The sequence below is a fragment of the Populus nigra genome, chromosome 1 (genome assembly GCF_951802175.1).
Source record: "Populus nigra chromosome 1, ddPopNigr1.1, whole genome shotgun sequence".
Taxonomy (NCBI): Eukaryota; Viridiplantae; Streptophyta; class Magnoliopsida; order Malpighiales; family Salicaceae; genus Populus; species Populus nigra.
In genome coordinates, this window is record NC_084852.1 from 4,502,396 (window position 1) to 4,741,376 (window position 238,981).

The window sequence follows — 238,981 nt, forward strand, 5'->3', positions numbered from 1 at the left end:
ACTTCCGTTCTGAGATATTGACCCTCGGAAACATTAGACACCATAATCTTGTTAAGCTCTTTAGCTTCTGCTACTATCAGGACTACAATATTCTCCTATATGAATATATGACAAATGGGAGCTTTAGAGATCACCTTCTTGGTAGTGTCCAAACATGTTCACTGGACTGGAATGCTAGATATAATATTGGTCTTGGAGCAGCAGAGGGTTTGTGCTATCTCCATTATGATTGCAAGTTGAACAAAATTTTGTTGGATGAAGTACTTCAAGCTCATGTAGGAGACTCTAGCTTGGTGAAGTTGATTGATTTTCCCTGCTCAAAATCCATGTCTACTGTTGCAGGTTCAAATGGTTATTGTAGTTGTTTTAAAATAAAGAAAGAAGAAACAGAGTATTGTTAGCAGTAAAGAAAATAGAAAATGAGAGCAACATATTTTGAAGCTGAAAACTGAATACAATTAACGTCTGAAGCATTACAATTTAAAGATTGATTAATAACAACCCACTAACATCATGGTCCTAAGATTACGCCATGATCACAATCATGAATAACAAAAGAAATAACTGATACCAAAGAAATAGCAACAGCTTTGAAACAGTAAAACAAACTAAACAGTGTTTATGACTCAACATTAGCAATCCACATTAGCAGTCCTAAACACATCTTCTAACACTCCTTCTTGATTTAGGAACTGCAAACTCCAAGTTTTGTCCTCAGAAATTCAAACTTGCTAACTGGCAGAGGCTTGGTGAAAATGTCTGCAGCCTGATCTTCTGTTTTGCAGTAGATAAGAACAATAACTCCATCTTTCTGTACTTCCCTTAAGAAGAATAACTTAATGTTAAAATGCTTAGTTTTGCCATGAAATACAGGATTATGAGAGATAGCAATAACAGCTTGGTTGTCAATAAGAATCTTCGTGCTTTCCTTCTGCTCCAAGTTAAGATCAATTAAAATCTTCTTCAGCCACAAAGCTTGATTAACAGCAGCAGTTGCAACAACAAACTCTGTTTCAGTAGTGGATTGAGCTACAGTTTCTTGTTTTTTTAAGTACCATGAAAAAAAATACCAGAACCATGTGTAAAACAGTAGCCTGAAGTGCTCCTTAAATCTTTAATGGAACCTCCCCAATCACTATTTGAGAAACCAACCAGCTTGAACTCTTTGCTCCTTGTGAATTTAATGCCAAAATTACATATGCCTTTGACATATCTAATTACACTCTCTGCAGCCTTGAGATGCAATTGGCTTGCACAGTGCATAAACCGAGACAAGATGCTTACAACATTCAAAATGCCAGGCTGAGTTGCTGTGAGGTACATTAAGCAACCAATCAGACTTCTAAAATATACCTGATCAATCTTATCTATTCCATCTTCGTTACAGAGCTTTTCCTTTTGGTTCATGGGAGTGCTCATTTCTTTGCATTCTTCAAGTTTAAACTTCTTTAGAATCTCCTTGGTGTGTTTCTTTTGACAGATAAATACTTCATGTTCATCATGTTTAATTTGCATTCCAAGAAAGAAAGTCATCAAACCGAGATCTGTCATCTCAAAAACCTCCATCATCTCTAACTTAAATTTCTCCACAAGACTTGTGTTGTTTCCTGTCATAAGCAGATCATCCACATATAGTGAGGTAATAAAAATGTTAGCTCCATTTTGCTTGACATACAATGTTGATTTAGAGAAGCTTTTAGCAAATCCCAAGTTCTGTAGATGTTCATCAATTGTATTGTACCAAGCTCTTGGAGCTTGCTTCAATCCGTAGAGAGCCTTCTTAAAAAGACAAACTTTGTCTTCTTCTCCTTCTTTTACATAGCTTTCTGGTTGCTCTATATAAATCTCCTCCTGCAAAAAACTATTCAAGAATGTTGACTTGACATCTAACTGCTACACCTTCCAATTCTTTTGTGCTGCAACGGTAAGTAAGAGTCTGATAGTATCGAGTCTAGCTACTGGTGCGAATGTATCTGAGTAATCCACACTGAATATTTAAGCATATCCTTTGACCACGAGTTTGGCTTTATGCTTATTGATTGAGCCATCAGCATTAAGCTTGGTTCTGTACACCCACTTGACTTCAATTACTTTTCTGTTTTGGGGTCGATTAACCAACTCCCATGTTTTGTTCCTTTCAATCATGAACAATTCCTCCTTCATTGTAGCAATCCAATTTTGATTCATCTTGGCTTCTTCAAAATCTGCAGGTTCACACACAGCAATGTTGCATCTTTGATAAACATCAAAAAGTAGGCTTGTGCCTCTGATAGAAGTCTCATCTGTCTTGACATTCTGCCAGTCTCCTATGCTTTGTTCCTCTGTGTCTGGAACAAAAAACTTGATCTTTGGCTCTGTTAAAGTTGAATCTATCTTCGTTGCATCATCCCAGCTCCACTCTTCATCTTCCATAAAGTGCACATCCCTGCTTATAACAATTTTTCCAGTTTATGGCTGGAAAACTTTATAAGCTTTTGCAACCAAGCTATAGCCAATGAAGATGCCTGAAAGTGCTCTTTAGTCTAGTTTATCTCTCTTGGTCTGTGGAACAAAAGTGAAGCACAAACATCCAAATATTTTAAGGAAATTCAAAGATGTTTTATAACCATACCATGCCTCAAAGGGTGTTTGATCCTTTACAGCTCTTGTTAGAAGTCGGTTTTGTAGAAAAATAGCAGTGTTTGCTGCTTCTACCTAGAACTTCTTTGGTAGATTCTTCTCATGCAACATACATCTTGTCATCTCCAAAATGAATTTGTTCCATCTCTTATTCACTCCATTTTTTTATGGAGTGTATGGAGCGATTAATTGATGTTGAATGCCTACCTCCTCACAGAAACTGTTGAATGAGTTAGAGGTGTACTCCTTACCATTGTCTGATCTAAGAATTTGAATTTTATTGCCACTCTCGTTTTCAACTCTGGCTTTAAAGTTCCAAAAAACTTGAGCCACCTTTAACTTGTGCTTCAAAAAGAAAATCCAACACATACGGGAGAAATCATCAATGAATACAACATAATAGAGACTTCCATTTAGAAAAGGTGTTCTTTGTGGGTCTGCAATATCTGTATGAATCAATTGCAGCTTTTTTGTTGCTCTCCATGTTACTTTGGGAAATGGTTTCCTACTTTGCTTTCCAGACTGACATGCTTTGCAATTGGGAATGTGATCATCAAGTGCTGGAAGATCATTTGCCATCATCTTAGATTTCATCTACAACAGCCCCTTATGATGATAGTGCCCGAGCCTCTTGTGCCAAACTTCTGTGATATTTTCTTTGATTGGGAAAGCAGTTTGCTCCTCCTCCAATGGATTTAGAGCAAAGCTTTTTCCTTCATTTTTACTTTAAAAATATCATGGCCATCTGCATTTTTAATCAAACAACTTTTGTCTTCGAACACAACTTTATAACCTTTTTCAATTAGTTGTCCAACACTAAACAAGTTTTGATCAATTTCATGAACATACAACACATCAGAAATGAACTTTGTACCTGAACAGGTTGAAATTGCAATTGTTCCCTTTCCTTCTACAGTTATGTACTCGCCATTTCCAATTCGAACTTTTGACTTGTTTGAGCTCCTTAGTTCTCTGAATAGATCCTTGTCATATGTCATGTGGTTAGTACAACCACTGTCAATAAGCCAACTCTTACTTGATTTAATGCCAGAGAAACATATAGCCACAAACAATTGATCTTCCTCCTCTTGATCAACAATTTGTGCCTTTTCACCATGTTGTTGATTTTTGCTCTTACAGATAACAGCTTCATGCCCCATCTGGTTGTATTTTTTGCACTTGGCATCTGGTCTTTTCCAGCATTTAAAATGTGGATGAGATTTTCTATTACAATGCTGGCATGGAGGATAAGATCCCTTCTTGTTTCCAGTATTGCTCCTGTTGTTGTTGGCCTTAAAATCTCCATTTAAACCTTGATGCATGGTTGTTAAAAATGCGTTTTAACTTGTAAAATCGTACAATTTTACGAGTTAAAACCCATAAAATGTGTAGAAACGGAGGCAAAACTCGAAAATCATTAAAATCACACAAAACCACTTCAAAATCGCATAAAACCGTAACAACTCACAAAAATGTTAAAAACATTACATTTTCACGATTAACCAAAATGTCACTGGACCGAATGCAAAATTAGAAATGCAAAAATTTTTAACTTCATCCATGTCTCACAATCTCTTTTCTTTCCCAATTCCCACCCGACCAGGCGACCATCCTCACCCTACTGGTGACTTCGTCCCTGTCTCACACTTTTCCTGACTCCAGACTTTGTCCAATCGTCCCCTCCCTGTCTCACACTCTTCTAATCTCCCTGACTCCCTTCCCCTTTTCCCTTTCCCCTTTCCCCAGCAAATTAAGAAATCACTTCCCCCCGATCCGGAGCGTTCTTGGCGATACGAAGGTAAGAATTGATTCTCAATCCCAAGCTTTGTTTTTTTCTGTCTAATAGTGGTGATTAGAGGCAAAAAATGATTTGGGTATGCTGTGAAATTCACTGTTTATCTTCTAGGTATTTTTTCAAAGGGGGAGTGGTGTTGCACTGCTACTAGTAATTTCATGTGCAGCTTTGTTTATCTTCTGTGAAGCTTTCTAACAATAGTTTACTGCTGTGTGTTGTGATTTCTTTTAATATTCACCTATACTCTATTTGATCTTACTTGCTTTGTTGTTACAGATTTTGTAATTCTGCAATCTGTATAGACAACGATTCAGCGAAGCAAAAAAGCAATGAAGCAATGAAGCTTTCCAATTTCTAGGATTGCATGTATTCTGTAAATCCAAAAACTGTAAACTTTAGGGCAATTGATGCACCTGTTTGGAATGCCTTTTGCATTTAATTTATCTAGGCTTTTTGTGTATTACTGGATAGCAATTTAATGCGGACTGCATCTCTCAAATGATATCATTTAGCAAGGCTTTGATTTGGTGATATTTGGTTTGCACTGTATTGAGTGTATTGTGTTTTTTTTTTTCAGGAGAGAGGGTGTAACCATTTGCATGCTTTGGCATTGCACTTGTTCTTTCATATTTCCTTGTCAGAATCGTGTCCAAGATATAACCTAGATGCTATGAGTTGATGATTACTACACTAGTTTTTGTTTCAGTGATTGAGGCATTTCATTAAGCTTTTTTGCCAGTATATCAATCAGTTAAATATGATGAACAATCATTTTAAGTAATACAATTGGTCTCCTTTAGCTTCCTTATTCCTTTGTTTTGCCAAATCATGCAAACGTGCACCCATTCCACTACCATTTTTAGCTTGATCTTGATACATGGAGTTGTTGGATTCGGAAACTTCTTAATCATTGTCCTGATCTACCTAGTGATATATAACCTTTAGGCTTGTCTAGGCATGCTTATACTTGAACTTTTATTTTCTACTATTCAGATTGCTTGAATTTTTCCCATAAGAGTGGTGTGTGAATGTATAATCTTAATTATGTCCAACATTATAGTAAGAGTGGTTTTGAACTGTAGGATACATGGCATCTAAAAAAACTATAATTGGCAATAAACTTGACGTGGGATGGCAATATGGTATAGATGTTGATAAGAATTCAAAAGGAGTGCAATGCAAGTTTTGTCAGAAAATTATTAGTGGAGGCATTTACCGTTTCAAGCATCATTTAGCTTACACTCAAAAGGATGTTGAGCTATGCCAGCAAGTACCAGAAGATGTAAAGAATATAATTTTGAATGTTCTGGTGAAAAATCAAGAAGCATCTGAGAAGAAAAGAAAGACTTTCCAATATATTGGAAAAGTGAAGATAATGATGAAGGGAATGAAATTACCTCAGTGGACAAAGGAAAAAGAGTAGCGAGTGGGAGAGGAAGTACACAAACCACCATCAATCAGCTGCTAAAAAAGGATTTTAGAGAAGAAACATGTCAACAAATTGCAAGATTTTTCTACACCAGTACAATTCCATTTAACTGTATGAAAAACCCTGAATTTGTTAAGGCACTTGAATTGGTTGCAAAGTATGGGCCAGGTTTTAAGCCTCCATCCTACCATGATATTAGAGAGAAGTATTTGAAGTAAGAAGTAGATCACACGATCAACTTGCTTGAGGAGTACAAGTTAGAATGGAAAAAAACAGGTTGCTCAATAATGTCTGATGGATGGATTGATAAGAAAAGGTGTTCTATTTGCAACTTTTTGGTTAATAGTCCTAAAGGGACAAATTTTTTTTTAATCATCCGTAGATACCTCTAATATATCCAAGACAGCTGATAAAGTATTTGAGATGTTGGATGCTATTGTGGAGAGGATTGGAGAGGAAAATATAGTGCAAGTAGTCACTGACAATGCTGCAAATTATAAGGCAGTAGGGCAATTGTTGATGGGAAAAAGAAAATGATTGTTTTGGACACCATATGCTGCCCATTGTATTGACTTGATATTGGAAGATTTTGAGAAGAAACTAGAGGTCTATTAAGTAACTATTGCTAATGGGAGGAGAATCACCTCATATATATATTCAAGAGCTATTCTCATTTCTATGCTCAGACACTTTACAAAAGGAAAGGATTTGATTAGGCCTGTTGCCACTAGATTTGCTACTGCATACTTAACTCTTGGATGTTTGAGTGATTGTAAGATACAGCTGATGACAATGTTTACTTCCATCCAATGGAGGTCATATAGGTTTTCAAAAACAGAAGAAGGCAAGCGAATTCAAAGTTGTGTTGTAGACAACAAGTTTTGGCATGATGTTACTACATGTATTAAGGCAGCATATCCTCTAATAAAAGTTTGATTAGTTGATTTAGATGAGAAACCAGCTATTGGTTTTACATATGAAGCAATGGATCAAGTAAAAGAGAAGATACAAGTGAATTTTGGTTTTGTGGAAAAAAAAGGTATTAATTATATATCTTGCTAATTATTTATTTACTACTATCAGTTGATTATAATGTTTACCAGCTAGGTCATGTAATGTTGATGATAATATTCTTATTTTTATTTTGTAGTTATATGCCTATATGGAATATCATTGATGCAAGATATGAACTTCAACTTCACAGACCTTTACATGCAGCAGCATATTATTTGAATCCTCATAATCATTATAATTCTAATTTTAAAGTTAATGCCAACATTAAAATTGGATTATATCAATGCTTAGAAAGGATGGTGTCCGATGCAAGTGAAAGGTGTAAAATTGACTTGCAACTTGATTCATTCAATGATGCAAGTGGGTTGTTCGGTATTGAGGCTGCCAAGATAACAAGGGATAAAAAGACTCCAGCTAAATGGTGGGATTCTTATGGGGATGAATGTCCAGAGCTACAAAAATTTGCAATTCGAGTTTTAAGCTTGACTTGTAGTTCATCTGGATGCGAGCGAAACTAGAGTGCATTTAAGATGGTAAGTTTTTTCCTTTTTAATTTTAATGTTTTTATATTTTATAAGAATCTTATATGCTATTAATTTGAATTGCTTACATAGGTTCATACAAAACGAAGAAATCATTTGCACCAGAAAAAAATAAATGACTTGGTATTTGTAATTTGCAATCTAAAATTAAATGACAACCAAGTCAAAAGGCAAGCTAATGATTTTGGTGAAGTTTTTGATCATCTCTCATCTGATGATGATTGGATAACTGAGGGAGAGAAACATGATGGTTTATCCAACTTTGATTTGCTTGGTGTCATTGATAGTGCAACACGAAGGAAAAATGGTAAAGAAGATGAAAGTGATGATGAAGAAAATCTTAATGATGTTGGGATGGAGTGTCATGGAACTGAAGATGATTTAGAGATTCAGAATGATGTCAATCCAGATAATTCAAGGAGCTTAGAGTTAAATATTGTTGACAATATTGGTGTTGGTCCTGGTACTAGTAGTGGCACTAATGTTTCTAATATCGGTATTGGTACTAGTAGTAGAAGTAATGTTCCTTTAGATGGTAATGATTTTGATGACCGTTTTAGGAATAATAAGAGAGACAAAGGTAATGAGAGTGTGTTTAGTTTACATGACACACCTACAGACTGTTTGTTTTAGGTGTGTTAACTTTTAGTTATTGAAATACTATGGACATGTATGAATTTTTATTTGAATTATGTATTTTAAGATGTTTGGATATTTGTATTGTTTATTTTACTTTTATTTGAATTATGTATTTTAAGATGTTTGGATATTTGTATTGTTTAAAATATTTTACTTGTGATTTTACGATTTTATTTAAAATATTTTACTTGCGATTTTATGATTTTTAGTTAAAAAATTTTATTTTCGATTTTACGATTCGAGTTTACGAGTCGAGTTTATATTATATGTTCCATGTCGTGTCAAAAAAGCGTTTTTGACAACCTTGCCTTGATGGCTTTTACCCTTATTTTTTTGTAGTTTCTATTCTTTTTATGCTTGACAAATAAGGCTCCCTCAACATCATCTTCTTGCCTGATAGCCCTTCTTTGCTCCTGTGCTTGTAATGTATTCAACATCTCTGACAAAGTGATTTTTGACATATCCTTAGTGTTTCTAAGGATGTAATTGTTGCCTTAAATTTTTTAGGAATCGTTACAAGAATTTTTTGGACAATCCTTGATTTTGGTAGAGACGTGCCAAGTAGTCTGACTCGGCTAGCAATGTTAAGCAGCCTGTCAGAATACTCTTTGATGGATTTAGTCTTTTTCATCTTCTGCAACTCAAAATCACGTATCAAATTCAGCACCTTCATCCCTCAAATCCTTTCATCTCCTTCATATTCGGTCTTGAGATAATCTCATATCTCCTTTGTTGACTCCAGAGACATGATACGAGTAAAGATGGTGGATGAGACTGCAGCAAACAAACAGGCTTTTGTCTTTGATTTTTTCGTTTTCTTCTTCTTATGTGCTTTGATCTGTGCCATGGTGGGATTGTTAGGAAGTGCAGGGATTTCATAGTCTTCTTCCACTGCTTCCCAAGTATGTCTCCATGTGTATTGCCTAAATCTGGTAGTTGTCTCCATCAAACACCGGCGGAGCAATTGATGAGAAACTAGCTTCGGCTTCCATGATGTATCAAACTCACACATAGTCCCTTTAAGAAGAAAGCTCTGATACCAATTGTAGTTGTTTTAAAATAAAGAAAGAAGAAACAGAGTATTGTTGGCAGTAAAGAAAATAGAAAATGAGAGCAATATATTTTGAAGCTGAAAATTAAATGAGAGCAATATATTTTGAAGCTGAAAATTGAATACAATTAACTGAAACATTACAATTTAAAGCTTGATTAATAACAACCCACTAACATCATGGACATCATGGTCCTAAGATTACGCCATGATCGCAATCATGAATAACAAAAGAAATAACTGATACCAAAGAAATAACAACAACTTTGAAACAGTAAAACAAACTAAACAGTGTTTATACTCCACATTAGCAGTCCACATCAGCAGTCCTAAACACATCTTCTAACAGTTACATTGCCCCAGGTACGCCCATCATTTGAAAATAGGAACCGAACAGTTGTCTATCTTGATTGTGCTAAATAATTCAAAGGTATCATGTTAGTAAATGTTTTTTTTTCTTCCTATGTGCAGAATATGCTCACACATTGAAAGTGACTGAGAAATGTAACCTCTATAGCTTCGGAGTAATTCCACTGGAACTGATTACCGGGAACCGCCAGTTCAACATCTAGACCAAGGAGGGGGCCTGGTTATATGGGTTAGAAGATCAATTCATGATTCAGTGTCAACATCTGAGATATTTGATGTCAGAAAAGCACAATAGAGATGTCTCTAGTTCTCAAAACTGCGTTGTCTGCACCAGCACATCTCCACTTAATAGGCCAACAATGAGAGAGGTCATCGCAATGATGATTGATGCTAGGGAGGCATCAGTGAATTCTCCGTCAGAATCCCCTCAGATGAAGACACCTGCCTAATAAGTTTAGAAATGCATTTTTCTTTTCCTTTGTTTTCTCATTTGAAAACATTATGCACGAGGCCCATGCTTCCATTACTAAAATGATTGGTTAAGGTGACAAAAGTTCAAGGTTTTTGCAGATTGAATACAAGGTAAGGGATTTATTTAATCCTACAGAGACTACTTGCAGTTTGAAGACCTTCTTCTGCAATTCATGTGTTGATCCTGTGAGCTCATTACTTGGATATATATATATATATATATATATATATATATATATATATATATATATATATAATTCCTGACAAAGTTTATATTCTCTCATTTGCTTATGCTAATACTTTTATCCTCCCTCAACTGGATATTGGAATATTAATCCCTGTCAGAAAATTAAGCCTCGCTGAATTGGTATAATTAACTTAAAATTACATAGCATCTCTCTATACTTTTCTCGTCCATCTTATGCTTCTCTGTTTATGTGAAAGTTTATTTCACTAGATGATTCAATGCTTGATGTTGATGCCTGTCTGCAACTTGTACACTCCTCTCAGAAACTTGCTAATAAGTTGGCAAACGTCCTACTAGGCCAAGGAAAAATTGAATCCCCATCCCCACTTTGTCCATAGACAATTTCATATCTAAAATCTTGTGTGAAATTTATGTTCTCTACATTAATTTGTTAAAGAAATATGAAGTTGATGTAATTAAAGACATACTTAAAATGATGATAGCCCACTTCTACAAGCCTATGCATTTAAATTAGCAGTACACTGTAAATGATCTTAAATGGTTTACAGAGGTCTTTTTCTGGGCTTCAAGTCCTGCCATCGCCATTAGTTTCCCATAATTAATTCTCTCCATTCATATGAACTTTCTTTGGTGGGATTTGATCTCGATTATTTGGAATGACATTAAAAATACTTTCTGTGATTGTACTTATTCTGCTTGGCATTTGCAGTTGAGATTTTAATGACAACCAACCAAATCAAGTTAAATTAATGCCATGCATGGAGAAGGACAGGAGCCTTTTTGGCATGATAAGGAATCCCCAAAAGGCCAAACCCGAATAAAAAAAAATGTTTGTCCATGTTTTTAAAATACAGAAATTCACGTTAAAATTATCGCAGATACCGACTCATTTTATATTTTTATCTATGTTTTTATCACTTCTGTATTTATCAACCTAGAATACCGAGAGTTGTGGTGCACAGGTTCAAATTCAAACCATGCACCAAGTATAGAAAATGGGCATGTCTTCACTCCTTCAATAACTCAATGATAAAGAGGAAGACAGAGTCTTTTCTTAAGAAAGAAGTCATCTTTTCAAGGTGGAAGATGTATCTTGTTTCCACAAGGCACAAAATACCTATACTAGAAAATGGTATCTTATCTCTTGGACAAAGCATTAAAATGGAACACCAAAATAGCAATTTGTTGAATCTCAAGAAAGAAGTCCATGGTCTTTCCAGGATCACAAAATAGGCAAGGAAGTGTGAATGACAACCTACCTACCATGATATATACCAAGAAAGTAATCAAGGTAGCCATTGTTTGTTTCTCATTAATGCAATTGAAGGACCCTTACTCCATTTGAACATAATGTCCATGCTTCTGAAATCTTATCGTCTCAAAATATCCTCTTCTTTCCTGTTACCAGCCCACAGAAGCACTAACCACCATCCAGTAGCACCTGGTTTTTAACATTTCCTCCCCCTTCTCTCTCTCTGTCATGCTATTGGCGCCCCTTGTTTTTTTGCAGCTCTGACAAAGCCAAATTGGCCTTTAGTATCAAGTAAGGGAAGTAGCTCTCTCAGCAAATGAAGCACTTCTATCTTATGCTGCTGTGTATTATCCATGATCAGTATATTTAATTAGTTCCAACAGATTTGGCATGCAATTGAATGAGCAAGCCCTGGCCAATGAGATATCAAGTCGATCCTCTTAGTTGTGTAAAAGAAGAAGAACAAGGCTTAAGAGCACTTCAGCCAGCAGCATTAATTATATATTGATGCTATCTTCAGGATGGTTCCAGCACCACGAGACAGGTTAAATCCAAGGAAGGATCTTAGCCTTCGACAAAGTTCCAATGCATTATTATTCTATTTCTTTAGTTGATTGACATCTTTCCCGTAAAGAGGGCATTGAGAATTATCTAGTTGCATGTATTCCAGAACACCCTATTTTGTTTAGATATCATTCAACAATATTCATTAAATGATAGGCATTTTTTTCCACATAGAATCCATGCAGATTTTTCTTGTTGCCTGCATTGCATCAATCAACCTATCAAATTACTGTGTTTGAAACATTTATCCATCATCTTCAACAAAGAATCAACAGTGCTTTCTTCAAGTAATTCAATGCCTTTTTTTTAAAAAAAATAAGGTTTCCAGTTCGAGCTTGTATATGAAATACACTATTATATTATTGGAAGAGTTTTATTTTTTAATAGATCGACTGAGTTCAACTGAATTAGTTGGGTCTAATGAATTTTCAGATACTGGATTGATTTAGACAGAAAAATATCATCTCCAATAGGGATCTTTACTTAGTTTATTCAATTCGATCAGTAACACTAATGATCTATCCAGCTCAACCGATCCAATGAATTTTCAGATACCAAAAAAATATCATCTCCAGCAGGGATCTTTACTTAATTAGTTATTCAAGTCTAGTTTATTCAATTCGAACAGTAACACTAATGATTCTGTTGTGTCGCTCAGTCCGTGTTCCTTGCTGATGTAATCTTAGGCTGGCACGATCTCACTCTCATTTTTCTCTTGCGTTCCCTCTCCTTGCTCTCTCTTCCTCCAAGTGTGCGGAAGTGGGGATAGCTCATAATTTCTGGGACAACTCAAGAAATGTTATTATATGATATCAGCGCTAGCCAATGGCACCCCAAGCCATACTCCTTCGCCATTGGACTAGGATATAAGATAATTGACAAGTGAAAATAAAAGCTCACAAATTGTCATTCTAAATAAAATATATCATTTTTAATGAATAAATATAAAATTTGGAACTGTGATTGAGAGGGATTTTTAAATTAGTTTTTTCTTCAATTTTTTTATTTTTAAAATCAGTATATCAAAATTATAGTAAATATTAAAAAAAATATTTATTTAATTGTTTTTAAAGAAAAAAATATATTTAAAAAGCAATTGAAATCAGAATAAGAGTGTTAAACATCCTAATTAATGCTATCCCTAGGGTAGCTTTTTCAACTGCAGGAAGAGAAAGTTGACAAGTGAACTTCCTGAAAATGGGAAGGGGGGCCTAAATTACTATCATTTTCTGTGCATTATTTTCATCAATTTGCATGCATGAGAAGCTGTCATGCATAACACCTTTCCCAATCCATGCATGTATATATGTGCATCATAAATGCTCTATTGTGCACCCTCCTATAAATGCTTGTGTGTAGCTTCACACATTTGACAGCTGCACACTACTTACCTTTGCTTTCCTTCTCATCAGCTAAATTAAGGCTTTCACACACTAGCAAAATTCCGTTCTTCCAATGATGAAAAGGTGGTTTTCTGGCGTAACAAAAGCTTCTTTCAGGTGTAAAGAGGCCGTTTCTTCGTGGGTTTTTGCAGCAAAGCTAGAGGGTTTTGGAACTGGACTTTTCATTAGATCAGTTCTGAAGAATTCCGTCCTTGCTGCATCTACTTGTATTTTTGCACTAGGTATGCCTCTCCTCCTTGTACTTTCTTCATTTTCTGATCTGGTTAATGGAAAACTAGTTCACATCCAGGGAAACTTTTTTAACTTCTTTTTTCTTCCTTCAAAACACTGCATTTCAGCCCTTCTGGGAATCCTTCTGGCAGCATTTTAGCTGAATCCTGTTAGAGATAGCTTCATGCCTTCATGTATATTAGTGTTAAGATAAGAGTTTTGTTTTCACCTTTAAAGATGTATGACTGTGTTCCATGCATGCTAGGGCCACAAAATCACCAGTCCATCCCATGCAGGGATGGGCATTAATAAATGCACTTCTAGCTAGTTGCTGACTCCACACTTCTCTCCAATGTACATGATCAGCTAGCTAGGCTTCCACTTGCTACATAAAGAAACTTCAACTGACATTTGATAGTGACAGAAAGAATACAATTATATACACATAATCCACACTTTAAGTAAGGCCTGTATAATCATATATATTTGCTTAATCTGTCAAATAAATTATTTATTCTATGAAAATATCAGTATTCATTTGGATGCTAGCTCTTACTTAACCTCTTTGCATGATTCTTAAATTTTGTCCTTGGTTTTGCAGGAGGGGCTCTAGTGGGATCAATCATAGGAGCCATGAAAGGTCAGACAACAGAAACTGGGTTTCTTCGTGGCTCTGGAGTAGGTGCTGTTGCAGGCGCCATCACTGCTGTTCAATTGCTAGAATCAATTACTAATGGTGAACCATTGTCCAAGGTAATACAATCCATATCCACTGTATAAATACACCAGCATTTCAATGATTTTCACAGGAAAAAAACAAAGGATAAAAATAATATACATCTGCTTTTAATATTGATATGGTATTTTTCACTGAATTAATGCATGTTAAAAAGAACTGCAAAATTTAATAGGGAGGCCCGTTTCAATAAACTGTACACAGCATCATGATTGTCTCTTTCAATTTAAGAGGGAGGGCCATGCGCTTTAGAATCCAAAGTAAAGGGGACTTTACTTTTTTACAGGTTGCTCTCTTGCACAGCTTGTTGAATGGGAAGGTATTCATGGAATGGGTAGGTCCTGCGGTGCTAAAAGCCTATCAATGGCAGGTAAGTAGACCTGTTCAATTTGCATACCAATAGTTCTTAGAATAGATTATTGAACGTCTATGTGGGACTTAATCAGGCTTGTAAATCTCCCAGGTTAATGCATTGGAAACAACTTACAGAGAAATATCAGACATTTATGACACAAGTGAAGTTAGAGGCTTGTCCGAGGATTGTATCAAAAAACTTCCTGAATGTACATTCAAATCTGACAATAACATTGTTGAACAATGCTGCCTCCCCTCTAGTTGTGCTATTTGCTTGCAGGTACTGAACTAATTGTCTTTGAATGATTATTTTAGCTCTGTGAGGAAATCATTGTAATCTTGCTTTTAACAGATTTTTAACAAATTTTTTTTTGTCAGGATTTCAAGGATGGAGATTCAATGAGAAAACTTCCCCACTGTGGACACTACTTTCATCTGTCCTGCCTAGATAAATGGCTGGCTAGAAACGGATCTTGCCCAAATTGTAGAAATTCTGTATGTGATGACAATGATGTATAGTACTAGATCACTTGTTTCCACTCACAAATTAATCAAAAAAGGAAAAAAAGAAAAGAAAGGGGAGTTGGTTTTGGCCTTTCTGGGTTGCAAGATGTTGCTTGAACAATATGGAATGTGTTAGCATGATGTCCATTAATGGAAGTACAAGGCTCGACTGAAGGAAAATGAATACTCCTGTTCTGTTCTGTGCGGTATGTTGTGCCATAGTTGCAATACTCGATTATTTTCTTATCAAATTAAACTAAAAATATTATCCGATTCAAGCTTAAGTTTTTTTTAACATACTTGATGATAGAGTTTAATAACTGTGTTTTGGGATTTGTCCCATATTCAATAAAAGAAGTGCAACTAAACTTACAAAGGTGAGCATATTTGGTGGTGATCATATTATTTTCTTTATTGGTAATCATGTTATTTTTAAAAGTATTAAAAATTTCTATAAAAAGTAAATGAAAAAAAAAATTGGAGAATGAAAAAAACTGAAGAAATAAAAAAAAATAAATCAAATAAGTCTTAGTAAGACTTTTAAACAAGTAATATGTTAAATTTTAGACCTGGACTCAATTAAAAAAACTTAACGTCTGATAAATTTAATGTTAAATAATAAAATTAATTAATTTAATTAAAAATTAAAATTCTTTTTAAAAAGATAAAACTAACAAAAATCAAGAAAAAAATTAAAGACAATTTGTGCTATTCAAAACAATTAAAAAATCTCATATAAAGTAGAAGAAAAAAACAAAAGAAATGCTAATAGATGACACTAAAAAAAACTTTAAAAAAACATAAAGCAAACTCGAGATAATTTTTATAAACTCAAGTTAATCTTTTAAATTTATAATTTATTAAATTTTAGATTTAAACTTAATTAAAAAGTTAAATACTTGATTAATTAAATATTAAATAATAAAATTAAAAAAAAACATGTAGAAAAATAAAAATAAAAAGAAAGTGCCACCATGTTCTTGAACTAACTTGCCAATAAAGAAAATAGTGTGATCACCAGCAAATCTGCTCACCTACCGTAAGTTAAGTTGCACTTTGTTCACTGAAGAAGGGACAAACTCCAAAACATGCATGCAAAAGGCCTAGGAAGAGCAGCGAGCTTGCTTCCACACCAATTGAATGCAGTTGATTCCACAATAGTTATTTTTAAAAAATTATTTGTGGTATGAACACATTAAAATAATTAAAAAATAAAAAAATTATTAATTTAAAATAAAAAAATAAATTAATTTTTTAAAAAATATTTTTAAAATATAAAAACAAACATTTACTGTTCCGCTTCGGTTAAAAATAGTAGAATTAATAAATGATGGCCTTTGACAATATTGTTTATATTAATATCACCTTATGGGCTTCCAAACTCAGTTGAGCCCAAAACAACGGGACCAGAGAATTTAAACACCTAGTTTCTACTGTCAGCAACCAAAATTGAAAACAAGGAATTAATGGTGTTATTTGGTCACCAGACTTTATTCTTATGCCATAGATGTCCTTTACTATTTATTTTCTTAATTTCATCCTTCTATCCTTGTTTGTCAGCATCTGTCTTGTTTCCTTTAATAACAAACCTCACAACAAAAAACAAGTAATATTGAAAAATTTATAAATAAATCATTTAATTTAACCAAATTTACTTTAAAAATGATGGATTTGATCATCCTTAACCCCTAATGGTTATGGAGATGAGGGGTGGAGGATAATATTGGGATAAAAACAAGTACGAGGACTAAACGTGACAAGATTAAGAGTAGGATTAGATGCACCATTAACTTAAAAAAAAACTCCAACTAAAGCATCACCTGCAACCTCATTAGAAAACTGCAAGCAAGAGAGAAAATGTCGTGGTGTGCTCTAAAACCCTTCAATGTCTCGTTGATGAACGCCGGCGCAGTGCGCAACCGAACCCCTTTTTCCATCGGCGGCATTGGTTGCGCCTCCGTCATCAACACCGGTCTCTGGCGGCAGTGTTGTTCCACTCGATTAGCCACTCCTCCTTTCGCTTCCTTGACCACTTACACTTTACCTCGTAACTCTCTCTCTCTCTCTCTCTCTAGTTTTGTCTTCTTATTTCGAATTCTACATGTGGACTTGATTAGCTAAATGCGTGTAACTAAGTAAGTTGGATATAAAGTTTGAGACTTTATGAGAGTATGATGTGATAGTATGAACAGAGTAAAAAAATCTTGGATTTTTCATGGGAATTGATTTGTGGGTTTTTGTTAATATGTGTGTGAATGATGAACTTGTAGAAAAGTATGGCAATTTTGTAATGTTGAGTTTGATGGTATTGGTTTGATAGATGTGGAGAGTTGAAAAGTTTGTTTAATGTGTGATTGTTTTGCTAGGAAAGAGGGTGATTTGTATGGGGTTCGATTTTTTGGTTATTTTGCTAGAAAGGAGGTTGGTTTATTTTGGGATTCGATTTTGTGGCTTTGATGGCTGACGGTGGCAAATGTATGCTTTGATTGTAGCTAAAAAAGAGGCTGTTAAAACTGACAAGGCACCAGCTGCATTGGGACCATATTCTCAAGCAATTAAATCCAATAACCTAGTATTTGTTTCAGGTGTTTTAGGTCTCATTCCAGAGGTATGATTCAATGCTCCATTTCCATTTTGAATGACTGTTTGATGTCTTTCCATATTTTCCTGTTCTTTTGGTTTTTGTGATTTGTACTTTTGGAGGAGGATGGATGTTGGAGTATAAAATATGCTTTTGTTGGGGTCCTTAATTATTCTACTATTGCATGCTTGTTGAGATCAAACCACGCTACTGCATATGTTAAGTTATTTTTTTCTTAGTATCACTTTCTTGTATACTTGCAATATGATTTTTGATACTCTTATGCAGACTGGGAAGTTTGTCTCGGAGAATGTTGAGGATCAGACAGAACAGGTATAAGCAGCCCTTGAGTTAGAATTTCTTGTTGTACTCTTCTTTTTCTTTTTATTTTTTCTGTTGAGTTGGTGTTCAGCTCAAGAGGCTAGCTCCAGTGGTTTTAGCAATTTTATTTCTTAGTTTTGTGTACTCTGCCTTTTATGATCAGCCTATTTTTATCTGAAGATATGCTGAAATTGTAGCGTGCAGTCTTTTCCACTGATATAATGTTTCCTCTTAGATATCATTGTGAGCTTTGCGTAAATGTTATTGATTGTGCAATTTCTCTCCTCTATTATCTCCCTCTTCAAGAATGTTATTCTGGGTTTGATTTAGTTGTATTTATGCCAAATTGCTTCTGCCCTATTTTGTTGGTTGGTCTTAGTTTGACTGCAATTGTGCGTAGCTTCTCAGTTTCAAGCTGATAAGCAGATTAATAACTGACAGATTGACTATATGAACTTTACAGTTACTTAAGAATATGGGGGAGATACTGAAAGCTAGTGGTAGCGACTATTCCTTAGTAGTAAAGACAACAATAATGTAGGGTTCTCTTTTTACCTTGCAATATTTATTTTTTATTAAAGATTGGAAAGAGAATTGACTCTATCCTGGTTCGTACTTTGTTGTTTTCTGCAGGTTGGCTGACTTGAAAGACTTCAAGAAAGTGAATGATATCTATGCAAAATGTATGTTATGATCGAATTGTTTTGTGCAGATTATTAGTACTGTCATGTTATGGAGCATAAAGGTTTTCCCCTAGTTTGTGTTGCAAATTACTATGTCTACAATACATTGGACCTGCCAGTAACAAGAAAATGAGAATATTGTATATCACTCTGCAAATGTAGAATATGCTTTAGTGAAAAACTTCAATGCCTGGCATGGCAGGTGCTTTCCAAATCCACCCACGCTGACTTTCAAGTTTTCTACATTTGAATGATAATGCATGTTATTTTTTAATAGGCAGTACAGACCAAAAATCTGGATCTGTATAATCATTATATGTAGGTAAGACTTCTATATGGGTTAAGAATTGTCCCTTACAGTTGTAGCAGGATTGATAAGCATTCAATACATGTATTGATGATCAGCTTGCCATTAACTTAGGATGTTGACTGAAACGGGAACATGTGAATCGCTTTTTGGCTAACCTTGATCATTATGCATATTTTCTTCATTTTTCTGGTAGAGTTTTGGCAAGTCCAAGCTATTCTGTAGCATCAAATTCTTTGCTGATAAGTGCTTACTGGATAACATTTAAGCTTCTAAAGGATCAGTTTTTGACATAAGAATATGTATCTGGAAATTTCTTTATAAAGTATTTTTGTCCCTTTATGAGAAAATGAAAATTTGTTATCTGGCATCTGACATCATTGCAGTTTGCAACCCAAGTTAATAATATGGTTTGTGTTTCAGACTTCCCTGCACCATTTCCTGCTCGCTCAACATATCAGGTAGCAGCATTGCCATTGGATGCCAAGATTGAAGTCGAGTGCATTGCTGAACTTCCCCAAAAGGTGGAGCCTCAGCCAGTTTCGCTCGCGTGACCTAAGTTAACAATGTGAAGGAATTCATCTGGCACTTTTCAGAAGTTGTTCAAGTTAATAAAAGTGGGAGGGGCCCGCATACATGACAATGGGGTTCTACTTTGTCATACTTCCCCTTGGTTGTCTTTCCCATCATTAGTAAACAACTGGACATGCTTGAGAACATGGGGCAAGAAGCCCCAGGGTAGTCATGGAACCAAAAAAATGAACAAACATTGAGGAATTTACAGCGTTCTGTAAGTGCCATTATTGGATGAATTTGTAACTTTGTGAAGTTTAAGCCAGAACTTTAAAGCCTTGCAGGTTGCAGTCTTTTTGTTAACCTCGCGTCTGACGCAGCACTTGTTTACAAATGTCTTATGCTGAGAATTCAGAATCTCATCGTGCATAAGAAGGCTCGAGTTTCATACTAATTTAGAGTGCCATCGTGCATGCATTACTCACATGCATTACCACAGCAACTCAATTACAATTACATTATAATTATAATTTATAATTAAAAATCATATATTATATTTTGTATTTATCTTTCAGCTTTTTAATTTAATTTTTAGCTAGTGTTAACAATTTTATCAGAAGTTTTAATTTATTTTATTAAATACATATATTAAGGAGGTGTTTGTTTTCTGGAAAATGATTTCTGGGAAATCACTTTCCAAACTTCTCTGTGTTTGTTTGTCATTAGAAAAGTTGGTCAACGGAAAATACTTTTTCGTCAAAGGAAAATTTGACTTGGTTTTCAGGAAAATATTTTTTTTTTATTTTGAGCGGAAAATACTTTTCAGAAGTTGTGAAAAATTTAGAAATATCATATTATTTGCTGATTATATCAAATTTGGTCCTTGAACTTTTGATTGCTATTTTATATATATTTTGTTTTGAATATTTGTTTTTTAATTTTATCTCTTAGAATTTAATTTTTATATTAAATTTGATCCTTATTTTTATAATTGTTATTTGCTTTTTCCTTATCATTTTTTAATTGAAATTTTTTATCTATCAAATTTGATACTCAGTCTTTTGATTGTTATTTATTTTATTTGAAATAATTTATGAAAAGTTAATTATTATTATTTTAATTTCTTCATCTTTTAATTTTTTTAATTTAATCTCTATTATTTTGATTATTATTTATTTTATTTGAGATAATTTATGAAATAATATTGTTTTTCAATTTCATTCTCATTCAACTTTTTAATTTATAAATTTGTTCCTTATTATTTTAATAAACATAAAAAAAATAAAACATTAATAAGTTATATTCCAGCTTATTTTCCATGACATAATCAAACATTAAAAAGTGTTTTCTAATTTATTTTCTATTACACTATCAAATATTGAAAAATAATTTATTTTTTTAAAAAAAAACTTTCCAAAAAAAAATACGGGTCTAAGTTTTCAATCATATCCTACACGTCAGAGCCACAATCTACACTGGTTATTACTAATTTTGTTTTTTTTTTAAATACCGCTGGATAATGAAATAAGGATGGCCTTTCACGTCATTTTGAACTCTAAAGGTCCAGTCAGAGGTTTTCTTATATAAATAATTATTTCTTTCCGACTTTCATATGTCAAAAATCTTCCTATCTCTCCCCAAAATAAGGAAGAATTTTAACGGTCTAAGACACGGGTGTCGGAAGTAGTATAGTTGTGGTATAGGATTAAAATATTAATGTAAATTCAAAAATTTAATAATAAAAGAGGATACAGAGAAAATATATTTTTATTAAGTGTTTTTTATAAGTATTTTTCGTTTTTTTTGTGTTGTTATATAATATTGAATTATAAGTTTTTTTTTATAGATATAAAATCCTAAACAATTAATAAATTAAATTATTACAAGAAAATATTCTAATTTAAACATAAATTATATTCAGCTGAGTGAACCGGTTGATTGATTTAATTTATTTCAGTCAGTTAATCAATTTTTAACTAGTAGACCGGTTTTTTTGTTTATCAAAACTAAAATCTGGTTTATTTTCAGCATTTTTCAAAATTTGCATGCCATAAAGATGTTTTTTTATTAAAATTATAAATTAAAGCATTAATTTAATTTAATTTAATTTAATTTTAGCAAAATGATTTTGATGGAGTTCATCAAAGTTTGCTTTCTTAGTTAACTCCCACACAACAAATAAGTGGTAATGGAAGTCTATGGGTGCAGCAATTTATGGTAATGGTTTCATTTGTTTGGCAACAATCAATACGTGAATGTGTTCCTGTAAATCGCATGATTTCAAAGAAAATGAAATATGGAGATTTTGGATATTTGTCTGTCTCGAACTCAAGCACACCTCGAATTCTTTCTCAATCTCACGCATCCCAAATCATATTTTCTTACATGATATTTGATCCAAAACACCATCTTCAAGGATTGCATGGCAGATAAAGGCCATCGCTTCTACTCGATTATCTTAGGAAGAGGTAATCTTTCGATTCAAGTTCATCTTGTCGATATATAGATGGATACCAAGAATGGAGGAGACCTTTCCCCTGAAGACGTGATGATCGAGACTCTCTCACGCTGCCTGTGAAAAACTTCACTGAAACTCAAGTGTGTTTGCAAACCCTGGTATGGAATTATTACCAGTTCTCATTTCATTTCCAAGCACTTGAACAACTACTACAACAATATCAATAATGGCCGTCTCCTTGCTTACGGATTTGGATTAGATCCCGTTTTTCTCGATGATTTTGATGTATTGATATATAATTTCATTACACATCAGGGACCGATATTTCTTGGGAATTTGCTGGACAGCAGCATATGCAGGTAATGAGTCGAGAGACAGAGAAATGGCTTTTTCTTTTATCATGGCTACCGATGAGCTTCAAGAGATACTACAAACACGAGATTATGAGGATCCAAATATTTCAACTCATTTGAGTCTCGCAGTATACCAGTATCTTCTTCTATTGCATTTGAATCTCGCATTGTACTATAAAACATCCAAAATTACAGTTAAAAGTTATTTCTTTAAATCCCATTAAAACATATTTTGAATCAACTTATACATCAATCCTAAATTAGCCAGGTGGAGTAAATGCAGTTAGAGGTTAATCCCCAGAGTTTTGTATTTTTTATGTGTGTTTTTGGGTTTTTTCTTTGGTTATTGATTTCTCTCTCTTTTCGGTTTATTTCTTATATTATGTATTTATTATGATTTAAAGTAGATAATTTATTTTAATTTTTATTTTGCATGGTTATTATTGTTACTGCATTGAAAAACAAAAGATAAAAAGCAATTTGAATGGTGAAAAAACAATATATTATTATTGATAAAGAAAAAAGATCTATTTATAGGCTTTATATAATAGCATTTCTTCTTAGCATTAACCGTACTCCTATAGAATAGGATAATAAGTACCACTTATTTAGCTATAAAACCATGATTTATTTAATGAATAAATTCCTAAAAACTAGGACAATATAGAGCTATTATAAGTAAATTTTAACATTCCCTCTTAAACTGAAATCTATAGATATCAGTTTAAAAGAAAAATCAACCCTCTGTAAAATTTTCATTCACTGCAGAATGTGAACAAACTCCAAGTAAACCACGCAATTTCACAAATATAGCAAATTTAAGAGGTTTGGTCTGTATATTTGCAACTTGGTCTTCACTTCAACAATAAACCAGTTTGATTGTTCCATCATTGCTAAGATCTCTTAAAAAATAATATCTCACATTGATATGCTTGCTTCTTCCGTGAAGCACTGGATTCTTGGAGAGTTTAATCATTGAGTTGTTATAAAAAAAAACTGTAGTAGCCTCAATTTGCTGGAATTGTAGTTCTTCAAGAATTCTTCTTAGCCAGATAGCTTGACAAGCACAAGCTGTGGCAACAATAAATTCTGCTTCTGTAGTTGATAAAGTGACAATTTGTTGCTTCTTAGAAGACTATGAAACAGCACCTGTGCCCAATATAAAAACATAACTCAAAGTGCTCCTTCTGTCATCTTGATCTCCTGCATAATCACTGTCAGTAAATCCAAACAACTTTAACTTTTCACCTTTTTTATAGAACAACCTAAAATCTCTAGTTCCTTATAAGTAACAAAGGATCCTCTTGGTTGCTAACAAATGCATTTCTATTGGATTCTCTATATACCTACTAATTAAGCTCACAGAATACATTATGTCTGGTCTTGTTGCAGTTAAAAACATCAAACTGCCAACAATTTGCTTGTAAAATGTGTTGTCCACCTTCTTCCCTTCATGATCTTTGTTTAGCTTTAAGCCAAATTCGGTTGAAGTGCTAACAAGATTGCAATCCTTCATCTGAAACCTGTCTAAAATATCTTACACATACTTCTTTTGAGAAATAAAAATCCTATTAATAGATTGCACTACTTCTATGCCAAGAAAGTAATGCATCATACCAAGGTCAGGCATTTCAAATTCAATCATTATAGATTTTTTGAATTCCTTAAACATGACAACATCATTTCCAGTAAATATAAGATCGTCTACATATAAGCAAACAATGAGTAGTTTCCCCTTATCTCCAATTGTAACAAATAATGTGTGCTCATATGAACATTTATGAAAGCCTTCTTTCAAAAAATAAGTCTCAATGCAACTATACCAAGCTCGTGGAGCTTGTTTTAACCCATAAAGAGCTTTCTTTAATCTATAAACTTTATGTTCATTTCCGATCTTAACATGACCCAAAGGTTGTTCTACAAATACCTATTCTTCCAAGTTTCCATGCAAGAATGTTGATTTGACATCCAACTGGAAAATAGGCCACAAGTTCTATGCTGCTAATGCAATCACCAATATGATTGTATCATGTCTTGTAACAAGAGCAAAAACTTCTGTATAATCAATTCCATATTCTTGCTTATATCCCTTGACTACCAAACATGCTTTATACTTATCAACTTCACCATTTTCTGTTAGTTTAGTTTTGAAAACCCACTTGACACTAATAGTTTTGTGCCCTTTCAGAAGATCAGTCAGCTCCCAAGTATTATTTCTTTCAATGGCATCAATTTCATCATCCATCGCCTTCCTCCATTTTTCTTCTTTGACAGCACTTTCAAAAGTTGTAGAATCACAATATGAAAATAAAGCAAAATAAGTGATTGGAAAGCAAAATGAGTGATTGGATCTTCAATTCCAGTTACCTTATAGTCTTTCCATCCATACGGACCTTTTTCGAATACGAGGATAAGATAGAGTTGCTGCAATAGTAGCTTCTGTTGCTGTTGACAAAATGTCAGCAGCTGTTAAGGTAGGAAGAGATCGAGCTGCTGCTGTTGGCAAAATTTCAGCAGCTGTTAAGGTTGCTTCTGATAAATTGTTAGGCATAATAGGTACTGGAGTTGGCTCACTTTCAGAATCAGTGTAAAAGACAACTTGTGTTGGCTGGTACCTATTCCAATCCCAAGTGTTTTCCTCATCAAAGACAACATCTCAACTAGTTACAATCCTTTTTGTGGGTGGATTGAACAATTTATAAGCCTTGGAACATTCGCTTATGCCAAGAAAGACACATTTTTCACCCTTATCATCAAACTTCTTTCTTTTCTTATCCAGGACATGTGCATAAGCTATGCAACCAAAAATTTTGAAGTGATCTACAACTGGTTTCCACCCACTCCAAGCTTCCTCGGGAGTCCTGTTCTGAACAGAAAAGGTAGGACTTCTGTTTAACACATGGATGCTCCAATTTACTGCCCCTAGCCAAAAATTATTTGGAATGTTCCCTTTTGCTAACAAGCTTCTCACCATATTAAGGATGATTCTATTTTTTTCTCTCTGATACACCATTCTGTTGTGGTGTATAAGCAACTGTTAGTTCCCTTCGAATGCCACGATCTGCACAAAAAACTTCAAATTCGGTTGAACAATATTCTCCACCACGATCTGTTCGAAGGGTTTTAACAGTCTTTCCTGTTTTATTCTCCACATGAGCCTTAAAAGCTTTTAAATACATAAAAAGCTTCTGATTTTTGCTGTAGAAAATAAACTCAAGTTTTCCGAGTAAAATCATCAATGAAGGTAATTAAATATCTTTTACCTCCATTAGAATATGGATTTATCGATCCACAAATATCAGAATATACCAGTTCTAGGACATGTTTTACTCTCCATGACTTTCCTTGAGGGAATTGAGAACAATGTTGTTTGCTAACAACACATTCTTCGCAAATTTGGGAAGGAAAGTGAATTTTAGGGAGGCCTATCACCATATATTCCTGTTGAAGAGTTTTTAATCCACTAAAATTCAAGTGGCCATAACGAAAATGCCAAAGCCATGAAGGGTCTTTTATTTCAGCCATTAAACAAGGTTGAGATGTTATTATCTTCAATGGAAACAACCTATTTGAACTCATCTGAACAATAACAATTGCTCCTCTTGAAGGATCATATATCTCACAAATGCTATTTTAAATAGTTATCACATAACCCTTTTCTTGCAATTGACTAGCACTCAATAAATTACTTTTCAAGTCAGCAACATAAAGAACATTAAAAATTATTTCTATAAAACCATTCTTGGTTCTTATCTCAATATCACCTTTTCCTATTGCATTCATAATGGAACAATCACCAAAACTTACTACGAAATGAAAATCTTCATCTAAATAAAGAAGACTTACATCCACACATATGATTGTTGTAGCCTGTATCCGTATACCAAACATTAGACTTTGGCTTCTGATTAGCTTCAACAGCTATCAACAAAGTTTTCACTTCCTTCTTTTCGGCAAAATGCGATTGCTCTCCTTTTTATTTGTCATTGGACAGCCTAGCATAACATTCAGAACAATAATGTCCAAATTTATGACATTTAAAACACTTTACCTTGGATTTGTCAAAGTGTTGAACTCGTCCTCTGCCTCTACTTTGATATTGATCATTATCAGCCTTAAAAATTGTTTACTGCCATCTCTATTACCTCTACCTCCCTTTTCTCTACCTCTACCACTACCCCTTCCGCTTCCTCCAGAATTTGAGAACTAAGTAAAGGTAAAAGCCTTTTAAGCTTGCTCATCTGTATTTGAACTTCGGTTCATCTTTTTTTCACGGACTAGCAAAGAGCTCTGCAATTCATCAATAAATAGTGCATCTATGTCTTTTGATTCTTCAATTGAACAAACAACATGATCAAATTTTGGTGCCAAAGAACACAATATTTTTTCAACATTGACACCATCATCCATCTTCTCCCCATGAAATCGCATTTTGTTGCTTATCTCCATAGTCCTAACATAGTAGTTGGTGACAGATTCTCCAACTTTCATTTGTAAGGTCTTAAAATCTTGTCTCAAGGCTTGAAGCTGTGCACACTTTACTCTAGCAGAGCCTTGATATTTTTTCTTCATGGAGTCCCATATATCCTTGGAAGTTTCTTTGCTAAGAATTGTTTCCAAGATGGGACGATCTATTGCCTGAAAAGGGTAATTTTTTTGCCTTCAAATCTTTAAGCTTTCTCCCTTCCAACTTTGTTTTCTGGGCATCTGTTCAGATTGTAGTTGTTGCTGGTTCTTTAATTCCATATTCAATAATCGGCCAATATTTTTTTAACCGAAGAAAGTTCTCCATTAGTATACTTCAATGATCATAGTGACCATCAAAATGTGGGATCGCTACTTACATAAAATTTGAATCTAATGCCCTTGTTACCTGTAAAAGATGAAAAAGGAGAAAAAGCTATGGCTGTAAAAGATGAAGAGGAGAAAAAGCTACAACTATTTTTGACTATTTTGGAGACTCACTACTTAGAAACTTTCTCTCTTTTGTCAGATATCTCATTAACTTTGCTCTGATACCAATATTACTACTTTGAAAAACAAAAGAGAAAAAGAAATTTGAATGGTGAAAAATCAATATATTATTGATAAAGAAAAAAGACCTATTTATAGGCTTTACATAACAACATTCCTTCTTAGCATTGACCACAACTCCTATAGAATAGGACAATAAGTACCACTTACTTAGCCATAAAACCACAATTTATTTAACTGAATAAATCTCTAAAGACTAGGACAACATAGAGCTATTATAAGTAAATCTTAACAATCATGGTATCGGGAAAAAAATCTAAATGTAGGGTTTTTTATGCTCAATTATGCAAGATATTGTTTGATTTCTTAATTTTTATAAAAATTTAGAGTAAAGGGACTACATTTGAAGAATGAGAAACCATTGAGACCTAATGGAGAGAATTTAATAAGCCATCCACCGAGGCAATGAGAGAGAAAAAGAAAGAAAGTGAAACAGGTTGTCGGTGCCACATTGCAACGCGTTTTATAAGGAATGTGATGTCATGATGAATCTGATGGCATCAAAGATGACATCAATTGGAACATAGAGGAAGGCTCATGTGCCGCCTAAAGGTAATAGGCATTCTTCATACTATGCTTCGATAAGTATCTTTCATTTATTCTTTCAATTCAGACCTATATTTTTAAATTTTGTTTTTTTTCCAGATTTGGCACTTTCCCTTCCTTTTAGTTTAGTCCTTTGATTTTTAAAATCTTTTTGATTCAATCCTATATCTTTTTAATTAATTTTTTATATTTATTTTCATGATTTCATCCTTTAACATTAAGTTAGTTAGGAATTGAACTTTATAATTTGTTTATCTTTATTTTGCCTTTCTACAAGGTTATCATAATATCAAATAAATTATCTAATATTGGGTTGATGATCAATTATGTGATCATTTAGTTTTTAATATTTACTTTAATTAGAAATGGTTTTAGGAAAAAAAAAAACCAAAGCTATTAAACTTTGTAGAGCCCATAATCTAGATTGTAGGTTTAGCAGGATAATTTAAGTTGCTCCGATTTATGGGTTTTTTAAAGTAATTTTTTTTTAATTGAACTCAATTTTGTTATCATCTATCCTTTTCTTATATAGTTAAAAAAACAATATAGAAAAAAAATCATATAATTAAACTTTATAAAATCCATAAACTTGTTTTAAAGTTTGGTGGATTAACCCCATTTGCTGTTTGACGAGTTTAATTTTTTTTTTAATTTTTTTTTCGATTTCATCTTTCGATATTGAGTTAATTGAGAATTGATTTTCATGATTTGTATTGTTTTACTCTATGTGAGGTTATCAGAGTCTCAAAAAAAGGTTTTGGTATGATGTTCTTGATTTTGAGATCATTTATTTTTGTTATTATATAAATAAATAAAAAATAATTTCAAAAAACTAATCAGTTCTAGTGAAGTCCATGACCCGGTTCACTTGTTTGGTTGGTAACCAGGAATACCCGATTTTTTTATATTTATTTTTTAATATTGGATTGGTTGAGAAATAAATTCTATAATTATTTTTATTTTTTTCTATAACATTTAAACAAATATTTATTTTAAGGTTGATACTCGATATTACAAAAATTTATTTTTTAATAATATAATTATATAAAAATAAATTTAAAAAATAAAATTTTTAAATTAAATAGATCCAAATTATAGGGTGATCAAAACCAATCTAATACATCATTGTTTTAAGTTTTTTTTTTCTTTTAAATTATAATCATATCAGCTTTGACATTTTTAATTAAAAATTTGAGTAGACAAAGAGATCCAAAGGTTTTAAGATTTAGCCGCTTAACCATATTTAATGAAATTACAAAGAATCCTCGCGTTCTTGATATTTTTTTTTTTGAAATAGATTCTATCCACAACAAAGACTAGTTACTGGTTAACTTTGAGAAACTACTTGACATTAGGCCTTAACCCTTGCTCAAATGGGAACTTCAAAAAGCAAACCGATAACAAATAGCTAACGACATCTCGGACCCAAAAACTCTCTCTCTCTCTCAACTAGTCCTCCTTTTTCATTTTCAAAACCCGTAAGATTTCTCCTTCACTTAGAACAACACTATATCTATAAATAATACAGCTTTTTATTATTTATTTCTTTGCTTTTCTTGTTTCTTGAAGTTTCTTTCCCTTGAACTATCAGCTCATCCTTGTAACATACATATGGTTCTTGTGGGCATTTTTTAAATTACTTATAAAAGATTCTTATTAACCATTCATTTCCTTTTCTTGTTGTGTTTCTGCATCTGGGGGTGGTTTTGCTTGGTGGAAATTGGGGTCCTTTTTTATTTTTTTGGCAGGTGCATTGTAGTTGTTCCAAGTTTTTAAATTTGGGTTCTTGTAAATTTTAGTACCTTTTGAATTACAAGTATAAAGCTGATATTTTACCTGGAATTGCAGGTTCTTGTTTACTGGCACCATGGAAGGAATCATTCTTAGAAGGGTTATTCCCTCGGACAATAGTTGTCTTTTCAATGCTGTTGGGTAAAATTTAAACTATGATGCTTCTGTTTTCAGTGTTTTCTTTGTTTCAATTGTATGACTTGGTGGCTAAGTTTCAATCTTTGATGCTGTTTTTTTGCTTGTTTGAAGCTATGTTATGGACCATGACAAAAATAAAGCTCCTGAATTGAGACAGGTTCTTGCTTCTCATCTTTATTCTAGCTTGGCTTTATGTGTAATTCTTTAACCTTTTGATTTTGTTTATGTGAAATGAGTATAGTTGGAGGAACTTGATCCTTAAAAAGTTTACTTTAATTTCTAAAGCATAAACTTTTGATTTTTGAATTGGAAAAATTGTTTATAATGTTCAATCTGATAGCAATACTGTATATGAACAAATAATGCATGTATGGAGTTACGTTGTTGCATGTTTAGTGCACTGCTAGTTGCAGGATTTAGATGTCTAGATTTACACAAGTGTGTTCCATTTTCATTTTTTAATTTTAGTTTCTTGTTTTTGGAGGTAACAATTGTTGTTACCGTAATTGGAGATGCCTTTGAATGCTGTATGGACATATTTTGGTGGATTTTGAAGTTGCAAAATTACAAGAGGAATGTAATCAGATAAAATAAGAACATGCTTAGTGGCAGCGAAATAAAAAGAAAAATTTCACCTAGAAGATAATACTCTGCTGGATGGAATACCGAATACTTCATTATGATTGTAGGAATGCAAAAGATGTAGATGTTATGGAAGTGGGATTCAGAATCATTCCATTTAAATTGATGCTATCTGTGAGTGGATCTGATTCTAGAACAATATTTTGCATGGAATCATCTCCAGGATTGCTCGTTAGTTTGCCAAGTGTCAGGGCATATAATAGATTGCCATGGCTTGGCACTGACATTGCTGGAGATGCTATGTGGTATCCTGAAGTATTGTTGACATCTTGATACTTTTCAAATCATTGATAAAGAAACAACTCATCATTCCATTTCACTTAAATCCCTGCTCTATTGACTTTCTGTATTCTTTTTTTTTTTCTATCTTGTTCTCTTGATTTTGTTGCAATCAATAAATTTTTAAGGTCATAGCTGCAACAGTGGCAAGCGATCCAGAAAAATATAATGAAGCATTTCTTGGGAAGCCAAATGGCGAATATTGTACTTGGATCATTGACCCTGAGAAGTGGGGAGGTAGGTTGAACTTTTTTCCTTGCCTATTGAGATGGTGCTTTAATGACTAAAGGGCCAGTTACTGAAAGGAAGTGAATGACTATCTTAAATATGAGATTGTTGTGTAGAAGGACTATAACAAGTAGCAAGTGTGGAACCCTCTTTCTCTCTCTGGTCAACCAAATTGTGTTCATATTCAATATATGTGACTTATAATTTAGCAGCATCTAGGAGAAGTCAAGGGCCTTTCATCACTCAGTCATGGAACTACTAGAGTTTGGCATCTTGACTTCAATCTAAAAGAGTTGGTAAAGATAAATTGCCTTTTACATCATTGTTTAGCTTCGGGAATGTATTAATATTTGCAACATCAATCTTTATTCTCTTGTGCAATAAGTGACCCAAGTATTATCCATTGCTTTATACCAGATTCCTTTATTCAAAGTAGAGGACATGGATTTTGGAATCTTTACAAAATAAAGCACTTTTCTTTTCTCCAAAGGAAAGCTGTCAATACGTCAATCATGTAATTTGACTTAAATCAAAGAATTTTTTTTATTTTATTTCTCACAATATCATATTTTCAACTTTCTAGCATGTATAAAGAATGTAAAAGCATGGCATTTTCCTTTTTCTGCCTAAGAAAGGGGAACCTGTTTTGTGAGGACCTTGTCTATACAAGTTAGTGCTGTAAAGGTGGATGCATAGTTTGCTGTATTCCTTGAAACAACAATGGAAACACTTCAGGAAATCCCACAAACAAATAACCTATGAGCTGGAAATCTCTGTATAATTATTTTTGGTAATAAACAGGGCCAAGGCCCTAGAAAATTATATATGTTTCGTACGAGGAGTAGCCACCCTGATCATATCAGCATACTTAATAGGAAGCACACCATGTAAACGGTTACAAAAATCTTGTCTGTAGTTTTCCATAGGAAATTTGGTATTCTTGTAATAATCTAGATACTGAATTTGAATCTTAAGCATTACATTTTAGCAGTGAAGGTATCATGCAGTCTAGGATGTTGACGATTGTTAGGTCCTTGGCTTCTATTAAGCATGTCTTTGTAGTCTCTTAATTTGTTTTAATCGGATAGGCACTAAATTCTCTGCTTTTCTCAGGATCGTTATCCACTAAATTCTTTCATGCATTCTTTTTCTTTCACAATCATGCACTAAACTCTATTTTTTTCAGAATGTTTAATTGCTTGTTGACCTGTTCTGATTACTTTTGTTGCTTGGTGCTGTCTTGTGAAGGTGCCATTGAGCTTTCAATATTAGCAGATTATTATGGACGTGAAATTGCAGCATATGATATACAGACCATGCGATGTGATTTGTATGGTCAGGTCAGTGCTATTAATAATTTTGTTTTTTTTAAATATCACCAACGTGAGCATTACTGAATGGTTGTGAGTTTCTCCCTCTGCCCTATGCTGCTATTTGACAGGAGAGGACGTACTCAGAAAGGGCCATGCTGATTTACGATGGACTCCATTATGATGCTTTAGCTGTATGTGTTTTACACTGCCAATCTATTTATTAATTAGCATTTTAGCGTGATTTTATTGTCAAATTGGAGTATTAAAGGAGGATAAAAAAAAGGAAAATATGTGTGATCCATTGATGTAGAATACAGTCTAAGTCCCTCCAAGGAAGATCTATGGTCGAAACATAGTCCAAAACATCGGAGAGATTGCATTAAGCTATAGGCTGCAGTATTGTTTGGTAGCAAATTCCCACTATTGACTTGCCATGCTGCAATAATAATTTATTTTACACCTCCTGCCATGCTCCATTAACAGGGTTTTTTTTTTTTTTTTTTTTGTACCCTACTTATGGGACCTTTCTCTTGGTTATGCATCCAAACAGATGTCTCCATTTGAGGGAGCTCCAGAGGAGTTTGATCAGACCATATTTGCGGTGCAAAACGACAGGACGATAGGGCAAGCTGAGGGGCATGCTCTTAATCTTGTTAAGGAGCAACAAAGGTATTCTTTATGTAAACAAAATTGGACAAATACTTGAAGATGGAAAGAAGTTTTCATGTTCTAAATGCGAAATATTTAGCTCATGTATATCCTGTTCTGAATACATAATGTGACTGGAAGTAGACTACATGAACAGATAAATGCCCTCAAGACAAAATCCAAATAATGCAGAGGCTGGAGATAACTTGACAACCACGGATTTTTTTAGCATCATAGTTCATATCTTCTTGAAAACTTCTTTGCCATTCTAGAACCTTTATGAGTCAGATTTATAAGATGGATTAAGGTTACACTAAATGTTGGTTTTTAATCCTATGCTGCTTTGCATTTCAGGATCGTTAGAATCTTTTCCTATTCAATGCTCTTGTTTTACTCTCTTTTGATTTTATTCTCCATCTAGCAAATGATGTAATCTTTTTATTTCTTTTCCCTGTTTTCTCCATTGGTATATGCCAATTGGGAAATCTTGTAATTTTGAAATATTCATTTCATTGTATTACTGGCAGGAGAAGAAGTTACACAGACACTGCCAACTTCACTTTGCGCTGTGGGGTATGCCAAATTGGAGTAATTGGTCAGAAGGTTAGTTCATATTGATGCTACTATTCTTGCTCCATTCTCAGTGCTTATATTGAGCTTTATGCTTATATCGAGCTGGGTGCAATTTTACTCGATTGCTATATTCTCATTTTCATTTTCATGTTAATATTTAGGAGGCTGTTGAACATGCGCAAGCCACAGGCCATGTGAACTTTCAAGAATATAGATAACAGAAAGCAGAAACTCTTCATTTCTCAAGGTCCTTGGTAACTAAAGGATTTTTAAATTACACTATAAAGCTGCTGTATGCTCTTTTGTTGTTCTTGTATGATCATATTGAAACAAAGAAACATTCAATTTCAGCTAATGCATCAATTCGTAACAAAATGTTGTTTAGTTTTCCATGGGATGCAGGTTTATGCTACTATTTAATTTGGTTAGAATTGCTTGGCGCCAACTTTTAGATTTTTGTGAAACATCCATGTTTTGGGGTCCATTTCGGGATGGCTGTGGCATTTGCTGGTTGTAGTTGTAAGCCCTAAAGCTCGGAAAAAGCCGAAAGCATTATTTTGCCAAACGGACAGTTACTGGTTTGGTTTCAATTGTTGGCTGCGATTTCAAGCTGCTGTCATCCATCCAGCAGTGAATTATTTTTATTGGGGCCGACATTTTGTCTTGCTACTGTATGCCAGCAATTTTGACTTTTAGCACCGTTACGCACTGTTATATCAATCCTTTCGCTTTTATTTCCACCATTTCATTGATTGTTGATAAATGTCTCTGAAAAATATCAAGCACCAAAGCAGCTAAATTATTTGACAAAGGAAGTAGCATGGATGGGTTCTTATCTTGGGATTACCACTGTTCTAATGGAATTTGTATAATAAACTCTAATATAATAGATATAATAATGATAATATACCAGATAACTACGCCTAGAATTGTGTTTGACCTTGAAAGGTGCTGCAACTTTTACAGAGATTCTTCCTGAAATCATTTTTTGAGAAAGTCCCATCAATCGAAATCAGTTGATTCATCTACAAATCCAATGGTTAAGATGATTGCCGAAAAGATGAGAGCTACAATGCAGTCTTCAATTAATCACCACATGAAGAGAGTTAGCCTGTGAGCCAACCATTATGGAAACATGATATGGTCTAATCTTCATCTCCCTTGACCATTTCTTCCTTTGTTTTGGCGTTTAAATTATAATTTAACAAGATTGAAAACATGTGGTTGAAGTTTGAACGATTTGGTCGAGGTTTTGCCATGACTTCTTTTATATATGAATGTAAAACTATTTTCTTTCAGTGGTTGAATGACAATGACAGAGCACATGAAATGTTTAAAGGGCCACTGTAAATGCCGGCCATGCAAGTTGTCGACTAGCAACCTCTGATCAATTTTGATCCAAACAGGTAAATGCCGGCCATGCAAGTTGTTGACTAGCAATTCCCTCTGATCAATTTTGATCCAAACAAATTAAAGACTAAGTACTAGATACTGTTTTGAGATTGGAGACATAAAAATATTGGAAACAAAGAAGATATTTTATAAAATTTATTTCTGTTCATAATTGTTTCCCTAAATATTACACTTTTACAGATAGCATGTTGGCATTTCTAAAGTCCCCATCTATCGATCCTTTCAGAATTAAAGTTACTTCAGGATTAAGATTAAGCCTCTTGACATAAATCTCTAAAATCCCCGTCTATCCCTTGATAATTTTATGGCCTGTGCCCCAAACACAAGCCGGCAAGCTACACGCAGGGGCCTGTAGCAATGTCATATATCAACATTTGTGGATAAAAATCACTCAATATTGTGAAACAACATTGTAAAAAGATGTTAAACAAAGAATTAAAAAGAAAAAGGAACGATTCTTTTAACTATAAAACCAAATATTGGTTCCTGTATGTACAAAAATGAACAAAATGTATAGGGCTAGAGCTAGCTTAATACATTGGCTAGGTAAGACTACACATCTTTCCCTACAAAACAAAACCATGTACGACAAGAAGACATAAATGGATCTTCATGATCCCATCCTTCGTCAAAACCAGCTCATGATCATTCAGGTATACTCTGCAGATTAGGCCTCCAAGACAGCTGATCGTGTGCCTCGTAAGATCTATCGTTGCTACTGCCATTCATCAACATGGACAAGATTTGTTCCACTGAGAGTTCCTTTACTTCAACCTTGCCTATCAACTCCTCGAGTTGTTTCTTCGTAATCTTGATCTTCACTTTTGTAGTTGATGTTGTTGTTGTTGTTGGAGAGCAGGATGTGAATTCTTCCGTGTTATTATCTCCAAGAAGCCCTTCCTCTTTTATGCTGTTCATGGCTTTCTCTTGCATGTCAAACCCTGAAAAATCCTGTGATTCATGTCTTAAACAGTTTCCCATCTTTCTCTATATCTTGAGGATGTGATAGTGTAGAGAGAGCAAGTTTGGGCAAGAAGAGGAGAGGGATGTTATATAGGGAGAGGGTGCATGGTAGAAGGGGATGAGGAAGAAAGGTCAGACCTAATTTGTTGCCACGTAAGATGACATGTTTGGTGACCTGGCATGTGATTGGTGTTGACTTAATTGCCACTTTGCATGTGAGTAATCTTATCCACCATGAAGTTGATGCTGGTGGGTAGCCATTGCCGGTGCTTCCATGGCTCGGCTCAACTAGGCTAGGTTAGAGGTGTTTGGGAATGAGTTTTAATTTATTTATTTTTTATTAAAATTAGAATTTTTTAAAATTATTTTTTAATTTTTTTGAATTGTTTTGATATATTGATGTGAAAAAAAATTAAAAAATTAAAATTAAAAATTATTTTTATATTTTTCTAAGTAAAATATACTTTAAAAAATAATCATTGTCATATTTTTTCGTGTATTCTTTAAATTTACTGTGAAGTTCTTCATCACTAAAGTTAAGAGGATATAAACAGTTATATATACTCATCAACAGCGGTCAGATGATGATAAAAAAATCATAGCAAAAACTTGTAGCTATTTATATGTGAAAAAAACTTTGTAATTTGTCGTGGATAATAAAATATGTTGATAAAAGAGGAAAAAAAACAAAATTTCTAATTATATTATCTACAACCATTTGAATCTTAAAACATTTTTCAAACATTTTGATTAAAAATAAATTTGAGAAAACTCTCGATTATAAATAAATTTTGTTATCATTTTTATTTTGTACAACACTAAAATCACATAATATAACAAAATTTAACAAGGGTAATCATTCTCTAGAGCTTGAGTGCCAATTTGATATTGCATTTTCAACCATATTTAGTTATATTTCAAAAGTATATTTATTTTTTAAAAAATATTAAATTAATATTTTTTTATACTTTTCAATAATTTTGATATGCTAAATATCAAAAACAAAATTCAGAAAAAATATTTTAATATATTTTAAAGAAATAAAGGTAAAAATACATCAAAATAATATTATTTTCAAGTGCTTATTTGTTATTTGCAAAAAATTAAAATCTTAAAGTTTATTTGGGAGACTAGTAGAGTACTTTTTATTTGAAATGTATTAAAATAATATTTTTTTTATTTTTTAAAATTTATTTTTGATATTAACATATTAAAACAATAAAAAAACATGAAAAAAATTAATTTAAAAAAAAAACCAATTCAAAATTTTATATATAAAAAAACCAGTGCAACTAGTGCCCCAAACATGTCTTTAACAATTTTGGTTTGAATGACGTTTCTCATGTGATGATAAGACCATCCGGCTAATGGATAGAGCTAAGCCCGCCACCGAGCCGAAGCTAAAAGCGGCTCTTTAGGTGGATTAGGTGTGAACACGGTTTGATATAGAATCTTTAGGTTTAAAGGCACAAGTGTGAACACAATCAAGGGAAAGGAATCTATCACCTTGATGCCTTAGCCACTACATGATCGCGTGTGGCTCCTAACGTTTTCTATCATATGACTATTATTTACCCAAAATTTACTAAGTACTTTATGTTCATAATTATGACAATTAAGCTTTCAATTAATTTATTCCCTTCACACCAACCAAGATGACCTGTCCCTTTTTATTAGATTTGAAAATAAAAATGATAACAACGCTTGGGCATTCAAAACTCTAAATATATTAATGAAAAGTGTATTTTAATTAATTAGATTCTAGATTTGTTTTTTACATATTATCGATTCAAGTTTTATAAATTTCAGAATCATTAGAAATTTATATGGTAGAATCATTAGAATTTTATATGGTTGTTAACTTTAAAATCCGTAAAATTAATTGAGATACAAGCAAGTAGATCCAAACACCCACATTACTAATAAAAAAATCTTAATATATTATCTTAGAAAATAAAAATCATAATATATACATTTGATTAGTGACAAGTACACTTTCTAATTTACCCTTCATTGTTTGATATACAAGTGAGATGGAAAGAAAAATAGCTTTGTTCAATTAAATAAATAGATTTGGTATCTCATTTTTGTATTTTTTCTAGCAAAATTCTTTCTTATTATATTTCATCATGTTTTATTTACCCATAAAACACCACAATACGAAAGGTTAATCAAAAGATAGCAAAAATTTATATAATTTTAAAAGTTTAAATTTTTTAATTTAAAATAATTTTTTTACATAATAATCAAATAGTTATGAATTATTTTTTTATGTATAAGATTGTATAATCTTTTGTAAATTAATTTAAACTGAAATAATTTTTAATTAAAAAATATATTAAAATATAATATAAATTATATCTTTAACTCCCAACTTTTAAGATTTTATTAGATATCCTTCAAGATATACAACTTATTTCTATGATGTTTTGAGATAAAAAATTTCATGAAATTAGATCCAAAAAAGTTGATTAGACACATCCATCTACTAGCTTCAAGTCTTAATTTGATTCACAAATAAAACAACTAGAAATCGAATCATTCCACACGTCTAATAGAAGTGGAAGTGTTTAGTAACGTAAAAGTGATAGATCAAAAGAGGGTTAATTACATGGATGATGAGGTGATTGATCGAAGGAGGTGGTGGGTGCGGCACTTGACACCGTTTTCACTAACTTGTCGATGGTTGGTGGCTCCTAAATTGACACTTTCCTTTACAACCAAACATAATCCCATGCTACGATCCTCCAACAGGCAAATCTAACCAGAAAAACCCCACCAAAAATGGATGCTTAGCTCTAGCTGACTTCACCCACCACCTACTTAATGGGCTCCTTACACGTGGCACCCCAACCCCCATTGTTTTTTTTTTTTTTTGGCTAGAAACCATCAGCTTTAATTAAAAAAACTACCCTCCTTTTTTTTCCGTCCCTTTTTTTTGAATTTTTGTCTTCAAAATTTGTTTTTCAATTGGTTCTTTTTATAGCCTGATGATGGTTTGAAATTTTGATAATAAAAACCAAATTAAAAGTGAGAGGAGTGAAATGTAAAACATGAAGAAAATACATTGTTAATTTCAAAGTTTTAGGATTTTTAATATTTTAGTCTAAAAGTTTATTTTGATCATTCTCAACCCCGAGTTACACAGATGAGAGAGACTTATTGAAAAACGATAAGAAAAGAGAAAGTTATCGGTTTGACCACTTTTCAAAGATGAAAGTTGTTGTTCTTGGTCTCAACGAGTTTCATTTAATGATGAGTTTTCAAATAGTGGTGACTTTTTCTCTAACAATGCTTGAAAAGTAGATTGGATTCGATTGCGATTTTCTTGAATAGTTTGATTTTTATTTTTTGTGTTATTTTGGGGTGTTTTAGAGTTAATGGATGGTTTAGGAATGTTTTTATGGTGTTTTCTAGGTGAAAATGACTTGAAAATAGATTTCTAAACAAATAAAAACCCCTTTGTTTGTGTTATTTTAGGGTGTTTTAGAGTTAATAGACTAGTAGTATTAGACAATAAAGATATTAGAATTTATTGGGTAGTCAATCACGGGGTGATGACTAATATTACTAAATGTTTTATGTTTTGGACTGCATCGAAGCGTAATTTGTAGGCTGTTTTGACAATGTATTATATGAGGAAAGAGTTATTAGGGGAACAACAATGGAATGCATTTCAAATGTTGTTTTGGACAACATATGCATGAGAACTTTAAGGATTGTAATGATAGTGAAACGGGTTATAATAAAGAATTGGTTTGTATAATGTGGTGTAGTTGAATGAATGCGGTTTTGATGGTGTATTCATGAAGAAAATGGTGGTTGTTTGATGATGTAAAGGGGCATAAGTATATACTGATTCGAGTACAACATGATAAGAGATTTGAAAATTGTCTTGTGGCCCAATAGGACAAGAGCATGGACATCTATGATTGTATATTTCAAGCAATATGATGGTCAATCCAATGGACAAATAAGTGTATTGATGCATGTTAAGACATGTGTACATAAAAGTTTGTTGTAAGATGAACGACTAATGTTATGTTGCTAAAACCAAATCAAGTTAAATCAATCTTAAAGATTCATTATGGAAAATAGAAATCAATAAATCATTAATTATATTTATTTAAAATTGTAGGGCAATACTAGTAAAGAATTTGATTCCTTAAGGAACATATAGAGCAAAGAGTACAAATAATAATTTACCTTTGATAAATTAATAGCATAGGGTAGGATACGTGGAATAGGCCTTTACCATTAATAAAACCTTATGGTGAGCTTCGATAGATGAAGTTTCCAAGATGGATTTATGAACAAGATATAAATTTTATATGAGAAGATAAAGCTTGGAATTACTTTGACGAGGTGACTATACAATACTCGAAATTAGTAGAGATTATGACAAATGAGTCGATTCTATTATTATCAAAAGAAATTATGGAGGTTTGTTCCATGAAAAATCATATACATATTGTATTTAACATACTTTAATTGTGTTGTAATAAATATTTTATTTAAATTTCTATGTTTTTCATGTTTATGATCTGGAATATCACATGCTAAGACAAGATTCTAATTTTCTTAGTTACAATATTAAGTGAGTTCTTAGTAGTATATTGTAATTCAAATGAACGGGGATTGTAATATGAATAAGTATTTATAATGTTGTTCTTGTAATGAAATGCTATCTTGATGAAAAGTTAAGTTTAAATTGTTTAAATGTACCCAATGAACTTTAATAGGTGTGAATTGTTATGAATTGATTGATTGATTGAATGGTCTGAGGCCCAATATCTGGATATGAATTGTTATGTGTGGGATTTGAAACTCTCATTGATCGTTATGCAGGTTTTTAGAAGAAGAGAAAAACTATTTGGTTACCTGGACAAAAACGACTCTACTGAAATTTTGATAAAAAACTAGAAACATCAATCATAATGTATGATATTTGTAATGTATATGAATGTGTTAAATAACGAATTGAATTAAACCATGAGATTAAAATGATAATATGGATTACTTATACTAAATGTAGAAAAACAATTCATTTTGTTTTCCTGAGTTAAAGGCTTAAGATATCTTTACAAAGCTAAGATTTGTTTTTTCGGTGTTATAATCCAAGTTCACGCACATGTCTTGTATTTTTTTTTCTCTCAAATTTCATCCTTTAACATTGAGTTTTTGCTGTATTGTTTTTTTTTTAATTCATTTTTTTCATTCAATATTTAGTTGGTTTTGAATTGGTCTTCATATTTTTTATCACATAATTAATTGCTATTAGATTTAGTAGAGTTCATGATTCTGGTCACAAGTTTGACGAGTTAACTCGGATCGATTCAATATATCACTGTTTGATTGTTTTTTTTAAAAAAGTTATCTTGAATTTTTTAAAAAAGCCAAACTATGTTTTTACTAATTATCCATATTGTTTTTAGACTCGTGCACCTGATCTCTCTCTCTACTTTTATTTTGGTCATTATTTTTTCTTTTATTTTTTAGCCTTTATGTTCACTAAGTTGATTGAGTCACATTAGAACAATTTTACATGATTTAATTTGAAATATAACTAGATAAGGAGTTTTGTCAGGAATTTTCAAATTTGACACACTAAACCAGATTTAATAATAATGTTAAATAGTTCTTCATAGCTTAAATATTTTTTTTGTATTAAAAAAATTTAATTTGATTCACATCATAACGTGAGAAATAATCTAGTTATAATATATGAGAAATTTCCCTAATTTACACAAATAACTTATATCTTTTCCGATGGATAACTTGCATGTAAACTAAAATTAATTTTTTAGTGATTTTTAAAGACATATTTCCTATATTAGCCTAATATTCTCAAAAGAATTTAATAAATTCTCCTGGATGTTAGCCTTAAAACTTAAATCTAAGGAAAAAAATACCTCTTAACAATCAATCTGGTCAACTCCTTTAATTCAAGAAGATATATTGATATATGCCAAGTTCACATAGGTGGTTCCAAAACATTAGATTCTTCCTTGTTCAACAACATGATAAGTTGAATTCTAAAGATGCACATTCCACATATCTAGCTCACTTCGTCATTTTAAAAGGTATTTGTTTTATTTCTTGACTTTTTATATTCAAAATTTAATGTTAGTATTCAAAAATATTTATGAAATTTATCGCATCAAACAAATGTAGGAGATACAAAATTAAGATCACTCGAGAAAAAAATAATCTAATCTCAATTAATATGTAGACTACTCAAAGAAATCCATTACTATATCAAATAAGAATATTAGTTATATTTTGGAATCAAGGGGTTTGCTCCCATATAATTTCATATTCGAGTACTGTGATTGTTAATATGATAATCACTAGAGCCTTACATGATCGTTAACTTCAGGGCTCGTGAGATTAGTCGAGATGCGTGCAAGTTGACTCGAACATCCACATTAATTAAAAAAAAATTGGTTATATATATAAAGAATCTCATGTCCAAGTATATTAAAGAATCTCAATCACACCGTTCACATCAAGATCGTATAAATAAATGCAATTGGAGCTCACATCATCATTTAATTAACGATATTCAAAATGTGTGGTTGACTAATTATCAAATTAAGTAATTTTGATTATTAAAATGATAAGCTTACAAACTTTGGGAGAAAAATATCGGAGACCAAATGAAATTCAAACAAGTTAACTAGACGTACGTGTGCTTGTATAATACGAAAATGACCCAATATAATATAAGGTTTTAAGACTAGCTAGATAATTAATTACTCGATCAATTTTCTTAGTTAAAATCGTGTTGCAGCCTCCAAGATTGTAGTAGTAATTAACAAAACATTTTTTCAAGTATCACTACTTACTTCCTTGCCTTTTGACTTGCATGGGAATTTGACTCAATTGAGCAAACCTTAACCTACCATGCATGGAAATCATATGTTATATATCCTGCGCAGTCTATGGAGAAATGCATGGACATTGTATGCCATTTGGGATTTTTCTTGGTTTGACTGTGTTTCATTGGCAGCTCGTATGGTAATCCTCTCTTGTAGTTTCAAGTGATTATCATGAAATGTATAATAAAGTTGAAGAGGTATGAATATTTAGAAGGAAAAGTATAGATGGTTAGGTTTATTTTTTATATATATTATAGTTTTTGGTTTATTAGGCTTGGTCGAGATTGGAAAGATTTGCATCACATGCCTCACCAACTTGATTTTTGCTAAATCAAAGCCTTGAATTCAATATTAATTAGTCAACTAGAATGCGCTCTAGCTGTGTAAACTCACGCTAATCTTTTGATTGACAATAACCTATCTTGTTTTTCTAGGAAAAAATCTCCCACGTTTGATGGCCCAGAAAAATAGTTTTCACTAGTTTCAAGAGTGTGGCAAAGAACATGATTATTTATATTTATTAGTATTAAAAAATAATATAAATAATATTTTAAAATCTTATACGATAGATTAAGTTTTTAAATTAAGATATTTTTATATTTTAATGAATTCATATAAATTACGAGTTCAAATCTTTATTTTTTTAATAATTAATAGCATAATATAATGGGGCTTGTGCAAACTTAACAGTATTTTTATTGACAAATTATAAGTTCAAATCTTATAATTTTTTTTTATATAATTAATATCATATAGATATGTGTTTACGAAGTTAAATGGGAAATTCTCTACAATGAGAAAGATCAAAATTCTCTTGATAAAAATCATGACTTTTGCAATGTATGTACTATGTTGTTCGAAATTGAAAATTAAACCATTGATTAGTCCTTTTCTCTTGTTTATTAATCATGGTTTTTTTTTTCTTTTTCATCTCTCAGTTCGTCAAGCGGGATGATGGATCTATTCGAAACAAAGAATTCAATATACACATGCCACAGCCTAAGCGAACAACTTTCTTGCACCTTTGAGGCGGGGGGGGAATATTCCCCATTTTGATTCTGAAATGGAATGGTATTGAGTTCTGTCAAAGAACCAATTCATCCCAAAAATTTAAGTTGTTAGATGAGGTTGCAGGATATAATTTATATTATTCTTTAACACACCCTCTCAAGTGAAAGTCCTTTGAGCTTGAAACTTACACAGACTCACATTACCTTGTGCTTAATTTTTATCAAATAAATAGGGATAGTGAGATTCGAACTCCTGACCGCTTGGTCATCAAGGGTTAAGCTATTAGGTGAGGTTCCAGGATATGATTTATATTATTCTCTAACAAGTTCTCACATCGTCTGTTTTTATACTTGATTTTATTATATTCACATTAATATATATTTATTATTAATAAAAATTTAATTTATCTTTAATATTTATATAATATTTAATATAATTTAAAAATAATTGTTTTTTAAAAAAGCTAAATAAGTAAAAAAAAAAATTCACAAAGAATGGGTATTAATGAAAACATAAATGCAAAAATTATTTTTTGAATAGGGTTCTTATTTTTTCAACCAAAAAACTTATTTCAACCTATTTTTAACCTAAAATATCTAGGAAAAACAACCTTGGACTCTTTGTTTAACCAATTTATGGCCTTCAAAAAAAAAACACCTTAAAACTCATAATCAATCCAAAACAAAAAATCTTTAAAAGCTCAATTATGTTTGTTTAGATGTTTTCAAGGTAAGAAAACACTTAATCTTAACTCTTTTCATCATATGAAATCATTTGACACAAAAATTAATCATTTTACTGGTTGTAATCATTTCTAATAACAACTCTCTTTCTAAGTCGAAATCTAACAATATTATCTCTCTCATCCACTAAAAAAAAAGAAAAATAAAATATGATATCAAAATGTAATGTTTAAAATTTATAGAAACCGGTTACCTAATAACTTAAAAAAATAAGAGACTAATAAAATGAACTTTTCAAATAAATTGTAGAGCCGTCACCTATATTACCCTTATTTTTCACTGAAGCCCTCTTTCTTTTAATTCAACCCTCACCCAACAAAAATATATAATTAGCTTTTAATTTGAGCTGAAAAGAGCTCAATTGTATAAAATAAAAATTTAAAGATCAAATTGAAACTTTTCAAAAATATTAGTACTGAAATCCACAATAAAATGAGAGGTGAACATTAAATTGGCTACAGTAAAAATACTAAAATCATTTTAATTTTAACTTTTCATAATATGTTACATGTATGAGGTATAATATGTTGACGCATTTCTATTAGACAATGCCAATTAGATCAACTTAACTGAAGAGGTGCAATGTTCATGTAGCTCATATCATCATATCCCAAATGCTTGGTTAATTGCTTAATTATCAAAATAATTCTGGTTATTAAAATATTCAAACAAATTAACAATGCGGGTGCCTGTAAATTAACACAACAACCACACAATAGAATATAGTTTTAAAATAATTTCCAAGAAGTCGTAGCAACAAAACACTTTTAAAATAGTATTGCTACTTTCTTAAGCCTTTTGACTAGAACAGGCAAGCAGCTGACTCAATTGAGCAACCCACCTACCATCCAACGCAAATCAAATGTTATATATCCTGCAGCCATTAGAGAGAGACGCATGGACATTATTTTAACAGTAGGGATTTTCTTGGTTTGACTGTGTTTCATTGGCATTAGTCTTCCCTTAATATCCTTCTTCCTTTGATGAAGTTTTCATTTGATAAAGGATTTGCGTTCTCTGTTCCGAATTGAATGTTTTGAGTTACAGTACATACCGGTGAATTGCCGGGCGATGCCGCCGGTTGTTATATAAACGGTATAAGCATTCGGTTGAGTATAACCTGAGGTCATCGAAGAAGAAGATAGGCAGACAGAATTGAACAAAATGAAAAAGAATACCTAAAGCATGGAGGTTAAACAATGCAACCACATGCTTTATGTTAGAGAAACGTAAAGTCTTAACTAGTCTGTTTAGCTTTGCATTATTCGGTTGTTTTTTTTATTTTGTTTTTTAAAATTTATTTTTGATATTAATATATTAATTTTCAAATTTAAAAAAAATCATTCCTTTACAAAACAATAGTGTGGCTTCAATAACAAACAGTCTCCAAAAGTTTCAAATACAAAGCCACATGTACACAACAAATCATAATTATTTATGAGGGTTTAGCTCAACATATTAAATTCTGGATTTGCTATCCAGAAATTATTAACTTAAATGTCACAAGCTTTAGGATTATTGAAAGCTTATTTAATCGTTAACTTCAGAGCATTAAAAGATTAGTCGAGGCACGCGCAAACTGAACTGAATATCTATAATTAAAAAAAAAAAAAAAGAGCTCCAGACTTTTTGACCGTGCATTCTCATTTCACTTTGATTTCCATTGAAATTGTTATTTTCTTTTGGAAAAAAAACTTGTTTCACTTTGTCTCAGGTGTAGAAAGGTGTTTCAATGGGATTTATTAGTTATTATTATTTTTAATAGGGACAAGTTAGTTAGTTTGCGTTCTAAATAAACAGTGTAATGATTTAAACACTTTTAAAAGTAAGAAAATTTAAAATTAGAAAGAATAGTTTTATGGTCTTTTTGTAATTTCATTAAATGCATAGTAAAAAGATCATATTTCTCTTAAAATAAAAAATGATAGAACTTGTGTTTAGGGGCATTTAGATCTTTTCAACACAATTATTTTGTAAATATATATTTGGATGAAGAGCAATTAAATCTTTAATCATATATATAAAAAAAAATTTAAAAATGATTGATATGTGTCACGCACATATTAACAAGTGAAAGCCGCCTATGCTTTTTGGGTGGTGTGTGCCTCCTCTACCAATAGTTAAAAGTTTGTGTTAACGACAATGTTTGAAATGGTGGATTATTTTCTTTGCGGTGGTGGGATGCTTGTTCACGAATGAAGTGCGGTTGAGCTACTATGAACATTTTTCTTTTCCTATCTTTTTTTTCTCTCATAGTCTAGAAATTGACGCTAATTTTTTTAAAAATCCATTATGTCTTCCAATTTATGTTTCTATTAATTTTTATCCTCATTCTTTTAATTTTCATTTGTTTTTGCTTTTAATCCATTTTGATCTTTAATTGTTTTGCAATTTCATCCATAAGAATTTATATTATTTAATTTTTTATATCGATCTTAATCCTTATTTTTTTTATTGCTATTTTTTTGTTTTTATCCTTTTCTAGATTTTTTTTTTTCAAATTTACCTATCATTATTTAATTTAATTTTATTCAATTTTAATCCCTATTTTTTATTGCTATTTATTTTTATCATTTTCTTAATTTTTTATTTTTAATTTAGTCCCTCATTTTCTTTCATTTAGCTTTTATGCTAGATTTAGTCATTTTTATTTTGATTGCTATTTATTTTGGTTTTTAATTTAGTCCCTCAGCACCTATCTAGATTTAGTCTATGATTTAGTACATTATTTTAACAGTAGGGATTTTCTTGGTTTGACTGTGTTTCATTGGCTGTTATGGTAAGTAACCCACTAATGTCTCAAGTCACCGCCATACCCTTTGTACCAAACCATTGCTGAAACATTTTTGGTTTATTAGACTTGATCTTTGCCTAAATCAAATATTTTGAGAGTGAACAGAGAGAGATTGGCTGTTTTGGTCATAGCTGCCACATCTATAATGTGCAAGTATTACAGTATGAGCGCTTCGGCCTCGTATGTTGATACATTTCTATTGGACAACGCCAATAAAACATGTACATCAACTTCAGTGAACAAAATTGACTTGACCAAGAACCCACGTTTGTGCGAGTTCCTGTGTAGATTACGAGGCAGTGCTGCCTCTCTAAAGAGCAAATATCAAACCATCCTTGTAGTTCGTAGAGACTGTGCAATGAATGGTAGAAAGCCCACTTGTTCCAAGCCTCTGTGGAGCTCGGGGCTCGGAAAGCTCATCCATTGGCTAGCAATCATCATGCTCGTGTGTATCGTCTCTATCAGCCATCGTAGGCAAAGAGGGGTATAACTCTGGCTGGGGAAATAGCAGCTTCAGACGAAAGGCATCAACTCCATTCAAGTAATAGTGAAAGAGTCGTTTTGCTCTAATAAAACCAAGACGGCCATATAGTGCAAGTGCTCCTTTATTTGTAACTTCTGCTTCCAATGTTACCTTCGAAGAGGAAAGAGAAAAACACAACACAATAAAAGATCAACAACTAGCATTTCACCTTCCCTATAGTAAAGAAAGTGATATGCTTGAATCATAAGCAAATAGGGGGAAATGTAGTTAGTTATTTAATGGACCATATTCTTTAATGTGGCATGCTTGTGTTCCAGAGTGGACCACTTATCACCAGTTAAGGTGGAAAAACAGTCAAATAATCATGCAGTTCATTTGAGCTGTTCTGATATCCTACATTAAAGTCATAGCAGTTTATTCGGATTCTATATTCTCTCCCACCTTTTCATTCTATGTTCTTTGCCTGATATGAGAAATGAGAGCAAATTCATGCATCAAGGTGAAATAACTAGAAATAGAATTAACGCATCATTCAAAAACACAAGGAATATCAGCAAAGCCAAGGCCTCACAAATTATTGGCTTCTTGGGACAATATTTAAGTTCGTTCAGAACTATGATACTGCAGCAAAGCATGGAGTTGCGTTTACATTGAATGAAACCATATTCCTTTCTCAGCAGTAAATTTCCATTGATCTCGTTTTTTTTTTTTTTTTCCATGGAATCATTCTTTTAATTTTTTTTCTCACAATTTCAACCTCGAGATAATGAAATGAAAATTTCTGGGACAGTTCAATTTAACCATACCAATGTATCAGCTACAAGTCCTAAATTGGTCACGTAGGTGCAATCAGTCAATGCAAGTCAAAATCATCACCCATGAAATGTAATATTTTGGACTTCTAGCAGGGAGCATAACCTGGCAGCACATTAACAACATAATTCATTTTTTGCATGGACTACTATCCATGTGCAGGGATACCTCCAAAGGACTGGCTCACTTAACCCTAATAAAGATTAAAGCAAGAGGAGAGATGGAATTGAAATAACACATGCAGTATGAGGTAACTAAGAGGAGAGATGGAATTGAAATAACACATGAAGCATGAAGTGTCTAAGAGACATGGTGTTACTACAGAGTAATGCACAAACACCAAGAAATTTCAGAAGAAAAGGTTTTTGGAGGTGTGAATAAAAGATACGGCATCACCATTTACACACATGCCAAGTTGCCAGTCAAACTCGAGAGGAAAGCTTATTTTTCCCTTTGGTTTGAGATCAAAGAGCACAATGGAGTAGAAAGGAAAACTATTTCTACTCTCCTATAATTGGCAGTGAAGGTAACCACTTAAGCAGTTTCATAATTCTCCTTTGTTTCCCATGCTGTTTCAAGCCCCAAACAGAGCTCCAACGTTTGGTGGTAATGCTTAGGAAATGTAGTTATTTCTACTCTCCTATATGCTCATTCGGTACCATGGAAAGTACAAATAAAGCTTGAGGATAAAAAATCCATACTTCCTTTGTGATATAGTTGTATGAATAATGCTACATTTAGATGAGTACAAACCAAAAGGTACACCAACTAAAACTTGACAAACCTCTTCGCATCCAGATTCCATCATCACTTGAATAGATCTGGTAACAAGTTCAGTAGCTGCAGTACGGAGAGAATTTCACTGGAAATTACAACGTACCCATACACAATACAATTAACGAGAAAAACATGATATATCAACACAAAGCCTAAAAACTATCAAAGCCCACATCCAATCCTTTGTAAATGCCATCCCAAGTGTAGGAAAACAAAGAATGGACCTTGAGTTCAAATCAAATGCAGCCAGTTTATACACATAATCATTCCAAACATCCATATTTCTACCATTAATGTTAACAATGCATGTCCAATTTCTTGAAAACCCTCACCCCCTTTCCTTTCTTGTTTCCAATAATAGTACATTAAAAACCAATCCAAGATACACATATATAATCCAACACAACCTAAAACTGTGCACAAAATCCCAAAATGAAAAAAAAAGAAGCCATTACCAATGCCTCTTCCTCGATAAGGTTTGATGACAACTAACATAGCAATGTAACCTCTAAAAGTTGAATTCCGATGATCCCCCATCTTACAAACAACAGTCCCTACACATTTGCCTTTGTGAAACGCCTGAAATTGAAACCCACCAACAAAAACACAGTTACAACACCAAAAAAAAATCCCAACAACATAAAAGAAGAAAAGAATCACACTTACCAAGAAAGAAAGTTGTGGCCAAAGATAAACAAAGTAACGGTAGGTGAAGATGGAGTAAGGCTCACTAAGTTCTTGATCGACAAGATTCATGATTAATGGTAGGTGATGCTCACCACCATAGCTAACGTATTCAATCTCTGATGCATCGAATTCTTCTTTTTTCTCTCTTTCTTGAACTTCGTCCATTGTTGTCCTTCTGTTTCTTGACGACTATAACCGAAGGGTTCTACTTCTTGTTTGAAAATGTAGCAGCTTCCTTATAAAAAGATTCCCTTCGGCCCTTTCTACTTCTTTAGCTGGACTCCATTGGGTATTGCTTTGTGTTGGGCTTACGAGCATTATCCATTTCTGGATTTCGTGCTAGTTTATCAACAGGTCCATAATAATAATAATAATAATACTAATAATTAATTTTTTTTATATTCTAGATTTGCATTTCCTAGTAAAAGTTCAAGTTATTATATCTATTAATATTTATAGTATAGAAGAGAAATAGAAATATAAAAAAAACAAAAAAAAATCATTTCTATAAAAAATAATAATATTATTTTAAAAAATTCCCTCTTTAATATTTATTTCTAATTCTTATTTTTTTTACGTGGTAAATATTATGATTATAAATTCAACATCATAGAATTTATTATTTAAAACTCTCAAAATAAATTTAGATAAGAAAATTGATTTTAAATAAATTAATGTTGAAACCAACAAAATAAATTTATAAACTAACCAAAGCAATTAGATAAAACCATATTGAATATGCTGCACAAAAATAAAAACACTATTAATTATAACTAAAACTTATCAGTGTTTCACTATAGCGCGGAATATTGTTCACTGTGGATTGCACTTGCTACACTGTGGATGCATTGTGAGTGCTTTTGTTGTGGACTGTGATAGCTTTCACTGTGAACCGCATTGTTTGGCAGGGGTGTGGTTGGGCTGGAGGGCAAGGGCATCAGCCTAGAGGCAAGCTCCTGGGGTTGCTGTCCCCTGGCGCTCGGTCTGCCTGGCCTTGGGGCTGGGGGCAGACCAGGGCGCCACGCGCGTCGCCACCTGACGTTTGGTTGGCCCGGCCTTAGGCACTGGGCAGATCAAGAGCGCACGTGGTGCTTGATTTCCTTTTTCTTGGTCTGTTCACTAACCAAATATATTATTGTTTGTTTTGTTAATATTATTTATTTAGTATAATTAATATTAAAAGTATTATTATATTATTTCTTAATATATATTATTTTAGTATAATTGATAGTATTTGTATTAAAAATATTATTATTTTTTTAGTCTAATTAATAGTATTGATTTCAAAACTTTTATTATTTGTTCTATTAATATTATTTTTTAGTATAATTAATAGTATTAATCTCTAAAATATTATTATATTTGGTGTTATAAATAATATTATTTTTATAATAATTCATATTATTCCTACGAAAAATATTATTATTTGTATAACAAATATTATTATTTTCATTAAAATTTATAAAAGTATAAATATTATTATCATTATTAATAAATTTTAAAAAATTGTTATTATCATGAAAAAAACCACGTTGGTACACGTGGCACTTGGCCTGCTTCCTCTGCGCTGCAGTCCAAGCGCCACGCGGTGCTTTGGCGTGGGCACTGTCAGGCATGGCCTAAGGCTAGCCTTGGACCTGGCAAGGCAGGATCCAAAATAGCATTGGGTCTTGGCCGCGGGCAGACCAAGTGCTGCCACGCCCCCAGGCAAGCCGCCTTAGCGCCGCGTGGCACTAGCTTTCCTTTCTCTTGAGTGCAGTTGAAGCGCCATGTGGTGCTTGGGCTGCCTATACTTTTAGTATAATTGTATTAAAAATATTCTTTTTTAGTATAATTAATGTTTAGAGTATTAATGGTAAAAATTTATTGTTTGTTTTGTTGATATTATTTTTTTAGTATAATTAATATTAAAAGAATTATTATATTATTTCTTAATATACTTTTTTAGTATAATTGATAGTGTTGGTATTAAAAATATTATTTTTTTTAGTCTAATGAATAGTATTGTTCTCAAAACTATTATTATTTGTTCTATTAATATTATTTTTTAGTATAATTAATAGTATTTATCTCTAAAATATTATTATATTTGGTGTTATAAATAATATTATTTTTATAATAATTCATATTATTGCTACTAAAAATATTATTATTTATATTATACATATTATTATTTTCATTAAAATTTATAAGAGTATAAATATTATTATCATCATTAATAAAATTTAAAAAACTGTTATTACTATAAAAAAAAATCATGTTGGGACACGTGGCATTTGAGTTCTCTCTTGAGGGCGGACAGCTCAAGCACCATGTGGCACTTGGCCTGCTTCCTCTGCGCTGCAGTCCACGTGCCAGGTGGCGCTATGGCGTGGGCACTGCTAGGCATGGCCCAAGGCTAGCCTTGGGCCAGGCAGGGCAGGATCCAAAATAGCATTGGGTCCTGGCCGCAGGCACCCCAAGCGCTGCCACGCACAAAGGCAGGTCCTCTTGAGTGCAGCCCAAGCGTCACGTGGTTCTTGGGCTGCCTACACTTTTAGTATAATTACAAGTATTAATATTAAAAATATCATATTAGTTTTCTTAATATTCTTTTTTGGGTATAATTAATTTTTAGAGTATTAATAGTAAAAATATTATTGTTTGTTTTGTTGATATTATTTTTTTAGTATAATTAATATTAAAAGAATTATTATATTTTTTCTTAATACATTTTTTTGGTATAATTGATAGTATTGGTGTTAAAACAATTATTATTTTTTTAGTCTAATTAATAGTGTTGATCTCAAAACTATTATTAATTGTTCTTTTAATATTATTTTTTGGTATAATTAATATTATATTATTATTATATTTTTTTCTTAATATATTTTTTTAGTATAATTAATAGTATTAATCTCAAAAATATTATTATTTTTGGAGTTATAAATAATATTATTTTTATAATAATTAATAATATTAATACTAAAAATATTATGATTTGTATTATAAATATTATTATTTTCAGTAAAATTTATAAGAGTATATTTTGTTGTAATTAATATTATTAATAAAATAGTTGATGAATTTGAAAAAAAATATCATATTATTTTCTAATTTTACCAAATGTATTGTAATAATAATTTTATCAAATAACATTTAATTTCATTTACAAATTACATACAAATTATTAGTTGCAGGACCCAAAAATAAACTTGAATCTTACCATTACACAACCCAAATAACCTTGGGTCCTGCATGGCCTGGCCCAAGACTAGACTTAGGCCAGGTTGGGCAGGACCCAAAATAGCCTTGGATCCTGGCCGCAACAGGATCCAAATATGCTTTGAACCTAGCTTGGCAGGACCCAAATAGGCTTGAGTTCTACTCTCAATTTTTTTTGGAAGTTAAAGATGAGCCTGCGCGGCGTAGAGCGGACCACCTAACTAGTTAATTCCTACAAGCAAGACCTACTATTGATTTTTTTTAATAATTCAGTTTAATCTTTACACTATAAATTTGGAATGAGATTTAATAATCAATTACAAAAATTAAATTCTTATAAATATATGAATTCAATTATGAATGAATTGTTTAAGATTGGATAAAAAAAAGTAATTATTTTTTTAAAGAAAAACTTAAAAAAGTAGAAAATAATGTTTTTTTAAGAAAAAGTTGTAAAAAGTAGAATATAAAAAAAAAGAACATAAAAATATATTAAGATTTTTTAAAGAAAAACTTGATACTAAATATAAATATAATGTAGTAGTAAACTAAATAGTAAATACTACTTGTGGGATTAAAAGAAAAGGTTCAAAATTGAAGAACAGAAATCCTAATTGAAGGCAAGTTTAATTTACTATTTTTTGAGAATTAATTAATTTATTACAAAGTAATAAGCAGCAAATAATTCTCGTTTAACCCGCGCTATAAATCCCCCCCTCCCAAAAAAAAAAAAAACAAAGAAAAAAGAAAAAACAATGACAGATACCAAAACCAAATAAGACGAGGACCGGCGACCCAGAAATCAAAGGTGAGAAAGGTGAATTTTTTAGTGGAATTTGTGATTTGGGCTAATAAATGTTTTTTTTTAATGCTCTTCAATTTTTTATTTAATTGTTTCACACTGCGTTTATTGGAATCAATCTTTATAACTTATTCTTTCTTGCTTTTTCACGAGACTATTATATTCTTGACAAGACTTCTTGTCATTAAATTGATTTTTAATTTTATTGGAATTTATGTGATTTTATTAGTTTCACAAGATTAAAAGTTAAGAAAACAAATGGAAGAAGAATAAAAGAGTCTTGGTTTTTGTGTTAAATTTTGCCTTTTGATTTTCTCAAAGTTACTTTTTGATCCCTCTAATTTAGGGATTGGAAGTTATGGTCCAATAATTTTTTTTCATCTTGATCTCTGGTTTGAGAGATGAGAGAAAGAGAAACATTGAAAAATAATGATAAAATAAAAAAGTTTCTGATTGCCAAGATTATGACCATGAAAAAATCATTCTTGGTATAAACGGGTTTCTTTCGATGAGAAAAGTTACATTTAAGTGTTCTTTGTCATTCATCTTACCTGAAAAAATAGATTCAAGTTCTTTTAGATTTTTTCGATTTACTTGTTTTTTTTTGTCTTTTGAATGGTTTAAGGATGTTTTGGAGTAGATAAGTGGTTTATAAAAGTTTTTTATAGTATTTTTAGATGTCAATGAATTAAAAATTAAATTATTATACCAACCCTTTATTTTTTTCAGCTATCATTATAATGGCAAGATTTTAGATGATCAAACCATTAGGTGAATTATTGTTTGCTTAATAATAAAAGAAATATAGGTTGCCTACCATTGTGCATTGTACGCTCACAAAGAAAAAAAAGAAGAAGACCCAAGCATATCTGATATTTATTTAAGATACCCATACTGGAAGAAAGATTGTCCAAATAAAGGCAACAAGGACAAGGATGAACCAACTATGAACATTGCACGAGATGAAGATGAACAAGACTCTTCATTCATGGTCTCATCACCAGAAAACCATTCCAGTGAATAGGTTTTTAATTCTGGATGTTCCTATCACATATGCCCCAATAAGCACTTATTCTTGAGACTTAAAGAGTTCGATGGAGGAGTTATGTTTATGGGTAATGATGATGTTTGTGACATAAAAATGATAGGGACTATCCATCTGAAGATGCATAATGGGATAGTCAAGACACTAACAGAAGTACGGTATGTACCTGACTTAAAAGAAAAATCTCTTCTCACTTGAAGTCTTAGAATCCAGTGGTTATAAGATTATCATGCATGGTAGAGTCCTAAAAGCAATTTGTGGTGTATTAGATGCTTTAAAATGCACAAGGAAAGGAAATTTATATTTCTTGGATAGGTCTACAGTTATTGGTAGAGTAGTCGTCTCCAAGAATTTTAAAGATGATGAAGCAGATAATTCCAGACTTTGGCATGTGCGTTTAAGACATGCTGGTGAAAAGGCTTTGCGAGGATTGGTCAAGAAAGGTCTATTAAAAGGCGCCAAGACTAGAAAGTATGGGTTCTATGAGCATCATATTCTTGAAAAACAGACAAGGGTCAAGTTTGGCATTGTAGTACACAACATAAAATAGATTCTAGATTATGTTCACATAGACATATAGGGACATTCAAAGAATGAATATATTGGAGGTAATCGTTGGTTTATTACTTTTAATGATTTCTCAAGACGAGTATGAGTCTATATGATGAAACACAAAGATGAGGTCCTTGATATCTTTCTGAAATGGAAGAAAAATGGTGGAGAATCAAACTAGAAAAAAGAATTAAGACTCTTCAATTAGATAATGGTGATGAGTACACTTCAGATCCTTTCTTTGAAGTTTGCTAAAATGAAAGGATAAAACAACATTTTACTATTTGAAAACACACAGAATGGAGTAGTAGAACGTATGAATCGTATATTGGTGGAGAAAGTCTAATGTATGCTATCACATTCGAGACTAAACAAAGCGTTATGGGGCGAGACATTAAGTTATGCTCGTCATATTGTTAATTGGTTGCCTTTAACAACATTAAATAGAAGAACTCCCTTGGAGGTATGGTCAAGCTCTCCTGCAAATGATTATGACTATATGTGTGTATTTGGATGTTTAACATATTATCATGTTACTAAGTCCAAGCTAGACCCTTGAGCCAGGAAAGCTATATTTTTAGGCTTTAATGGAGGAGTAAAGGGCTATAGAATCTGGTGTTCTGAATCAATTAAAGTGATTTTAAGTAGAGATGTTACTTTTGACGAGTTTAGCAAGCTACAACAAGAGAGGTCGCAAGAAAAAGGAGAAACAACCAAGTGATGCATAACATTTAGAGTTTGAGACTTCAACCTTTCCTATAAAGACTATTCAGACAATTCATGTTGAAGAAGATTCAGATGAAAGTTCAAATAAAGAGGATGTTATAACTCCAATAACCATATAACAACAAGAATTCATTGCAATAAGTAAACTGAAAAAGGTTATCAAGAAACCTTTTCGGTATTGTAGCATGGTGGCTTATACATTTCCAGTGATTGATGATGGAATCCCCCACACCTACAAAGAATCTGTTGAGAGTATAGAAAGTGTAAAATAGAAATAGACAATAAATGAAGAGAAGAAATCTCTCCACAAAAATCAGACTTGGGATTTGGTATAACTCCCCAAAGGAAAGAAGACAATTGGTTGCAAGTGAGTCTATGCCAAGAAAGAAGGTAATCCTGGAAAAGACAGCATCCAATTCAAGGCAAGATTAGTAGCAAAAGGCTACTCTCAGAAATAGGGGATAAATTATAATGAGGTATTCTCTCTAGTTGTTAAGCATTCATCAATTCATATTCTGCTAGCCTTAATTGCACATTTTGATCTTAAGTTAGCCCAACTTGATGTGAAAACCGGATTCCTACTTGGAGATTTGGAAGGGGAAATTTATATGTAACAACTAGATGGTTTCAAAGTCACCAAAAAAGAGAATTGAGCGTATAGACTGAAGATATCATTGTATGGATTGAAACAGTCTTCTTGCTAGTGGTATAGGCGATTTGATAAGTTCATGATAGAATATGGATACACACAGAGTCAGTTTAACCATTTTGTATATTTTCGCAAGCTTCTTGATGGTTCCTTTATTTATTTGCTCTTATATGTGGATGATATGCTAATTGCATCTAAAAGCAAGGTGGAAATTAATAAATTGAAAGCTCAACTGAGAAATGAATTTGAAATAAAAGATCTTGAAGAAGCTAAAAAGATTATTGGTATAGATATTTAAAGAGATAAAAGGAAAGATATAGTATGTTTGACATAGACCCAATACTTGAAGAAAATTCTACAGAGATTTGGGGTAGATGGTAAGACCAAGCTTGTAAGCACACCTTTAGCTCTTTATTTTAAGCTAAATGCTTCAATATCTCCACGCACAGAGGATGAGTGCAAGTATATGGCTCAAATTCTGTATGCAAATGTTGTTGGTGCATTAATATATGCAATGGTTTATACGAGACTAGATATTTCATATGTTGTCAATATGGTGAGTAGGTATATGCATGATTCAGAAAAGGGTAACTAATAGGCAGTTAAGTGGATTCTATGGTACATTCATAGCACAACTGATATTGGTTTGAAGTTTGAAAGGGATGATAACCTCGGATAAAATTTAGTTGGTTATATGGACTCATACTATGCTGGTGACTTAAACAAGTGTCGTTTAACAATAGGCTATGTGTTTACACTTACTAAACGACCTGTAAGTTGGAGGTCAATGTTATAATCAACGATAGTGTTATCAACAACTAAGGCAGAGTACATGGTAGTAATACAAGCCTCCAATAAAGCTATTTGGTTATATGGGTTGATTGCAGACTTGAGAATTGTTCAAGAGCACGTGGATGTCCATTGTAATAGTCAAAGTGCAATTTGTCTTGCAAAGAACTAGTTTCATCATTCATGCACCAAGCACATTGATGTTCGATTTCATTTTGTTCAAGAAATTATGGATGAAGGGGATATTTTGCTATAGAAGATTGGTATTGTAGATAATCCAACTGACATACTCATAAAATATGTCTCAAGGATCAAGTTCCAACATTGTTTGGACTTAGTCAACATCTCTTGGTGTTAAGCACCTTCAGGGTGCAGCGCTATATGGCTCATTAGAGGCAACATTGATTGATCACTATGATTGAATGAAAAAATCTCGCCAAAGTGGAGATTTGTAGCAATTTATATCAACATTTTTCAACCACCAACACTTATGATAGATGCACTAAAGTCAGTTGCAACATTTATTATGATAGTTAATAGTTGTTTGGTATTTATGGGTTGCTGAAATTGGAATTAATGAGGTTGTCAAGGCTTCCATTTCTCTTATAAAAGGAGGAAAAAAAAAGCAAAAAAAGACAAGAAGACAATGTAATGTGAGAGTGAGAAAAGGCAGATTTTAGAGAAACATTGAGTGTAAGAGTGAAATACTGAGTTTTTTTGGAATTATACTAAGGTTGAGTAGAGTGTTTGTAACATTCTTCCAATAATATACAATTTGCTGCCTCCATGGACGTACCCATTTTGGTGAACCACATAAATCTACTTGCATGTGTTTTTTTGTGTTTCCTTTTGATCTAGGATGCACAACACGCAAAAGTAAACATTAGTTTTCTTGGGACGGGTTTGTTATTGATTCAAGAAATAAAAAGAAAGTCATATTAGGCTTGTGTTCATCATGTTTGTATGACCATGCGTGAGGTAGCTAAGAAAACAAACATCTTATAAAAGGCTTTTGTTAGTACATGACTTTTCGGTTAGAAAATGAGAAAAAGATTAGTGAAGGAAATTTTAGATGTAAAGTTTCTAGCAAACGATTTGGCGGCATAAAAAATAACAGCAATAAAATAATAATTGTTTGTTGTTGGAGCATCAACAACAACAGCAACAACAACATTGTTTTGCCTCACACAAATGAGTGGTTAATCTTGACTTCATCTTGCATGGGAATAAATAATTTCGTGTTTCTATTCAACTAGAATTCAATTACTCTTTTTTAGGACAAAAAAATTCTTCCTTGTAAGACAAAACCAACTTTATATTTATTAATTAAGTTTGTATCTTGACATTGCTTTCTCTATGTTTTGCAAACAAAATAATTGATCAATTCTATTTCTATTTGATTTGATGAAGGTCAAACACTTTTTTCATGGAAAAAGGTATTAGAAATTCATTTTCAAAGGCAAAACTAGAATTGTTGTGTCTGGTTTCAAATAAACAAACCTTAGTTGCAGGGTCTTTTAAATCTCTCTAGAACAAGTTTTTTCAACTTTTTTTATGTAAAAAGTTTCCAATCATAAATCAAAATATTTATACACATATCTAGTTAAATAAATTGATATTTGATTAAAAAATAACTAAAATTAAGATATTTAAACTCGCAATATGAGCATACCCTTAGTTGTGTCCATCAACTTTATTTCTCAGAATAATCTTGGGTTTGACAGCCTTGCGAGACCTAAGCACCTTAGGTTTGACAGTCAATGCAGACACAATCATCTTGAGTCTGGCAGTCATGCCAAACTCAATTGCTTTGAGTTTGATAAGGTGCCACACCAAAAAGCATTAGGTTTGGCATCGTGCCAGACCCAAGATCCTTGGTTCTTTTAGCCATGGTAAACCCAAAGCAATAAGTCTAGCATGACTGCAAGACCGAAGGTGATTAATTTTGGCATGACTAACAGAACCAGGTCGATCGGGGCTGGCAATGTTATCACACCCAAGTAATGTAGGTCTGATATGTTTGTCTCTGTGGGTCTAGCAACAATGCCAGACCCCATTGCTTTGGGTCTGACAACCATACTACACTGAAAAGCCTTGGGTCTTCAGCCTTGCCAGACCCAAGCAACTTGAGTTTGGTAGTCATGCTTAGTTCTGGTAAGGGTACTAGACCCAAGATGCTTAAAACATTTTCAGCCTTGCCAGACCCAAGTAATGTAGGTCTGATAACCATACTACACTGAAAAGCCTTGGGTCTTCAGCCTTGCCAGACCCAAGCAACTTGAGTTTGGTAGTCATGCTTAGTTCTGTTCCTATCACATATGCCCCAATAAGCACTTATTCTTGAGACTTAAAGAGTTCGATGGAGGAGTTATGTTTATGGGTAATGATGATGTTTGTGACATAAAAATGATAGGGACTATCCATCTGAAGATGCATAATGGGATAGTCAAGACACTAACAGAAGTACGGTATGTACCTGACTTAAAAGAAAAATCTCTTCTCACTTGAAGTCTTAGAATCCAGTGGTTATAAGATTATCATGCATGGTAGAGTCCTAAAAGCAATTTGTGGTGTATTAGATGCTTTAAAATGCACAAGGAAAGGAAATTTATATTTCTTGGATAGGTCTACAGTTATTGGTAGAGTAGTCGTCTCCAAGAATTTTAAAGATGATGAAGCAGATAATTCCAGACTTTGGCATGTGCGTTTAAGACATGCTGGTGAAAAGGCTTTGCGAGGATTGGTCAAGAAAGGTCTATTAAAAGGCGCCAAGACTAGAAAGTATGGGTTCTATGAGCATCATATTCTTGAAAAACAGACAAGGGTCAAGTTTGGCATTGTAGTACACAACATAAAATAGATTCTAGATTATGTTCACATAGACATATAGGGACATTCAAAGAATGAATATATTGGAGGTAATCGTTGGTTTATTACTTTTAATGATTTCTCAAGACGAGTATGAGTCTATATGATGAAACACAAAGATGAGGTCCTTGATATCTTTCTGAAATGGAAGAAAAATGGTGGAGAATCAAACTAGAAAAAAGAATTAAGACTCTTCAATTAGATAATGGTGATGAGTACACTTCAGATCCTTTCTTTGAAGTTTGCTAAAATGAAAGGATAAAACAACATTTTACTATTTGAAAACACACAGAATGGAGTAGTAGAACGTATGAATCGTATATTGGTGGAGAAAGTCTAATGTATGCTATCACATTCGAGACTAAACAAAGCGTTATGGGGCGAGACATTAAGTTATGCTCGTCATATTGTTAATTGGTTGCCTTTAACAACATTAAATAGAAGAACTCCCTTGGAGGTATGGTCAAGCTCTCCTGCAAATGATTATGACTATATGTGTGTATTTGGATGTTTAACATATTATCATGTTACTAAGTCCAAGCTAGATCCTTGAGCCAGGAAAGCTATATTTTTAGGCTTTAATGGAGGAGTAAAGGGCTATAGAATCTGGTGTTCTGAATCAATTAAAGTGATTTTAAGTAGAGATGTTACTTTTGACGAGTTTAGCAAGCTACAACAAGAGAGGTCGCAAGAAAAAGGAGAAACAACCAAGTGATGCATAACATTTAGAGTTTGAGACTTCAACCTTTCCTATAAAGACTATTCAGACAATTCATGTTGAAGAAGATTCAGATGAAAGTTCAAATAAAGAGGATGTTATAACTCCAATAACCATATAACAACAAGAATTCATTGCAATAAGTAAACTGAAAAAGGTTATCAAGAAACCTTTTCGGTATTGTAGCATGGTGGCTTATACATTTCCAGTGATTGATGATGGAATCCCCCACACCTACAAAGAATCTGTTGAGAGTATAGAAAGTGTAAAATAGAAATAGACAATAAATGAAGAGAAGAAATCTCTCCACAAAAATCAGACTTGGGATTTGGTATAACTCCCCAAAGGAAAGAAGACAATTGGTTGCAAGTGAGTCTATGCCAAGAAAGAAGGTAATCCTGGAAAAGACAGCATCCAATTCAAGGCAAGATTAGTAGCAAAAGGCTACTCTCAGAAATAGGGGATAAATTATAATGAGGTATTCTCTCTAGTTGTTAAGCATTCATCAATTCATATTCTGCTAGCCTTAATTGCACATTTTGATCTTAAGTTAGCCCAACTTGATGTGAAAACCGGATTCCTACTTGGAGATTTGGAAGGGGAAATTTATATGTAACAACTAGATGGTTTCAAAGTCACCAAAAAAGAGAATTGAGCGTATAGACTGAAGATATCATTGTATGGATTGAAACAGTCTTCTTGCTAGTGGTATAGGCGATTTGATAAGTTCATGATAGAATATGGATACACACAGAGTCAGTTTAACCATTTTGTATATTTTCGCAAGCTTCTTGATGGTTCCTTTATTTATTTGCTCTTATATGTGGATGATATGCTAATTGCATCTAAAAGCAAGGTGGAAATTAATAAATTGAAAGCTCAACTGAGAAATGAATTTGAAATAAAAGATCTTGAAGAAGCTAAAAAGATTATTGGTATAGATATTTAAAGAGATAAAAGGAAAGATATAGTATGTTTGACATAGACCCAATACTTGAAGAAAATTCTACAGAGATTTGGGGTAGATGGTAAGACCAAGCTTGTAAGCACACCTTTAGCTCTTTATTTTAAGCTAAATGCTTCAATATCTCCACGCACAGAGGATGAGTGCAAGTATATGGCTCAAATTCTGTATGCAAATGTTGTTGGTGCATTAATATATGCAATGGTTTATACGAGACTAGATATTTCATATGTTGTCAATATGGTGAGTAGGTATATGCATGATTCAGAAAAGGGTAACTAATAGGCAGTTAAGTGGATTCTATGGTACATTCATAGCACAACTGATATTGGTTTGAAGTTTGAAAGGGATGATAACCTCGGATAAAATTTAGTTGGTTATATGGACTCATACTATGCTGGTGACTTAAACAAGTGTCGTTTAACAATAGGCTATGTGTTTACACTTACTAAACGACCTGTAAGTTGGAGGTCAATGTTATAATCAACGATAGTGTTATCAACAACTAAGGCAGAGTACATGGTAGTAATACAAGCCTCCAATAAAGCTATTTGGTTATATGGGTTGATTGCAGACTTGAGAATTGTTCAAGAGCACGTGGATGTCCATTGTAATAGTCAAAGTGCAATTTGTCTTGCAAAGAACTAGTTTCATCATTCATGCACCAAGCACATTGATGTTCGATTTCATTTTGTTCAAGAAATTATGGATGAAGGGGATATTTTGCTATAGAAGATTGGTATTGTAGATAATCCAACTGACATACTCATAAAATATGTCTCAAGGATCAAGTTCCAACATTGTTTGGACTTAGTCAACATCTCTTGGTGTTAAGCACCTTCAGGGTGCAGCGCTATATGGCTCATTAGAGGCAACATTGATTGATCACTATGATTGAATGAAAAAATCTCGCCAAAGTGGAGATTTGTAGCAATTTATATCAACATTTTTCAACCACCAACACTTATGATAGATGCACTAAAGTCAGTTGCAACATTTATTATGATAGTTAATAGTTGTTTGGTATTTATGGGTTGCTGAAATTGGAATTAATGAGGTTGTCAAGGCTTCCATTTCTCTTATAAAAGGAGGAAAAAAAAAGCAAAAAAAGACAAGAAGACAATGTAATGTGAGAGTGAGAAAAGGCAGATTTTAGAGAAACATTGAGTGTAAGAGTGAAATACTGAGTTTTTTTGGAATTATACTAAGGTTGAGTAGAGTGTTTGTAACATTCTTCCAATAATATACAATTTGCTGCCTCCATGGACGTACCCATTTTGGTGAACCACATAAATCTACTTGCATGTGTTTTTTTGTGTTTCCTTTTGATCTAGGATGCACAACACGCAAAAGTAAACATTAGTTTTCTTGGGACGGGTTTGTTATTGATTCAAGAAATAAAAAGAAAGTCATATTAGGCTTGTGTTCATCATGTTTGTATGACCATGCGTGAGGTAGCTAAGAAAACAAACATCTTATAAAAGGCTTTTGTTAGTACATGACTTTTCGGTTAGAAAATGAGAAAAAGATTAGTGAAGGAAATTTTAGATGTAAAGTTTCTAGCAAACGATTTGGCGGCATAAAAAATAACAGCAATAAAATAATAATTGTTTGTTGTTGGAGCATCAACAACAACAGCAACAACAACATTGTTTTGCCTCACACAAATGAGTGGTTAATCTTGACTTCATCTTGCATGGGAATAAATAATTTCGTGTTTCTATTCAACTAGAATTCAATTACTCTTTTTTAGGACAAAAAAATTCTTCCTTGTAAGACAAAACCAACTTTATATTTATTAATTAAGTTTGTATCTTGACATTGCTTTCTCTATGTTTTGCAAACAAAATAATTGATCAATTCTATTTCTATTTGATTTGATGAAGGTCAAACACTTTTTTCATGGAAAAAGGTATTAGAAATTCATTTTCAAAGGCAAAACTAGAATTGTTGTGTCTGGTTTCAAATAAACAAACCTTAGTTGCAGGGTCTTTTAAATCTCTCTAGAACAAGTTTTTTCAACTTTTTTTATGTAAAAAGTTTCCAATCATAAATCAAAATATTTATACACATATCTAGTTAAATAAATTGATATTTGATTAAAAAATAACTAAAATTAAGATATTTAAACTCGCAATATGAGCATACCCTTAGTTGTGTCCATCAACTTTATTTCTCAGAATAATCTTGGGTTTGACAGCCTTGCGAGACCTAAGCACCTTAGGTTTGACAGTCAATGCAGACACAATCATCTTGAGTCTGGCAGTCATGCCAAACTCAATTGCTTTGAGTTTGATAAGGTGCCACACCAAAAAGCATTAGGTTTGGCATCGTGCCAGACCCAAGATCCTTGGTTCTTTTAGCCATGGTAAACCCAAAGCAATAAGTCTAGCATGACTGCAAGACCGAAGGTGATTAATTTTGGCATGACTAACAGAACCAGGTCGATCGGGGCTGGCAATGTTATCACACCCAAGTAATGTAGGTCTGATATGTTTGTCTCTGTGGGTCTAGCAACAATGCCAGACCCCATTGCTTTGGGTCTGACAACCATACTACACTGAAAAGCCTTGGGTCTTCAGCCTTGCCAGACCCAAGCAACTTGAGTTTGGTAGTCATGCTTAGTTCTGGTAAGGGTACTAGACCCAAGATGCTTAAAACATTTTCTATACTCTTCATATTTTTTTTTACATTTTAAAAAAATTGATATTGACCTGTTGCAGAGCACGGGCCAATATGCTAGTGCTCCACTACTTTTGATAGAGTTTTTAGATTCCTTTTACATAACCTTTAACTCTGTTTACAATTGTTGTTGGGGACTAAGGATTCGTAATCAAAAGCATAGCATTTTTTAAAAGAAAAGGCAGGAAAAAAGGGCCTCGCCACCATATCATGGTGTATTTTAGACTATCATATCAAAAGATAAGATTACTCTTTTTTTATTGGTCTCTCACTTTTCATTTTTTGTCTTTTAGAAACTCTAATAAACCAAATCTAAAACCACTTAGAAAATACTATTCACTATAAGTGAAAATATTGTTCATATGATGATGTTTTGTTTATATTATAAAAAATCATTGAACTGACTATTAGAGATAGTGAGGTCTTTTCACAAAGTCTAATAGTCATTACCAAATTGATCAATGATAAATAAGTCTTTGTAACATCAACAACAATTCCAAATAAAATTTAAACAATAAAAATAATATTTTTATGTATTAATCAAAACAAAACTAAAAAACATCATAGCACTAAAACAAGTTTAAAAAAACATTAAAAGATGTTTAAACATTAAGAAAGTATGAATGGGCAAGTCACATAGACTCCACCCTTGGGTTTTTACATGATTATATTTTCTTCAAGCTTGCTAACTATAAACTGTTATTTTTCACTCTCTTTCTTTACAAAGCTTGTTAAACCTTTTATATTATGCTCTTAAACCTTCACAGGATTGTCTATTAACAGACTATTTCCATGTTTTCATCATAGCACTAAAACAAGTTTAAAAAAACATTAAAAGATGTTTAAACATTAAGAAAGCATGAATGAGCAAGTCACATAGACTCCACCCTTGGGTTTTTACATGATTATATCTTCTTCAAGCTTGCTAACTATAAACTGTTATTTTTCACTCTCTTTCTTTACAAAGCTTGTTAAACCTTCTATATTATGCTCTTAAACCTTCACAGGATGGTCTATTAACAGACTATTTCCATGTTTTCCCTATCCTTCTCTCCAACTCTGATTTCCAAGGGTATTTATATGGTATTTCTAGGTTTTTTGGTGGATTCCATCAAAGATTGATCAAAGTTCAGCCCTTTGATCAAAGTCAGATGGTTATAAAAAAAGCAAACAACTAGAAGTTCTTATACTTAACTGGTTTTGCAATTGTGGTTTTGGTTTGAAGGGTGCTTGATGGTTTTGCTAGACTTAGAAGGCAATGAGTTATTTCTGGCCTTTTGATTTTGAAAGGTAGGTTTTAAAGTCATTGATAAAAACCTTTTAAGAAGGTTTTAAATGTGAACACACGAAAAAAACCTTTTTGTGAAATGGGTGACATAGTCAAGGTTGATTAGGTTGAGCATTTTTAAGGTTTTGATGGAGTAACTCTGATGTAAACATCATCGAAAACCACCTAAAGTTGGTAAACGAGGTGCACACATTTTGTTTAGATCCAACCGTGTTTAATTTGGAGGTTGTAGATTCACATTCATTCGTTTAATGGTGTCAACTCCATCAGCCTAGAATATACAATTGTAGTGATAACTGATTAGAGACAAGATGTTGCAGACTTCTATGGAAGAATTTAGGTGTAAACATCCAATTCCATGAAACTGGGTTGTTGAACTTTGAAATGAGTTGGTATCCAATTGAAAAATATATATACATAAAAAGAGAGGTCTCTGGTTAGGAGAAAAAACAAACTAAAAAAAAGGATCTCTACCGGGTTTTGTTGGGTCACCCAGGTTTCGGGTTGACCAATTTTCTCTTAGTCAATTGCAGGCCCGAGTTTTCAATAAAACAGACCTGGTTAAGGCCCCAGGTCACCCGAGTCCTGGTTGACTTGCTGAGCTGGACCAAGTCTAATAACTATAATAAAATAGTGGTCATAATATTTTGGACTATTATACCAACAACTAAAATAATACAAATCACATCTCCCATGGTATTTGCAAACACTCCTCCACACAAACACTTAACCAATTATAATTTAGTCTCTATAATTTGATAACAATAATTAATTAATCATATAGTGTCAATAACTATATGCTTAATTCTTATATTATTAAAGTTACATATAGTTTAGTTTGTTTCCAAGTAATATTTATTTTTCTTCTTTTTTGAAAAATAGAATAAGGAAAAGAAAAGTATGCAATTGGGAAATTTCATTAGGAAGGTATTTTTTAGAGAAAAATACAGTAATAGGGGGTGGTCAACACTAGTTAATAGACTTTTTAATTATCCATGATACTTTAAGGACACAATAATTAATTTCAATAAATTATAGGGCTAAGTTATAATTAAATCTTCATTAACATATGGGACTTTATTATTTGTTAATTTTTTGAAGGAAAATTTGTACATGCAACGATCTTTATTATTCCTTCATTTAGAAACTTAGAATTCAAATCTGGTTTTAAGAACATATAAAGGATTCAATTATGTGGCTGAAAAAAACAGAAGACTCAATATTCCACGTGCGAAAGCTGGTAAAATGAAAGAAAAGAAAATTATTTATCCATTGAACCACAAAAATTACATATAACAGTAAATCTCAGTTACAGCAGCACTTCAACTGTTTGGTGGGTATTCATCAAAAATGTTTTCTTTTGGCTTTCTAGTTGTGTTTGGTTGCTAAGAAAAAAGAGATATTGCATGGCTTATAAAATCCCACCTTTCTATATGAATTTAATAAGCCATAGACTTAGCCAAGTTCGACTTTCTATCTTTGTTTCTTTCCTTTCTTTTACCTTTTATCTTTTTTTTATTTTCTTGGAGAGGAAAAAGGGTTGTGCTGCTTGTTTCTTTTCATTTTCTTGGAAACCATACAGAAAGTTCTTCGTTTTGTTGATTGTTTTCTAGCTATTAGTCTTTTTCTCTCATTGACTCGGTTTCTTTCAGTGCTGATTGGTTGTTTTTTTTCAAGTAATAATCTCTTCTTTTGTGCTACTGAAATTCTTAACATTTTGGCCGGGAATAAGTTTAGAGCTCCTTTTAGTTGTCTAGAAAATTGAGGGAAAATAACACAGATAATTTAGAACTCTTTTAAGATTTTTGTCACTATGGTTTAGTCCTTCACTTTCTTAGAGTTATGAGATTAGGTTAAATGGAGAAGGGGATGTTTCTAGTTTAGAGATTGATAGATTGTGTCTTGAAAAGTGGCATGACTGATGGTTGTGTAGGCTATCGTTGGATAAGTGGTCGATAAAATTAAGAAGGGAGAAGACCATGGTTGTTAAAAACGAGTTTTAACTTGTAAAATCGTACGATTTTATGAGTTAAAGGTGTAAAACGTGTAAAATCAGGTTTAAAACTCGAAAACCAGTAAAATCGGTCAAACCCGGTCAAACTCGCATAAAATCGGGTCAACTCGGAAAAAACGTGAAAACCGGTCCGATTTCACGATTTCTGCTGAAATGAAAAACAAGTGCCCTTTTCTGCTTTACCCTTTCCCCTGTCCACGTCTCCAGTCTCCACCCTTCCCCTTTTCTGCTTTACCCTTTCCCCTTTCCCCTTTCCCCAAATCACCAGCGACCAACCAGATTAAGAAACCAGCAGCGCCTCTAAATCTAATTGTCTCCACTCACCAGAACGTTCTTGGCGAGAAGAAGATAAGAATTTATTACTAAGCTTTTTTTTTATGTCTGGTTTTTAATAATTGCTTGCTATCAGGTCACGAGTTTTTCATTTTGTCATGTTCTGTGTTTTATTTAGTGGTGGTTTATTCATCTGATGGGGTCTTCAATTATTCAATGTTTTATTCTCTTTTTATGTTTTGTTTGCGGATTGTCTTGTGTGCTGCGTAGATGCAGACCATCAATTTGATTAAAAGTAGAAAATTGAGGTAAATGAATTTGATGAAATTGCTCGCACTTCGGTAGGGTGTAAGTAGAAGGCTGGAAAGGTAATGGAAGCTTTGGTTCCTTCTGTCTAATTAAGGAAATGGAAGCTTCAGTTCAAGAAGAAAAAATTCTTTGAAAAAGTTTCCTTGCTTCCTTTATTTTAACCCTAGTATGCGTAGCCCTTCTCCAAACCAGTTTCTTCCTTTGATTTTTCCATCCCAGCAAATGAACTAAGTTACAGATGTTCCTCCTCCTCCTCTTCTTCTTATTATTATCTTCTACTAAATTGAGTATAAGGCTGTTTTTAACGGTAAAATGTTTGGGTTTAGAAATTGTACATTTTGAAACTGGATGTTATGTTTTCTAAATATGTTCAAAATTGAGTTCCACTCATTTGCTATTTCGAAGCCATATATCCACATGAAATAAACAAAATAAAATGATAATACACAAGTCCTTTGCCATCAGTTTTGTTATGGCTTTTTCTTTTTCTTTTGTCTTTTATGCTCTGTAAAATGTAATAATGAAAACATGAATCGGATAATAAAGAGAATTTAGCTATTTCACCATAAAATCCTTTCTTATTATTCTCTTTGTAGATAAGTGAAGTTATTTTTTTGGCAAATTCTATATATTCTTCTCTTTTGCATGATCTTTCATGCTTATTTGATATACCTTAAGAGTATACGGTAATTTAGTGAAATCATCAGCAAGATGTTGCATGCATTCCCGTTTTGGATGATAGCAAATTCTATTTATCTGATCTTGTCCAGCACAATCTCGGAGCTCAAGTATTGCACTGTTTAAGTTTTTATTGAAAAATACCTTGGTGTCTAATATCTTAAAGGAAGTGTGCATGTTTTGAGTTTCTATTCTGGTTTGTCTTGATTTCTTTGTGTTGCTTTGCTGCATCTTGCCAAGTAAGAAAGTTTGGGCACTTGCTTCTATCTGACTCGCCTAAAGATTCTCCAAACATTCTAGTTGCTGCATCTTGCCAAGTAAGAAAATTTTGCGTGAAACTTTCTTACATGAATAACAATCATAATGCAGTGTTTGTTTTGTTTATCATAATACAGATCTTAAATGGCGTAGAACCACAACCAAGTATATTTTACCTGTGATTTTATGATTTGAGTTAAAATATTTTACTTGCGATTTTATGATTTTACGATTCAAGTTTACGATTTGAGTTTATATTATATATTCCGTGTCGTGTTAAAAAAACGTTTTTGACAACCTTTAAAAAGACATAAAAAGAGGAGATATATATATATATATATATATATATATATATATATATATATATATATTCTTTCTTTTTATTTTTAGGAAAACAAGATGTCTCTTCGATTTGTACTGCTATTTGTAAGCGTGTTTCTTTTTCATCTAAAAGATATTAAATAATTAAGATTATAATTCTGAGCAACTAAATAAATAGTTTCATTTGAATTATATTTAAAAACAAGGCTTGATTTTTTACTTAAAAATTTATTTTCAACCTATTTTTTTATCCAAAATACATATGAAACACTCTTTTAACCTTATTAAACTAATACAAAATCTCCAAAAATACAAAAAACCACTCTAAAATCTAAAAACAACCTAAAATAAAAGATTTTCTGGAGAATTTTTTGGAGTTCAGATTATTTTTGAGGTGTTTTTAAAGTAAAAAAACCAATGATTTGACACAAAAAAACAATGATTTTAACAAGTTTTTCTCTTTAAAATAAAAATTAAAATTTTTAAAATATTCATTATTGTTATCTACAGTACAATAAGTCTGACATATAATTTTAAAAATATATTAAAATAATTATATATATATATATATATATATATATATCATCAAAAAACATTTTTTTAAATCATAAAAATACACTAAAAATATTAATTAAAAACCACTCTGATACAGTTAAAAAAACAAATATCTCCGTGTTTGTGTCCTATGTTAATGAGTTTTGATTTGGACAACTACTCTATTAATTTTTAAACTAGTTTTTAAAAAATTAATTTAAAATAAAAATAAAATTTCTCTCCTTATTCGCTGCCGTGATTTCAGGTCCTCATCTCCTACATTATTTACAAGAGCATGAAAAAAAACAAAAAATCGAACGAGCATGGCTATCAAAAACTAAAACTCAAAATTAGAGAAAAATATTATTGTAGTCCAAAGTAAATTTGTGTTTGAATGAACAATAATTTCACCAATATTATATAAGTGTCCAAAGAATTTCCCAATCAAAGAGATAAAAAAAAACAGAGTATTTTTATCAAAGGCACAAAAAAATCCCAATCAAATAGATAAACGAGCATCACATATTCATGTTGTTTTCTTTACTCTCCTCCGATCTTTCAATGTCTGCTTCCGCTTCTGCAGCCTCCCTCAACCTCTCCTTCTCTTTCCACGTCCCTCTCTTATCTCAGCCGTGTCTTTCCTTTTTCTATTTTTTTAGGCCTTTTAACCCCTCTCTCTCTCTCTCCCATTTCTATCCTTTCCTAAGGGTAGATAAAGTTGAACACGTGGCGACCATCTATTAGCTTTTGAGATTACCTTTATCTCCATGTCACAATAGAATCTAGGGTTATGACTTTTCTCTCCTACTTTCAACCCTTTCTTAATGTGCAGATAAGGTTGAACAAGTGGCGATAATCTATTGGTTCCTTGGATTACCTGGTCACCATGTCACAAGAAAATTTAAAATTCTCCTTTTATTTGCTCACATTGTGATATTGGTCCTTTCTCATATATTTTTTTTAAAAAAACTGAAATTTATAATTATAATATGAATTATAATTCCTAGCATAATGCATGTTCGAGGACTGAAACAAAATAAAACCACAAAACAACTCAAGAGCAAAGCAACTCGATGAAATAGCAAAAGAAAAAGACTTGAAGGACTGAAATAAAATAAAACCACAAAAGAGGGGTTAAAAAAGTAACCGCACTCTGGATGCTATCAAAAACGTAGTTCTTTCAGCTTTTTTTTTTAAAAAAAATATTGTTACCTGAATATGTGATACAGAGATGGTCATCATAGACAATTATTTTTAATTGCTTCAGTTTGATTCTTTGTTGAGTTTCTTTCAGAAATTGTACTTCTTTGCAAGTCTTTTCTCTTGTTGATCTGTTTTTTTTTTTAAAAAAAGAAAACTAAAAAAAACTTTGACCTATCCATGGAAGCGAGCTGGCATCATCCACGGAGACGTCTAAGTGATTATCCGAACCTTTCAATCGTTTCTTTCTTTGCGTGAGTACTTTTACACATTATTATTTCTTTTTTATTTGTTTGTCACTGTCTCTATATTATCTTAATTATGACATCAAAATGCATTTTTAATGGGAACTACTGCTTTAACTCACAAGTGTCAGTTAGAATCCATGTAAACTATTTTATTGTTGTACTTATACCTTGCCTTGTTGCTTTTGAAGCTGGAATCCATACAGAGCTAAAGGCCTTCTCCTTTTCTTCCTCCCGCTATTTCATTGAGCACTCAGTACCAGTGCTCTTGCGCACATATTTTCCCAAATTAAGGTAATGGAATTCCTATTCCCACTCTCTCTGCGCCTGTTTTACTTGTAGTGACTCACTCTCACGTTCTGTATCCTTATTTCTTAGATTTTCAGACCCGTGGAAAATGGCTCTCGAAAGTGCTGGTGGATCCATTATAGCTATGCTCGCAGAACTCATGGTGGAACCAGTAGGAAGGCAGTTCCGTTACATGTTCTGTTTCAACAATTTTGTTGAAGAATTCAAAGAACGAAAGGAGAACCTTACTTTAGCACTAGATGGTCTGCAAAAAGATGTCGAAGCTGCTGAAAGGAATGCTGAAGAAATTAAGAAAGGTGTCAGAAAGTGGCTGGAAGATGCAAACAACGAAATTGAAGGTGCGAAGCCCTTGGAAAATGAAATAGGAAAGAATGGCAAATGCTTTACTTGGTGCCCAAACTGCATGCGACAATTCAAGTCAAGCAAGGCACTGGCCAAGAAGTCGGAGACTTTCAGAAAACTTTTAGAAACAAAGTTTACAAAAGTGGCCCACAAAGCTCCTCCTCAGCGCATAGAATTTCTTCCATCAAAGGAATTCACGCCCTCAGAATCTTCAAAAGAAGCTTTGGAACAGATTATGAAAGCTCTCAAAGATGACAACGCCAATATGATCGGACTGTACGGCATGGGAGGGGTGGGTAAAACCACCCTGGTGAAAGAAGTAGGCAGGATAGCCACAGAGTCGCAGCTTTTTGATGAAGTTTTGATGGCTACGGTGTCGCAGAATCCAAATGTCATAGACATTCAGAACCGAATGGCAGATATGTTAGGTTTGAAAATTGAAGAAAACAGTAAAGAAGGGAGAGCAGATCGATTACGGCAGAGACTGAAGAAAGTGGAGAAGATGCTTATAACCCTGGATGATGTTTGGAAACATATTGACTTGAAAGAGATAGGGATCCCATTTGGTGATGATCACAGGGGTTGTAAAATTCTTCTAACAACTCGTCGTAAAAATATATGTTCTTCTATGAAGTGCCAGCAAAAAGTGTTCTTAAGAGTATTACCTGAAAAAGAAGCATGGGATTTATTCAGAATCAATGCAGGTTTAGATGATGGGGACTCTACCTTGAACGAAGTGGCAAGGGATGTTGCGAGAGAATGCCACGGCTTGCCTATAGCACTCGTGACAATGGGAAGGGCTCTAAGAGATGAATCTGCAGTTAAGTGGAAAAGAGTGTCTAAACAGCTCAAAAACTCTCAATTTCCGGACATGGAACAAATTGAAGAAAAAAATGCATATGCATGTCTTAAGTTGAGCTACGATTATTTGAAGTCCAAGGAAACCAAGTTATGTTTCTTGCTATGCTGTTTATTTCCAGAAGATTACAACATTCCAGTCGAGGACTTGACGAGATATGCAGTTGGCTATGGGTTACATCAAGATGGGGAGCCCATTGAAGATGCAAGGGAACAAGTTCATGTGGCAATCAAAGACCTCAAAGCTTGTTGTTTGTTGTTGGGCACTGAAACTGAAGAACATGTGAGAATGCATGACTTGGTTCGTGATGTTGCTATTCAGATAGCATCATCAAAAGAATATGGATTCATGGTATTGGAGAAGTGGCCAACGAGTATTGAAAGCTTTGAAGGTTGCACAACAATTTCGTTAATGGGCAATAAACTAGCAGAACTTCCTGAAGGATTGGTATGTCCACAGCTCAAAGTTCTATTATTAGAACTGGATGATGGTATGAATGTTCCAGAGAAGTTTTTCGAAGGGATGAAAGAAATTGAAGTTTTGTCTCTGAAGGGAGGGTGTTTGTCATTGCAATCACTTGAACTCTCAACGAAACTTCAATCGTTGGTGTTGATCAGGTGTGGATGCAAGGACCTCATTTGGTTGAGAAAGATGCAGAGACTTAAGATTCTTGTTTTTAAGTGGTGCTTATCCATTGAAGAATTACCTGATGAAATAGGAGAGCTCAAGGAGTTAAGGTTGTTGGATGTGAGAGGTTGTCAAAGGCTAAGAAGGATCCCTGTGAATTTGATTGGAAGGTTGAAGAAGTTAGAAGAGCTGTTGATCGGGGATCGCAGCTTTAAGGGATGGGATGTTGTTGGATGTGACAGCACAGGAGGAATGAATGCAAGCCTAACAGAACTAAATTCGTTGTCTCAGTTAGCCGTATTATCATTGAGGATACCGAAGGTTGAATGCATTCCCAGAGATTTTGTTTTTCCAGTTAGCTTGCGCAAATATGATATAATATTAGGGAATTTGTTTGTGGTAGCCAATTATGGATACCCAACCTCGACAAGATTAATTTTGGCTGGTACATCATTACATGCGAAGACATTTGAGCAATTGTTTTTACATAAATTAGAATTTGTAAAAGCGAGGGGTTGTGGGGATGTTTCCACTCTGTTTCCAGCAAGATTGCGGGAAGGTTTAAAAAATCTAAAGGAGGTGATTGTTGACAGCTGTAAATCATTGGAAGAGGTATTTGAATTGGGTGAGGCTGATGAAGGAAGCAGTGAGGAGAAGGAGATGCCGCTGCTGTCATCTTTAACACTGTTACAGCTGTACAGGTTACCTGAGCTCAAATGCATATGGAAGGGGCCCAGCAGAAATGTCAGCTTACAAAGTCTTGCTCATCTGAATTTGAATTATCTCGACAAACTGACATTTATCTTCACACCGTCCCTCGCTTACAGTCTGCCAAAGCTAGAAAGCCTTCGCATAAGTGACTGCGGTGAATTGAAGCATATTATCAGAGAAGAGGATGGTGAAAGGGAAATAATTCCAGAGTCTCCTTGCTTCCCAGAATTAAAAAATATCAACATATCTTTCTGTGATAAACTGGAATATGTCTTCCCAGTCTCTTTGTCTCATAACAGAGATGGCATCATCAAGTTCCCTCAACTAAGAGAATTGTCTCTTTGGCTCCGATCAAATTACAGCTTTTTAGGCCCAAGGAATTTTGATGCTCAATTGCCTTTGCAAGAATTAACCATTCAAGGCCACGAAGAAGTGGGTAATTGGTTGGCACAGCTACAAGTACGTAATTTTGCGTTATTAATACCAACAATTTAATATAAATTTTGTGTTCAAATATTTAATTCAATTAAAATATCTTTAAAAATTTAGTAACTTTATAACTAAAATAAAAATATTATTAGGATTTGTATTAACCTTTTTTCTCAAAAATCTAATTATTATTCATATAAATTGTAATTGTAATCTCTTAAGAATTATTTAATCCTGTTTTTTCTATTTTTTCCTCCTATTTATACATCATATAAATTGTTTTCATGAGAGTGAAAAAATATATTATTGTTCTCTGATAAGATTGGCCGCCCATGAACAGCAAAACGGCTTCTTACAAAGATTAGAATATGTACACGTGTACGATTGTGGGGATGTTTGCACTCCGTTTCCAGCAAAATTGCTGCGAGATCTGAAAAATCTAAGGAGGGTGGAAATTGAGGACTGCAAATCATTGGAAGAGGTATTTGAATTGGGTGAGGCTGATGAAGGAAGCAGTGAGGAGAAGGAGCTGCCGTTGCTGTCATCTTTAATAACGTTACAGCTGTCATGGTTACCTGAGCTCCAATGCATATGGAAGGGGCCCATCAAGCATGTCAGCTTCCAAAGTCTTGCTCATCTGTATTTGATTTTTCTCGACAAACTGACATTTATCTTCACACTGTCCCTCGCACAAAGTCTGCCAAAGCTAGAAGGCCTTTACATAAGAAATTGCGGTAAATTGAAGCATATTATCAGAGAAGAAGATGGTAAAAGGGAAATAATTCCACAGTCTCCTGGCTTCCCAAAATTAAAATCTATTTTCTTAGAAGACTGTGGAAAACTGGAATATGTCCTCCCTGTCTCTGTGTCTCCAAGCCTTCTGAACCTGGAAGAGATGAGGATTTTTAAAGCTCATAATTTAAAGCAAATATTTTACAGTGTAGAAGGAGGTGCACTCACCAGAGATGGCATCATCAAGTTCCCTGAGCTAAGAAGACTGTCTCTTTCAAATTGCAGCTTTTTTGGTCCAAAGAATTTTGCTGCCCAATTGCCTTCTTTGCAAATTCTAGAAATTGATGGCCACAAAGACTTGGGAAATTTGTCTGTACAGCTCCAAGTACGTCCTTTATATTTCTCCAATAATTATTTATCCTTTTGAATTTAAATTGTCAACTTCAATACATGTTGATTTCTTCCTTTAAATTTCTGAAACTGAAGCAATTGATAAGTGGAGATAAATCCTTTAGCCATCCACTAAATTTTAAAGGAGTTGTGTAACTGTATCATTCCTTGTCTCTTGATAGAGGGCTTAAGAAGCAAGAAATTAATTATTGTAATGAAACGATATCGAGATTTTTCAATCTTTATGCTTTCCAAGTTTGAGTGAAATTGAGGCGATTGCCATGTCTACTTATATCCTTTTGTTGATAAGTTTTTGGCTGAAGTATTGGGGACAGTTCGTTCATCTATTTACCAAAATTATACTTGGAAACATTATGCTTGGGATCCCTGCCTGACATGTTACCAAAATTATACTTGGAAACATCTATTTACCACTATATGTTACATATTCCAAAGTGCACAAAATTTATTAGGAATTCTATCTAACAAATTGGTATCCTTGTTTTCTTTTGATGCAGGGGTTGACAAATTTGGAAACATTTCGCTTGTACTCCCTGCCTGACATGAGGTTTATATGGAAGGGTCTCGTGCTGAGCAAATTGAGTACTTTGGAGGTGTTCAAGTGTAAGAGACTGACACATGTATTCACATGTAGCATGATTGTCAGTCTAGTTCAACTGGAAGTTCTCAAGATATTGTCCTGTGAGGAATTAGAGCAAATCATTGCTAAGGATGATGATAAAAACGACCAGATATTGTTAGGAGATCATCTCCAATCTTTATGCTTTCCCAATTTGTGTCAAATTGACATTAGAGAATGCAACAAGTTGAAGAGCCTCTTCCCAGTAGCCCTGGCTTCAGGTCTCCCGAAGCTCCGAATACTTAGAGTAAGTGAAGCCTCTCAATTATTAGGAATCTTTGGGCAGGATGATCATGCTTCACCTGTCAACGTTGAGAAGGAGATGTTGCTTCCTAATCTGTGTGAAATTGAGATTAGAGAATGTAACAAGTTGAAGAGTCTCTTCCCAGTAGCCATGATTGTCAGTCTAGTTCAACTGAAAGTCCTACAGATATTGTCCTGTGAGGAATTGGAGCAAATCATTGCTAGGGATAATGATGATGAAAAGGATCAGATATTGCCAAGAGATCATCTTCAATCTTTATGCTTCCCCAATTTGCGTGAAATTGAGATTAGAGAATGCAACAAGTTGAAGAGCCTCTTCCCAGTAGCCATGGCTTCAGGTCTCCCAGAGCTCCGAATACTTACAGTAAAAAAATCCTCTCAATTATGGGGAGTATTTGGGCAGGAAGATCATGATTTACCTGTCAACGTTGAGAAGGAGATGGTGCTTCCTAATCTAAATGAGCTGTCGCTGGAACAATTATCAAGTATTGTCTATTTTAGTTTCGGATGCTGTGATTTCTTATTCCCTCGTTTGGAGAAGTTGAAGGTCCATCAATGTCCAAAGCTGACCACAAAATTTGCTACTACACCAGATGGTTCAATGAGCGCTCAATCAGAGGTACTGCTGATTTAACTTTATTTCTTGCCTCTCTTTTAGTGTGTTTGTTTCTTGTTTCGCTCAATAATAAGATTTACAAGTTAAAATGAGCATGCCATGCTTGAATTGGTTTACAGGTATCTGAAGTAGCTGAATATTCAAGCATTAATAGAGAGTGGAACAGATATAACTGGTGGAAAGAAGATGGAGACTCGTGTCTTTGAGCTGTGAATATATTTGGGCATTCATGGTGACAATAGGTGACTGAGACTTGATGCTGTACAATTTGTTCAAAAGTTTGATATCATGTTTTCCTAGCAGAACAATCTCATGTTGAATGGCTTTTTCGAGCAGATACTCTAAAATATATTAAATCAATTTACGAAAGTCGTATATGATATAACCTAAATTTAACTACTTCTTGAAATCTCCTTGTTGTAATATTAATTGTATATGCTTCATATTATATTTTAAATTAAAACATTTGTTATTCTTACCATAACAAATTTTAACGTGGGCAAGACTCAAGTTATTATGCATTGAACTATTCTCCTATTATGCAATCCTTTTATAGCATAAAAGTTTAACATGGTTCTTGGAATTTTTGTTTTTCAGATTTATTTAATTATGTAGTTTTAAATTTTTATGATTCAATCTTAAAACTTTATTTTTGCACACATTTCTCCCTGATGTGTGAAATACAAAGATATTAGGAATGATTTCAGCTTGTATTAGAAAATTTATTAAAATTTTTTTTTTGTAAAAATTTCAAATTTCCTTATGATTTTACTTTTTTACGATCTGTTTTTACAATCCGAGTTTATTTTGTATTTTTCATACCGTGTCAAAAATGCATTTTTGAAAACCTTGACTCCACCCTCAAATCCAATTTCCACTCCACTTACTCCTTCTCTCACAAATATCAATCCCTCCATTACTTCTAAAAATAATCTCACACTTTACACATCTTTTAGTTCCATTTCATCACCTTTGCAACCTCCCCAATTGCCTTCACCACAACCACGCAGGTCTTCTCGAGCCATAAAACTTCCAATTGCATTGCAGGGCTTTCATATTGATGCAGCTCTCCCCTCATGCCCCAATCCGTCAGCTTCCTCGAACAAGGTCATCTCTCCAGGTATGGCTCATAGCCTCTCTCATATCCTATCTTATGCTAATCTTTCTTCTCCTCTCAGAACCTTTACTACTAATATGACAATACAAAGAAAGCCTACCTCATTTTCTCAGGTAGTTAAGGACCCGAAATGGAGAGCAGTTATACAGCAAGAGGTTCAAGCACTTTATGCTAACAAGACTTGGAGTTTGGTTTCTCCTCCGGCTCACAAACGACCAATTGGTTGTAAGTGGGTATATAAAATCAAGTATAATCCCGATGGCACAGTTGAGCGCTACAAGGCCAGGTTAGTGGCCAATGGTTACAACCAAGTTGAAGGGATCGATTATAGGGAAACATTTGTGCTGATTGCTAAGCTCACAACAGTTCGTGTCTTACTCAGTCTTGCAGCCATGCAAAATTGGCACCTTCATCAATTAGACGTAAATAATGTGTTTCTCAATGGAGATCTCTATGAAGATGTTTACATGTAGCTTCCTCCTGGCTTCGGATGAAAGGGGGGAATCGGGTTTGTAAGCTACACAAATTATTATATGGCCTGAAGCAAGCCTCAAGGCAATGGTTTTTGAAGCTTTCCTCAGCCCTCAAATCAGTCAACTTCAAGCAATCATGGTCCGACTATTCCTTGTTCGTCCGAAACCATCAAGGTATCTTCACAGCTTTGTTGGTCTATTTCGATGATGTTATTCTTGCAGGGAACAATTTAGAAGACATCATAAAAACCAAGTGCTTTCTCTCAAGCCACTTCAAACTAATGGATATAATACAATTAAAATACTTTCTTATAATAGAAGTAGCAAGATCCAAGCACGGGATTTCCTTGTGTCAAAGGAAATATACATTGGAAATTCTTGAAGATACAGGGTTCCTTGGTGCTAAACCTTCACGGTTTCCAGCTGAACAAAATGTGACACTTATACAAGGAGATGAAGACTTACTGGAAGACGCCTCCCAATATCGAAGACCGGTTGGACGTCTCATTTATCTAACCATCACACGGCCAGACCTTGCATACACAGTTCATATACTTAGCCAGTTCATGGACAAACCCAGACAGCCTCACTTAGAAGCAGCGCACAAGGTATTGAGGTACATCAAGCAAGCACCTGGTCAGGGAATTCTCTTACCTTCCAAAGGGTCATTGGATTTAAGGGCATATTGTGATGCAAACTGGGTTCATTGCAAGGACACTAGAAGGTCAACAACTGGCTATTGTATTTTCCTTGGACGTGCTCCCATTTCATGGAAGACAAAGAAACAAAGTACAGTATCATATTCGAGTGCAGAAGTTGAGTATCGTTCCATGGCTACTACATGCTGTGAAATAACATGGCTGCAATACATTTTAAGGGACTTGAATGTTAAGCATGAGCAACCGGTTAAATTGTTTTGTGACAATAAGGCAGCAATACACATAGCCTCAAATCCCATGTTTCATGAACGAACCAAGCATATAGAAATAGATTGTCATCTGGTGTGAGAAAAGGTGCAGAAAGGATTGGTTAAACCAGAGCACATACGGACTAAGGAGCAACCAGCAGACATATTCACTAAGCGACTAAGTTCAAACCAATTCTCCATATTACTGGACAAGTTAGGAGTGATCAACATACACTCTAACTTGAGAGGGAGTATTGAAGGAAAGAATCCCAAGTAATTAGATGATATACTATAATCAATGGGATTAAATAATTTACCAAAGTTAATACTAGAATAGCTCCTAGAATATCTCCTAGAATAGTGGATTTGATTGTGTGTAAACTGTGTATATATATGTCGTGCTTCTTTGCAATATGAAGACATTGAATACATAATACAATAATATTATCATTCTGTTCAGTGTGGACTTGCATGCATTCTCCTTTTTACGACTTGAGTATTTTTTCATCAGCATGTTTTCTCTATCAGTTTGATGTTCTATTTCTATTGCATAATGCATTATGTGGTTTTAGGCATCAACAATGCCGCTCAAGATCTTTAATAAATGTTATTGTATGAGTATGTGAATGTATTTGGGAATTCAAATCTCAAGATGACTGAGACTTGATATCATGCTTTCCTAGCAGAACAATCTCATGTAGAATGGTTTTTTTTTCGAGCAGATACCTTGCTAGAGATTCTAAAAAAAATTAAAATCAAAAGTAAAAAATATATTAAATCAATTTACGAAAGTCATAAATGATATAATCTAACTTTAACTACTTCTTGAAATCTCTTTATTGTAATCTTAATTATATATGCTTCATATTATATTTTAAATTAAAACATTTGTTATTCTTACCATAACAAATTGTAATGTGGGCAAGACTCAAGTTATTATGCATTGAACTATTCTCCTATAATGCAATCCTTTTATAGGTTGTATAAAAGTTTAATATGGTCCTTGAATTTTTTTATATATTTATTTAATTCTATAGTGTTAAATTTTTATAATTCAATCTTAAAACTTCATTTTTATCATATTTTTAGTTATTGAATGTTGAGATGAGACAGGGAATGTGGTGAGAAAATGGAGAAAAGAGAGGATTTGACTGATTATATTCTAGTCATAAAAAGACCGATTTTAATATCAATAAATTAATCTTGAACAAGAGAGTTTCATTAAAATGATCTTGTTATTTAACCATTAATGATCTTAAATAAACATTTACTTGATTTAAAAATGAAAAACCAATCTGAATCTAAATTAATTATCGAGTCATGATCTATTTTTTTCAGTAAGATAAAGAAAAAAAATAAAATAAAACTCTTATCGTTAAATGAAATCCATTCACATTAAGAAAAACGAGATTCATCACCAAAAAATTGTCATTCATTAACTTTATTTCTTCTTTATAGTTTTTCGACAACTCTCTCTTTTTATCTTTTCTCAAATTTAAAAACTAAAATACAAGTAAAATAAAGTTTTGTACCAAAAGTTATATTTCTAAACTAAAAAAACCAAAAACAAATTGTCAAAATCTCAAGGTGTAGAGGTGCTAACATAATTTGTACCAAGGATGAGCATAAAGTTATTGTCAATGTTGTTACAGAGATAAAATTGCTTAGTTCTTTTTTTTATATATATATAGGTTTGGGGATTTCGACCTCTACTCCTTTTTTTTTATGATGTGATAATCTTGTGGCTATATATCTCATAATGAATTTGGTTTTTCATGCTTGCAAGAAGCATGTTGAAATCGACCTTTACTTTGCCTCTGATGATCAAATCCTAATATGCTTATCAAACCTCTTTTGTTTACTCATTTTGCTTTCCTTTATTCCAAGAGGGTGTTGTAGCACTGGTAAATATTGTTTTTTAAAATATTTTTTGTTTAAAAATGTATTAAAATAATATAATTTTTATTTTTGATTTTAGCACATGAAAATTATCCAAAAACATATACACAAAAAAAAATCAATTTAAAGTAAAAACAATTTCAAAAAAAATATGCAAAACTCAAATTAAAGTGCGGGCCAAACACCCTCTAAACTAATGAGCTCCGTGGATATTAGATGAATCTGTTATAATACCAACGTAATAAGCATACCATTATGTTGACAAAAGAAATATAAATGAATGTAATGTATACAAATGAAGCATAAATTTTCTATCAATTCCATAGGAATTTTAATAATAAACTTATAATTTGCTTTTAAATCATATAAAACCCAATTAGACATCATTTACATATATTTAATTTGAATACTCTTATTTTCTTGCATGCATTAGGTGACTTTGTATAGTCCAACCTGAACATTTTTAGGCAATTATACTTTTCAATTTTTCCAAGTCATCCAAACACGAATACCCTTTAAGAATCGAGCCTTATTGATCGTTCCCAGGTGTCCCAACACAGACATCATTAGCCGAAGCTAATCTTGTAATTCATTTCCCGGTAATCCTATCACGGATGCCATTAGTCGAAACTAATCTTATAATTCATATCCCGACAATCCTATTATGGACGCCATTAGCCAAAGCTAATCTTGTTAATACGCTAGACTTTATTTACATTGAACATAACATTATTGTAATTGCATTCATCGGGAAGACTTTAAATTGTATAAGTGTAAAAGGGAGGGAAAATCATGCACCTGCTCCACCTGTTTTGTGACCTCCTCCAACAGAAGATTTAATCCTGGTCGCTCCTCCTGAATCACAAAGAAGTCTTTGTTCATGATTCCTTCAAGTCAAATGTTATAAGCAATCCATATTCATTTATTACACATATAATAGCTTGTATGCATGTTTGTTTCCTCATCATAACATACACATATCAATTATATTTTCAATTTTTTATATAAATTTAGCGATTTCGACCTCTACTCTTTTTTTTTATGATGTGATAATCTTGAGGATATATATCTCATAATGAATTTGGTTTTTCATGCTTGCATGAAGGATGTTGAAATCGACTTCTACTTTTTCTAATATGGTAACTCACAAAGAGCTCCAAGTTCAGTTCATAGCCTCTGATGATCAAATTTCAATATGCTCACAAAACCTCTTTTGTTTACACGTTTTGCATTCCATTTTTTTTCAGAGGGTGTTTAGAGTAGTGTTAAATATTATTTTTTAAAAAATATTTTTTATTTAGAAATGGATTAAAATAATTTTTTTTAATTTTTTAAAATTAATTTTTGACTTTAGCATATCAAAATAATCTAAAAACAAAAAAAAAATCAATTTAAACTTAAAAAAACTTTCAAAAATATATGCAAAACTCCAATTAAAATGCATGCAAACACCCCCGAAGGTGCCTTTTCCATAGTCAACTTGTACTGAGGAATTTAGGTTAGGCCAACTGTAGTAGGTTCATTGAGCCCACATGACCGGCTACCTTAGTTTTCTGTAACATATTCATATTTTAAAGTAGAAACTATGATTGTTAATTCTTGCAAATTTTTTTAAATAATAATAATAATTACTTTTCAAAATACTTTTTGAAAATATATAAAAATAATATTTTTTATTTTTAAAATTTATTTTTGACATTAACATATTAAAACGGTGTAAAAAAATTAATTTAAAGAAAAAAATCAATTTTTTTTAGTTATGTAACAAATGTACTAGCTTATTTTATTTTTTAATGATTTTTTATCTAAAAATCTTAACTGCCTCATTGTTGTATGCGTTATTAATACCAAAATTTAAACATAGAAATCATATTATTTGTTAGAATTAATATATAACTGTATAAGAACATAAATTTTGTATTGAAATATTTAATTCAATTAAAATATATTTAAAATTTTATCAACTTTATAACTAAAATAAAATTTTGGTTACTATTTTTATTTTTATTTTTTACATGAAACTAATTATTAGGAGTTGTATTAACCTTTCACTTATCTCTAATTAAGAAACAAAACTAAAAAAATAATATGTAATTTCTAAAAAATATGTTTTCCTATTTATAATCATATAAATTGTTTTTATAAGAGTGAAGGGTTTAAAAAATATAATATTGTTCTTTGATCATATAGGGTTGCAATTGGACCAACATTTGAGCATCACAAGCAAAAATAAAATTTGTAAAATTTAAAGTCATAATTGAGATCTGAGTTGAAGAGAAATGAGCTCAAATTAGCTAAAATTAAAAGAAATTGAGGTTCAAAGATGAGTTTGGAACAAATAATCAAGTTAAAAAATTAATTAAGAGCTTAATTAAAAAATAAATTGAAATTAGAAGGCAATTCGGCTTAAAAAATGAAGAATTGAAGTACCAAAGCACGGAAATGGATAAAGCAGAGAATTTAGAGGACATATTCTGCAAGGGGTATAATTGAAAGAAAGTAAGAAGAAAAGGATGAAATTGACCTAGTTAAGAAAGATTTATAGACCAATGACTGAAATGCAAAAAACACTTAAATACAGGGACTTATATGAAGATGGGCCTGATTTAATAATTTAAATTATTAGATGAGATTTTAATTTTAATTATTGAATTGAAATTATTTTTTTACACAACATATCAAATGAGATTACTTTGTTTTTTTAATTTGTCTTTTACTAATTCAAAAATTAAAAAATAAAAAGTTAGGTTTATAGCTAACCCACCAAATACTTTACTCGGTTTGGTTTATATATGATAAAAAATATAAAAATTAATTTACAATTAATTCAATATTGACAAACAAAACTTAATAAAAAAACTCAACAATAAAATAAAAAATAAAAAAATTATATTAAAAAAATAAAAAATGACCAATAAAAAAAAATCCAACCACTCGAGCTTATGTGGCCTAATATGATAGGGTCTATTACAGTACAACTCAGGCACTAGCATGTGAGCCTGAGACAAGCCCACACGCCTTTGCTACTAATTTGAAAAAACATGATATTATTCCTAGTATAGCTTGAACCCACTACCTTCGGATCGATCAACATACATTAACTAACTCAACTATGAGATAAATAAACCATAAACTGATTAAAAAATATATTAACTGGGTTTATTATTTATATAAATAATTAAACGGACACGAAAGCATTTAATCGTTTTGTTAATATAGTTACATAAACTCAAAACTGGATTTCTGTATGATAAAGGGAAGGAGATTGCATTTTAAAAAAAGAAGCCACGCCATATAAAAAAAAAATCCAATTAAAAACACAACCTTTTATTATAAGCTTTAATAAAATTAATGAAAATAGTAATATCTTTCAATTTTGACCTCCCTGTCACTGTAGACTGAATTGAGCTAATGTTCTTCTACTTCTTCATCATCTATAGCCACATCTCCTCCTTGATCAGCTCTGCCCCTTCTATTTTCATCAATATTACTCCTTTCTTCAATGTTATCCAGACGTTCAACAATGGCTCCCAAAGTGCGGGTAAGCAACTCCATTTGTTGTTGTAACTGGTTTAACAAGGAAGTAAATCATGTTGTAGAGATGCTTGTTGTGGGGGGTTCGGAATAGGTTGTGGAGATGCTTGTTGTGGGGGGTTCAGAATAGGTTTGGAGATGTTTTCTACGGGGAGTTCAAATTGGTTTGGGAAGGACTAGGGTCTTGTAATCTTTGATTGGTGGGATTATAAGAATTTCCACTGCGGTTCCAGGCATAGCAGATCAAAAATTCAAAACTTGTTCTGATATCAATTAATATTAATACCAAACGATATTAAGGGAACAATTTATGTAAACTAATGAACATGGTATAAAAGATAGCAAGAAAGTATTGATAGAGGAAAAGAATTCTGATAACTTTATTGCAGAATCCAAGAATTGCAAGGAATAGGGAACAAGTAGAGCCTGATATCATTCAAAGGAATCACTCCTTGGAATCACACCAAATAACTAACAGGTTTTCATTACAACATGTCCTACGTACTAGAAACAATAAATAGAGTTATATTACTAACTAAAGATAAGAATAATGGTAGTTATAATTAAATTCTACTGCCACTTGGAAGATACAAGATTGTCCTCACTTATTGGATGCCAATGCAGTTTGGCCTGCATAGAGTGTTTCCCTTTATTTGAACTAGCTTGATCTTTGTCAAACTCTATCACGCCCTTCTGCTTGTCTTCACCTTGAATACCGTCACTTTGATTATAAGAACTTGCATCAAGTAAATTGGTTTAAAAAAACTTATTGCATTGAATTAAAATGGGTGTTGATGTTATTGATTGGTTGAAACTTGGGTTTTTGGTAGTAGATTTGCCCGGAGTGGAGCCAATTCTCTCGGGAACAAGAACCACAGGAGCTCTAGGTAAGGGTTATCCTTACTTTTGAATATCTTTTTAAATGTAACATAAAAGTGTTGTTAAATTATATATAAATAACTAGTATCAAAGAATACTGAGTCCAAGAAATAAATTGATTTTGGAGCAGGTTGTTGGAATTCCCTTAGATAAAATGCCTTAATTAGGGCGGGTTAAAGGAATTTCCAAGAAATAAATTGCCTGGCTAGTTGGAATTCCCTAAGATAAATTGTCTTTGAGGTGGATTAAAGGAATTTTCATCAAATAAATTGCCTTCAAGGAGGTTAAAGGAAGTCCTTGTAATAAATTGCCTTTTGGGGCAGGATAATGAAATTTCTTGTATAATTGCTCTCGGGTAAGATAATGGAATAATATTGGAAATAATGAGTAGTAGCAGAGAAATCAACAAGGCATTTCTGTTTGTTCAAGCTTCTGGGTTTCCTTTGCATAAACAATTCATAATTAAAAGAAGCTTAGCTTTCGGCCTAGCTTCCAACCTGAGCTAGAACGGAGACTCGAATCTTTCGATTTCTTCATCAACAAACTGATCAAGGAAGACCACCATATCAAAAGATGAGACATTGCTTCTTTTTGCAGTCTTTTAACAAGTCTAAAGCTCCACTAATTTCCTCACCCAAAGGCATAAGATTTTAAAAAGAAAGGAAAAGAAAAACTGGCCCCCCTAAGCACCATCCCGTTTGCAAAGAAGTGGAAAGTAAAAGGAAGGAAATGATTATGTTTGTGTCTCTTTTACTTTCGAAACAATGAAAGCAAAAGCATTAGTAGGACAAGGTAAGTTTGTCATCTAAGGATAAAACTCAAGCAATTAAAAGTAATTTTCTATGATGATCATCTCTGAGTCACACACTCGGGTAATATGATTGACCTATTACAATATTTAAAAAAATAATACTAAAAGAACTATGTTTTTGATGGCAACCAGAGTGCGGTTACTTTTTTCATCCCTATTTTTTGGTTTTATTTTATTTCAGTCCTTCAAATCCTTTTCTTTTGCTATTTCATCGAGTTTCTTTGCTCTTGAGTTGTTGTGCTTGCGCTCGAATATGCATTATGCTAGGAATTACAATTACATTACAGAAAAATTATGGGTTGATTGTTATGGATAATGAATTATTTAGTTGATTTTGAAAGATTTTAAGTAAAAATGATGATTTTGAGTTATGGTTTATTTAAATGGTTAATTTAAGTTAGAAATCTTGATATATCAGTAGGTTATCTGTGTAAATTCTGGGTTTGAGGTTGAAGTTTCAGCTTGGTCCCTCAATTTATGAAAATTACAGTTTAGTCCTTGAACTTTAGAAAAAATAGAGATTGGTCCCTGGAGCATAACCGAGATTCTGGACAGAATTAAAGTTAAATTATGGGCAGAATTCCAGTATAGTTATGAATTTATGATATTTTCACTTTGATCCTCCAATTTGATGAAATTACAACTTAACCCTAGAAATTTGATAAAATTCTATAGTGGTCCTTGGAGCATAATTTGAAATTTTGGGCAGAATTTATGATGAATTATGGGCAGAATTCTAGTATAGTCATGAATTTATGATATTTTTAGTTTGGTCTTCTAATTTGATAAAATTATAATTTGACCCCTAAAAATATGATAAAATTCCAGATTGATCCCTAGCTTTAATATTAGATTTTTCATATTGGTTTGATGAATAATTGATGGTTATTTAGTGAATTATTATTAGGTCTCATTATTTGTTTTATTATAAATTAGATTTCTGGAAAACCGTTTATTTTTTGGATTTTTAAGAAAAATAACTAGTTCAGTTAAAAAATATATAGGGTTATAAAATAGATTTTTAGTTAAGTGTATTAAATAGGCTGTATCTTCTTTTCAGTCAGATAGGTGAAAGTAATTCTAATCAGATACCTTCTTGGCTAATGATAGAGAATCCAAGATGGTGTTCATTAAAGAGAGAACAGGCTGAGAATCTTTTTTTCACGTTGCTGTATAGCATGTGAAGCTGTTTTCATTGGCTAAGAGTAGCCCCACCCTCCTGTTAGATAGCTTCTTTCTAAGCAGCTTATTATGAAACTCACTGAAATTGGTAATAAGAGAATAGAAACCCTCAAGACAGTATAAAATGAGGAGCATGGATTTGTTTGGAAAATGTTAAGGAATTGACAATGGAATCTACTCTTATTAGACTATCTGTGAAATATTCAGTTTTTCGTAATGTTGCTTTGCAATATTAGAATCAGTTGTTTATAGAATCCCAACGAGCAACCCACTAATATGCAGTCCGAGAGACTTTGTCTTGAGTTTCGAAGTAGAATTTCTTCAACTTTCATCATAGAAAATATGATAAAATCAAAATAGCAAAACAAGAAGAAAGAACAACAGCATAGAAGGGATGCAGTGCAGGTTCCTATTATAGATTTTTCAATCACAGAAAAAGAGATTGCAATGATGGAAGACGTGAACCATTAGGCTTACAAGAGAATTATTTAAACAAGTAAAGCAATCAGCTGAACTCTATAAGATCTGCTACAATTAATCCTCAGATTTGAAGTTAACGTCATCTTCCTTAATTTCTGATAGGATTTTGACAGCTTTTCATTAGGATCTGATAAGTCTTCATGTTGATTTGTAGGACTTGCAGGTTTATGGTTTTATAAAGGAAAAATCAAAGTCAATGTTTATAAAGGAATGAACGTTCTTACTTTTTCTTTCCTCGAACCTTCTTTGTTTCTTTCCTTTCTTTTTCTTTTTCTTTTTCTTCTTCTTTCTTTTCTTGGAGAAAGAGGGTTGTGCTGCTCGTTTCGTTTCATTTTCTTGGAAACCATACAGAAAATTCTTGGATCTGTTGATTGTTTTCTAGCTATTAGTCTTTTTCTCTCATTCACTCAGTTTCTTTGGGTGCGGACTAATTGTTTATGGTCAAGTAACAATCTCTTCTTTTGTTCTACTGAAATTCTTGGTGTTTTGGTCGGGAATAAGTTTAGCTCCTTTTGCTTGTCTAGAAAATTGAGGGAAAGTAACAGAGATAATTTAGACCCTTTAAGATTTTTGCCACTATGGTTTAGTTCTTCACTTTCCCGGAGTTATGAGAAAGGGTTGTTTCTGGTTTTGAGATTGAGAGATGGGATCTTGAAAAGCGGCATGGCTGGTGGTTGTTTAGGCTATCATTGTGTGGGTGGTCGCCAAAATTCACCAGGGAGAGGAAATGGGAAGACAGAGTATATCATTTTTTTATTTATTTAATCTTGACCGATTAAATAAGCTGATTTTATATGAATTATACATATATATATATAAAAAAAAAGCAATAATAACAAACAAGAATATATATATATATATATATATATATATATAATGAAAAAAATACATCATTATGTTGAAATGAAGGATTAAATTATAAACAATTTTTTGTGTTATAAAAGGGTTGGGAAAAAAAATAAAAAATCATAAGAATAAGGATCAAACTGAAATCATAAGAATAAGAATTTCTCAACATGTTTTTTTACATTAAAAAAATTCTAAATGTAAATCAAAAAACTTATACACGCATCGAATTAAATAAATCACAAAAAATTGTGTAAATAAATGAAAAAAATGAAGTCATTATTGATAATTAAAAGTGCAAGTGAAAAAATTAAGAAACAAATATAGATAAAGTATTTAATATTGTAACATGGATCATTTATCTGATTATATTTAATGAATTTATTGACTAAAATCAATATATAATAGAAATCAACACACACATAATTTTTTTTAATATCATAAAAGGAAAAAAAACTATGCAAGGCTACACATATTTAAATTATTATAAAATTAAATACTTAATCTATCTGAAATATATAAAAATATTTACAGATATTAACCTCTTAAAAAATTAAACACAAGCAACAAAATAAAAAATAATTGAAGAAAGACTACATAAGGCCAAAAAAAAAAATCATAGAAGGGGGTATTAATAAAAACATCATTTTAAAATTATTTTCAAAAATATATATAAAAAAGTATTAATAATAAAAAAAATTCAAAATGCAATGCTGGAAAATTATAGGGACTTATTATTTAATAGCTTAAAAAAACTGGGAACTAAAATGAATTTTGCAAACAAATTATAGAGCTGTCATCTATTTTAGTTGAGTTTTTAACTTTAGTCTCCTATCTTTTAATTCAACTCTCATCCTTAAAATAATACGTAATTCGACTCTAATTTTAATTAAAAAGGATCAATTATGAAAAAAATTCAAGTATAAAATTGAAAATTTTCAAAAAATACACTATTGTTGTCCACAATTAAATGCTAATGAACATAAAACCCTATTTTCTTTTAATTTATATTATAATTTGGTATTGTGATACTTACTTTTAAAATTATTTTTTATTTTAAAATATATTAAAATAATTTTTTATACACATATATTTTTTAAATCATAAAAAAAATTTAAATCATATAAAATATTAAGAATATATTAATTTAATATTTGTATAAATTAAATATAATTATAAAAACCACTATGATTTGGACAACCACTCTATCATCCTCTTTCTTATACTAATTTTCATCTCGTATTCTCTACAATACCTTACTTTCTTCCGTTGTCCCTTTCACTTTCTTCCTTTGTCCTATTCCTTTCTTTCTCCTTTCTATTTCCACGTCCCCCTCTTGTCTCAACCGTGTCTTTTCTTTTCTTTTTTTTAACCTTTCTCTCTCCCACTTTCTATTCTTTCCTGAGGGTAGATAAAGTTGAACACGTGGCGACTATCTATTAGCTTTTGAGATGACCTTTATCTCCATGACACAATAAAATATAAAGTTGAACATGTGGCGATAATCTCTTAGATTACTTGGATCTAATGGTTTGGCTAGCTTTCACAATCATAATGTTTTTTACTGTGTCTGAGTGCTTTTTATAATTATATTTCATTTAAAAAATATTAAATTAATATATTTTTTAATATTTCTTGTTATATATATAAAATAACAAGAAATATTAAAAAATATATTAATTTAATATTTTTTAAATGAAATATAATTATAAAAAGCACTCAGACACAGTAAAAAAAACAGCCTCCCTCCCTGTTTTTGTCCTCTATTTATACGTGTTTTGATGCTGACAACTACTCTATTATCCTCTTCTGTCATGCTACTTTTCAAACTTTCTACAAGGCTGGCCCCTACGTGACCTTACTTTCTTCCTTCCTTGTCCCTTTCCTTCCTTACTTGAGTGGGTGGCACAGATGGTACTCATACACATACTTTTAAACGTTGAAGACGAAGGAGAGAAAAAAATTGAACTAAAAGGGCTCTTGTTGGGATTTATATTGCGAACTCATCGATGGACTCACTGATGTAATATTAAATAATATTATTTTTAATTAATTTGTTGGTGATTTCCTTGGTAAATTCACATAATTTTTAATTTCACTCTAAAATTTCAAAAAATCCTCCAGAATTTTCACAACCCGTCGATAATTCCCTCGCTAATGTAAAATAGTACACACGTTTGGAGATGCATTAATTACACGTGCTTTGAAATTCGTAATCCGTCGGTAATTCCATCGGTAAAGTGCAACTGATTCAGAGAACTTTAATTGACATCACTGACATGGGAGGTGAACAGTTCTCATCGACTTTGGAAAACACCAATGGAGCAGAAACCATTGATGTTTCCATCAATAATGTGTGAACAGTTCCCATCGCCTCTGGAAAACACCAACGGACCAAAAACTGTTGGTGTTTCCATCAGTGATGTGCATAGTGAATGACGGGTTGTTTCTGTTTTCATATTTATCCTCCTTGTACTTAAATTGAAATTGCACACCCAACACAATAACAATAGTTCACAAATGAATTATGAAAGAAATATTCTGTATCCATAAATATTACATTATAAAAAATTGCATCACACTTTCGTGTTCTGATAGTTAGTCAGAATCATGTTCTTCTTCCTTTTCAATTGACTTGTCATCAATTCCACTACAATCTTCAACGTTGATAGCATTGGTATCATCATCTTCATCAATTTGTGCCTGTCCGCTGGAGCTCATAATAACATTCAACTCCTCAGCGTCAACATCAACAAGACTATTATTGAAGATGCAAAAATTTGAATTTTCTTTTTAAGTCAATCGATGGAGTAACTCGATATGATTCAACCAACTCACTAACTTGAAAGACATCATCTCACATACTTGTGTCTTCGTTCTCATCCTAAACAACCTTTAGATGACCCATGAGTTTTGTGTTTAAAACATATAACCAATCAACTCTTGAGCGATCAATTTTAAAGGATGGGGTGAATGTGTAATAAATTTGCTAGCATTGCTTGGCGAAAACAAATTCATTGTTTACGTTGCGGAGTCTAGCTTTTGAATTAATTTCGACCAAACCATAGTGGGGATCTACTATGATTCCTCTGTCAGTGGTGTCATACCAATAGCATTTGAATAAAAACACTCTATTATGCTTGTTATGGTATTGCAGTTCAACGATCTCTTTTAATTTACCATAATAGTTAACTTCAAACTCACTACTAGTAAATCCTTTAACACAAACACCATTGTTATATTAGAAGTTTTTTTTTTTTAAAAAAAAAGAAGACATTAAATAACTTGGGTTATAGTCCTGACCAACTAAATAAGCTAGTTTTATTTGAATCATATGGAAAAAAAAGAGGCAACAATAGCAAACGGGAATATATATATATATATAAGAAGCAATCAACGAGGACCAAAAAAAAAACAACACTACATCACATTGAATTGAAGGGTGAAATTACGAATAATTTTTTTATATATATAAAAGGGTTAAGGAAAAAAAAAGAGAGAAATCATAAGAATAAAAATCAAACTGAAATCATAAGAATAAGAATTTCTCAACGTGTTTTTTTACATTAGAAAAATTCTAAATGTAAATCGAAAAACTTATGTACGCATCGAATTAAACAAAGCACGAACCATTGTGTAAGTAAATGAAAAAACAAAGTCATTACCAATAATTAAAAATGCAAATGAAAAAATTAAGAGACAAATATATATCAAGATATTTAATTTTACAACATGGTTCATTTACCTTGTTATATTTAGTGAATTTGTTTACTAAAATCAATCTATAATAGAAATCAATAAACACGTCAAATTTATTGAATAACATAAAAGGAAAAAAAAATATAATGCAAGGCTACACATATTCAAAATATTATAAAAGAATAAATACTTAATTTATTTGAAATATATAAAAAAATTATAGATGAATCATATTAACCTCTTAAAAAACTAAACACACCTAACAGAATTAAAAATAATTGAAGAAAGGCTAAACAAGGCAAAAGAAAATAATAGAAAAAGGGGGTATTAATGAAAACATCATTTTTAAAATTATTTTCAAATATAAATATAAAAAACAAGTATTAATAATAATAATAAAATAAACAAGGCCAGACGTTGCTAGGCCTGTAGAGCCAGGTCTAGTGCGTGGCCCACCCTTCAAAGGCTTGTTCGCGAACCTGCAAGGTCAGGCCAATGCACACAAACCTTTAATTTTTTTTGTTAAGTTAATGGGGTGGACGACACGTGTTCTCCCATAATGTTTTTAAAAAAATTGACATGTGTGTGTCTTTACAGACAACGCGTCGTCTATGCGTCCCTAAATTTCAGCCACTAATGTGACTAGAAAAACGAAGCTTGACTTTTTAACTAAAAAAATGTTTTCAACCCATTTGTTTTACCCAAAATACCTATGAAACACTCTAAAAACATCATTAAACCAATACATGGCCTCTAAAAACATAAAAAAAACCACCCCAAAACCCAAAACTCAAAATCAACCTTAAAACCAAAAATCTTTCAGAGTTCAGATCTTTTTTTAGGTGTTTTGAAGGTAAAAAAAAACACATAATCTTAACTCCTCTTATTATATTGAATTAGTTCACACAAAAATCAATGATTTCGGTAGCCAAAATCTTTCTTAACAACAATTTTCTCTCTCTAAAATAAAATTCAGCGACCCTCTCTCTCTTCTCCACCCAAAAAAGAACTTGAAAAATAGAAAAATAAAGTTTGGTATCCAAATCCAATGTTGGAAAATTATAGGGACTGTTTACTTAATAGCTTTAAAAGAATGCATTAGTAGTTGTTTTTTAAAATACTTTTTTGTTTAGAAATATATCAAAATAATATAAAAATTAAAAAATTAAAAAAATCTAATTTTTATTTTAAAATATATAAAAAAACGCTCTATTTCACTTCTTATTCGCTGCCGCGATTTCAAGTCCTCCATCCCTGCCTTATTTGCAAGAGCATGAAAAGAATTTTGTTTTATAAAAAAAATCAAACAATTACTTTCTTCCTTTTTTGTCCTATTACTTTCTTTCTCCTTACTTTTCTCTCCTTACTTAGTAAGATGATCATCATAAACAATTACTTTTAAGTGCTTGAGTTTGATCCTTTGTTGTGTTCGTATCAGTAATTATACTTCTTTGCAAGTCTTTTCTCCTGAATTATAAGTTGAGTTATAATTCTGAACAAGTAAATAAATTAATTTTATTTAAATTATATAAAAAATAAAGCTTGATTTTTTATTAAAAAACTTGCTTTTAACCTATTTTTTATCTAAAATATTTATAAAACACTCTATAATCCTTATTAAATCAATACAGTTAAGAAAACAAAGAGCACTCTATTATCCCTGTTTTTGTCCTATATTTATGTGTTTTGATTTGGACAACTACTCTATTATTCTCTTTTTTCATACTAGCTTTCAAATTAGTTTTTTAAAAAATTAATTTGAAATAAAAATAAAATAAAATTTAATTTAATTTTTTTTAAGATACTTTATAAGAAACAAGAACAAACACGTTATTTCTCTCCTTATTCGCTGCTGTCATTTCAGGTCCTCATTTCCTGCATTATTTGGAAGAGTATGGAAAAAAAATAAAAAAATCAAACGAGCATGGCTATCAAAAACTAAAATTCGAAATATAGAGAAAAATACTATTGGAGTCCACAGTAAATCTGTGTTTGAATGAACAATAATTTAATCAATTTTTTTTTTGTTATTATATTATTAAAGTGTCCAAAGAAATTCCAAATAAAAGAGACACAGAAAAATCTCAATCAAAGAGATATAAAAAAAACAGAGTATTTTTATCAAAGGCACAAAAAAATCCCACTCAAACATCATGTTTTCTTTGCTCTCCTCCGATCTGTCTATGTCTTCTTCCGTTTCTGCCTCCCTCAACCTCTCCTTCTATTTCCACGTCCTTTCCTTTATTTCTGTCTTTCCTTTTCTTTTCTTTTTAAAGCCTTTTTATAACCTTTCTATCCTTTCCTCAGGGGTAGATAAAGTCGAACACGTGGCGACCATCTATTAGCTTTTGAGATTACCTTTATCTCCGTGTCACAGTAAAATCTAAGGGTGAACATGTGGAGATAAGGTTGAACATGTGGCGATAATCTATTGGTTCCTTGGATTACCTGGTCCTTTCTCATAAACATAGTTCTTTTAGCTTTTCTTCAATACTGGCCCCTACGTGACCTTACTTTCTTCCTTCCTTGTCCCATCCTTTTCTTTCTCCTTTGATCATGCCGTGATTTTAGGGGTTTTGTTTTATTCTTTCTTCTTTGTCCCATTCCTTTCTTTCTTCTTTTGTCATGCTGTGATTTTAAGATTTTTATTTTAAGTGTTCGAATAAGTAGATGTTTTTTATAATATTTTTTTATTTAAAAATATATTAAAATAATATTTTTTTTATTTTTTAAAAACTATTTTTAATATCAATATAAAAAAAAAATTAATTTAGAATATAAAAATTTATTTTATATCCTATCATTAGCTGGAAATCGCATAATGTAATGATCAGTATTATACGATGATAGACAAATTTGGGGTTGGCTGAAGGCGGGGATTCTATTGGTCAACGTATTTTCAATGTAGTAAAATTAAATGTTTCATTATAAATGACATTAATATTGATACTTTAAATGAATAAATGATTTTAATATCGTTAAAAGATGTTTTTACCTTGTTATTTGTTCAAAAATGGTATACCCAAGCTCCGGCGAACACCAAGAAGTCTCCATTTTTAACACAAAGAAAATACTAGAGTTAGGGATTGCTTGCATGAAATCTAGCTAAGTTCTTGCATAAATTAAGAGGTTATAATATTTGTGGATAGAATTTGGAAACTTACTAATCAAATGATGCTTGTTAACATGTAATTATTATTATTAATAATTTATTTATTTTTTAGTTTAACGTGGGTGTCTGGGCCAGCTTGCGCGCACCTCGACTAATCCCACGGGCCCTGAAGTTAACGACCATGTAAGCCTCCAGTGGCCATCATATGAGCAACCACAGGGCTCGAACCTGAGATCACAGAGAGAGCAAACCTCTTGGTCCCAAGCTCTTACCACTGGGTCACCACCTAAATGGTTTTATTAGTATTATTATTATAGGTGATACAAGCATGATTCCCTTAGCATAGCTTCATATATCAAATATTAGCCATCCAATTGTGGTGTCAAATAACAACCACTATTTGATTCATGATCTCACCTGAAACTAGATTGTGTGGCATTATTTCAACTTAAAAAAATACACCCATTAGTATCAAATTCCCAACATGTAAAAGAAATGTTAAACTCGCGATGAAGTTGGTGTTGGGTTTGCCGAATAGCATATACGCAGTTGAAATAATAAAATAAAATTATCCCGGAGTCTTTAAAATCTTGTTAAACAGATCTAGAGTTGTTTAGGGATTTATTACCTGAAAATTTTATCACCTTCAGTTTTGAATAATTTTTAAAAGGTTGGATTGTCGCAAACTAGAAGTCGTCCAATTGTCCGTCCTTCAACGATAATCCACATGAACTACTAGTAAAAAATCTCACAAGTCCCTGTTTAGGAGAAAGGGATTGTTATGCATAGAGTGTTATCTCTTTATTCTGTGACATACGTAATTTTTCTGTCTAATAGATAACTTCTAAAAAATAAGAGGCATAACTTACTATTTATAAGGAAATATAAAAAATCCTATAAATTGACAAAATATCAATTTTTATCTTGAATAATATCCATGTATTAATTTAAGATTATTTTATAAATTAACTCAATCAAGTCCTTACCTGATTTTTCTAGGTCTGGAAATATAATCCTTGCAGTAATTATATTGTAGTCCCTAATTTCTAAAATATATTTTAATCAAGTTATACTTAATTAAATCATCACAATTTAATTCTTAATGTGAATAACCTATTAGGTTTCTAATATATTGGCCCAAATATAAATTATAATTATAATTAGATAAATTAGAGTTGAAGATTTGAAGATCATGTGCATTGTCTAGTAACGTGTCATGATCCCCTAAATATTATAAAAGTCATTAGTGGTTTCAATTACCGGTTTCTCATTTTAATTAATACCATTTTATCACTAATGTTCTTATTTAACATTAAAGTATAAAGCATGCTTGCCATGTTAAATCATGTTCATTCTCTATATAATAGTAATTGATCATTTGAATAAGATTTGAAATCCTTTTTAAATCTCATTCCACCTTGGCCAAAGATTTCTTAGTCAATACTATTTGAAAATAGATGGAACATTTTTTCTAACTCACATAGGGTGATGAAATCCTCTCTTGATCACTCAAGTACCTTCATATAGTTCATGATATACCCAATGTCTATCATTTTATTTCTTCAATTAAGATAACATGTAACAGGATCAAAGCATAGCATTCTCTATATAAGATAACTTAGTGATCTCAAGTCTAAGAATTACATATACAACCATCATGTGAGTCTTTCCATAGACATAGGTAATCTCTCCATATGGAATTCTCATGCGGGTCAATTCAGTGTATATGTCTTATGACAAACACCTACATATTAGTTTTAGGTATCCCTTATAGCTCAACTTATAAGAATAATTGCTTCATTTCATAAAAGAAAAAATATAATATGTATCAGTCTTTATGGCTCTAATAAATATCTAGTATTTAAGAGAGTATTGACCAAGACCATCTTGTGAACAATACTTTGATGCATTAAAAATTTCATAATTATAACAACTTTATAATTTTCTTTGCAAAACATTTTTGTCACATAAACTTTATCTATGCTCTAGATTCATTAATCTAATATTATATGAATATTAAAGTTAAATTAAGCCTCTATTAATAATAAATATGTATTTATATGAATATAATAATGCGCCGTGTAACTAACTGATTGGCTACAAAGAATACTAAACTAACAATTGGTAACCATTCTACACCGATGGTATTATCTTTTATCAAAAAATGAAATTAACTATAGATTTACTGGTTATCGCAAGTGTGCGGCGTCATAACGAACATGGAGAAAAGACTATAGAAAAAAAAAGATAAATGTCAAATGCTCAACCTGAATCATGGAGAAAACACCAGAACACGTTAACTCGATTGGGCAATTATTCATTTTCTTTTCCTTCCTTTATTCTATCTTCGCTTAGCCTTTTTTGGGCTTGGATCGAATAAAATTCGATATTAAATTGAAGATAATAAGGGGCTAAATTGAAAGAAGAGGGCTTTCCTCAGGTGCGATGAGCTCTAGGGTGTAATTGAAGAGTTGGTTTCAAATTAGGGATTAAATTGAAAAGATGAAATGAGATTTAGGACTTAATTGAAGAGTTATTATCGAATATGTCACAACCTGACCAAACCTGCCAGATATTGTCTGTTTGAGGCCTTATCGCCCTCACAGATTTGTTCTTGGTGACCACACATGGTCCCAAAACGCGCCTGACAATTCAGCAACCAACATTACTAATAAGTCCAGCTACCAAATCCTCATCAGCCGATGTGAGATATTACAATTCACCTCTCTTAAGGAGCTCAATGATCCTGTCGGTACAACTAGATAGCCAGTGAGGCCAGCTCTAATACTAAATGTCATAGTCCGGCCCAACCTGCGAGATTTGTTTGTTTTGGGCCTTACCGCCCTCATGGATTTGTTTTTGGTGACCATGCATGGTCTCAAAACGCGTCTGACAAGTTATCAACCAACACTACTAATAAGATTAGCTACCAAATCCTTACTCGCCGATGTGGAATATTACATAATAAAAGAGAAAGAAATGTTGGTACGTGCAAAGCATAAAGCATGTTTGCCATGTTAAATCATGTTCATTCTCTATATAATAGTAATTGATCATTTGAATAAGATTTGAAATCCTTTTTAAATCTCATTCCACCTTGACCAAAGATTTATTAGTCAATACTATTTGAGAACAGATGAAATATTTTTTCTAGCTTGCTCAAAGTGATTGTTGAATTATTTAATTGTTTTCAAGAAGATTAGGCATTTTTATTATGATATTCTCATTACTTTATGAATAATTATGTATTAGGGACATTTGAGCAAAATAATGTTACTCATAAAAAATACATTTTTTTTAAATAAAAAAATGCATGAATTAAAAATTTATGTTTTCAATAATAATAAAAAAATTAGTTCAAATCATTACAGTTTCTTAAGATACTTTTCCTGGTTGTTATTACTTTTTATATCGTCAAAAACTTTTTTTTTTGAGAAAAATACATGAATCAGACTAGAGAATTTTGATGAAATATATATATATATATATATATATATATATTGTCTATAATTTTATTTTGAGTGTTTTCTATGAATATATTGCATAATTAAATAAAAAATATATTAAGAAAGTTAGATTATAAAAGTACCTCGGGATAATGTTGAGCACATCTACACTAGTTTTTCTGTTTGTTTTTATATTTTAAAAGTATTTTTAATTTTTTTTTTCTTTACTTCAAATTAATATTTGTTTGGTGTTTTTAAATTATTTTGATATGCAAATGTTAAAAATAATTTTTTAAAAATAAAAAAGATATTATTTTGATGTATTTCCGAGTGAAAAATACTTTAAAAAGCAACAACAACCACACTCTTAAATAACCTTTTAATTGCTTGGAACTAATGGTTTGACTAACTTTCACAATCATAATTTTTTTTAAAAGTACAATAAAATCAAAACAGCAAAACAAGAATAAAGAACAACAGCATTAATTAGCTGCTTAATACATTAATTAGCTGCGTATTACATTTTTATTATTGTATTTTAAATATATGATTTTACAATGGTAGGAGTTCAGTCTGCATGAACAGCAGAACACCACATGAACAGCAGAACAAAGGCTGCCTACTTCCTCGAACTTCCTTGCTGCTGACTTTGGTGATTTGTTCACACTACCAATCTTTCCTAAACAACTAAGGAGTTTTTTTTTTAAAAAAATGGATTGATTTTGACCACATTATATTTAATTCAATCTATTTCCTTAAAAAAAAAAATGCAATTAAGCTTAAAAAAATTCAATTATGCAAAAAAAATAAGTTCAAATACTAGATCGAAAACTTTATTATTAATATCTACGAGTCTAGTGAATAGTAATGAGCATAAAACTCCCTTTTCCTTTAATTTATACTATAATTTTGTATTGTGACACATACTTTTTAAAATATTTTTTATTTAAAAATTTATTAAATATTATATATATATATATATAATAACAAGAAATATTAAAAAAAATATTAATTTAATATTTTTTAAATTAAATATAATTATAAAAAGCACTCAGACACGGTTAAAAAAAACAAACAGCCTCCCTCCCTGTTTTTGTCCTCTGTTTATACGTGTTTTGATGCTGACAACTACTCTATTATCCTCTTCTTTCATGCTACTTTTCAAACTTTCTACAAGACTGGCCCCTACGTGACCTTACTTTCTGCCTCCCTTGTCCCTTTCCTTTCTTTCTCCTTCTTTTCTCTCCTCACTTGAGTTTGATCCTTTGTTGTGTTCGTTCCATTTCTTTGCAAGTCTTTTCCCTTGATGATCTGTTTTTTTTTTTAAAGGAAGAAAACTAAAAAAAACTTTGATTATATTTGTTGTTGGGAGCGAGCTGGTATCATCCATGGAGGCGTCTAAGTGATTATCCTGAACCTTTCATTCGTTTCTTTCTTTGCTAGGTGAGTTCTTTTACACATTATTTTTCTTTATTTCGTTGTCACTGTCTCTATATTACTACGCATAGTATCTTAAGTATGTCATCAAAATGCTTATACCTTGCCTTGTTGCTTTTGAAGCTGGATTCCATACAGAGCTAAAGGCCTTCTCCATTTCATTGAGCAATCAGTACCAGTGCTTTTCGCACATGTTTTCTCAAGTTAAGGTAATGAAATTCGTATTCCCATTCTCTCTGCGCCTCTTTTACTTGCAATGACTCACTCTCACGTTCTGTATCCTTGTTTCTCTGATTTTCGCACATAATTAGCTGCTTATTACTTTTTTATTGTTGTGTTTTAATTATATGATTTTACGATGGTAGGAGTTCTTAGTCTGCGTGAACAGCAGAACACCACATGAACAGCAGAAAAAAGGCTGTCCACTTCCTCGAACTTCTTTGTTTTTTTTTTTTTACACTAAAAGAGGAGCCAAGTTTGACTTTCTTTGTTTCTTTCCTTTCTTTTTATTTCTTTTCTTGGAGGAGAAAGAGGGTTGTGCTGCTCATTTCGTTTCATTTTCTTGGAAACCATACAGAAAACTCTTGGATCTGTTGATTGTTTTCTAGCTATTAGTCTTTTTCTCTCATTCACTCGGTTTCTTTGGGTGCTGACTAGTTGTTTTTGGTCAAGTAATGATCTCTTCTTTTGTTCCACTGAAATTCTTGACGTTTTGGTCGGGAATAAGTTTAGCTCCTTTTACTTGTCTAGAAAATTAAGGGAAGGTAACAGAGATAATTTAGAACCCTTTAAAATTTTTATCCAAAATATTTATAAAATACTATATAAACCTTATTAAACCAATACAGTTAAAAAAACAAATAGCCTCTCTCCCTGTTTTTGTCCTATGTTAATGTGTTTTGATTTGGACAACTACTCTATTATCCTTTTTTTTCATATTAATTTTCAAACTAGCTTTTTAAAAATTAATTTCAAGTAAAAATAAAATTTAATTTTTTTAAAAAATACCTTTTTTAAAAAACAAAACACGTTATTTCTCTCCTTATTCGCTGCCGTGATTTCAGGTTCTCATCTTCTACATTACTTATAAGAGCATGAAAAAATAAAAATAATTTTAATATTTTTTTGTTATTATATTATTAAAATGTCCAAAGAATTCCAAATAAAAGAGACACAAAAAAATCCCAATCAAGTAGATAAACGAGCATCACATATTCATATTGTTTTCTTTACTCCGATCTTTCAATGTCTTCTTTTATTTCTGTCTCCCTCAGCCTTATTAGAAAATAATATAAATCATATCCTGAAATCTCACCTAATAGTTTAAGCTATTGGATAAAAATTATTTTTTGACATGGTATCAGAGCTTTAATGACCAAGCAGTCACGAGTTCGAATCTCACCATTTCTATTTATTTGATAAAAATTAAGCACAGGGTAATTTGAGTCTGTGCAAGTTTCAAGCCCAAAAGACTTTCACTTGAGGGAATGTATTAGAAAATAATATAAATTATATTCTAAAATCTTTTAAAATATTAAATTAAAATGGTTATATTACAAACTTCTCCTTCTATTTCCTCGTCCCTCTCTTGTCTCATAGACTATTATTTTTAATTGCTTCAGTTTGATTCTTTGTTGAGTTTCTTTCAGTAATTCTACTTTTTTGTAAGTCTTCTCTCTTGTTGATCTGTTTTTTTCTTTTTTAAAAAAAAGAAAACTAAAAAAAACTTTGACCTATCACAGCTTAGTTTAATTATATTTGTTGTTGGAAGCGAGCTGGTATCATCCATGGAGACGTCTAAGTGATTATCCGAACCTTTCTTTCTTAGGTGAGTACTTTTACACGTTATTTTTTTTTTACTTGTTTGTCACTGTCTCTATATGATCTTAATTATGTCATCAAAATGCATTTTTAATGGGAATTACTGCTTTAACTCACAAGTGTCAGTTAGAATCCTTATACCTTGCCTTGTTGCTTTTGAAGCTGGATTCCATACAGAGCTAAAGGCCTTCTTCTTTTGTTCCTCCCGCTATTTCATTGAGCTCTCAGTTCCAGTGCTTTCAGCGCATATTTTCCCAAATTAAGGTAATGGGATTCCTATTCCCGTTCTCTCTGCGCCTGTTTTACTTGTAGTGACTCACTCTCACGTTCTGTATCCTTATTTCTTTGATTTTCAGACCTGTGGAAAATGGCTCTCGAAAGTGCTGGTGGATCCATTATAGCTATGCTAGCAGAACTCATGGTGGAACCAGTAGGAAGGCAGTTCCGTTACATGTTCTGTTTCAACAATTTTGTTGAAGAATTCAATGAACGAAAGCAGAACCTGGTTTCGGCAAAAGAACGTCTGCAAAAAGGTGTCGAAGCTGCTGAAAGGAATGCTGAAGAAACTTACAAAGATGTCAAAAGTTGGCTGGAAGATGCAAACAACGAAATTGAAGGTGCAAAGCCCTTGGAAGATGAAATAGGAAAAAATGGCAAATGCTTTACTTGGTGCCCAAACTGCATGCGACAATTCAAGTTAAGCAAGGCACTGGCCAAGAAGTCGAAGACTTTCAGAAAACTTGGAGAAACTAGCGAAAAGTTTAAAACAGTGGCCCAAAAAGCTCCTCCTCAGCCCATAGAATTTCTAACATCAAAGGAATTCACGCCCTCAGAATTGTCAAAAGAAGCTTTGGAACAGATCATGAAAGCTCTCAAAGATGACAACGTCAATACGATCGGACTGTACGGCATGGGAGGGGTGGGTAAAACAACCCTGGTGAAAGAAGTAGGCAGGAGAGCCACAGAGTCGCAGCTTTTTCCTGAAGTTTTAATGGCTACGGTGTCCCAGAATCCAAATGTCATAGGCATCCAGGATCGAATGGCAGATAGTTTACATCTGAAATTTGAAAAAACGGGTAAAGAAGGTAGAGCAAGTGAATTATGGCAGAGACTGCAGGGAAAGAAGATGCTTATAATCCTGGATGATGTTTGGAAACATATTGACTTGAAAGAGATAGGGATCCCATTTGGTGATGATCACAGGGGTTGTAAAATTCTTCTAACAACACGTGTTCAAGGCATATGTTTTTCTATGGAGTGCCAGCAAAAAGTGTTTTTAAGAGTCTTACCTGAAGATGAAGCATGGGATTTATTCAGAATCAATGCAGGTTTACGTGATGGGGACTCTACCTTGAACACAGTGGCAAGGGAGGTTGCGAGAGAATGCCAAGGCTTGCCTATAGCACTTGTGACAGTGGGAAGGGCTCTAAGAGGTAAATCACGAGTTCAGTGGGAAGTAGCGTCTAAACAGCTCAAAGAATCTCAATTTGTGCGCATGGAACAAATTGATGAACAAAATAATGCTTACACATGTCTTAAGTTGAGCTATGATTATTTGAAGTACGAGGAAACCAAGTCATGTTTCGTGCTATGTTGTTTATTTCCAGAAGATTATGACATTCCAATCGAGGACTTGACGAGATATGCAGTTGGCTATGGGTTACATCAAGATGCGGAGCCCATTGAGGATGCAAGGAAACGAGTTTCTGTGGCCATCGAAAACCTCAAAGATTGTTGCATGCTGTTGGGCACTGAAACTGAAGAACATGTGAGAATGCATGACTTGGTTCGTGACTTTGCTATTCAGATAGCATCATCAGAAGAATATGGATTCATGGTAAAGGCTGGCATTGGGTTGAAGAAGTGGCCAATGAGCAATACAAGCTTTGAAGGTTGTAAAACAATTTCGTTAATGGGCAATAAACTAGCAGAACTTCCTGAAAGATTGGGATGTCCACAGCTGAAAGTTCTATTATTAGAAGTGGATGATGGTATGAATGTTCCAGAGAGGTTCTTTGAAGGGATGAAAGAAATTGAAGTTTTGTCTCTGAAGGGAGGTTGTTTGTCATTGCAATCACTCGAACTCTCAACGAAACTTCAATCCTTGGTGTTGATGGAGTGTGGATGCAAGGACCTCATTTGGTTGAGAAAGATGCAGAGACTTAAGATTCTTGGTTTTATACATTGCTTATCCATTGAAGAATTACCTGATGAAATAGGAGAGCTCAAGGAGTTAAGGTTGTTGGATGTGAGAGGTTGTCAAAGGCTAAGAAGGATCCCTGTGAATTTGATTGGAAGGTTGAAGAAGTTAGAAGAGCTGTTGATCGGGGATGACAGCTTTGAGGGATGGGATGTTGTTGGATGTGACAGCACAGGAGGAATGAATGCAAGCCTAACAGAACTAAATTCGTTGTCTCAGTTAGCCGTATTATCATTGAGGATACCGAAGGTTGAATGCATTCCCAGAGATTTTGTTTTTCCCAGCTTGCTCAAATATCATATAATATTAGGGAATGGGTTTGTGGCAGGAGGATACCCAACCTCGACAAGATTAATTTTGGCTGGTACATCCTTCAATGCGAAGACATTTGAGCAATTGTTTTTACATAAATTAGAATTTGTAAAAGTGAGGGATTGTGAGGATGTTTTCACTCTGTTTCCAGCAAAATTGCGGCAAGGTTTAAAAAATCTAAAGGAGGTGATTGTTCACAGCTGTAAATCATTGGAAGAGGTATTTGAATTGGGTGAGGCTGATGAAGGAAGCAGTGAGGAGAAGGAGATGCTGCTGCTGTCATCTTTAACAACGTTACAGCTGCAAGGATTACCTGAGCTCAAATGCATATGGAAGGGGCCCACCAGAAATGTCAGCCTCGAAAATCTTGTTCATCTGAAAGTTTCGGATCTCAAAAAACTGACATTTATCTTCACACTGTTCCTCGCTCGAAACCTGTCAAAGCTGAAAACCCTTTCGATAAATAATTGTGATGAATTGAAGCATATTATCAGAGAAGAGGATGATGAAAGGGAAATAATTCCAGAGTCTCCTTGCTTCCCACAATTAAAAAATATCAACATATCTTTCTGTGATAAACTGGAATGTTTCTCTTTGTCTCATAACAGAGATGGCATCATCAAGTTCCCTCAACCAAGAAGACTGTCTCTTGAGCTCAGATCTAATTACAGCTTTTTAGGTCCAAGGAATTTTGATGCTCAATTGCCTTTGCAAAAATTAACCATTGAAGGCCACGAAGAAGTGGGTAATTGGTTGGCACAGCTACAAGTACGTAATTTATATTTCTCCACTAATTTAAATTGTCAATTGCGATAATTTATGCTTTCTTCCTTCAAATTTCTTAAAGTAAAGTAATTGATAAATGCTTATTTTTATTTTTTTATGATTTGTTTTTTTATGTAAACATATATAAATATAAGAAACTTAACTGCCTCATTGTTGTCTGCGTTATTAAAAATTAATCATATGGAAGAACATATTATCTGTTAGATTTAACTGCCTCATTTGAAATATATTATCTGTTAGATTTAACTGCCTCATGGTTTACGTAATTTATATTATCTGTTAGATTTATTCTTTCTTCGTCACTGCTTATTTTTTTGTTTTATCTAAACATATATAAATATAAGAAACTTAATACCAACAATTAATCATAGAAATCATATTAGCTTATTTTGTGTTCAAATATTTAATTCAATTAAAATATCTTTAAAAATTTATTAACTTTATAACTAAAATAAAAATATTAGTTACTATTTTTATTTTTATTTTTTACATGAAACTAATTATTAGGAGTTGAATTAACCTTTTTTCGCAAAAATCTAATTATTATTTAACTTACCTCTAATTAAGAAAAAAACTGAAACAATAATATGTAATCTCTAAAAAGTATGTAATCCTGTTTTTTCTTTTTTTTTTCTCATCATATAAATTGTTTTTATGAGTGAAAAAATATAATATTGTTCTCTGATAAGATGGTCGTCCATGGGCAGCAAAACGGCTTCTTACAAAGATTAGAATTTGTACGAGTGGACGATTGTGGGGATGTTCGCACTCCGTTTCCAGCAAAATTGCTGCGAGCTTTGAACAATCTAAAGGAGGTGATTGTTGACAGCTGTAAATCATTGGAAGAGGTATTTGAATTGGGTGAGCCTTATGAAGGAAGCAGTGAGGAGAAGGAGCTGCCGCTTCCATCATCTTTAACCAGGTTACAGCTGTACCAGTTACCTGAGCTCAAATGCATATGGAAGGGGCCTACCAGCCATGTCAGCCTCCAAAGTCTTGCTGATCTGCATTTGGATTCTCTGGACAAACTGACATTTATCTTCACACCGTCCCTCGTTCAGAGTCTACCAAAGCTAGAAAGCCTTCGCATAAGTGAATGCGGTGAATTGAAGCATGTTATCAGAGAAGAGGATGGTGAAAGGGAAATAATTCCAGAGTCTCCTTGCTTCCCAAAATTAGAAACTCTCTACATAGAAGAGTGTGGTAAACTGGAATATGTCCTCCCTGTCTCTGTGTCTCCAAGCCTTCTGAACCTGGAAGAGATGAGGATTTTTAAAGCTCATAATTTAAAGCAAATATTTTACAGTGTAGAAGGAGATGCACTCACCAGAGATGGCATCATCAAGTTCCCTAAGCTAACAGAATTGTCTATTCCAAATTGCAGCTTCTTTGCTCCAAAGAATTTTGCTGCCCAATTGCCTTCTTTGCAATATCTAACCATTGATGGCCACAAAGAATTGGGAAATTTGTCTGCGCAGCTCCAAGTACGTCCTTTATATTTCTCCAATAATCTTTTTCCTTTTTAATTTAAATTGTCAACTTCAATACATGTTGATTTCTTCCTTTAAATTTTTGAAACTGAAGTAATTGATAAGTGGAGATAAATCCTTTAGCCATCCACTAAATTTAAAAGGAGTTGTCTAACTGTATCTTTCCCTGTCTCTTGATGCAGGGCTTAAGAAGTAAGAAATTAATTATTGTAATGAAATCCTACCTAGATTTTTCAATCTTTATGCTTTCCCAGTATGAGTGAAATTGAGGCTCTTCCCCCAATTAATGGAAGTATTTGAAGAGGAAGAGAAACCTCCATCTGCTAATATTGAGTTGTTTGTTTCAGTCCTGCAGCTTATGATTTCATATTCCCATGCCTTGTTGCCATGTCTACTTCTATCCTTTTGTTGATAAGTTTTTTTGCTGAAGTTTATATGGACAATTCGTTCATCTATTTACCAAAATTATATAGTTCAAAAGTGCACAAAATTTCTTTTGATGCAGGGGTTCACAAATTTGGAAAGATTATTCTTGCAACATCTGCCTGACACGAGGTGTGTATGGAAGGGTCTCGTGCTGAGCAAATTGACTACTTTGGAGGTAATCTATCTGGATAAAAATTAGACAAAAGAACATCAAATAACTTCACAAAAAAATTATTAATATATAAGAGCATAAATTTTGTGTTGAAAATTTTGAAGTCAATTAAAATATCTTTAAAAATTTATTAACTTTATAACTAAAATAAAAATCTTAGTTACTATTTTTATTTTTATTTTTTACATGAAACTAATTATTAGGAGTTGTATTAACCTTTTTTTCACAAAAATCTAATTATTATTCAACTTATCTCTAATTAAGAAAAAAACTGAAACAATAATATGTAATCTCTAAAAAGTATTTAATCCTGTTATTTCTATTTTTTTCTCCTATTTATACATCATATAAATTGTTTTTATGAGAGTGAAAATATAATATTGTTCTCTCATCAGATGGCCGCCCATGGGCAGCAAAACGGCTCCTTACAAAGATTAGAATATGTACGAGTGAACAATTGTGGGGATGTTCGCGCTCCGTTTCCAGCAAAATTGCTGCGAGCTTTGAACAATCTAAGATTGCAGGTGAGCATTTCCACCTGCAAATCATTGGAAGAGGTATTTGAATTAGGTGAGGCTGATGAAGGAAGCAGTGAGGAGAAGGAGCTGCTGTCATCTTTAACATTGTTAGATCTGCGATGGTTACCTGAGCTCAAATGCATTTGGAAGGGGCCCACCAGACATGTCAGCCTCCAAAGTCTTAATATTCTGAGTTTGGATTCTCTCGACAAACTGCCATTTATCTTCACACCGTCCCTCGCTCAAAGTCTGCCAAAGCTAGGAGGCCTCTACATAAAGAATTGCGCTGAATTGCAACATATTATCAGAGAAGAGGCTGGTGAAAGGGAAATAATTCGAGAGTCTCCTGGGCAGGATGATCAAGCTTCACCTATCAACGTTGAGAAGGAGATGGTGCTTCCTAATCTAAGGGAGTTGTCGATACAACAATTATCAAGTATTGTCTGTTTTAGTTTCGGATGGTGTGATTATTTCTTATTCCCTCGTTTGGAGAAGTTGAAGGTCCATCAATGTCCAAAGCTGACCACAAAATTTGCTACTACACCAGATGGTTCAATGAGTGCTCAGTCAGAGGTGCTGCTGATTTAACTTTATTTCTTGCCTCTCTTTTAGTGTGTTTGTTTCTTGTTTCTCTCAATAATAAGATTTACAAGTTAAATGAGCATGCCATGCTTGGATTGGTTTACAGGTATCTGAAGTAGCTGAAGATTCAAGCATTAATAGAGAGTGGACCCGAGATAATGGGTGGAAAGAAGAAGAAGAAGTAGAGGAAGAGGGCGATGGCGATGGCGATGGTGATGATTAATAGTCAAAAAAATAATGTTGCTTGCCCATTATCGTACAAGCCTCCAGAAGTAAGGGCGCATGTTTGCTTGCCCATTTGTGTTTCTCTTGGTTTAATATGTGGACTTTCATGCGTTCTCCTTTCTACGACTTGAGTATTTTCTGCATCAGCATGTTTTCTCTGTCAGTTTGATGTTCTGTTTCTAATGCATAATGCATTATTAAAAATGTTATTGTACGAGCATGTGAATATGTTTGGGCATTCAAATCTCCAGATGACTGAGACTTGATGCTGAACTCTTTGTTCAAAAGTTTGATACTGATATCATGTTTTCCTAGCAGAGCAATCTTATGTTGAATGGTTTTTTCGAGCAGAAACCTTGCTGGCTTTCGCTAATTTTCTCTTCTCTTTTTAATTTTTCAATGAATTTCTCTTTTCTTTCTCAACCTCAAGAATTAAAATACAAGTAAAATAAAGTTTTGAATCAAAAAGTTTCATTACCAAAAAGAAGATTTATCAAAATTACAAGGCATGGAGGCGTTGACACAATTTGTTTTTTTAAGGCCTCCTATTTTTATTTTTTTTCATGTTTCAATTTATATTTTTTACTTTTTATTTTTTCTCAAACAATATAATTGATTTTTTTTCCATAAAGTCGAGCACCAAACCAATGGTGCGGCTTTTTATTTAGTTCTAGATGCTCATATAAAATTTCCAACTTATATAAAATCACCAACTTCAAATTCCAATTAACACAGCATTGAATGATTAATTTTTTTTTAAAAAAAAGTAGATGATCAAAAGCAAAAACCAAAAGGCAAAGTTGACACCATATTTTAAAAAAAAAAATTGTTTTTTTATTTGTTTCAATTTTGATCTTTTCATTTTTAATTTCTTACAAACAATAATTTGTTTTTTTATGAAATTGAGCATTGTTCTAATATCAAGATGTTTTATTGAGAGTAAGATAACTATAAAAAAGGCAAATAAAAATACATTACCCATCTCAAATCTTAATCAATTCATCATCAAAGATCACTTAATAAAAAAAAGACAAAAAAAAAGAGAGTAAACATTGTGTGAATTCACAATATTTCCTCTCGGGGACTATATTGTTTCAGCCGATCTCTTTTAGGTTTCTATTAATATATTTATTTATTTATTTTATATATAATGAATAGGTAAGTTATATCTAACTAATAATATAATACATTGCTACCTACATCCACATATACTAAAAAGACACTCACTATAACCATATTAGTAGTTATTTGACTCGCACTTTACTATGGATTAGAAATGTTTTTTAGCAAAATAAATAAATATGAATGCTTTTCAAATGTATTTTAAAAAAAAAACCCTAATCATAAATACAAAAAAAGGTATTGACGTGTTTATTTAACTCGTTTCGCTATGGGTCAGATAATATTTTCCAACACAAAAGAATGGACGTATAAGTGTTGTTAATGTATTTTTTGATATTGAGAGAAAAAAATATAATTGTGAATAAAAAAAAGTTAATGTTTACATATAATAAAATAAATTTGGGATCATATATGTTAATAAATACAAAAATAATTGTTAACGCAACACGCCACATGTAGGAAGTTAATTTTTAATGTAGTAGAAAAATAGGACGGTGTTTCAAATGCATTTTATTGTATCATGATTCTCTTAATTGAGAAATGTGAAACAAAATAAAAAAAAATTAATAATGAATAGGTAAGTTATATCTAACTAATAATATAACACATTGCTTCCTACATCCACATATACTAAAAGACTTACTATAGCCATATAAGTAGTTATTTAACTTGCAGTTCGCTATGGATCACAAAATTGTTTTTAGCAAAAAAATAAATTTGTATGATTTTCAATTGCATTTTTAACAAAAACAAATCCTAATCATAAATACAAAAAAAAAAAGTGTTGACGTGTTTACTTAATTCACTTTGCTACAAGTCAGATAATTTTTTAAACGCAAAATAAAAAATGTATAAATGTTGTTAACGTATTTTTAAAAATCAAGAGAAAATTATAATTGTGAATAAAAAAGTTGATGTTTATATATAATAAAAATAAAATAAGGACCATAAGTGTTCATAAATACAAAAAATAGTTATTAACGCATCGTGCCACATATAGGATCTTAAGTTAATTTTTAATGTAATAGAAAAATGGGACAATATTTCAAGTGCATTTCATTGTATTACGATTCTCTTAATTGAGAAATGTAAAAAACAAATCTTACAAAAATATGAACTAATAAACTAATAAAGAGTTTTTAATGCCAATCAAATTATAAAATAAAATGATAATTATTTTCATAAAAGTAAAAGATACATAAATATGATACTTAACCTTAACTTTCATCTTCATGCACACTTTTCTCCTTCTTATTTTTTTTTTATCTTAAAGGTCACCTTTTCTTACCAAGAACAAATAATTCTTATTTTCATAAACACGTCATGAAAATAAAGTTTATTCATATAAAATATATATAAAAAAACATATAGATGAATTGGAATAATTTTTTCTAGATATTAAATACATAAAAGATAAGTAAAAGATATCCACTATTTAGAAAAAACTAAAAAAACAATCTAAATATTTAGAGAGAAAAGTATTAATTTAAATATAAATTCAAAAATTCATTAAAAATACATAAAAAAATATCAATTAAGAAAACAAAATTAGAAAAAAAAAATAGAAATAGATCAAGTGTTTTTGGGCCTAGTAAGTCGGGCCTACACGTCAAGTCCATTTTAAAAAGGGTTGGTACGTATGGGCCTTTTTTATTTGAAAATGCTCCAAATGTTTTTGAAAAAAAAAATAAAGAAAAGCGACATGTCATCTACCGAGACTTTCCCGTTCTTGACCAAGGGAGAGGTGACTAGAAAATTAAGCAGGGTGGTTTTTGACCCAAAAATGCAAATCTAAACAAAGTTCACACCAAAACACCTAAAAATGGTCTTTATGATGTAATAAACCAATAAAATAGCCCAAACACCATAAATTTTTTGGCAATTTCAAGAGAAAAAAACATTTCAATGGAATTCTCTTCATCAAATGAAACTCATTAAAACAAAAATCAATCATTTTTTATGGCGAAAATCAGTGCCAACTGAAACTGTAAAACCCCGGGTAATATTATTGATATTAATAAAAGTCAAGATTATGAAAAATGAGGGAAAGTGATAAATTAAATTATAAGAATGATGATATATTTGAGAATCTGAATTGAAATGTTTTGTTCAGGTGTTAAAATATATATAAAAAATAAATATAAATAAATAAACATGAAAATGTAAATAAAATTTTTATGGAAATGAATTTCATGAAACTGAAAATACTAACAAGTAACTGAGTGAAATTTGAAATAACCTGGATAAAATTTGGTATAAACAGGCGTCAGGATTCATGAAATTTTACCCAAAAATCATAAAATTTACTATTGAGGAATATAGAAGTATTTTAAAAAAGTTAAGTAATTATATGTGTGTATGGGGGAAGAAAATATTAAGGGACGTGGAAGGTATTTAAAAAAAGGAGTTAATTATATATATATATATATATATATATATATATATATATATATATATATATATATATATATATGAGTGCAAGTGAGTGTGTGCTATAAGGAAACAAAAAAAAAAAAAAACAAACTTGCTTTTTCAAAGAGAAGGAAGCATTCGGCCAGGAGAGGAAAAACAAATTCAAGCAAGGAAAATTTCTCAATTTAAAAGTGTTAAAGCTTTGGTTATTGTTTGGTAAGATGTCCTCACACTTTTAAATAAGATTCTTGAAGAATTTGTGCTTTAAATTGATTGAACTTTGTGAAATGAGGAATTAGGGTTCATGATAAATTTTAGAGAAAATTACAATTGATTGTGAAATTGTGTTAAGATTATTGAAGTGAGTAGAGAAAGTAAGAAATTATGGTAATTAACGCAAAATTTTAGGTGTTCTTGAAGAAGGGATTTTTGAAAAAATAATAATAAGAAAAATAAAAATTTAAGAGTTTTGATAAGATGATGAGATTGTGTAAGAAAGAGATGATATTAATGTTAAAGAGTGAATAGATCATGAAATTTTTTTATGTTTTTCTTTAATTTAAATTACGGTAAAAATTAAATAAATAAATTTAAAGAATATATATATTGATTTGAATGATGAAATGAATTGTGTTACAATATGGAAATTGGAAGAATAGGAAAGAAATTTACAAAATGATTTTATTTTGGCAAATAAAAGGATAATTGGAATGATTTTATTTATTGAGTGTTTCAATATGGAAAGTAGAATAATGATGTGATATATTAGTCAATTCAAAAGAGGCTACCAGGTCGACACCACAGCAGGAAATTTCAGCTCGAGCTTAGTCATCAGGTAATTACATGGTACCTGAATTTATTATTGGTCAATATGTATTTTTATTTGATTAATTGTGGTTGATAAATATGAAATTATTATATTGTTTACTTTAGAAAATAAGATATGCGATGTGATGAATTAATTCTTGAACTAATGGGATTAATGCCCTGGTGAATGGGCGTGATAAGGAATTAATTCTCTAGTTAATGGGATTAGAACCCTGGTGAATGGGCAAATCGTTGAACTAATTCCTGAATTAATGGGATTAATGTCCTGGTGAATGGGCATGATGAGGAATTAAGTCTCTGGTTAATGGGATTAGTACCCTAATGAATGAGTAAATCTTTGAACTAATTCCTGATTTAATGGAATTAGTGTCCTGGCAAATGGGCGAGATGAAGAATTAATTTCCCTGGTTAATGGGATTTGTACCTGATGAATGGATGAAATGTTAAACTAATTTTTGGATTGATGACAATAGTGCTTGTTGAATGGACTAGTGGAAAATTAATCATTTATTAGTGAAAGTAATGCCAGGTTAAATGAACGATAGGAATAATTATATTTTTAGTTGATATTAAAAAAGAAAAAGAAAACAAACTCATAGATTATTCTGAAATTTAATTGATATATATAATACTAGATGAGCAAGTTAATTTAATGATCTTTTGACTAAATTTTTTTAAAAAAAGAAGAAGAAGAAAGAAAGTAGAAAGAATTTTATGGATATCTTTTTTTCATCTGTCTAATTGAATTATTGTATTAAATCAATTTTCAGGTACATCCTCCTATCGGGCTGAACATTAGATTAGTTTTCTTATATTTTGTTGGGTATCTTTTTGTAATGAATGAATTTATCATTTTGTTATGTAATATAATGCGTCAACAATTTCTTTATTGAAATTTGATAATATTTTACCCATGTGTCTTTTTTAAAGATTCTTATAATTATAAATATAATAAGAATACCTTCAAAAATAGAATCACAGACTGTAGAGTTCTCATCATAACCATAACACCTTTTTTACTAGGTGGACAAAATGGTTCATTGCTTAGCGTTTTTTATCCATCATAGAAGAAAACATATGGCAGTCTCACACACACAGAATCTGATAACTTTATGATAGAATTGCAAGTAACTAAACATTTATCAGCTGGACATAATCCATGATGGTATCATCGCTATAAATTGGTACAAAATCTAAGCTCAAATCTCACCGAACTTGCCCTAGATTTCTCCTTAGATTATGTTATTCTTCACCAACCAAGATTATGTTCCAAATCTGATATTACCCCATTTCGGTTCACCTTTGAAATTATTTTCTTTCTTTCTTCAGAAAACATTTCCAAAATCTAGAGAGGCCACTTTTTCCATCTTATTTCCCTCATGTAACTTCTCTCCATAGCCATCAAATCATTAAGCACCACGTGTACCACCAAAAGTTTGTCCACCCAGACTCACTCTATCATTGCGCACTATAATATGCGTTATTTCACATACTTGCCACTGTATCACTGCTCGCCAATGGTGGCCCCACAACTGTTCCTCGGTATCTGCGTCTCTCCAAGACAACAACATAAAATATTTCTGACTAGATTTTCTGGGTGCTCTTTGTTTTTTTTTTGTTTTTTTGTTTTTTCTTTTCACTTCAAAGGAGAAAAAACAATTAACAAACAGAGTTCGTGAGGGTAGGCTGGCTTGCTTCCTTGCTTCCTTGCTTCCTACCTTCTTTCTTGCTTTGTAAAAACACCCTTTTAAAAGTTTTTATTTTCCTGGTTTCTTAGCACCCCTTTCATGGCATTTTCACAGAGGGTTCAGTGCTTTTTCTCAAGTCCAAATAACTAAAATTTGAGTCTTTTTGCTGCTGCCGCTGTTTTAACTTATTAACTAATAAGGTTTCTTCTTCTAATTCTTTTTGTGTTTGTTTTTGCAGGTTGATTATGTTACATTTGGTTGCCATTCTTGGAATGCTTTAAAAGGATTAGTTACTCACTGGTTTGATTCTTTCTCAGTTTTAGTTGTTGGGTTTTAATTACTTTTCTCTATTGGAACAATGTCTCTCTGTCTCTTGTTTATGGACTGCTTACTTTATTCTCTCTTGGCCTCTTGCAATTTTTTTTCTTGAGCTATTATTTGTTTTGAGTGAAATGCATTTTTAATGTGATGATATTGTCACTCTTTGTTTACCAATGTTACAATTCAGAATTTCTTTAGGAAATTTATGATCAGGTGTGTGTGTGTGTTTACCTGAATTTCCTGTCTATGCATTCAAATAACTCGTTTCATTGTAGGAGATTTTGACCAAATTTTCCTGAATTAGATTAGGGAGGTGATTAATTTTTTAGGTGCTTTGTTCATATAGCGGCTAGGGCTTTTGATGATGCACATGATCTCTTATGTTTTTGGCAGATTGGATGATGAGATAGAAACTCTGAAAAGCATAACAATAGATGCGACAACTTTTGCAGCTCTTCCTACCTCTCCCCTGCATGTACAAGCCTTCTGCAGTTGTAGTTTGCATAAGAATGCTAAATTGGGAGTTTGATGTGTTGAATGCCATATCATGAAATTTAGGAAAAACATTCAAAACCTTTATAGTGAACAGGGTTTTTCTGTGCTGACTTTGGGGCAAGGAAGGTAATTTATGTTATGGATGTCCTCAGTTTGTCTTTAATGAGGGCAAGCGTCCTATATAGAAATCCTGAAGTTCCTTTAAAACAAAATTCTATGTCAGGAATTTTAGGCCTTGTCAGTTCTAGGTAATGCAAAATTGTGTTTAAATGAGCATATGTATTTGAGCAACAAGGAGTTGGTATTTGTTCATCATTAAAATCCCCTTTAAGTGAGACAAGCTGTTTGTGCAACAAGGAGTTGATGAGATTAGGTGGATGATTAGTTCTAGGATGACTTGGTTCCTTAGAGCACCATTTGCAAGGTCAACTTTTCCTTTGAACATGATGAAAAACCGTGAGATTTTATTAGGAAATAAAAAGTTAGGCCAAGGGATGACTACTTAGAGGTTGGTTATTAGGAAGCGTTCATTGAAGTAATTGCTTCGATGAAATTGACCTCCAATAGAGAATATTTACTCAAATGAATCTTATGGAAAATAACCACACGATTACTTTTTCCCATTGTCAACCAAGAAATCTCTACCTTCAAAAGAAATATGAGGTAAACAATCAATTTCAGCACACGATGGACACTTGCATTAAGTAGGAGATAAAAGAATCAACATTATTATTATTATTATTATTATTATTATTATAAACTGAATTGTTAGGGATTGCTTGAATGCAATTTAGCTCAATCCTTGTATAAATTAAGATGTTATAATATTTGTTGATAGCATTTGGAAACTTACTAGTGTACCATCTTTAATAGTGCTTGTTACTATGTAAATATTGTTATATGTGATACAAGCACGAATCCCTTATCATAGCTCCATAAATCAAATATGAGCCATCTAATTACAGTGTCAAATAACAACTGCTCTTCAATTCATCATCCCACTTGAACCTAGATTGGGTAGCACTATTTCAACTTAAGAAAATACACTCATTAGTATTGAAATCCTAAAATGCAAAAGAAATGTTAACTATGGAAATGTTAAATCATGTTTCCATGGGTTATATTGCATGTATGTGAATGGTTAAAAATATCAAATGTTGTGCGCAGACAATTATATGCAGACAACATTATAATAATAACAATCCCCTTTTTAAAATGAGGTGTTATATGTGGTTCGTTAAAAATATGAGGCATTATGGCTATGTATCAAAAATCACAATTGCAGCATTGATTCATCTTGTTGAACCATTCATATAATTTCAGGGGATTGCTTGTACATATGGAAACTTTGTAATAGAAACATGTATGCTAGTGACATAGAGGTTGCCCTAGTTGGAGTGTGTATTGTTTTGGATTAGGGTGTGATTCTATTTTAAGGTTAGGCTATGATGATTTATTTCTCCTTGATACCTCTAGTCCTATCATAGATTGTATGCTTTTGACCAAACTAGGGAGGGGGACGTTGTCTTGATTTGTGCAAGCTTGGCCAAGGATACCACTAATTGCTAAATTACAAATTAAGAAAATAGAAATGTGTATGGTTTTGTTGTATTGCTTTGGGGTATCTTGGTATTCAAGCTTGTCGTAAATAGTTTTGGATAAGTTAGGCAATTTCATTCTTAACTATCTATGAAAATTTTTGCTCATGTTCTTTGACTTGAGCACCCTAATTCGCAGAATTTAGTATTTATTTCTCCCTCTATCCCATAATAATTGGCCCCTATCAACTTTTCATGGTCAATATAACATGATTGTGAATAATTTTTTCTTTAGTTTTATTTTGATTAAAAATTTAACAAAAAAAATGTTATAAAAAGTATGAATTGAAACTTTCTAAATTTTAATTTTTTAGATTTGAAACCGATAAAAATTTCAAAAATAATCGGTCAAAGTCAAATTCAGTTGGCTTTTTGAAACTGTTGATAGCCAATTATTATGAGAGAGTATGAAATTAAACCTTGTGATATTCAACTCAAGATATATCCTAGTACTGTATAGTAGTGTTAATTCTGTTTGTTAAGGTATTAACTTGTTTCAATTGTTTTCTAGCATGATTCATTGAGCTAAAACGATAAGTTTATCAACATTTTTTATTCTAGACATGATCAACATGTAGTATATAAGCATTGAGCATTCTAAACATGGTTTCAGAAGACTCATATTCTCCCACTTTATTGCCTATCCTTTTAAGGGCTGAGGATCTCAGTTGTAGAAAATATACCAAATTTGGGATTATCGCACTACATACATTAGTGGTTCTCTAGAATTCCATAATGGATATCGTACACTTTTTTGTAGAACTTAAATGCTTTTTCTTTTATGCACGTGTTTCATCTCTTTACTGCCTTCATCATCATGGTTGGCATAATTTGCTTCACAAACTAAATACTTGTCCTTTTGCTGCAGGGAGGGAAACAAATAAAAGATCATTTGGGTAAAGCAGGAAATTATACTGAACATGAGTGAAGCAAACCAAGTGAATAATCCTGATGCTTCAGCAATTGTCCCTCTGAAACGCAGGCGTGGACGTCCACGCAAGTACCCTAAAATAGAGGGAGAGGGACTAGAGCACGAACAGAGAAAACAGAGTCAAAGAAAAGAACAACCAGAGGGAAAACAAACGAAAAGAGGAACAGAGAGAGCATCGTCCAATACACCATCATCTTCGGCGTCGTTCCAGACAGCACCAGGTAACCTTCTTCAGTTTCATTCTTTGAGTTTGTATTACACAGTGCGAAGGTAATTATAATCACCTTCGCACTGTACAGCACGCATGCGCGTGGCATGCTTGCTGCTTTGCCCAGTCGGTTCTCTAGCTTGGGCTAGTGATCGGATTGGATCAATTCAAAAAATTAAGGGCGGGTTGGATCTAGGCCTCATGCCCAGCCAGCCCAATCCCTTTTATTTTATTCTTTTTTGTTTTGCTATTTTGCTAGCAATATTTTTTTTTTATCTCAGAAAATTTCAAAAACATTCAAGGACCATTTTGAATTTATTAGTAGGTCCCTCGCATGTTTTTTTAGGTATTTCACTGTATAACTAATATGTGAATTTTTACTATGAAATGTAAATCTAGTGTACGATACATTTTTTTCTTTAAAAAAATAAAAAAAAATATGCATTCATTGATTTTAAAATGATTTTACAAGGTTATTCACTTACGCCAGAGTCAGAAATACCATACGTTTTTTTTACTACGTAATATTTACCTACGCTAGAGTTGGAAGTATCCGTAGTTGAATATTCATTGACGCTAAAGTCAGGAATATTACAAGCAAGCCATCATAACATAAATCAATAAACTGTTAGCAATTAAGATAAAACCAGCAATGCAGTTTGTTTCAGGTAGGACGTTTAAGTGGTGATAATATCTTCTCTTTTACGTAACCAGTCTCATACCACGGATAATTGAATATTAATATTTTTTAATTATTCCGTCGGTAATTCTATCGGTAATATTTAATTTAAATTTTCAATTTTGTAAAAATTTTTCAGAAACCGCCAACAATTACCGATGATTTTTCAATGCGTCGGTGATTCCGTCTGTAATATTTAAATGAAAATTTTAAATTAATTGAATTTTTTCAGAAAACCGCCAAATAACACCGACGACTTTTCAATCCGTTGGTGATTTTGTCCGTAAAGAACAACAATTAACAGTGCAATTGGAAAGTTAACAGTTCTGGAGCTCTCTGGAAAATACCGACGGAAATTTCCGTCGGTGATTCCCTTTGTAATTGACATGATGAACAATGTTCACAGTTTACCAACGGATTTACCGACGGATGTACCAACGGATTTACCAACGGAATTTGTTCCGTCGGTAATTCCGTTGGTAAAAATGACACGTCATCATTTTTTTTTTGCTTTGTTTTAATTTTTTTTTCCCACGATAATTCCCTCGGTATATACCGAGAGAATATTTCCGTCGGTAAAATCCCTCGGAAATTTACCGACCGAAATATTCCCTCGGTATTTCCGTTTGTATTTATCGATTTTTTGGGTGTAAATAAACATTTAATTGATTTAAAAATAAAAAATTAACTTGAATCTAAATTAGTTATGGAGCTAGATGTACTTTTTTTAGCAAGATAAAGAAAAAGAAATCTAAATATAACTCTCAAGGCTTTTAGCTAGTCAGTATTCTCCCTTGCTACACAAGCTTGATGCGGGCATTCATGGCTGGATGGGGAAGAATCTTACCTATGTTGGGAGGCTTGAGCTTGTTAAGTCTGTTTTGCACGGAATGGTTCAGTTTTGGATTAGTATTCTTTCGATGCCGCAAGCGGTCATCAGGCACATTACTCGACTCTGTCGGAACTTTTTATGGACAGGAAACTTCTTGAGGAGCAAGTCAACTTTGGTTGATATCAAATCCTGCAGTAATAATTTTTTAGCCAAGCAGCTGTGGAACATTCACATGAAAACAGATTCTGTATGGATCCAATGGATGCATCATTTCTATCTATGTGCCTCGTCCGTTTGGTCCGCTTAGGCTCAGGCCTCTGCCTCTCATCTGTGGAAATCCATCCTGCTTCTCAAGAATCAGCTTGTTGAGGATTCTGGAGGCCCTATGCAAGCTATTATCTTGGTATTCAAGCTTGTCATAAATAGTTTTGGATAAGTTAGGCAATTTCATTCTTACCTATCTATGAAAGTTTTTGCTCATGTTTTTAGACTTGAGCACCCTAATACGCAGAATTTAGTATTTATTTCTCCCTCTATCCCATAATAATTGGCCCCTGTCAACTTTTCATACTCAATATAACATGATTTTGAATAATTTTTTCTTTAGTTTTATGATTTCTTATTCCCTCATTTAGAGAAGTTGTTATGATTTCTTATTCCCTCAAGCGTGTGTGCTTGTTGTTATGATTTCTTATTCCCTCATTTAGAGAAGTTGAAGGTGTTTAGTCTAATAATTCTTTCTTGCCCAGACCAGGTGATATGGCTGCAATTATTTGTCTGCTCTCCTTTTCCTTCTTTTAATGGTTCAATTAAATCAACGTATGCGATATGCATGGATGGTGTTTGTTCTTCATGTTTGCATCAGGCAAGGTTGGTTACCTATTACATGATCAACTCGACCTTAGGTGATTTCACGGAGATTCATGTCTTTGAGCTGTGGAGCTGCAGATATGTCTTAGATTGGAATTTATTATTCCCATCAAAGGGCATTTTATCAAGGAAGTAGAATCATGTTGTAGAGATGCTTGTTATGGGGGGTTCATAATAGGTTGTGGAGATGCTTGTTGTGGGTGATTCAAAATGGGTTTGGAGATGTTTTCTACGGGGAGTTCAAATTGGTTTGGGAAGGACTAGGGTCCTGTAATCTTTTATTGGTGGGATTATAAGAATTTCCACTGCGATTCCAGGCATAGAAAGAATTTCCACTGCGATTCCACAAAATTCAAAACTTGCTCTGATATCAATTAATACCAAACGATATTAAAGGAACAATTTATGTAAACTAATGAACATGATATAAAAGATAGCAAGAAAGTATTGATAGAGGAAAAGAATTCTGATAACTTTATTGCAGAATCCAAGAATTGCAAGGAATAGGAAACAAGTAGAGCCTGATATCATTCAAAGGAATCACTCCTTGGAATCACACCAAATAACTTACAGGTTTTGATTGGTTGAAACTTGGGTTTTTGGTAGTAGATTTGCCCGTAGTGGAGCCAATTCTCTCGGGAGCAAGAATCACAGGAGCTCTAGATAAGGGTTATCCTTTCCTTTGAATTTCTTTTTAAATGTAAGATAAAAGTGTTGTTAAATTATATATAAATAACTAGTATCAAAGAATACTGAGTCCAAGAAATAAATTGATTTTGGAATTCCCTTAGATAAAATGCCTTAATTAGGGCGGGTTAAAGGAATTTCCAAGAAATAAATTGCCTGGGTCGTTGGAATTCCCTAAGATAAATTGTCTTTGAGGTGGATTAAAGTAATTTTCATCAAATAAATTGCCTTAAAGGAGGTTAAAGGAAGTCCTTGTAATAAACTGCCTTTGGGGCAGGATAATGAAATTTCTTGTATAATTGCTTTCGGGTAAGATAATGGAATAATATTGGAAATAATGAGTAGTAGAAGAGAAATCAACAAGGCATTTCTGTTTGTTCAAGCTTCTGGGTTTCCTTTGCATAAACAATTCATAATTAAAAGAAGCATAGCTTTCGGCCTACCTTCCAACCTGAGCTAGAACGGAGAGTCGAATCTTTCGATATCTTCATCAACAAACTGATCATGGAAGACCACCGTATCAAAAGATGATCAGACATTGCTTCTTTTTGTTGTCTTTTAAAAAGTCTAATGCTCCACTAATTTCCTCACCCAATTAGGCATAAGATTTTAAAAAGAAAGGAAAAGAAAAACTGGCCCCCCTAAGCACTATCCCGTTTACACAGAAGTGGAAAGTAAAAGGAAGGAAATGATTATGTTTATGTCTCTTTTACTTTGGAAACAATGAAAGCAAACGCATTAGTAGGACAAGGTAAGTTTGTCATCTAAGGATAAAACTCAAGCAATTAAAAGTAATTTTCTATGATGATCGTCTCTGTGTCACACACTCGGGTAATATGATTGACCTATTACAATATTTTTTTAAAAAAAAAATACTAAAAGAACTATGTTTTTTATGGCAACCAGAGTGCGGTTACTTTTTTCATCCCTCTTTTTTGGTTTTATTTTTTTTCAGTCCTTCAAGTCTTTTTCTTTTGTTATTTCATCGAGTTTCTTTGCTCTAGAGTTGTTGTGCTTGCCCTCGAATATGCATTATGCTAGGAATTACAATTACATTACAGAAAAATTATTGATTGATTGTTATGGGTAATGAGTTATTTAGTTGATTTTGAAAGATTTTAGATAAAAATGATGATTTTGAGTTATGGTTTCTTTAAATGGTGAATTTGAGTTAGAAATCTTCATATATCAGTATGTTATCTGTGTAAATTCTGGGTTTGAGGTTGAAGATTATGAAATTTCAGCTTGGTCCCTCGATTTGTGAAAATTACAGTTTAGTCCCTGAACTTTGGAAAAATTAGAGATTGGTCCCTGGAGCATAATCCGAGATTCTGGACAGAATTAAAGATAAATTATGGGCAGAATTCCAGTATAGTTATGAATTTATGATATTTTCACTTTGGTCCTCTAATTTGATGAAATTACAATTTAACCCTAGAAATTTGATAAAATTCTATAGTGGTCCCTGAAGCATAATTTGAGATTCTGGGCAGAATTGAAAATGAATTATGGGCAGAATTCCAGTATAGTCATGAATTTATGACATTTTTAGTTTGGTCTTCCAATTTGATAAAATTATAATTTGACCCCTAAAAATATGATAAAATTCCAGATTGGTCCCTAGCTTTAATATTAGCTTTTTCAGATTGTTTTGATGAATAATTGATGGTTATTTAGTGAATTATTATCAAGTCTCATTATTTGTTTTATTATGAATTATATTTCTGGAAAACCGTTTACTTTTTTGGTTTTTGGAAAAAATAACTAGTTTAGAATTAACAAAATGTATAGGGTTATGAAATAGACCCTTAGTTAAGTGTATTAAATAGGTTGTATGTTCTTTTCGAGTCATTTTATAATATGTCTCCTTTGTATTTAGATAATCTTGATATTCTATATGCGGAATATCAGTAAGATTTTCTTCGGTATTTGCTTTCGAGTTCTGTTCACTTTTAAGTCAAGTGAGTGTATAATTTTCCATATGCATGAGAAATAGTATAAATATTTGAGTTGTTAATATGAATTGGATCGTGCTTCTTGATAATATATATGTTGATTATTATCTTTGTTATGATAAAACATGATCAATTGTTGAATCTGAATTTTTGATATAAGCCAATATATACTTCTAAATTGACTTTTGAATTGATAGCTTCTTGTTTTATTAATGTCATGAGTTGGGCCTTGAGATATGAATTTGTTTGTTTGATTATGATATGAACTTATGGTATGCCAGTTAGAATGCTCATACTAACAGGGTAGTGTTAGTCTTAGTGCACATTGTATTTGAAACCCTAGTTGGTCGAGAGAGTCATCAACCTGTGTGGACTGATCATTCCATAGTACGGAGCCTCATGTTATTGCATTTTGATTTTCTAACGAATTTTACCTTATGATAACCTTGTTATGACCTATTTGAGAAACCTTCCTATAAGAATCTAAAGCCATAATTGTATATATATTCCTCATTGTTGTATTACCTCGTGTATGTATATTGAACGTTATCTACTCACTGAGTTTTTGAACTCACACTCTCATTATTTATCTTTCTCAAGCTTATAGCTTGTTAGCAAATCATTTTTGTTGAACCTTAAAAACATGTATTTTTTTGTTGTAATTTGTACTTTTTCTTTATATCCAGTTAGTGTTCCACAATTATGAAATTGTATTAAGTCTTGTATTAGGATAATTAAATTTTATTATGAAGTTAGGGTTTTAACAAGAATAATAATCTATTGTTATTAGGTTTTTTCATATTGATTATAATAATTTTCAATACTTTATTTATTTAGTTTTTAATTAAAACCTGCTTTTACGAGCAAAATAACCTTGCCCCAATGGCAATGTCTTGCAACCATGATGGAAGCTCAGCACAAGAAGATACCTTAATTGTTGATTGTATATAAGAACACCTCTCTGGCTATTATAAATGCATTGCCCCCGTTTGTTTCTTACTACTGAATAAAAGATAATTAATTCACTACTATCTCTTTCTATATTCTCCTTTTGGTACTAGATCCAGAATGAGCACCAGTACTAGATTCAACAACCTTTGAATGTTGGAACAGCATAAGTGTCTCGTTAACAACTGTTTGCATTCCTTCAACGATGAGAGTCGTTTTTGGTATAAGCACGGTCTAGTCTCTAATGCTCTTAACTTTCACTGAAATTAGGCCTTTAAGTTCAAAATTACGTTGTTATTTTTTTATTTTCATTTCCTTTCTTCTTTTCCTTTCACTCCTTTTCTTTCTAAAGCTGGTTAAACCTTCTAGGCTCTTGAACATTTATAATAGAGTCTATTAACAAATTATTTCCCCACGTTTTTCCTCTCTTTTTCTCTCATTTTCTCCTCCTCTCCGGCTCTAATTTTCAAGAGTATTTATAGGGTTTTTCTAGGTTTTTTTATGGATTCCCTCAAAGATTGATGAAAGTTTAACCATTTGATCAAAGCGAGAGGGTTATGGATAAAAGCTAATAGTTAGAAGTTCTTGTACTAAACTGGTTTTCGTAATTGTGGTTTTGGTTTTAAGAGTACTTAATGGTTTTGTTAGACTTAGAGGGTAGAGAGTTATTTCTAACCTTTTGATCCTGAGAGAGGTTTTAAAACCATTGATAAGAACTTTTTAAGAAGGTTTTAAGTATGAACACACGAAAAAAAATAGGTGGTTACTATTTTATACAAAAATCAACGATTTCAGTAGCCAAAATCTTTCTTAACAACAACTTTCTCTTTCTAAAATAAAATTCAGTGACCCTCTCTTTCTTCTCCACCCAAAAAAAACTTGAAAAAGAGAAAAATAAAGTTTGGTATCCAAGTGCAATGTTGAAAAATTATAGGGACTGGTTACTTAATAGCTTAAAAAGAATGTGTTAGTGGTTGTTTTATAAAATATTTTTTTATTTTAAGAAAATAAAAAAATATGATGGGAGTAGGTTTTAGAAGACAAACAGAGAACGACATTAATGAATTGAAAAAGGCTGTATAGTCTGACATTCCTTCATTTTGTGTCACTTGAGCTTTTTAAACCAACACAGTTAAGAAAACAAAGAGCACTCTATTATCCCTGCTTTTGTCCTATATTTATGTGTTTTGATTTGGACAACTACTCTATTATCCTCTTTTTTCATATTAATTTTTAAATTAGTTTTTTAAAAAATTAATTTGAAATAAAAATAAAATAAAATTTAATTTAATATTTTTTAAAATACTTTATAAGAAACAAGAACAAACACGTTATTTTTCTCCTTATTCGCTGCTGTCATTTCAGGTCCTCATTTGCTGCATTATTTGGAAGAGTATGAAAAAAAAATAAAAAAATCAAACGAGCATGGCTATCAAAAACTAAAATTCAAAACATAGAGAAAAATACTATTGGAGTCCACAGTAAATCTATGTTTGAATGAACAATAATTTAATCAATTTTTTTTTGTTATTATATTATAAAAGTGTCCAAAGAAATTCCAAATAAAAGAGACATATTCATATTGTTTTCTTTACTCTCCTCCGATCTTTCAATGTCTTCTTCCGTTTCTGCCGCCTCCCTCAACCTCTCCTTCTCTTTCCACGTCCTTTCCTTTATTTCTGTCTTTCCTTTTCTTTTCTTTTTAAGCCTTTTTAACCTCTCTCTCTCCCACTTTCTATCCTTTCCTAGTGGGTACATAAAGTTGAACACGTGGCGACCATTTATTAGCCTTTGAGATTACCTTTATCTCCATGTCACAATAAAATCTAAGGTTGAACATGTGGCGATAATCTATTGGTTCCTTGGCTTACCCGGTCCTTTCTCATAAACATAGTTCTTTTAGCTTTTCTTCAATACTGGCCCCCTCCTACGCGACCTTACTTTCTTCCTTCTTTGTCCCATCCTTTTCTTTCTCCTTTGATCATGCCGTGATTTTAGGGGTTTTTTTTTATTCTTTCTTCTTTATCCCATTCCTTTCTTTCTTCTTTTATCATGCTGTGATTTTAAGATTTTTATTTTAAGTGTTTGAATAAGTAGTTGTTTTTTAAAATATTTTTTTATTTAAAAATATATTAAAATAATATTTTTTATTTTTTAAAAATCATTTTTAATATCAATATAAAAATAAAAAAAATTAATTTAGAATATAAAAATTATTTTATATCCTATCACTAGCTGGAAACCGCATAATGTAATGATCAATATTATACGATGATAGACAAATTTGGGGTTGGCTGAAGGCGGGGATTCTATTGGTCAGCGTATTCTCAATGTAGTAAAACTAAATGTTTCACTATAAATGACAATATTGGTACCTTTAAATGAATAAATGATTTTAATATCGTTAAAAGATGTTTTTACCTTGTTATTTGTTCAAAAATGGTATACCCAAGCTCCGGCGAACACCAAGAAGTCTCCATTTTTAACACAGAAAATACTAGAGTTAGGGATTGCTTGCATGAAATCTAGCTAAGTTCTTGCATAAATTAAGAGGTTATAATATTTGTGGATAGAATTTGGAAACTTACTAATCAAATGATGCTGGTTAATATGTAAATATTATTGCTATTATTATTATAGGTGATACAAGCATGATTCCCTAGCATAACAATCACTATTTGATTCATGAACCCACTTGAACCTAGATTGTGTGGCATTATTTCAACTTAAGAAAATACACCAATAAGTACCAAATTCCCAACATGTAAAAGAAATGTTAAACCTACGATGAAGTTGGTGTTGGGTTTGCCGAATAGCATACACTCAGCCGAAACAATAAAATAAAATTATTTGGGAGTCTCTAAAATCTCGTTAAACAGATCTAGAGTTGTTTAGGGATTTATTGCTTGAAGATTTGATCATCTTCGATTTTGAATATTTTTTAAAAAACTGGGTTGTTGCAAACTAGAAGTCATCCAATTGTTCGTCTTTCAATGGTAATTCACATGAACCACCAGTAAAAAATTTCACAAGTCCCTATTTAGAAGAGAGGGATTGTTATGCCTAGAGTGTTATCTCTTTATTTTGTAACACACGTAGTTTTTATGTCTAACAGATAACTCTTAAAAAATAAGAGGCATAGCTTATTATTTATAAAAAAATCTAAAAAACCCTATAAATTGACAAAATATCAATTTCCCCCTTGAATAATATCCATATATTAAATTAAGATAATTTTATAAATTAACTCAATCAAGTCCTTACCTGATTTTTCTAGATCTGGAAATATAATCCTTGTATTAATTATATTATAGTTCTTAATTTCTAAAATATATTTTAATCAAGTTATACTTAATTAAATCATCACAGTTTAATTCTTAATGTGTATGATCTATTAGGTTTCTAATATATTGGCCCAAATATAAATTATAATTATAATTAAATAAATTAGAATTGAAGATTTGAAAATCATGTGCATTGTTTAGTAACGTGTCATGATCCTCTAAATATTAGAAAAGTCATTAGTGGTTTCAATTACCGATTTCTCATTGTAATTAATACCATTTTATCACTAATGTTCTTATTTAACATTAAAGCATGAAGCATGTTTGTCATGTTAAATCATATTCATTCTCTACATAATAGTAATTGATCATTTGAATAAGATTTGAAACCCTTTTTAAATCTCATCCCACCTTGGCCAAAGATTTCTCAGTCAATACTATTTGAGAACAAATGAAACATTTTTTCTAACTCATATAAGGTGATGAAATCCTCTCTTGATCACTCAAGTACCTTCATATAGTTCATGATATACCCAATGTCTATCATTTTGTTACCTCAATTAAGATAACATGTAACAGGATCAAAGCATAGCATTTTCTATATAGGATAACTTAGTGATCTCAAGTCTAAGGATTACATACACAACCGTCATGTGAGTCTTTCCATAGACATAGATAATCTCTCCATATGGAATTCTCATGCCGGTCAATTCAGTGTACATGTCTTATGACAAGCGTATACATATTAGTTTTAGGTATCCCTTATAGCTCAACTTATGAAAATAATTGCTTCATTTCATAAAGGAAAAAACATAATATATATCAGTCTTTATGGCTCTAATAAATATCCAGTATTTAAGAGAGCATCGACCAAGAATATTTTATGAACAATACTTTGATGCATTAAAATTCTCATAATTATAACAACTTTATAATTTCCTTTGCAAAGCATTTTTGTCTCATAAACTTTATCTATACTCTAGATTTATTACTATAATATTATATGAATATTAAAGTTAAATTAAGCCTTTATTAATAATAAATATGTATTTACATGAATATAATAATGCCTCGTGTAACTAACTGATTGACTACAAGGCATATTAAACTAACAGTTGGTAACCATTCTATACCGATTGTATTATCTTTTATCAAAAAATGAAATTAACTATAGATTTACTACTTGTCGCACGTGTGCGGCGTCACAACGAACATGGAGAAAAGACTATAGAAAAAAAAAGGATAAATGTCAAATGTTCAACCCCAATCAAGGAGAAAAGACCAGAACACATTAACTCAGTTGGGCAATTATTCATTTTCTTTCCCTTCATTTATTCTATCTTCGTTTAGCCTTTTTTGGGCTTGGATCGAATAAAATTCGATATTAAATTGAAGATAATAAGGGGCTAAATTGAAAAAAGAGGGTTTTCCTCAGGTGCTATGAGCTTTGGGGTCTAATTGAAGAGTTGATGTCAAATTAGGGATTAAATTGAAAAGATAAAATGAGATTTAGGACTTAATTAAAGAGTTATTATCGAATATATCACAGCCTGACCAAACCTGCCAGATATTATCTGTTTAAGACCTTATCGCCCTCACGGATTTGTTCTTGGTGACTATGCATGGCTCCAAAACATGCCTGACAATTCAACAACCAACACCACTAATAAAATCAGCTACCAAATCCTCATTCCTGATGTTGAATATTATAAAATAAAAGAGAAAGAAATGTTGGTGCTTGTAAAGCACATGTCAGTATAAGAGAAAGGCTATTGAAATACCAGCGACACATATGTGGTCTCTACTCCTTTTAAAGGTTGTGGATTCCATTTGTTTCACCTGAAATAGGCAGTATATCTTGTATCATTTAAAAAAATAGAACAAAGTAAGACAAATTTCATTGCACTTAAAATCCTGGCTCATTCTTCTTGCCTAAATTCTAGACGAGTTGTTTCGAATTTTTTCCATCTGTTGTACTCCAGATTTTTTTGAATGAACTTATAATTGGTGCCGTTTTGAGTTAGGGATAACTTTCCATAATTCTCAAAACAGGTAGCCATGCGCAGATCTTCATCTCTCTTTAATTTCCCGTTACCTATTTCCCCTCTTCCCATCTTCCTTCCATCGAATTTTGTGGCAGTTTCAATGATTTACACAGCTATCGATAACTTTTTTGGCTGTTAATATCGTAGTATTCTCTAAAAAGCCAATGTCATGGCATTGCCACGCTTTCTAAAGAAAGAATTTATTTATTTATTAAGCAATTCATTTAGTTTTTTCAATATTTAATTTAATTTAATTTATATTCTTAATAATAATTTTAATTCAAACAACAAGACAGCAGAACACCAAATAATTTATTGATTTTACTCATAACACAACACAATTATTTATTATTAAATATATAATTTGATATGGTTAATCTCACAACAAAACACAAAGCAAAATCTTATTCTTAAACTTGCATTAAATATTGCTACTTAGAATTTATTAATTTGTATTATACACGTACATATATTATCTTTGAAGGCTTGTATGATCTTTATCTTAGATATCATTTTATTCTTTATTCTATGATATTTTCATTACTTTATAAATAATTATGTATTAGGGACATTTGAGCAAAATAATGTTACTCATAAAAAATAATTTTTTAAAAAATAAAAAAAATGCAAGAATTAAAATTTATGTTTTCAATAAAAAAATATTTTTTTAGTTCAAATCATTACAGTTTCTTAGGATACTTTTCGTGGTTGTTATTACTTTTTATATCGTCAAAACTTTTTTTTTTGAGAAAAATACATGAATCAGACTAGAGAATTTTGATAAAATATATATATTTTGTCTATAATTTTATTTTGAGTGTTTTCTATGAATATATTGCATAATTAAATAAAAAATATATTAAAAAAGTTAGATTATAAAAAGTACATTGGGCATAGCTACACTAGTTTCTAAGATTCTATTTATTTTTACGTTTCAAAAATATTTTTAATTTTTTTTTTATTTCAAATTAATATTTTTTTGGTGTTTTCAAATAATTTTGATACGTTAATATCAAAAATAATTTTTAGAAAATAAAAAAATATTATTTTAATGTATTTCCGAGTAAAAAATACTTTAAAAAACAATACCAACTACATTTTCAAAAACCCTCTTAGATTGCTTTGATCTAATGGTTTAGCTAGCTTTCACAATCATAATTTTTTTAAAAATACAATAAAATCAAAATAGCAAAACAAGAAGAAAGAACAACAGCATTAATTAGCTGCGTATTACATTTTTATTATTGTATTTTAAATATATTATTTTAAAAATGGTAGGAGTTCTTAGTCTGCATGAACAGCAGAACACCACATGAACAGCAGAAGAAAGGCTGCCCACTTCCTGGAACTTCCTTGCTGCTGACTTTGGTGATTTGTTCCCACTACCAATCTTTCCTTAACAACTAAGGAGTTTTTTTAAAAAAAAATGGATTGATTTTAACCATATATTTTTGCCGAGTTTCTCTGTTTCTCAATTCAATCATTTTCCTTTTAAAAAAATATTCAATTGAGTTTTTAAAAAATTCAATTATACAAAAAAAAAAAAGTTAAAATACTAGATCGAAAACTTTCAAAAACTTTATTATTAATATCTACAAGTCTAGTGAATAGTAATGAGCATAAAACTCCCTTTTCCTTTAATTTATACTATAATTTTGTATTGTGACACTTACTTTTTAAAAATATTTTTTATTTAAAAATTTATTAAATATTAAATATATATATATATATATAATAACAATAAATATTAAAAAATATATTAAATTAATATTTTTAAATTAAATATAATTATAAAAATCACTCAGACACATTTAAAAAAACAAACAGCCTTTGATTCTGACAACTACTCTATTATCCTCTTCTTTCATGCTACTTTTCAAACTTTCTACAAGGCTGGCCCCTACGTGACCTTACTTTCTGCCTTCCTTGACCCTTTCCTTTCTTTCTCCTTCTTTTCTCTCCTCACTTGAGTGTGTGACACAGACAATTACTTTTAATTGCTTGAGTTTGATCCTTTGTTGTGTTCGTTCCATTAATTCTACTTCTTTGCAAGTCTTTTCCCTTGATGATCTGTTTTTTTTTATAAAAAAAAAAGAAGAAAACTAAAAAAAACATTGACCGATCATAGCTTAGGTTAATTATATTTGTTGTTGGAAGCGAGCTGGTATCATCCATGGAGGCGTCTAAGTGATTATCCTCAACCTTTCATTCGTTTCTTTTTGCCAGGTGAGTAATTTTACACGTCTCAGTGATTATCTGAACCTTTCATTCGTTTCTTTAATTCTTTGCGTGAGTACTTTTACACATTATTATTATTATTATTATTATTTTTATTTGTTTGTCACTGTCTCTATATGATCTTAACTATGTCATCAAAATGCAATATTTTGAATGGGAATTACTGCTTTAACTCACAAGTGTCAGTTAGTAAACTATTTTTGTTGGTATACTTTATACCTTGTCTTGTTGCTTTTGAAGCATAATTTAATTGTTTGCAGGGCTTTATTTATGTTATAGGTCAATCATATTTATCTGAGTGTGTGATACAGAGATGGTCATCATAGAAAATTATTTTTAATTGCTTGAGTTTGATTCTTTGTTGAGTTTCTTTCAGTAATTCTACTTTTTTACAAGTCTTTTCTCTTCTTGATTTGTTTTTTTTTTAAAAAAAATTTGATCAATTTGGTAAAAAACCTAGTTATAACCTAAAACCTGTTTTCAACCCATTTTAACCCAAAACACCTAGAAAACATTCAAGGAACCTTGTTAAATTAAGACATAACAATTTGACACAAAAATCAACTGTTTTGGTGGTCAAAATCCTCAGCAATAACTTTCTTTCTCTAAAACAAAATATGGTGATCCTCTCTCTCTCTTACACAAAAAAAACTAAAAACAGAGGAAAATAAAGTTTGGTATCAAAATACAATGATAAAAAATTATAGGGACTAAAATAAACTTTGCAAATAAATTGCAAAGCCACAACTTATTTTAGTCGAGTTTTTCACTTAAGTCCTATGTTTTTCAATTCAACCCTCATCCTTGAAAAAATATGCAATTAGGCTCTAATTTGGATTTAAAAGAGCTTAATTGTGAAAAAAAATAATTGAGTACCAAATTGGAAATTTTCAAAAAATTCACTATTAATATCCATAGTAAAATGAATATAAGTGAATAGTGATGAAGAGAAAACTCCTTTCTCTTTTAATTTATACTATAATTTGGTATTGTGGCACATACTTTTTAAAAATATTCTTTATTTAAAAACAAATTAAAATATTATATATGAATATGCATTTTAAAATTTAATAACTAGTTTATTAAATTCATGTGAATTTGGTCAATATTTTAATAAACCACTATTTTTTAATTAATGAGAATTAATGGTTAAAAATCTTGATATAAAACGCTATACCTATAAGTGAGGCTGATATTTGAAATATTGAAGTTGATTAGAAAATCCTCAAAGTTATTCTAAATATTCATGAATTTTTATTGAGAGTAATTTTTACCGTAATACACAAATTATGAAGAACTTTTTTTTCTAAGAATTTATCTGGGTACAAGAATCCATGATAAATTATTAAACACCAAATTTATTCATACAAGCAAATCCCAATCCTAAACTATAGATATATCTGAAAACCATTAAAATCTCTAAACCACGTTTAATCACAAAGAATTTACTTGGGTAGGGTGTGCTAGGAGTGTTAATACATTTTTTAACTATAACTAGTCCTTTACTCTCAAATCTCTAACAAGACTAGTATTTACTTGGGTAGGAGTGCTAGGAGTATTTTTTAGCTACAACCAATATAAAATAAAATAAGAGGTCCAAGTGTATAAAATAAAAAAATATTAAGTTTGGATCTAACCAATAGAATTGAATTGAAATTTTAATTCAACTACATAAAATATTATTGATTTGATGATATTTGTTTTGGTTAAGTTTTTATTGATTTGATTCGATAAAAATTAGCCAAATTAATATAAAAAAAAAACAAAACATTATCATTTTAATAAAAATAATTAATTTAAATTGATCTACTTAATTACAAGTTGACCTCGGCCCTGGTGACCTATAAGTTATAATCTTTTTCTAAATTAGCCCTTTTGTAAGGTCTAACAATTATAATAGGAAGGAAACAATTTATTCACCAATGTCCTTTTCCTTATTTTAAATAAAAATTGAATTCATTAAAATATTAATTATCGATTGCTAGCTAAGCCTGTAAAGGTTAGCCTGATAGTTAAGGATACACACCCTTGAATTGATTTTGTACATGAAGCCATTAGATTTCCATGCACCTAAAAAATTGAAGGAATCTCAAATTTTATTGGTACTGGGTATCACAAACAAAAATATAGTAAATAAAAATAAATAAATAGTAATAAGTAGTAAATAGAAATGGATTAATAAATAGTAGGCTCCATAGTTTCTATGGTTATTTCCTTAACAACAAGGTCCTCTATATACACTTGATCGAATCAATGCTATTGTTAACATTTTGGCTCTACCCATGAATTTCCTAGTAGTTTACAGTAACAGTACTATTTAATTATGCGGATTAGCTGAACTTTTGAGTCCATTCTAGCAAGAGTAGATGCGTTCATTTTTGGCCTTTTAATTTAAATAAGATTTGTCATGCTTAACATATTATTATTTGCTAGGGAATTCTTTAGCATTTTCAATCGAAAATTGAGAATTGAGATAACTGAATTTTCACAGGTAATATAATTTTAAAACTTGGTCTAGCTTCACCAGTCGATTCGGAACTCAATAAATTCAGAGTTAAAACCAAGCCGGGTTTAAAAAAAATAAAAAAAGTCAAATAAGGGATCTTGCATGAACTACCAAAAGCTTTGAAATAATGACTACAAGACTAAATCAACATTTTATTCATATTAAATAACAAAGATTAATTGACCTAATTTTTTTAATATAAGTGTTTATAAAAGATCCTTCAGCCATTTTACAGTGAAACAATTTCCTAAAAGTCTTATATTTTTCTACCCTATTTGTTGCATCAAGTGATTTTTTGAGATGCATAATTATAATATAAATATTTATATTCTCATGTTATTTTTTAATTTAATGTGTCAAGCTGGCTAAACTTTTGTATTAGCATTGTCATTAGAAATACAACAATTTCGTTAATAGGTGACTGAGACTTGATGCTGTACTATTTGCTTAGAAGATTGAAACAAATATCAAATAGAAGAACAATTTCATGTTTTCCTAGCAGAATCCTTTGCTGAATGGTTCATCTCTTGTTCAATGGTCTTTTTTAAACAAGTAACAGAAAACACACTGATAAATTTTTCTTAATGGGAGTGTTTTAAGGAAAATTCTCAACCTTTTTTTTTTAAAAAAAAGTTATTCTCTAGCATTTTATTCCTGTGTAAATATGGACACATTGGTAGTAGAATCTTTGCGAAAACTGTTTATATTGCCTAATCGAATAGAATTATTACATGAAGATTTTGATAGATATATCTATAGTTATTTAAAGATTTATTATTTAAAAATTTAATTTTTTTAATTTTAAATAAATTTTTAAAAATTAAATTATCACAAATTACTTATCACAAATCCACATAAACTACCAATAAAAATTCTTTTAAAATAATCTTTAACTTTCGGCTTTGCTTCCAACCTGAGCTAAAACGGAAACTAGAATCTTTCGACTTTTTTATTTTTAAAAAAAGTTATTCTCTGCACCATAAGAAAAAAGTTATTCTCTAGCACCACTAATTTCCTCACCCAAGGCATAAGATTTTAAAAAGAAAGGAAAAGAAAAACTGGCCTCTCTAAGCACCATCCCGATTGCAATCCATTACAAAGAAGTGGAAAGTAAAAGGAAGGAAATGATTATGTTTATGTCTCTTTTACTTTCGAAACAATGAAAGCAAAAGCATTAGTAGGACAAGGTAAGTTTGTCATCTAATTTCTTGCCATAACCTTCACATTTCATCTCTCAGCCGTTTCTTTTCACTCAAACTATCTCCGCACCGGTTGTTGATTTTGGATCATTTCCCAATTTAGGACGGAAGACTACGGGAAAGAGGAGATTGGTTGTGGTGGGGATTGAAGCTGTGATTTGGGATCGGTTCAGCATCTTCTGCTGATAGGTTTATCCAGCAGACTTCAAGAGGTAAGAACCTGCTCTTATATCATGTAAAGAAAAAGATAAAATCAGAAAAGAGAGAACATGAGCTAAAGCTGCATAAATTAGCAGCTTAATAAAAAGAATACAATTGTATGATTTTACAATTGTATTCATAGGAGATCTTAGCCTACATGAACAGCATAACACCACATGCACAAGCCTCTTTATTTGAAAGTAACAGCACTCTGGATGCAATCAAAAACCTAGTTCTTTTATTACTACTACTACTACTACTACTACTATTATTAATTTGTATAATGTAATAGGTCAATCATATTACTTGAGAGTGTGACACAGAAATGCTTCTCATAGACAATTGCTTTTATTTTTTTGAGTTTGATTCTTTGTTGAGTTCGTTACAGTAATTCTACTTCTTTGCAAGTCTTTTCCCTTGTTGATTTGTTTTTTAAAAGAAAAGAAAAGAAAAGAAAACTAAAAAAAACTGACCGAGCATAGCTTAGGTTAATAATAGTTGTTGTTGGAAGCGAGCTGGTATCATCCAGGGAGGCGTCTAAGTGATTATCATCCAGGGAACCTTTCATTCGTTTCTTTATTTCTCTGTCACTGTCTCTATATTATCTTAATTATGTCATCAAGATGCATTTTTAATGGGAATTACTACTTCAAGCCAAGTGTCAGTTTGAACCTTGCCTTGTTGCTTTTGAAGCTGGATTCCATACAGAGCTAGAGGCCTTCTCCTTTTCTTCCTCCCGCTATTTCATTGATTGCCAGTGCTTTCCGCACATATTTTTCCAAATTAAGGTAATGAAATTCCTTTTCCCATTCTCTCTGCGCCTGTTTTACTTGTAGTGACTCGCTCTCACGTTCTGTGTATCCTTATTTCTCTGATTTTCAGGTCGGTGGAAAATGGCTATCGAAAGTGTGGGTGGATCCATTATATCTAAGATAGCAGAACTCATGGTGGAACCAGTAGGAAGGCAGTTCCGTTACATGTTCTGTTTCAACGATTTTGTTAAGGAATTCGAACAACAAAAGGAGAAGCTGGTTTCGGAAAAAGAACGTCTGCAAGACGATGTCAAAGCTGCTGACAGGAATGCTGAAGAAATTTACGAGGATGTCAAAAAGTGGCTGGGAGATGCAAAAAACGAAATTGAAGGTGCGAAGCCCTTGGAAAATGAAATAGGAAAAAATGGCAAATGCTTCACTTGGTGTCCAAACTGCATGCGACAATTCAAGTTAAGCAAGGCACTGGCCAAGAAGTCGGAGACTTTCAGAGAACTTTTAGAAAAAAAGTCTACAAAAGTGTCCCACAGAGCTCATCCTCAGCCCATAGAATTTCTTCAATCAAAGGAATTCACGCCCTCAAAATCGTCAGAAGAAGCTTTGGAACAGATCATGAAAGCTCTCAAAGATGACAGTGTCAATATGATCGGACTGTACGGCATGGGAGGGGTGGGTAAAACCACCCTGATGAAAGAAGTAGGCAGGAGAGCCAGAGAGTCGCCGCTTTTTGATGAAGTTTTGATGGCTACGGTGTCCCAGAATCCAAATGTCACAGGCATCCAGGATCAAATGGCAGAAAAGTTAGGTCTGGATATTAAAGAAAAGAGTAAAGAAGGGAGAGCAGATCGATTATGGCAGAGACTGGAGAAAGTGGAGAAGATGCTTATAATCCTGGATGATGTTTGGGAATATATTGACTTGAAAGAGATAGGGATCCCATTTGGTGTTGATCACGGGGGTTGTAAAATTCTTCTAACAACACGTCGTCAAGGCGTATGTTCTTCAATGGCGTGCGAGCCAAAAGTGTTGTTAAGTCCCTTACCTTTAAAAGAAGCATGGGATTTATTCAGAATCAATGCAGGTTTACCTGATGGGAACTCTACCTTGAACATAGTGGCAAGGGAGGTTGCGAGAGAATGCCAAGGCTTGCCTATAGCACTTGTGACAGTGGGAAGGGCTCTAAGAGATAAATCTGCACGTCAGTGGGAATTAGCGTCTAGACAGCTCAAAGAATCTCAATTTGCGCGCATGGAACAAATTGACGAAAAAAATAATGCTTATACATGTCTTAAGTTGAGCTATGATTATTTGAAGAGCAAGGAAACCAAGTTATGTTTCTTGATATGTTGTTTATTTCCAGAAGACTATGTCATTCCAATCGAGGACTTGACGAGATACGCAGTTGGCTATGGGTTACATCAAGATACGGAGCCCATTGAAGATGCAAGGGAACGAGTTTCTGTGGCAATCGAAAACCTCAAAGATTGTTGCATGCTGGTGGGCTCTGAAACTGAAGAACATGTGAAAATGCATGACTTGGTTCGTGACGTTGCTATTCAGATAGCATCATCAGAAGAATATGGATTCATGGTAAAGGCAGGCATTGGGTTGGAGAAGTGGCCAATGGGCAATAAAAGCTTTGAAGGCTGTACAACAATTTCGTTAATGGGCAATAAACTAGCAGAACTTCCTGAAGGATTGGTATGTCCACGGCTCAAAGTTCTATTATTAGAAGTGGGTTATGGTTTGAATGTTCCTCAGAGGTTCTTTGAAGGGATGAAAGAAATTGAAGTTTTGTCTCTGGAGGGAGGGCGTTTGTCATTGCAATCACTTGAACTCTCAACGAAACTTCAATCGTTGGTGTTGATCATGTGTGAATGCAAGGACCTCATTTGGTTGAGAAAGCTGCAGAGACTTAAGATTCTTCGTCTTAAGTGGTGCCTCTCCATTGAAGAATTACCTGATGAAATAGGAGAGCTCAAGGAGCTAAGGTTGTTGGATCTGACAGGTCAAAGTCTAAGAAGGAACCCTGTGAATTTGATTGGAAGGTTGAAGAAGTTAGAAGAGCTGTTGATCTGGGATCAAAGCTTTGATGGATGGGATGTTGTTGGATGTGAGAGCACAGGAGGAATGAATGCAAGCCTAACAGAACTAAATTCGTTGTCTCAGTTAGCCGTATTATCATTGAGGATACCGAAGGTTGAATGCATTCCCATAGATTTTGTTTTTCCAGTTAGCTTGCGCAAATATCATATAATGTTAGGGAATTGCTTTGGGGCACGACGATACCCGACCTCGACAAGATTAATTTTGGGTGGTCCATCCTTAAATGCGAAGACATTTGAGCAATTGTTTTTACATAAATTAGAATCTGTAGAAGTGAGTGATTGTGGGGATGTTTTCACTCTGTTTCCAGCAAGATTGCGGCAAGGTTTAAAAAATCTAAAGGAGGTGATTGTTGACAGCTGTGAATCATTGGAAGAGGTATTTGAATTGGGTGAGGCTGATGAAGGAAGCAGTGAGGAGAAGGAGCTGCTGTCATCTCTAACAATGTTAAAGCTGCAAAGCTTACCTGAGCTCAAATGCATATGGAAGGGGCGCACCAGACATGTCAGCCTCCAAAGTCTTGCTCGTCTGGAGTTGGGGTATCTGGACAAAATGACATTTATCTTCACACCGTCCCTCGCTCAAAGTCTGCCAAGGCTAGAAAGACTTTACATAAGTAAATGCAGTGAATTGAAGCATATTATCAGAGAAGAGGATGGTGAAAGGGAAATAATTCCAGAGTCTTCCGGCTTCCCAAAATTAAAACAAATCTTCATAGAAGACTGTGGTAAACTGGAATATGTCCTCCCTGTCCCTGTGTCTCCAAGCCTTCTGAACCTGGAAGAGATGCGGATTTTTAAAGCTCATAATTTAAAGCAAATATTTTACAGTGGAGAAGGAGATGCACTCACCACAGATGGCATCATCAAGTTCCCTCGACTAAGACAATTGTCTCTTTCTTCCAGATCAAATTACAGCTTTTTTGGTCCAACGAATTTTGCTGCCCAATTGCCTTCTTTGCAAATTCTAGAAATTGATGGCCACAAAGAATTGGGAAATTTGTTTGCACAGCTCCAAGTACGTCCTTTATATTTCTCCAATAATTTTTTTCCTTTTTAATTTAAATTGTCAACTTCAATACATGTTGATTTCTCCCTTTAAATTTCTGAAACTGAAGTAATTGATGAGTGGAGATAAATCCTTTAGCCATCCACTAAATTTAAAAGGAGTTGTCTAGCTGTATCATTCCTTTTCTTCCCCCAATTAATGGAAGTATTTGAAGAGGAAGATAAACCCTTTCAAAAACTTATGATTTCATATTCCCACCCTGTTGCCATGTCTACTGATTTCCTTTTGTTGATAAGTTTTTGGCTGAAGTATTGGGGACAATTCGTTCATCTATTTACCAAAATTATACTTGGAAACATTATGCTTGGAATCCCTGCCCGACATGTTACCAAAATTATACTTGGAAACATCTATTTACTAATATATGTTACATATTTCAAAGTGCATAAAATTTATTAGGAATTATATTTAACAAATTGGTACCTTGTTTTCTTTTGATGCAGGGGCTGACAAATTTGGAAAAATTACGCTTGGAATCCGTGCCTGACATAAGGTGTCTATGGAAGGGTCTCGTGCTGAGCAAATTGACTACTTTGATGGTGGTAGAGTGTAAGAGACTGACACATATTCACATGCAGCATGATTGATGATTGCTAGTCTAATAATTCTTTCTCGCCCAAACCAGGTGATATAGCTGCAATTATTTATCCTCTCCTTTACCCTCAAATTTTAATGGTTGAATTAAATCATGGATTGTCTTTGTTCTTCATGCTTGCATCAGGCAAGGTTTTTGATTGGTGGGAAGTAATTCCTGCTGTTTCATTGGCAAATGGATACAAATTGGCTTCACATTGTAACAGTCTTATTTACCATAGAAGATTTCGACTTATCTATCTATGTGTTTGCTGACGAAGTTAGAAGTAATGTAATGTTGTGTGTGTAGTCATTACTGTGCGATCCTCAAAAAAACAATGTTGCTTGCCCATTATCGTACAAGCCTCCAGAAGTAAGGCCGTATGTTTGCTTGCCCATTTGTTTTTTCGAGCAGATACCTTGCTGGCTTTCGCTAATTTTCTCTTTTCTTTGTAATTTTTTTGTCGATGAATTTCTCTTTTCTTTCTCAACCTCAAGAATTAAAATACAAGTAAAATAAAGTTTTGTATCAAAAAAGTTTCATTACCAAAAAGAAGATTTATCAAAATTACAAGGCATGGAGGCGTTGACACAATTTGTTTTTTTAAGGCCTCCTATTTTTATTTTTATTTTATGTTTTAATTTTTATTTTTTGATTTTTATTTTTTCTCAAACAATATAATCAATTTCTTTTTTCATAAAGTCGAGCACCAAACCAATGGTGCGGCTTTTTATTTAGTTCTAGATGCTCATATAAAATTATCAACTTATATAAAATTACCAACTTCAAATTCCAATTAACATAACATTGAAAGATTAATTTTTTTTTTTAAAAAAAGGTAGATGATCAAAAGCAAAAAACAAAAGGCAAAGTTGACACCATATTTTTTTTTTAAAAAAATTAGTTTTTTATTTGTTTCAATTTTGATCTTTTCATTTTCAATTTCTTACCAACAATAATTTTTCTTTTTGTGAAATTGAACATTGTTCTAATATTAAGATGTTTTATTGAGAGCAAGATAACTATAAAAAAGGCAGATAAAAATACATTACCCATCTCAAATCTTAATCAATTCATCATCAAAGATCACTGAATAAAAAAAGGACAAAAAAAGAGAGAGTAAACATTGTGTGAATTCACAATATTTCCTCTCGGGGCTATTTTGTTTCAGCGGATTTCTTTTAGGTTTCTATTAATATATTTATTTATTTATTTTTTACAATAAATAGGTAAGTTATATCTAACTAATAATATAACACATTGCTACCTACATCCACATATACTAAAAAGACACTCACTATAGCTATATTAGTAGTTATTTGACTTGCACTTTAATATGGATCAGAAATGTTTTTTTAGCAAAATAAATAAATATGAATGCTTTTTAAATGTGTTTTTAACAAAAAAAAAAAAAATAAACCCTAATCATAAATACAAAAAAAGGTATTGACGTGTTTATTTAACTCGCTTCGCTATGGGTCAGATAATATTTTCCAACACAAAAGAATGGATATATAAGTGTTGTTAATATATTTTTTGATATCGAGAGAAAAAAATATAATTGTGAATAAAAAAATTTGATGTTTACATATAATAAAATAAATTGGGGATCATATATGTTAATAAATACAAAAATAATTGTTAACGCAACGCGCCACATGTAGGAAGTTAATTTTTAATGTAGTAGAAAAATAGGACGGTGTTTCAAATGCATTTTATTTTATCATGATTCTCTTAATTGAGAAATGTGAAACAAAATAAAAAAAGAACAAAAATATTATATTTCAGCCGACCTCTTTTAGGTTTCTATTAATATATTTATTTATTTTAAGTTTTTTTTAATAATGAATAGGTAAGTTATATCTAACTAATAATATAACACATTGCTTCCGACATCCACATATACTAAAAGACTTACTATAGCCATATAAGTAGTTATTTAACTCACACTTCGCTATGGATCACAAAATTGTTTTTAGCAAAAAAATAAATTTGTATGCTTTTCAATTGCATTTTTAACAAAAACAAATCCTAATCATAAATACAAAAAACAAAAATTAGTTGTTAACGCATCGTGCCACATATAGGATCATAAGTTAATTTTTAATATAGTAGAAAAATGAGACATTGTTTCAAGTGCATTTCATTGTATTACGATTCTCTTAATTGAGAAATGTAAAAAACAAATCTTACAAAAATATGAACTAATAAACTAATAAAGAGTTGTTAATGCCAATCAAATTATAAAATAAAATGATAATCATTTTCATAAAAATAAAAGATACATAAATATGATACTTAACCTTAACTTTCATCTTCATGCACACTTTTCTCCTTCTTCTTCTTTTTTATCTTAAAGGTCACTTTTTCTTATCAAGAACAAATAATTCTTATTTTTATAAACACGTCATGAAAATAAAGTTTATTCATATAAAATATATAAAAAAACATATAGATGAATTGGAATAATTTTTTCTAGATATTAAATTCATAAAAGATAAGTAAAAGATATCCACTATTTAGAAAAAACTAAATAAACAATCTAAATATTTAGAGAGAAAAGTATTAATTTAAATATAAATTTAAAAATTCATTAAAAATACATAAAAAATATCAATTAAGAAAACAAAATTAGAAAAAAAAAATAGAAATAGATCAAGTGCTTTTGGGCCTAGTAAGTCGGGCCTACACATCAAGTCCATTTTAAAAAGGGTTGGTACGTATGAGCCTTTTTTATTTGAAAATGCTTCAAATGTTTTTGAAAAAAAATAAAGAAAAGCGACATGTCACCTACCGAGACTTTCCCGTTCTTGACCATTGGAGAGATGACTAGAAAATTAAACAGGGTGGTTTTCGACCCAAAAAAGCAAATGTAAACAAAGTTCACACCTAAACACCTAAAAATGGTCTTTATGATGTAATAAACCAATAAAACAGCCCAAAAACCATAAATTTTTTGGCAATTTCAAGAGCAAAAAACATTTCAATGGAACTCTCTTCATCAAATAAAACTCATTAAAACAAAAATCGACCATTTTTTATGGCGAAAATCAGTGCCAACTAAGACTGTAAAACCCCGGGTAATATTATTGATATTAATAAAAGTCAAGATTATGAAAAATGAGGGGAAATGATAAATTAAATTATAAGAATGATGATATATTCAAGAATCTGAATTGAAATGTTTTGTTCGGGTGTTAAAGCATATATAAAAAATAAATATAAATAAATAAACATGAAAATGTGAATAAAATTTTTATGGACATGAATTTCATGAAACTGAAAGTATTAACAAGTAACTGAGTGAAATTTGAAATAACCTGGATAAAATTTGGCATAAACAGGTGTCAGGATTCATGAAATTTTACCAAAAAATCATAAAATTTACTATTGAGGAATATAGAAGGTATTTTTTTAAAAGTTAAGTAATTATATGTGTGTATAGGGGAAGAAAAAATTAAGGGACGTGGAAGGTATTTAAAAAAAAGAGTTAATTATATATATATATATATATATATATATATATATATATATATATATATATATATATGAGTGCGAGTGTGTGCTATAAGGAAAAAAAAAAAAACAAACTTGCTTTTTCAAAGAGAAGGAAGCATACCGCCAGGAGAGGAAAAACAAATTCAAGCAAGGAAAATTTCTCAATTTAAAAGTGTTAAAGCTTTGGTTATTGCTTGGTAAGATGTCCTCACACTTTTAAATAAGATTCTTGAAGAATTTATGCTTTAAATTGATTGAACTTTGTGAAATGAGAAATTAGGGTTCATGATAAATTTTAGAGAAAATTATAATTGATTGTGAAATTGTGTTAAGATTATTGAAGTGAGTAGAGAAAGTAAGAAATTATGGTAATTAAAGCAAAATTTTAGGTGTTCTTGGAGAAGGGATTTTTGAAAAAATAATAATAAGAAAAATAAAAATTTAAGAGTTTTGATAAGATGATGAGATTGTGTAAGAAAGAGATGATATTAATGTTAAAGAGTGAATAGATCATGAAATTTTTTTATGTTTTTTTTATTTAAATTACAGTAAAAATTAAATAAATAAATTTAAAGAATATATATATTGATTTGAATGATGAAATTAATTGTGTTACAATGTGAAAATCGGAAGAATAGGTAGGAAATTTACAAAATGATTTTATTTTGGCAAATAAAAGGATAATTAAAATGATTTTATTTATTGAGTGTTTCAATATGAAAAGTAGAATAATGATGTGATATACTTGTCAATTTAAGAGAGGCTGCCAGGCCAACACTACAGCAGGAAATTTCAGCTCGAGCTTAGTCATCAGGTAATTACACGGTACCCGAATTTATTATTGGTCAATATGTATTTTTATTTGATTAATTGGGGTTGATAAATATGAAATTATTATATTGTTTACTTTAGAAAATAAGATATGCGATGTGATGAATTAATTCTTGAACTAATGGGATTAATGCCCTGGTGAATGGGCGTGATAAGGAATTAATTCCCCAGTTAATGAGATTAGAACCCTGGTGAATGGGCAAATCATTGAACTAATTCCTGAATTAAAGGGATTAATGTCCTGGTGAATGGGCATGATGAGGAATTAAGTCTCTGATTAATGGGATTAGTACCCTGGTGAATGGGTAAATCGTTGAACTAATTCCTGATTTAATGGAATTAGTGCCCTGGCAAATGGGCGAGATGAAGAATTAATTTCCCTGGTTAATGGGATTTGTACCTGATGAATGGATGAAACGTTAAACTAATTTTTGGATTGATGACAATAGTGCTTATTGAATGGACTTGTGGAAAATTAATCATCTATTAGTGAAAATAATGCCGAGTTAATTGAGCGATATGAATAATTATATTTTTGGTTGATATTAAAAAAGAAAACAAACTTGTAGATTATTCTGAAATTTAATTGATATATATATATATATATATATATATATATATATAATACTAGATGAGCAAGTCAATTTAATGATCTTTTGACTAAATTTTCAAAAAAAAAAAGAAGGAAGAAAGAAAGAAAGTAGAAAGAATTTTATGGATATCTTTTTTTCATCATTCTAATTGAATTATTGTATTAAATCAATTTTCAGGTACATCCCCCTATCGGGCTGAACAGTAGATTAATTTTCTTATATTTTGTTGGGTATCTTTTTGTAATGAATGAATTTATCATTTTGTTATGTAATATAATGCGTCAACAGTTTATCGAAAGTCCTTTTATGTAGTATAATCTTAATTATGAATTTCTTCTTTAATTATATAATTATTTCGATTATAATTTCATTAATGGTCTTTATTTGTAAATCTTTGAATTGTGTAATGTACTTCAGTTATAATTTGTAGAATAATTCTTTGGATTGTATCCATGTAAATGTGGGATATTGAATTGTTTAGACATGTGTGAATTTAATTATTGAGAAGTTGTGATGTAATGAGAGGAGGAAGTTCTGGATGATAGGTTGATTATGTTACATTTGGTTGTCATTCTTGGAATGCTTTAAAAGGATTAGTTACTCACTGGTTTGATTCTTTCTCAGTTTTAGTTGTTGGGTTTAAATTACTTTTCTCTATTGGAACAATGTCTCTCTGTCTCTTGTTTAAGGACTGCTTACTTTATTCTCTATTGGCTTCTTGCAATTTTTTTTCTTGAGCTATTATTTGTTTTGAGTGAAATGCATTTTTAATGTGCTGATATTGTCACTCTTTGTTTACCAATGTTACAATTCAGAATTTCTTTAGGAAATTTATGATCAGGTGTTGTGTGTGTGTGTGTGTGTGTGTGTGTGTGTGTTTACCTGAGTTTCCTGTCTATGCATTCAAATAACTCGTTTCATTGTAGGAGATTTTGACCAAATTTTCCTGAATTAGATTAGGTAGGTGATTAATTTTTTAGGTGCTTTGTTCATATAGCGGCTAGGGCTTTTGAGTGTGGCTAGGAGAACTCATATCGTGAAATGGTAGTTGAATAAAATAGTCATATGTTAGCTAATTTTGTGCATAGAACAACCATCACTGGTCATGTATATCCCGTAGGCATATGAGGTGTTACCCCTTTAAGATCAAATTCATGCACATGATCTTTTATATTTTTGGCAGATTGGATGATGAGATAGAAACTCTGAACAGCATAATAATAGATGCGACAACTTTGCAGCTTTTCCTACCTCCCCTACATGTACAAGCCTTCTGCAGTTGTAGTTTGCATAAGAATGCTAAATTGGGAGTTTGATGTGTTGACTGCCATATCATGAAATTTAGGAAAAACATTCAGAACCTTTATAGTGAACAGGGTTTTTCTGTCTGTGCTGACTTTGGGGCAAGGAAGATAATTTATGTTATGGATGTCCTCAGTTTATCTTTAATGAGGTCAAGCATCCTATATAGAAATCCTGAAGTTCCTTTAAAACAAAATTATATGTCAGGAATTTTAGGCCTTGCCAGTTCTAGGTAATGCAAAATTGTGTTTAAATGAGCATATGTATTTGAGCAACAAGGAGTTGGTGTTTGTTCATCATTAAAATCCCCTTTAAGTGAGACAAGCTGTTTGTGCAACAAGGAGTTGATGAGATTAAGTGGATGATTAGTTCTAGGATGACTTGGTTCCTTAGAGCACCATTTGCAAGGTCAACTTTTCCTTTGAACATAGATGAAAAACCGTGAGATTTTATTAGGAAATAAAAAGTTAGGATAAGGGATGACTACTTAGAGGTTGGTTATTAGGAAGTGTTCATTGAAGTAATTGCTTCGATGAAATTGACCTCCAATAGAGAATATTTACTCAAATGAATCTTATGGAAATAACCACACGATTACTTTTTCCCATTGTCAACCAAGAAATCTCTACCTTTAAAAGAAATATGAGGTAAACAATCAATTTCAGCACACGATGGGCACTTGCATTAAGTAGGAGATAAAAGAATCAACATTATTATTATTATTATAAACTGAATTGTTAGGGATTGCTTGTATGCAATTTAGCTCAATCCTTGTATAAATTAAGAGGTTATAATATTTGTTGATAGCATTTGGAAACTTACTAGTGTAGCATCTTTAATAATGCTTGTTACTATGTAAATATTGTTAATTATATGTGATACAAGCACGATTCCCTTATCAAATATGAGCCATCTAATTGCAGTGTCAAATAACAACTGCTATTTAATTCATCATCCCATTTGAACCTACATTGGGTAGCACTATTTCAACTTAAAAAAATACACTCATTAGTATTGAAATCCTAACATGCAAAAGAAATGTTAACTATAGAAATGTTAAATCATGATTCCATGGGTTTTATTTCATGTATGTGAATGGTTAAAAATATCAAATGTTGCGCGCAGACACTGATCTAATAATTTGGCCATGACAATTATATGCAGACAACATTATAATAATAACAATCCCCTTTTTAAAATGAGGTGTTATATATGGTTCTTTAAAAATATGAGGCATTATGGCTATGTATCAAAAATCACAATTGCGGCATTGATTCATCTTGTTGAACCATCCATATAATTTCAGGGGATTGCTTGTACATATGGAAACTTTGTAATAGAAACATGTATGCTAGTGACATAGAGGTTGCCCTAGTTGGAGTGTGTATTGTTTTGGATTAGGGTGTGATTCTATTTTAAGGTTAGGCTATGATGATTTATTTCCCCTTGATACCTCTAGTCCTAGCATAGATTGTATGCTTTTGACCAAACTAGAGAGGGGGACATTGTCTTGATTTGCGCAAGCTTAGCCAAGGATACCACTAATTGCTAAATTACAAATTAAGAAAATAGAAATGTGTATGGTTTTGTCGTATTGCTTTGGAGTATCTTGTCGTAAATAGTTTTGGATAAGTTAGGCAATTTCATTCTTAACTATCTATGAAAATTTTTGCTCATGTTCTTTGACTTGAGCACCCTAATTCGCAGAATTTAGTATTTATTTCTCCCTCTATCCCATAATAATTGGCCCTTGTCAACTTTTCATAGTCAATATAACATGATTTTGAATAATTTTTTCTTTAGTTTTATTTCGATTAAAAATTCAACAAAAAAATGTTATAAAAAATATGAATTGAAACTTTCTAAATTTTAATTTTTTAGATTTGAAACCGATAAAAATTTCAAAAATAATCGGTCAAAGTCAAATTCAGTTGGCTTTTTGAAACTGTTGATAGCCAATTATTATGAGAGAGTATGAAATTAAACCTTGTGATATTCAACTCAAGATATATCCTAGTACTGTATAGTAGTGTTAATTCTGTTTGTTAAGGTATTAACTTGTTTCAATTGTTTTCTAGCATGATTCATTGAGCTAAAACGATAAGTTGATCAACATTTTTTATTCTAGACATGATCAACATGTAGTATATAAGCATTGAGCATTCTAAACATGGTTTCAGAAGACTCATATTCTCCCACTTTATTGCCTATCCTTTTAAGGCCTGAGGATCTCAGTTGTAGAAAATATACCAAATTTGGGATTATCGCACTACATACATTAGTGGTTCTCTAGAATTCCATAATGGATATCGTACACTTTTTTGTAGAACTTAAATGCTTTTTCTTTAATGCACGTGTTTCATCTCTTTACTGCCTTCATTCCATCATGGTTGGCATAATTTGCTTCACAAACTAAATACTTGTCCTTTTGCTGCAGGGAGGGAAACAAATAAAAGATCATTTGGGCAAGGCAGGAAATTATACTGAACATGAGTGAAGCAAACCAAGGTAATAATCCTGATGCTTCAGCAATTGTCCCTCTGAAACGCAGGCGTGGTCGTCCACGCAAGTACCCTAAAATGGATTTTGATCATGAGGCGAATGCACATGTTCCAGGGATTCAAAATCTAAACCATGGAGAGAATGCTCATGCTCCTCCTGGATTTGGAGTGGTCAATAGTAATCAGCCACATCAAGGAGGTCCAGTTAACAATGCAATTGATGCCATGATAGGCCAGTCAGTGTATGGTGTCATAGAAGCAACATTTGATGCTGGATATTTGCTGAATGTCAGGGTTGGTGATACAGAAACCACTTTGAGGGGTGTTGTTTTTAAGCCTGGACATGACATCCCTGTTAATCCAGAAAATGATATTGCCCAGATGTTCCAATGATCAGAAGGAATGAGATTCCCCTTACGAGAGAAAGCAATAAACAGAGGCGTTCGAGCCTCACGATCGTGAGGCATAAACAGGAACAGAGGCCATCCTCTGGCTTTATAAAAGCCAGAGAAGGCTACGGGGGAGGAGAGAGAGAGAGACCGAGATAGAGAGGAGAAAAAAAAAAGGAACGAACAGAAGAATACCAGGAAAAAAAAGAAGATAGAGGACGCACGAAGAGAGAAAACTAGAGGCAGAATCTCCTTCAAAACTCCAGCAACCGGACGAACTGGGAAGACCGAAAAAATACCAGTAGAGAGAGAAGCAAACAAAACAGGAACAGGGACAGAAAAGAAGAGGGAGAGGGACCAGAGAGCACGAACAGAGAAAACAGAGTCAAAGAATTGTTGCTAACAATCCAATACCAATTGTCTTGGATAGTCTGGTGTGGAAATGATTTTAAATCATGGTTACAATCATGATTGTGCACCATTCCCGGGCCTTATATGATCCCATTCCCAAGCATTACCTGGTCGTGTTGGTTGTTGCAGTTGTGAATTATTAGCAACTCTAAGCAAATTTTCAATTATCCACATATATTTTTATACTTTATAGTAATTCACTTAAAGACACAATAATAGTGCTTATTGTTTGAGGTTGAGTGAAGAAGCGGATTGTCAGGTGTATCTGCTATAACAAAACCAAACTAAACTAAACATGAACATAACCAAGCTTGACATTTCTAAAAATCAATAAACTGAACCAACCCAGAGTCTATGTGCATTCAATTTTGGATTGTGTTAGTTTGAGTTAGCAACCTGAACCTGATTTGGACTCATTCAGCATAAATGAACATGATTTTGATGAAAGACTTGTTAATATTTAGTTACCTTTTGAAAATGGTTATTAATTGTTTAAGCTAAAAAATATCTGAACCAAGCTAGAACAAAACCGATCGATATATTGGATCAGGTTGGTTTGAAAAATTTTAATTTTTTCAATTTTTTGTTTGTTTTTTATTTTTCTGAAATCCATACTTTTAATGATTAAAATATCACAAAATCAATATAGAATGTAACATAATCTCGTTGATTCTATATCTATAACAATATTTTAAAAAAAATACACATAAAACATTTGAAATGCTTCCCATAAAATCTTAAATAATCCCTTGGATCTCGACTTTATAAGCAAAAATTTAAAGGTTGAAGCTTTATTTTGGTGAAAATACTTGAAGAAAAGTGAAACGTGGAGAATGGTTGGAAGCTAATAGTGGCAAGAGAGAGAAATTGGCTCAAATTGAGGCTCTTATGGCATGATGGCCATTATAATAGCCATAATGGTCGGTAGGATGTGAATTTAAGAATGTTGTTATATTAGCATAATGTGATGATCAATATTATATGATGATAGTCAAATTTGGGGTTGGCTGAAGGCTGGGATTCTGTTGGTCAACCAAGTTTGCAGTCAATACTACTACCAAAGCAAATAGGTGGGGGCGCAGTTTTGATGTTTTCATGGCTGCATCAGTATTCGTCGTCATGATTGTGGATGTAGTGTTGCTGAGCATCCCAGGTGTCATGTAAATTTTATTATTATTTTTTGTAATTGTATTAGTTATGTATATATTATTAAAATTTAAATTTTAATAAATTCACCCCTTTTTTGTATAATTTATTCTCAGGGTTTCGCAACATAAGTACCCAATTCTAACATCTTTTTTTTGTTTATTTGAGAAAAATTTTAAAATAGAGATACATGTCCAATAAATTTAGTCTAGTTAATTTATTAGCATCAAATATGTTAAATAGTAATATATTGTTACTCGTTATAATATATCAACTTATTCATATAAAGATAATGAGTACTATTTTCATATATATAGTATTTATAACCAAATTCAGATAAAACTTTTAATATATAGTTCCCGCTGTTTTGATGTAAATTAATAGTCCTTCTTATTAATTTAGAAAATCTCTTTTAGATCTTCTAGTTGGTTAGTTTTCCATTTAATATATATGACCTTGAGTCGCTCGACAAATTAAAATAAATAAAATTAAGTAGATAACATAGCTTCTTAAACATCTTTATGTGTGTCATAACCCAATTTTTGACCATTTTATTTTAATTATTATTAGTATTATTATTTTATTTACATAAAAGGATTTAAAAAAAAATGATGATAATGATGAAAAAACAAGTAAAATAAAATAAATGAAGAATGAATTAAAATTTGGGTTAAAGGTAACATGATTGGAAGTTTTGGGGTTTAATTAAACTTTGAAATTAATCTAATTAATCCAATCAAGGGTTTAATTGGAGAATTGATAAGTTTTGAGACTTAATTGAGCTTGGAATTAATTTAATTAATCCGATTAAGGGTTTAATTGGAAAATTGATAATTTTTTAGACTTAATTAAGCTTGGAATTAATTTAATTAATCCAATTAAGGATTTAATTGGAGAATTGATAAGTTTTGAGACTTAATTGGACTTGGATTTAATTAAATTAATGAAATCAGGGACTTAATTGAAAATGTATCAAAGTATAGGGCTGATTCTTGTCAAATTTGAAAGAAATTAAAACCCAAGGACCAATGTGTAAATGGCGCTGAGATGCAGGGGTTTAATTACAATTTACCCAAGGACTGGACTGCAAAACTTCAAAATGTCAAGGATCAAAACACAAAACACCAAAAACGGCGCCGTTTCCCGCTACTGTTCATCTTCTTCCCGACTGAAACGGACGCCCACCGCCGCTCCCACCATTACACCTGCAATTAACACAATTTATGGCTTGAAGAAACGGCTTTGTTCTCTGGCTATAAAAGCCAGAGATAGTCCATGCACGCGGGGAGGGGAAAAAAATACCCAGAAGCTAAAAATCCCAGATGGAAAAAACCCAGTAGACAGGGGGGAAGCTAAGCCCAGACACGAAAAAACCAGGGAGAGACCGGAGAAAAAACTGCTGAAAAACCAAAGAAAAACTGGGAGGACAAAAAGGAGGAAGAAAAATGCAGAGCCAAGGCTGAACAGAGAGAGAGACCGAGAGAGAAAAAAACCAAAAGAAAAAAAGGGGAGAGGCTAGGAATCAGAAACCGAAGAAAAGCAGGGAAAACAGGGGAGCAAACAGAGGAAATCCCAAGAAACAGAAGAGGCTAGCAGGAGGGGAGACTGGATGAGCACGAACCGAAAACCATAGCTAAAAAAAACTCAGCCTAAGGCCATTGCCTTCATCTTTGCAGACATCCCTGTAGAAAAAGAAAACGCCCAAAAACATCACTGAAAGCCGGCACCTTCATCATCTCAGGAGCTGCGGGAAAACTAAAGTATACGGGCACAGAATCAAAAGGAAACAAAGGAAAGCAGAAGAAGGAGCAGAGTAGAGGAGGTAGTCGGCCAGTCAGAGCTTCGCCACCGTCTCCATCGCCTCGCAGACCAGGTAAGCTCATCCTTTCCCATTCTGCAATTTAATTCATTGGACACTGTTAGCCGTGTATTTTAATTAGCCCTTACGCACGTGTTGTGCGTGTCTTTGCCCAGCCGGGTCACTGGCTTGGGCCAGTGACCTGGCCGGGCTGGCTGGGCCTAGCCCAGTCCATGTGGGCTGAGCTGGGCCCAGCCCAAAAAATATATGCTGGGCCGGGCCGGGCCCAGCCCCAAAAAAGATAAAAAAAATTAAAAAAAGTAGAAAAAATAAAAAAATATGTATGCATGAATAAAAATAATGTAAATTTATTGGTTTATTCACTGGCGTCAGAGTCAGGAATGAAAATACCGGTTTAAATTTATATTATTTTTATTCGTTGTATTTTATTTTATTTAGATAGAAAATAAAAAAATATATACATGTGTAAAAATAAATAAATTTTTTATATGAATATTCACTGGCGCCGAAGTCAGGAATATTATAAGCAAATTATCATAGCATAAACTAATAAACATTTAGCAATTTAAGATAAAACCAGCAATGTAGTCTGCCTCAGGCAGAACGTTTAAGGGGTGATAATATCTTCCCTTTTACGTAACCAATCCTGAGCCATAGAATCTCTGATGACCAGTTAGGGTTCCTGGTGACCGTAATACTAGGTGACGACTCTTTAGATAAGACCTTTTTCCCTAAAAGAACAAGATGCCAAATATCTGTTCTTTTTCCATAATTCGAGAATTAATTTATAGAGCCGCCGCGATGTCGGGTGCGACAATGTGACTCCTAAATCAATTAGGTACTCTTTGTCTGAACATATGATAAATATTTCACCTTACTATTACCTCTATTCTTGTATGATTATAATTGACTTATCAAAATCATATAAGTTTAGTTAATGAGTACCCAATTTCTATAGCATTAAATAGATTTGTTTTACAGTATTCTTGAATGACTCAATCAATTATCCATAAATTGAACTCTTGTTTTATGCTTATAAAATTGAAAGACAGCATGTCATGTTCTTAACATGTAGTTAGTATATTAATGAGGAATTTATTATATAATTAGGTCTCATATTATGGCATGGTTAGTATATCATATATAACAATTATATCTAAACATACACCAATAATATGTCATTCTAATTGAATGATTATGGACATATTTAAACTAATTCTCTTGAGCCATTAAAAAGAATTAAATATTCAAAATCTAGGTAATTGTTGCACTTCTTCATAAGTCCTTGCAAGCACCATAATTGTATACTTTTACACCTTTTTTTCTTTGTCTTTGAATTTAAAATAATTTTCATAACTAATTTCCTATATAATTTCATATCTAAATTACATAAAATTTAAATAATTGAATAAGAAACCTCAAGTTACATTCAAAACTTTACATCTCAAAAGTAAAATAGATAAAAAGAATGACACATAGGCCACATTTAATTTTAGAACTGATCAACCATCTAAACATAATCACATTGGTCTTTTAATATCCATAATCATCCATTATGTATAAAAACACAAAAATATTCATATATAAATATTTCAAGCTTTAATTCTAATTATTGGCTTTATCTGCAATTTTAGAATAACAATTCCAAAATTTATAAATATTAATCAAACTTAATTTGATAATTTCTAAAATATTGGTGAAAATCACTATAAATATTTTTTTTATAGTAACAATAACTTTTCCCACATCTTCATCTTTTGCTATCGGTAGTGGACACACTACCCATGTTGGTGAAAATCACAACAACAACAACTACCAAATAGCCTATGCATGCAGCCTGATGTAAGCGTGCAACTATCCCATCCATTTTTTTTATTTAAGTTTGATGGATTTTAACAAAAAAAAAAACTTTTTTTAGTTCGAGAGAGAGAGAGAGAAAATATTTTGGTATTAAACTTAATTCATAATTAATGTAAAAAATAATCAAAATATGTAATTAACAACCCTAATTATTTAACAATAACTTTAATATAGTTGACGAGTTTGCTAAAATACATAATTAAAATTTGTTTGGAATCCCTAGAATCCCTTTAGACAGTCCAAGTTCGTATAGGGATTGATCGAAGACTACTTGAAGATTAATTATTTTTTTAGGTTTAGATCAACTCTTCAAGGTCGGGTTGTCACAAATCACTAGTTTTTAGAGTTGTCTAGTTTTTAGGCCTATAATACTAATCCATATGAATCACTAGATCAGAGATCTCATAAACCATGTTCTTCATAAAAATATAAAGCATGATATCTGTTTTTGATATCATATAAAACATGTCAAGTGATAATAATAAAAAAAACAAATGCATGCTAAACTTCATAATATAATAAATAAAAAACTCGGCATTAAAAATTGACATCATATTTTTTTACACTATTACAACATTTGATTTAAACTTTTCTATCACAATATTAATATACCATTAAATAAGATCAGTGGCTTATATATTCTCAAGACTAATAATGTTTTCATACATTTAAAACTATAAATATAATTCCATTTTTTTTATCTATATCAGGAGATGTTCATAATAATGTTCTTTCAATTAGAAATAGTTTTTACCAAAACCTTCACAGAACATTATTTCCATCATTGTAATAATCATTTTCTATGACGTTTCAGACAGTGTTTTAAAACCCGGACCGGCCCGGCGGGTCGACCCGGGACCCGGCCGACCCGGGCCTGGGACCGGTCCGGGTGGAGGCAAAAACCCACTCGGTAATTGGCCCGGCGAAACCTGGTCCACCCGGCGGGCCGACCCGGGACCCGGTTCACCCGGTCAAACCCGGGTGAGACCCGGTCAATTTTATTTTTTTTTATTGCCAGTCATTAAACGACGTCGTTTTTATCCTTCTAAATGCCAAAACGCTGAAGACAATGTGAAGAACAGAAAAAGAACGAAGCAAAATCATTTACAATTGGCAAACCTAATTTAGTCTCGGCCAATTGCACCGGCTGCCTCCTCCTCTTCCTTTTCTTCGTCTGATTTTGCCTTCTCTCCTTCAACTCTTCTTTCTTCTGTCAGGTCTCCCCCCACTTGCCTTTCTCTTGTGGAGCTCTGCATCATGTCAAATAAAGAAGTCTTTGCTGACATACTCTCATCATTCCCTCTTATATTCTCTGCATCAATACTTCTCTCTGCTTTGTGCTCGAATCCTTGTGCATCAACGATTCCTGTAGCTTTTCTAGGTTCCGATTCTCCTACTCCAGCACCCTGCGTGGCTTCAGCAATCTGCTCCTGCAGCAGCACATGTGGAGCATCTTTCTTCCTCTCTGTGGTTTCTTAGGGTTCTGCTTCTATTGGAATTGGCTTTTCAGAAGTTGAATCAGAGTCTCTCTCTCCCTGATGAATGTCTTGTGTGGTTTCAAAATTTGGTTGATCAAAATTTTGTTGATCCAGCACCCTTGTTAAATTGTTGATCAAATTTGTGGATTCTATTGTTGATCAATCAAGCGCTGAACGTTTTTTTTTTTGGGTCAACCCAGGTTAATCCAGGTCAACCCATCTAACCCGTGACCCAATCACTTGACCGGGTCGGGTTTCAAAACTCTGGTTTCATATGCTAATTTTTATATTGATATTTTTTTTTTGACAAATTCTTCTGTGTTAACCAATATGGCTTTAATTTCCGTCATATCTACATGACATGATCAATGAACCATTCAAAAAATATAATTGCATATTTATAATGAATTATTACATTTAGCTTCCAAAAACATTCCAAAAAACTCACTTGGAAATGTGTTGAATGAAACTTCTATGCATTCTATCTTTTGTATATATCTTCGTGTTCTTTATTTTTAAAACTTTAAACATTGAAATTATAAAGTATAATTTTCAATCAACTTAATATTAAAAAATAAAATTAAAAAAAATAATTAAAAAAATAATCTGAATAAATACGGGTAACCTACAAAACTCGTAATACAGGTCATGAGACCAGGATAACTCCATAGAAAACAAATCAAAATAAATTATGAAATCTAATAATGTTGGTGAATGAAATTGAAAAAAAAAAAACTAAATCTGAAATAAATAAATAAAACATCCTAAAAAATATTGAAGAATAAAGTGTTCACTGTTAATTGCTTAATCTTCGTATCATCTACGATTCCATAAAAAAATGTAATAAATTAATGTAGTAAAATTCCTATTATCATTCTCTCTGTTCCTATTTTACTTGTAATGAATCATTCTCACAGTCGGCATCCTTATTTCTCTGATTTTCAGACTGTTGAAAAATGTCCATCGAAAGTATTGGTGGATCCATTGTATCTAAGATAGCAGAACTCTCAGTGGAACCAGCAACTAGGCAGTTCCGTTACATGTTCTGTTTCAACAAGTTTGTTGAAGAATTCAAAGAACGAAAGGAGAACCTGGTTTCGGCAAAAGATCGTCTGCAAGGTGCTGTCCGAGAGGCTAAAAGGAATGCTGAAGAAATTGACAAAGATGTCAAAAAGTGGCTGAAAGATGCAAACAACGAAATTGAAGGTGCGAAGCCTTTGGAAAATGAAATAGGAAAAAATGGCAAATGCTTCACTTGGTGTCCAAACTGCATGCGACAATTCAAGTTAAGCAAGGCACTGTACAAGAAGTCGGAGACTTTGAGAAAACTTGAAGAAAATAGAAAAAAGTTTCCAACAGTGTCGCACAAAGCTCCTCCAGATCCCATAGAATTTCTTCCTTCAAAGGAATTCACATCCTCAGAATCCTCAAAAGAAGCTTTTGAACAGATTATGAAAGCTCTCATAGATGAAAAGGTCAATATGATCGGACTGTGCGGCATGGGAGGGGTGGGTAAAACCACCCTGGTGAAAGAAGTAGGCAGGAAAGCCAAAGAGTTGCAGCTGTTTGATGAAGTTTTGATGGCCACGCTGTCCCAGAATCCAAATGTCATGGACATTCAGCGTCGAATGGCAGATAGTTTAGGTCTGCGTTTTCAACCAGAAGTGAGCAAAGAAGGGAGAGCAGGTCGATTACGGCAGAGACTGAAGACAGAGAAGAAGATGCTTATAATCCTGGATGATGTTTGGAAACGTATTGAATTGGAAGAGATAGGGGTCACATTTGATGATGATCACAGGGGTTGCAAAATTCTTCTAACAACACTTCTTGAACATGTATGTTCTTCTATGAAGTGCCAGCAAAAAGTGTTTTTAAGAGTCCTACCTGAAGATGAAGCATTGGTTTTATTCAGAATCAATGCAGGTTTACGTGATGGGGACTCTACCTTGAACACGGTGGCAAGGGAGGTTGCGAGAGAATGCCACGGCTTGCCTATAGCACTTATGACAGTGGGAAGGGCTCTAAGAGATCAACCTGCAGTTCAGTGGGATGTAGCGTTAGATGTTGGGTATACAACCAAAGTCCCACATTGGCTAGAAATGGGGAGGATCATGGGTATATAAGGATGGACAAATATCTCCATTGGTATGAGGCCTTTTGGGTATAGCCCAAGAGCAAATCCATGAGGGCTTAGGCCCAAAGTGGACAATATCATACCAATGTGGAGATAAGTGGTGTCCATAGTCTTTACAAGTGGTATCAGAGCCAGGCCCCGGAGTTAGCCATGATGGATGAATCCTCGGAATGCCGAACAGAAGGTGGTGGGCCCCCAATCACGATGTAATCCATGGATCAGCTCTATTGGATAGGCGGTGTGCTCCCTTCATGGACGTGTCCTGATCCCAACACGGTGAAGAGGAGTTGACCTAGAAAGAGCAAACTCTCAAGTCAGGTAGTGCTCTCCAGATGCTTCATGGACGTGTCCTGACCCCAACACGGTGAAGTAGAGAATGAAGAATCCTGGTTGGTTGAGAGTGGATGGATGAATGATCGGTTTGAGGGGAGGCTCGGTGGTCCTTTGTTTGAGGGGAGGATTGTTGGGTATACAACCAAAGTCCCACATTGGCTAGAAATGGGGAGGATCATGGGTATATAAGGATGGACAAATATCTCCATTGGTATGAGGCCTTTTGGGTATAGCCCAAGAGCAAATCCATGAGGGCTTAGGCCCAAAGTGGACAATATCATACCAATGTGGAGATAAGTGGTGTCCATAGTCTTTACATTAGAAGAGCTAAAAAACTCTAAATCATCGCGGCACATGGAACAAATTGACGAAATTGTATATGCCCGTCTAAAGTTGAGCTATGATTATTTGAAGCACAAGGAAACTAAGTTATGTTTCTTGCTATGCTGTTTATTTCCAAAAGATTACAACATTCCAATTGAGGACTTGACGAGATATGCAGTTGGTTATGGTGTTAGGATACTGGCATGCAAACCCGACAAGATAAAAGGCAAGAGATAGGATAAAATGAGAAATGAGACACACAAGAATTTACGTGGTTCACCCAATTTGGCTACGTCCACGGGCAAGTATAGAAGGATTTTACTAAGTAATGTGGGAATTACAACCTCTCTCAAATAATAGGAGAACAACTAAGAATCTCTCTATTACTAGGAGAAAACACCTCACTTACTCTCTCACAAATACCTCACAACTTTGTGGGATTACTCTCTCTTCACTCTCCTCTTCTTCTTCTCTAACTTGGTGTGCAAAATAAGCTTGAAGGCATTGCCTATTTATAGGCAAGAGTGAGGGGACAAATGCCATAAATCATGGCACCAATTATGCCACAAATTATGCCATAAATCATGGCACCAATTATGCCACAAATTATGCCATAAATCATGGCACCTAATTATGCCAACAACTCCACTAATATTTGTCTTCCACCAATTAATTAAGTGGTGGCTTCACATTCTCCCACTTGAAGACTTTGATGATTTAATCAAGTCTTCACACTTGATCATCTGTGATTCTTCTATCCTTTCTATACTTGCCATCTTCATGCTGCTTACGTTTCTGCTAGGCCAGAAGAGGATCTACACCATATATACTTATCAGTGTTGACTGGTTTGGTCAAAGCATCTGCTGGGTTTTCCTTTGTGTGAATCTTTTGAAAGTCCACACTTCCATCTTCCACCACTTCGCGAACAAAGTGATACTGAACATCTATGTGTTTTGTTCTTGAATGAAACGCTGGATTCCTTGCAATATGCAAGGCACTCTGACTATCACAATACAAAGGAATCTTCTCTTGTTTGTGCCCGAGCTCCTCCATAAGTTTCTTCATCCATATTGCTTCTTTACAAGCTTGTGTAGCTGCCATGTACTCAGCTTCTGTTGTGGACAATGCTACAACAGTCTGAAGTTTAGAGATCCAGCTCACAGCTCCTCCTGCAATTATGAACACATAGCCTGTAGTGGATTTTCTTTTCTCAAGGTCACCAGCAAAATCTGAGTCAACATAACCTCTGACAGTAAATTCTGATCCTCCATAACATAATGCAACATCTGAGGTACCCTTGATGTATCTCAAGATCCTCTTAATAGTATTCCAATGCTCTCTACCAGGATTTGCCATGTATCGACTAGCTGCTCCCACTGCTTGTGCAATGTCTGGTCTTGTACCTATCATGGCAAACATTAAACTTCCCACTGCTGATGCATACGGTACTCGAGACATCTCCATCCTCTCTGCTTCATTGCTAGGAGACATACTTGAGGATAATTTGAAGTTAATAGGAAGTGGGGTGGAAATTGGCTTACAATCTTGCATGTTGAAGCGACGCAAGATCTTCTTCAAATAATTCTTCTGAGAAAGCCAAATCTTCCTCTTACTTCTGTCTCGGTGAATTTGCATCCCTAGAATCTTGTTTGCTGGTCCCAAGTCCTTCATATCAAACTCCCTAGCCAACTGTGCCTTCAATTCTTGGACTCGATCTTTGTTGGGGCCTATCACCAACATGTCATCCACGTACAACAACAAAATGATGAAAACATCATCTTCTTCAAACCTCTTGTAATACGTACAATGGTCTGAACTGAGTCTGTTGTACCCAAGGCTAATTATGAAGGAATCAAATCTCTTGTACCAACACCTCGGCGCCTGTTTGAGACTGTATAGAGATTTGTTCAACCTGCAAACCAAGTTCTCCTTGCCTGTTTCAGCAAAACCCTCTGGTTGGAGCATATAAATTTCTTCTTCAAGTTCTCCATGAAGAAATGCAGTTTTCACATCTAACTGCTCTAGGTGAAGATCAAATATAGCACACATTGCCAAGACTACTCTGATTGTAGTAAGTCGTACCACCGGAGAAAATATCTCATTGAAGTCTATTCCTTCTTTCTGAGCATATCCTTTCACCACCAATCTTGCACGATACCGCTCCACTTGATCATTGCCATCACGTTTTATCTTGTAAACCCATTTGTTGCCAATGGCCTTTCTTCCTTGTGGTAGCGGAACAAGATCCCAAGTGTTATTCTTGTGCAGAGCTTCAATCTCCTCTTGCATTGCTGTCATCCACATAGATACATCTGTGCTTTTGATAGCCTCATGGAAAGTTGATGGCTCTCCATCCTCTGTTAGAAGACAATATGCAATATTGCTCTCAGTACTATATTCTGAGTGCCAAGCCGGTGGTCTTCTTTCACGAGTTGACCGCCGAACTTCAGGAGTTTCAGACTCTATTTGTTCTTGCTCTTCATGCTCTGGTGCATCTTCAGAAGAAGTATGATTCTGAGTATTTTCAATCTGGACTGCTGTAGTCTCCTTTAGAATGCTATTATGTTCTTCCATTTGCATTTTACCTTCTGCAAATATGACATCTCTGCTGATGACTACTTTGTGGGCAGTGGGATCCCACAAGCGATACCCCTTCACTCCATCAGCATATCCCAAGAATACACATTTTCTGGATTTTGAATCCAGCTTGCTAACTTCTTGTGTATTGTACATCACGTACACAGGACTTCCAAATATATGCAATCGAGAATAATCAGCTGGCTTCCCAGTCCACATCTCCATCGGTGTCTTCAGCTCAATTGCAGTTGATGGAGATCGATTTATCACATAACAGGCGGTATTGACTGCTTCTGCCCAGAATGACTTTCCTAGACCTACAGCCTTCAACATTGCTCTTGTTCTTTCTAATAGAGTTCTGTTCATCCGCTCTGCCACTCCATTTTGTTGTGGAGTGTATGCCGTTGTGAACTGCCTTTTGATACCTTCATGTTGACAGAAGTTATCAAATTCATCACTGGTATATTCTCCTCCATTGTCAGTCCTCAAACACTTGATCTTCTTTTCAGATTCAAGTTCCACCCCCGCTTTGAAAGTTTTAAAGACTGCGAACACATCTGCCTTCCTTCTAATTGGATACACCCAACATCTCCTGGAGAAGTCATCTATAAATGATACAAAGTATCTTGCTCCTCCCAAGGATACAACCGGTGCTTGCCAAACATCAGAGTGAATCAGGTCTAAGATGCATTTGCTCTTAGTTGTTGATGTGTCAAACTTTAACCTGTGTTGTTTACTTGTAACACAGTGCTCACAAAAGGGTAAAGTAACCTTTGTAAGCCCAGGGAGTAACTTCTGATCAGAGAGAACTTTCAAACCTTTCTCTGACATGTGGCCTAGTTTTTGATGCCACATCATCGTCTTCTCTTCTGCAGGATTGGCTGATGCGATTGACGCTTCTGCCCCATGATGTGTTTCTCCCATTAATACAAACATGTTTGCAACTGTCTTTCTTGCCTTTAAAACCACCAGCGCTCCTTTGACAATTTTCATTATTCCATTGTCTGTTCGGATCTTACAGCCAAGACTATCAAATTGTCCTACGGACAAAAGATTCTTCTTCAAGTCTTTCACATGCCGCACTCCTGAAATAGTGCGAATCAAGCCATCATACATCTTCAATTTGATGGTGCCAATGCCATCAATCTCTACAGCATGATTATCACCCATGAACACTTTGCCTCCAGAGATGGGTTCATATGTATGGAACCAATCTCGATTAGGAGTCATATGCCATGTTGCTCCTGAATCCATTAGCCAGACATCAGTAAGCTCTTCTTTATCTGTAGAGATTGTCGCTGCTTCACTATATAAAACCTCCCCATCTTCTGAGGTGCTCGCAACACATCCTTGAGGTTTTGATGACTCTGCAGTGTTCTCTATACCCTTTTTAAACCAACAATCCCTTTTGAAGTGCCCTTTTCTGCCACAGTTGTAGCATTTCACAGTCTTCTTGCTTCTTGATTTGGACCTCCCTTGCCTTTGACTCCCACTGGAGCCACGCTCCGTTGATCTCCCTCTTGACACCAATAATGCCTCTGCTTGGTTTGAACTATTTCTGTCTCCTTTATTTTTGCGCCTATTTTCTTCTTCCAAGATGGCGGCTGCAACATCATCAAAGACTAAATAGTCTGTGAGGATATTATTGGTCAAGTTGATAATGAGCTGATCATACGAATCTGGAAGACTTTGAAGTAGAAGCTCTGCACGTTCACTTTCCTCTATTTGTTGACCCAACGTAGTGAGTTGTGAAAATAGAGTCCTTATTGTGTTGATGTGGCCAGTCACCGCCGTGGTTTCTGCCATTCGAAGGGTATAAAGTCTCCGCTTTAAGAAAATCTTATTGTGCAAAGACTTGGACTCATATAGCTTTGTTAGAGTCTCCCATATCTCCTTAGCTGTTTTCTTCTCCGCCACACTTGATAATACTTCATCAGCTAATGCTAAATGTATGTTAGCAATAGCATTGCCATCCATCTCATTCCATTTTGCATTATCAGTGATCTCCGCGGGTCGATCCTCAATTGCTGCCAAGCAATTGTCTTTCCTTAAGATTGCCTTGATTCTCATTTTCCACAATGAAAAATTGCTCCCCTTGAACCTCTCAATCTCGTACTTTGCTGCCATTTTATTCACCGTGATCTATTCAGTTATCACCGTTTCACCGATCTGTAACGTATATAGAACTAGTATCGTGTAAATAATACTTCACTAAGTAAGTTCCCAGGAAAGATTGGAGGGGTCACAAATGGTCCCGCTTAAAACCCAATCTCCTTAGACAGAACTTCCTAGCCTGTATTTATTTACCGCACTGATTTTCTATAGCGCCAACAGTATCGTATGTAAACAGTATCGTATGGATGAATAGTGCCGTATAGGTGAATAGTGTCGTAGACGTGAATAGTAACCGTATACACGAATGATTTTTGTGTATTAACAACACCAACCAAGAAGGCTCTGATACCACTGTTAGGATACTGGCATGCAAACCCGACAAGATAAAAGGCAAGAGATAGGATAAAATGAGAAATGAGACACACAAGAATTTACGTGGTTCACCCAATTTGGCTACGTCCACGGGCAAGTATAGAAGGATTTTACTAAGTAATGTGGGAATTACAACCTCTCTCAAATAATAGGAGAACAACTAAGAATCTCTCTATTACTAGGAGAAAACACCTCACTTACTCTCTCACAAATACCTCACAACTTTGTGGGATTACTCTCTCTTCACTCTCCTCTTCTTCTTCTCTAACTTGGTGTGCAAAATAAGCTTGAAGGCATTGCCTATTTATAGGCAAGAGTGAGGGGACAAATGCCATAAATCATGGCACCAATTATGCCACAAATTATGCCATAAATCATGGCACCAATTATGCCACAAATTATGCCATAAATCATGGCACCTAATTATGCCAACAACTCCACTAATATTTGTCTTCCACCAATTAATTAAGTGGTGGCTTCACATATGGGTTATATGAAGATGTGAAGTCCATTGATGATGCAAGGAAACAAGTTTATGCGGGTATCCAAGACCTCAAAGCTCATTCCATGCTGTTGGGCACTGAAACTGAAGAGCATGTGAAAATGCATTACTTGGTTCGTGATGTTGCTATTCAGATAGCATCATCAGAATATGGATTCATGGTAAAGGCTGGCATTGGGTTGAAGAAGTGGCCAATGAGCAACAAAAGCTTTGAAAGCTGTAAAACAATTTCGTTAATGGGCAATAAACTAGCAGAACTTCCTGAAGGATTGGTATGTCCACAGCTCAAAGTTCTATTATTAGAACTGGATGATGGTTTGAATGTTCCAGAGAGGTTTTTTGAAGGGATGAAAGAAATTGAAGTTTTGTCTCTGAAGGGAGGGTGTTTGTCATTGCAATCACTCGAACTCTCAACGAAACTTCAATTGTTGCTGTTGATGGAGTGCGAATGCAAGGACCTCATTTCGTTGAGAAAGCTGCAGGGACTTAAGATTCTTGGTCTTATGTCGTGCTTATCCATTGAAGAATTACCTGATGAAATAGGAGAGCTCAAGGAGTTAAGGTTGTTGGATGTGACAGGTTGTCAAAGGCTAAGAAGGATCCCTGTGAATTTGATTGGAAGGTTGAAGAAGTTAGAAGAGCTGTTGATCGGGCAATACAGCTTTCAGGGATGGGATGTTGTTGGATGTGACAGCACAGGTGGAATGAATGCAAACCTAACAGAACTAAATTCGTTGTCTAATTTAGTTGTATTATCAGTGAAGATACCGATGCTTAAATGCATTCCCGAAGATTTTGTTTTTCCCAGGTTGCTCAAATATGAAATAATATTAGGGAATGGGTATTCAGCAAAAGGATACCCAACCTCGACAAGATTATATTTGGGTGATACAAGCGCCACATCCTTAAATGCAAAGACATTTGAACAGTTGTTTCCTACGGTGTCTCAAATTGCTTTTATGAGAGTGAAGGGTTTAAAAAATATAGTATTGTCCTCTGATCAGATGACCACCCATGGCCATGAGCAACAAAAGGGCTTCTTACAAAGGTTAGAATTTGTAGAAGTGAAGTCCTGTGGGGATATTTGTACTCTGTTTCCAGCGAAATTGCGACAAGGTTTGAAAAATCTAAGGAGTGTGGGAATTGAGAGCTGCAAATTATTGAAAGAGGTATTTGAACTGGGGGAGTTTGATGAAGAGAGCAATGAGGAGGAGGAGCTGCTGCTGCTGCCATCTCTAACAACGTTACAGCTGAGCCTGTTACCTGAGCTCACATGTATATGGAAGGGCCCACCAGACATGTCAGCCTCCACAGTCTTACTTGTCTGAATTTGTAGGATCTTGACAAACTGACATTTATCTTCCCACCGTCCCTGTCTCAAAGTCTACCACAGTTAGAAACACTTAAGATAGAAAATTGTCGTGAATTGAAGCACATCATCAGAGAAAAGGATGGTGATGAAAGGAAAATAATTGCACGGTCTCTTGGCTTCCCAAAATTAAAAACCGTGTACATATCTCGCTGTGGTAAACTGGAACATGTCTTCCCTGTCTCCGTGTCTCCAACTCTTCAGAAACTGGAACGGATGACAATTAGCTATGCTTACAATTTAAAGCAAATATTTTACAGTGGAGAAGGAGATGCACTCACGGGAGATGGCATCATCAAATTACCTCAGCTAAGAGATTTGTCTCTTTTGTGGCCCAAATCAAATCGCAGCTTTTTTGGTCCAAAGAACTTTGCTGCCCAATTGCCTTCTTTGCAAAATCTAACCATCCATGGCCACGAAGAATTGGATAACTTGTTGGCACAGCTCCAAGTACGTCCCTTATATTTCTCCACTAATTATTTTCTATTGAGAAGTGAAGATAAATGCCAGTAAATCCTTTAGTCATCCACTGAATTTAAAAGGAGTTGTTTAGCAGTATCCTATCCGTAATTAATTGTGTTATAGTTGGTTTTCTGTATGAACTTACATCCATCCTTTTCCAAAAAAAAATCAAGTTTGAGTTTTTTTTTTTTAATTATGCAACAAACGTACGTTTTGTTTTTATTTATGATATTCTGTTTATCGAATCATATATAATTTAATAAACAGATAACTTATTTTTGTTTCTTTATGATTTTGCTGCTTATCTAATCATATATAAATATAAGAAACTTAATTGCCTTATTGCTGTGTGCATTATCAATGATGCTCTCTCACAACCAAGATTTGTAACCAAATACCAAAATGTGGATGTGTAGGATATTGTTGTGCGGGTGGTTGTCAAAATTCAGCATAGAAAGGAAATGGGAAGAGATAGTATATCTTTTTTTAAAAAATAGAGATAGTAAAGATAGATGAAACATATTTTCATGCCCATTTTGTTTTGTAATGATAGAAACTCATTAAAAAAATATCTTAAAAATAGATTTATTTTATATCTCTATCTATGTTATTTTAAATCAAATATGTTTTTGTTGTTTTGATTCCTTTTTTTTTATGTCCTAAGACACTAACCAAATTGACATAGACAAAGGGAATAATAACAAGATTTATTCCAAGTCAAAACCCTCAAATACTAAAAATACCATAACTATGAGATAAACACCCAAAATATTTGATTTTCATTTACCCAAGTCTCACTTGCCAAAAAGCTATTACAACCATTTATATATTAAAATTCTAAAACCTTACAATACTGTATAAGTATAAAAAAGTTATTCACTTCAAATAAAAAATAGAAAAGCCTAATAATATCAAATGAAAAAATAAAAATAGTCAAGGAAAAAATAAGAAATAATTATAAGAATAAGGATCAAACTGGAATCATAAGAATACGAATTTCTCAAAGCGTTTTTTTACATTAAAAAAATCATATATGTATATCAAAATATTTTTGCAGGCATCGAATTAAATAAATCACGAACTATTGCATGAATAAATAAATAAAATACAAAGTCATTATCGATAATTAAAAAAGCAAGTGGAAAAATTGAGGGATAAATATAGATCAAGATATTTAATATTGCAACATGAATCATTTCTGTAGTTATATTTAATGAATTTGTTTACTAAAATCAATATATAAGAGAAATCGACACACACATAAAAAAAATACTTAATATATCTGAAATATATAAAAAAATTTTACAAATAAATCATATTAACCTCTTAAAAAACTAAACACACCCAATATAATTAAAAATAATTGAAAAAAAGCTAAATAAGGCAAAACAAGAAAAACATAGAGAATGGGTATTAATGAAAACATCATTTTTAAATTATTTTCAAATATATATATGTATAGGTATTAATAATAATAATAAAAAAAGAAATGAATGAAGTCAGGCATTGCTGAGCTTGGAGAGTCAAGCTTAGTGTTTAGCCCACCCATCAAAGGCTCGCGCGCTAACCTGCAAAGTCAGGTACACACGCACAAGCCTTTAACTTTCTTTAAGTTAATAGGACGGATGACACGTCGTCCTCCCAATTCTTTGAAAAAAATAACACGTTGTTCGCCTTTACAAACGATGTGTCGTCAATGCATCCCTGGATTTCAGTTACTAGTGTGTCTAGAAAAAGGAGGCTTGATTTGTTTTTATCAAAAAACCTGTTTTCAACTCATTTTGACCCAAAACACATAGAAAACATTCAAGGAACCTTGTTAAACTAAGACATTGCAATTTGACAAAAAAATCAATCGTTTTGATAGTCAAAATCTCCAACAACAACTTTCTCTCTCTAAAACAAAATCTAGTGATCCTCTCTCTCTCTCTCCTACACCAAAAAAAGAAGTAAAAATAGAGGAAAATAAAGTTTGGTATCAAAATACAATGATGAAAATTATAGGGACTAAAATGAACTTTGCAAACAAATTGCAAAGCCACCACTTATTTTAGTTGAGTTTTTCACTTCAGTCCTATATCTTTCAATTCAACCCTCATCCTTAAAAAAAATATGCAATTAGGCTATAATTTGGATTTAAAAGAGCTCAATTGTTAAAAAAAATAATTGAGTACCAAATTGGAAATTTTCAAAAAATTCACTATTAACATCTATAGTGAAATGAATATATGTGAATAGTGATGAAGAGAAAGCTCGTTTCTCTTTTAATTTATACTATAATTTGGTACTGTGGCATACACTTTTTTAAAATATTCTTTATTTAAAAACATATTAAAATATTATATATGAATATGCATTTTAGGATTTAATAATTAATTTATTAAATTCATGTGAATTTGATCAATATTTTAATAGACCACTATTTTTTAATTCATGAGAATTTGGTTAAAAATCTTGATATAAAACGTTATACCTATAAATGAGGTTGATATTTGAAATATTGGAGTTGATAAGAAAATCCTCAAAGTTATTTTAAATATTTATTAATTTTTATTGAGAGTAACGTTGCGGGTGCGCGGCGTCGCGGCGGGTATTCCACTTTAAAATCTAGGAAGTGTGTATGGTATCTATCTAGAAAATATGGGGAGACAAGAAAATAGTGTCTTTTGTTGGTAGAAAATGGAATGGGAGTCGCCACCTAGTATTTTGGTCACTAGAAACCCTAACTGGTCTCAGAGATTGGGTACGGGGACTGGTTGCGTAAAGGGAAGGTATTAGCATCCCAAATACGCCCTACCTAAAGTAAGCTGCATTGTTTATTTGTTTGATAAAATTCAAGGTCTCGTTGTGTTTCCTAGTTGTTGATCCGTCTATGATTCAAGAAAAGTCTTCCTCAATAAGGAGGTCCTTATCTTATCGGGTGAAACCTAACCGTTCTAACGTCTATGTAAAAAACCATATTTTTAATATCAGGAATATGTTTTACGTATAAATTCATAATCCCAAATACTAAAAGAAGACAAAAAGATTTTTTTACAATTTTTGAAATATTGGCCTAGTTCTCATGGCTTGAATAAACTGGTTATTAAAACCAAAATGCATGTTAATACATATATTGTTTTGAAACTTCCTTTGTTGTATGAAAATATGATGTTATAATATTTATATATATATATTGGAGAGACTAGGCCGTATGCATGAAAACAAAATATTTTTTTTTTATTATTTTTTTACGTCTTGACGAAAACCGGGTATTTTAATACCAGATTTATATCTTTACAGTATAAAAATACAAACCGATATTGATCAAAATATAGTAATAAAATTACATAAAATCACATATTTTTTGAAATAATTTTCGAAGAAATTAATATATATAATACAAAACACAATATAATATACATAATATATAATATATATATTGGGCTGGGATGGGCCGGCCCAATGAACTGGTTCGGACTCAGCCCCAAAATGTGTTGGGCCGATCTCGGCCCAACAAAAATCTGGTATTTCTCTTCTGGGCCAGACCCGGCCTAGAAGGCAGGGCTGGGCCAGGATCAGCCTGGCCCATCAACAAAACTAACTGGGCCAGAACAAGTCTGGCCCAACACAAGAAACCAATGGGGGGAATTATTTCCCCCCCATCCTCCTGCATGCAGAACGAATGTTCTGCATGCAGAAGGAAACGCAGGTGACAAAAATAAAATGAGGGGGAAGGAAAGTTTACCTGGCGCGGAGGAGGCGGTGTCTTGTTGCGTCGCTGGCGGTGCTGTGGCTGAGGCTGGTGGCTCACAGACGGCGGCAGTGGCGCTGCTGTTTCCGGTGGCGGAGAGGGAGGTTCTTCCTCTTCCCTTGTCCTCCGTTTCCTTTTCCTTTCGTTTTCTCTCCTTTCTTCTTCCTCTTTGGTTTGCTTTTCCACTTCCTTTCCCTTTCTTTCGGTTCTCTCTTCTTCCTCTTCCCTTTCTCTGTCCTCTCTCCGTTCTCTCTCTTTCAGGTTTTTTCGTTCTCCCCTCTCTTCCCCCTTTGCTGCTGTGTTAGGTGTTATTTATAGAGCCAAGTGAGTGGGACTTCTTACTGTTGCGCATGGGAGCAGGTTATGCGGCAGCTAGTCGGCTATTGGGTGCTACTGTCGAGGTTCGGCTCCCCCGGTTTTCTGGCAGGCGCGCGGCGGGTGGTCGGCCAGTGTCTTCGGTCGGTGGTCCAACGGCTTGGGGCCTCGGGTTGGTCGGTGGGCTCGAGGCGAGAGAGGGCCCGACAAAATTTAAACAAAGCTTCTTTTCCTTCTTCCCCGCTGCATGTTCGGGGGAAGAAGAAAGAGGAACAGTGTCGTTCAAAACGACACCGTTCTGCTCTTTTTTTTTCTTCTTTTTTTTTTTTAAACCTGAAACGGCGTCGTTTTAGACAAAACACGTCGTTTCATTTAAAATTCCACAAGGCGCCAAAACGTGCCAATTTTCAAAACAGCCCTCAATTTATCCTTTGTTCTATTAAGTCCTCAAATGTAATTTTGATTTTAAGAATTAATGCAATTGCATCCCTGCCAATTTTGGTCTCCGCCCCCATAGTTGGTCGCGTGTTTCACTTCAGTCCTTGGTCTCTGATTTATGCAATTGAGCCCTCAATTGATCAATAAACTTTCAATTTCTTCAATTAGGCCCCTGAATCAATCCAATACAGCCCCCCTATTTACGCGCCTTTTCCAAATTGGTCCCTGGTTTCGGATTTTCTCAATTAAGTCCCTAATTGGTCATTAAACTTCAATATTTATGCAATGAAGCCCCTGATTTAACCAAATAGACTCTTAAAAATTATAATTCGACCCCAGAACTTTAATTTCTTCCAATTAAAGCCTAAATTGACTTAAAAATCAATTTTTCTTGCAATCAAATCCTCTATAAATTCAATTAAACCTTCAATAAAATCCAATTGAGTTCATAAACATCCAATTTTGGCCTTTTCTCTTCAAAATTAATTTTCTTTTCTAACACGGCTCTCATCATTCAAGTATATCCTGTAAAAAATTTCATTCCTTGTATCTCTGAACCTCCTTCATCAATTTTTTTTTTATCCTTTTCTGAGTGCTCCCACCTCTTATTATTTTTTCTAATTCTTCCGACTATATATTTTTATTTTTATAGGGGGACCCAAAAATGGGTTACAACAAGTAATTTTTATCATAATATACAAATTTTGAAGAATTTTTTTTTTTAAAAAAATTATTTGGTCACAAGAGTTCCATAATGATTAACTAAACTATTAAATTAAAAACACAGCCTTTTAAATTAATGAAAACAGTCATATCTTTCAATTTTAACCTTCTTGTCATTGTAGATTGAAGGGAGCTAATGTTTTGCTTAGTTGTAAAGCAAAACAGACACATTGATCAGCGAATTAAATTATTAAAAATATATCGCGCAAAAATTTAACAACATTCTTTTACTTTTCTTATGACCGTTTATCTTAAGATGTTAAAGGTCAGGTTATTTCTATGTTTTCTAAGGAAAGACTTTATTTATTAAGCAATTCATTTAGTTTTTTTAATATTCTTAATAATAATTTTAATTCAAACAACAAGACAGAATACCAAATAATTTATTTATTTTACTCATAACACAACATAATTATTTATTATTAAATAATTTGATATGGTTAATCTCACAACTAAACACGGAGGAAACTCTTATTCTTAAACTTGCATTAAATTTTAATTACTGCTAAGAATTTATTAATTTGTATTATACTCTTATTCTTAAACTTGTTCAATTATTTCATTGTTTTCAAGAAGATTAAGCCCTTTATTATGATATTATCGATAAAATATTTTATGAACAATTATGTATTAGTATATAAATATAAAATGATTTGCTTATTAATATTAAATTTTGCTTCACCCCACCAAAGGAAACTTCTCACATTCATTCTCTTTCCTGGACATGTATAGAAGTCAAGTGCTGACCATGGTATCACTTGGTACCAGCTTCTGTTCTTCGAAATTTATTACAGAATTGCAATAGATCCAACGAAAATCTTTCACAGCTGCCTTGATGAACTTTACACTGTAATTTATGAAAACTAAATTATTTAATCCGTTATAACCCATTTTGGATTATTCCCTACATTCACTCCTTTTTCTTCCTAAACAAAATTAAAAAATAAAATTAAAACTGACGGCACGGAGAAAGCAGGCCGAGGAGGATCTCAAACTTATGGGAAAATCAAGCTATAATTTTGGATGAAATTTGAAGCCTAATTGTAGCTCATTATACTTTAGACTAAAGAAACAATGCAGATTGAAGGTCAAATTAAATGATTATTAGACGAATCTGCATAGAAATTAAGTCCAAGGGCATAATTAAATTTTTAATTTGCCAATTTGATTTAATTATGGGCCAAATTAAAGTTTAATTATGTTTGAGAATTAATTTGAGTCCAATTGAAGGATTTAATCAAGTGCCAGGACTTAAAATAGGTAAAATTAATTTTATTAGGGGCTTAATTGGTGAAACATTATGTTTGGGAGCCCAATTTTGACCTAATTGAGAAGATTGAAATTTTATACGAATAAAATTTTATAAAATTAAAATATGTAAAAATAAAATTGAATAATATAAAATCCAAATATTCATTACAATTTATTTGTACAAATAAAAATTAAACTAGAATAGTGGCGACGCTAGAGGAGGAGGAGGAGGAAGCTGGTCGTTCCCGAGATCATATGTCTAAAAAGGTGGCGCACACGTACCACCCATCTGTGATCTCATGTCCATGACTATTTGGCAAAGTTGTTCATAATCCACTGACAGTTGCTCTTATTATTGTAAGGCCACGAACTCCTAAGACTAGGTGCTCGAAACTGATTGGGAGCTCCCAACGATTGAGACGTTATGGGTCGCCCACACGTTCTCGGCCATAGTGTTGGAGAGTTTGCACACCTGATTTCTATCGGGTCCACCAGACGATCCTGTCTCCATCCACAAATCTTGTATCTCTCCCTCAATTGACTATTATATGTCTCCTGAAAATTAAAAAAAAGAAATAATCAAATTCAATTGAATAAAATAATAACCTACAAAAGAAAATTGTTGAACGATCATACCACGAAGTGTTGAGCGCGGTTGTCGACGAACTGTTACACCCCCTTTTACAGGTCTTCACTCTGCATGTACATCTCGACAAAAAGCTCCATTGGGCTCGACTTACGTCCAAGAGATGTAACCTGTAAGAAGAACAAATGTTGCAAGTTAAATATATTTTATAAATAACAACAAATTAATTAATTCTAGATGTCATTAAAATTAATCTTACCATCCACTTCCATGTGAAATTAATGGAACGGAGTCGCCGATGTGAGTGGTAATCGAACTGTGAATTTTCCGGTTCTGGTTCTCGACACCGGACTGTGAGCGACATGTGAACCACTCAGACATCATGTGTTAGATATATTATGCCCATATATCCTCTGGGATGTAAGGCAGCCTGGAATCCCTCCAAACCGCCACGTCATTCCAGCCTGGTAGAGCATTATCTTTGGCATTTTGTTTTTGCTTTTTTCTGTGCTTCATACCAAAAGTGACGCAACCTACATCCATGAACGAATTTTATATGAGTTAATGACAAATTAGATTTTAAAAAAATATCATATTGTTTTCGATGTTACCTAGTTGCTGCGTGATTCTTCCACGCCCTCCTCATAACATTGTCATTCGTGCTATCCCACTCAAATTTGTTCCGTATATAAATAATTTATGAAAAATAAATCAATAATTACAATATAGCATTAAAATAGTTAAAATTTATTACAAACACTAACCTCAAATCTGGTAAACCATTAATCAATATAAGGTTTTAAATCAGGATGTTTGGAAACCTGACCCCATTAAAACAATGAAATCTCCATCGATGATTTAAACGCTGATGTTATTACTCAGGTGGCCTCAATGTTAGTGAACCTGAAAATCAATAAAATTAATGAAATATTAATTAGTTTTTCACAAATTACGTTAAAAGAAGAAAAAAAACTGAAATCAAAACAAACTTGCATTGAAATGTCATCCTTTCAATGTGCCTCGTACTTGCAGGAGAATTGACCCCATTGTGAAGGAGCACCGCCTATACATTGTGGAACCGCGCTGGAAGAGGCAGCGTTGTGAATCACCGCAGGTGCCTCTTCATGGTCGCACCTAATGACAGGTCATCATCGCGACCATGTGATCACCTAATGATTAGGTGCCGACCAAGAAGATAGAAGAACTAACTGCCACCATGTGCTCACGGCGTGTAGTTGATTTTGTTCTATGCATCTACACAAATTTGATGAATAATTACATAATCAAATTTTAAAAAAAAATCGGCAACACCTCCCATATACTGGAGATTACATAAATTGTTCAAACCTGCAAATATTGACAAGATATATGCCATAAACCAGTTGATTTTATTTTATTTCTACAAGAAATTTTGGATTATTCAATTTCATCTCATTTTCAACGTGATAATATAATATTTCTAATCATAAAATAAAGAAAAAAAATCCTACATATAAGCTAACATATATACAAATTTAACAGTAAAATACAGAAAAAACATTATTTCTATATATTCAACTAACATTTATACAAAACGAAAAATAACAATTAAAATTAAAAAAAAATCAAACACTCTATTAATACAATAAAATTGAGATAAAAAAATAAATTTAATCATATATATTTAATTAACATTTATATAGCAAATTTAACAATAACAATTAAAATTCAATAAAACAATCAATCATTATTGCAATTAAAACAATAAAATAGGCAACAAATTTTTTTAAAAATATAGACTTTAGGAATGAAAAATGCTTACATTAATAATGTGTTTATTTTTAGACTTTATCAACGTACAATACAAAAAAACAAAAATATATTGTTAATAAAACAAAGAAAAGGACAATATAGAAAATCATTAAGTAAATTGAATCATAATACATACCTTTTAAACTTTGAAGATGAAGATAGAACTCGAGATAGGGATTGAGAGGAAAAAAACATGGGGATTTTGGATTGAAAAAACATTGAAGATGATGGAGAGAGAAAAATGAACCGAAGGGGCTCTCACTGGGATTTATATTGCAGACTCACTGATGCAATATTAAATAATATTATTTTTAATTAATTCGTCGGTGATTTCCTCGGTAAATTCACATAAAACTTTTAATTTCACTCTAAAAATTTCAAAAACCCTCTAGAATTTTCACAACCCGTCGGTAATTCCCTCGTTAATGTAAAATAGTACACACGATTAAAGATGCATTAATTACACATGCTTTGAAATTTGTAATCCATCGATAATTCCATCGGTAAAATGCAACTGATTCCGAGAACTTTAATTGACATCACCGACATGGGAGGTGAACAGTTCTCATTAACTCTGGTAAACACTGATGGACCAAAAACCATCGATGTTTCCATCGGTAATGTGTGAACAGTTCCCATCGCCTCTGGAAAACACCAACGGACCAAAATCTGTCGATGTTTCCATCAGTGATGTGCATAGTGAATGACAGGTTGTTTCTGTTTTCATATTTATCCTCCTTGCAAATACTTAAATTGAAATTTCACACCCAACACAATAATAATAGTTCACAAATGAATTATGAAATAAATATTTTGCATCCATAAATATTACGTTATAAAAAATTGCATTACACTTTCGTGTTCTGATAGTTAGTCAGAATCATCTTCTTCTTCTTCCTTTTCAATTGAATTGTCATCAGTTCCACCACAATCTTCAACGTTGATAGCACTGGTATCATCATCTTAATCAATTTGTGCTTGTCTGCTGGAGCTAGAATAACATTCAACTCCTCAGCATCAACATCAACAAGACTATTATTGAAGATGCAAAAATTTGAATTTTCTTTTAAATCAATTGATGGAGCAACTCGATATGATTCAATCAACTCACTAACTTGAAAGACATCATCTCACATACTTGTGTCTTCCTTCTCATCCTAAACAACCTCTACATGACCCATGAGTTTTGTGTTTAAAACAGATAACCAATCAACTCTTGAACGATCATTTTTAAAGGAAGGGGTGTATGTGTAATAAATTTGATGGCATTGTTTGGCGAAAACAAAGACATTGTTTACGTTGCGGAGTCTAGCTTTTGAATTAATTTCGACCAGACCATAGTGGGAATCTACTTTGATTCCTCTGTTAGTGGTGTCATACCAATAGCATTTGAATAAAAACACTCTATTATGCTTGTTATGATATTGCAGTTCAACGATCTCTTGTAATTTACCATAATAGTTAACTTCAAACTTACTATTAGTCAATCCTTTAACACAAATACCACTGTTATATTAGAAGTGTTTTTTTTTTTAAAAAAAAGACATAAAATAACTTGGGTTATAGTCCTGACCACCTAAATAAGCTGGTTTTATTTGAATCAAATGGAAAAAAAAAAAAGAAGGAGAGGCAACAATTGCAAACGAGAATATATATATATATATATATATATATATATATATATATATATATAAAAGGAAAAAAAAAGATAAATCATAACAATAAGAATCAAACTAAAATCATAAGAATAATAATTTCTCAACGTGTTTTTTTACATTAAAAAAATTCTAAATGTAAATTGAAAAACTTATGCACGTATCGAATTAAACAAAGCATGAACCATTGTGTAAGTAAATGAAAAAACAAAGTCATTACTAATAATTAAAAACGCAAGTGGAAAAATTGAGAGAAAAATATAGATCAAGATATTTATTGCAACATGGTTCATTTACCTTGTTATATTTAGTGAATTTGTTTACTAAAATCAATCTATAATAGAAATCAATAGACACCTAAAATTTATTGAATAACATAAAAGAAAAAAAAAATATAATGCAAGGCTACACATATTCAAAATATTATGAAAAAATAAATACTTAATTTATTTGAAATATATATATAAAAAAATTACAGATGAATTATACTAACCTCTTAAGAAACTAAACACACCCAATAGAATTAAAAATAATTGAAGAAATGTTAAATATAAATCAAGATATTTAATATTGCAACATGATTCATTTACTTTGTTATATTTAGTGAATTTGTTTACTAAAATCAATCTATAATAGAAATCAATAAACACATAAAATTTATTGAATAACATAAAAGGAAAAAAAAATATAATGCAAGGCTACACATATTCAAAATATTATGAAAAAATAAATACTTAATTTATTTGAAATATATTTATAAAAAAATTACAGATGAATTATACTAACCTCTTAAGAAACTAAACACACCTAGTAGAATTAAAAATAATTGAAGAAAGGCTAAATAAGGCAAAAAACAAAATCATAGAAAAAGGGGTATTAATGAAAACATCATTTTTAAAATTATTTTCAAATATACATTAAAAAACAAGTATTAATAATAATAAAAAAATGAGGCCAAACGTTGCTAGGCTTGTAGAGCCAGGCCTAGTGCTTGGCCCACCCATCAAAGGCTCGTTCGTGGACCTGCAAGGTAAGGCCATGCGCACAAACCTTTAATTTTTTTTGTTAAGTTAATGGGGTGGACGACACGTGTTTTCCCCCAATGCTTGAAAAAAAAATTGACATGTGTCTATCTCTATAGACAACGCGTTGTCTATACGTACCTAGATCTCGGCCACTAATGTGACTAGAAAAACGAAGCTTGACTTTTTAACCAAAAAATTATTTTCAACCTATTTGTTTTATCCAAAATACCTATGAAACACCCTAAAAACATTATTAAACCAATACATGGCCTCTAGAAACATAAAAAACCACCCCAAAACCCAAAATCAACCTCAAAACAAAAAATTCTCCATAGTTCAGTTCTTTTTTAGGTGTTTTGAAGGTAAAAAAAAAACACATAATCTTAACTCCTCTCATTATATTGAATTAGTTCACGCAAAAATCAACGATTTCGGTAGCCAAAATCTTTCTTAACAACAACTTTCTCTCTTTAAAATAAAATCCGGTAACTCTCTCTCTCTTCTCCACCCAAAAAAGAACTTAAAAAATAAAAAAAATGAAGTTTGGTACCCAAATGCAATGTTGGAAAATTATAGGAACTGATTACTTAATAGCTTAAAAAGAATGTGTTAGTGGTTGTTTTTTAAAATATTTTTTTTGTTCAGAAATATATCAAAATAATATAAAAATAAATTAATTCAAAAATACTAAAAAAAGGGGAGCAAAAACAAATGCTCTATTTCACTTCGTATTCGCTGCAGTGATTTCAAGTCCTCCATCCCTGCCTTATTTGCAAGAGCATGAAAAGAAATAAAATTTTATAAAAAAAATCAAACGAGCATGGCCTGCAATCCCATAGAGCAATTTTAAGGCTATGTTTGTTTTTTAAAAAATAGTTTTTGAGAAATTATTAGTTGAACTTTAATGTGTTTGTTTGTCATTAGAAAAGTGGTCAATGGAAAACACTTTCTAGTCAAAGAAAAATTTTGCTTGGTTTCCAGGAAAGTGTTTTCCTGGAAAATTTGGGCGGAAAATACTTTCTGAAAGTTGTGAAAAAATTAGAAATGTTATATTATTTGCTCATTATATCAAATTTGGTCCTCAAACTTTTGATTGCTATATATATTTTGTTTTAAATATTTATTTTTCAATTTCATCTCTTAAAATTTAACTTTTATATTAACTTTGGTCCTCATTTTTATAATTGTTATTTGTTTTTTCCTTATCATTTTTTTATTGAAATTTTTTATCTATCAAATTTGGTCATCATTCTTTTAATTGTTACTTATTTTATTTAAAATAATTTATGAAATGTTAATTATTATTATTTTTATTTCTTCATCTTTTATTTTTTTATTTTTTAGATTTGATCTCTATTATTTTAATTATTATTTATTTTATTTGAGATAATTTATGAAATGTTTTTTTCAATTTTATTCTCATTCAACTTTTTAATTTGTAAGATTTATTTTTTATTATTTTAATAAACTTTAGAAAAATAAAACATTAATAAGTTATTTTCCAGTTTATTTTCCATGACATAACCAAATACTGGAAAATATTTTCTAACTTATTTTTTCATTACACTACTAAATATCAGAAAATAATTTATTTTTTTAAAATTTATTTTTTTAAAAAAATTACTTTCCAACAAATAAACAGAAACTATATATATATATATATACACTGTCTAAAAACATCTGCAATTGAGTTTTCTGGGTGATTTTATAAAGGAATTTACCTGTATAGGTTAAATATCTTTTATATATATATAAAATCAGAGTACGTTTTAGAAGACAAACAGAGAACGGCATTAATGAATTGAAAAGGACTGTATAGTCTGACATTCCTTCCCGGGAGTAGGTAAGCGGTAGCTTCGTTTGTGTCACTTGTCACTTGGCATTATTACTGCCATGTTCATTGATACTTTTACCCTTTGGCACTCGGCACTTGCCACGTAATAATCTCTTCTTTCTACAACGCTGGCCCCTACTTTCTTCCTTCTTTGTCCCATTCCTTTCTTTTTCTTTCTTTTCTCTCCTTACTTAGTGAGATGATCATCATAAACAATTACTTTTATTGCTTGAGTTTGATCCTTTGTTGTGTTTGTTCCAGTAATTCTACTTCTTTTTAAGTCTTTGCCCTTGAGTTATAATTTTGATCAACTAAATAAATTGATTTTATTTAAATTATATAAAAAAATAAAGCTTGATTTTTTATTTAAAAACTTGCTTTTAATCTATTTTTTATCTAAAATATTTATAAAACACTCTATAAACCTTATTAAACAAAGAGTCTCTCTCCCTGTTTTTGTCCTATATTTATGTGTTTTGATTTGAACAACTACTCTATTATCCTCTTTATTCATACTAATTTTCAAATTAGTTTTTTTTCTAAATTAATTTGAAATAAAAATAAAATAAAATTTAATTTTAAAAAAAATACTTTAGAAGAAACAAGAACAAACACGTTATTTCTCTCCTTATTCGCTGCTGTCGTTTCAGGTCCTCATTTCCTGTATTATTTGGAAGAGTATGAAAAACAAATAAAAAAATCAAACGAGCATGACTATCAAAAACTAAAACTCAAAATATAGAGAAAAATACTATGTTGTCCCCGGTAAATCTGTGTTTGAATGAACAATAATTGCATTAATATTTTTTTTTATTATTATATTATTGAAGTGTCCAAAGAAAATGTCTATAATGAACACGTGGCGACCATCTATTAGCTTTTGAGATTACCTTTATCCCCATGTCACAATAGAATCTAAGATTATGACTTTTCTCTCCTACTTTCTACCCCTATCTTAATGTGCAGATAAGAGTGAACAAGTGGCGATAATCTATTGGTTCCTTGGATTAGCTGGTCACCATGCCACAAGAAAATTTAAAATTCTCCTTTCATTTGCTCACATTGTAATATTGGTCCTTTCTCATAATTTGTTTTTTTAAAAAAACTGAAAATTTGTAATTATAATTTTTTATGTAATGTAATTGTAATGCCTAGCACAATGCATATTCGAGGGCAAGCACAACAACTTAAGAGCAAAGCAACTCGATGAAATAGCAAAAGAAAAAGACTTGAAGGACTGAAATAAAATAAAACCACAAAAGAGGGATGAAAAAAGTAACCGTACTCTGGATGCCATCAAACACATAGTTCTTTTAGCTTTTTTTAATAGGTCAATCACTTGTAATTGCTTGAGTTTGATCCTTTAGTGAGTTCGTTCTAGTAATTCTACTTCTTTGCAAGTTCTTTGTTGATCCTTTTAAAAAAAAAAAAAACTAAAAAAATCTTTAATCGATCATTAATTATATTTGTTGTTGGAAGCGAGCTGGTATCATCCATGAAGGCGTCTAAGTGATTATCCTGCACCTTTCACTCGTTTCTCTCTGCTAGGTAAGTAATTTTACACATTATTATTTTTTATTTGTCTCTAAATGATCTTAATTATGTCATCAAAATGCCTTTTTAATGGGAATTACTGCTTTAACTCACAAGTGTCAGTTAGAATCCTTATACCTTGCCTTGTTGCTTTTGAAGCTGGATTCCATACAGAGCTAAAGGCCTCCTCCTTTTCTTCCTCCCGCTATTTCATTGAGCTATCAGTACCAGTGCTTTTGCGCACATATTTTCCCAAATTAAGGTAATGGATTCCTATTCCCACTCTCTCTGCGCCTGTTTTACTTGTAGTGACTCACTCTCACGTTCTGTATCCTTATTTCTTTGATTTTCAGACCTGTAGAAAATGGCTCTCGAAAGTGCTGGTGAATCCATTATATCTATGCTAGCAAAACTCATGGTGGAACCAGTAGGAAGGCAGTTCCGTTACATGTTCTGTTTCAACAATTTTGTTGAAGAATTCAATGAACGAAAGCAGAACCTGGTTTCGGCAAAAGAACGTCTGCAAAAAGGTGTCGAAGCTGCTGAAAGGAATGCTGAAGAAACTTACAAAGATGTCAAAAAGTGGCTGGAAGATGCAAACAACGAAATTGAAGGTGCGAAGCCTATGGAGAGTGAAATAGGAAAAAATGGCAAATGCTTTACTTGGTGCCCAAACTGCATGCGACAATTCAAGTTAAGCAAGGCACTGGCCAAGAAGTCGGAGACTTTCAGAAAACTTGGAGAAAGTAGCGAAAAGTTGAAAACAGTGGCCCACAAAGCTCCTCCTCAGCCCATAGAATTTCTAACACCAAAAGAATTCACGCCCTCAGAATCGTCAAAAGAAGCTTTGGAACAGATCATGAAAGCTCTCAAAGATGACAACGTCAATATGATCGGACTGTACGGCATGGGAGGGGTGGGTAAAACAACCCTGGTGAAAGAAGTAGGCAGGAGCAAGGTTGTCAATTCCGTTCCGTTCCGTCCGGAATGGCCGAAACATTCCATACCAATTTAAAAAACGGAACAAAACGGAACAAATTTCATCTCATTTTAAATCTCGGTCCGTTCTGGATTTTTCGGCTAAATTCCGCCCGAAACGTTCCTGTTCCATTCCACATGTTCCGTTCCGCTCTTGAAAAGCCATTGAATCAAATTGAACCTTATTCAATTTAATTAATTAAACCACCCAATTATAAAAAGCTCTTTTTTATTACTATTTTCTATAATAATGATATTAATAATAACATTAAAAATTATTATTACTATTTTCATTAACAATGATATTAATTTTTTAAAATTAGATTTATCACTAATATATATGGTTTATATTCATGTTGTTTTTTTCATGTTTATACTTTGTAGGAATTTGAGCAAAACAAGGGATGCTTTAGATTTCATTAGCCTTAATAACATTGACCTAACTTTATATTTAAAATATTTGTGTTAAAAAATTTTACTTTCATAATATTTTGATATTTTGTTTAAGTTGAATTACTTTTAAGTTAAAGATCTATTTAATCTTGACTATTTAGAAATTTTTTAAATTTTGAAATTATATTTGTTTGGCATTGTGTTTGTATTGCATAATTTATAATTAATTTATCTTGAATTTGAATTATGTTTGTTGAATATATATATATATATATATATATATATATATATATATATATATATATGAACAGTACAACCCCGAAACGGCACGCCGAAACACTCCGAAACTGAAACATTCCGTTCCAATTGAAAAAACGAAACACCTACCGAAACGGAATTGACAACCTTGGGCAGGAGAGCCAAAGAGTCGCAGCTTTTTCCTGAAGTTTTAATGGCTACCGTGTCCCAGAATCCAAATGTCATAGGCATCCAGGATCGAATGGCAGATAGTTTACATCTGAAATTTGAAAAAACGGGTAAAGAAGGTAGAGCAAGTGAATTATGGCAGAGACTGCAGGGAAAGAAGATGCTTATAATCCTAGATGATGTTTGGAAACATATTGACTTGAAAGAGATAGGGATCCCATTTGGTGATGATCACAGGGGTTGTAAAATTCTTCTAACAACACGTGTTCAAGGCATATGTTTTTCTATGGAGTGCCAGCAAAAAGTGCTTTTAAGAGTCTTACCTGAAGATGAAGCATGGGATTTATTCAGAATCAATGCAGGTTTACGTGATGGGGACTCTACCTTGAACACAGTGGCAAGGGAGGTTGCGAGAGAATGCCAAGGCTTACCTATAGCACTTGTGACAGTGGGAAGGGCTCTAAGAGGTAAATCACGAGTTCAGTGGGAAGTAGCGTCTAAACAGCTCAAAGAATCTCAATTTGTGCGCATGGAACAAATTGACGAACAAAACAATGCTTACACATGTCTTAAGTTGAGCTATGATTATTTGAAGTACTAGGAAACCAAGTCATGTTTCGTGCTATGCTGTTTATTTCCAGAAGATTATGACATTCCAATCGAGGACTTGACGAGATATGCAGTTGGCTATGGGTTACATCAAGATGCGGAGCCCATTGAAGATGCAAGGAAACGCGTTTCTGTGGCCATCGAAAACCTCAAAGATTGTTGCATGCTGTTGGGCACTGAAACCGAAGAACATGTGAGAATGCATGACCTGGTTCGTGACTTTGCTATTCAGATAGCATCATCAGAAGAATATGGATTCATGGTAAAGGCTGGCATTGGGTTGGAGAAGTGGCCAATGAGAAACAAAAGCTTTGAAGGTTGTACAGCAATTTCGTTAATGGGCAATACACTAGCAGAACTTCCTGAAGGATTGGTATGTCCAAAGCTCAAAGTTCTACTGTTAGAAGTGGATGATGGTTTGTATGTTCCTCAGAGGTTCTTTGAAGGGATGAAAGAAATTGAAGTTTTGTCTCTGATGGGAGGATGTTTGTCATTGCAATCACTTGAACTCTCAACGAAACTTCAATCGTTGGTGTTGATGGAGTGCGGATGTAAGGACCTCATTCGGTTGAGAAAGCTGCAGAGACTTAAGATTCTTGGTCTTATATGGTGCTTATCCATTGAAGAGTTACCTGATGAAATAGGAGAGCTCAAGGAGTTAAGGTTGCTGGATGTGACAGGTTGTCGAAGGCTAAGAAGGATCCCTGTGAATTTGATTGGAAGGTTGAAGAAGTTAGAAGAATTGTTGATTGGGGAATACAGCTTTGAGGAATGGGATGTTGATGGGACAAGCACAGGAGGAATGAATGCAAGCCTAACAGAACTAAATTCGTTGTCTCAGTTAGCCGTATTATCATTGAGGATACCGAAGGTTGAATGCATTCCCAGAGATTTTGTTTTTCCCAGCTTGCGCAAATATGATATAGTATTAGGGAACCGGTTTGTGGCAGGACGATACCCAACCTCGACAACATTAATTTCGACAGCTGCTACATCCTTAAATGCGAAGACATTTGAACAATTGTTTTTACATAAATTAGAATCTGTACAAGTGAGCAGTTGTGGGGATGTTTTCACTCTGTTTCCAGCAAGATTGCGGCAAGGTTTAAAAAATCTGAAGGAGGTGATTGTTGACCGCTGTAAATCATTGGAAGAGGTATTTGAATTGGGTGAGGCTGATGAACAAAGCAATGAGGAGAAAGAGATGCCGCTGCTGTCATCTTTAACAGAGTTACAGCTGGAAATGTTACCTGTGCTCAAATGCATATGGAAGGGGCACACTGGACATGTCAGCCTCCAAAATCTTGCTCGTCTGGAGTTGGGGTATCTTCACAAACTGACATTTATCTTCACAGCATCCCTCGCTCAAAGCCTACCAAAGCTAGAACGCCTTAACATAAGTAAATGCGATGAATTGAAGCATATTATCAGAGAAGAGGATGGTGAAAGGAAAATAATTCCACAGTCTCCTGGCTTTCCAAAATTAAAAACTATCATCATAGAAGAGTGTGGTAAACTGGAATATGTCTTCCCTGTCTCCGTGTCTCTAACTCTTCAAAGTCTACCACAACTGCAAACACTTGACATAACAGCATGTGGTGAATTGAAGCATATTATCAGAGAAGAGGATGGTGAAAGGGAAATAGTTCCAGAGTCTCCTGGCTTTCTAAAAATAAAAACTCTTCGTATATCTTACTGTGGTAAACTGGAATACGTCTTCCCTGTCTCCATGTCTCCAAGTCTTCCGAACCTGGAACAGATGACGATTGCTCGTGCTGACAATTTAAAGCAAATATTTTACGGTGGAGAAGGAGATGCACTTACCAGAGATGGCATCATCAAGTTCCCTCAACTAAGAGAATTGTCTCTTCGGCTCAGATCAAATTACAGCTTTTTAGGTCCAAGGAATTTTGATGCTCAATTGCCTTTACAAGAATTAGCCATTGAAGGCCACGAAGAAGTGGGCAATTGGTTGGCACAGCTACAAGTACGTAATTTATATTTCTCCACTAATTTAAATTGTCAATTGCGATAATTTATTCTTTCTTCCTCCAAATTTCTAAAAGTAAAGTAATTGATAAATGCTTATTTTTATTTTTTATGATATTTTTTTTTATCTAAACATATATAAATATAAGAAACTTAACTGCCTCATTGTTGTTTGCGTTATTAATACCAACAATTAATCATAGAAATCATATTACCTGTTAGATTTAATATATATAAGAACATAAATTTTGTGTTCAAATATTTAATTCAATTAAAATATCTTTAAAATTTATTTAACTTTATAACTAAAATAAAATATTAGTTAAAATATTTTTATTTTTTACATGAAACTAATTATTAGGAGTTGTATTAACCTTTTTTCGCAAAAATATAATTATTATTCAACTTAAGAAAACAACTGAAACAATAATATGTAATCTCTAAGAAGTATTTAATCCTGTTTTTTCTATTTTTTTTCCTATTTATACATCATATAAATTGTTTTTATGATAGTGAAAAAATATAATATTGTTCTCTGATAAGATGGCCGCCCATGGACAGCAAAACGGCTTCGTACAAAGATTAGAACTTGTACAAGTGGACGATTGTGGGGATGTTCTCACTCCGTTTCCAGCAAAATTGCTACGAGCTTTGAAAAATCTAAGGAGGGTGAACATTTCCAACTGCAAATCATTGGAAGAGGTATTTGAATTAGGTGAGGCTGATGAAGGAAGCAGTGAGGAGAAGGAGCTGCTGTCATCTTTAAAAGAGTTACATCTAAAATGGTTACCTGAGCTCAAATATATATGGAAAGGGCCCACCAGACATGTCAGCCTTGAAAATCTTGCTCGTCTGGAGTTGGGGTATCTAGACAAAATGACATTTATCTTCACACCGTTTCTCGCTCAAAGTTTGTCAAGGCTAGAAAGACTTTACATAAATAAATGCAGTGAATTGAAGCATATTATCAGAGAAGAGGATGGTGAAAGGGAAATAATTACAGAGTCTTCCGGCTTCCCAAAATTAAAAAAAATCTTCATAGAAGACTGTGGTAAACTGGAATATGTCCTCCCTGTCCCTGTCCCTGTCCCTGTGTCTCCAAGCCTTCTGAACCTGGAAGAGATGCGGATTTTTAAAGCTCATAATTTAAAGCAAATATTTTACAGCGGAGAAGGAGATGCACCCACCACAGATGGCATCATCAAGTTCCCTCGACTAAGACAATTGGATCTTTCTTCCAGATCAAATTACAGCTTTTTTGGTCCAACGAATTTTGCTGCCCAATTGCCTTCTTTGCAAATTCTAGAAATTGATGGCCACAAAGAATTGGGAAATTTGTTTGCACAGCTCCAAGTACGTCTATTTACCAAAATTATATAGTTCCAAAGTGCACAAAATTTATGAGGAATTATATCTAACAAATTGGTACTTCCATGCCCTGTTGCCCTGTTTTCTTTTCATGCAGGGGTTGACAAATTTAGAAAAACTACGCTTGGAATCCCTGCCTGACATGAGGTGTATATGGAAGGGTCTCGTGCTAAGCAAATTAACTACTTTGGAGGTAATCTATCTGGATAAAAATTAGACAAGTTTGTCCAGAGCACACTAATTAACTTCACAAAAAAATTGCACTACTTTGCACAGAATAAAAAATGATTTTTATACAAAAGTACATCAAATAACTTCACAAAAAAATTATTAAATTTTTGAAGTCAATTAAAATATCTTTAAAAATTTATTAACTTTATAACTAAAATAAAAATCTTAGTTAGTATTTTTATTTTTATTTTTTACATGAAACTAATTATTAGGAGTCGTATTAACCTTTTTTCACAAAAATCTAATTATTATTCAACTTATCTCTAATTAAGAAAAAAACTAAAACAATAATATGTAACATCATATAAATTGTTTTTATGAGAGTGAAAATATATGATATTTTTCTCTGATCAGATGGCCGCCCATGGGGAGCAAAATGGCTCCTTACAAAGATTAGAATGTGTACCAGTGAACGAATGTGGGGATGTTACAGCAAAATTGCTGCGTGCTTTGAAAACTCTAAAGAGTGTGGATATTGAGAGCTGCAAATCATTGGAGGAGGTATTTGAATTGGGTGAGGCCGATGAAGGAAGCAGTGAGGAGAAGGAGCTGCCGCTTCTGTCATCTTTAACAGAGTTACATCTGTCCTTTTTACCTGAGCTCAAATGTATATGGAAGGGGCCAGCCAGGCATGTCAGCCTTCAAAGTCTTGCTCATTTGGAGTTAGGGTATCTTGAGAAATTGACATTTATCTTTACACTGTCCCTCGCTCAAAGTCTGCTAAAACTAGAAAAACTTGAGATAGAAAAATGCGGTGAATTGAAGCATATTATCAGAGAAGAGGATGCCGATAGGGATATAGTTCTAGAGTCTCCTCGCTTCCCAAAATTAAAAACTCTCATTGTATCTGGATGTGGTAAACTGGAATATGTCTTCCCTGTATCTGTATCTGTGTCTCCAAGCCTTCCGAACCTGGAAAAGATGACGATTTCTGATGCTGACAATTTAAAGCAAATGTTTTATAGTGGAGAAGGAGATACACTCACCACAGATGGCATCATCAAGTTCCCTCGACTAAGTGAATTGAATCTTTCTTCCAGATCAAATTACAGCTTTTTTGGTCCAAAGAATTTTGCTGCACAATTGCCTTCTTTGAAAAGTCTAACCATCTATGGCCACAAAGAATTGGAAAATTTCTTTGCACAGATCCAGGTACGTCCTTTATATTCCTCCAATATTTTTTTTCCTTTTTAATTTAAATTGTCAACTTCAATACATGTTGATTTCTTCCTTTAAATTTCTGAAATTGAAGTAATTGATAAGTGGAGATAAATCCTTTAGCCATCCATTAAATTGAAAAGGAGTTGTCTAACTGTATCATTCCCTGTCTCTTGATGGAGGGCTTAAGAAGTAAGAAATTAATTATTGTAATGAAATGATATCGAGATTTTTCAATCTTTATGCTTTCCAAGTTTGAGTGAAATTGAGGCTATTGCCATGTCTACTCATATCCTTTTGTTGATAAGTTTTTGGCTGAAGTATTGGGGACAGTTCGTTCATCTATTTACCAAAATTATACCTGGAAACATTATGCTTGGGATCCCTGCCTGACATGTTACCAAAATTATACTTGGAAACATCTATTTACCACTATATGTTACTTATTCCAAAGTGCACTAAATTTATTAGGAATTATATCTAACAAATTGGTATCCTTGTTTTCTTTTGATGCAGGGGTTGACAAATTTGGAAACATTTCGCTTGTCCTCCCTGCCTGACATGAGGTGTATATGGAAGGGTCTAGTGCTGAGCAAATTGACTACTTTGGAGGTGTTTAAGTGTAAGAGACTGACACATGTATTCACATGCAGCATGATTGTCAGTCTAGTTCAACTGAAAGTTCTACGTATATTGTTCTGTGAGGAATTGGAGCAAATCATTGCTAGGGATAATGATGATGAAAAGGATCAGATATTGCCAGGAGATCATCTTAAATCTTTACGCTTCCCCAATTTGTGTGAAATTGAGATTAGAGAATGCAACAAGTTGAAGAGTCTCTTCCCAGTAGCCATGGCTTCAGGTCTCCCAAATCTCCAAATACTGAGGGTAACAAAAGCCTCTCAATTATTGAGAGTATTTGGGCAGGATGATCATGCTTCACCTGTCAACGTTGAGAAGGAGATGGTGCTTCCTAATCTAAAGAAGTTGTCGCTAGAACAATTATCAAGTATTGTCTATTTTAGTTTCGGATGTTGTGATTTCTTATTCCCTCGTTTGGAGAATTTGAAGGTCTATCAATGTCCAAAGCTGACCACAAAATTTGCTACTACACCAGATGGTTCAATGAGTGCTCGATCAGAGGTGCTTCTGATTTGACTTGATTTCTTGCCTCTCTTTTAGTGTGTTTGTTTCTTTTTTCGCTCAATAATAAGATTTACAAGTTATAATGAGCATGCCATGCTTGAATTGGTTTACAGGTATCCGAAGTAGCTGAAGATTCATGCATTAATAGAGAGTGGAGCAGAGATAACGGGTGGAAAGAAGATTGATATTAACTGTATATGCCTCGTATTATATTCTAAATTAAAACATTTATTATTCTTACCGTAACAAATTTTATTGTGCAGCAAGACTCAAGTTATTATGCATTAAACTATTCTCATATAATGCAATCCTTTCCTTGGTGTAGAAAAGTTTAATATGGTCCTTGAAGTTTTTGTTATATGGAACACAAGGGACTTGAACAAATTTTGTCCGTGTTCGAGCAAAGCAGAATTGCAGAATCTAAGTTCACTGGTGTTGGATACATGGTCATCTTGTCTATGATAAATTATAGTCATTATCGTACAAGCCTCCAAAAAAACAATGATGCTTGCCCATTATCGTACAAGCCTCCAGAAGTAAGGGAGTATGTTTGCTTGCCCATTTGTGTTTCTTTTGGTTTAATGTGTGGACTTTCATGCGCTCTCCTTGATGCTGAACTCTTTGTTTGATGTTCTGTTTCTAATGCATAATGCATTATTAAAATTGTTATTTTATGAGCATTTGAATATGTTTGGGCATTCAAATCTCAAGATGACTGAGACTTGATGCTGAACTCTTTGTTCAAAAGTTTGATACTGATATCATGTTTTCCTAGCAGAACAATCTCTTGTTGAATGGTTTTTTCGAGCAGATTCCCTTTGAAGATGGTTTTTTCATGCTGGCTATTGCTAGAGATTCTAAATATTCCTCTGATTTCGAATTGAGTATTTTCTGCATCAGCATGTTTTCTCTGTCAGTTTGATGTTCTGTTTCTAATGCATAATGCATTATTAAAATTGTTATTGTATGAGCACGTGAATATATTTGGGCATTCAAATCTCAAGATGACTGAGACTTGATGCTGAACTCTTTGTTCAAAAGTTTGATACTGATATCATGTTTTCCTAGCAGAGCAATCTTATGTTGAATGGTTTTTCCGAGCAGATGCCTTGCTGGCTTTAGCTAATTTTCTCTTTTCTATGTAATTTTTCGATGAATTTCTTTATTTTTTCTCAACCTCAAGAATTAAAATACAAGTAAAATAAAGTTTTGAATCAAAAAGTTTCATTTCTAAACTAACAGGGCCAAAAGGAAAATTTATCAAAATTACAAGGCATGGAGGCAATGACACAATTGCCCCCTTTTTTTTTCTTTTTTCTTTTCATGTTTCAATTTTAATCTTTTTCATGGAGGCAATGATCAAAAGCAAAAAACAAAAGGAAAAGGAGACACCATATTTTTTTTTAATTGGTTTTTTATTTATTTCAATTTATATTCTCATTTTCAATTTCTTACAAACAACAAAAAAAAATTTTATGAAATTGAACGTTATTCTAGTATCAAGATATTTTATTGAGAGCAAGATAACCATAAAAAAAACAAATAAAAGTACATTACCCATCTCAAATCTTAATCACTTCATCATCAAAGATCACTGAATAAAAAAAACAAAAAAAAAAGAAAGTAAACATTGTGTGAATTCACAATATTTTCTCCAAGAGACTATATTGTTTCAGCTGATTTCTTTAAGGTTTCTATTAATATATTTATTTATTTTATGTTTTTTTAATAATAAATAGGTAAGTCATATCTAAATAATAATATAACACATTGCAACCTACATCCACATATAATAAAAAGACACTCACTATAGCCAAATTAGTAGTTATTTGACTCGCACTTTACTATGGGTTAGAAATGTTTTTTAGCAAAATAAATAAATATGAATGCTTTTCAAATGTATTTTTAACAAAAAAAAAAAACCCTAATCATAAATACAAAAAAAGGTATTGACGTGTATATTTAACTCGCTTCGCTATGGGTTAGATAATATTTTCCAACACAAAAGAATGGATGTATAAGTGTTGTTAATGTATTTTTTGTTATCGAGAGAAAAAAATATAATTGTAAATAAAAAAAGTTGATGTTTACATATAATAAAATAAACTGGGGATCATATATGTTAATAAATACAAAAACAATTGTTAAGCAATGCGCCACATGTAGGAAGTTAATTTTTAATGTAATAGAAAAATGGGATGGTGTTTCAAATGCATTTCATTGTATCATGATTCTCTTAATTGAGAAATGTGAAACAAAATAAAAAAAGGACAAAAATATTATATTTCAGCTGATCTCTTTTAGGTTTCTATTAATATATTTATTTATTTTATGTTTTTTTTAATAATGAATAGGTAAGTTATATCTAACTAATAATATAACATATTGCTTCCTACATCCACATAGTTATTTAACTCGCACTTCAATATGGATCACAAAATTGTTTTTAGCAAAAAAATAAATTTATATGCTTTTCAATTGCATTTTTAATAAAAACAAATCCTAATCATAAATACAAAAAAAAAATAAAAAAATATTGATGCATTTATTTAATTCACTTTGCAATGAGTTAGATAATTTTTTGAACACAAAAGAAAACATATATAAATGTTGTTAACATATCTTTAAAAATCAAGAGAAAATTATAATTGTGAATAAAAAAGTTGATGTTTACATATAATAAAAATAAAGTAAGGACCATAAGTGTTCATAAATACAAAAAATAATTTTTAACGCATCGTGCCACATATAGGATCTTAAGTTAATTTTTAATGTAGTAGAAAAATGAGACAATATTTCAAATGCATTTCATTGTATTACGATTCTCTTAATTGAGAAATGTAAAAAACAAAAATCTTACAAAAATATGAACTAATAAACTAATAAAGAGTTGTTAATGCCAATCAAATTATAAAATAAAATGATAATCATTTTCATAAAAGTAAAAAATACATAAATATGATACTTAACCTTAACTTTCCTCTTCTTGCACACTTTTCTCCTTGTTCTTTTTTTTTTTTTATCTTAAAGGTCACTTTTTCTTACCAAGAACAAATAATTCTTATTTTTATAAACACGTCATGAAAATAAATTTTATTCATATAAAATATAAAAAAAACATATAAATGAATTGGAATAATTTTTTTCTAGATATTAAATACATAAAAGATAAGTAAAAGATAACCACTATTTTAAAAAAAAACTAAATAAACAATCTAAATATTTAGAGAGAAAAGTATTAATTTAAATATAAATTCAAAAATTCATTAAAAATACATAAAAAATATCAATTAAAAAACAAAATTAAAAAAAATAGAAATAGTTCAAGTGCTTTTGAGCCTAGTAAGTCAGGCCTACACATCAAGCCCATTTTAAAAAAGGTTGGTACGTATGGGCTTTTTTTATTTGAAAATGCTCCAAATGTTTTTGAGAAAAAAAATAAAGAAAATCGACATGTCACCTACCAAGACTTTCCCCTTTTTAACCATCGGAGAGGTGGCTAGAAAATTAAGCAAGTGTTTTTTTACCCAAAAATATAAATTTAAACAAAGTTCACACCAAAAAACCTAAAAATGGTCTTTATGATGTAATAAACCAATAAAATAGCCCAAAAACCATAAAGGTTTTGGCAATTTCAAGGGCAAAAAACATTTCAATGGAACTCATTTCATCAAATGAAACTCATAAAAACAAAATCGACCATTTTTTATTATGAAAATCAGTGCCAACTGAGATTGTAAAACTCCGGGTAATATTATTGATATTAATAAAAGTCAAGATTACAAAAAATGAGGGAAACTGATATATTAAATTATAAGAATGATGATACATTTGAGAAACTGAATTGAAATGTTTTGTTCAGGTGTTAAAATATATATAAAAAATAAATATAAATAAACACGAAAATGTGAATAAAATTTTTATGGAAGTGAATTTCATGAAACTGAAAGTACTAACGAGTAACTGAGTAAAATTTTAAATAACCCGGGTAAAATTTGGTATAAACAAGCGTCAGGATTCATGAAATTTTACCCAAAAATCATAAAATTTACTATTGAGGGATATAGAAGGCATTTTTAAAAAGTTAAGTAATTATATGTGTGTAAGTGTGAGTGTGTATGGGGGAAGAAAAAATTGAGGGACATGGAAGGTATTAAAAAAAAGGTAATTATATATATATAGTGCAAGTGAGTGTGTGCTGTAAGGAAACAAAAACAAAAAAGAACAAACTTGCTTTTTCAAAGAGAAGGAAGCATTCGGTCAGGAGAGGAAAAACAAATTCAAGCAAGGAAAATTTCTCAATTTAAAAGTGTTAAGGCTTTGGTTATTACTTGGTAAGGTGCCCTCACACTTTTAAATAAGATTCTTAAAGAATTTATGCTTTAATTTGATTGAACTTTGTGAAATGAGGAATTAGGGTTCATGATAAATTTTAGAGAAAATTACAATTGATTGTGAAATTATGTTAAGATTATTGAAGTGAGTAGAGAAAGTAAGAAATTATGGTAATTAAAGCAAAATTTTAGGTGTTCTTGAAGAAGGGATTTTTGAAAAAATAATAAGAAGAAAAATTTAAATTTAAATTTTTTGATAAGATTGTCATAACCCAAATTTTGACCTTTTATTTTAATTATTTCATTTACTAAAAAGGATATAAAAAAAATGATGATGAAAAAAATAATAATGATGAAGAGCAAGTAAAATGAAATAAATGAAGAATGAATTAAAATTTGGGTTAAGGGCAACATGATTGGAAGTTTTGAGGTTTAATTAAACTTTGGAATTGATCTAATTAATTCAATCAAGGGTTTAATTGGTGAATTGATAAGTTTTGAGACTTAATTGAGCTTGGAATTAATTTAATTAATCCAATCAAGATTTTAATTGGAGAATTGATAAGTTTTGAGACTTAATTGAGCTTGGAATTAATTTAATTAATCCAATTAAGGGTTTAATTGGAGAATTGATAAGTTTTGAGACTTAATTGGAATTAAGCCTCATATCGACCTTTCATGGACGATCACTGAGCATGCGAGAGACCCTTTGAAACTAGATAATGACCAACCCTTTGATGCACTCAACAATTAGGATCTTCCTACTAGGTTGTCACCCCGTGAAGGGCAAGTTTGCATTTCATATGCATTTTTTCTAATTGCTTCAGCATTTTTGCATAATTGCATGATTTACATTTAGCAGGTTGAAATATAGGTTCCCCATTGAAACCCGGCTATAACACTCATTCGAGAAAAAGACAAATGGAAAACGAAGAAAGAGCCCAGTTGGAAGCCCAACATCAAAAAGAGGTGGATAATCTTAAAGAATAAGTCGCAAGGCTTACTAGTCTACTCGAGCAGGCCTTGAGAGATAAATCCGGAAAAGCAACACTTATAGCTCAGCCTGAAGATATGCATGTAACTCATTTCGATCCACAAAATCTAGGGGCAAATGGGGTGTCATCTGAATTTCAACAAGCTATACATTTCCAGCCAGCATACCCTTGGAGAATGTCGTTTACCATCGATTCTAGCGAGAAAGAATCTTAAAAGGGCAAGATGGTGAAAGAAGAGGACTTGGAAAAATGGACTGTCTTAGAAGAAAGGATAAGGGCAGTTGAGGGAGACCATTTGTGTGACCTGGTGAAAGCTGTCAATATGTGTTTGGTACCTAACATAGTCATTCCTAAGAAGTTTAGGGTGCCAGAATTCATTAAATATACGGGAACTCAATGCCCTATAACTCATCTCAAAGCATATTGCAACAAAATGGCTGAGGTGGTGGATGATGAGAAATTGCTGATTCATTTCTTCCAAGACAGCTTGAGTGACGCTGCCCTCACTTGGTATATGCGGTTGGACAATACCAAGGTTAAAAAATGGAAGGACTTAGTTGATGCCTTCATGAGGCAATATAAGTTCAATATAGACATGGGCCCTGATCGTTTAAGCTTGCAAGCTATGGAGAAGAACAACAAGGAGTCCATAAGAGAATACGCCCGGAGATGGAGTGAGGTAGCTAAACAAGTTAATCCTCCCATGTTGGAAAAAGAGATGATCAGTTTATTTTCCAACACCTTTAAATCTCCATACTTTGAATTCTTGGTTAGAAGCTCTGCACAATATTTTACTGACCTGGTTATTATAGCTGAGAGGATTGAACAAGCCATTGTGTTAGGTAAAATTGATGATCCGACTGAAAAGAACGGTTTCACCGAAAAAAGAAAGGACAATGAAGGGGGTTCCCAATACACTTACCATTCCTATAGTTAATTTCTTCGCACCGACTCCCAGATATCAACTGTTTTGGAGATAAAGCTATGGTGATAGTAGGTCGAGAATGGTCTGCATGTGACTGCAACTAAGTGTTGAAAAGATGCCTTTGTCGAGGAGAATGAATGATTGAAAGATTCCAGAAATTCCAATCAATGATCACTAAATGTTTAGCCCCTTTTATGTGTTATCATGCCAGTATTCATGTTGGCATAAGTTCTTTGTTGTTTCTTTTCCAAAGCTTCAATGAAATAATGAGTTTCTCATTTAATCATGTTTACGACCAATCATTATTAAGAGAGTTTTGTTATAAGAACTCACGAATACATCTTTGAAGCGTTGCGCGATCTCATAGACGCAATTCATCTCTCATACCAAAATCAGTTTTCCTATTGGAGTTTTGAAAATTTGATTTGGCATTTTGATTTCAAAAATAAATTGATGTTCTTTCAAAAATGATATTTTTAACATTCTACTTGTAGAATGACAATTGAATCAAGCAACTCCACCATTGAGGTGACTATTATAAACCAAAAAAGAAAGAAAAATGAAATGAATAAACACCCTTACCCCATGACTCTTGAATCATGTGTTTTTAAATGTATGAATAATGGTATGTAGTGAACTCGTTGCTCATGACCCTTGAAATGCATCTTTGCAAAGACCAAACCATCATATTGGATGAGGTCAAAGTTTATTGATCTTAACTGCTTGCGCTTGAAATGAGGAAAGGCCATCTTTGTTATTCCTTTCACGTTCTGAAATAAGTACATCCCTTGAGATCCTTTTTTGAGCCTGAATAATTTTTCTTTCATGAAAAAAAAAATCCCGACTAGGATCACACCCCACACCGGGGGGGCAAGTGAAATTTCAATGTTCAAGAAAGATGATAAAGCCGTGAGAAAGCCGAAAGGCAAAAGAGCCCAAGAAACTCAAATGCTAGGGGGCATGCCCAAATCACAAGAAAAAAGTGATAACCAAGATAAAGTGAGTATGCTTTAGCAAAGCAATGAAAAAGAAAAAAAAAAGAAAAGAAAAAAGGTCAAATCAAAGAAGAGCGGCAAAAGAAAATATGAATGACGTCAAGAGTCAAACTGTTGATCGTGATCTTCAGTCTTTGAAACCCTGAAACACTCTTTGAGCCTTATGAATCCTTTTCTTTCATAGCCAAAAACCACAACCTACATTACGTGCCTGTAAAAGTCCTTTATAATCAAGCAAGCAAGCAACCTAGAACAATAAACAATGCTCTCAAAATGCAAAGAATACTTTTTCATAAGATTCATGACATCAAGAGTAAACTACTCATTATTATTCATGCTTATAAAAATGAATGTTTAAAAAGAGACAAACTTTTTCTTATACAAAACCTCGAGCTTTTTCTCGAGCCCTTCACTTTAAAACAAAGGGTCATCTCATGACATATTTCCACCGAAGACCTCATTGCCAAACACAAGAGCAAATAATCTCCTTTCCAAGAAATGAAATAACCAAAGAGTTGCAAGATTTCAAAAGCAAAGTGTTTTAGACTCACTTCGAAACAATTTTTGTTTTCAAAATGCAAGATCAAGATTTTAAGATTCATTCTAGACCCATACTCCTTCATCAAACTGAAAAGGAGAGAAATGAGAGAATGACTTCTTAAAACTTTTATTTGTCTAAGTTGCTGACAGAGCACACTTGGAGGCAATGACCAATACAAGGGGGCAATGACTAGCACAAGGGGGTAACATTGTATTTTATCTTCTAGAAAAAGAGAGGAACATTTCCTTCAACAAGACAAGGGGGCATTTTGAAAGACAGTTTGATCCTTTCAGCAAGTGACATAGAATGTTTCTAGCATTGAAACGAGGGGTAATGAATAAGTCCTCTCAAATTATTTGACAAGTCAGAAATCTTCAGCAAGCAAGTGGGTCACGATGGGCACCACAGAGGCTGAGTTGTGTAAACAAATCTGGAAATAGACTTACATGGGCCAATTCGAGTGGGCTAGAAGCCAAGCGACAAAGAGGACCCAAATCAGAGGTAGCAAGTCCTCATCAATCAAGCAACAAGAAGACTAAGAAGAAATGGGGGCCTATATTTCAAAACAGGTAAAGATGCATGCATATCACCTTTGAGACATTGAACAATGAGTTTTGCAAATTTCATTACAGAAAATTCCAACGGAATCCATCAAATGGAAGGCCAACTTTGAAATGGTCAAAGATTGAAATTGCTTTTGAAATTTTTGAAATTTTTGAAATTTTTTTAACCTAGACAGGCCGCCCATGAGGATTTAGCCATCTGAAAAATCTCTATGTTTTTCCACTCCCTTCAAATGCGCCTTCGAGCCTTTGATCAACATTTTTAGGGCGCTTTCAAGCCCTTATCTCCTTTCAAGTGCGCCTTCGAGCCTTTGAGCATTATTTTTAGAGCGCTTTCAAGCCCTTATCTCCTTCCAAGTGCGCCTTCAAGCCTTATCTCCTTTCAAGTGCGCCTTTGAGCCCTTGACCATCCAAGGTAGTGCGTTTCGTAACCTTACCTCTCTTTCGAATGCGCCTTCAAGCGCGCCTTTGAGCCCCCGCTTCCTTTCGAGCGCGACTTTGAGCCCTCGCTTCCTGTCGAGCACGCCTTTGAGCCCTCGTTTCTCTTCGAGTGTGCCTTTGAGCCCTCGCATTGTCTCAAGCATTGCATGTGAGCCCTCGCTTCCTGTCGAGCGCGCCTTTGAGCCCTCGTTTCTTTTCGAGCGCGCCTCTGAGCCCTCGCATTTTCTCAAGCACGCCTTTGAGCCATCGCTTCCTTTCGAGCGCGCCTTCGAGCCCTCAACCATCTTTTTGAGTGCACCTTCGAGCCCTCATTTTCCTTTCTTTTTTTACTTGGGTAGGTCACTCATCACAATGAGACCCTTTTCTTTGTATTTGTAAAAAAAAAAGGAAAAAAAATCCTCGTTTTATTCTTCATCGGACAGGTCGCCTGGAACAATTAGACCACTCGCGAAACCCTTTTCGCGTTTTATTCTTCATCGGGCAGGTCGCTTGGAACAATTAGACCACTCGCGAAACCCTTTTCGCGTTTTACTCTTCCTATCGGGCAGGTCACCTGGAACAATTAGACCACTCGCGAAACCCTTTTCACGTTTTATTCTTCATCGGGCAGGTCGCCTGGAACAATTTCACCACTCGCGAAACCTTTTTCGCGTTTCATTCTTCATCGGGCAGGTCGCCTGGAACAATTTCACCACTCGCGAAACCCTTTTCGCGTTTTTACTCTTCCTATCGGGCAGGTCGCCTGGAACAATTTGACCACTCGCGAAACCCTTTTCGCGTTTTATTCTTCATCGGGCAGGTCGCCTGGAACAATTTGACCACTTGCGAAACCCTTTTCGCGTTTTACTCTTTCTATCGGGCAGGTCACCTGGAACAATTTGACCACTCGCGAAACCCTTTTCGCGTTTTATTCTTCATCGGGCAGGTCTCCCGGAACAATTAGACCACTCGCGAAATTCTTCGCGTTCTTTTATCATCGGGCAGGTTGCCCAAAACAACTTGATCCATTTTTTTTAATATTTTTTAAAACCAAAAAAAAAAACAAAACAAAAAAAAAACCAAAAAAAAAAAGTGGGTCGTCTTCCAAATGATTTGTTTCTTGATTTCTACATCTCTCTGTAAAGGTCGTGTGTCAATCTATTGTTTTCGAAGTTTTCAAGACTAAAAAAAAAAAAAAAGGGAAAGGTTCTTTATGTATCTACTTTTCTTTATAAATTTACTACACAAAGTTAAAAGAAAATGAAATTTTCCAATATCTTTGTATAGTAAATATTATAAAGAGGGGGCAACTGTCATAACCCAAATTTTGACCTTTTATTTTAATTATTTCATTTACTAAAAAGGATATAAAAAAAAATGATGATGAAAAAAATAATAATGATGAAGAGCAAGTAAAATGAAATAAATGAAGAATGAATTAAAATTTGGGTTAAGGGCAACATGATTGGAAGTTTTGAGGTTTAATTAAACTTTGGAATTGATCTAATTAATTCAATCAAGGGTTTAATTGGTGAATTGATAAGTTTTGAGACTTAATTGAGCTTGAAATTAATTTAATTAATCCAATCAAGATTTTAATTGGAGAATTGATAAGTTTTGAGACTTAATTGAGCTTGGAATTAATTTAATTAATCCAATTAAGGGTTTAATTGGAGAATTGATAAGTTTTGAGACTTAATTAAGCTTGGAATTAATTTAATTAATCCAATTAAGGGTTTAATTGGAGAATTGATAAGTTTTGAGACTGAGTTGGACTTGGATTTAATTAAATTAATGAAATCAGGGACTTAATTGAACAACTATCAAAGTATAGGGCTGATTCTTGTCAAATTTAAAAGAAATTAAAACCCAATGACCAATGTGTAAAATGAGCAGAAATACAGGGATCCAATTACAATTTACCCAGGGACTTGATTACACGATTTCAGAACTTCAGTGACCAGATTGAAAGTGGCTATTCCCATCACACAAACGGCGCCGTTTCTAGAAATCAGCCGTCGCCTTCTTCGTCTCCTTCCACAGGAACGGTTTCTGCAGTAATGGCTTTGAAGCCGTTTCAATTGTAGAGGTGCTTGGCATTCTTTGGCTATAAAGCCAGAGAAGATGAGAGAGCGCGAGAGGGAAAAAGGAGAAAAAACTGGGGAAGGGAACTAAAAAAAGAAGCAGGAGGGAGAGAGAGGGGAGGAAAAACAAACCCGAAACAAGACAGATACAAATAAACCAGAGGGACTCCTAAGTTTTTTGGTTAAACCCCAGACCAGAAGTGAAACTTTCCCTCACCAATACCGGCCTAAAACAAACGAAACAGAAACAGGGGAAGAGAACGAAAAAACCAGGAGAGGCAGAAAAAAACCCAGAAAACAGAGACAAAGAAAACAGTATACAGAGCAAAAACAGAGACAAAAGCAAGCAACAAACCCAGAATACCAACATTAACATCACCGTCTTCTTGATCGCCTCCTGCAAATAAAAAAAAGAGCCCCCCAGCATCGCCATCGTATGCGTTCCTTCATCTCAAAAAAACTGGGATAATAGGCTAGATAACCAGAAGCAAAGGAAACACAAATCCCAGAGAGAAGAACGCAAGGGAAGGTGAAAAGGGTGCCTTGCCAAGCGTGGTTCAATCACACAGAAGGAGCTTTGTCATCGTCTTCGTTGCCTTCGGCCAACCAAGGTAAGCCGCTTGCTCTGCCTTTCATTCGTTTTCAAATTATTAGCAGCATACTGTGCAAGTGAATTTTAATTCACTTGCACAGCGCAGCAACACGCGTGGCTTGTCGCACGCGTGTTGCTTTTGCTCGGCCAGGTCACTGGCTTGGGCCAGTGACCGGGCCGGGCTGGCCGGGTCTAGCCCAGCCCATGTGGGCTGAGTTGGACCCAGCCCAAAAAAAAATAGAGAAACAAAAAAAATAAAAAAAGTAGAAAAATAAAAAAAATGTGTATGCATGAATAAAAATAATGTAAATTTATTGATTTATTCACTGACGCCAGAGTCAGGAATAAAAATACTGGTTTAAATTTATATTATTTTTATTCGTTGTATTTTATTTTTTTAGCTAGAAAAATAAAAAATATGTGCGTGCGTAAAAAATAAATTTATTTTTATTTATTTATTCACTGGTGCTAGAGTAAGGAATAAAAAATATTGATCTATATTTTTTTTTCGTAGCTACGAATTTTTACCAACGCCAGAGTTGGAATTATTCGAGTTCGAATATTCACTGGCGCCAGAGTCAGGAATATTATAAACAAATCATCATAGCATAAACTAATAAATATTTAGCAATTTAAGACAAAACTGACAATGCAGTCTGCCTTAGGCAGAACGTTTAAGGGGTGATAATATCTTCCCTTTTACGTAACAAATCCCAAGCCATAGAATCTCTGTTGACCAGTTAGGGTTCCTAGTAACCATAATACTAGGTGGCGACTCCTCAAACAAGACATTTTCCCCTAAAAGAACCAGATGCTAAAAATCTCTTCTTTTTTCCACATTCGAGAATTATTTTTTAGGGCCGTCGCGATGTCGGGTGCGATAAAGATGATGAGATTGTGTAAGAAAGAGATGATATTAATGTTAAAGAGTGAATAGATCATGAAATTTTTTTATGTTTTTCTTTGATTTAAATTATGGTAAAAAATAAATAAATAAATTTAAAGACTATATATATATATATATATATATATATATATATTGATTTGAGTGATGAAATGAATTGTGTTACAATGTGGAAATTGGAAGAATAGGAAGGAAATTTACAAAGTGATTTTATTTTGGCAAATAAAAGGATAATTGGAATGATTTTTATTTATTGAGTGTGTCAATATGAAAAGTAGAATAATAATGTGATATGCTTGTCAATTCAAGAGAGGCTGTCAGGCCGACACCACAGCAAGGAATTTCAGCTCGAGCTTAGTCGTCAGGTAATTATACGGTGCCCGAATTTATTATTGGTCAATATGTATTTTTATCTGATTAATTGTGGTTGATAAATTAGTAATTATGAAGTTGTTTACTTTAGAAAACAAGAAATGCAATGTGATGAATTAATTCTTGAACTAATTGGGTTAATGCCTTAGTGAATGGTCGTGATAAGGAATTAATTCCCTAGTTAATATGATTAGAACTGTAAACCTCGGGAAAAAATAAATAAATAAAAGTGAAGAAATTCATGCATATGGTTAAATAAAAACAGGAATTCAGAAATTTTTTAATATAAATTTCCGGGTGAAATAATTCGAGACATTATAATAAACCCGGTACTATTAAGGGTTAGATTTAATTGAAGAGAATAATAAACTTAAAGGAAAAGGAGGCCTAAATGCAAATAAGAGAAAATATAGAGTATAAGTATTCTCTCCTCACCAAAAATCTGTAGGAACCATAAGGAGAGAAAATAGGGAGTTTTATACCCATTCTTGCGAAATCAAAAGAGAAACACTAAAATTTCAAGAACCCATCCAAGATTAAGGGTTTATAGATGGGATAAATAGTTGAGAGCAACGGATTCCCAAGAAATTGAACAAGAAGAAAAGAAAGGAGGGAGTTAAAAATCTTCAACTGGTTGAAGATCAAAACATTAATTCGTACGGGGTAAGGTGTTCTAAACATGATCTTAAAAATTCATTTTAAATTCGATAATGAATTGATGTCTTGATAATGAATCATATGTTAAGGTTCTTAGACATGAATTGGGAAAAAAGTACTTATTGTTAAGATTAAGTTAATTCATGTGTGTGGTATGTAGTTTATGAAAGTAATGTGTGAAAGGGAGGGGGAGACGAATCTGGACAGACTTGTCTCCTGACTTTTGGTGAGATTTCAGGTAAGAGGGTGAGGGAATTAGGATCGGATTCCTCATAGAAATTGTAGATTTGAATGTTAGCTAACCAAGGAAACTGGTCTTGCTCAATTTGGAGATGTAGAACTCCAGTTATGGGTTACCAATCGAGACTGAGTCGTCACTGATTATGTAGGGCAGTAGGAATGATTAGTTGATGAGCAATTTTGACTATCTTGGAGGCAGAACTAGGTTCTCCTTCCCTTAGAGAATTGGTAACCTCGTGTCTTAGCTTTCTAACGAGATCAATCTCACTTAAAATAGAGTTTTAGAACTTTAGATATAGTTAAAAATCTAAAAGTGTTCAGACAGTAACAATTTAAATGTCTAGACAGTAATGGTTGGACAGTAACAGTTCAATGTGTAGACAGTAACAGTTCAAATGTCTAGATAGTAACAGTTCAATGTGTAGATAGTAACAGTTCAAAGTTAGACAATGATAGTTGGACAATAACAGTTCAATATGTAGACAGTAACGGTTCAAATGTATAGGCAGTAACAGTTCAAAGTTAAACAATAACAGTAGACTTTCACATGAATACCATATATAAGAATATAAAAGAATTGAGTCATACGAACACTTGCACATTGAGATACTAATTCTGAAAATATACATGATATATGTATGTATGTTATTATGAGGAAATGAACATGCATAGAAAGTAACATATGAGTAATGGATGAATATAGATTCTTTATAATATCGGCTTGAAGGAATCATAACCAAAAACTTCCTTGTCATTCAGGGGGAGCAACCAGGATTGGATCTTCTGTTAGGGGAGGTCACGAGACAAGCGAAGCAAGTGTATGACTTTCCCTCCTATTTGCACTTATACAATTCAAAATTCTTCTGGTGAATGTAATTATAATAAATATCGTGTTCAATGTAAATAAAGCCTAGTGTATTTACAAGATTAGTTTCGGCTAATAGCATCCGTGATAAGATCATCGGGAGATGATTTACAAGATTAGCTTCGGCTAATGGCATTCATGATAGGATTGCTGAGAAATGAATTTCAAGATTAGACTTGCAAGGTCACCCAGTTCACGCAAGTAAATAAGAGTATTCAAATTAAGAGTACGTAAATGAGTGTTAATTGGGTTTAAAAGATTTACAAGCAATATATATAAGTTCTCTATTAGAATTCTTATGGATCCGATAGAAAATTAATATTTCATTCATATACATTACATAAGCATATATATATTCTTTATCAACATAATGGTATGTTATTTATGTATCAGGTCCATCAAATATCCGGGGAGATAATTAGTTTAGAACTCTACTCTGTCAAGCTTATGTAAATATTTAACTTAAACTAAAGGGAATTAACGCGTTTCTGTAGTATATTTTTGTGTAAAATTTGATGTATTTTTATAAAAGTTCAGCTTAGAATGTAGTATTTTAGTTATCTTGTAATTAATCCTTTTGAAATATTTAAGAACACTTATTATGTTGTAAATGCTTTCTTTACATGTTAGTATTCCTTTTCTTTTAAATTTTATGAGATGTTATGTAGATTATGTTCATATTGAACTTACTCGTGTGTGTGTGTGTGTGTGTGTGTGTGTGTGTGTGTGTGTTGTGTGGATTGTATGAGACTCTGCCTAATTTTTGGTATATATATAACAAAAATTTACCCTCAAATAAAGAAGATATGTTGGGATCTTTTAACATTGAGCAAGTCGTACAGGCGGACTGTTACAAGTAGGCATGTTCACGGTTCGGTTCGGTTCGATTTGAACCATAAAAACCAACCAAACCATGTAACTCATATTTTTAAATTTTCAAACCGAACCGAACCGAATTCCAGTTCAAACCGAACCGGTTCGATTCAGTTGAATCCGGTTTTGGAGCTAAAAAACCGGGAAACCTAATCATTAAATTAATGGGCCTTTTTAACTTTTTTTTAATGGGCTTAGATTAAATTGGGTTGTTAAATTTTTTTGTTGGGCTAAGTTTATAGGCTTTTTAATCAAAACTCTTTAAAATGTTCTAATTTGATTAATTTTGTTATAAGCTTTTTAATGAACTTAAAATATTGAAATTTTTTTGAAATGCTTATAGTAACAATAAATTTGAAATTTTCTATCTTAGTATCTTTAATATGCAAAGATATTAGTTATGAAAATTCAAATCAATGTAATATGAAAGATGAATATCAAATTTGGGCACCTCAAATTAAAAGAGATGTTCACACTAAAAAAGTTTACATTAGCAAATACATACAATAGCAAATAGCAACCAATAATAAATTATCATAAACTTCCGGCATAATTTGAAGAAAAAAATCAGACACCAGCACTACAGTAGCATCCAAAACTTCCAGCAACAGCAAAAGCCAAAAGATCCAGCAAGGATAATGCTATAAAGAAACATTAGCAAATTAGCAACATATTACAGTTCGACTATTAAAAAAATTAGCAATGTAAAATTTTAAAAGGAATTAATAAGGTAAATTAAATTAATTACCCAAAACAATTATATTCCAGGATTGCACCAACATCTTCAATACAACTTACAAACAATCAGTTGAGATTTTTAAACTTTCACCAAATTCTACAAAAACATAAATTAAAATGTTAGATTAAACATATGTAAATAAATGATATTATAAAATAACTACATTTAAATTTGTAAAAGAAATTACCTGACTTAATCATCTCAGAATTTTCAATATAATCCATGAAGTTTCTAATGTTGATTGGATGCTAAACTCAACCAATTCTGACAATAAACTAGTGCTTGCACTGTCGATGGAGATAAAGAGCTTCAAAATGGATCTATAATACGACCACCAGTACTGAAAGCTGCTTCAGAAACAACTGTAGATACCGGAATAGCTAACACGTGTTGTGCCACCTTAGAAAGAATCTTGTATTTTGTAGCATTACACTCCACCAACCCAAAATATCTAATTTAAAATCATTAGGATCCTCACAATCATCACCCAAATACCTCTCAACCTTTTCTTTTTTTTGACACCGCCTTCTTCCTCTAAATGTTTTTTGAATTGAAAAGCTAAGTCATCCAATATATCATCATTTACCACCATTAAATCAACATTAACATTTTCATTTATACTAGTTCCAACACTATGAACAACCTCAACATTCTCATCAACATTCATATAATGCTCAAATAACCTTAGCAAAGTATCTTTAACCTTAATTGTAAAATTTTCAGCCTCTTCAACATCATACAATCTCCCAAAACAAAATCTCACATACTTCAATTTGAAACGTGGATCTAACACAACAACCACATACAATAAAAAGTTTTGTGTATCTTGATCCCCCCCCAATATTTTTTATACTTTGTCATCATATTTTTAGCCATTTTACTTACATAAACATCTTCGTTTCTAAAAAGTTGAGATATGTTTGTGTGCATGGAAATCAATTCATGGAAGAAAGAATTAGATGTCACATACAACGGGCCAGAAAATTTCAATGTAACTGTGTAAAATAGTTTCAAGAACTTGACAAAAGATCTAGCCTTTTCCCAATCTTCTAAAGTAGGAGGACCTAAGTTTTTTTGTTTTCCTTTTGAATCAATCTCAAAGTAACTCAAATACCTAGGATCGATTTCTTCTAACCTCATAAAAACCACATCAAATTTATCAGCTGCATCTAGCATCATATATGTAGAGTTCCATCTAGTTGCAACATCCAAGTAAACAAATTTTTTACTCCCAATTTTTAACCTCTCCGCACATTGGTTAAAAACAAGTTGTCTAAAAGGAGAAGATCTAACAAACTTCACTGCATTCCTAATCTTAACAACTGAATCATCAATATCTTTCAATCCCGCACATCAATAAGATTAACAATATATGTGCACAACATCTAACATGCATGAAGTCATTTGACAATTTATTAGTTGCCCAATTGCTTGTTACTCTCTTCAAATATTTTATTGTCAAATTATTTGAACTTGTATTGTCAACTGTAACTGTTAAAATGTTATCAATTCGCCATTCCAACAAACAACTCTCAATTGCTTGGCCAATTATTTCACCTTTATGATTAGAAACTTGACAAAAGTTTAGAATTCTTTTATTCAAGTTCCAACCTTCATCAATCTAATGGACAATCAAACACATATAATTACTATTTTGGATTGATGTCCAAGTATCGATTGTTAAACATACACGTTGATCCTTAAGAGCATTCTTTAATTTTTCCTTCTCAACTACATAAATTTTCAAACAGTCTCTCCAAATCGTCAAACGAGAAGGAACATCAAATCTAGGTTACATTACTTGACAAAATGATTTAAATCCTTGGTTTTCAACAAATTTAACAGGTAGCTCATCAAGTATAATTATTTTTCCTAGGGCTTTCTGCTTGACCGCTTTTTATGTTCGGCTTGTTTTAACTCGCAAGTGCACGAGTGTGCGATGTAGCAATTAACTCGGTAAGATCGAGGTCATATCCACAGAGAGCTAGATCTGGAAATTAAGCTAGGTAACAAAACAAAACTCAAGAGAAATTAAATTAACAATAACTTGGTTGAAAATGATTGATGGATTTGTTTTGCAAAGATGAAAAAGTGTAAATAGATTTTAAATGACAAGAAAAAGTAAGTCTTGGTCCAAATCAATTTTAATGGTGATGTATTGGTGATTCCTTCAATATATATAAGATAACTCAACCTAATATCAACGATGGTGATATTAGATCGGAAGATATTACAATGAAGTTTAAAAGGATGAAGATTGATTATTGCTTAAGAATGAACAAGTATTTTCATATTAAGTAAGACATTGAATCAAGCAATCTCTATACCAAAACTAAGGTTTGTGCATAAAAATTCAAGATTATAACATTACCTAAATGATTTCTAAAATTTCTTTGCAATAATAAACGTTCATGAAGAAAATGAAAAGATAGACATTAAGATTCATTCATATCTTAAAGAACTCACCTCAACCACCATCATCCTTGATTTGGATCCAAGAAGAAGATTAGCCAACCATGATTATATATAATAACACTTTAATAAACATAAAATGACTTGAATCAAACTGAAATAATGAGTTTTACAAGCTAAAGAACCGAAATCTATAAAGAAGAACACAACACAATTTCAGTAAAAATTCGGACACAAATCTGACTCTAACTTTGGATAGCAATTCGACCCTTTTAGAAGCCTCCCCTGGAGATGGCTATTAGAGACATATTTATAGGCCATTCTGTTATCTTTCCAGATCATTAAAGAACAGCTCATTTGGACATCTGAGTCAAAAGTTATGGACATAACACCGAAAGGTGTTCTGGAAAATCAAATCAGGCCAGCTTGGAGAACACTTTGATGCACGTTTTTCCTCCTCCTTTATGAGTTGTCTCTTTCTTCTTTTGACCCAAAATAATGTCACAATGTCCCCTCCAGCTTTCCATCCATGTGCTTGCCCTCTTGGATCAATGAATTATCCAAAATAAATCAAATGTTATTTGTTGTGTGGACATGTAAGATCATGGATGGTGCTTGGGCTGATTTGGAGGCTGATTTGGGGCTGATTTGGGGCTGAATTTAAGCATCAAATAAGGATAAAAATGTACCTATTATTTGGGCTAAGATTGACATTAAAACCTTGAGTGTTTGATGGTTGAAGTTTGTACACAACATAAAGCATGTTTGGGCTTGAAATAGATCATATGATATTCTTTTCTAGAATTGGACTAGAATTGATTTTTGGGGCAAATTTGGAGCACTTATTTGAACCAAGATTTGCTTCAATCTTCAACTAAATTTCTCTTCAATTCTTTGTTCCGAATTCCGACGTTGAATTTTCTGAAATAATTCATTTAAGCTCCAAAAACCTATCGAGACATTAAAAGAAACTTCATTACTAAAAAGCACATCAATTATTATAAAAAAACCCAAATAAAAATAATAAATACATATGTAAAATAAGAGACTTAATGATACTTTTGATGCACAATCACACCCCCCAACTTAGATTTTGCTAGTCCTCAAGCAAAACAAAACATAAAACCTTTGAAATAAAAAGAATAATAATAACATAATTAGGCTTGACTCATCACACTTAAAGGACCTATCATGCAAACATTGGTATCTTTAACTTAGTGTACACAATAGCAAATAAAGAAAAATAAGCATACTCACATTCTCTAAATCAAACATCCATACAAAATTCCAAATTCAATCGTATTTATCATGCAACCAACATAATTAATTCACGCGAAAACTCAACTTGTAATCTTCCCTTCTCACTACTACAAACAAGGTAGCAAACTAGAGAAGTATCTATATTTTTTTTTCTTTTCTTTTCCTTTTCTTTTTTTTATGATATTATTCATTCTTTTTTTCTTTAAGTGGTCACTTCCCTTTTGACGCGAATACAAACATTTGTGATGAATGCACCCGGTTACTCACAAAGTCACAAACTTAAAGTGCTTTGCATACTCATATTTCAAGCTGCCGTTTGACGTAAAGATAAACATTTGTGATGAATACCCCTAGTTACTAAGCAACTCAAAACATTGGAGTAGATAGAACTTTGTACACATTTGTGTAATAATGATTACTCTATTTACTTAAACCTTGTTTAGGACTAGATCAAAAGGGATGATCACAAGTAAAGCATCACACTCATCTTTCATAATCACACAACTCACACAACTTTTACAAGGAAAGATGTACTTCAATAATCTTAAGAAAAAAGTATGCTATATCTTGCTTTATAAGATATTATCTATCCCAAATTAAAGCATGCAATGTTCAACACAATAATGAATCCAAAAATATAATGTTGATCTTAAACAAGTCTCATTCACATACGAATGCAAGTTTTTTTTTTTTTTAACAAGCATGGTTATCTCAAGCATTCAACATAATCAAATATCTAAAATTAAGTTTTTCATTATCCTCAATGTAAAAAAGAAAGAGAAGAAAAGTATAAAGATTAGAAAACTGTTACTCCCCTTTTGTTCTCAAGGATGAATGTCTGATTGAATTGGACATGAGCTGACTTCTTGCTTGATTTTTTTTTACCTGCATATCACAACTAAAAGAAAACATTGATGTTTTTTTTTTTTTGAAAATAAAGAACCTCACACCCCCCCCAACTTAAAATAATGCATTGTCCCTAATGCATGAACAAGAAAATATAAGAGATGGAAGAAAGAGAAAAAAAAAATAAAAAAAAAATGAAAAAAATAAAAATAAAAACTCATTACTTCTGATACTACAATGGTATTGGATCTTCAAGATCCAATGTCTCAACTTCAGCCACAAAGTTTTCAAGATAAGGTTTTAATCGATGACCATTTACTTTGAAAACATTTCCATTCTTAGGATTTTCTACCTCAAATGCACCATGCTCAGATATGGATTTAATCACAAATGGACCAATCCATTTTGTCCTCAACTTCCCAGGAAAGAGATGTAATCGTGAATTATACAAGAGAACCTTTTGACCAACATGAAAGGATTTTCTAAGAATATGTTTATCATGCAAGGTTTTCATCTTATGTTTTGAAATTTTTGCATTTTCAAATGCATCATTTCTCAGCTCCTCTAATTCATCCAATTGAAGCTTTCTATTTTTGCCAACCTCGTTTTCATTATCATTGAATTGCCGGATGGCCCAATATGCACGGTGCTCAATCTCAACAGGGAGATGACAAGGCTTTCCATAAATTAGCCTATAAGGAGACATTCCTAAAGAGGTCTTGTAAGCAGTGCGATATGCCCACAAAGCATCAACTAGTCGTAGGGACCAATCTTTACGGTTTGGATTGACTGTTTTCTCTAGAATGTTCTTGATCTCCCTATTTGCCAACTCAGCTTGGCCACTAGTTTGTGGATGATAGGGGGTACTGACCTTGTGAATTACACCATATTTTCTCATCAAAATCCCAACGGGCTTGTTACAAAAATGCTTACCACCATCACTAATCATAGCCCGGGGCATGCCAAAACGAGAGAAAATGTTTTCTTTCAAGAATTTGACCACAACTCGATGGTCATTAGTTCGAGATGCAATGGCCTCCACCCATTTAGACACATAATCAACAGCTACAAGGATGAATTGGTAACCAAATGAACTTGGAAAAGGTCCCATGAAATCAATACCCCAACAATCAAATATTTCCAAAACAAGAATGGGGTTTAGGGGCATCATGTTACGCCTAGTAAGGTTACCTAGTCGTTGGCATCGGTCACATGCAACACAGAAGGCATGAACATCTTTGAACATGGTGGGCCAATAAAAACCACACTGCAAGATCTTGGCAGTGGTTTTCTTGGAAGAGAAATGCCCACCACAGGCTAATGCATGACAAAAATTAATGACACTTGGAATTTCATGATCAGGGATGCACCGCCTAACAATTTGGTCAGGGCAGTATTTAAATAGGTAGGGGTCATCCCAAAAAAAGGTACGCACGTTGCGCAAGAATTTTTGTTTGTCAAGTTTAGACCAATGAGAAGGAATCTGACTTGTGGCTAGGTAATTTGCTATGTCAGCATACCATGGAGAGCCAATGTAGGAAACAGTACCTGCACAAAATAAATTTTCATCAGCAAAGAATTCATTTATTGGAGATTTATCAATTGTGGTCTCATAGCTTGAAAGACGGGACAAATGATCAGCCACTACATTCTCTACTCCCTTTTTATCTCGAATTTCAAGGTTAAACTCTTGGAGTAGGAGGATCCATCAAATCAAACGTGGCTTGGCGTCTTGTTTTGTGAGCAAGTATTTCAATGCTGCATGATCAGTGAAAACAATAACAAGAGATCCAACCAAATAAGACCTAAACTTGTCCAATGCAAATACTACAGCTAAAAGTTCTTTTTCAGTTGTAGTGTAATTCAATTGAGCATCATTCAAAGTCTTGCTAGCATAATAAATGACATGAGGTTTCTTATCTTTTCTTTGTCCTAAAACAGCCCCTACCGCAAAATCACTAGCATCACACATCAGTTCAAATGGTAAAGACCAATCAGGAGTTTGCATGATTGGTGAAGTGGTCAACAATCCTTTAAGCTTTTCAAAAGCTTCTTGACATTTTGATGTCCAATCAAATTGAACATCTTGTGACAACAGGTTACACAATGGTTTGGCAATGGTACTAAAAGAATGAATGAATCTTCGGTAGAAACCAGCGTGTCCTAAAAAGGATCTCACATCTTTCACAGTCCTAGGGGTAGGTAATTTTTGAATGACTTCAACCTTTGACTTATCTACCTCTATCCCTTTTGAAGAGACAATGTGACCTAAGACAATGCCATGTGTCACCATAAAATGACACTTCTCCCAATTGAGTACAAGATTGCTCTCTTCACACCTTTCAAGAACTTTTTCTAAATGCATTAGACACAACTCATAAGAATCCCCATAAACTGAAAAATCATCCATGAAAACTTCCAAAAAATTTTCCACCATGTCACTAAATATACTCATCATACACCTTTGAAAAGTGGCTGGTGCATTACACAAGCCAAAAGGCATTCTTCTATAAGCATAGGTACCAAAAGGACAAGTGAAAGTGGTTTTTTCATGGTCTTCTAAAGAAACCTCAATTTGGTTGTAACCTGAGTATCCATCAAGAAAACAATAGAAAGCTCTTCCGGCTACTCTTTCAAGCACTTGGTCTAAAAATGGAAGTGGAAAATGGTCCTTCCTAGTCACCATGTTCAACTTACGATAATCAATGGACATACGCCATCCAGTTTGGATTCTAGTTGGTACTAGCTCATTATTTTCATTTTTCACTACCGTGACTCCAGATTTTTTTGGGACAACTTGGGTTGGACTAACCCATTTTGAGTTTGCAATGGGGTAAATGATACCCGCATCAAGTAGCTTAAGCACTTCACATCTTACTACTTCCTTCATGTTTGGGTTCAATCGTCTTTGCATTTGCCTCACAGTTTTAGCCTCTTCTTCAAGATAGATTCTATGTGTACATAAAAGAGGGCTAATTCCTTTCAAGTCAGTAATAGTCCACCCAATTGCTTTTTTGTGTTTTCTCACCACTCTCAAAAGTTCTTGTTCCTGCTCTATGCTAAGTTTTGATGAAATCACAATAGGATATGATTCATCTTCCCCTAGAAATGCATACTTAAGATCACTCGGTAAAGGCTTCCTTTCTGGTTTATAAGGTTGGACAAGAGATGCCTCAGCTTTCACTTGGGGTGAAATCAAAGGCTCAAACGATGGGGTCCATTGACCTATTGACATAAGAGGCATTGGATCTAGATAAGTCTCGAGTTCTCTTACTTCCTCATCAACACATTCCAAAGAATAAAATCTTTCATCATGAATTAAAGTTCTCTCCAATGGATCCTTTATCCATTCTCTCTCAAAGTGTTCTTGACAAACTGTTTGGATCAAATCCACCTCTCTAATGTCCTCGTGTTCACCAATTTGTTTGGAGACATTGAATATGTTCATCTCCACAGTCATGTTCCCAAAAGACAATTTCATCACCCCATTCCTACAGTTGATTAAAGCATTGGATGTAGCTAGGAAAGGTCTACCTAAGATGACTGGGATGGGAGCATTAGAACCTTGAATAGGTGCGGTGTCCAACACTACAAAATCAACAGGAAAGTAGAATTTATCTACTTGGACCAACACATCCTCAACAATACCCCTAGGAATCTTGATTGACCTATCAGCTAATTGAAGGGTGATTCGAGTAGGCTTGATTCCTCCTAAACCTAATTGTTCGTAAACAGTGTAGGGTATCAAATTCACACTTGCTCCAAAATCCAACAAAGCTTGGTCTATCTTATGATTTCCAATAATGCATGAAATGGTAGGACAACCAGGATCTTTGTATTTGGGAGGGGTCTTAAACTGGATGATGGCACTAGCATGTTCAGTTAGAAAGGCTCTTTCTTTCACATTCAATCTCCTTTTGACTGTGCATAAGTCCTTGAGGAACTTTGCATAAGATGGGACTTGTTTAATTGCATCAAGGAGTGGAATGTTGACTTTCACTTGTTTGAACAATTCATAGATTTCTGAGTTCATAAGATCATGTTTAGGTTTCCCTAACCTTTGTGGAAATGGTGCTCTAGGAACAAATTCTAAATCACTCACTTTGACTCTAATTTTGCTTGAATCATCTCCTTTCTCACTCATCTCTTTCTCATTTATCTCACCTTCTTTGTCACTCAAGCTCTCATTTGTCACTTGTGTTTTGATTTCCTCTTCACTTTGCCTAGATTCCTCCTCCACAATACTTCTAGGAATCCCAAAACCTATAGCTTTGTCAATAATCTTTCCACTTCTAAGGGTAGTGATGGCTTGGACTTGTTCATGGTTTGAAGGTTCACTAGATGAGGATTCACTCATGTGTACCTGACCTCTAGGATTTGGCATTGGTTGAGCTGGGATCTTTCCCTTCTCTTGAATGCTTAGTGATTGAGTCAACTTGGTTAGTTGACTTCGAATGTCATCTAAGGTCCTATTGGTCTGGTCTTGAAATTTATAAGCTTGGTTGTTGATTCCTCCTTGTGTTTGCATGAATTGTTGAAGAGTATCCTCTAGGGATCTCTTATGAGGTGGTTGGTATGTGTTATGTGTGGGAGCATGAAATGGTTGGGGTGGAGGTTGAAATGTTTGAGGTACTGAAGGGCCCTCATTTCTCCATCCAAAATTTGGATGGTTCCTCCATCCAGGATTGTAGGTCTCAGAGTAGGGATTGCCTACTTGGTTTGAAAATGGCTTTCTAACATTACTTGAATCAGAAGTTTGGCCATATAGCACTTCCTTGAAGGCTGGAATGGTAGGACACTCAGTTGTCCTATGCCCTTTGCTCTCACAAACAACACAACTTTCCTCTTGTTGTTCACTCATGACATGCACTTTTTTAATCTCAAGAGACTCTACTTTCCTAGCCAATGAGGTTAATCTAGCATTGAGGTCATCAGTCTCTTTCAATTGGAACTTCCCACTTGAATGAGAAATGGTGTTTCTAGACTCAACATGAAGTGGGAGAGAAGTCTCCCATTGCTTTGTGTTTTCAGCCAATTGATCAAAGAAATCAAAGGCTTCACTTGGTTCTTTGTCATAAAACTCACCATTACACATGGTTGACACTAGCTTTTTAAAATCTACGGTAAGAGAGTCGTAGAAGAAACTCACTAACCTCCACATCTCAAAACCATGGTGGGGGCATGCATTTAACAAGTCTTTGAACCTTTCCCAAGCTTGGTGAAATGACTCATTTGGACTACAAGAAAAATTCATCATTTGACGTTGTAAGGCTGCCGTCCTATGAGTGGGGAAGTATTTTTTCAAAAATTCAGCTTGCATTTCTCTCCATGTACCTATAGACCTAGGACGCAAGGAGTTTAGCCAAAGCTTGGCTTTATCCTTTAGAGAGAATGGGAACAATTTAAGACGAATAGTTTCCTCGGTGCATGTTCTATCAATAAAAGTATTACATACCTCTTCAAAGTCTTTAATGTGTATGTATGGATTTTCAGAATCCATACCGTGAAATGTGGGAAGAAGTTGAATCATGCCCGGTTTCAAATTGAAAGCTTGTTGGTTAAGAGGTAAGATAATACACGAAGGTGTACTTTGTCTAGCCGGGTGAAGATACTCTCTAAGAGTTCGAAAATTAGGTTGATCATTGAATTGTGGAGGTCCATTACCTTGAACACTCCCTTCACCCTCTACATCTTCAACATTAGCCATGATAAAAAAACAATAATATAACAATTATATGAATACGAAAGGAAAGGAAAAGAAAAAGAAAAAGAAAAAAAAAAGATTGCAAATAAAAGTAAATGAAACGTAAAAGATAAAGTAATAGCTCAAAAATAAAAATACAACAAATTAAGAAATTCACTCTCTAACTAATAAGCAATAGTAACAACAATAAACATTAAAAGATAATTATAACAAGCATGAATAAAAGGCGGTAATACCGGCCAAGCACTTTAAACAATAAATATAAGAAAAATAACAACAATAAACAACAAAATAAAATAAAATGAACAAAAGGCGGTAGTACCGGCCAAGCACTTCAGACAATAAATATAAGAAAAATAACAACAATAAACAACAAAATAAAATAAAATGAACAAAAGGCGGTAGTACCGGCCAAGCACTTCAGACAATAAATATAAGAAAAATAACAACAATAAACAACAAAATAAAATAAAATAAACAAGAGGCGGTAAAACCAGCCTTATAATATAAACAATAAATATTATAAACTAATTAGAATAGACAATAAAAGAAAAATGGTTGAACCAACAAAAATCCAACAATTAATAGTCCAGTCCACAGTCCAATATCCGAAAAGTTGAGGTCAAATTAAAATTTTTTTTTAGGCGGTAAAACCAGCCATTTGATTTTTTATTTTTATGTATTTTTTTTGTTTTCCAATAATCAAATAGAAATTTGTTACCTTTGCTTGCTAGCTCCCCGGCAACGGCGCCAAAATTGCTTGACCGCTTTTTATGTTCGGCTTGTTTTAACTCGCAAGTGCACGAGTGTGCGATGTAGCAATTAACTCGGTAAGATCGAGGTCATATCCACAGAGAGCTAGATCTGGAAATTAAGCTAGGTAACAAAACAAAACTCAAGAGAAATTAAATTAACAATAACTTGGTTGAAAATGATTGATGGATTTGTTTTGCAAAGATGAAAAAGTGTAAATAGATTTTAAATGACAAGAAAAAGTAAGTCTTGGTCCAAATCAATTTTAATGGTGATGTATTGGTGATTCCTTCAATATATATAAGATAACTCAACCTAATATCAACGATGGTGATATTAGATCGGAAGATATTACAATGAAGTTTAAAAGGATGAAGATTGATTATTGCTTAAGAATGAACAAGTATTTTCATATTAAGTAAGACATTGAATCAAGCAATCTCTATACCAAAACTAAGGTTTGTGCATAAAAATTCAAGATTATAACATTACCTAAATGATTTCTAAAATTTCTTTGCAATAATAAACGTTCATGAAGAAAATGAAAAGATAGACATTAAGATTCATTCATATCTTAAAGAACTCACCTCAACCACCATCATCCTTGATTTGGATCCAAGAAGAAGATTAGCCAACCATGATTATATATAATAACACTTTAATAAACATAAAATGACTTGAATCAAACTGAAATAATGAGTTTTACAAGCTAAAGAACCGAAATCTATAAAGAAGAACACAACACAATTTCAGTAAAAATTCGGACACAAATCTGACTCTAACTTTGGACAGCAATTCGACCCTTTTAGAAGCCTCCCCTGGAGATGGCTATTAGAGACATATTTATAGGCCATTCTGTTATCTTTCCAGATCATTAAAGAACAGCTCATTTGGACATCTGAGTCAAAAGTTATGGACATAACACTGAAAGGTGTTCTGGAAAATCAAATCAGGCCAGCTTGGAGAACACTTTGATGCACGTTTTTCCTCCTCCTTTATGAGTTGTCTCTTTCTTCTTTTGACCCAAAATAATGTCACAATGTCCCCTCCAGCTTTCCATCCATGTGCTTGCCCTCTTGGATCAATGAATTATCCAAAATAAATCAAATGTTATTTGTTGTGTGGACATGTAAGATCATGGATGGTGCTTGGGCTGATTTGGAGGCTGATTTGGGGCTGATTTGGGGCTGAATTTAAGCATCAAATAAGGATAAAAATGTACCTATTATTTGGGCTAAGATTGACATTAAAACCTTGAGTGTTTGATGGTTGAAGTTTGTACACAACATAAAGCATGTTTGGGCTTGAAATAGATCATATGATATTCTTTTCTAGAATTGGACTAGAATTGATTTTTGGGGCAAATTTGGAGCACTTATTTGAACCAAGATTTGCTTCAATCTTCAACTAAATTTCTCTTCAATTCTTTGTTCCGAATTCCGACGTTGAATTTTCTGAAATAATTCATTTAAGCTCCAAAAACCTATCGAGACATTAAAAGAAACTTCATTACTAAAAAGCACATCAATTATTATAAAAAAACCCAAATAAAAATAATAAATACATATGTAAAATAAGAGACTTAATGATACTTTTGATGCACAATCACTTTCCTACACTTTTCATAACTATAATCCACCGCCTTGATAGTCACCAGATTTTCCTCTCCATTATTACCTCCCTTTATTATAGGCCTAGGTTCTAAGACTAAAGTTTTTTGTTTTCGGTCAATCACAAAGGGAAATTTTTTTCATACACCTAGATGACTCCACATGTTACTAGTCTCATTAAGTATAGTATGACATGCATAGTCTTTTCCACAATACATACATGCAGCCCTAGGAGCCTTAACATTACCATCTAGTTTCTTAAAGTGATCCCAAATTTAAGATGTTTTCTTTTATTAGATCTAGAAGCTGGATTACCTTCACTTTCAGTGTTACTATTTGTACTAGAAGTAGCAACTGGAACTGGAACTGGAACTGGAATAGGCAAAGAATTGGGTTCCGAACTTGAAGGATTTGATTCAATTGGTGTAGGATCTTCCCGATTATCCATCTGAAATTAAAAAAACAACAACATGAATCAACATCTGACTACAATTGACTAATTGAGAATCAAGCAGAAATATTGTAATGGACTAGACAAAAAACAGATTGAGAATCAAGTAGAAATATTGTAATGGACTAGGCAAAAAACATATTGAGAATCAATTCATTGCAGAAATACTGTAAGTCTGTAACCATATACTGATTTTCCATGTTAACCAATACCATATACACTGTAATGGACTAGGCAAAAAATAGATTGAATATCAATTCATTGCAGAAATACTGTAATCAGATTGAATAAAGCTATAAACATTGTTCAAATCCATTTTGATAAAGCAAATATATAACTTTTCACCAACCATCATAAGCCATAAATCTAGCCAAACTCTCTTCACCAACCATCATATAACTTTTCCTGACCCGATTAAAAAAACACAGTACCCAATCCTAATTAGCTTATCTGTTTCAAAATGGAACCCCCTGTTTTTAGTTACTTGGAAAGAAGCCTAGCTCCTGAGTTAACCGACAGTGCCCAACATATTTCAACCAGCCTAGAACAAAAACGACATAGGACTCTAACCCTTTTTTTATACCCTTGTAATGTGATTCAAAACTCAATCCAATGAGACTAACAATGTTGCAAATTACGTCAAATCAACAAAGAATAAATAATGAAAGTATAAACAATCAACAAAGACTAATAATGTGAGTGCAGGACATATAATGCAGACCCCCGTGATCCAAACAGCAAGGACAAACTAATCAAGAACCGTAACAGCAGGAAAAAGGATTCTGGCAAAAAAAACTGTTCCCTTACCTTGAAAGGACAAGCCAAAAGCAACAACAATGTAGGTCTTGAAAGCTGAGATGGACCACAAACAACGGCAAAACCTGAGAAAGATAGAAAGAAAGTAGAAAATCAAGAGGAGTTAAAAAGGTCCAAGCCTTGCGAAGCCAATGGTAAGAAACGTTAGAGAAGCATCAAAGTTTGAAACAAAAAGTTGAACTTACAAGGACACGAAAATAAACTTTACCTTGCCATCTTTTCTTTAATGAAGGAGCCCTCTCTTCTGCTGCAAGTGAAGAGAGAAGCTAAGGAGTTTTGTTCAAGTTTTTGTTCGGTTGCAAGTAGACTAAATGGATGTGGAGATGTGGGTTGTTGACTTATTGTTCGACTAGAGAAGAGACAGATGCAGGGGGTAAGACGCAAGGGGTAAGAAAATTAAAGGGCAAGAGTCAAGATGCAGGGGGCCAGGGGCAAAGGGCAACACAAATGCAGAAGGGAGAAGAGGGAGGATGAAAATTGAAGAGCGGCGGCTTCAGAATGTCAATTAGGGTTGGGCTTAGTGGTTATGTTATTTATACTACCGGTTCGGTTCACTAGTTTAAGTGGTCAAACCAGAACCGAATCGAACCGGCAAGATTTTATGGTTTTAAAAATCGGTTTAATCGATTTTCTATCTCGTTTTGGTTTTCTCGGTTAATGTTTTATTGGTTCTCTTGGTTTTTTTGGTTAATCGGTTTTTTTCAACACCCCTAGTTACAAGAACCCTGGTGGATGGGCAAATTGTTGAACTAATTCCTAAATTAATGGGGTTAATGTCTTGGTGAATGGGCGTGATGAGGAATTAAGTCCCTGGTTAATGGGATTAATACCCTGGTGAATGGGTAAATAGTTGAACTAATTCCTGATTTAATAGAATTAGTGTCCTGGCAAATGGGCGAGATGAATAATTAATTTTCCTGGTTAATGGGATTTGTACCCTGATGTATGGATGAAATGCTAAACTAATTTTTGGATTGATGACAATAGTGCTTGTTGAATGGACTGATGGAAAATTAATCATTTATTAGTGAAAGTAATGCCGGGTTAATTGGGCGATAGGAATAATTATATTTTTAGTTGATGTTAAAAAAGAAAAAGAAAACAAACTCATAGATTATTCTTAAATTTAATTAATATATATAATACTAGATGTGGAAGTTAATTTAATAATCTTTTGACTAAATTTTCAAAAAAAAAAGGAAGAAAGAAAGAAAGTTGAAAGAATTTTATGGATATCTTTTCTTCATCTGTCTAATCGAATTATTGTATTAAATCAATTTTCAGGTACATCCCCCTATCAGACTAAATAGTAGATTAGTTTTCTTATATTTTGTTTGATATTTTTTTTAATGAATGAATTTATCATTTTGTTATGTAATATAATGCGTCAACAGTTTATCGAAAACCCTTGTTGCTGCTGCTGTTTTAACTTATTAACTAATGAGGTTTCTTCTTCTAATTCTTTTTGTGTTTGTTTTTGCAGGTTGATTATGTTACATTTGGTTGCCATTCTTGGAATGCTTTAAAAGGATTAGTTACTCACTGGTTTGATTCTTTCTCAGTTTTAGTTGTTGGGTTTTAATTACTTTTCTCTATTGGAACAATGTCTCTCTGTCTCTTGTTTATGGACTGCTTACTTTATTCTCTATTGGCTTCTTGCAATTTTTTTTCTTAAGCTATTATTTGTTTTGAGTGAAATGCATTTTTAATGTGATGATATTGTCACTCTTTGTTTACCAATGTTACAATTCAAAATTTCTTTAGGAAATTTATGATCAGGTGTGTGTGTGTGTGTGTGTTTTTACCTGAATTTCCCGTCTATGCATTCAAATAACTCGTTTCATTGTAGGAGATTTTGACCAAATTTTCCTGAATTAGAGTAGGTAGGTGATTAATTTTTTAGGTGCTTTGTTCATATAGCGGCTAGGGCTTTTGAGTGTGGCTAGGAGAACTCATATCGTGAAATGGTAGTTGAATAAAATAGTCATATGTTAGCTAATTTTGTGGATAGAACAACCATCACTGGTCATGTATCTCCCGTAGGCATATGAGGTGTTACCCCTTTGAGATCAAATTCATGCACATGATCTCTTATATTTTTGGCAGATTGGATGATGAGATAGAAACTCTGAACAGCATAACAATAGATGCGACAACTTTGCAGCTCTTCCTACCTCCCCTACATGTACAAGCCTTCTGCAGTTGTAGTTTGCATAAGAATGCTAAATTGGGAGTTTGATGTGTTGAATGCCAGATCATGAAATTTAGGAAAAACATTCAGAACCTTTATAGTGAACAGGGTTTTTCTGTGCTGACTTTGGGGCAAGGAAGATAATTTATGTTATGGATGTCCTCAGTTTATCTTTAATGAGGTCTAGCATCCTATATAGAAATCCTGAAGTTCCTTTAAAATAAAAGTCTATGTCAGGAATTTTAGGCCTTGTCAGTTCTAGGTAATGCAAAATTGAGTTTAAATAAGCATATGTATTTGAGCAACAAGGAGTTGGTGCTTGTTCATCATTAAAATCCCCTTTAAGTGAGACAAGCTGTTTGTGCAACAAGGAGTTGATGAGATTAGGTGGATGATTAGTTCTAGGATGACTTGGTTCCTTAGAGCACCATTTGCAATGTCAACTTTTCCTTTGAACATGATGAAAAACCGTGAGATTTTATTAGGAAATAAAAAGTTAGGACAAGGGAGATGACTACTTAGAGGTTGGTAATTAGGAAGTGTTCATTGAAGTAATTGCTTTAATGAATTTGTCCTCCAATAGAGAATATTTACTCAAATGAATCTTATGGAAAATAACCACACGATTACTTTTTCCCATTGTCAACCAAGAAATCTCTACCTTTAAAAGAACTATGAGGTAAACAATCAATTTCAGCACACGATGGACACTTGCATTAAGTAGGAGATAAAAGAATCAACACTATTATTATTATTATAAACTGAATTGTTAGGGATTGCTTGTATGCAATTTAGCTCAATCCTTGTATAAATTAAGAGGTTATAATAATTGTTGATAGCATTTGGAAACTTACTAGTGTAGCATCTTTAATAATGCTTGTTACTATGTAAATATTGTTATATGTGATACAAGCACGATTCCCTTATCAAATATGAGCCATCTAATTGCAGTGTCAAATAACAACTGCTCTTCTATTCATCATCCCACTTGAACCTAGATTGGGTAGCACTATTTCAACTTAAGAAAATACACTCATTAGTATTGAAATCCTAACATGCAAAAGAAATGTTAACTATAGAAATGTTAAATCTGTGGTGAAGTTGGCTACCATTGGATACCGATGATATTATCTTTTACTGAAAAATGAAATTAACTATAGATTTGATGGTAATGATGACGGTGATAGTAGCTATGATTCCCTTATCATAGCGCCATAAATCAAATATGAGCCATCCAATTACAATCAAATAACAATTTTTATTTGACTCATCAACCCACTTGAACCTAGATTGGGTACGTAGCCCTATTTCAACTTAAGAAAATACGCTCATTAGTATCGAAACCCAACATGTCAAAAAAATGTTAAACCCGTGGTGAAGTTGGCAACCATTGGATATACCGATGATAATGTCTTTTATAGAAAAATGGAATTAACTATAGATTTGAAGGTAATGATGGTAGCATTTTGCATGATTTGGTGCTATAAGTTAGCAATTCAGTTTGTTTGGTTTACTATATATTTGTAAGGATTGCAATGATCCGTAAGCAATCAATTCCTTTCAGTTCAAATAAAACAGTACACATCTATTTGCTGTCTTTAACCTTCTTCCTACTTTCTTTCTTCACTTATATACTTTCAATAAGCTTAGGCATTTCCTTCGCTGAGCACAACAAAATGAAGAGAAATGATTAGTTTGGGATTGGGATTTGAGAAACATGCACTAATAATTCATCCTTGCCCTGACTAGGTAACATGGCTACGATTATTTATCTTCTCTCCTTATCCTTCAACTTTTAATGGGTGGGTTAAATATTCATGGATGGTCTTTGAGCTGTTGTTGTGCTGCGAATATGTTTTTGATTGGTGGAAGTAATTCCAACTTTTTCATTGGCAATGGGATACAAATTGGCTTCACATTGTAACAGTCTTATTTACCATAGAACCCCCAAAAGAAGATATCGACTTATCTATCTAAGTGTTTGCTGTGTGAAGCACCAGAAAAATAAGGGCGTGTGCTTGTTTGCCCATTTGTGTTTCCTTTCAAGTGTCTGAACCTTCAAAAACAAGGGCATAATGTTTACTCATGTGTGTGCTTATAGTTTAATGTGTGGATTTTCATTCTCCTCGTCAACATGTTTCCTCTATCGTTTTGATGTTCTGTTTCTATTTCGTATTCCTTAATGCAGCTTGAGATCTGGAATAAATGTTACTGTATGAGCAGGTGATGAGACTTGATGCTGTACTATTTGTTTAGAAGATTGAAACAAATATCAAATAGAAGAACAATTTCATGTTTTCCTAGCAGAATCCCTTGCTGAATGGTTCATCCCTTGTTCAATGGTCTTTTTAAGCAGATACCTTGCTGGCTATTGCTAAACAAGTAACAGCAAACACTGAGAAATTTTTTATTTTTCTTTTGTTTTTTTGCATAAACAATTCATAATTAAAACTTAAAAAATTAATTTAAAAAAATCAAAATTTTATAAAACTTAATGTAGAAGGTGACACGACGATATCTTTACCATTGAAAAAGTGAGGGATAATTCAAGAGTGTAATTGTAGATTATTAAGGTACAAATCAAAAAGTAAGGCATAGTTGGATTATGATTATTATTGTTATGGTCATGGTGATGTTAGAGTGACATGTCATTAGGCTACTTTGGTAACCCGATTGGTTGGTTACACAGACATCTAACTATCATTTGATTCTCTGTTGGAAAGTAAAAGGAAGGAAATGATTATGTTTATGTCTCTTTTACTTTCGAAACAATGAAAGCAAAAGCATTAGTAGGACAAAGTAAGTTTGTCATCTAATTTCTTGCCATCACCTTCACATATCATCTCTCAGCCGTTTCTTTTCACTCAAACTATCTCCGGACCGGTTGTTTATTTTGGATCATTTCCCAATTTAGGACGGAAGACTACGGGAAAGAGGAGATTGGTTGTGGTGGGGATTGAAGCTGTGATTTGGGATCGGTTCATGATCTTCTGCTGATAGGTTTATCCAGCAGACTTCAAGAGGTAAGAACCTGCTCTTATATCATGCAAAGAGAAGGATCAGATCAGAGTTGCTAAACATGAAAAGACAACAAGAACTAAAGCTGCATAAATTAACAGCTTAATAAAAAGTAAACAGTTTTATTGTGATGTTTTGAAAATAAAAGAGAATAGAAAAAGACAGCAAAACCTTTGGATGCTTAGAAGTTGGTATAAATGATTGAAAAGTATTGTAGTAATTGAACAAAGAGTTCATAAATATAAATAGAAAAAAGAAGAAGAGAGATCTGAATTCCTAGAGAGAAAACCGTGAGAGTGAAAGAAGAAAAAGAGAAAAGAGGAAAAGATAAAGGAAGAAGAGAGTTAAAGAAAATAAGTTAAAAGGTAAGATTTATGCTTTGATGTGTATAAATGTATATTCTTTAGCTTTAATTTTTTGTTTTGATGAATATTAGGGTTTTGAAGATTGTGTTTTGGGTTTGATTGATGAATTGATTTGAATATTATGTGTTGATTGTTATGGGTAATAAGTTATTTAGTTGATTTTGAAAGATTTTAAGTAAAAATGATGATTTTGAGTTATGGTTTGTTTAAATGGTGAATTTGAGTTAGAAATCTTGATATATCAGTAGGTGATCTGTGGAAATTATGGGTTTGAGATTGAAGATGATGCAATTTCAGTTTGGTTCCTTAATTTGTGAAAATTTCAGTTTAGTCCCTGAACTTTGAAAAATTGCAGATTGATCCCTGGAGCATAATCCGAGATTCCGGACAAAATGTAATGTTGAGAAATTATAGGGACATGTTACTTAGTAGCTCAAAAAGATAGGGGACTAAAATAAACTTTGCAAACAATTACAGTGTTGCTACATATTTTTACCGAGTTTTTCACTTCAGTTCTCTATTTTTCAATTCAACTCTTATTCTTAAAAAAATAAATGCAGTTGAGTTTTAATTTGGGCTTAAAGAGATTCAATTATGGTAAAAAAAAAAAAATCAAATACCAACTTGAAATTTTTTTAAAAAATCACTATTAATATCCACATCCACAATGAAATAAATCTCGGTGAATAGTAATAAATAGACAACTTTTTTCTCTTTTAATTTATATTATAATTTAGTATTGTGACCAAGGTTGTCAAAAATATTTTTTTGACACGACACGGAACATACAATATAAACTCGAATTGTAAACTCGAATCGTAAAATCACAAGTAAAATATTTTAAACAATACAAGTATTCAAATATCTTAAAATATATAATTCAAATAAAAGCATAATGCAGTTCAATAAATCAATATATGCATCAATAATTACAAATATATATGTTGTATCCTGCAGTTCAATAAATAAAAAGCATGCATGTTGTTTATATAGAGACATTTTTTATGGAAAACTATTCTAGTGAGACAAAAAAAGCAACTATTCAGCACACACTTCTACAGGTACCACTTCAGTAATCAAATTCTCAGAAGCTGTACCATAAAAAAACACACCATAAAAAAACACAGAACAAAATTGAATTTTTCAAGTATAGTTATGATAAGATATCTATGAACTCACAATTTCTTGCAGCTAAATCATTACAGAAACAATTACAATTACAATTACCGCGAGCAAGTTTTACCATGATTTCTCATAATTCTCAAAAGCTGTACCATAAATATGACATTGAATGATGCTATTCTATTACCATGAGCAAATTTTACAATCATTTATCATAATACTGTCAAAACTATTGCAATTACAATTACAATTAAGATGCCATCTAGAAACCTAAAAGCTCTTGCTAACCCATGAAGAAAAAAAAAAGAACTCTCTTCTTCCAAGTACCAATTTATCTGTTGCTGAAACTCCCTCAAAAGCTTAAACTTTCCAAATTATCATCCTCTCCACCAATCCAACTCTAATCAAATATGGTTTTAATTCACAGTTCAGGAACTTATCAAGTGCTAGGTTATATTCATTCAACAAAGCACTGCAAAAGGCATTCCAAGACTGACCTATCCAGTAATACACAAAAAGCATAACTACTAACGTTTGGACCGAGTCTTACACCTAAATTACATAGATTCACACAAAACCAGCAATTACAACACACAAAATCAGCAAACAAGGAATTACACAGATTCACATAATACCTAGATAAATTACATCTAAATTCCCTTCACATTCAGTTTTCTTTCAAAAATTCATATAATTAAGAAGCTTAGTTAAAGATAATGGAAAGTGACCTTGACAAGAGTGCAATCTTGGAATGCTTCGTTGCTTCGTTGTCTATGCAGAATTGCAGACTTTGCAACACCAAAGCAAGCAAGATCAAACAGAGCATAGGTGAACATTACAAGAAATTACAACACACAGAAGTACAACATTGTTAGATAGCTTCAATTGATGGTTAATCTATTCAATCGATGGTGAAAATTACAATAAATTACAACACACAAAAGTACAAAATTATTAGCAGTAGTGCAGCACCACTCCCCCTCCGAGAAAATACCCAGAAGCAAACCAATTAATAGTAGAATACCCAGAAGATAAACACAGATTCACATAATACCCAAATAATTTTTGTCTCTAATCACCACCATTAGACAGAAAAAACAAAGCTTGGGATTGGGAATAAATTCTTACATTCGTCTCGCCAAGAACGCTCCGGATCGAGGGAAAGTGATTTCTTAATCTGCTGGGAAAGGGGAAAGGGGAAAAGGGTCAGGGAGAGTGGGAGACAGGGACGAAAAGGGGAAGGGACTCGGGAGAGTGGGAGGGAAATAGAGGAGGCTGAGGAGCATTTCTAATTTTATGCATTTGTTGAAAGTTTTGGTGAACTCGTTCAAACGTTACGGTTTTAACGTATTTTACGAGCTGACCTGTTTTTTAGCGAGTTTGACCGGGTTTTAATGGTTTTTGAGTTTTAACCTGATTTTACACGTTTTATGTGTTTTAACTCGTAAAATCAGACGATTTTCCGAGTTAAAACGCATTTTTAACAACCATGATTGTGACACATATTTTTAAAATAATCTTTTATATAAAAACATATTAAAATATTAAATATATATATATAAACAAGAAATATTAAAAAATATATTAATTTAATATTTTTATAAATTAAATATAATTATAAAAACCACTCTGACACAGTAAAAAAACAAATAGCCTCTTTTTCGTACTAATTTTCATCTTCTATTTTCTACAAGACTGGCCCCCTACGTGACCTGACTTTCTTCCTTCTTTGTCCCATTCTTTTCCTTCTCCTTTTATCATGCCGTGATTTTAAGGTTTTTATTTAAAGTGCTTTGAATAAGTATTTTTTTTATTTAAAAATATATTAAAATAATATTTTTTATTTTTTTAAAATTATTTTTCATATCAATATAAAAATAAAAAAATTATTTTAGAATAAAAAAAATTATATTTTTTAAATACTTTAAAAAATAAAAAACAAACACGCTATTTTCCTCCTTGTTCGTTGCCGTGATTTCAAGTCCTCCTTTCCTGCCTTATTTGCAAGAGTATGAAAAAAAAGATTTTAAAAAATCAAAGGAGCATGGCTATTAAAAACTAAAACTCAAAATATAGAGAAAAATACTATCAATATTTTAAATTTTTTTATTTTTTTTAATAAAATCATCAGTTTCATGATCTAAATCGTAAATTCTACATTTTAATCTGAATTGACCCCAATCAATATAATATGTTATCATTTAAATATTTTTATTTTTAAATATCATCTTAATTTTTTTAATCAAACTTTTTTTTATCCAGATTTTAAACTCGTCAAACTAATAAGGTCATCTCAAATTAAAATCTACATGTTTTAAAAAATTTTCCCCTCTTGAAAAACATGTTAATATCATCTTAGTATTTTTTTTTTTTACCTTTTTTTTGAAAAACAATTATCAGAAACTTGCGATCTAGTCTGTCCTGCAACATGAGTGATGAATGGAGAAAGAAAAAAAATACACCGGTGATATGCATCACCCAACAGCCCCACTTTCAATCCATCCATTCTATACACACTAGTTTATTCGCTCCTATAAAATACTCTAGTTTCTAAAATAAATTGCCATCTAAATTAAAAATTAATTATTTATTGTTGTATAATTTGTCCAATTTTCGACATGATGCTTTCGACACTCATTACATGTTACTTGTATCTACAGGCGACAAAAAATCAACAGCACAATATTTCGAAAATATCTATGATACCCCAGAGATACATCAAGTCACCGACCTTCAAGAAATTCACGAATTGAAAAAAGCAAAAAGCAAATGAACGCAAAAAAATTTCAATGTGATTCGACAAAATCCCAAAGCGACTAAGGCAGTGCAAAATAAAACCAACAAATAAAAAATTTTAATTTTCTATCACAACAAAAAATTAGCTCATTTTTTATATAGTTTAAATTAAAAATTAAAAATGTAGAATTTACGATTAAGTTCCAAAGTGCACAAAATTTCTTAGGAATTATATCCAACAAATTCGTATCCTTGTTTTCTTTTGATGCAGGGTTTAACAAATTTGGAAACATTATGCTTGGAATCCCTGCCTGACATGAGGTGTATATGGAAGGGTCTCGTGCTGAGCAAATTGACTACTTTGGATGTGGTTAAGTGTAAGAGACTGACACATGTATTCACATGTAGCATGATTGTCAATCTAGTTCAACTGAAAGTTCTACGTATATTGTTTTGTGAGGAAATAGAGCAAATCATTGCTAAGGATGATGATGAAAATGACCAAATATTGTTAGTGTTAAAATAATTAAGATGAAACACAAAAAGGAGGCTAGAATTCTGAATGATCTGTTTATTATGAGTGCTTAGTCTTAACATAAATACAAATAAAGTATATATATAGGTTAAATTGAAAGTTCTATTCTACTCTTAATAAATAAGACTACATAAATATTATTGAATATCTCCCCTCAAACTCACGATGTGGCAGCTACAAGCATCGAGATGCCGCATCGTGAGTTTGCCAACCAGAAAACAAAAACGAGAGATGGAATGCGCGTTGGTAAAGAAATCTGCAATCTACAAGGAAGAAGGAACAAAAGGTAAAGCAATGGTGCCATGCTTGAGATGATGACGAGTAAGATGACAATCGATCTCAATGTGTTTAGTTCGCTCATGAAAAACCGAGTTGTGAGCAATCTGAAATAATCATGTCATCAACATATAAAGACAGAATGATACGACCTGCATCAGTGCACATAATAAAAAGAGCAGAATCATGACTGTTAGAAACAAAGCCAAGAGACAAGATCACAATAGAGAATTTCTCAAATCAAGCACGGGGTGCTTGTTTGAGACCATATAATGCTTTCTTAAGCTTACAAACATATCCAGAGTCATGTGAAATACTAGGAGGGAGTGCCATATAAACTTCTTCTTGAAGATCTCCATTCAAGAATGCATTTTTAACATCAAGCTAAGAAATATGCCACTGACGAATCGAAGCTACGACAATAAAAGTACAAATAGTAGTCATTTTTGCAACCGGGGCAAATGTCTCCTCATAGTCCATACCATACTGTTATTGTCGATTAAAAGGTAAGACAAAAAATTTTACCAGTTTACATCCACTACAATTAGAAATATCACAAGTTTTCAAATTTCCTAAAGCTCCTGTGGATGCCAAAAATCTCAAACCAGAAGACGAAAATGACCTAGACGGGAATGCCATAAATAAAAACTAGAAGATGAAAGACTTAAACGAAAGGAAGACAAATCAACAGTAGTAGTAGCAGCGGTAGCAGCAGCAACTGCCACTTTTAACTCATCCAAAATATATAGTCCATTCTCCCTACGGCCTGTCCCATTCAGCTTCTGAGACTGCAGATCCTGTACACAACAAAAAGAACCAGAAAACATGACTAAATAATCACCAGAATCACATATTTGACCAACAGACACAAGATTCAATTTGAGTTTTGGAATAAGATAAACATTAGGAAGAGACAAATGAGGTGTGACAACAGAACCAACACCTGCTAAGGGTATAGGAGTGCCATCAGCAGTCATAATAGGAATGGAGGACAAAGGGGATACAGAGGTAAAAGATGAAGAATCTGGAGACAAGTGATGGGAAGCACCAGAATCCAAGACCCATTCAGAGTGTGACATACCTGAGGAACTATGAGGCAACTGACCTATGGAAGAAGAAGCGGACATTTCTTGTGGCTGCAAGGAAAGAAACTTCTGAAATTGCTCAGCCAAAGTATTAGGATCGGTAATAGAGCCTGGGGAAGCTACTACTGCGGTATTGTGGTGTGGTGGTTTATAACCCTGAGGTGGTCTATGAGCATTAGATTGTGACTGGCTGCCAGGCTTCCAAGCTTGATTCTGATGTCTCAACTTAGGACACTGAGCCTTCCAATGACCTTTCTGCTTACAAAAACTACACTCATCGAAGCCAACCCTTGTGTAAGACTTGTTTTGATGATTAGAAAATGGCTTAAAAGGTACTGCTAATACCGAAGGATTTGAAGCAGAAAGAATTCCCTTTTCATAATAAGACTGAAGATGTATTTCTTTAGCCAATAACTCACTAACAACAGAGTCAACAGAAGGCAGTGGAGAACGATGTAGAATTGAACCTCTAAGTCCTTCAAAATCACTACGAAGTGCTGTTAAAAACTGTACCAATCGTTGCTGCTTTCTACGCTCAATATAGGCACCACATGCCTTTAATTCTGCCTATTCTGTAAGAGTGAATTGATCCCAAAGATCTGTCATAGCAGAATAAAACTCTTGAATACTCATATTCTTCTGATGAAGAGCTCGTATGTCATTCTCTAATTGATACTGTTTTGCAAAATTCGATTGTGTGAATAACCTTTGCAAATGATCCCAAATCTCTTTTGCTGTCTCATACTTCGCCAACTGCATACCTATCGAATGCTCAACAGAATTGTTGATCCAAGTAATGATCTTTGCATTATTTGCTTCCCATGTATCTATCAAACCAGCATCTCCCTCCTCAATATTCTTAGGAATCATATAAGTTCCACTAACATACCCCCACATCTTCTTACCTTTAAGAAAATTTCTCATTACATAACTCCAATACGAATAGTTCTTCTCATCCAACCTCATACTTACAGACTGAAGCAAATCATCTCTTTCAATAGCCATAATCAACAGTCACAGAGAACCAGAATGCAAAAGCAGCGGAAAACAAAATACCAAATTGCAGAAACTAAACAGAGATTGCAGAAACTAAACAAATATCTTCTTGACGAAATACCAAGATAATTGCAGAAACTGAATGCAAATACCAAATTGAAGAAACTGAAGGGAAAACGAAATACCAAAATAATTGCAGAAACTGAATACAAATATCAATTGCAGAGGCTGAACTTGTGTTTGGGATTAAGCCTCATTTCATAAAACCAGCTCTGATACCATGTTAAAATAATTAAGATGAAACACAAAAAGGAGGCTAGAATTCTGAATGATCTGTTTATTATGAGTGCTTAGTCTTAACCTAAATACAAATAAAGTATATATAGGTTAAACTGAAAGTACTATTCTACCCTTAATAAATAAGCTACATAAATATTATTTAACAATTAGAAGATCATCTCCGATCTTTATGCTTTCCCAATTTGTGTGAAATTAATGTCAGAAAATGCAACAAGTTAAAGAGTATCTTCCCAGTTGCCATGACTTCAGGTCTCCCAAAGCTCCAAATACTGAAAGTAAGTGAAGCTTCTCAATTATTAGGAGTATTTGTGCAGGATGATCATGCTTCACCTATCAACGTTGAGAAGGAGATGGTGCTTCCTAATCTGTGGTAGCTGTCACTAGAACAAATAATTATTGTAATGAAATCCTACCTAGATTTTTCAATCTTTATGCTTTCCAAGTTTGAGTGAAATTGAGGCTCTTCCCCCAATTAATGGAAGTATTTGAAAAGAAAGATAAACCTCCATCTTATATTGAGTTGTCTCTTTCAGTCCTGCAACTTTTGATTTCATATTCCCATGCCTTGTTGCTGAAGTATTGGGGACAATTCGTTCATCTATTTACCAAAATTATATAGTTCAAAGTGCATAAAATTTATTAGGAATTATATCTAACAAATTGGTATCCTTGTTTTCTTTTGATGCAGGGGCTGACAAATTTGGAATCATTATGCTTGGAATCCCTGCCTGACATAAGTTGTATATGGAAGGGTCTCGTGCTGAGCAAATTGACTATTTTGGATGGGGTTAAGTGTAAGAGACTGAAACATGTATTCACATGCAGCATGATTCTCAGTCTAGTTCAACTGAAAGCTCTAAAGATATCGTTCTGTGAGGAATTAGAGCAACTCATTGCTAAGGATGATGATGAAAACGACCAGATATTGTTAGAAGATCATCTCCGATCTTTATGCTTTCCCAATTTAAAGTCATGTTGAGATTAGAGAATGCAACACGTTGAAGAGCCTTTTCCCAGTAGCCATGGCTTTAAGTCTCCCAAAGCTCCAAATATTTAGAGTAACAAAATCCTCTCAATTATTGGGAGTATTTGGGCAGGAAGATCATGCCTCACCTGTCAACATTGAGAACGAGATGGTGCTTTCTAATCTAAAGGAGCTCTCACTAAAACAATTATCAATTATTGTCCGCTTCAGTTTCGGATGCTGTGATTTCTTATTCCCACGTTTGGAGAAGTTGAAGGTGTATGAATGCGCAGAGTTGAGCACAAAATTTGCTATTACACCAGATGGTTCAATGAGTGTTCAATCAGGGGTGTTGCTGATTTGACTTGATTTCTTACCTCTCTTTTAGTGTGTTTGTTTCTTGTTTCACTCAATAATAAGATTTACAAGTTAGAATGTGTATGCCATGCTTGAATTGGTTTACAGATATCTCAAGTAGCTGAACCCGAGATAATGGGTGGAAAGAAGAAGTAGAAGAATATGGTGATGATGATGATTGCTAGTCTAATAATTCTTTCTTGCCCAAACCAGGTGATATGGCTGCAATTATTTATCTGCTCTCCTTTTCCTTCAACTTTTAAAGTTTGAATTAAATTAACATATGCGATATGCATGGATGGTCTGTGTTCTTCATGTTTGCATCAGGCAAGGTTGGTTACTTATTACATGATCAATTCCACCTTAGGCGATTTCACGGAGATTCTTGTCTTCATGTCTTTGTTCTTCATGTTTGCATCAGGCAAGGTTGTCCATGTTACCTATTACATGGAATATGTTTTAGATTGGTGGAAATAATTCCAACTGTTTCATTGGCAATGGGATAGAAATTGGCTTCACATTGTAACAGTCTTATTTACCAAAAGAAGATTTCGACTTATCTATGTACGTGTTTGCTGTGTGAACTTCCCAAAAATAAGTGTGTTTGGCCCATTTGAGTTTCTTTTGAAGTGTCTGAATCTTCAAAAACAGCATAATGTCTACTCATGTGTGTGCTTATTGTTTAATATGTGGACTTTCTGATAAGTTTAATTCAGAATTTTGTGAAAACAGAGAGAGGAGAAAGGTAAGGAGTAGAGTTCTGAAAAATATTGTCGCACGTCAAAAAATCCGTGCAGCGTCGGCTGGCGATTTTATCATTTGTTATGCGTTTTGCTTGATTGGTTCGTTGGAGTCGCCACCTAGTAATTTATTAAAGGCTACTAGAAAACCGGATGTACTGATCTTGTCAGAGATTCACCGGTAAGGAACTAGTTGTGGTCAGGGAAGGTATTAGCACCCCTAACGCACCCTACCTGAGGTAAGCTGCTTCGTGACTTTGATGTGTTAAAGAAGTTTTAATAATTGCCTTTTCATCGGATATTAGAAATACAACTTACATGTAAGTTAATAATTCTTGACCGTGATCCAATCAAAATATTAAATTCTTCTTTAATCTTTGCAATTTCATCATAAAAAAATAATACATAAAACAAATACAAACACACACATACACTTTCACTATATCTTTTCCTTTCTTTTCTTTTTTTTCTTTTCCCTTTTTCTTTTCCTTTCCCTTTTTTGTTCTTTTTGTACATCACATTACAAAATTAGAAAAAATCAACAACTAAACAAACATTACATCAAACACTTTAGAAATTACAAAACAGACCCCCACAGATCCTTTACAGTGCGGGGAAAACTTTTGGAACAGCATGAACAGTGGTGGCGCGTCAACCCACGCGCCACCGTCACTGGCGGCGCGTGGGTTCACGCGCCGGCGCGTGGGTTCACGCGCCGCCGCACAAAACGCCGGAAAAGCAGGGGTCAGTCACAGCTTCATCTCCTCTTCCCTTTCCTGCCGGCGGTGAGGGTCTTCATCACCTGCAAAAGAATAAAACACACAAGCCAGTTGATTTTAATTTTTTCTTTCTTTTTCGGTCTTCTCCTTTTCAAATCAGCTTCACCGTAGATCTTTCTTTTGTTTCCATCTTCTTCTCCTTCGCTTCAGGTGGCCGGCAGTTGGGCGGCGCTGTAGTGTGCAGAGGGCGGCGGCGTCGAGATCTCCTCTCCTGGTGGTAGCAGCGGCGGTTGGGCTTGCTGCTGATGTCAGCCAGATGAGGGAGGTTGGATTTTTTCTGAAAATTTATTAAAACATGGGTCAAAAATTGGGTAGCAACAAATATCATATCCTTAATTGAATTCAACCGGCTATATAAATAGCCATTATAGATAACAGAAATAAAGCAACTTAATACAATTAATTGCTGCAGAATGGAACTGCCGCTGGAGAATATGAACCTCTTCATAACTGAAACAATTCCTCTGTATTATTGAATGAAAGTAACTGAAATGCTAATTGAATGAAAGTAACTGAAATGCAATTAATATGTGCCCTTGTCTGCATCCATGTTCAGTGCACCTCTGCCATGCATGCGTTGCATGCATGCATTGAGTGAAGCATGTAACAATCCTGCCCACTCAAACTGTCCTTGTCCTCAAGGATGAAAATGGGGGTAGGACTTAAAAAACCGCCACTCATTTTCCCAAGTGGCATCATCATCTGATGCTCCCACCCATTTCACTAACACTTCTGCCTTGGGATGACATTTTCCCTTCTGAATTTCACGCCTGGCCAATATGAAAGCAGGTTGGGGAAGAATGGAAGAATTGTCTGCGAGAGGAGGAAGTTGGGATGATAGAGGCGTGATTGATTCCAAATGTTTCCGTAACAAACTGACATGGAAAACATTATGAATTTGGCAGTCTTTGTGAGGTCCAACCGGTATGCCACAAGACCGACTTTGCTCAGTATCTGGAATGGTCCATAGAATCGAGGGGAGAGCTTTAAGGAACTTCTGAATGCAATTGTAGTCTGTCGATAAGGTTGTAATTCAAGTATACATAATCACCGACCTCAAATGAAACCTCTCGCCTCCGCTGATTAGCATGGTGACACGACCAAAAGATTGATGTCTTCTCCCAAGTGCAGGAGTGTCGAAGTAATAAATAACCTGACAAGACCGGGGTCGAACCACAGGGAGGTTAATTGTATAAATTATAAACAACAATAATACAACAACAACAACAATAACAATAATAATAATAATAATAATAATAGTAGTAGTAGTAATGATAATAATAGTAATAGTAATAGTACTAGTAGTAATAATAATAATAATACCAATAATACTATTAATAATGATAATAATAAAGATGAAGAAGAAGAAGATGTTGATGAGAACTTTGAGATGAAAGATTAACATAAGAATTAAACAATGATAACAACAAATGTCAAGGTTAAAGGATCCACTAATGGTATTTCAAACAAATATAGTATAAACTCTTTTTATTCAATTGGAAACCACACACAAAGGAGGTTCCAATCAGATTATAAATTATTAACACGATTACATTAGTTATCTTATTCGAATAATGCTAATACTTGTAAATGTTGTCAGGCATTCATGATTATAACTTATGTTAACAACAAATCAAGTTCCTTTCATAGCTCAGGTGTTGATTATACCATACAGTATGGGCTATGAAAGTGCCAAGTATTTGTTGTACCAAGTGTTATACAACATAAATCTAGATTAACCATTTAACAAGCAAAGTATTAAAAGTGAACAAGATAACAAATATAAAACATGTTAGTATCAAACATTAAGGTCCATGTTGAGTTTATATTATACTTATTCTTACACCATTAGTGTAAACTTTTCACCTTGACATGACCTAGCTAGACATAATGAAAGAGAGAAACATAAATAAACAAGGAAAGGAAATGAAAAGCATAAGCAAGAAAATTAATATAAGCAAAACTTAAGCATTACAAAATATAAAGAGAAAGCAAGAGCATGATCTTGATCTGAACACCAAGATGCCTCAATACATGGCAAATGCCTCCTTTTATTGGCCAAAATTTGGAACTATTGATTTGTTGACTAATTGATGAGTGGGTGGCCACATCTTGACTTGGTGACAGTCCTTATCTTCTTGTCTGCCAAAAACGTCATTGATAACGTTAGGATTTGAATAGATTCTCCTATGAAGGTTCTAGATAATTGTCTCAGCTTTCCAGGAAAAAAAATAAGGTCATTTGGACTTCTAGAACTCGAGATATGGGCAAAACAC

General features: G+C 32.8%; 9 protein-coding genes, 1 long non-coding RNA gene and 2 pseudogenes across 20 annotated transcripts; 9 read left to right on the forward strand and 3 right to left on the reverse strand.

The window, feature by feature from the left end:
* Nucleotides 1-13,344: 13,344 nt before the first annotated feature.
* Nucleotides 13,345-15,435, forward strand: LOC133693034 (NEP1-interacting protein-like 1; annotated as a pseudogene).
* Nucleotides 15,436-16,965: 1,530 nt separating this feature from the next.
* On the forward strand, nt 16,966-19,928 carry LOC133691317 (reactive Intermediate Deaminase A, chloroplastic-like). The gene is made up of 6 exons (XM_062111775.1): nt 16,966-17,207; nt 17,653-17,768; nt 18,030-18,074; nt 18,526-18,599; nt 18,696-18,745; nt 19,476-19,928. The coding sequence occupies exons 1-6, from the start codon at nt 17,018-17,020 to the stop codon at nt 19,604-19,606; spliced, it is 606 nt and encodes a 201-aa protein (XP_061967759.1). The 5' UTR covers nt 16,966-17,017; the 3' UTR covers nt 19,607-19,928.
* Nucleotides 19,929-29,277: 9,349 nt separating this feature from the next.
* On the forward strand, nt 29,278-33,943 carry LOC133696591 (OVARIAN TUMOR DOMAIN-containing deubiquitinating enzyme 2). 3 transcript variants are annotated; one of them, XM_062118815.1, is made up of 9 exons: nt 29,278-29,434; nt 29,805-29,888; nt 29,997-30,042; nt 30,935-31,043; nt 32,283-32,374; nt 32,476-32,538; nt 32,898-33,016; nt 33,523-33,598; nt 33,730-33,943. In XM_062118815.1, the coding sequence occupies exons 2-9, from the start codon at nt 29,824-29,826 to the stop codon at nt 33,784-33,786; spliced, it is 627 nt and encodes a 208-aa protein (XP_061974799.1). In that variant the 5' UTR covers nt 29,278-29,434; nt 29,805-29,823; the 3' UTR covers nt 33,787-33,943. The 3 variants fall into 3 exon arrangements, with proteins under 3 accessions (XP_061974799.1, XP_061974810.1, XP_061974805.1); XM_062118826.1 differs by having other exon boundaries at nt 29,285-29,434; nt 29,705-29,888; XM_062118821.1 differs by lacking the exon at nt 29,278-29,434 and adding an exon at nt 29,469-29,704.
* Nucleotides 33,944-35,626: 1,683 nt separating this feature from the next.
* Nucleotides 35,627-35,962, reverse strand: LOC133676952 (uncharacterized). Its single transcript, XM_062098775.1, has one exon. The coding sequence runs from the start codon at nt 35,960-35,962 to the stop codon at nt 35,627-35,629; it is 336 nt and encodes a 111-aa protein (XP_061954759.1).
* Nucleotides 35,963-47,411: 11,449 nt separating this feature from the next.
* On the reverse strand, nt 47,412-50,372 carry LOC133694228 (N-alpha-acetyltransferase MAK3-like). Its single transcript, XM_062115699.1, has 4 exons — nt 50,114-50,372; nt 49,903-50,026; nt 49,455-49,510; nt 47,412-48,007 (listed from the first exon to the last, which is right to left on the reverse strand). Exons 1-4 carry the CDS (start codon nt 50,297-50,299, stop codon nt 47,801-47,803), a joined length of 573 nt encoding a protein of 190 aa, XP_061971683.1. The 5' UTR covers nt 50,300-50,372; the 3' UTR covers nt 47,412-47,800.
* Nucleotides 50,373-72,031: 21,659 nt separating this feature from the next.
* LOC133706096 (disease resistance protein At4g27190-like) lies at nt 72,032-136,618 on the forward strand. 5 transcript variants are annotated; one of them, XM_062131627.1, is made up of 6 exons: nt 72,032-72,262; nt 72,445-72,547; nt 72,632-75,560; nt 75,871-76,647; nt 77,171-78,175; nt 78,292-78,662. In XM_062131627.1, exons 3-6 carry the CDS (start codon nt 72,651-72,653, stop codon nt 78,376-78,378), a joined length of 4,779 nt encoding a protein of 1,592 aa, XP_061987611.1. In that variant the 5' UTR covers nt 72,032-72,262; nt 72,445-72,547; nt 72,632-72,650; the 3' UTR covers nt 78,379-78,662. The 5 variants fall into 5 exon arrangements, with proteins under 5 accessions (XP_061987611.1, XP_061987612.1, XP_061987610.1 ...); XM_062131628.1 differs by having other exon boundaries at nt 72,640-75,560; XM_062131626.1 differs by lacking the exon at nt 72,032-72,262 and adding an exon at nt 136,600-136,618 and having other exon boundaries at nt 72,310-72,547; nt 78,292-78,395.
* LOC133706081 (probable disease resistance protein At4g27220) lies at nt 101,643-192,189 on the forward strand. Of its 2 annotated transcripts, XM_062131612.1 has the most exons (10): nt 101,643-102,000; nt 102,118-102,203; nt 103,737-103,822; nt 103,978-104,079; nt 104,172-107,095; nt 187,949-188,740; nt 188,853-188,948; nt 189,341-190,138; nt 190,661-191,287; nt 191,404-192,189. In XM_062131612.1, the coding sequence occupies exons 5-10, from the start codon at nt 104,183-104,185 to the stop codon at nt 191,473-191,475; spliced, it is 5,298 nt and encodes a 1,765-aa protein (XP_061987596.1). In that variant the 5' UTR covers nt 101,643-102,000; nt 102,118-102,203; nt 103,737-103,822; nt 103,978-104,079; nt 104,172-104,182; the 3' UTR covers nt 191,476-192,189. The 2 variants fall into 2 exon arrangements, with proteins under 2 accessions (XP_061987596.1, XP_061987603.1); XM_062131619.1 differs by lacking the exons at nt 187,949-188,740; nt 188,853-188,948; nt 189,341-190,138; nt 190,661-191,287; nt 191,404-192,189 and adding exons at nt 107,821-108,597; nt 109,109-109,204; nt 109,597-110,292; nt 110,408-110,880 and having other exon boundaries at nt 101,655-102,000.
* LOC133706207 (protein METABOLIC NETWORK MODULATOR 1-like) lies at nt 116,482-151,869 on the forward strand. Of its 3 annotated transcripts, none has more exons than XM_062131689.1 (3): nt 116,482-116,569; nt 147,559-147,620; nt 150,753-151,869. In XM_062131689.1, exon 3 carries the CDS (start codon nt 150,805-150,807, stop codon nt 151,207-151,209), a length of 405 nt encoding a protein of 134 aa, XP_061987673.1. In that variant the 5' UTR covers nt 116,482-116,569; nt 147,559-147,620; nt 150,753-150,804; the 3' UTR covers nt 151,210-151,869. The 3 variants fall into 3 exon arrangements, with proteins under 3 accessions (XP_061987673.1, XP_061987690.1, XP_061987681.1); XM_062131706.1 differs by lacking the exons at nt 116,482-116,569; nt 147,559-147,620 and adding an exon at nt 145,608-146,403 and having other exon boundaries at nt 150,753-150,823; nt 150,932-151,869; XM_062131697.1 differs by lacking the exons at nt 116,482-116,569; nt 147,559-147,620 and adding an exon at nt 145,608-146,403.
* On the reverse strand, nt 122,958-123,914 carry LOC133706233 (uncharacterized). The gene is made up of 2 exons (XR_009844470.1): nt 123,641-123,914; nt 122,958-123,200 (listed from the first exon to the last, which is right to left on the reverse strand). It is a non-coding gene; the product is annotated as an uncharacterized LOC133706233 (long non-coding RNA).
* On the forward strand, nt 137,046-142,497 carry LOC133706172 (disease resistance protein At4g27190-like). 2 transcript variants are annotated; one of them, XM_062131651.1, is made up of 5 exons: nt 137,046-137,360; nt 137,476-137,584; nt 138,267-138,361; nt 138,456-141,466; nt 141,961-142,497. In XM_062131651.1, exons 4-5 carry the CDS (start codon nt 138,467-138,469, stop codon nt 142,102-142,104), a joined length of 3,144 nt encoding a protein of 1,047 aa, XP_061987635.1. In that variant the 5' UTR covers nt 137,046-137,360; nt 137,476-137,584; nt 138,267-138,361; nt 138,456-138,466; the 3' UTR covers nt 142,105-142,497. The 2 variants fall into 2 exon arrangements, with proteins under 2 accessions (XP_061987635.1, XP_061987643.1); XM_062131659.1 differs by having other exon boundaries at nt 138,282-138,361.
* On the forward strand, nt 158,861-168,470 carry LOC133695933 (disease resistance protein At4g27190-like; annotated as a pseudogene).
* Nucleotides 182,607-187,341, forward strand: LOC133706197 (probable disease resistance protein At4g27220). The gene is made up of 3 exons (XM_062131678.1): nt 182,607-183,007; nt 183,152-183,254; nt 183,346-187,341. The coding sequence occupies exon 3, from the start codon at nt 183,357-183,359 to the stop codon at nt 184,005-184,007; it is 651 nt and encodes a 216-aa protein (XP_061987662.1). The 5' UTR covers nt 182,607-183,007; nt 183,152-183,254; nt 183,346-183,356; the 3' UTR covers nt 184,008-187,341.
* Nucleotides 192,190-238,981: the final 46,792 nt, after the last annotated feature.

Coding starts and splice junctions, on each gene's coding strand:
- LOC133691317 (XM_062111775.1), top strand. CDS start 17,018: ATGTCGTGGTGTGCTCTAAAACCCTTCAATGTCTCGTTGATGAACGCC. Junction 17,769..18,029: donor TTTTAGGTCTCATTCCAGAG/GTATGATTCAAT, acceptor ACTCTTATGCAG/ACTGGGAAGTTTGTCTCGGA. Junction 18,075..18,525: donor TTGAGGATCAGACAGAACAG/GTATAAGCAGCC, acceptor TGAACTTTACAG/TTACTTAAGAATATGGGGGA.
- LOC133696591 (XM_062118815.1), top strand. CDS start 29,824: ATGGAAGGAATCATTCTTAGAAGGGTTATTCCCTCGGACAATAGTTGT. Junction 33,017..33,522: donor CTTGTTAAGGAGCAACAAAG/GTATTCTTTATG, acceptor TATTACTGGCAG/GAGAAGAAGTTACACAGACA. Junction 33,599..33,729: donor TTGGAGTAATTGGTCAGAAG/GTTAGTTCATAT, acceptor GTTAATATTTAG/GAGGCTGTTGAACATGCGCA.
- LOC133676952 (XM_062098775.1), bottom strand. CDS start 35,962: ATGGGAAACTGTTTAAGACATGAATCACAGGATTTTTCAGGGTTTGAC.
- LOC133694228 (XM_062115699.1), bottom strand. CDS start 50,299: ATGGACGAAGTTCAAGAAAGAGAGAAAAAAGAAGAATTCGATGCATCA. Junction 50,027..50,113: donor GGCCACAACTTTCTTTCTTG/GTAAGTGTGATT, acceptor TTTCAATTTCAG/GCGTTTCACAAAGGCAAATG. Junction 48,008..49,454: donor TGGAATCTGGATGCGAAGAG/GTTTGTCAAGTT, acceptor TCCTCTTCGAAG/GTAACATTGGAAGCAGAAGT.
- LOC133706096 (XM_062131626.1), top strand. CDS start 72,330: ATGACATCAAAATGCATTTTTAATGGGAACTACTGCTTTAACTCACAA. Junction 72,548..72,631: donor ACATATTTTCCCAAATTAAG/GTAATGGAATTC, acceptor CTTATTTCTTAG/ATTTTCAGACCCGTGGAAAA. Junction 76,648..77,170: donor ATTTGTCTGTACAGCTCCAA/GTACGTCCTTTA, acceptor CTTTTGATGCAG/GGGTTGACAAATTTGGAAAC.
- LOC133706081 (XM_062131612.1), top strand. CDS start 104,183: ATGGCTCTCGAAAGTGCTGGTGGATCCATTATAGCTATGCTAGCAGAA. Junction 107,096..187,948: donor ATTGGTTGGCACAGCTACAA/GTACGTAATTTA, acceptor GCCCATGGACAG/CAAAACGGCTTCGTACAAAG. Junction 188,949..189,340: donor GCAAATTAACTACTTTGGAG/GTAATCTATCTG, acceptor TTCTCTGATCAG/ATGGCCGCCCATGGGGAGCA.
- LOC133706172 (XM_062131651.1), top strand. CDS start 138,467: ATGGCTATCGAAAGTGTGGGTGGATCCATTATATCTAAGATAGCAGAA. Junction 141,467..141,960: donor ATTTGTTTGCACAGCTCCAA/GTACGTCCTTTA, acceptor CTTTTGATGCAG/GGGCTGACAAATTTGGAAAA.
- LOC133706207 (XM_062131689.1), top strand. CDS start 150,805: ATGAGTGAAGCAAACCAAGGTAATAATCCTGATGCTTCAGCAATTGTC.
- LOC133706197 (XM_062131678.1), top strand. CDS start 183,357: ATGGCTCTCGAAAGTGCTGGTGAATCCATTATATCTATGCTAGCAAAA.